Raw genomic sequence first — 288,358 nt, 5'->3', positions numbered from 1 at the left:
ACCTCAGGAACTTATCTATAGAAAAAGGAGACCTGGGCTAGATGATTTGTATAGTTATTTTCTGCTCTAAAATTCTATGATCAGCTTTTTATTAAACAAATAAAAATATTTGAAGGATCAGGACTAATTTAACCAGGAATAGATTAAAAGGGAGTTAGAAACCTATTCTGAATGTTTCACAACAGGGAGCAAAAGCATTTCTTCATTCAAGGGTGAACCAGAAGACAACAAATACAAGACTTAAAATTAACAAAAAAGAAGGGGAAAAGTGTCCCAGTATGTAAAAGAACATTATCTCTATACAAGTAGGGCCTGCCATACTGAGATAAATTATACATGAGATAAGATTAAATAATAAACAAAGATTAAAACAAGAAGAGAAAAATTATTATAGGAAGCAATTTCCCCAAAATAAAACTGTGGTAGCTAAATCTTAGAAGCATTAGAAGAGCCAACCTGAGACTGCAAAAAAATTGAATTAGTATGTAGAACAGACATTAAAAAAAAAAAAAAAAGTACCTTTCGTATGCTGAAGAAAAGGATAAAGCAGTGTAAATCATGAAAGAAAGAAAAATAGCTATGGAAAAAGAATAAGCATACAAACTATAAATAATAAGAGGAACTTCGAAGTTAAGTAATCAAGGTGCAGAAGAAAGTGTCTCTCATCCAAAAAATATTGTATCTAGACATGGAGGAGGTTCACCATGACTCAGGAAAAAAAACAGATACTTATCAAAACATATTCCAGTGAAATGCTTAATTCTTTAGTGTAAGGCTAGACTCATATCAGAGGAACAACAGCTAAATTGGTCTCAGAATGCTAGAAGGAAATGAACATTTGTAGTACCTTGAAAGAAAACAGTTATGACTCAAAGATTTTTATACCCAAGCAAGCTGTTGTTGTTATGTGAATGCCGTTTTAAGATTATCGATGCATCAGAGAATATACCATTTTGTACTTTTTGATATACACAAAAATAAAAATTTGCTCTAAGTTACCAGGAGATTAATCAAAACTAAAAACTGGATAATGAGAAAGAAATTGGAGATTTGACTGGCAATGAGCATTCATATTAGTTAAAGATCTAGAGATAAGCCCAAAACAGTGTTGTTCTGTTACAAAAACATCAACTTCATGGAATGTTAAAAAATGTTCTAGGACAAATCAACTCCATAGTCAAACAATTTTGAAAAAGTTTGCCTAATGCAACTTCGGAAGACAAGCCACAATATTTGTGATTATATTATTCTCTCTTTAAAATCTCTCTTAAAATAAAGATATCAGTATAATTGTGCTTACTTCAGCAAGCCTTATTGAAAGGCTTGTCTTACCATCAAAGTTTTTTATTTTATTTTTTTTTCAAAACACTTATTAATGTATTTTTAAAAAAGTGTTTTGGGGAGTCACCAATTGGGAAATGCTAGCATAAATAATTGTGATAAATAGACCTAAAAATAGAACATAAGAGACAAACATTATAAAGAAATACATGTTAAAAAGAAAAAGAAGGGATCAAAATGACAAAGATGAGAATGACAAAAGGGATGGATAATGTATTGGGAACTAACAAAGTAGACAAAGCAACACACAAAATTTTCATCTTCCATTTGAAGAAGTCAAGGTTTTTTTTTTAATTCAAATAAACATATGTTTAAAAATGGTTTGGGAAATCAAACACTTGAAAATTTAAATGCATTTGCCTAACTGCAGATCAAGGAGAAAGTTAATTATAAATTTAGTTATTATGTTACTAACACTTTCAATTTTTAAAAATAACAATTTAGAAGAATTATGAAGTTAAGATTATTTATATATCTAAGCTTTTGGAGTGGAGCTAAAGCTGCATCAAAAGTAAATTCACATCTTATACACAACTTTTATTAAAGAAAGGGAATCAAAATTAAAGGAATTAAACTTTATTTCAAGAATTTAGAGACAATGCTTCAAGAAGTTCTAAGGAAATGAAGAGAAAGGAAATAGTAAATGTCAAACCAAAAATAAATGAAACCTACAACAGAAAAACCAAGGAAATCACAGAAACAAAAGCCTTGAGCTGATTTCTTTTATTGGGGTCAGCTGAAGCTACACTTAAGCAGCTTAAGAAATCTCTCCTCTTACTCTGCCTCTGGAGCACCCTTGCTTTGATTTGGTAGCCCCATTGTCCACCTTATAGCTTCAACCATGTTTTCCGTCCATATGCTGAGGTCTTTCAGCTTCCCTATAAAAGAATTCCATTGACTCCTTGGTATGGACATATTTCAATTTCAGTTTCCCCCTTAACATATTTTTTTTTCATACAATGCTATATTCTACCCTCTTTAGCTAAGGTCCAGAATCTTAGGTTTATTTGAGGGTGGGAAGGAAGATGGAATTATTACAAATGACAAAGGGTATGTAAATTGTATATATACATTTATATTTATATACACCGAATGTACATATTTTAATAATGTAATCTTATTTATGATGTAAATATATAATCTTTAGTGTAAGGCTAGACTTATATCAGAGGAACAACAGCAAAATTGGTCTCAGAATGCTAGAAGAAATGAACAAATTTTATGATGTAAATATATTATCATAAATAATAATACATTATAATATAATTTTTATATTTACAAATATATGTGTATATATATATATATTCACATTCACACTCAAAAATATCTTAATTATATGAGACTATTGTATATTTTCCTAAAATCAGAATTTTCTGAAATGGTTATTCTCTGTAAAAAATAAACCATTATTATATGATTACAAAGAAGTATCAAGGTAAACCAGAAATTAAAAATGAAAACAAGTGTTAAAGAATTCTCTATTTAATTGGCTTAAATTATTTGTGGATTATTTTTATCTTCATGAAACAAATTTTTATTTTAATATATATTTTTCTTAGTGCATAGAGAAAATATAAAGAAAAAAATTTAGCATAGAAAAAATATAAAGAAAACATTAATTTTAAAAGCAGTCAATGATAAAAGGAAATTGAAGAAAACCTCATGTGAACATATATGCAAGAATACTTTAAAATATTAGCAAAGAATAGTTTCAAAATTTAATTTAATTTAAAAAGTATTAAATTCAACTTTAAATTGTCTCACAAATAAATATAATTAAAATTTATTATAAAGTACAATAAATTTATGTAAACTCATTACTAAATTTTAACAAATGTCAACTCATGACCAATTTGTTTCCTCTTTAATTCTACTCTCTTCTCCACTCTACCACCTTTGCTATATTACATTAAAACTAATCTCAGACATTGTTATATTTTATCTTTAAATATTTAATAAGAGACATAGAGCTTTTCACATTCTGGATTCTGCTGATTGCATCCCTGTAGTTTTATTTATATGTTTCTCTGTTCTGCATATTTCTTATAAACTGGTGGTAAGGTATGGAGTCTTAGCATTGGGGTCCCCAGCTTTAACAATTCACTAGAACCCACAGGACTTAATGTATAGCTATACTCATGGCAATTATTTATTACAGAGAAAGAATACAAAGAAAAATCAGCAAAGGGAAAAGTTACGTGAGAAAAGTCCAGAGGAAATAAGGTGCAAACTTGCAAGAGTCCTCTCCTGGTGGGATAGCATAGTACTCACTTAGCAGCAAATGACAGCACATGTAAAATGTTGTATACCATTAAGGATTGTCATGGAGGTACCCTCTGTCTGATAAATACAATTCAAGACTTCCAGAAAGAAAGCAGGGTTCATAATAAACCACATTGTTTGTTTAAACAGTTTAAGCACAATAATCATTCTTAGTAGGGAATGATGGTAACTCCCTTGAAATTCAGCTTTCATAAATAGCTTTTATTATTTTGAGATACGTTCTGTCAATTTACGACAAACCAACAGCCAATATCATACTGAATGGGCAAAAACTGGAAACATTCCCTTTGAAATCTGGCACTAGACAAGGATGCCCTCTCTCACCACTCCTATTCAATATAGTACTGGAAGTTCTAGCCAGAGCAATCAGGCAAGAAAAAGAAATAAAGGGCATTCAAATACGAAAGGAGGAAGTTAAATTGTCTCTATTTGCAGATGACATGATTGCATATCTAGAAGGCCCCATCGTCTCAGCCTGAAATCTCTTGAAACTGATAAGCAACTTCAGCAAAGTCTCAGGATATAAAATCAATGTGCAAAAATCACAAGCATTCCTATACACCAATAACAGACTTAAAGAGAGCCAAATCAAGAATAAACTGCCATTCACAATTGCTACAAAGAGAATAAAATATCTAGGAATACAACTAGCAAAGGATATAAAGGACCTCTTCAAGGAGAACTACAAACCACTGCTCAACGAAGTAAGAGAGGACACAAACAGATGGAAAAACATTCCATGCTCATGGTTAGGAAGAATCAATATTGTGAAAATGGCAATACGGCCTGAAGTAATTTACAGATTCAATGCTATCCCCATCAAGCTACCAATGACCTTTTTCACAGAACTGAAAAAAACCACCTTAAACTTCATGTGGAACCAAAAGAGAGTCTACATAGCCAAGTCAATTCTAAATAAAAAGAACAAAGTGGGAGGCATCACACTACTGGACTTCAAACTATACTACAAGGCTACAGTATCAAAACAGCATGGTACTGGTTCCAAAACAGAGATATAGACCAATGGAACAGAACAGAGGTCTCAGAGTGAATATAACACATCTACAACCATCCAGTCTTTGACAAACCTGACAAAAACAAGCAATGGGGAAAGGATTCCCTGTTTAATAAATGGTGGGAAAACTCGCTAGCCATGTGCAGAAAGCAGAAACTGGACCCCTTCCTGACACCTTACACTAAAATTAACTCCAGATGGATTAAAAACTTAAACATAAGACCTAACACCATAAAAACCCTGGAAGAAAATCTAGGCAAAACCATTCAGGACATAGGTGTAGGCAAGGACTTCTTGACCAAACACCAAAAGCATTGTCAACAAAAGCCAAAATAGACAAATGGGACCTAATCAAACTGCACAGCTTCTGCACAGCAAAAGAAACAGTCATTAGAGTGAAACAGCAACCAACAGAATGGGAAAAAATTTTTGCAGTCTACCCATCTGACAAAGGGCTGATATCCAGAATCTACAAAGAACCAAAACAGTTTTACAAGAAAAAACAAACAAACAAACCCATTCAAAAGTGGGCAAAGGATATGAACAGACACTTTACAGAAAAAGACATACATGAGGCCAACAAACATATGAAAAAATGCTCATCATCACTGGTCATTAGAGAAATGCAAATCAAAACTACATCGAGATACCATCTCACGCCAGTTAGAATGGCGATCATTAAAAAACCTGGAGACAACAGATGCTGAAGAGGATGAGGAGAAATAGGAGCACTTTTACAGTTGGTGGGAGTGTAAATTAGTTCAACCATTGTGGAAGACAATGTGGTAATTCCTCAAGGATTTAGAAATAGAAATTCCATTTGACCCAGCAATCTCATTACTGGGTAATATCCAAAGGATTATAAATCATTCTACTATAAGGACACGTGCACACGAATGTTCATCGCAGCACAGTTTACAATAGCAAAGACCTGGAACCAACCCAAATGCCCATCGATGATAGACTGGACAGGGAAAATGTGGCACATATACACCACGGAATATTATGCAGCCATCAAAAACGATGAGTTCGTGTCCTTTGTAGGGACATGGATGAAACTGGAAACCATCATTCTCAGCAAACTGACACAAGAACAGAAAATCAAACACCACATGTTCTCACTCATAGATGGGTGTTGAACAATGAGAACACATGGACACAGGGAGGGGAGCATCACACACTGGGGTCTGTTGGGGGGAAATAGGAGAGAGACAGCGGGGGGTGGGGAGTTGGGGAGAGATAGCATGGGGATAAATGCCAGATATAGGTGATGGGGAGGAAGGCAGCAAATCACACTGCCATGTGTGTACCTATGCAACAATTTTGCATGTTCTTCTCATGTACCACAAAACCTAAAATGCAATAAAAAAAAAAATTTAAAAAAAAGATATTCAGCTTTCAGACATCAGTCAAGGATCAACCTATTTTGCAAGCAGGGCTTTCTCTAAGGATAAGATGTCTCAGGCCTGCTAACTTTTTTCTACACAGTCTTAACTTTATTTATTTATTTTGAAAGAATACTTTGTAGGTAAAATCTTTCTCTGGGAGGCTCAGAATTCCTGCTTATATCATTTTTGTGATGCTACTATCCATTTTATAATTAATGCCTAATTCCATTTATCTCATTTTGGTTTGAAAAATTATAATATTCTATCATTTTTCCACTTAGGTGGAATACTTACATAAAAAGAAGGTAATTTATTAAAATAAGAAATACAAGAAAGTCTACTTTATATAGGAAAGGCAAAAACAAAAATGCTTCAACTCATTCCTTAGCAACTGCAAAGGTGATCAGTAAGATTTTTTTAAATTATTATGTGTTTATGTATTTAAACATATTTCATGTATCCAACTCATTACAGTAAATCTAATTACTGTTTACATTGAATTGTCTTTGGTCAATAAGAGCTTCTTCAAGTTGTCTTTGGAGTTGTCCGCTGTTGTCCACTCTAGTAGTTTTTAAAAGCATCCTTGCTTTCTGGCTTGACACAGTATTCCAAGTTTATCTTGCATATTTTCTGCCTTGGACCTGAATTTAGCCATGTATTCAAGGAGCCTTGGTTTGTTTTACTGGGAAATGTTACTTAGAGACCACAATTTGGCAATTGTGGGTGTTCGTTTTTATCAGGTTTGTCATTATTTTTAGGCTTTTCAGTAGACAAATTTATGAAGCATGTTTTTTGTTTGTTTCATTAGAAAATAATTATGACATAATATTTATATTTCTAACTCCAATGTATAATTTCAGATTCAACTTTCTTAATTTTTTATCTACATATCTTTTTTTTTTTTTTTTTTTTTTTTTTTTTTTGAGACAGAGTTTCGCTCTTGTTACCCAGGCTGGAGTGCAATGGCGCGATCTTGGCTCACCGCAACCTCCGCCTCCTGGGCTCAGGCAATTCTCCTGCCTCAGCCTCCTGAGTAGCTGGGATTACAGGCACGCGCCACCATTTCCAGCTAATTTTTTGTATTTTTCGTAGAGACAGGGTTTCACCATGTTGACCAGGATGGTCTCGATCTCTCGACCTCGTGATCCACCCGCCTCGGCCTCCCAAAGTGCTGGGATTACAGGCTTGAGCCACCGCGCCCGGCCGTCTACATCTCTTTTACAGAAAATTTTAATTCCTGACATTAATGTGCTTATTTGCTTCATCCTATTATACGCATGCAACAGTTAGACAATAATAGAACTAACAGCTGATTACCAGAAACAGTTTATTTTTTTCTGCATTATTTTGGTCCTCAGCATATAACCCACTAAGAAAGTTAATCCAGTTTACTTTATTTTAAAATCTCTTAGCATGATTCATTTCTAGGAGCTTATACAGCTTATACCATACCGTGAATTCAATATAGAATTAAATTGATTTGTCTCATTTTAATTTTGTTTTTAACTGTTTGCATTCTTTCTCTTAATTTTTAATATTTACATAAAACACATCCATGATTAGTCAAATCTATAAAGAAACAAAACATATAAATTATTTATCTTAAGTATTTATGTTCTTCTTTATTTCTTCTTTCGGCCCTATAGGTAATCATTCGTAGTTTTCTACAAGATTTTCCTTTTCACTTAAAAACTTGTACTAAGAATTATTCCGTAGTTGTGTATAAAAATATTCCTCATTTCTTTTTATAGCTACATATTTCCATGGGTACAATAGTTCAATCAATCCCCCATTGATGAGCACTTGGGTTCTTTCTCATTTTTTGCTATTATAAATGGTTCTCTAGTAAATAGTCCTCTGAATATGTCTTTTCATATTTTTCCTGAATATCCTTGGGATAGATTCCTAGTAATTAATGTTCTGGGTCAAAGGGTAAATGCTTATGTAGTTTTGTTACACACTGCCAAATTTTCTTCCATGGGGTTGTACCATTTTGTAGTATCATGAGCAATATATAAGAGGGCCTATTTCCCGTACAGCCTTGCCAACAGTTGTCAAACGTTTGGATTTTTGCCAACATGATAGGGAGAAGTAATAACTCAGTGTAATTTTAATTGGCATTTCTCTTATGGATAAATTTGAACATCTTTTTCTATTTTTAAGGACCAAGCAAATGCAAGTACAAAACATATAAAAAGTATGATCTCTTATTAAGAAGTAAATTTATTCCAACTAGAGTGTTGACTAATAAGAAATAGATTATAATACATAAGGATATCAAATTCAAATATGTTTACTCAAAATAGTCTAAAAAGCATTTGTCAACATGTCATTTAATACCTATTAGGATTTTTTTGCTTTAAAATCTGAATTTCTATATAACAAATTCTCCTTATATATTTACCTCTTTACCTCTCAATAAGATGAAAGGAAAAGAGCTACAAAATAATAATTATCTAACAGTACTGTCAAACTATGAAGTGGGCCATCAAAGAAGCAGTACATTTTGGGATTTTCTGGAAGATATGATGAAACTATGATTAAAATTGCAAAGAAGCACATCAGTTCCAAGGGCTGAAATTTAACGACAAAGAAAGGACAACTTCCTGAGAGGTTTTTACTTCTTGAAAGATATGTATGTTTATATCCCCAAAAGTCTCTGTATTTGAATCTCCATGTTCAAAGCAGCTGAGGCCAATATCTAGCAGAGAAAAAAAATTAGTTGAAAATTTTCCTTCTTTAAGAAAGAGCCCAGCAGGGCGTGGTGGCTCATGCCTGTAATCCCAGCACTTTGGGAGGCCCAGGTGGGTGGATCAGAAGGTCAAGAGATAGAGACCATGCTGGCCAACATGGTGAAATCCCATCTCTACTAAAAATACAAAAATTAGCTGGCCCTGGTGGTGTGTGCCTGCAGTCCCAGCTATTCAGGAGGCTGAGACAGGAGAATCGTTTGAACCTGAGAGGCAGAGGATGCAGTGAGCCGAGTTTGCACCACTGCACTCCACCCAGACTGGCAACATAGTGACACTTAGTCTCAAAAAAAAAAAAGAGTCCATTTTAGTTCTAGGAGGGCTTATGTGAGGAAGAAACATTTAAGCACCTGAAACTGAAATATGAGGAGGGAGACAAGCAAGATACCAAAAACAAAGTGTAGGGTGAAAGGTGCGGGGTGGACTGTTGCAGAAAATGAGTGTCATGTGCAAAGTCTGAGGGAGAAGTTAGATCAATGTTTGCTGCAGATTAAAGAATGTTGAGTAAGATAACAGAAACAAGTTAATATTTTATTCTAAGCAAAATATGGAAAGGCTTATAAGGGTTTTATATGTATTTAAAGCCATTCTTTCTGCTGTGAAGAAAATGGAGCAAAAGAAAAGCTGATAGAGCTTTAATCATAAAGAAATAGTTTTTAATATCTTTCTTTTCAAATTGTCAAATCAAGTGGGAACTTGACAATTAAATAAGATTTAATTGATCACCAAATTCTGACAGATTAAAATGTTGGTAATTCTAGAACCAATTAACATAAAATACTCACACTTTTAAGGTATATATGGGATATTTTTCACAAATTGTCTGCATACCAAGATGTATAGTAAAATCCCATTAAATTTAAAAAGGCAGGCAGGCCATATTCTCTTATTACAGTGGAAAGAACAAAAAATTAAATATAAAACTATTAAATGTAATCTCTTAAAAATAGAAAAAATAACTTTAAACAATTAGCTGAAAGTACAGACTCTAGAACTCAGTGAAAATTTGAACACATGAACTGTGAGATAAAGGCAAAGTCACTTCAGAGAAAAATTCATAGGAATATATATATTTAATTATTAAATAGAAAACATTAAAAACTTAAGGAAACAGCCAACTGTGAAACTAGAAATCAAGGAAATCAAAAAGTAGGTAGTAAAAAGAATTAATGAAGATACAAGCAGAAAATAATAAATTGCAAAAACATATTGAAAATACAACAACCAACCCTTACTTGATAAATAATATCACCAAACAATATAAAAGCTGTTTATATACATACTCAGAAACTAAAAAATTATATAATTATAATGAAAGAATTGATCATCTCAGGTTTGAGAGATCAGGTAGGCTATAATATTGATAAAGATCATTTAAACAATATAAGTTTTAAGATACATTAAACAATTATACAGAATATCATAAATTATAGAGATTACATGTTATGTTTCATAATTATCTGCAAAGTTATTTCATCATATTTTAGACCATAGACAACCCCTAACATTTTCAAAGTAAAATTTGTGAAAACAATATAATCACAATGAAGAAACATATACTGTTACCATGAAATTAATAACAAATATATATTTAATACCAAGATATTCATATCAGTGACTGAGCTGAAACACACACCAACTCAACCATGCTCCAAACACATAAAAATGCTAAACAAAGTCAGTAAATGTCTTAGAAGCAAAAGTAAGTGCCAAAAAAAACAAGGAAATACTCTATATGCCCTTTATATTAGTTTTCTTTAAAAAAAATTTCTTTCACATATCATTTATTGACTTTCCATTATTATAGGTAAAGATTTAAGTTTATATACCCTTTATATTAGCTTTCTATTACTGCCTTAACAAATTACCACAAACTTGATGGTTTCAAATAATACAAATATATTATCCTGAAGTTTTTGGCTCTGACCCCTTCCTTCCTCCATCTTTATGTTTTTAATTTCAATTTTATTTTAGATGTGGAGGTACAAATACATGTTTGTTGCAAGGGAATATTTTATGATGCCGAGGTTTGGTCTTCTATTGATCATGTCACCTAGATGTCAAGCATAGCACACAGCAGGAAGTTAGTCAGGCCTTGTCCTCTTCCCTCCTTCCTTTTGGAGTCTCTACCAGCTGTCCCCAACCATGTACCCAAGATTTAGCTCCTACTTATAAACGAGAACATGATATATTTGGTTTTCTTTTTTCTTTTTTTTTTTAACTTTTATTTTCGGTTCAGTTGGGTACATGTGCAAATGTGTTACATGGGTAAGTTGCATGTCACTGGGGTTTGATATATAAATGATTTCTTCACCCAGGTAATGAGCATAGTATCGATAGGTAGCTTTTGGCCCTTACCCTACACCTTTAGGTAGGCTCCAGTGTCTATTGTTCCCCTGTTTGTATCCACATGCACTCAATATTTAGCTCCCACTTGTAAGTGAGAGTATGTGGCATTTGGTTTTCTGTTTCTGTGATAATTCACTAAGGATAGTGACCTCCAGCTACATTCATTTTGCTGCAAAGGACATGATTTCATTCTTTTGTGGCTGTATAGTATTCCATGGTGTATATGTGCCACATTTCTTTATTCAGTCCACTGTTCAGCATCTACGTTGATTTTATGTCTTTACTGTTGTGAATAGTGTTGTCATGAACATACAAGTGCATGTGCCTTTTTGGTAGAATGATTTCTATTCCTTTGAGTATATGTTCAGTAATAGAATTGCGGGGTCAAATGGTAGTTCTGTTTTAAGTTCTTTGAGAAATCTCAAAACTACTTTCCACAGTGGCGGAGTTAATTTACATTCCGGCCAGCAGTGTGTAAGTATTCCCTTTGATCTGTAACCTTGTGAATGTCTGTTATTTTCTGACATTTTAACAATAGCCATTCTGACTAGCAGAGCATTTGTTCATATTTGCTGGCCACTTGTATGTCTTTCTTTGAGAAGTATCTTTCATGTCATTTACCCACTTTTTGATAGGGTTGTTTGTTTTTGCTTATAAATTTGAGTTCTGTAGAGATTTCTTATCGTTTCTGGATATTAGATGTTTCTTGCATGTGTAGTTTGCAAATATTTTCTTCCATACTGTAGGTTGTCTATTTACTCTGCTGAAAGTTTTCTTTGCTGTGTAGAAGCCCTTTAGTTTAATTAGGTCCCACGTATCTACTTTTGCTTTCATTGCAATTGCTTTTGGAGACTTTGTCATGAAATATTTGCCAGACCTATATCCACAAGGGTATGTACTAGATTGCCTTCTGAAGTTTTTATAGTTTTTGGTCTTATAATTAAATCTTTAATTCCTCTCCAGTTGATTTTGTACGTGGTGAAAGAAAGGGGATCCATTTCAATCTTCTGTACATGGCTAGTCAGTTTTCCCAGTTTGACTTTGTCAAAGATCAGACGGTTTTAGGCATGCGCCTTTATCTCTTGGTTCTCTAACCTGCTCCATTGGTCTATGTGTCTGTTTTTGTGCCATTACCTGCTGTTTTGGTTACTGTACCCTTGTAGTACAGTTTGAAGTCAGGTAGTGTGATGCCTCTGGCTTTGTTCTTTTAATTTAGGATGGCTTTGGTGATTCAGGCTTTTTGTTTGTTTCCAAATGAATTATAGAATCATATTCTTCTAATTCTGTGAAAAAATAACATTGGCAGTTTGATAGGAGTAGTATTAAACCTGTAAATTGCTTTGGGTAGTATGGCCATTTTAACAATGTTGATTCTTACTATCCATAAGCATGGAATGTTGTTTCATTGATTCGTGTAATCTCTGATTTCTTTTAGCAGTGTTTTGTAGTTCTCATTGTAGAGATCTTTCATATTCTTGGTTAGTTATATTCCTGGGTACTTTTTTCTTTCTGTGATTTTGTGAATAAGATTGTGTTTTAGATTTGGCTCTCAGCTTGGACATTGTTGGTATATAGAAATACTACTGCTTTTTGTATATTAATTCTGTGTCCTGAAACTTTACTGAAGTTGTTTATCAGTTCTAGGAGCCTTTGAACAGAGTCTGTGATGTTTTCTACATATAGACTCACGTCATCTGCAAAGAGAGATAGTTTGATTTGCACTCTTCCTGTTTGGATACCTTTTCTTTCTTTCTTTCTTTCTTTGACAGTGGGCATCCTTGTCTTGTTCTGATTTTCAGGCAGAATGATTCCAGCTTTTGTTCATTCCATACGTTGTTGGCTGTAGGTCTGTCAGAGATGGTGCTTATCATTTTGAGCTATGTCCCTTCAATGCCTAGTTTGTTAAGGGTTTTTTACATGAAGTGTGCTAAATTTTATCTAAAGCTTTTTCTGCATCTATTGAGATAATCATGTAGCTTTTTTTCCCCATGTATGTGATGAATCACATTTATTGATTTGTGTATGCTAAACGGAACTTGAATCATAAAAATAAAGCCTACTTGATCATAGTGAATTAGCTTTTTTTCTACTTTAAGAGTATTATTTAATAAGGTATGTTACAAAAAAAGGACTTAATGGGTGAAAAAAAAATCTATTAATATACTTGGTGCTGATTCCAAAGCGCAAAGTAAAATACCACTCAATATGAAGTTCAGGTGATTCTTAAAAAATTAAACATTTCCAAAAATTTGTTGATCAGTATAACCAGGTTACAAATGGACATAGTCAGAAACCATTAGAAAAAAATTATTACAGTGATTTCTATAAATTTACAATGTGGGACATAATGCTTTACTTTTGATTTGCCTCATAGCTACATTGTCGATCTCAGCCATGTCCACTTACAAGTCTTGATAACAGAAGACCTAAAAAGCCAGTCATTTGCTTAATAAAAACTGTATGAAATTTAAGTCATTGAGATCATACGATTAAGGCAAGCACACAAATCTTTATGAAATTTCAAACATGCTGCCAACTTAACATCCAGATCTAAATCATATTGATTGATATGTTGGAATATCAATTGGAGTGAATCTTGCGATCCCTCAAGCCAGTATCTTTTTTTTTTTTTTTTTTTTGATAAATTGACTTATTTTATTCTATTTCTTTTCTTTCTTTCTTTCTTTTTTCCTGAATGTGCAGGTTTGTTTCATAGGTATACATGTTCCATGGTGGTTTGCTGCATCTATTGGCCCATCCTCTAAGTTCCCTCCCCTCACCTCCCACCCCCTTGGTGTGTGCTGTTTTCCTCTCTGTGTCCATGTGTTCTCAATGTTCAACTCCCACTTATAAGTGAGAACATACAGTGTTTGGTTTTCTGTTCCTGTGTTAGTATACTGAAGATGACTTTCAGCATCGTCCATGTCCCTGCAAAGGACATGATCTTATTCCTTTTCATGGCTGCGTAGTATTTCATGATGTATTTGTACCACATTTTCTTTTTCCAGTCTATCATTGATGGGCATTTGGGTTGGTTCCACATCTTTGCTATTATAAATAGTGCTGCAATAAACATACATGTCCATGTGTTTTTATAGTAGAATAACTTATATTTCTTGGGGTATATACCCAGTAATGCGATTGCTGAGTCAAATGGTATTTCTGATTCTAAATTCTTGAGGAATCACCATACTGTCTTCTACAATGATTGGACTAATTTACATTCCCAATAACAGTGTAAAAGTGCTCCTGTTTCTCCATAATCTTGCCAGCAGCTATTGTTTCTTGACTTTTCAATAATTCTCATTCTGACTGTCTGTCATGAGATGGTATCTCCCTGTGGTTTTGATTTGCATGTGAATTAGCTTTCTAACTTAGTGCTAGATTCAATTTGATATTATTTTATTGAGGATATTGTATCTATGTTCATAGGGACATTGGCCTGAAGTTTTTTGTTTGTTTGTTTTTTGTTTTTTGTTTTCAGGTGTCTACCAGGTTTAGTATTGGAATGATGTTGGCCTCATAGAATGAGTTAAGGGGGAGTCTCTTTTCCTTGATTTTTTTGGAATAATTTAACCAGCACTGGTACCCTCTCTTCTTTACATATCTGCTAGAATTCAGTTGTGAATATGTCTGGTCCAGGGATTTTTCTGGTTGGTAGAATTTTTATTACTAATTCAATTTCAGAACTTGTTATAGTCTATTCAAGATTTCACTTTCTTCCTGGTTCAATCTTAGAAGATTGTGTTTACAGGAATTCATTCATTTCTTGCAGGTTTTCTAGTTTGTGTGCATGGAAGTGTTCATAATAGTCTCTGAGGGTTTTTTGTATTTCTGTGGGATTTGTGATAATATTCCCTTTGTTATTTCTGATTATGTTTTTTTGGATTTTCTCTTTGTGTTAATCTAGCCAGGAATCTATCAATCTTATTTATTCTTTCAAAGAACAAATTTTTTGTTTCATTGACTTCTTGCATGAATCTTTGCATCTCAGTTTTGTTCAGTTTGGCTTTGATTTTGGTTATTTCTTTTCTGCTATTTTTGGGATTGGTTTGCTTTTATTTTTCAAGTACCTCTAGATGTGCTGTTAGCTCATTAGTTTGAGATCTTTCTAATCTCTCGATGTAGGCTTTTAGCACTGTAAACTTTCATCTTAACCCTACTTTAGCTGTGTCCTACAGATTCTGGTATATTTATCTTTGTTTTCATGAGTTTCAAAGAATTTATTTTTTATTTTTTCCCTAATTTCATTCTTTACCCCAAATCATTCAGGAACAGGTTGTTAAATTTCCATTTAATTGTGTGATTTTTGAGAGAACTTCTTGGCATGAATTTTTATTTTTATTCCATTGTGGTCTGAGAGTATGATTAGTATCAGTTTGTTATTTTTTTAATTTGTTGAGAATTGCTTTAAAGCAGAGCATGTGGTCAACCTTAGAGTTTGTGCTGAGTGCAGATTATATATATATATATATATATATATATATATATATTTATATATATATATTCTATTGTTGGTGGAGTATTTTATAGATGTCTCTCAGGGCCATTTGGTTAAATATCAAATTTGGGTACTGAATATCTTTGTAAGTTTTCTGTTTCAATGATTTGTCCAACACTATCAATTGGTGTTGACGTTCTCACGATTATTGTCTGGTTATGTGTCTCTTCAAGGTCTACAGAAATTTGTTTTATGAATCTGGATGCTTCAGTGTTGGGGGCATATATATTTAGGATTGTTAATTCTTCTTGTTAAATTGAACCCTTTATCATTATATAATGCCTTTCTTTGTCCTTTTTGATCACTGTTGGTTTAAAGTCTGTTTTGTCTAAAATAAGAATAGCGACTGTTGTGTGTGTGTGTGTGTGTGTGTGTGTGTGTGTGTTTTGTTTTGTTTTTCTTTTCTGTTTGCTTGATAGATTTTTCTTATTCTCTTTATTTTGAGCCTATGGGTGTCATTGCATATGAGATGTGTCTCTTGAAGATGGTATACAATTGGGTCTTGCTTCTTTATCTAGCTTGCCACTCTGTCTTTTAAGTGAGGCACTTAGCCCACTTACATTCAAAGCTAATATTGATATATTAGGATTTGATCCTGTCATTGTGTTTGGTATTAATAGCTAGTTTTTATGTAGATTTGATTGTATAGTTGCTTTATAATGTCAGTGGACTATGCACTTAAGTGTATTTTTGTGGTGATAAAAATTGGTCTTTCATTTACACGATAAGCACCCTCTTAAGGACCTTTTATGAGGCAGGTCCCATAGTAATGAATTCCTTAGCATTTGCTTGTCTGAAAAAAATGTTTTATTTATATTTCATTTATGAATCTTAGTTTGGCCAGACATGGAAAAATTCTGTTAGCTTGATAGCATTCCCTTTTTATACGACCTACCTCTTTTCTCTATTTTTTTTTTTCCTTTCCCCCACCGTTTTTTTTCTCTTTGAGTTGGAGTTTCAGTCTTGTTGCCCAGGCTGGAGTGTGATGACATGATCTCAGCTCACCACTGTCTCTACCTCCTGGATTCAAGTGATTCTCCTACCTCAGCACGGGGGGTACCTGTAGCTGGGATTACAAGCATGTACCATTATGCCCAGCTAATTTAATTTTGTATTTTTAGTAGAGACGGGATTTCTCCATGTTGGTCAGGCTGGTCTCAAACTCCTGGCCTCAGGTAATCTGCCACCTCAGCCTCTCAAAATGCTGGGATTATAGGCATGAGCCACTGTGCCTGGCTAACCTACCCCTTCTTTACAGCTGCCTTTAAGATTTTTTTATTTCATGTTGACCTTGGAGATTCTGATGACTATGTGTCTTGGGGATGAGTCATCTTGTATAGTATCTGGCAGGGTTGAGGAAATTTTTGTGTACAATATCCTAAAATATGTTTCCCACATTGCTTGCTTTTTCTCCATCTCTTTCAGGAATGCCAATGAGTCATAAGTTTGGTTTCTTTACATAATCCCATATGTCTTGGAGATTTTATTCAATTTCCATAAGTTCAATTTGGTTCTTTTTCAAAATGGCTATGTCATCTTTCAGCTGTTAGGCTATTTTACTGTGGTCCTTAGATTGGGTTTCAACCTTCTCCTGTATGTCAATGAGCTTCCTTGCCATTCAGGTTATGAACTCTATGTCTATCCTTTTAGTCATTTTAGTCTGATTAAGAGCAATTGCTAGGAAACTAGTGCAGTCACTTGGAGTAAAGAAAACACTCTGGATTTTAGAGTTGTCAGAGTTCTTGCATTGGTTCTTCCTCATCTGTGTAGGCTTATGTTCATCTAATCTTTGAAGTTTCTGTCTTTTGGATGGGCCTTTTTGCTTTTATATTATTTTGATGCCTTGAAGTTTTGACTGTGGTATAAGTTGAGTTTAGTAAATAGGCTTCATTCTGGATGCTTTCAGGGGCCAGGTTCAGCTCAGCACTCCTGGGCTATGTGCTCTAAGCCTGGGTGAGTGGGGGGGCTGGAACTAGGCCTGTGGCTTTGCTTTCTGGCTTCTTCAGGTTAAGCACCTGTTGCACTGGAGGAGCTGGAGTATTCCTAGTTTGCTGTCAACAACACTCTAATGGGGGCTGATGGCAAAAGTGCTCTGGGCAGAGGGTGGCGGTGAGTCCATGCACACACACACATACCAGCAGGAGCTACAGTGGGTCTCTGCATGCAAGAGCATTAGTGCCACCCCACCAAAGTAACTGAAGCAGGCTGTGGGCAGGTGCACACCAGCAGGGGAAAGCTGCAGGCAGGTGCATGTCAGCGGGGGAAGGCTGCATGCAGGTATGCGCTGGCTGGGGGAGGCTGCAGGCTGGTCTGCATTGGCAGGGATCAATCTGAAAAAGTACTCTGAAGGTTAGATGGGGTCTGCTGATGAAAGAGCTACAGGAGTGGCCAGTGGCAAACTGAGGCTGCCCTGCAAGCAAGTGCAGCAAGGCAGGAACTTTAGGAGGGGCTGGCAGATGGGGAGACTAGAGGACACTCAGATAATACTTACCCTGTCCCACAGGCAAGACAGCCCTGCACTGTCCAGGTCTGGCAGTCAGCAAAGGCTACAGCCAACTAGAGGAGTATGGTGAACCTTGGGGAATGGACACCATGGCCATGCTCCACTGCAGCCATTCCCACACCCAACCATCAGGGCTCTACAAAGGCTAGATTTCTGTCTCTGCCAACTCTTTAGGTAGTTCTTGCTAGCTCCAGCTCAGATGTCTTTGGGTGTTGTGGGGTCTCCTACAGCTAGGATCTGAGAGGTCTTTGGACCATGCCACACTTACTTCATTCGCCCCTTCCCTAGGAAGTGCTCAGGGCCAGAAATGAATCCTGACACTGGGCCACTCTTGTCCAGGGTTTCCAACATCCTCGTTTTTTAACAGATCTGTGTCCTCCCTCTGTCCACTCTCAATGCCTTCTTTCCAAAGATCTATTCAGAGGGTGCTGATGTACTTGATCACCTGGTTTCTCTCAGTGGGAGAAGCTCTTCCTAGTTGTATCTATTCAGTCATCTTGGCTCTCTCACTCCATCTTTAAAGCCAGCAATAATGCATTTATTTAGCCCTTCTATCATATATACTTCCTATGACCACAGCCAGGAAAGGTTCTCAGCTTTTAGGACTCATCTGATTAGATCGGGCCCACCTGGGTAATCTGGGATAATTTCCCAACTCAAGGTCCATAGCCTTAATCACATTTGTAAAGTTCCTTTTTCTATGTAAGATAACATATTCATAGGTTTCAGAGATTAGGGCATAGACGTACCTGGGATGGCATTATGCTACCACAAACCCTGCCAAACTGTCATGTAAGTATAAAGAAAATGGGAGGAAAAGGCATTGAAAAACCTAATAATGGATTCCAGATTAAAAGCATTTGCCCTCCTTTCACATTTTGTGTTTTGGCATTTATTCCTCCTGCTGAAAAGTTTACTGTAGAGCCTGCAAGGGAGAGGATATACAGTGCTGCACAAAAACATGTGAGTCAATCAAATAAGTCTTGGCTGAAATAATTATTACAATAACCATATGATGAAAATTTGGAGAATTAAACAGTGATATTTAGTGTGACAATCATATTAAAGTCAGTTAGAAAATAGTTGATAAAATAATTCTTAGACCCTTTTTTCTTTGATCAAAACTTAATGCAAAATTATCCAATCAAAGATAAAGTAATCAATTCCATCAGCTTTGAGGGAATTGGATAAATTAGGAGATGAAAAGATAGGGGGACATTAAAAAAGAGCACTAGAGTTGCCATAAGCTTCCTGCTTGGTTGATATTCTAAGACAGGAGCTAGAAAACTTTTTCTATAAAGGGCTAGAGAGTAAATCTTAAAGACTTTGAGTTCCATACTGTCTTCAAAACAACTACTCAGCTCTACCATTGTGGCAATAAAGCAGCCATAGAAAAAATGCTAATGTATTGTCTAAATGTAATTTTTTAGAGCCTAATATTAAAAATAAATATGTGTTCCATATGAATAGTTTTTTAAAAGTGACAATCAAGAACACCTTCATAACACAACCTAACAAAAAAATAAAGCAAACAACAATAAAAAAACACTGTGCAGAACAACTAAATGTATCACTGAAAATGAGAAGAAAAAAACTCATAGCAAAGTGTTTTAAGTGTGTTAAGAAAAAAATACTCAGTGATCAAGTAGGTCATTTCTAGAATGTAAGAGTGGGACATACATCAATACAATTTATCTCTGGTAAGAGGAGAAAGACCATGTAATTGTATTAATAAATGCTAAAAGGCATTGTATTTTTAGCTAACTGTGGCACACACTTTTAAAAGTTTGATAAAATAAAACCTTCTTACTAAACTAGAAAAGGGAAGATCCTTGTTTAACGTAATAAAGATGCCTAATGCAACCCAATATACCTGACGATGACACACTGAATTAAATCCTTTTAATATCGGGGGAAACAGATGCTCAGTATATTGACATTGTCCTTGTAGTTCTAGTCCACCTAATTAGATAAGGACAATAATGAGATATACATTTTGAAAAGAAGAAAAATAAATTATATAATTTTTGTTACTATTACTGTTTACCCCCAGAAAGAAAAACAACTAAAATGTATTAAAATTATTAAAATTACTTAAATGTTTATAAAATAAGCACCTCTGATAATATTATTTGAGGCATATCATAAAAAAATAAGTCTCCTGATGAAGTGGATGGATGGAAGACAGATGGGCAGAGAGATAGGTAAATAGAAAAATATTGGGTGAAACTCACTTTCAATAATTACATTTTGAATTATATTAAAATTTAGTTTTCTGCAATTCACTAATGCAACCATAAAGTCTCAAGGTTAATGAAATTTTTGTTAAGATGTTCATACGCTGCAACAAGAGTTTCTTTGTTAAATATTTCCAATATTTAGAGAAAAGGATGGTAAAACTACCAATATGTATAAGCTCAAAACTTAGAATAAACATAAAGATTTGACACATTTTCTGCAGATATTTTGTAAAGAACATATTATACACACATTTGAAATTCATTAATATTCTTCTCCAATTTCATTCCTTCTCCAGTCCTCCCCAGAACCAGCCACTCTTTTGACATTTTTTTGGTCTCCTTACCAAACATGTTTTAATACTGCTCCTATATATCTGATACCGTATTATATTCTTAACTTAATAAAGTACATCTACAAGAAACTTACAGCCAACATTATACTTACTGATGAAACACCAAATGATTTTTCCCTAAGATCAGAACCAAAATAAGAATATTCTGCTCTCACTCATCCTTTTCAAAATAATAATCCAGGTTGTAGCTTCAGTAGGCAAGAAGTCAAGAGAAATAAATAAAAGGCATCTATATTGGAAAATTCAAAATAAAACTGCCACTATTTATGAACAATAGGATTGTCCATGTAGAAAATACTAAGAAATCCACTAAAATACTACTGGAACTAACAAGCACAAAGAATACAAAGTCAACATGGAAAAAAAAAAAAACACATATATATAGTACCCAGAAACAATTGCAAATTCAAATAAAACAGTATCATTTACATTATTTAGACATAAATCCAACAAAACATGGACTATATGCTGAAAATTACAAAACAATGGTAGGAAAACTTAAAGAATACTTTTAGATGCCTGCCTTTGTAACCTACTTAAAAAGATCATGCTCTTGTACACCTTGAAGCAGAAAGCAGAGCAAAAAATGGAAATTTTACCCTATGAGTGTTTGACTTTGAAAAGAAGCAAAAAGAAGACTTACAACTGGATTCAAGAAAGCAGAATAGTTAACTTTAATCAAGTCATCTCCCTTCCATTTTTTTAAAGGAGTCTCATTTATTGTCACTGTTCCAATTGCACACACAAAAAATTAGAAAATACCCCCCAACTCAATTCCTTCCACCCCCACAACATTCACCTCAACCTAAATAATTTTTTCCAAAACCACAAACATACACTGGGTTTGGTATTTCCATAACAGTGCAGCTAAGAAACAGTTTAGAAAAAAATTGGCAGGATTCAGATTATATCCATTCTGTTCTCTAGGCCCAAAATACCTAAATAAATAGAAAAATATACCATGTTCATAAGTTGGAAGACATAATGTTATTAAGATTCAATATTCTTTAAGTGTCTATATTCTTTAAATGTCTACTTTTTCAAACTGACAGATCTATCATAGATTTTGGAGCTCAATACAGGTTCAATACATTTCCAATCAAAATCCCAGCAGGATTTTTTTATAGAAATCAACATGCTGATTCTAAAATTTCTATGGAAAGCCAGAAAATTAGAAAATCCAAAACAATTTTGAAAAAAGAACATTTGAAGACTTATACTACCTGATATCAAGATTATAAAGCCATATACATACATATATATGCAACAAAAAACACTTCAGAAATAGACCCATTAATATATAGTTCAATTGATTTTTTTTTTTTTTTTTTTTTTTTTTTGAGATGGAGTCTCACTCTGTCTCCCAGGCTAGAGTGCAGTGACAGGATCTCAGCTCACTGCAACCTCTGCCTCCCAGATTCAAGCTATTATCCTGCCTCAGTATCCCGGTAGCTGGGATTTCAGATGCATGCCACAACACCTGACTACTTTTTGTATTATTAGTAGAGATGGTGTTTTACTGAAGTACTAATACTTTTTGTATTATTAGTAGAGATGGTGGCCAGGCTGGTCTTGAACTCCTGACCTTAAGTAATCCACCCACCTGGGCCTTTCAAAGGACTGGGATTACATGGGTGAACCACTGCACCCAGCCTTGATTGATTTTGACAAAAATGCAAAAGTAATTTTTAGATAAAGGATAATCTTTTTTAAAAATTGTGTTGGAACAACTGGATATACCCATGCAAAAAAATATAAACTTCCTTTCCTACCTCACACCAAATACAAAAATTAAATACAAATGGATGACAGAATTAAAAGTAAAACCTGAAACCGGAAGAAAAATCCAGGGAAAAGCAAACGAAATATCAAAAGCAGAAAATATTATAAGAAAAGTTAACAAACTGAACTTTATCAAAAGTAAAAATTTCTTCTCTCTGAGGTGTTTATAGTAAAACAACAAAGCACAAGCCAAAAAATACTATGCAAATTATTTATCTATCAATAAAGGACTTGTATCCAGAGTACATAAAGAACTCTCAAAACTCAGTAAGAGGACAAACAATCCAATATAAATGGGCAAAATTCTGAGCAAATACTTCACAAATGAAAATATACATATGGCAAACACGCACCTGAAAAAGTGTTCAAGATCATTAGTAATTAGGGAAAAGCCAAATTAAAATTATAATGAGATACTACTACATACCTATTTAAATAACTTTCAAAAAAAAGCTGATATTACCAGTTTCTGGTGAGGATGCAGAAAAACTAGAATCATCATACATTATTGGTGGGAATGCAAATTGTTATAACCTCTTTGGAAGGTGTTTGGAAGTTTTCAATAAAATTAAACATACACTAACCATAAGATCCAGCAATAAACTCCTGGATACTTATCTAAGTGAAATAAAGATTTATGTTCACACAAAAACCTATATATGAATATTTATAGTATATTATAAGTATATTATAAGTATAGTATATTGTTGTTTTATTATAAACACCTCAGAGAGAAGAAATTTTTACTTTTTATAAAGTTCAGTTTGTTAACTTTTCTTACAATATTTTCTACTTTTGATATTCAAAATGGCTTAAAAATTTTTGTATATCCCTTGGCTGGGGAAAGGACAAAAAAGATTGTGGAAACTCCATTCAAGAAAATACTACTCAGTGAAAGAAAAAAAGAAATTCCTGATACATAGATAAATCTATGCAACAGCATAGATAAACCTCAAATTGGTCATGCTGAAAGATGCTATACTCAAAAAGCTACTGTATTTGTATATTTTAAATATATGTAGTAACATATACTTAAAAACTTCATTTACATGGCATTCTGGAAAAGTTAAAACTCCTGAGACAGAAAACAGATCAGTTGTTACTAGGGCCTGAGGTTGGGGGGAAGGATTGACAACAAAGCAGGGCGTGGGAAATTTGGGGGTGTGCTGGAACTATTCTATATCTTGATTGTAATGGTGTTAGTTACATAAACTATATACACCTTTGCCAAATCTTGCAGAACCGTATAAAAAAGGAGTGAGTTTTACTGGATATTAAATTATAATTAATTAAAAGTTTAAAAAGACACTCATTTCATTTGTCCTATTCAAGTTTTATGTTTTCGCTTCTATTTTCTCTTTAACATTTTCAACATATTTATGTTAAAATCTCTTCACATAGTTTTATAAGTTCTACTTCTTGAGATATTTTATCTCCAGCAATGGGTCAAGTCCAGTGTTCTAGTTCTACCAGCAAGTGTAGTGAGTGTAAATTTGAGCTCTGTGATGGCTAATTTTATGTGTCAACGTGACTGAGCAAGGATGCCTAGATAGCTAATAAATCATTATTTCTGGGTGTGTCTGTGAGGGTATTTCTGGAAAAGATTAGCATCTGAATCAGCAGACTAAGCCTGAAAGATCCACTCTAATCAATATGGGGAAGAATCACCCAATCCATCCATTATCCAAATTGAAGCAAATGGTATTGGAAGGGTAAATTCTCTTTCTTCTTGAGCTGGAATATCCATCATATCCTTCCCTGAGGCATTAAAGCTCCTGGTTCTCTGAACTTGGCACTCTGAGACGTAGATCAACACCATCTCCACCTACTTCCACCTATTCCCAGACCTTCAACTCCCCTGGTTCTCAGGCCCTCAGATTTGAACTGAATTACCCTACCAATTTCCTGGTTCTCCGGTGTGCAAACGGCATGTTGTGGAAATTCATAGCCTCTTTAATTATAATTCCCAAAAATAAGCTGCCTCTTCTATATCCATATGTATTATATTTCTCTGGAAAATCCTGATTAATACAGACCCCATGTTTATTCAAAACACAGATCCTGGTTGCATATTCTAGCTCCTGATTTTTCCCACCCAAAGTACCTGAAAATACCAGGTTCTTTGTATTGCTCCCAGTCCAGCAAACAGAGGGGTTTTTCCCCCCTATTCCCACTTTCCTGAACATAGCAACCTTTTCTAGCTCAGTTTCAGTACCCCGATTTGCATGGATCCAATTCCTTATCCCCTTCCCACATAGCCTCAAGGGTTTAAGATACCAATGAACCATCCAGCTTCAGGGACCGCTCATTACTCTGATTTCAGTCTTTGTTTCTGGCACCAAAACTTTCCATATCTTGGATTCACATTCAAATACGCATTTAAATTATTTTTCTATTTTTCTAGAATTTCTCTTTGTTTGTGTCCGGAAAATGATTAAGTGATGTTTCATCAGTTAAGCCTGCCATCTTGACAAAGTCTCACAGCAATATTTCTTAATATAATTCTAATATCACTTTGTTTTGTTCATATACCAAAAGTGAGTTGGAACATTAAAGTAATTTCTTGGATATTTTGAAAAAGAAATATTTGCCTTAATTTTATTTTTAATTGCTGATCATATGACTTCCATCTACTAAATATTTCATGATTTAGTAAAAAATTTGTTGTTTTCATAGTGACTGATGATATATTATCTTTTAATATATTGGTAATCCATTCAGGCAGATTCATGATCAAACCAATAAAGTGCTACTGATGTAATCAATAAACAATTAGGACCTCTTTGTAACTAGAGTTTAAGAAAATCTGAAAAAATAAGCTGAGATATATAAAGTATTTATGTAATAAATGCATTTTTGTTTTAGATAATTCAAACTTGTAAATAGACTCATCCAATTTTAAATAGAAATGGTTTAAAACAATGTTTATCTCCTGTATGTTTTATTATTTTAAGAAAAAATATCTGAATAATGAGCAGTCAAAGGACAGATAAGCTAATAATATTGTATAATAGATCACTCGATTTAGAACATCTAACTGGAAAAGCTGGAAATGAGAAGTTTAAAGTTCAAGGAGGTCTGAAATCTAACAAGCCTAATCAAAGGAAAAGATGTGAAATGTTCACAAAAAGGAGTCTGCAAAGCCACACACAGAAAGATTCTGCTAGTGTTGGAAAAGAATGGCAACTTTTTCCTATTAAGAAAAAATAAAAATAGGTCACATTGTTGACCTTGGCCATCCTCTGGCATAGTCATGTCACAGTCTTAACACAGAGCATAACATAAATGGCCAAAGGCTCTCAACATGTGAGAACAATTTCTGAAAAGGGGGTAGGAAATCAATTCATACTAATTTTAACTCCCTCTTGTTTCTGCAAAGGCTCATCTTGATTTCTTCGTGAACTTTAACACTCTTAGTCTCCTTGACACAGTTCAGTCTTCATACAGTTCCCCTTAGACTACAAAAGAGATCACTGGACCGTAGACAGTGCAACAGATAAACATGACCTATCTTGTACTAAAAACGAGTATGTCATACTGAGCTGAAAGAAAAGAATTATTCAGGGTAAATATTGTCCAGATGATAGGACCAAATCACAGGCAGAAATACATTAAAGTTTGCCTTTCGAAATGGCACAGCAACTTTTTATACTTATCATCAAAAAGATCGTCAGAAAACAGCTCTAAGCCTAATATTAAAGTAAATCTCACTCCGGTATCACTGTCTAGTGTTACAGAAGAGCTCACACATATGGAAGCAATCATTCAATCAATTAAAAAGAAGCACTCATTAAATAAAAACTTTTGTCCATTTTTTTGCTGAGCACTATTGTGAAAATGAGAGAAGTATAAGAATATCCTACATTTCAGTAATACTTTATTGTTTAAAAAATACTTTGATAGCTGTTCACGTGAGAAAAGACTCAGTATGTGATTTGTTCCTCTTATTTTCTCATTATGATAGTGACACACACACATGCACACACGCATGATTAAACAAAAGTAGAGAACACAAACCATATGTTGAGTTTATGAAGAGTTGGGAATAGGAATTTTATGAATTCCCTTGTCCATAGGGTTGGATGGGGGAAAAAAAGACATTCTTGAATATTCCAAAATTCACTTTCTGAAAGAGAATGTCAAGAATTGCTTAAAAAAAAAAACTTTAGTCTACACTTTATTCTTTACCTCTAACATGAACAGATTCTATGTTTACCAGTGAACCCATGGGCACTCTTCACCTGGAAGAAGAAAACCCTCTGAGTGTACCAAATTTCACCAGTAACTCTCCCCACCATCAGTACCTCTACTTACACATCCATTTAGGAAATTAAGTTTTAAATATTCCATATGATTTTATATTGCAATGTGGTAGCAGTTACATGATTTGTATGCATTTGCCAAACTTATGGAACTACACTTCAAAAAAGGTAAACATTGCTCCATGTAAATTATATTTTACCAAAAAAAGCGAAAAAGTGCTGAGAGGTGGAGGCACTGTCATGAAGAATCTGGATATAGTTACACAGGAAAAAGTGTTACAAATAGCTGTCAGGACAGATGAATGCTGGTGGGCTAACAAAGTCTAAGGGAAGTAGAGTTTATTCACTCTGTAGCATTTACCAAACTAGGGTCCAAAGAATGTTCACAGACACATAACATTCATGTGTTAGTTCACAGACACTAACACATGAATGTTATGTGAACCATTCCCTAGTCTCCTAGTCTAGGTTAGACATCTTAAAAATATCTGATTTTTAAAGACAAGGCTTTACTATTTTATCTTTAAGCATCTGGAAGAGTGGTACAGTAAAATATATATCAAAAGCACAGATCTATGAATAAACAGGAGATTAATAATAAATAGTTGTATAATCCTAAATTTCTGTCAAAAAATGAAGGTATCAGTCTAGTTTAGGGTGGTAATAATTTGTAGTTAAGTAAAAGTTTGTGAAGATATTAGGTACCCAGTAACAGCATGTTTTCAATCAGAAGCTAATGGATTCAGTGTTGCCTCAGTAATCACTCGGTTTGAGAAGAAATCATTCTAGAATTCCACTATGTTCTATGCCAGCTCTAATTTTGGGAGCCTGATTTTTAATAGATACAGTTTTATGAAGAAATGAGCATTAAAGAATGGGTTAAATTTGAATAGTAAGAAAGAGGGGCATTCGAGAGTAGGGAGCATATACGAAGGTATGAATATCTCAGTTGTTTTACAGTGAAAGGGAAATAAATCAGTAAAGTTAAACAGAAGAAATAATGAAAAACTCACAAGCTGCTTGCTGATAGAATTCAGTGTTGTTTCTTTGTGATCACTACATATTGACAACCTAGAATGGAATGACAGTGTAGTAGATAAATTCAGGCTCTCTACAGCCCCAGTGCCTGCCTTCTGATTTCATTTCTGACACCAATTCTCTTGGGTAAAGTGTTTCAACTCTCAGTACTCAGTTTTCATGCCTAAAAAGTAGGCACAATAAATGTACTGATCCTATGAAGTGGTTCTACTGGTTAAATAATATAACGCATGTAAATTACTTAGAACAGTAACTGGTACATTTTAGTGCTCAGTAAACATGATTATTTAATTTAAGGCCACAAGACATTTCCCATGAATGTTAGATATGCCTTTCAATATTTGGCAAAATTAAACTCAGTCAGAGTTTAACTAAGCCAGAATTATAACAACTCACTTCCACTTTAAGACAGGTTCCAGTACTGCAACACAATCTTATTTAGCTTAGTATGGTACTTAACATCATAAAAGTAAAAGGAAGCCTCTAATTCCCCTGAGTACACGCCATGCATTCCTACTGATGGCATTTAAGAATCCCAAGTACAGTTACATTAGAATTAGATTGTACTAACCAATGGGTAGCTCCTGAAAGCAATATATCTCTAGAAAAGCCATGTCCCTACTGAGCTTTAAACAAAAATGTAGCAGAAACTGTTTAAAAATGCTAAAAACTTCTTTCTAAATCGCATTGCATACTCTGAGCCATTGGCTTTGTTTGTTGCCTTGAACTAGATTCATTCGAAGAAGTAACTGAAATATTAATCTGATCTGTGATTTGGAAAATGTTTCTCAATAAAAATATTCAAAAGCCTGACTGCTTCTCAGCTCTCAGATGAATTAAGATTTGACTCTGACATGAATTGAACCTCTCTCTGGGGATGCTTCTCTTTAGGGGGCTGAGATCACAGAGTTCATCCTTATGGCACTAGCAGCTCTTTGATTTTTGTCAGGAGGCCTGCCACTAGAGCGCAATGCATAGCAACATCAGGGTATGTCTCCCATGTTCCCTAATGAAAAGCTAGCCTGGAGACAGGGGCAGGTTGGAGGGTAAATTTCAAAGAGGGGAAAGGTCAGATCTTGGTCAAAGTATGAAGAGCTTATGAAAGAAAGAAAACTTCGAAAATAAAGCATTAACATAAATTACTGAAAACAGTCTTTCAAGTCTTATAGAAAAAGATGAAGCAATGCTACCAAGATAAAGGCTCCCCTTTTTAAAGGATGTATCCATCTTTGTCCTCTTCTTATTACTTCAGAAAATTACCAGAAATGTCGATGGATGCTTCTATTTGAGTTTCTTAAAGAAAACTTTATGGTCATTGAAATTTAAAAGATCCCACCTCTTTAAATCAGAAAGGTATAAGGTCATGGTTAGCTTTCTGGGAAGAAAATAAAATCTGTAACTTTGCCAGGAGAACAGCCTTTACTAATGGAAGGGGAAATGGTAAAATTGACATAGTATTATAATATAAATTATATCAGTTTAAAGAGATAGGGACATCTATTGGTGTCAATAATCTGATAAATTTAATCATCTATAAGTAAACTAGATAATTATTTTTCCAAAGTGAAGGTTTTGAGGGGACCTAAAACATCTACTGTCTACACAGTTCAAAGGAATAAAATAACTGGCCAATCTCCATATCCACTACTGATCCACTAGGATGAATGAGAGAATAGCAAAAATACTTAGAAAGATAAAGAAACAAAAACTCAGCTAAGTATAAAGAATATGGCAAATACTTCAGGTCTTTGCAGGCAAGAATTCAATACCAGTGGTTCCCAAATCACTGAGTTTTGGTCTCAGGGCCCCCTTGGACTCATAAAAATTATTAAAGATCCCAAAGACCATATGTTTACATGGATTACATCTTTTAATATTTGCTATTTTAGAAATTAAACCTGAAAAAATATTTGTTAGTTCATTTTGCAGAAAACAATAAACTCATTGTGTTAACATAAACAACATATATTTTTAACAAAAATTCCTATATTTTCCCAAACAAAAATAATTAATAAGAATGACATTATCTTACACTTTTGAAAATCTCTTTTAATATCTAGTTTAGTAAAGACAGCTGAATTTTATGTTTCTATATTTAATTTGTTGTGCTCTCTTAATTTTGATTAAAAATATAGAGAAAATCAGTTCTTATATAGAAATGTAACAGGAAAAGGATAAAGTATTTTAATAGTCTTCTCAGACAAATTTAGGTATTCTTTGGTACTACACTGATACATGACAAGTGGCAGTTTCTGTAAGGTTTGTTGCAATGTGGAATCTGAGATTATATCAATGAATTTTCCATACACTGTTACATTGAAATCAATGGGTCAATGTTGAATTTTGAATGGCTCTTTCACCCATCTATGATTTATATCATCACGCACTGGTTGTTTGGAAAATAATGGCTCACTGAGTTATGCAGATCTTCCATTACAAAATACATTTTAAAAATCACATTGATTAATATCACCACCAATCTCAGTAGAAAATAACTATTGAGAAGCTGTCAAGCTCACAGTGGCGGATACAAATTTTCCAGAAACTTAATTTTTTCTCAAAAGCTTAAATTTTATTATTGGCAACAAATACTGTGAGTTGTTTGCCTTGATGTGATAGTTTCATCTCATTCATTATCAAGAAAAAATATTGCCAAATACCCAATTCTACATAATCATAGTTTGTCAGTCATTCTTTCAAATAAAAATAATATGCCATGAAAAAAGTGTCTAGTTCAGCTCACTTCTCAAATAACTGCGTAAGTGCTTTTGCCCAAGGCTTACTGTTTGAGTACGCAGCAAAAGTGCTTTATGAGTACTTTGTGTCTTGTCACACAGTATATTAAAAAACTAGTACTCAAGCATCAAGATTTAATCAAAATAGTTAAGTGTTACTTTTTCATCAAGAACTTTCTGTGTGAAACTGGTGTTTCTTTTCTTTTTACTGTTAGTCCAGTTTGTTACTACTGCTTGGATTAATGCTAAGGTGCCAGCATTTTTACCCACCCTTGCTTTTTTGCACCATCAGTGCAAATGTCAACACAAAGAAATAAGCAAAGTGCAGTCAGCCTTCTGTATCCATAGGTTCTGCATCACAAGATTTCAACAAGTCATAGATTGAAAATATTTGTAAAACAAAAAATACAAGAATAAAAAATAACACAAATAAAAACAATACAGTACAACAACTATTTATATAACATTTACATTGCATTAGGTATTATAAGTAACCTAGAGATGATTTAGCACACACGGGGGATGTGCATAGGTTATATGCAAATATTATGTCATTTTATAAAAGGGACTTAAACATCCACAGACTTTCATATTCTTGGGTGATGAGGAGACCAAGTGGGAGATGAGGGATGTCCTAGAACCAATGCCTTGCAGATACCGAGGGATGACTGTAATGCCTTCGTGTTATTATAAAAATGTTTTCAGTTCATAACTCCCCTGCAATGCTTCTGTAGGCATCCAGAGGTCAACAGACCATATTTTGAAAACTGATAAAATAGAGAAAAGTTTGTTAAAGCCCAAGGAATAAGCAAGAACTTTGAGAGTGTGAGTAAGAAGCAGGACCAATCTCTGACCAGAGCCAACGGCTCCTGACTATCTAATGATTGCACTTGTAAATTAGAAGGGAAATTTCAGTACTATATGTATTGGTCATATCCTGAAGGAAGTCAAACATGTGCAGCCAACCTTTTTAAAACTGATGTCTTGAGGAGAATAAAGAGAATCAACTCATTGGATACACCTGTATTCACAAGGTTAAGGATAATTTCAGTCAAAATTAGAACAGGAAGCCTCTAGACTTTAGAAAGAATGTCTTCCAAAAAAGATAAACATTTTTATTATTATACTATTTTTATTATATGTTATCCAATTATTTTTGAAATATTCTAAGATGTTTAAGCCCCTTATATAAAATGTCATGATATTTGCATATAACCTACATACATCCCCCATATGTTTTAAATTGTCTCTAGATTATTTGTAATACCTAATGCAATATAATGCTATATAAATAGTTGTTCCACTGTGTTGTTTTCATTTGTGTTATTTTTTATTGTTGTACTGTTTTTATTATGTTTTTTCCAAATGTTTTGGAAAGATTCATTCAATAGGCAGAGTGAGTAACAAGCTAGGGATGTGATCAAATGGCTGATGTGTTGCTTATCTCAACGAGGAAAGAAAGATGAATCCAGATATAAAAGAAAAAATCCAGACAAGAAATTCTGATCCAAATAAGAAGCAAACTCAGTAAGGTATAATTCTGAGCAATCAATGAAAAGAAAAAAATGATAATCCATTTTGTCTGATGCCAGGAAACTTCTCCTTTGAATTGCTCAGGGACTTTGATTCTTGATTTGTACAGTTATAAAACACTGTTTACTCATTTCATATATATATATATATATATATATATAAATCTGGATATAGATATAATTAACCAATAGATAAGATTTCAATATGGCTACAGAAAAAACATGTAAATATTATCAATATTGGAGAGACCAAGCAGAAAAATGGGAAGAAATGGTAGAAGGCCTAAGAATATCCTCAGTGTTGGAGAGTAGAGATATGCAATTCAAAGTTAATGGAATAAGAAACACAGGGAAACTACTATGCATTGAAGTAACGGATTATTTAAAGTTACAAAGTTAAAGTTAAGATTTTTTAAATCATGCAATTATGACAAATTGGTAAAGGTAAGAGGGATGGGTATTGTGAATGAGATACATTTTCTTAGATATGCTGAGTCAATAGATAATGCTTAAATGAGTTAAGAAACTAGAATGTAGGCCAGGCATAGTTGCTCACATCTGTAATCCCCTCAGTTGGGGAAGCTGAAGTGGGCAGATCGCTTGAGCTCAGGAGTTTGAGACCAGCCTGGGCAACACAGAGAAACTCTGTCTCTATAAAAATTACAAAAATTAGCCGGGCAGTGGTGGGGTATGCCTGTGGTCCCAGCTACTTGGGAGGCTGAAGTGGGAGGATGGCTTGAGTTCAGGAGGCAGGCTTGAGTTTGAAAGGCAGAGCTTGCAGCGAACCAATATCGGGCCACTGCACCCCAGACTGGGTGAGGGAGACACTCAAAAGAAAAAAAAAAAGAAATTAGGATGTAAATTGTATCAGTCAAACAGCTTTAATATTTGATAACTATTATGATACAGACACATAATGATCAGAACAGAAGTCTATATTCAGAATGGATGCTGACTGGGACACACTGGCTACATATCACCTCTGTTTTTAAAAAAGAATTAGGAAGTAACACTGAAAGAAATAAAGATGGGAACAAGCCAAAAAGGTGGACAGGGCTGAGCAGAATTGTTGCTTTTTATTAAAAGCCTTTCTGTGTTGTTTTAGTTTTTACTATATGTATGTATTACTATGATAAGTAATAGTAAAATATGAGAATCATATTGCCACCCTATCCATAATTAGCACTGTTTAAAAACTGTGCTACAATTCTTTTTAAAGTATGTAAGTAATTGATGTTCAATAGAATCAATGAATAAAATGTGCAGGTAAATGTTCCCTTGATTTAGTAGCAGTTTTTAAAAATCTCTGTTGTAACTTCACATATATTCTCAAAAATATATAAAGGAATTACTTCAAGTCTTAACCTGGGAGATAATTTATAATTTTAATTTATTTCCCCTCATGACAGGGAAACAATGAAAAGTAGCCTAAAACATTTGAGTTATCTCTATGGTACATTTCTTTAAAAGTTATGAATGTTTTTGAACAATAGGAGATTCTCCTACCAAAACCAGCCTGCGAAACACAACAAGACACCATCTCTACACAAGTTTAATACACACACACACACACACACACGATAAACCTCATTATTTCTACCTAAGAAAGCAAATTAATGCACTAGCTTTTCCCCCATGCATTCAATTATTTATTCTTCATTCATCCTATAAATATTTATTGAGCTCTCTGCTCTTATGCTATTGTAGAGAAGGCAGAGACATAAAACATATGGCCATAATACTGTGTGATAAGTACTCTTGATTATTTACCAAGTTAGGCCACTCACAGAAACTAATAAGTTTAATTACAAAACATCCCTCAATAATTTTACCTCTAAAGTAACTGGGTTTTTTTAAAAAGCTGTCTGCATTAGCTTCATTATACTATAAAAGAAATGGCAAGTGAAAAACTCTAGAATTATTATATTTACATTAAGGAAAATTAGGCAAGATGCCTATCTTCTCAACTTCATATTCATTTAATGGACAACCATACTTCATCTTTTGCTTCAGTTATAGAAATTCTTGAAAGGCATTATAACTAGATCATTTTAATAAGAGAGAAGACCATCATATAGAAAATGACTATTTTCAGTTTAGGATTTCACTATTTATTTATTCATTTATTTATTTATTTTTGCCTCAGGCTTTGGGGACATTAAGGCCATGTTATAAATCCTGGTCACTGCTTTTTCTAAAGAGCAAAAATGAGAGTTTATTAACATCTCAGTGGTTGCCTCAATAATGACAAAACAGTTGCTCATTACTGCTCATTAGTTTTATATTAGATTCATTTGCAATAGCAATACATCTTCTACTCATACTCAATTGCAAAACAACAGATATGATTTGACACCTGCTGTACAGCAGAATTCATTAGATAGTAATAATACAAGTAGAAATTCAGAAGCTGGACTTTTATTTGCTTCCATGATGACTCTGTAAAAGAAAATGCCTTTGAAATAATCTAGGCTAGAATAAGATAAATATGCACAGCAGATGATCAGGTTTTCAAATACTGAATTCTCTAGTTTTCTACCTACCACAATGTTCTATATACATAATGTAATATTTTAATGAGTGACATAATTTCCAAAATAATGAAGCACTTCTTACTATTCAGATGAAATGACATATTAAATTAGAAAGGCATATTGAATAAAAATAGAAGCTCAAGACAATTTTTAAACTGCAAGATAAACTGAACATTTTTTCATACATTTCATACTTTTTTCATACATTTATGCCTTAATCAATGAAGAATAATCAAGTTTCAAAATGTATCTGATCATTGCTCCTTATATTCAATTATGTTTACTTACTTGAACAAATCCTTGTGGCTATTTCCACATGCCACTGGATATAATAAAAGAAGAACGTTTTAACTATTATTATTTTTTTGGATTCATGCACCCTAAATCACCAAAATGCAGCCACAAATTCAAAATGAAATGACTGTTTCTGCTTTTCTGAGAGTTTTAGAAGGAAAATCAAATGTACTTTGTTTCATGTAAGAGTTAACCATCTGTTATAGTTCTATGGAAAATAAAAACATTAACCAGTCCTTTAAAATGTATGAGTTAGCCGGACACGGTGGCTCACACCTGTAATCCCAGCACTTTGCGAGGCCAAGACAGGCTGATCACTTGAGGTCAGGAGTTCGTGACCAGCCTGGCTAACACAGTGAAACTCCGTCTCTATTAAAACACAAAAATTAGCTGGGTGTGGTGGCATGCACCCATAATCCCAGCTACTCGGGAGGCTGAGACAGGAGAATCACTTGAACCTGGGAGGCAGAGATTGCCGTAAGCTGAGATTGAGCCACTGCACAGCAGCCTGAGCAACAGAGAAAGACTCTGTCTCAAAATAATTACCATAAAGATAAAATATATGAGTCACTGGAGATCTTATTTTGTTCCATTCCGCAACCACTTTTTAGATATCTACAATATTCCAGGGAATATTAAGATCATGATATTCATACCTTTGTATGACTAGAATTTAACAAGCACTATCAATTCTGTCAGATTACAAATTCCAAAGAGTCTTAACAATGGTTGAATTCCTACCATATTGCACAAACCAAGAACATGACATCAACTCAATACATATTTATTAAATGAATTAATGAATGAGTGCTGTGAAAAATATAATAGGGAACAGTAATATCTGCTATTTGGTTGCATATTTAAAAGAAAAGTAAAATTAGTAGTTTATCATGTGTGAGGATAGGTAGTGGAGACTACACTTATTTTGAGAATGGAGAAAAATGGAAAGATCAGCATAAGGTGAAACTGCTGGATAATTTTTTTTTAATCAAATCTTTATATCTTCATCCAAGCTCTGAAAGCTAAGCTGAATTTGCATAAGTGGAAGCTCAGAAGCAATTATTTGAGGCTAGGAAAAAGAACTGGCCTAAGTTTAAAAGTAGAAATGAGCATAAGAAATTTTGGTGCTATCCTCAGTAGATGTTTTACAATATATTTAAAGTTTGTAAATAAGGTATTTTCACAGATGCTCTGCCTCTTTTCAAACATTAGAATAATGCTTTTACAACTGTTAAGGCATGCTTCATGTGTATTTGAAAATGAATCTGCTAAGGTCACAAAATATACTATTTGCACGCAGACTGGTAGAAAGAAAACCAACTCAGGGTCATGATGTCCAGTAAGTAAATTCATGCCACTTATACACAATAATTTGGAAGTTAAATTGTAGAAAATTAGTTAATGATTCTGTGTTAGTATGTACACTACAATTTAGGTAAGTAAACTCAAACAGGTATAGTTTCAAAAAGTAAAATTTCCATCCTTATAATTGACCATAACAAACATATACATAAACTAAGCTTTACAATAATCAAATCCTTGAGTAAATGTTATATTCTATAGGAGATAATTATTTTGTAATAGAAAGCAGATCACAGGAGAGCTTCTGCTCTTCTTGCTTGAAAAAGGAAATCAAAATTCAAATTTATAATGACAAAATATAGGTTGCATATAAACACAAGTTATGTAACTTGACTGCTCACTACTATTTATTCCTTGAGTCTTTATAACAACTGACTTGAAATCATATTTCAACCTTTCTTTTTTTTTTAAAGCACCTGGCTTTCACATCACCAGGAAAATTATTTTATGCCTTTTAAAATTCATGAATATATATCAATATTCTCTCTATTATATACATTCTCAGTTAATGTCTAATATAGTTTCCAGGGTTAGCATATAAAAATGTAGGATGCACAGTTAAATTTGAATTTCAGAAGACTACAAATTATTCTAGCATAATTATATTCCATGCAATATTTTGAGCATAGTTTTACTATAAAATTATGGATTATCTGAAATTTAACTGGACGTTCTCTATCTTTTCTGTTAATTTTAGTATAAAACAGTGCATCACATTCTTAAAAGCAATCATTTCTACAACTTTCTTTTCTTCTCATCAAATACATGGTGTCTTGTGGCCTATGATTTCAGTTATAATTCTAATGCAGGCTGAATCAAGGCAGTTGTATTTATACATTTTTATTGCATAAAATTATGTTTTCTAACAATTCAGAAAATTTTAATTTTCTAATAATTGTTTACTATAACTGTTTAGATTTTGTCACTGATGCCTTCTTACAGATTGAATTATTCATGTTATTTATATTTGCACCATTTGGAACAGCTAGTTAACATTCCTAATTCCAGACTACCATTTTTCATATATTAGGAAATGCATTCTCTCTTTACTTTAATTCAAAGATTAACAGCTTTTTACTCTTACTCAGAATCCTGTGTTTAATAGTAAGTATTAACTTTCCTCTTTTCTTATTGCTCATTCTCAATCTCTGGCTCTCTTTTTTCTCTTTGTCTCTCTTTTTCTTTCACATCACATACTTGCATACAGCACAAACACACAAATATACACATCCTGACCTACCGCAACATATGGGTTTATAATATGCTTTTGCAGTTTCAACCAAGGTAATTCTTGAAGCTACAGAGTTACTAAGCCACTGTACATTATCTGAAGATGTGGTATGATTCATATGACTTTTCTAAAATGTATTACTGAGTGGTTCAGTGATGAAATCTATATCTTTCAGGACTTGTAAATGAGCTCTAACCAAAATCTTTTTATTAAAATGGCAATTGACTGTTTTCTAATCTGTTATTGCAATGTTTCTAGATTGTGAAACAAATCTAGGCATTAGACTGAAATAATAAGTGATGTTTGAAATAAATAAGTTTAAACCTGAGCTTGAAGAAAAATCAAACAAATATATTCTTGGACAGCTACATGTCATTTGTTCTGGATTTTGTTTATAAAAGGGAATACTGTATTCCTTTAATATTCCTCAATAATGGTTAATTATTTAAAATTATGTCCTCTGCCAAAGAAAAGTAATACTCAAAATGAAGAATATAATTTCCCTTTCATATGAGTGGGAAATTTTCTCTACCTAACATTTTATCTGAGTTCTTTCAATAAAACAGGCAAATACGATAAACACATTGTTTTGTGAAATATCAAAAATTCTAAAGTTGATCAGGCGTTATTGAGACATACACTAGTTCTTCCGGTATAGTGGAAGACTGTTTGAAACTGTGTTAAATAATCACCTATCAAATTCTCAGCATTTAGTGAATGTAGAGACTTACAGTCCTTTTAGTTGGTCATTATTCTAATTTCAGGGACCAGTTAGTGACCCATTTACTCTAATTTCACACTTGAAAGGCAAAGACATGTATAAACATTTAGGTGTTAACATTCATGCAGTAAAGAAAAGGCTTGCAATTTTAATTATCATTGAGAAAATATTAATTAAGTTTTGTCCAATATATTATATTCTGCATAATATGACTATGTAATTAGCTTGGTCAGCCAGTAGGGATTTAGATGCAAAAACTATTTTGTCAGAAAACCATGTTTACACAGGGATTAACTTAATAACAGAAACAACATCTAAGAAGATAAAGATATTAACATTTAAAATATTATCAAAATAGATTGCTTTCTTCTAAAAATGTAGAATCTTCTTATGGTTACAAAAGTAATACAAGCTCAGTCAAAAATTTCAAAAATATAGAAAGTATGTAGGTTAAAATAAAAATTTCTTGCTCTAGCATTTTTTTAGAAATCTCTTGCTTTTTGATATAGTTGTTTCTGGTCTTCTAAATATTGCCATTTTTATAAAATTGGAATTATGTTATATGTTGCTTTTAATAATAAGATAATTAAAATTAAAAAGACAATGAGTAAAGTAAAAAATAAATGAGACCTAACTGAAGAAATGTTAAGATGCAAAACAAATCTGTTGAAATGACATAAAAATGCAAGAAGAAGAAAAATATAAAACATATATAAGAGAAATAAAAAGACATGGACACATTATTGAAAGGGTCAGTAGCAACATTCAATGAGATAGGAGGTAAACATTGTTTCACTTTCATAGGGTGTCCACTGTTAAAGCAAGGGCATTGATTGGGAAAAAATAGGATGATGTAAGTTGGAAGACCCAGATGAAGCTAGCGACATTAAACTCCTAAATGCTGAGGAGTCTTCTTTGCCAATAGAAAAGGCCTCCCCAGCCCCAGTGGAGGGAACCTCTCTGACCCCAATGGTAGTAGCCTCTCTACCCTCCTCTGAGGGGATTGCTGCTGCTTTGCCCAAAGAAACTGAAATAGCCTTCCCTGAGGCAGATGCTACAAAGCTGATTCTTCTCAGGACCCACCCCACCACCTCTCTTTGCTGCTAGACCTGTAGCTAGACTCATGTCCCAGCATTCCTCTAGAGGTGAGGTAAAAGGTGTAACCCATGAGATATGTGCTACACTCCAGAAGAACTACTTGATTTTTCTACGTTATGCAGACAGAAATCTGGGGAACATGTGTAGAAACAGGTATAAAGAGGGTGAGATAATATTGAAAGACACATAACGTTGGATCGGGCTGAATGTATTGGCAACGATCACTGAGCAGAGATTCTGAATGTAATGCTAAAGCTTTAGGAGTTAGGAGGAATTTTAAAGGTTTGTTTGAAACTGAAAAATGGACCAAAAGGTGGCCCTCAGAGAACAAATTAAAAATGCCAGACATGCCTTGGTTTTACTTAGGGGAAAGAATTCAATGTCTTAGGGACATTGGAATGTTAGAGTGGATTTACCATTTAAGATCCATTCACTCACATTGGGAAGGTCTAGAAGGCAGACCACTCACCAATACTGTGAGAAATAAATTTGTAAGTAAAGCACCAGCTTTCTTGTAAATCTTCATGATCACTCTTCTCTGTGGAGCAGACCTCACAGTAGGAACTGAAGTCACTACATTATAAAACCTAAATGCAATGGGAGTAATTGGATCCTGGGATGGCAAGAGCGAAGAGGCAGAATTCAATCTCCAAGGCAAGGTGGGCACGGTTACTGTGATGGACAGGAGAGTCAAAGCAACAATCAGAATAGTCTGCCTTGAACTGACGGATGGCATTGGTTATTTAATTATTGGTGTTCCTAAAAGTGAAACAGAAAGGAAGTAAATTCTTACTTGACCTTTATGAACAGAAAAGTTCTAGGTCAATTGAACAGAAGTCTAATTTGAGTAATAAAAATGAGTCATGACCTCCCAACCGATTCCCAGACACGCCAGTTTACAGATCCAGAATCCTACTGAAGACAAGGCTGGGTCCCCTCAAGGAAGGACCCCAGTACATTGTCAAAAATTAAAAATATTAACCTTTCTCTCAGCCTTCCCCAAAGATCTTTGGACTTGGACTGGAACTGACACCATCAATATTCTTCCTTCTCAGGCCTTTAGACTAAGACTGAAACTATAGTGTCAGTTCTCCTGCATCTTCAGTTTGCTAAATAGAGTTCTTGGTACTTCTCAGCCTCCATAATTAAATGAGCCAATTTCTTATAATAACACTCTCTATATATATATATTTATATACATATATATGTATACGTATGTATATACATATATATGTATGTGTGTATATATATATGTATGTGTGTATATATATATATATATATATATATATATATATATACACACATACATATGTGTGTTTATGTATGTATATGTAATTGAATCTTTGCTCAGGAAAATCCTGGCTCACAGAATGAATACAGTTGGCCCTTGAACAACAGAGGTTCAAGCTGCATATGTCCACTTAACATGTGGATTTTCTTCCACCTCTGCCACCCCTGAGACAATAAGACAACTCTTCCTTTTCCTCCTCCTCCCCACCCTACATAACATTTTTAAAATAACTATATGTTGTAACAAATTTCAGTGAATTGAAATCATACAGATTATGTGTTCTAATCACAGTGAAACTAAACTAGAAATCAATTACAGAAGAATAGCTAAAAACTCCCTTTGAATATTTCTTAAGAGGTCAATTACACTAGGGTCAAATAAGATCTATATAGTACATGGGACAAAGATGAACTTACAATAAACAATTAGAGAATATTGTGAAGTGATGAAAATACATAATATCAAATTTAAGGTCATATTAGAGAAAAAAACAGGAAGATGAAAAGGAAAGAAGAAACAAATAAATGAAGCAGCAGCAGAAGAAAATTACAAAGCAAAACAGACAAATCTACAATAATGGCCACTTTAACAAATGTAAAGGAAGGACGAAAATAAGGAAGGTAGGAAGGGAAGAAACTAATCATCTAAGCATCCAATTTATGTAGTTAGTAAATAAAAAGAAACAGGAATTACATCTCTTCCCAAAAAGTAGAAGGAATAAAATAATAAATATAAAAGCAGATATTAATAAAATATAAAACAAGGATATTATACAGAAAGTGAGGAAATTGTTAATACATAATTCAATAGACTGGTTATATCTGATAAAGGAGGAATAAGGATATCTTAGTCCATTGGTGCCATAACAAAACACCAGAGACTGGGCAATTTACAAAGAACAAAAATTTATTTTCTCACTGTTCTAGAGGCTGGGAAGTCCAAGATCAATGCACTGGAATATTTAGTTGCCTGGTGAATGCTGCCCTCTGCTTTCCAGATGGCACCTTGTTGCTGCATCCCACAGAGAGGGGGAATGTTGTATCCTTACAGGGAGAAGGTAGAAGGGCGATTTTTTCTGCTTACCCCTTCCTCTAATTCCATTCACGAGGAAGGAGCTCTCATGGCCTAATCACCTCTTAAAGGTCCCACCTTCTAATGCTAGCCCACTGGCATCTCCTGATTTCTGTAGGGGACACACTGAAACCATAGCAGGGGATATCATTAGGAGTGTGTGCACTATTTTTACAATCATTTCTCATCTCTTGTAATGAAAAAAAAATCCGTGATTAGGAAAATGTAATCTGTGAATACATTTAGCTGTACGTATGATATATTGTGCAGGTATATACATACATTGCTATATGTAGAGTAAAAAAAATAAACTGGTGTCTAAGAAAGCCACTGCCAATCTTTCAGGCTATATCGTGGAGCCTCTTCTACTTTTTTCTCTGTGAACCACTTGTACTGAATGTCATTCATGACCATGTGATATATAAACAAAGGGAAGCCACCAGCAAAATCTGTACAGTAAATATTAATAAAGGTTGATGCCTTTATTTTCCATTTTAATATAATATGATTAATTGATTTAGTATGTCTTCTAACCACTCAATAGATCATTTTGTTTTCACCCATGATGTTCACACCTTGCATTTTATTCATGTATTATTTAATTCCAATAACTTGATTTTCTACAGGGTCAGTTCTAATCGCTACTCTTCTTTCTGTCATTCGACGTATCAGACCAGTTCATTTTCATACAGCTCATATTTTATTAAAATTGTGAAGAGGACAGGACAGATACTTAACAAAAGTTTTGTTTCTCATTTAGCTAAGATTTTTCTATCATCTTTAAGCCTACTACTTATATGTGAGGATATTTGTACTTATTCCTCATATTTTTTTCTCCTAATTACCCATCCTTTAATGAGAAGCAATACATCCAAGCCTATAGGTTGTAAATTGACAGTGTGAGTGTGTAGTCCAGTATCCAATACTTAATGTCCACTAGGATGCTGCCAAAATTCTCCTCTCATACCTTAAGCTGAAGCACAATAGTTATGTACAGAACATCCCCAAATTTGTGGTGTCTAAAGACGCTTACTTGGTAAACCTAGGGCAGAATTTATTTTTGCTTATCTCTACTACCTGTCTCGTTTTCAATGAGAAAGCGACTTGGAATATTAATTTGGAGAGCTTAGAATCTCAAATCAGATTGTCTGGGTTCAATTCCCGTCTTCACAACCTATTAGAATTGTGACCTTGGGCAAATCACTTAATTTGTCATTGCCTTTGTTAGCAGATTTCTAAAACAGAGATGATGATAATCTCTACCTCACAGGGGTGTTATAATTTCATGACAAACAAGTATGTGTTCTTATTAATTTATGTTTAGATCTTTTTACTAAAAATGCTGGATGAAAATAAACATTTCTATAGAGTGCCAGCTCCGTTTTTTTTGTTTTGTTTTGTTTTGTTTTGTTTTGTTTTGTTTTTTTCTAATTCTGTTCTTATTTACTGTCGATTTAATATTAAGGGTTAGTAACCCCTACTCACCCTTGGCTAGTTTACATACTTTGAATTTCAACCATTCAATGGATAAGGACAACTTAGTCTGTTGGCTAATTTTGCTCACCCCATCAGGGAAAAACTGTGGCTCTTTTGGTTGGAATATAGGTCTCCATTTCTGAAATAGCATTGGAAAACTGGGGTATGCAGGGAGTCTTTCCTATCTCCTACCTATCAAAGGTTCAGACATGATTGCGATTGTTGCTTCTTCTGATCTTTCTACACAGTTAATCCTTTCAGAGTTTGACAAGTCTGTGTATCCCTCCCACGCCATAGCACTCCTGACCTTCTAACAAAGTAGGGTAATTGTTTATTGTCTGCTCCCAAGCCTATGACAGCTAGAATAGTATCTCTACAAGGACAGGGAATTTTTTCTGTTGTTTACATAAGGGCCTGGCCCAACATACAATTTCAAATAAATATTTTTTGATATATTAACAACCTTACTTTTTAGTACAGTTGTGACTCTACAGGTGGTCTTTGTTTTCAAAGGTATTTCAATGGGGAACTCCATCAGGTGAAACCAGCTGGCCCCAGTAGCTTGGAAGTGCCTTGTTTTTAGAACCAATCATTTGGACTTTCCCCAATGTACGTCAATTTAAAAATATATATATTTAACAGCCCAGGGCATCTTTTTTTGGTAATGTCAGAGAAGACAATTGAAGTCACTGAATTTGCATTAAGAGCAGCAACTTTCCTTCAAATGATAGCTGCCCTAGGGCAAGGGCAAAACGTCAGCAATATTGGTTAGACAGTGATGAAAAACTTGATTGGTCATAGATCCTGCTCTACTTATATCATCCAATGAAATTGGTTTTAGTTAGAAATATTAATGGCATTCCTTTTTTGGGTTCCCACCACTTCTTTTCAGTTCTAAAGTTCTGCCTCCATTTATGGTTACTTCAACTGCCAGTCAGAAAGCTTCTATCCAAAGCTGTCAGCAGAAGACACCTGAACTGGAATTTCAATTAAGTATTGTAAATAATGATATAGTGCCATTCCACTAATAAATCATATTAAATCAGGGAAGAAATACACAAGTTGTGTCTGGTGTGCCTCTTTATGAATTTTTTTTTTTGCCTTCCTAATAATAGTGCTTAAATTTTTAAGATGGTAAGAGATATATTCATGGCATTGATGTTTTATTTTGTTACATTTTATTTTGCAAAATTTATTTTGACATTCTATTTTGTAAACATACAGGGTTAATACACAGGGAAAATCAAAACCAGTTCAATAAAATAAAATGATAATGATTGAAATCTAGAGATTCTCATTGTAATGTCATAGTTAATGTAATTTTCTGAACTAAATACCACTTACTTCATGAAAAACAATATCTAGGTCTGCCATTTTTCAACAATTTTCTGATTTTTTGGTATCAACTGGGTGGTTTATAATTCAATCCTATTCTGACACTAGTGGCAGATTCCACAAATCTAATGGCTAAATCTCATGTTAGGGCTCAGGACCCACCACCCCAAAATATGGCTGTAAGTCACCAGACTCTGTTACTCCAAAATATTCTTCTTTGGCATATTTTGAGCTGGTTATTCTGAGAAAAGGCAAACAAAAGAGTAGCTCTAAAATTTACAGCTTTTCAAGAACAAAATATACAGTAATCAAGAAATCATGCTATATGGTCTAAAAAGGAGGGGCATGAATGATCCACCTTTGTTTAGCATATCATCAACAAATAACCAGAAAAATGTGGAGTAGCCATTCTTTTATTCCTTTATTTTTCTAATAAACTTACTTTTGCTTTACTCTATGGACTCATCCTGAATTTTTTCTTGCATGAGATCCAAGAACCCTCTCTTGAGGTCTGCATCCAGACCCCTTTTCTGGAACATGAGCACCACCCTTTCAGCACTTCAATGTTTTGGACTGGCCTGAAGATCCTCTAATGTTGTTGAAGAGGTTGTTTTAAGGCTTTATTAATCAGGCATGCTTAATTAAATAGTTGTCATTGGCAATTGAACTCAATCTTCAGCCCTCTTGCCCTCTTCAGAGTTTGGGGGGACAGAGCTAAAAGTTCAAGCCCTCAAATTGTACGTGTGGACAGTTCTTCCCTTGAAATCATCTAAGGGCCTACCTGGAGTACACTCATTAGCATAAACTCAGGTATGTTAAAGGGTCTCTTCATAAATCACAAACTGCACACCAGGCACTTAAGAAATTCCAAAGAATTTAGGCACTCAGTGCCAGGTAAACCAAGGACAAACCAATTTTTTATTATACCACAGTGGAAAAATCATATTTACTGACCAAAGACATTTTACATAATATACCTAAAAAATACTAAATATATTAGTTACCATTATGCAGCCAGATTTTTAAATGAAAAATATAAAACTTAAACCATCCCATGTATTTTAGAGTGTTGAAAGCTTGACATATCAATATCTGAAAATTCAAAAATATGCAAAGTTTTATAAATTGTAACTTGGAAGAAGGAGGCTTGTATGTTTTTATAAAAATACTTAATTCCAGTTTTTATGTTTTTATAAAAAAAATTTAATTCCAGTTTTAGGTGAATAAAATTAAGTTTTAACAAATCAAGCAGAAAAAAAAAACTATTGAAGTTTTTACTTTAAATGCCAATATACTTTCATGATGAGATATGAAAGTAGATATAGTATAAAAAGATCTTTAGATAGCATAACCAAAATTTGATTATTACCAGTACGTAACTTGTATGCATTTGCAGAAGGCTTTTACATAACTTCCATTCACATTTATTTGTATCTGTTATTTACACATCTACTAATGTCATCAAAAATGTATAATGAGGCAGCAATGCAGAATACCCAGCTTTGAATAATGTTTACACATTCTGATTGCTAATATGCTAGAAATAAGTTAAACTATCAGTGGCAATTTTGTAAAGAATTTAATTTTGTGGTTATCTGAAATGTTTGAATCTGTAATTCTTTTCCTATATTTTTATAAACAAGTATAATAAATTGCTAAAACGTTTTTAAAAAAACAGATACGTTACCTTGCCCAGTACAAACTGATTAAAATATTCATACTAATTTCATATTGTACTGCAAAATTGTGTTAATTTACTCAAATTTGCTTATGCTATAGGGTAATACTTTTAGGAGATCATAGAAATATCATCTATATAATAATATCACAATGTTTCTACTTTCTCATAGCAGGGATTTAACAACAGCTATTTTTAGCTAATTGGTTCATTTTTATCAGTTTTAAAATTTGTACATGTATTAAAAATTAGTGCACCAATTCAAGAATATACTACATTGTAATTTGCTGTAAGTAGTTTGCTGTGCTATATTCCTAAGGAGATAAATTACCAAATATGTATATTGTGCATTGGTCAACAGTAATGTAAATTATTAATACTATATGGTCAAAGATAACTCCAATTAATACAATGTCCTTCCTGCCAAATTTAAAAACCTAGCTAATTTCCTATTATAAGAGCAGATTCACTGATTACAATCTTTCAAGATGTGGGAAAAAGATATAAAATAAAAACAGTTTGATGAAACCAGTGATTCATTAGCTTCACTGAGAGGGAAATTTTCATAATTCTTGCCAATTCAAACCAGGTATATCCTTGACCCTTGCATTCTACTTCAACAACTCAGGTTGCCACTTGTGCTGAGTAATCCAAAGACCCATTTCACTCCTATTCTACTTGCACTCTATGCAGCATCACATTTCAGTTCACAAACATGCTTTGAGTACTTACGATGTGCAAGACACTGTGTTTGGTCCTGGGAATTCAGAGATGAATGCGCTATGATCCTTGTCTTTGAAAAATTTATCTTCTAGTATGGGAAACTGACATTAGATTTAATGATACCACATTTTAGGACTTTTGTAAGTTTTATTTAAAAAGAGACCCATTAAAGGTAGTTGAGGTAAAAGAGTATTATTGTATGGGTGTAGATCTGCAGTAGACACCTAAAGACAGGGAACCAGGAAGATATCAAGAAGGAATAGAATCCAAGTGGAAACACTGCTTCTTTTTTTTTTAGGTTCTGCAGACACTGATTTTCACTCAGTAAAATCCACTTCAGATTTCTGACCCCGAGAATTTTAAGATAATACATTTGTGCACTTTTAAGCTACAGTTGGTAATTTCTTATAATCGCAACAGAACACTAATACAGAAGTTATACAACCATTTTTTATCCTGGTAATGGCTATATTCAAATTTTAGGAATATTTAGCTTATCTTTCTCTGATGAATCAAGAACAAAAAGGAACCTCTTAAGACCTCTTGGGTGTTTACATCAGAGATGGAACAAGCATTTAGCTTTTGCCATCATTTTTCATCTTAGGTTTGTTCATTTGCTTCTTGTTTGTGTGTTTGTTAAATTATTCAGCTTTTTAAATTCTACTAATTATTAATTAACATTTTTCATATGAGGCAGTATAATGTTTGTTCTGGAGTCAAGCATGCTTGACTATGAATCGTGGTCTTACTATTGCCTGGCTGTGGGACCATGAACAAATTATGCAAACTTTCTGATTCTATTGACCTTACATGGAAAATTAGTTGAGAATTCAATACCTATCTCATTATTATTTTATATTAAATTAGATGATGCATGAAAAGCATCTGGCACTTAGGCAATCACTCAATAAGAATGAAATGTCATAATCTTCCTTTCAAGCACTCTTTTTGACCTTTGCACTAAGTATTTAAATTGTTATCATACATATTTATGTTTATAAAAGATGAAATTTAAGTAGTTTTTATTACTTTAACGTTTCAGTCATTTTATTAAAATCTACTTCAATTTGACAAAAAATTTTTTGTCTAAAATCTTGAGAAAAAATATGGGGGGTGTTATGTTTTTATAAAAATGTATTTTATTGCACTTTAGGTTCTGGGGTACATGTAAAGAACATGCAGGACTGTTGCATAGGTACATACATGGCAATGTGGTTTGCTGCCCCCATCCTTGTCACCTATATCTGGCATTTCTCCCCATGTTATCCCTCCCCAACTCCCTACCCCCCACTGTCCCTCCTCCAGTACCCCCCAACAGACTCCAGTGTGTGATGCTTCCCTCCCTGTGTCCATGTGTTCTCATTGTGCAATACCCGCCTATAAGTGAGAACATGTGGTGTTTGATTTTCTGTTCTTGTGTCAGTTTGCTGAGAATGATGGTTTCCAGACTCATCCATGTCCCTACAAAGGACACGAGCTCATCCTTTTTTATGGCTGCATAGGATTTCATGGTGTGTATGTGCCACATTTTTCTTGTCCAGTCTATCATCACTGGGCAATTGGGTTCATTCCAGGTCTTTGCTATTGTAAACAGTGCCACAATTAACATACATGTGAATGTGTCTTTATAATAGAATGATTGATAATCCTTTGGATATATACCCAGTAATGGGATTGCTGGGTCAAATGGAATTTCTATTTCTAGGTCCTAGAGGAATCACCACATTGTCTTCCACAATGGTTGAACTAATTTACACTCTCACCAACTGTGTAAAAGTGATCCTACTTCTCCACATCCTCTCCAGCATCTGTTGTCTCCAGATATTTTAATGATCACCATTCTAACTGGTGTGAGATGGTATCTCAGTGTAGTTTTGATTTGCATTTCTCTAATGACCAGTGATGGTGAGAATTTTTTCTTGGTTTGTTGGCCTCATATATGTCTTCTTTTGAAAAGTGTCTGTTCATATACTTCGCCCACTTTTGAATGGGTTTGTTTGTTTTTTCTTGTAAATCTTCTTTAGTTCTTTGTAGATTCTAGATATTAGCCCTTTGTCAGATAAGTAGATTTCAAAAATTTTTTCCCATTCTGTTGGTTGCTGTTTCAGCCTAATGATTATTTATTTTGCTGTGCAGAAGCTCTGGAGTTTAATTAGATCTCATTTGTCTATTTTGGATTTTCTTGCCAATGCTTTTGGTGTTTAGCCATGAAGTCCATGCCTATGCCTATGCCCTGAATGGTTTTGTCTAGGTTTTCTTCTAGGGTTTTTATGGCTTAAGTCTTTAATCCATCTTGAGATAATTTTAGTGTAATATGCAGGAAAGGGTCCAGTTTCTGCTTTCTGCATGTGACTAGCCAGTCTTTCCAACACCGTTTATTAAACAGGGAATCCTTTCCCCATTGCTTGTTTTTGTCAGGTTTGTCAAAGATCAGATGGTTGTAGATGTGTGACCTTGCCTCTGAGGCCTCTGTTCTGTTCCATTGGTTTATATCTCTGTTTTGGTACCAGTACCATGCTGTTTTGATTACTGTAGACTTGTAGCATAGTTTGGAGTCAGGTAGCGTGATGCCTCCAGCTTTGTTCTTTTAGCTTACAATTGACTTGGCTATGCAGGCTCTCTTTTGGTTGCATATGAAGTTTAAGTGGTTTTTTCCAGTTCTGTGAACTGGGTTATAGGTAGCTTGATGGGAATAGTGTTGAATCTGTAAATTACTTTGGGCAGTATGGCCATTTTCGCAATATTGATTCTTCCTAACCATGAGCATGGAATGTTTTCCCATCTCTTTATGTCCTCTCTTATTTCCTTGAGAAGTGGTTTGTAGTTCTCCTTGAAGAGATCCTTTACATACTTTGTTAGTTGTATTCCTAGGTATTTTTTTTTTTTTTTTGTAGCAATTGTGAATGGCAGTTTATTCTTGATTTGGCTCTCTTTAAGTCTGTTATTGGTGTATAGGAATGCCTGTCATTTCTGCACATTGATTTTGTATCCTGAGACTTTTCTGAGGTTGCTTATCAGTTTCAGGAGATTTGGGGCTGAGATGATGGGGTCTTCTAATATACAATCATGTTGTCTCCAAATAGAAACAATTTCACTTCCTCCTTTCCTATTTGAATACCCTTTATTTCTTTTTCTTGCCTGATTGCTCTGGATAGAACTTCCAATACTATATTGAATAGGAGTGGTGAGAAAGGGCATCCTTGTCTAGTGACAAATTTCAAAGGGAATGCTTCCAGTTTTGGCCCAGTCAGTATGATATTGGCTGTGGGTTTGTCATAAATAGCTTTTATTATTTTGAGATATGTTCCATTGATACCTAGTTTATTGAGGGTTTTTAGCATAAAAGGCTGTTGAATTTTGTCAAAAGCCTTCTCTGCATCAATTGAGATAATCATGTGGTTTTTGTCTTTGGTTCTGTTTATGTGGTGAATTACGTTTACAGACTTGCGTATGTTGAACCAAGCTTGCATCCCCAGGATGAAGCCTACTTGATTGTGATGGACAAGCTTTTTGATATGCTATTGCAATCAGTCTGCCAGTATTTTATTGAAGATTTTTGCATCTGTGTTCATCATGGACTTTGGCCTGAAGTTTTCTTTTCTTGTTGGGTCTGTGCCGGGTTTTGGTATCAGGATGATGTTCATCTTATAAAATGATTTGGGAAGGATTCCCTCTTTTTGTATTGTTTGGAATAGTTTCAGAAGGAGTGGTACCAGCTCCTCTTTGTATGTCTGGTAAAATTTGGCTGTGAACACATCTGGATCTGGGCTTTTTTTGTTTGGTATGCTATTAATTGCTTCCTCAGCTTCAGCCCTTGTTCTTGGTCTATTCAGGGTTTTTACTTCTTGGCTTAGGCTTGGGAGGATGCAAGTGTCCAGGAATTTATCCATTTCTTCCAGGTTTACTGGTTTATGTGTATAGAGTTGTTTGTAGTAATCTCTGATGGTAGTTTGTATTTCTGTGGGATCACTGATGATATCCCCTTTATCATTTTTTATTGCATCTATTTGATTCTTCTCTCTTTTCTTTTTTATTAATCTGGTTAGTGATCTATTTTGTTGATCTTTTAAAAAAAGCTGCTGCTGGATTTATTAATTTTTTGAAGGGTTTTTTTGTGTCTCAACCTCCTTCAGTTCTGCTCTGATCTTAGTTATTTCTTGTCTTCTGCTAACTTTTGAGTTCTTTTGATCATGATCCTCTAGCTATTTCCACTTTGATGATAGGGTGTCAATTTTAGATCTTTCCTTCCTTCTCATGTGGGCATTTATTGCTGTAAATTTTTCTCTAGACACTACTTTAAACGTGTCCCAGAGATTCTGGTACATTGTGTCTTTGTTCTCACTGGTTTTGAAGAACATCTTTATTTCTGCCTTCATTTTATTGTTTATTCAGTCAACATTCAAGAGTTAGTTGTTCAGTTTCCATGAAGTTGTGCAGTTCTGAGTTAGTTTCTTAATCCTGAGTTCTAATTTGATTGCACTGTGGTCTGAGAGACTGTTTGTTATGATTTCCATTCTTTTGCATTGGCTGAGGAGTGATTTACTTCCAATTATGTAGTCAATTTTAGAGTAGGTATGATGTGGTGCTGAGAATAATGTATATTCTGTGGATTTTGGGTTGAGAGTTCTGTAAATGTCTATTAGGTTTGCTTGGTCCAGATCTGAGTTCAAGTCCTGGATATTCTTGTTAATTTTCTGTCTCATTTATCTGTCAAATATGACAGTGGAGTGTTAAAGTCTCCCACTATTATTCTGTGGGAGTCTAAGTCTCTTTGTAGGTCATTAAGAACTTGCTTTATGTATCTGGGTGCTCCTGTATTGGGTGCATGTATATTTGGGATTGTTAGCTCCTCTTACTGCATTGATCCTATTACCAGTATGTAATGCCCTTCTTTGTCTCTTTTGATCTTTGTTGGTTTAAAGTCCATTTTATCAGAGACTAGGATTGCAACTCCTGGCTTTTATTATTTTCTCTCTCTCTCTCTCTCTCTCTCTCTCTCTCTCTCTCTCTCTCTCTCTCTCTCCATTTGCTTGGTAAATCTTCATCCATCCTTTTATTTTAAGCCTATTTGTGTCCTTGTATGTGAGATGGTTTTTCTGGATACAGCACATCAATGGTTTTGACTTTTTATCCAATTTGCTAGTCTGTGTCTTTTGATCGGGGCATTTAGCCCATTTACATTTAAGGTTAATATTGTTACATGTGAATTTGAACCTGCTGTTTTGATGCTAGCTGGTTGTTTTGCCCATTAGTTGACACAGTTTCTTCTTTGTGTCAATGCTTTTTACCATTTGGTATGTTTTTGGAGTGGCTGGTACTGGTTGTTCCTTTCTATGTTGAGCGCTTCTTTCAGGAGCTCTTGTAAAGTAGGCCTGGTGGTGATAAAATCCCTCAGCAATTGCCTGTCTGTAAAGGATTTTATTTCTCCTTCACTTATGAAGCTTCATTTGGCTGGATATGAAATTCTAGGTTGAAAGTTCTTTTCTTTAAGGTGTTGAATATTGCCCCCACACACACACACTCCCTCCTGGCTTGAGGGTTTCTGCTGAGAGATCTGCTGTGAGTCTAATGGGCTTCCCTTTCTGTGTAACCCGACCTTGCTCTCTGGCTGCTCTAAGCATTTTTTCCTTCATTTCAACCCTGGTGAATCTGACGATCATGTGCCTTGAAGTTGCTCTTCTTGAGGAATATCTTTGTGGTGTTCTCTGTATTTCCTGGACTTGAATATTGGCCTGCCTTGCTAGGTTGGGGATGTTCTCCTGGGTAATATCCTGAAGAGTGTTTTCCAGCTTGGATTCATTCTCTCTGCCACATTCAGGTACACCTATCAAACATAGATTAGGTCTTTTCACATAATCCCATATTTCTTGGAGGCTTGTTCATTTCTTTTTACTCTTTTTTCTCTAATCTTGCCTTCTCATTTTATTTCATTGAGTTGATCTTCAATCTCTGATATCCTTTATTCTGCTTGATCAATTCAGCTATTGAAACTTGTGTATGCTTTATGACATTCTCGTGTTCTGTTTTTCAGCTCCATCAATTCATTTATGTTCTTCTCTAAGCTGTTTATTCTCATTAGCATTTTATCAAATCTTTTTTTCAAGGTTCTTAGTTTCTTTTCATTTGGTTAGAACATGTTCTTGTGACTCAGAGAAGTTTATTATTACCCACCTTCTGAAGCCTATTTCTGTCAAATCACCAGACTCATTCTCTATCCAGCCTTGTTCCCTTGCTGGTGAGGAGTTGTGATCCCTTGGAGGAGGAGTAGCATTCTGGTCTTGGGTCTTTTTAACCTTTTTGCACTGGTTTCTTCCCATCTTTGTGGATTTATCTACCTATGGCTTTGAGGTTGTTGACTTTTGGATGGAGTCTCTGAGTGGACGTCCTTTTTGTTAATGATGAAGTTATTTCTTTCTGTTTTTTACTTTTCCTTCTTACAGTCAGGCCCCTTTGCTGTAGGACTGCTGGAGATCCACTCCAGACCCTGCTTGCCTGGGAATCACCTGTGGTGGCTGCAGAACAGTAAGGGTTGCTGCCAGTTTCTTCTTCTGTTATCTTTGTCCCAGAAGGATATCCACTAAATGTCAGCCTGAGCTCTCCTTTATGAGGTGTCTCTTTCATTATACGGGGGTCAGGGAGCTGCTTGAGGAGACAGTCTGTCCCTTATAGGAGCTCAAGTGCTAAGCTGTGAGCTCCGTTGTTCAGTTCAAAGCTGTTGGGCAGGTACGTTTAAGTCTGCTGTAGCAGAACTCATAACCACCTTTTTTTCCTAGGTGCTCCGTCTTGGAAAGTTGGGGCTTTATTTATAAGTTCCTGATGTGCTGCTGCCTTTTTTCAGAGATGCCCTGCACAGTGAGAGGTAGCCTAGTCACAGTCTACCAGCAGAGGTGCTGTTGAGCTGCCATGGGCTCTGCCCAGCTGCTGTATGAACTTGCTTGTGGTTTGGTTTATAGGGGTGTAGTTAGAACTGCCTCAGTAATGGCAGTCTGCCTCTGTAATGGTGGACTGTCTCTGTAATGCTGGATTGCCTCAGTAGTGGTGGACTGCCTCAGTAATGGTGGACTATCTCTGTAATACTGGATTGCCTCAGTAGTGGTGAACTGCCTCTGTAATGGTGGACTGCCCGGGTAATGGTGGATTGCTTTGGTAATGGTAGACTGCCTGGGTAGTGGTGAACTACCTTGGTAATGGCAGACACCCTTTCCCCCACAGAGCTGCACCATCCCAGGTCCAGCTGTGCTTGCTGTGAAACTCTCAGTCCAGAGTGTTTCAGATTGCCGGTCTTTGTGGGAATTGGATCTGCCGAGCCAGGTCACCTGCCTCCCTGTTTCAGCCCTCTTTTTTTCTGTTGAATGGGTGACTCTGTCTCCCAGGGGTTCCAGGTGCCAGTTGAAATGGCCACCCAGATTTATGTGAGTTTTTGTGTGGAGATCTGCTGCACCAACTGAAGCAGCCATGCTGGAGAATCATAGCACTCTTCTGCCCAGGAATCTTCTGTTCTGTGGGCAGTAAAAATTCATTTGGAAATGTGGTGATCACTCACCCTCTGTATTCTCACTGGGAACTGCACTCCAGAGCTGTTCCTATTCAGCTGTCTTGGATAACTGCTCCCAGGGTGGTATGTTTTGTGAGCCTTTGCATAATTAATTTAATTTAATTTAATTTTTTGAAACAGAGTCTTGCTCTGTCACCCAGGCTGGAGTGCAGTTGTGCAATCTTGGCTCACTGCAACCTACACCTCCCAGGTCCCAGATTCAAGTAATTTTCCTGCCTCAGCCTCCCAAGTAGCTGGGAATACAGGCACATGTCACCACATCCAACTAAGTGTTGTATTTTTTTTAATTAGCAGAGATTGGGTTTTACCGTGTTGGCCAGGCTGGTCTCAAACTCTTGACCTCAAGTGATCACCCTGCCTCAGCCTCCCAAAGTGCTGGGATTACAGCCATGAGCCACTGCCTGGCCATGTTTTAATTTTAGAATAATATTTTTCATCTAAATGCAATATTTTTTAAATTTCTAAATTGTTGCATTTTTATAAACAATATGCTTTCTAGACTCTCATGGAGAATATGAAGTAGAGACTTCTGAAAATTTGCTACTATTTCTTGGAATAAATATATTATTATTTCTCTTCAAAAGACATTTGCTTTACCTCCTCACAATAGTTTCCATACCTGAAACTACTAAATACTTTCATTTGCCTGGTGAATATTCCGTTTGTTCATCTTTACAAATCAGACATTTTGTTTAGGGGAGGTGACATGTGAACAACAAGAAATTATAGGAATTTTCTTTTCTAACTTTTAACTCTTGTAAAAAATGAAAAAAAAAGTTTACCATTTTTGTACCTATATTTGTTAGATCTGTGAGTCCCAGGTGGCTGCAGTGAGCACTACAAGAATTTCTGGGAACCAGTCACAGGATAGAAAGTCCTCCACTTTGATAAGGGGTATCTTTTGACACAGTTGAATAGCCCAAAGTTAGCTGAGCACCTGTCCCTACCTTTCCACCTGACATGACTGATCTCTCTGGTAATCTGTTGTGATGTTACCTACTTCAGCCAGTTGTCCTATTAGTGAACACAATTGCCTCAGCAAAAGTCATTTTATTTGCTCTCCACTAACTATGCCAGGGAACTCAATTCCCCAGCTCTGTTCAGATATTAAATTTTGGAGTGGAGGCTCAAATTCTGTTCTCTTATTCCACAGGTGAACTTCTTTCATCATAACTGCCTAATCAGAGACTAGTTATTATGGTCTCCAATTTGATCCCATCCACTCAGATTTTGTAGGGACAATTTTCTCAGTTGGGACCTCTTAATGGGCTTCTTTCTTGTTATCCAACACTGCTAATGATTTCTTTTTCATTTTCCCACTATTTACATTTCTGTGATCAATTCCTTGGGACTTAGGGAAAGAGTGTTAAATATATGTGCTCACATTACTATCCTGAAGGAGAAAGTTCTATTTTTCCTTTTTATGGGAGATCCTTACTTTCCCAAAGCACTGACATTAGTATATAATGAACCCAGATTTAAAGTATGTGATTAAATATGGAATAAATCTCTTCAAAAGGGAAGTCAGTTACCTTATTTCTTATTAAAGATAGTAAAGCCACTCTCTTAGATTTGTTGTTAAATCTCTGTTAAATAAATAAACCAGATCACATGAGTTGTTTTAAGCTGCTACTTGATAATTATGTGAAAATATTCATAGTACATACCATATCATAATAGAGACAATAAATATGTAGATGAAATTTCACTTGAATATTAGAAAATATATTTTATTTATTTTATTTATTTTGAGACAGAGTCTTGCTCTGTCACACAGGCAGTGGCACGATCTTGGCTCACTGCAACCTCCATCTCCCGAGGTTCCTCTTGTCTCAGCCCTGCCTAGTAGCTGGAATTACCGGCACATGCCAATATGTTTGGCAGATTTTTGTATTTTTAGTAGAGTTGGGGTTTTGCCATGTTGACCATGTTGATCTCGAACTTGTGACCTCAGATGATCCACCAACCTCAATCTCCCAAAGTGCTGGGATTACAGGTGTGATTCACAGTGCCTGACTGAAAATATATTTTAAAAGACAAAAGCAGCCGGGCGCGGTGGCTCAAGCCTGTAATCCCAGCACTTTGGGAGGCCGAGGCGGGTGGATCACGAGGTCAAGAGATCAAGACCATCCTGGTTAACATGGTGAAACCCCGTCTCTACTAAAAATACAAAAAATTAGCTGGGCATGGTGGTGCGTGCCTGTAATCCCAGCTACTCAGGAGGCTGAGGCAGGAGAATTGCCTGAACCCAGGAGGCGGAAGCTGCGGTGAGCCGAGATCGCGCCATTGCACTCCAGCCTGGGTAACAAGAGTGAAACTCCGTCTCAAAAAAAAAAAAAAAAAAAAAAAAAAGACAAAAGCATTAGAAATATTAAATTCAGTCCAATTCTGAAATGAGAGCAATTTTTAAATTTGATTTATTGCACCCTGTCAATTCTTAAAGACATTCATTTTGCAAATGATGTATGTCAGTGGTTCCCCATATTTTAAAACCCATGTTCCATTTGTAACTGAGAATTTTAGATTATTATGTTCCTGAAATTTACATTTCAAGAGGTATTTTTTAAATTTATTAATGTAAGGTTGTAATATCGAATTACACCTTCTTTAAGTTGTAATACTTCTACAGAAATTCTGACATCCCCTCCAGGCTACCTAAGTATACATCTGACTCTTCTAATTCCTCTGGATAAAATAGCAACCATTGTGGAGAAGTTACATCTAAACATTGGTTTTGTTTATTTACCTTTATAGTAGCAACACAGTATGGCTAAGAACAAAACTCTAATTTTTTTCTTTTAATTCCCTTCGCTATGAGGTAGGCAAACCAGACCACAATCAATTATGAGGGTATAATGACAGGTTCTTGCCATTCTGCAGGTTTGTTCCATCTGCCCAAAATGCTTATCCTGCCCCAGGACCTCAGCACTTCCCCATTTACATCCTCGCTTCATCCACATAACCTCTGCATACACATTAGTTGTGTGTCCCCTTCTCTGATAAATTTTCCTATACCACCAAACTTAGCTTATATTCCCTGCATATACTTATCAATATTAAAGCACATTTCATGTAATATTTTAGATGCATCTTTAAATGCTTCTCTTACTAGATAAATAAATTGAATTCATAGCAAGTAAGGACTAGGTCTTCCTCAAATTTGTAACTACAATGCCAAGCCTAACATCCACTTCTCAAAAAGCATTTGCAGAATTAATTGCTGAATAATGTGACCATGTTAAACATTAGAACAATAAGCAGAAAATTTTTACATTGCTATTACAAAGTTGGCAACACTAAGAATACAAGTAACTGTTAGTACTTTAAGTGTCAGGGTAGTACCTGTTTTAAGACTAATTAATAAGTATTTTTTAATGAAATTTAGCAGTGGTTGCATACATGTAAACATTATGCAATATTGACATTAGTTAGCATTTAGCCATGACTCATGTTCATACTAGCTTTTCATAGCAAATGAGATCTAGAGAAGTGAGACAACTGTCCAGGAAATCAGTGTGTGATGAGAATAGAAAGCTTTGACCTAAATGACAGTAAGTAGGTAACTTAATCCATCTTTGATTTTAAAAATGCTACAGAAAAAAAAATATTAGCATTCCAGTTATTTTAGAATGATTCAGCCTTCCTGGCTTCTTAGTTCGAGTGTAAACTCTCCCTTTAAACAAGTGCTTTTAATCTTAGCAGCACATAAAAATAACCTGTGTGATGTTATTCACCAAGCTGAATTTCTGTAGATGACCAGAGCATCTAACTACTTCTCAGGCAGTACTAGTTTTCTATTGCTCAGAGTGAAGAGTGAATAAATACTGCTTTAATAAATGGAAAATTTATTATATTACACAAAATTTATTATATTACGCAAAATTAGAACATCTAGTAGAACAACTAGATGAACTAGAAAACTATAAACTTACAACTTTTCAAACCATTCAAACTTTTTAGAGGGCAAATGCAAATACACATATGAAACAAAAAAGCACAGACTGTTAGGAATGGATTTAAAAGGAGCATTAAAAGTAAAAATAAGTCTAAAACAAGGTGACATAACTACAAATAAATTTATTAAAACGTGGAAGGTCTACATATAGAAAATATTAAAATATTACTTAGGGACATTGCTTGAAATAGTAAAGCACAGATTGCTAATTAAGTGGCAATTAACAGAGATCTGGTCAAATAAAGTATGATCCTTTCATATAATCAAGTATGGCCTATGCACTAAAAATAAAAAGTTAGTTTATTTCTATGATATAAAACAATTGCCAAGATACATTGCTTTGTTTTTAGAGACAGAGTCTTGCTCTGTTGCCCTGGTCTGAAGTGCAATGGTGTGATAACAGCTCACTGCAGCCTCCTGGCCTCAAGCAATCCTTCCACCTCACCCTCCTGACTCTGACTACAGGTGTGTACCACCATGCCTGGCTAATTTTTTAAAATTATTTTAGAGACATATTCTCAATGTTGTTAAGGCTGGTATTGAACTCCTGGCCTCAGGCAGTCTTCCTACCTCAGCCTCCCAAGTCGCTGGGATTACAAGGTACAAAGCACCATGCCCTGCTAAGATACACTGTTAACTGGCAAATCGAGGTTATTGTGCAAAGTATGCTACTATTTGTGTTAAAAACAGAAAAGTACATGTTCTATGTAAATTCATATTTATAATAAGCATTTGTATATGTTATATACTTAAATGTGAATGTCTCCAGAAAGGCTTATAAGAAATAATGGTTGCTTCTGGGAAGCAGAGTTAGGCATGAGACACTTTCCACTGTATAACTTTTTGTACAATTGAACATTTTTTAAGTGCCTATATTATCTTTAAAAAAAATAATAAGTAAAATCTCCAAGTTAATTCTGATATTTGTAACTAAAAGCCATTGGTCCAGTATAAAATATTTGGACCTTCATAAACCCACTGTACAGTATAGCATATGTTCTTAGCCTTTATTATGTCATAGACCCCTTTGAGGGTGTGGCAGAGTCTTTGGACCCATTTTCCATAAGTTTTCGATGTTTTTAAAATGGATAAAACTAAAAATATAGAATTATAAAACAAAGCATTAAAATTAGTTTTTAAATATTAGATCTGGAAGCAGGTCTAATATCAGCCAGACTTTCATAATAACAATGAACATAAATGATATTTTGGAAGATCTAAATAGCTCTATTGTGATATGAAAACATCTTCAAATACTTTTGGTGGGAAAAAAATCACACATAATTTTAATCCTAATATTTTGCTATGTAATTACAGGAAATGCTAAATTCCAGTATAAATGAGTGAAAAACAAAGATGTCATTTTTTTCCCCTCCTTTCCAAGCTCACAGATTGCTCCTAACATCTATCCAGGGACCCACTGTGTGTCTATGGATTCCAAATTAAGGACTGTTTCTTTATAAGAATGTACTGGGCTTAAATCCCTTCATATTCACAATTTTAAAAAATTTAATACACATCTTTATCATAGGGGTTTCAAATGAGTAGCTGAAATGTTACTTTAGAATTTTTCTTAATTCCAATTTATAATTATGGTTGGAATATTTATTGTCTCCAAAATACCACAGACAACAAATTAGCTAAAAATGCTATGACCATTTGTTTGAGTTTATACTAACATGAAATAAAATATATCAATCACTTAGTGAATCCCTTTCATATAGACATCTGTTAATATTAATCCTGTATTTTCTTTGTAAGAGAACTTTCTCTTTTCTCCACCCCACCCCCAAATCAGTGTATTACATTTTTAACATTTTCTTCATTTTTCTGTTATGCAAAGGACTCAGCCAGTAGCATCCCCCATACCTTTCCACATTATCACAGTTGGCTACTGAAAACCACATCTTCATTCCACTTTATACAGCATTAACTTTGTAAGCCTGGAAAACATGATTGAAAGAAATTGTTAAAGTTCCGATGTCCCTGACTTTTAAACATTGTTTCTTCCTTTTGTCTCAACCATCAAAACTATTAATACTTCATACCCTCTTTAAGTTGCAAAATGTCCACTTGAAACCCTTCATCAGTCAGAACGTTGGTAAATTATACCTTCATGCTATCCATATTGAGTACCCATTACTCCTGGACATAGCACATTAACTGACTCATTAGCTATTTCAAACCATATGGACTTGGGTTTGGGTGGGTCATTTTGATAATATCCTGAGGTGAGTTTCCTAATTATTGCAATTATGTGATCTCAATCATGAGGCCAGGCTCACAAAATAGTGTCAGTGCCTTTAGAATGGGTGTCACTGCACCCAGACAATGACTGAGATGAGCAACATGCTCTTTGGTTGTTATAAGTCCCTTGATACTAAAAAAGTAATTACTTGAAAAGTTCTGAGAAGCCGCCAGGAACAGCCTGAGAATTGAGTGAGCATGGAATGCTATAATGCTTGACAGTCGTGGATACATTGCTTAGAACTGAAAGTGGGAAAACGTGAATGCCACAGTGCTGATCTATATAGACATTACATTTCTAATGTAAATTTTGTATAGTGTTTTAAGCAACAAGGCAGAGTTTTTCAAAGTTAGGAGGGGTAGGAAAAGAGCAAATGTAGGAAAAGAGTATGTTGTCATTGAGAAATTCTGTGTTGGTGTCACAAAACAAATTAGAGAGGTAAGAAATTCACATACTGGGCTGCCCGCGGTAGCTCGCACTTGTAACCTCAGCACTTTGGGAGATCGAGGTGGGCAGCACTTGAGCAGAGGAGATCGAGACCAGCCCAGGCAACATGGCTAAACTCCATCTCTACAAAAAATACAAAAATAACTGGGCACGGTGGCACTTCCCTGTAGTACCAGCTACTTAGGAGGCTGAGACTCGGGGATTGCTTGAACCCTGGAGGCAGAAGTTGCAGTGTGCTAAGATCGTACCACTGCACTTCTGCCTGGGCAACAGAGCAAGACCCTGATTCAAAAAAAAAAAAAAAAAAGAAGAAGAAGAAGAAAAAGAAGAAATTTACGTACTGGAGGATGGGGGAGATATTGAGAGATATTTTAAAACAATTACAAAGATTGTTTTATTACGGTAAAATATACATAACATAAAAGTTAGCATTTTAACCATTTCAAAGGGGCATAGTTTTGTGGCATTATGCACATTCACATTGTTCTGCAACGTCACCACCATCCATCTCAAGACCTTTTTCATCTTCCCAAACTGAAACTTTGTACCCGTTACAAAATAACTCCACATAACCCTTCCTCCCGTACTCTGGCAATTACCTTTTTTCTTTCTGTCTGTATGAATTTACTATTTTTGGCACCTCATATAAGTTGGATCATACGGTATTTGTCCTTTTGTGACTGGCTTATGTCACTTAGCATAAAGTCTGCAAAGTTCATCCCGGTTGTAGTATGTATCAAAATTGTCTTCCTTTTTAAGACTGAATGAGATTTCATTGTGCATATGTATGTGTGTGTATGTGTGCATATAACAACATTTCTGTATACATACACACCACATTTTGTTTCTCCATTCAATTGTCAATGAGCCCTTCGGATGCTTCTTGGCTATTGTGAATAATGTTGCTATGAACATCTGTATATATGTATAAATACCTATGTGTTCAAATCCCTACCTTCAAATCTGAAAGGATATCTTTGAAGCAAAAAAAAAAAAAAAAAAAAAAAAAGTAAATATGCTTTTTGAAAGTCTACCCTCTGCCTAGAAATTACTGACAAATTAAAATAAAATGTCTGCAATTAAAATGATCATTAATTTGAACGTGAAATAAAGAAAATCCCCAAAGCTTAACATTTCCTTTCATGTTTCTGTCTTCGACTTTAGATAGCAGTCAAAGATGCGCATTAGAAGTCAAAGATTTCTGTTTACAGGCCTTTAAGATATGTTGGAAAGAAACAGTACAATCAGAGCTGCTAAGACGGGCCAGCTGGGAACAGCACCTGAACATCATTAAAAAATCAATATAGAAGCTTTGAAGAGAAATGGTCATGCTCACAGCCAAACTATCCAACTATAAAACAACCCAACTATCTAAATATGGAGATATACTGAAAAAAGGAAAGAAGTTTGTAATCAGACAAGTACAAATGATGAACAATAACTAGCTGGTTAAAAAATAGTTTTGATTCTCAGGAAAAGTACAAAGGTGGGGAGAGGGGAAGCAGTCCTGAAATAAACATATATTTAGACTGAAATTGTAGTTCCTGTGAATGGGCCTCAGGTTTCCCAAGCGCCATTTACACTTGTAAATAAGTTGAGGGTTCAGTGGCAAATATTTCCAATTTAGAGGTAGATATGATAGGCTTAGAAAACAAATAAATAAGGAAATAATAGAAGGTATTTTTGTGGGGTGGGGGTTGCTATTCATTATAATAATTAAAGTACTTAAGTGAGTAACACCTCAGTTAGTAGTGGAATCCTAAATTCAGTTGATTTGTAATATTCAGCACCACTTCGTTGAGAAGAAATTCCCACTGGCTTTAACAGTATTGTTTATTTTCGGTGGAAAAGAAAACTGTGGCCTTTCTGATATTTTATTTTGGAAATGTTTGTCCTAAAATTGGGTCTATCCAACTTTATTTCTAGACAGCCTATCCACAGATCTATTTAGAGCAAATCTATTGTCTCCTGTGTAAAGGCCGAAACCTCTTAAGACACTTTTTTTTTTTTTTTTTTTTGAGACGGAGTTTCGCTCTTGTTACCCAGGCTGGAGTGCAATGGCGCGATCTCGGCTCACCGCAACCTCCGCCTCCTGGGTTCAGGCAATTCTCCTGCCTCAGCCTCCTGAGTAGCTGGGATTACAGGCACACGCCACCATGCTCAGCTAATTTTTTGTATTTTTAGTAGAGACGGGGTTTCACCATGTTGACCAGGATGGTCTTGATCTCTCGACCTCGTGATCCACCCGCCTCGGCCTCCCAAAGTGCTGGGATTACAAGCTTGAGCCACCGCGCCCAGCCAAGACATTTTATTTCAAGGTTTTGATGCTATCATAAAGAATCGACTCCTAAAATACTAAGTTCTTAAGATGTCACATCATATTTAAGTAATAATTCATGCTGAGGATGCTGCATTTAATTGGTTAGTGAGGGAGCAATTTTATGAGAAGAATCAATCATTTTTGGAGCTAAAGATTATCAAAAGAAATTCAAATATAAAGAAAAAAAAACCTTTACTAGAAACCAAATGTAAATATGGATGACAGATACTGCTTTCCTGAAATTTGTAATTTGTAGAATAAAGGGAGAATGACTAAGCGATAAGGCTTCTCTTCTGGGCAAAGAACACTTCATGTGGTCACTCTTCAGTTGAGCCATCCTTGTCCTTAATCTCATGTTGCACTGAACACTGTATGCAGTTTAGTAGAGTGACCAATAGCTCAGATTCTGTAGCTAACCTTTCTAGGTTCTAAGATATATAACCTTAAGCCGATAACTAAACTGCTCAGATCCTCAGGTTGATTCACTGTAAAATAGGCACAAGAAAAGGCATTTCTCATATTTTTTCTTAAGTTTTTTGTTTGTTTGTTTGTTTGTTTGAGATGGAGTCTCACTCTGTTGCCCAGGCTGGAGTGCAGTGGTGCGATCTCATTTCACTGCCACCTCTGCCTCCCAGGTTCAAGGGATTCCCCTGCCTCAGCCTCCTGAGTAACTGGGACTACAGGCACGTGCCACCATGCCTGGCTAATTTTTTGTATTTTTAGTAGAGATGGGGTTTCACTGTGTTAGCCAGGATGGTCTCAATCTTCTGACCTTATGATCCACCGCCTCAGCCTCCCAAAATGCTGGGATTACAGGCCTAAGCAACCATGCCCCACCTTTTTTATTTTAACTATTAAATTAGTTAATACCTATAAAGCAATTAGAACTGGACCTGGCATATATTGATAGCTCATTATGTGGTAAGTCATTACTACTGCTATCACCGGAGAAAGTGGTTTTCTTCTTCTGTTTTACTTCTTAACAAGAACACAAAGGCCAATTTTGGGGAAATCCCCAAGGAAAGAACCAGACAAAGGAAGAGAATCATAGGCTAGGTTTTATTTTAATTAAAATGTGTCCTATATTTTAATCATTTTAAGTTACTTGTTTTTTTATCTATCTTATGCTTGTTCCTCAAGGTTATTTTACGAATTTTGCTCATTCATAAGCCACAAATTATCTTATTATCTAACTCAGACCTGATAGACAGCCAAGAACTGTAACCTGAACTTATTTTTCAGGGATAGAATGAATCCCCAAGATGGCTTAAAGATGCCCTTCTGTTTTGGAATGCTTTATCTTGGTATATACCAAGGTTGGTTCAGTTTACCAGAGAAAAGTTGCCAGCTGGGTGGCCTTTATAAAAAAGGTAAGCTTCTGCTAGGGACACTCAAAACCTTTTGCCTGACCTTTGCAGATTACTGGCTCCTTTTTAGCCTTTCCCAGTAGTGCTTCCTTTATCTAACTTTTGCTCCCATACTTACAGTTTCTTTTTATCTAATTTATAAGGTGTACAAAGCATTCATCAGTATGTAATGGTCCCTGTGATTTCAGTACAGATGACTACTCCTTAAGCATTAAATGATGTTCTATAAAACTATGTGCAAATGAAATGAAATGTGACTCTACTGGGGGATTTTAATACTTCGCCTATTGCAAGTCTTCCCTCTTTCAATGTACTGTCTCACTTGTTTCACTGCATAATGGAGAAGTACAAAGTGAAAATTGCCTAGTACATTGTCCCTTCTAAGAGAATAACAGAACATCTTTGAATTGCTAAGCTTATTGGAATGTCTATTACCTAACAACAAGTGTTGCCAGTGAGACTAATTGTGTGTGTGTGTGCACACGTGTATACACGCATAAGGAAGAAAAAGAGACAGAGAAAGCAAGAAATGCAGTGTCTAGTTTATGTAAATAATTTCTATAGCATAAGAACACCCTATATGTTAAGCTAAGGAAAGTTAATATGACTCTACATATCCATAATTACTCTTTATATGTATTTGCAATTATGAAAAATAAGCAGGTTCCCAAATAACGTGAAATTCTTAGTTGAAGCTTGTCAGTATTGGCATGTGTAGCATTTTAAAGGTGTGGGCATGATTTTGTTTTATTTTTAGAATATATTGACCTTAATGGAATAAAATACCACTTAATAACTTTATTTTTATAGGCTGGTGTCAAAAGGTAAATCTTTCTTTGTTGACTGCTGAAGGAATATAAATCTATAAACTTTAGCAGTTTTTTAAATTTGTTTTTGTGTTTTTTGAGACAGGGTCTCATTCTGTCACCCAAGATGGAGAGCATGGAATGCAGTAACATGGTCACAGCTCACTGTAGTCTCAACCTCCATGGTTCAAGAGATCCTTTCACCTCAAGCTCCTAAGTAGCTGGGACCTCAGATGCACACCACACCCAGCTAATTTTTTAATTTTTTTGTAGAGATAGGATCTCACTTTGTTGCCCAGGCTGGTCTTAAACTCCTAGGCTCAAATGATCAGCCTCCCAAATGCTGGGATTATTGATCCACCATGCCCAGCCAACTTTAATAATTTTTATCTAAGCTATGGCTAACTAAAGAATAATTTTAAACTTTGATTTAAATAAAGTAATAATAAGTTTAGCAGTAGTGTTTTGTTCAAACTAAAGGTACCCTTCTCTGTTTAACCATCTCCCTTCCTAATGATCTAGTGCCTCTATCCCAGAGTACTCCAAAGTTAAAGGCACCAATCCAGGTTGCTCAGTGACTCAGCAAAAAGAGAAAAATCTCACTGGAGTTCACTGAGAATCCAGGAGCCAAATGCCTTGCCATCCAAGCCTATGGTCATATGCAAGTTTCCACAGGTATGCAAATTACATCCAGGGAAAAGGATCAGGGATGGATAGTGGCGAGAAGACTTCTATAGAGTAGAAAAACAGCCATGATTGATAGTATAACCTTTAAATTGAATGAATATATACCCAAAGAAGCCTTTTAAACAGCATTTTAAATAGGATTTTCCCCACTTAACATATATCTGATTTTGTTGGTTCTCATGTTAGCAGTAGCAATGTAGGGTAATAGTGGAAAGGGTTAGAAAGGGCTTGGTGGATTCGTCAGCCATCTGGGAAAAGAGGGACTGCAGAGTTAAAAAAAAAAAAAAGTCAGTTATAAATTTAGTCAACTATATAAATTAAAATTACTTTTTTATACTTCTGAGTCAATGTATGTAAATACTGACCCCTATAAAGATAGAAATAATGACTTAACTTTATTACGTGTTTCAAACTAGAAAAATAATACTAGCTCTATCTGTAAGATTTATTCAAGTCTAAGTGTCCAGCATGGGAGGTGACCAAAGAGAATAATAGGAATGGTGACAGTAATAAAGGGGAGGCAAAGTCTCTCCCAAACAGAAATTTAAATTTTCATAAATATAGCCAAAATTTGTAAAGAGAGATCTTAAGAAGTGGAATTGAATGTGGCTAAACAACATAGTTTTAGAAAAATGTGACCAACCCTACAGTATTTATCTGTCTGGTGAAGGAGAAAGACCAGAGCCTAGGCTTTCAAGTGAAGAAGTGTCTAGTAAGAAAGACAGTGACAATCTATTATAAACTAGGCTCAAACAATCCCTTAATCTAGGTCTTTAATCTAGATGGAAAATGTCTGAATACTGCACCTGGACTCGACAGCTATTTTTAGAATAGAGAGCCAAGGGAAACTGTTTTTATCTTGATTTAGTGATTTGTACTCCAAAGATCCCAGAAAGAGGTGACACTTAAGAGTGACAAGAAGTAACATAATTTCCTGGTCTTATCCATAGATTCTATTTACTACAGCTCTACGTCAAGGGTTAGGAATATAAAGAAGAGAAGCAGTTTCTTAAGAAGAGTAAGCCAATTGAATAGTTCCTACATTCTTAAAACTTTTGACAGTTATATTGAAACACTTAGCAATTTGATCTCTCTAGAAAAATACCCTTAGACATTCTGGAAGATGAGAGGTCTAACTGTAGTTCAGTTATTCAATAATTCCTAAAAAGCCAGCTGAGAAGTCTATTTGATAAATTCCTTGAAAAGCCTAAAGAGTTCTATGAAAACTGATTAGCTATTTTCTATTTGTATTACAAATGAAAAAGAGAGGAAAAAATAACAGACAATCTCCAGGCATGAAGAGATCAACATAATTTGCATCTCCAATTTTCTTCCACCTTCATTACCTTTTACCTGTTTGGCCTACTTCCACCATTCTTTTCTGTCTTAAACCAGTCTCCTCATGTGTACCACTGGAGTTAAATTATTAAAGGGCTCTGATTTTCCTCTTAACATTGCTTAGATGGTACCATCTTGCTTTGCATCAATTCAGATGGAAACAAGGTGTGACTTTCAAAAAAGAAACTTTCACTAACATTTAAAGAAAAAGTTAAAGGTATTTCTACATTGACCAAAGTTTTGACCAGAAGAAAGTGGTATGACTGGTACAGCTTTTGAAATCTTTCCATTTTCTTTTCTTAGACACAGTCATTTCTTATGACCAGACTAAACTTTTCAGATTGCTACATTGAAGCAGACATAGACTGCTTCTTGAGGTTTTTAGGATTTGGGGTTTTTTTGTTTGTTTGTTTTGTATCAGAATGGCTTTGCCAGCTTCAGGGTCTAATGAGCTCCTGGTCTGCATTTATCTCTAACTCATCCTACTTTATTTGAGTATCTAGATGAAGAAGGCACATTTCCATCTGAGAGAGATGTCTAACACAGCATTTATCTTTGTCATTTGCCCTTTCTGAATATTGCTGAACTCTACAGTCATTGATGTGCCATATTTTTCTGGAGTTTGAATTTCTGTCTGGTCCAGTCTAAAGAATCTTCAGAAGCTAGTTATTTAGATTAATTTCTACCAGCAGTCCTTTACTTTTCATATAAGTTAAAAACCCAGTTTAGCTTCAGAGCCAGTTTTTCGGTAGGTGGTCTCAGGCATGATGCCTGTTCTTATCCTGCAATGGCTATAAGACCTCTCCCCTTAGAAAGCTGTTGCTGTCTTTCTGGTTGTCTGAGATCTCCTTTAGCTCTCATCAACTTGATACTGATATCAAGGTTTTGCTCAATGAATATGCACAGGGTTTGCTGCTGTTTCCTCAGATCTAATAATATTAACTTAAAATACTTAGCAATATGACATCTAAATAATCATTTTAAATAATCTAAATGTCTTTAGATGTTTCATTTATTTTTCTTTGTTTAAATATCATGTTTAAATGTCCTGAATGGTATTGCCTAGATTTACTTTCAATGGTTATCATAGTTTGGGGTTTTACATTTAAGTCTCTACTACCTTGCTGTATAGACCTTAATTCCTGGCCTTTCATTTAAATAATTTAAAATGTCTTTCATGCACTCTACCTCTTGTTTCCTCTCACGATCTTGCCATCATCCTAAGCTTTGACTTGGGCAAAAAATGTCATATTTTCTTGTTTGGTCAGGTTGTATTTGAAATGCCTGTTAGACCCCAGTAGAAATATCAAGCAGGAAAGTAAATACAGTAGCTTGAAACTCACTGGGTTGGTCAAAACTTGTGTGACAGATTATACTTTTCAATGATGGCAGCAAAAGTCTCTCCCATCCTCCACACTCTCTTCTATTGTGATCTCCATAATATTCCTATCCAGAGGTGGGTCTACCTCTCTTCTTAAATCTGGGTGGGCTTGTTACTTGCTTTTAATCAATAGCATGGGGTTGAAAGTGATGCATGTGACTTTTGAGGCTGCATAAGAAGAGGCAAGGCAACTTTTGTCATGTTCTTTGGAACACTCACACTTGATGCCCTGAGATACCATGTAAGAAGTGCCAGCACTCTGAGGCTGACATGCTGTGAGGAAACCAACCTACACTCATCAGTCTGGCTTACAGTCCAAACATGTGACTGATCAAACCTTTAGATAATTCCAGTTCCTAGGCTGAGTCACCCGCAGCATGCACACCTTCCCAAAGGGTTAAGCCATTTTCCCTGTGCCCTTTTCAAGATCCTGAGCCACAGAATATGTGAGTATGATACATAGCTGTTACTTTATCCTGCTAAGTTTGCAGGGGCATGTCAGGAAAAAAAAGGTAAGTGACTGTCTTTCATCACATCTTTGATTTCAGTGAAAGATGGCCAATGTCTGCACTCCTGGTACAGACTGAGCAGAAGCAGATTAAGCAAAGCAGACTTAGAAGGAATAGCGAGTGGGTCAGAAGGAGCACCAGGAGAGGGAGAGTGTGGTGTCAATGAAAATCAGTGGAAGAGAGTTGAGCTTGGGAGGGAAACATTTATTAGTGATAAGAAGACTAAGTATGATTGTTAATCTCCCCCTTCCTTCAAGGATAGGCTTCAGGAAGGGAAGAGAAAAACAAATCACTGAAGCTGAGAGTTAAAATAAAGAAAACATTCAAGTACATTTTTAAATGAGATTTGCAATGATTATGTCGACATCAGATCATTAACACCACCAGTGTCTACCAGCTATAATTTCCCTAATTCATTTGCAATCCAAATGAGAGCCACATCTTTCCCATTCTGTCAAAATCTAGGTAAAATTGACTCAAAACGCCTTCCTAAAATTTTCTGGATTTTCAGAGGCTTTTGTTCTCTTAGCTGCCTCTGGATGGCTGCTTTTTCATTGCTATCTCTGATTTGAATCATATCTGCTCAGATGTGAAACATGGACTCTTCAATTTACACACTCATACAAATTTTAAAAAGTGGAAGGAAGGTAGAAGAGGAATTGAAATTATAGCAATCCAAACAACTTTGAGTGGAACAGTAGACACTATCATTCTTAACAAGTTCTTTGTCCATCCCACAACCAGTGTCTTACAATGACCTTTACTCTACACAGCTTCATATCATCTCTCTGGTTGATCTCTTTCCTTTCTGTCTTCCTTCCTCTTCACTCACTCTTAGAAAACTCAGTCAAATCCAAATTATTTTTTACTTCTACAGAGAAAATTTTTTTTCAAGGGCTTCAGGAAACAAAAATCTCTCCCATAAGAGTTGTGGTTATGAACAGACAGAAAAGAAGCGGTGTGCTCACTTTTGACTCATACTTAATGTTTTTTCCTAGGCTTTTAGTTGGTCTAAGTGTCCTCGTAAGTTGTCTTAGCTCAGGCTACTATAACAAAATACCATAGACTGGGTGGCTTTATAAACAAAAGAGATTTATTTCTCAAATGTATTCAGTTCCGGAGGCTGAGAACTCCAAGTTAAAGGCACTGCAGATTCATTGCCTAGTAAGGACCCACTGACGGGTTCATAAAATATGTGTCCTGATATGGCAGAAAAGGGAAGGGAGCCCTCTGTGTTTCCTTTTGTTGGGGCACTAATCATGTTCATGAGAGCTCCGCCCTTATGAGCTGTTCTTCTTCCAAAGTCCCCCCTGCAAATAGTGTAGTTCTCTGGTTGGCCTTGGACTGACACAGTTCTCCATTCTTTCTCAATTGTACTTCTCAAGAGTAACTGTAGAATGTGCTGGCAATGCCAGATCTTGACATGAAGGGGAGCTAGCTGGGACAGCTCAGGCTTTGTTCCAGTTTCCCCTTCCCTAGGATAGGATACAATGTCCTTCAGTGCTTTAGCTCAGCATCTCTTGTGACATCACAGGATGAAACACAGGACTGGCTGCTTTTCACATTCCCTCTGCTAATGTGCAAGTGGGACATGCATAGTTGAGATTCCATCCACCCCAGCCAGCTTTCCTGAGCCCTGGGAAACCGGCTCACCATGAATCCTAGCTTCTGTTGTCTCTTGCTGCCTATCTGTAAGTAGCAAATCTGCTTCATGTAATTTGTTGTGTGTGAGTGTTCTGTCTCACCAGACTCAGATAAGTTGGTAACCAGCGCACAGTGAACCTGCTTTACAAATACCATCACATATCATCACACTGGGTGTTAGGATTTAACATATGAATTTTGGGGGGACACAGACACTCAGTCTATAGCATATGTGTTCTGACATTTATGTATTTGAAAATATCTCTATGTTTGCTTTCATGCATAAGGATAACTTGACTGTGTTTTGAATTTTTAAGCACCATCATTTTGTTTACAACTCTGTAGTTGACACTCCTTTCTTTCTCTCATTTAGTGTCATAAAGAAGAATATTTGAAGCTCTATAAATATGTTGTTTTACATGGCAAAAAGACTTTGCAGATATGAGTGCATTCAGGATCTTGAGATAGAAATGGTATCCTGGATTATCTGAGTGGGCATGATGTAATCACGAGGTGCTTTCTAAGAAGGAATAAGGAGGGTCTGAGACAGAAAAACAGGAATAAGCTATAACGTTGGCTTTGAAGATAAAAGATAGGGACACAAGTCAAGGAATGCACGTGGCGTCTAGAAGCTCGAAAGTCAAAGAAATGAATTCTCCCCTAGAGCCTGAAGAAGGAACACAGCCCTGCCAGCGTCTTGATTTTAGGATTTCTGACCTCCAGACTGTAAGAGAATTAATTTATATTGTATAAGACACTAAGCTTGTGGTAATTTGTTAATCAACTATAGTAAATTAATACATGCTATCTTCAGTTTCATAAGTAAAAATATCCTCTTTAGTTATTTACATTTATATGAATCAAAATGTTTCTAGAAGGATTTTCTGTTTATCAAAGCTAATTTATTTTTAATAGAAAGAAAGTTTGATTCTTCAAAGAAGGAATATAGTCTAAACTATAGGATCTTTCCTGAAATATGATAGTTTTCCCAAGTTTGGTCGTCCGCAGAGAGCTATCCGTGCTTTCCTTGTGTTGTTTTGTGGCTAAAAAGAAATTGACACGGTTTCCGTTAACCTGATATAATTTCCTACTAGCATATATATTGTCTAGATCAACTCTTTCCTTTGTTATAGAAATAAATAACTCAAGCTCCCATGCGGTGTGAGTATGGATAATCTAATCGCTTCCCAAATAATTTCTGAGAATCCTAGGTAGGTGCTTACAAATTTTAATAATGACTTGCCACCTCTCACTACGAATCATTCTCTACTTAATAGCTAGTCTTAAAATATAGATGATATCATATTATTTTCTTATTTAAGGAAGAGTGGGCTGCTCATTTTACTTAGGAAAAGGTCAAAAATATTTAAACTCATACATTTCAGTATGGTCTGGTCTTTGCCTACCTTTCAGAATCATTTTCTTCTATCACCTCTCACTGTTGTTGTTCTGGGGCCTTACCAAATTTCTTCCCACCTCAGGACCTTTGCGTATGTCCTTTTCTCTATGAAATGTTCTACCTTTCCCACTTTGCTACCAATTCCTCATCTGTCAGGTCTCAAGTGTTTCTCGCTCACAGTGTCACTCCCATGATCCCGCCTGACTGCTAAAATCAGCTCCTCCTATTATGGCTCCTAATAGAATCTTATGGTTTTTCTCAGTGATTATTTAATAGCTGTTCTTTCTACAAGGCTCTAAGTTTTAAGAAGGCAGAGATGGCTTCTTTTATTACATTCTACCTCTTCAATCAAGCTCAAAGGATATTTGAGTGAGTGAATGAATCTGAATTGCTATTTCTGGCCATTCCATCCTACCCTCTGTTCTAGTCCATCAACTTGTCTTAGCCTTAGAGCATGATCACCATCTCTCATCGTTGTTCTTCACTCCTCAAGGCAGTGCTAAAGGAAGGCTGACACCAGGTTGCAGAGTTGTGTTTTTTGTAACTTCGTTTATTCCTTCAAAATATTTATTGAACATCTGTACACTAGGTACGATTCTAAATGCTTGGTGGTTTGCTCTTGGTGTGGGGACAAAGTTCGATGGTGCCAGGTTATTGCCCCATGAAGCCTTGCATGCATATGATATAGTCCAAATGTTTCAGTCAACATAAATGAGGCTGTGCTCCTGAAGACGTGATGCCTGAGATTTATCTTTAGCTCTAATACCTCCAAATCTCAAGGTGTGGTGGTATTAATCAGTTAATATGTTCTCTGCTATATTATGGGTACATTGCTTTTCTAGAAGAGGATGCTTGACATGGGTACTCCATGCCTTCCTTCAGTATGATCCTATCTGTACTACTTTTAACAGAAATGTCCCCACAGTGTCCTGCATATGGTCAGTATTCATCTTTCCTTTCTGTTGCTACTGTAGAATTTTTTTTCTCCTTCCCCCTTAAAAATATAATATTGGATATTTCAATGGGAATATGGGAGCAGGGAGATAAACACCTGCTCTTATCATTACATTACCAAGAAGTTTTCAAAGATTTTTTTCATCAGTCTATGGTCTCCTTACTCTCTGTTTTGCCTATTATCTATTTATTAGTTTATTTTTGTTATGAGTAGGAATTGGATTCCAGGAAAGTATTATGTACATTAAAAACTCAAGAGTATCTATGTAGCATGAATTATTCTGTAACAGATTGTCCAGACAGCTTCAGAGGAAGATTTCATGACTGGAGTAACATTTGCATTTCATAGTTGATTGAGTAGCCTCGTGAAATGAATCAGCACTGTCATAAATACTTCACACTATTGACTCACTCCAATATATTGACATTTGACTGTTCATTACCCTTATCCAATCAATTCAACATTGCTAACTTTACTTCTAGGGAAGAAGGTTTTTGTAGCCTTTTTCTCTATTACCTGGAAGAAAAGAAGAGAGAAAGCTCCATGATGTATGAAAGGGCAGTAGAAATCTGTTTTATAAGTGAATTGAAGTGGCATCAGATGAGACCCAACCACATATGTGTGAAAATAGGAAATAGGAAAATGTGGATAATATTTGGGTATAAAACTAGATTACTATGTAAAAAACACTGTCCTCAAAATAGAGTTGTTCTTTTGAACTATATAAATGGGGAATAATCTTAGAAGAAAGAATTTCCATGACAAGTTATGGTTGTTATTCATTAGAAAGACTTCATAAGAGTGGCTTATAAGTATCCTCTTAAACATCCTACAAAAATAGTAATTTTTTAAAATGTGTCTGAGATGACTAAATAAAGCATGGTCTTTTCATAACTGAGATCAACATAACATATCATTAATTTTATCCAATTGCTTACTGATGTGGTCCCAATTGTATGACCTTTTTTTCTCACCTAATGTATCTGGTAGATAGGAAGTAGAATAGAAGCAGTATTATATATCCTTTTCCACCAGGAAAAGGAAGTATTTTTGATAAAGTAATATTACTTTTGGCTTTCTATATTGCAAAAAAGGAATATCTATTTCTTTAAACTATGAAGTATCTACTTTCTATGTAATACTAAATTATCTTCCCTTAGGACCTTTTTTAAAAAAAAATGAATGTGATGAAGGACAGTGGCCATATCATTAGTTTCATTTTATACAAATAACAAACATGAATTTTTCTGTTGTAATAAGTAAAAACTGTCAAAGGTCTAAAATAAAGCATTAATCGACTCCAACCCTTTGTATTCTATATGCTGATGTAACCCAATGTAATCTGTATGGTATATGCCTTCCGCACCCTTTTCTATGTTCAAATTAATATATATTTGTATATACAGAAACAATATGTAAAACCAATAAAAGTAAATGTAGTTTAGAATTACAATTAAAAAAATATATGGTATTGACCAAAAAACAGATCTTTCTCATATATAGCACTCTATATTCTGTGTGGTTATCACACATGAGCAGTTAGTGTTAGCCTCCTACTCAAGGCTCCAGTGATTTTCTATTGTCTATAGTAGTGATGCCCAACATAACTCTATAATGATGGAAATATTTTATAATCTATACCATCCAATAGCGTAGCCACTAGCTGCATGTGGCTAATGTGCACTTGAAACATAACCCATGAAACTATGGTACTGAATTTTTCATTTTGCTTAATTAATTAATTTTATTTATTCATTTAAGACAGAGTCTCACTCTGTTGCCCAGTCTGGAGTGCAGTGGTGCAGTCACTACTCACTGTGGTCTTGACCTCCTGGATTCAAGCCATCCTCCCACCTCAGACTCCTGAGTAGCTGGAACTTTAGGCATGCACCACCATGCCCAGCTAATTTTTGTATTTTTTGTAGAGATGGGGTCTCGCCATGTTTCCCAGGCTCATCTCCAACTCCTCAGCTCAGGCAATCCTCCTGCCTTAGCCTTCCAAAGTGCTAAGATTACAGGCATGAGTCACCACTTCCAGTGTCTTGATTCGTTTACATGTAAATGGTCACAGGTGTTTCATGACTACTGTATTATGAAGCAAAGGTCTATAACGTGAAGGCTAAACTCTTTATCACTCAAGATCTTGTATAATTTTAGCTCAGACAAACTAAGCTCAAGAGCCACAGGTCCTAAAAATGAAAACTGAAAGACCTTAGATTATGTTTATTTTCTCTGAGAAAGAGGGCAGGTAGAGTGAGGGGCGCAGAAGTAGGTTTTGACTCTTGTTCCATAAACATCTGCATGTGTACAATGAAAAGCTTGAAGAAAAAAGCTGTTTGCCAAAGACACAGAAACAAAATCACCCATTTTTCGAATGAGTGTTTTAAAAGATGTAGGCCAATACCTTCCTACTTAAGAGTATTCCCGGGATTGAGAAAATTGAGGAAGTAGAATCATATCTAAGGAGATATTTACTATGCTAGGTTCTTTGCCATCTTCTCATTTAAACCTTACAAAACTCCTATAATATGTCTGCCTTCTTTTTGCCATTAAAGAAACTTTTCAGAAAATGATCAATAAACTGAATAGAAAAATGGGTAAAGCTATGAACTAAAAACTAATTTTCCAAAGTACAAATGCCTAATAAGCAAATGAGAAGTTTCTGAACCTTACTAGTAATCAGAAAAATAAAAATTAAAGCAACACAATAATTTGTCATCTCATTGGGAAAATATAAAATTCTGAAAAACAGGCAGTGTAGCAAGTATTCATTCAACAAGCATATATTTTATTGCTTGATACATGCCAATATAAGAATTAGAATATGACACACCCAAAATATGCCACTTTGGTATAAGGATAATTTTAAGGTGAAAGCAATTGAGGAGCAGCATTGATATGGTTTGCCTCTGTGTCCCCACCCAAATCTCACCTCAAATTGTAATCGTCATGTGTTGAGGGAGAGGCCTGGTGGGAGGTGACTGGATCCTGGGGGTGGTTTTTCCCCATGCTGATCTTGTGATAGTGAGTGACTTCTCCCTAAATCCAGTGGTTTTATAAGTGGCAGTTTCCTCTGCTCTCTCTCTTTCCCGCTGCCTTACGGAAAAGGTACTTGTTTCTCCTTTGCCTTCCACCATAATTATATGTTTCTTGAGGCCTCCCCAGCCATACTAAACTGTGAATCAATTAAACATCTTTCCTTTATAAACTACCCAGTCTCAGATATTTCTTAATAGCAGTGTGAAAATGGACTAATATGAGCACACACAAGAAGAATTTTCTGGCCTCCTCCTTTCTGCCTGACAGTGGTGTATAAATTTCCCTTTGTAAAGGCAACATAGATTTCCATTTGTAATAGTGTTTTCCTCTACAGCACCATAAGGAGGAGAATTATTCTTATCTGCCTAACAAAACTGACTAAACAAGCCTTATCTACCCTAGATTTCCTAGTCACTATTCCACAGTTTACTGCCTCTAGGAGCCTTCATTTCTTTTGTCTAGTCACTGCTCCATATATATTACACTTTGTTAAAATGGTATACATGTCCCCAAGTCTAATTGCTTCCATGGGTTTTCATTTGCTTTCTGTGAGACCCAATGCACATAAACAATTTAGCACTAATAAAAATACATACATCTTTTTTCCTGTTACTCTGCTTTTTGTCAATTTAATATGCAAGCCTCAACCACATAACCTTCAGCCAGTACTAAAGGTGCTGATGAAATAAGAGTGATTAACATCTCTGCTTTCTTGATAATTTGGAATAAAATTTAAAATGCCTAATTATTCATCTAAAGAAAAATGGTTGAATGAAGATACAACTACACTATGGAATATTAGAAAACATGTACAACTAAAATATGATAAAATATTTATATATTGATTAGGTTGTGGAAGCCACAATACTATTAGTTGTTAAAAATCAAGATGTGAAACAAGAAGTAATTAACTGATTTACATAAAAATAAAACAATTTTAAAAGCTATTATACAACCTGCATCATCCTGGCCAGTTTATACCCTCATTTTGAAAAGATCTTCAGCATAGGATCATATTCCAAGAAACAACTCTCCTGCAGCCAAAGATAACTGAAAGCAATGTGCATCCTTATTGCACTTCCTCAGAACATTGCCAAAAGGGGAAGTACATTTAACTCTTAAAAATGCTCTTTTTCTTTCTCTTTCAGTCTCAGTTATCTCAGAGCAGCTGTTCTCCACAAAAACTCTCATATTCCTCTCTCTTATTCCCTAAAAATTTCTCCTACATTCAACAGGATTGAATTCTTGTCTTTTCTGTTTCTCTTCTAGCCTTCTTTATTATTTTTCTCCCTAGCGTTTCTTTTTATTTCAGTATGAATTCCCTGGCTTCCTGAGATCACACCTTGTCTTTCCCCAAATCTTTACCCCAATAAGCATATGAAAGGCTCAGGATTTAGTGAGTAATTGTTTAAGGATAGAGGGATCATGACACGTGAATGGAGAGGGGGAGAATGTTTGTTATACTATTAATTTAAAAAAGCAGAATAAAAATATTATATACATGCAATTTGAGTACAACTATGGAAAGCATATAACCTAAAACCTTTTACAGGATAAAAACTAAAATATTGAAAGGAAATGCACTAAAATGTTAACAGAGATTATTTTTAAATTGTTTTTCTATGCGTGATTTATTCCTCTATAACTTCTTGATATTTTCCTTTATATTTACTATAAGCATGTATTTTATGATTTAACTTTAGTTTTTTTTTTTTTTTTTGAAACAGAGTCTTGCTCTGTTGCTCAGACTGGAGTACAGTGTTGTGATAGTAGCTCACTGCAGCCTCAATCTCCCAGGCTCCCAATCCTTCCACCTCAGCCTCCTGAGTAGCTGGGAATACAGGCAGACACTACCACACCTGGCTAATTTTTTTACTTTTTATTAATAATTTTTGGTAGAGACAGTGTCTCACTATGTTGCCCAGGTAAGGATATATTTTATAATAAATTGATTTAAATATTAGTATATCTTAAGAAATTTGATAATTGTGTATATCTCAGCTGGAATCTGTATTTTTTGCTCATTTCTAGATCCAGAGACATCTGAGTCTATTTGCCTGAAATAACAAGGAATCTTCAGTGAGATAACTCAATATAACAGGTAAGAGAAGTCAGGAAGACTAGGTTTATTCAATAACTTTTCTGATATCTAAAGGACAATAAATCTGAATATAACATAGTATCTTTCACTTGTTGCATACATTAGCTCCCAACTGCACGGTTAGGTCCTGAAATTGGCAGTGAGACTTAGAAGAAAACCTAAATGCATTAATAATATAATGTAAATACACTGTTTACATTAAAACATTGGTTATGTTAAACGTTGGTTAGCCCCTATAGTGGAAGTAGTAAAGCAGTAAAAGAAATTGTGACCCAAACGGATAAGAGAAACCTTGCTTCTGTGTGGACCACAAGTTGATTTAAGTGTCTTAAGGGCTCCAGAAAACCCAGGTCCATTTTGATGCCTTGCAAGCTACAGAGTGTCGGGGATAGAGCAGTGTGGAAGAAGGCAGCTAGCAACATTAGCCAGATATTTCCACCTAGTTTGTTAGGTAAACTATGGCTGAACAGTAGATATCAACCAAAAGGTTCATAGCAGGACAGAGAAAATGATGGAGCAGATCTGAGATAGTCTTTGGTAATGGCCAAAAATATTTGGGGAATAGAAGGTTCTTTCAAGTACCTTAATTGCAGTTGAATGAAAGGAGAGCCTTAAAACATGGCTTACATGACACACAGGAAATTGGTTTCTTACCTCTCCTCCAAATACATCAGCAACTCTATTCTTATTGAATATTCAGCTTCTGCTTAAAATTATTCAGCCAGCTCCTCTTCCTCCTCATCCAGCTCATGTTTTTGGTTACTGCAGGCATGTTAATTGGGGGAAAAAGAATGTAGAATGTAAATATAGTCTTATGATTAACCTTTTATGGTGCTTGTATTTGAGGAATGGACAGGGTAAGAATCGCATCATTTTTGGCTAGTCAATATTTGGTTTACTACATTCAATTATTTGAGAGATAATTTGATACATATTTGTATTTAGATTGGCATCAGGGCTCTACAAATTAATATCCTTAAAAAATTTTTATTGAACTTTTGACTATAAATGAAAAATTAATTCTAAGCCCCTTAACTAACTGAATGGACTCCTCTTTTCAGCCAAGAGCATTCCAAAGTTAACTGGAAACACCAATTCAGATCATGATGGAAATGGGTGGTTAGGTATCCCTCATTATACCTTCCTCCCTTTAAATTCCCACACAACTGACCAGCATTAATATTAAAGCACAGACCTTAAGACTGGCAAGACAGACTCTTTCTGGCAATAAGATACCAACCAACATGACAGATAGCAGGCCCTGAAAAAATTGAAGTATTTTACCCCCAAATATATTTCTTTGACATGTTTTGAAATGATCCTGCGAACTTTCTCTTGTGGAGAAAATCTACATTCTGTAGAGAATCCCCTTCCCTTTCCAAGTCTTTTTCCTGATCCAGGAGAGAATTAACTAAGAATCTGGCATCTTTTTAAGTCTGATAAGAAACATTTATAGTCCATTCTCTCTGAAGCCTGCTACCTGGAGGCTCCATCAGTAAACTAATACCCTTGGTCTCCATAACCCCTTATCTTAACCCAGATATTCCTTTCTGTTGATTCCAGATCTTTAGAGAAACTCAGAAACTCTTTGAATCCGCCTGTGAACTGGAACCCTCCACCTCTCTTTCAAGCTGTCGGGCCTTTCCAGACTGAACCAATGTATATTTTACAAGTATTGACTGATGTCTTCTGTCTCCCTAAAACATATAAAACCAAACTGTAGCCCAACCATCTTGAACACATGTTCTTCAGACCTCCTGAGGCTGTATCCTGGGCATATCCTTAACCTTGGCAAAACAAACTTCCAAATTGTTTGAGACTTAGATACTTTTGGTTTACATGACATACTGACATGACGTTTTAAATTATTTTTAATATTTGAATCCTTCATTTATATAAACAAGAATTATGTCATTTGGATGATTAAGTTTTTTACTTTGTAATGATCTTATATGTAAAGAATGCAGAGGACATAGAAATTTGGTCTGATTGTATATCTGATGTACTTGGAATTCCATTTACCTGAATTCTACTATTTTCAAAATTTCTATGTCAGGAACTGCTTAGCTGTTTAGAGATTGTGAGTTTGAGTGCAAATGGCCCCTGACTTTATAAAACAAAAAACTAGCTCTTCTATGGCAGGCAAAATGCTTCCACTGATGTGATCTCCGTATCTCACTTTAAATAACAAAAATTGGCTTTTTCTGAATGTTTTGTCTATGTATCATTTTTAACACTTTAATTGATTTGAAATGATCTTGGCCTTGTAAAGCATGCTCACTAAATGGTTGGGTATTTCCTTTTCTTTTTAACCAATGTAAGCATTTTACAGCACCTGGTTTTTTGAAAAGCAGAACCCATGCCATACCTACAAGTTGGCATACAGCCAAGAAAGTCCTTGTGTGTGTGTGTGTGTGTGTGTGTGTGTGTGTGTGTGTGTTGACTCATTCACAGCCTGTAAGATCTATCAAAATAGCTTTGTTTGAAAACCTTGTTTTCCTCATATTTTTTTTCTGATGACTCACACTTCAGTGCTTTCATGTCTAGATTCTCTTTTCTTTCTTGTTTCTCATCATGTTCATTCAGAAGATGTTCTTTCACTAGTTCCAAAATTTGTATTTCTATATTCTGTCAGTTTTCATCTTGAAACATACACACAGCAATATGCTCTGAATCATAAAATTCTGCATTAAATCCCAACACTTAAAGAAAACACATATTCTCAATACAGGTTTACCTGCTCTTCTGTTACCATTTTTATTTAGTACAAATTTATTAACATTTAAAAATCACTGGCACTTATGAAACTTGAATCTTTATTTTACTCTTAGGAAGATTTTGGCTGCAAGAAACATAAAAACCAATGCTAGGTGGTTTAAATGATAAGAACACTTAACACCTCATGAATGAATATGAAAATACGGTGGTTCAGGATTAACTGAATTAGTAGTTCAATAATGGCTTCAAAGACTCGGGATCTTCCCATGTTTCTCTTTTGCCATTCTTTTAAATCTATTTTATTGAGGCATAATTTATATAAAATTCAATTTTAAGTGTATAGACAAATTTTGACATCTATATAATAATATATCTACTACCACAATAAAGAGATTTAACATTTGCAATGTTTCAGCTCTTTGCAGTCAAGCCCAGCTCTTCAATTTTGAATAAATGATTACATTGTGTATACTCCATTGTGTCTTCTTTCTTTCACATAGAATCATGCTTTTGAGATTCATCCAGCTTGTTGACTGTATTGGTACTCTGCTCCTTTTTACTGCTGAGTGATAATCCATTATATAGTAGATAATTTGTCTGTTCATTTACCAGATGATGGAAATTTATTTTCAGTTTTTGGCTATTACATATGAAACTGCTCTAAAGATTCCCCTACAAGTCTTTGTGTGGACACAGGTTTCAATTTATCTTGGGTAAATATGTGAATGCTGGGTTGTATGTTAATTACATGTTTGATATTATAAGAACCTGCGAAACTGTTTTCCAAAGTGGCTGTACCATCAACAGCAATATAAGAGAGTTCCAAGTTGTTCCAAATCCTTATTAACACTTAGTAACTTAATAGCATTTTCTGAAAAGCAAAAGGTTTTCATTTTGATGTAGTTAAATTGTCAGTTTCTTTGTAGGTTTCCAGCTTTTAAATTTTTTGTTCCTTATAAGTACACACATTCAAAGATATTAGATTTTCTGCTAGGTTTTCTCTAGAAAGTTTTAGATTTAGATCTTGTATTTACATTTAGCTGTATGATCAGTTTCAGGTTAATTTTTACATGAGGTATGAAGTAGGGTTGAGGTTTTTTTCTTTCTTCTTCCTTTTTTTTTTTTTTTTTTTTTTGAGACAGAGTCTCTCTCTCTCTCTCTTGCCCAGGTTGGAGTGCAGTGGCGCAATCTAGGCTCACTGCAATCTCAGCTCAATGCAATCTCCACCTCCTGGGTTCAAATGATTTCTCCTGTCTCAGCCTCCCTAGTTGCTGGGACTACAGGTGTTTGCTACCACTCATGGCTAATTTCTTTTTTGTATTTTTAGTAGAGACAGGGTTTCACTGTGTTAGCCAGGATGGTCTTGATCTCCTGACCTTGGGATCTGCCCGCCTCGGCCTCCCAAAGTGCTGAGATTACAGGTGTGAGCCACTGCGCCCAGCCTCTTTCTTTTTTGTATATATGGATGTCTAGCTGTTCTAACATCATTTGTTGAGTAACCTACCATTCTTGGGGCTTTAAGTTTGTACTTTCTTTGACCTTCATGGTCACACAATGACTGCAGCCATTTTAAGCATCACATCACATACTATATCTTTCAAGAATGTGTCCAGGAAACTTTTTTTCACCTCTTATTACCTAGATTCAGCACATGTTTATTTTGTACTGTCTAAACCAATCACTGAAATTGGAACAGAGCCACCATGATTCATTTATTCATTCAACAAGAAAAGGGTATCTGCATCTTTTCTAGGGGTTGGGGATACAGTAGTAATGAAAACAGGCAAAAATCCTGCCTGACCTCATGAAACATACAATTTACTGAAAAAAAAAAAACTGTCTTTTGTCAAAATAAATAATAAATTGTATAACATATTGCTGTATAGCAGTAAGTACCAGGGGAAAATACAGGGAAAGAGGCTATGAAATATTGTGGGTGGGTTGAAATTTCAGATAGGATTGGTTCAGGAAAGGTCTCACCGAATTGACTTTTAAATAAAGACCTAAAGAAAGTGATGGAGTAGGCCATACAAATACGAGGTTGAAGAGTGGTCCAGGTGGCAGAAAATGTGCAAAGTTCTTGAGAACAGCAGACCACTGTAGTTGAAGAGAGTAATAGGAGATTGGGGAGTGGGGGTGCATAATAGGTAGATCACTGTTGTTTTCTACCAGTGGCAAATTTGGCAAAATTTGGTAATGTTGGGGGACATTTTGGTTGTCATAACTTGTGTGGGAGGGAGTGCTGGGGAGACTAGGGATACTGCTAAATATCCTACAACACACAGGATATTTAGCAGTATCCTCTTAATCCTCCTCCTCCTATGCCCCCAATAAAGAATTATCCAGGCTGTTAATAGTGCCCAGGTGGAGAAACGCTGTTTAAGGTCATAGTGAAGATTGGCTAGTAGTGAGTAAACTGGAATAACACTGAACTGTTTTAAGGAATTATTTAAGTTTTAAGGACCATGTGGCTATTTGTTTTGAAAATACTAAAGGGGCAAACGGGTATAAAACATTTAGGAGGGCATTACAATTACCTAGAGAAAAAATATGGTTTGAGCCAGAATGCCGGTAATGGTGCTATGTGATAGATGCTGAGTGTATTCTGAAGGTTGAGCAAACAGGATTTACTAACACATGGGGTACATATATACTTATAGGGAGGGAAAGGAACCACCTATAAGTAATCTGCTGTGGCTGGTACTGAAGTTGTCTTCCCAAAAGGGACCTGGGGAAGTAAGTGGTGGAAAGCTGAACAAATTTGTAAAGGAGGAAAGAGTACCCAATATGGATATTAGGATCAGTAACTAATTGCATCTGTTACATATATATGTTACAGAAATAAGAATGAACACTGTTGGGCCACTAAATGCCTGCAGGGCACAATTACTCTATAGACTAAGTTTCTTTAAAAATACTTTTTTTTGTTTGTTTTTAGAAACATCTTCTCATGCCATCTTTCATTTTGATGATAGTTTGAAAGATGTAGGAGGTCCCAATTCCTTAGTCTATGAAAGTCATTAAAGGGCTCCAATTTTCCTTTCAGTATTTTCATTCCAATCAATTATTGGTGGTTCCTATGTAGAATGCTGACGTATTGTTTAATAACCTTTTTCTAAGCATTGTTTGGTCTAGTCTAAAATATAAGCTTACTATGAGTCTTTCCGCCCTCCCTCCCCACCCCAAGATGGAGTTTCACTCTTTTTGCCCAGGCTGGAGTTCAATGGCACAATCTCAGCTCACCGCAACCTCCGCCTCCTGGGTTCAAGTGCTTCTCCTGCCTCAGCCTCCTGAATAGCTGGGATTACAGGCGTCCACCACCACCCCTGGCTATTTTTGTGTATTTTTAGTAGAGACAAGTTTTCGCCACATTGGCCAGGCTGATCTCGAACTCCTGACCTCAGATGATTCATCCACCTCGGCCTTCCAAAGTGGTGGGGATTACAGGCGTGAGCCACCGCGCCTGGCCATTATGAATCTTTATATATTAGAAAAGTGCTTAATAAAGTCCTCACCTTATTGTCACAATCCTATAAACAACCTTATAATCTAATAACTAGGATTATTTCCATTTCAAACACACATAACCTGAAGTTTGTAATTACGTTGTTAAAGTTATCCAACGATTAACGGCAGAAATAGGTCCTGAACCAATATGCCTTTGAGAATTTAAAGGCGGGGAGTTACAGGCCCCCGTAACCGGAATCTTCGCTACGACCACTAGTTGCTCGGCGGGAGCTCGGTAAGGACTGGCCATTCGGAAGCTCGCGGTACTCAGGTCACGATATGGGAGACCTAACACTCCACCTACACAAATCCATGTCCTGCTTATTTCGTCCCAAACTGGCCTGGCGGCGGCTCTTCGTCCACACGCCGGCGGGCCGGAGTGGAGGTCATCACACAGCTCCCATGCCCGTGTAGCCGCGCCCTCTCCTTCCCCGGGGCGTCTCCGGGGCGTGGGCAGGCCGCTGGAAGGAACCGGCGCGGGCCGCCGCAGCACGAGGCCGACACAGCTGGGGAGAAGTTAGAAAGGCCCTACCGCGGGCCTTCCGGAGCGCCGGGCACGCCTCCCCGCGGGGTTGCAGGCCCGGGGGCCCCGCCCGGCGCTGAGCGGCAGGCGGGAGGCGGCGCGCGCTACCCGGCGGCGGGGGACCCTGAGGCCCGGTCAGGTTCCCGGTCAGGGGTCCCGGGTGGGAGGCCGCAGCCCCGCACTTCCGCGCCCAGCTCTCCGCTCGTAGTGCCCCAGCCGCGGCCCCGCCCGGGGAAGGGCTGCGGCCAGAGTGAGACGCCAGGGCTCCGGGCCGCGTCCCAGGCTCCGGCCCTCGGCCCCGGCTCAGGTAGGGGCGCTGCTTCCGCGTTTCTTTCCTGGCTTTCTCCCCGCTCGGAGTGGGAACCAGTAGTCTCTCCTTCAACTCCCGTTTGCCAAAAGCGGGGTCCGAGGTGTGAGTGGAAAGAGGGTGGCGTTCGTCTTTTTGCCGGTGCGGAGAGAACTTGGGGCGGGAAGTTGGTTCGCTGCGCGGTCGTGGGGGCCCGGGGACGGCCGGGGGTCCCGGGCGCGCCGAGGACGGGCGGAGCGGGCCGCTGAGCGGCGCTGCTCTCGCTGATGGACGCAGGGTCAGGGGCCGCGGCGGGGTCGGAGGTCAGCCCTGGCTACCAGTGTGGCCCGGAAGCTCGTGTTGAGGACTTCATCTTAGCCCCGGGAGGCACCCAGAAGCTGAAGGGACCCCGTGGCAGGGACTGGCGCTGGGAGGAGGCTGTCGCTTCCCGGAGCAGGTGAACTCGGGACCCGCCCCAGGATGTGAATTTCATAGGGTCTCCTTTCTTGCCTCAAGTCCTGATGCCACTGTCTTGCCCCGAAGTGTGTTTATCCTCTTGATAATTATTTAGAATTGATGCCTTAATCAGTAGTTTACACTTCGAAGACTTTAAGTTTTAAATCAGCCAGTCTGTACTAAGCACCAGCATCTATAATGTACTGGTGAAGGGAAACCTCCGCAAAAACTTTTCCTATTTTATAATACAATCAATGATCTAGGCACGATTCACCATCCAAATTCCTAGCTTCCCTTGTGTGCGTATCAGGAAGAGGACAGGTGAATATTGTTAAAGATACAAGCAGCGACTCTACCCGGGACGACGCTGCTAAGTAAAAATGCAGGGCATTGGATTAAGTGGAGGAGGAAAAACCTGTTAAAGGACAGACACTTTCTCTTAGGGAAGATAAGATTACATACAATTTTACACTTACGTATATATGTTTATAGTTAACTTTCATATCAAAAGCCCTTAATAGTTTTTAAGAATTCTTCAGAACTACTTAGAGGATCATGGTTACCTTTTCAGACTTATATGCTGGCGCATATATATATATACATATATATATATGTATTTCCCCTAAGAAATTTTCTCTTTTAACTCAAAATCTCCCATTGAGAAATTTGATAACCTAGGTACAATTAGTTGATTAAAGTTGCATGGCTATACTATGGAGATTATGCTTTTGTTGGTGGTGGCACAGCAGTAATCTGCAAGGCAGTAATCTCTGGGTACCTTCCTAGGGCTAAGATGAAGTCCTCAGCGTGAGTTTTATGGCAAATCTCTCATCACATTTCACTGTGATCAACTGAGAAGGAGAGAGTAAGAAGACAAAATGCTGAGAATATTTTGGCAGCCCGGGAACTACTCAATGGCCTAGTACTCTGCTAAAGTATATATCCATAAAAATCCCTGGCTCATTTAACAAACGTTTACTGAGTACCTCCTCGGTGTCATATGCTTTGCTTGGTGGTGGTGTTCATTGCCATTGTCTGTCTTCCCAATCCGATTCTGTGTTCTTTTCCAGTGACTGAAGACCCTCTCATTTTTAACACTTCACATTCTCAATGAAAGCAATAATTCCATGTATATGAAATGTATTTTCTTTTTTCATTGGAAATTGTTAATTTCTTGTTTCTTAAGGTTTATCCTGCACTGTTAATATGTGCTTTAGACCCCCGAAATGAAATTTGGAAATGTATTAAATGACACTTGATTGATTTGTTTCTTTTCTTTTTTTTTTTTAAATATCGGTACCTCTTAGATCTCAGTATTGTAATGTATGTGAATTTCTCATTTAAATATAATGTGTGGACTTTTCCAAATTGAATTAACTTTAGAATCCTAGTTTCTGGGAACCCGGGAAAGTTCCCCATTGAAGACATTTTGGGAAATGTATTTTAACTCTAAAGAGTTTTGTTTGTTTTTATTTTTACCCATTTATCTCACCCCTTCTGCCAACAGAAGCGATGCCACCAAGAAGAAATGAGAAATACAAACTTCCTATTCCACTTCCAGAAGGCAAGGTTCTGGACGATATGGAAGGCAATCAGTGGGTACTGGGCCAGAAGATTGGCTCTGGAGGATTTGGATTGATATATTTAGGTAAAGTAGAACCTTAAATTACTAATTATTCTTATATCAGTGATTGTAATTACTTAGTGATATTTTAAAAATGGAAATGTGGAATTCATACATGTACTTTATTAAAATTTATGATTTTACTTTAATAATATAGTACAGTGCCTAGGTTCAAGGCATGACTGTCCCACTCCTTGTCTGTGTTTTTCTAAATAACTCTTAAAAGTCTTTTAAGAGCATAATTATATAATCTGCCAGACAAAATGCTAATGTTCTTTTTTGATGAGAGCTTGTGAGAAACCACAGCTGTACACATAAAAACACTTTCTGTTTGTGAATCTTAATCATTAATATTTAGGCAACACAAGGGTCTAGTCATTTCTTCACTGGGCTCTGCTGGAGAATTCATAGATAAAACTTAAGGCATCTATTCTGTGGAATGAATCAACTTTTTTCTTGTGCATCTAGAGTGGTCCTAGGGATGTGCCATTCTTGGGATAATTGAGAAAATAAACACTCAATTATTTTCTGTGTTCTGTGGTATAGGTAAGGAACCATGGGTCGGGTAGGCTTTTACATTGTATTTAAGCATTTAAAAATTACACTGAACTTTAATGGATCATTGAAGGCTATCTTAAATCTGTTTGGAATGAGGAAGGGATATCCATTAAAAGACTGGTGAATAAAATAAGGAAAATATTAGTGATTTTTAAAAATATACCCTCAAGGATAAATTCTCCTAAATGTACTGACTGAGATCACATCTATTTCTATAGGAGTTTAAGGAGTTGATAAAATACTTCCTTGGAGGGAATCCTGGTTCTCCTCAAATATTTCCAGACAAACATACTGAATGGATCCTGAAAGATAAAGATCCTCTTCTGATAAAATTAAGATTGTAGTTTTGAATGAATGAATGAATTTGGTCAATAAGTAGCTGGTTATTAGTTACTTCACTGTCTAATCTACTTGGAAAGACAAGATCAGCACAAAAAATTGCATGGACCAAGTAAAGGACAGTTACCTCATTTAGAGGGTTTGAACTTGTTTGAAAAAAATGCTATGGTTATTAAGTGCTAGATTGAGTGACATAGGCAACACTGTTCAATAGAAATGTAATACTCATATGTACTTTAAAGTTTTCTAGGAGTCACATTAAAACTCATTAAAAGAAACGGGAAATTATTTTAATAATATAATTTAATCCAGTATATCAAAAATATTTCAATATGTTTGCAACATAAACGAATGAAATATTTTACTTATTTTAATGAAAGTCTTCAAAATCCAAGGTATATCTAGTTTCAAGAGCCCAGTTACCATATGTGGCTCGTGTGCTCATTAACCACGTGACTGCTGTATAGAATAGCGCGAGTAAAGACTATGTGAGAATAAGTGTTGTGAGAATAAATGTTGTTTGAAACTTGAACTTAGTGAATTCTCTTTTACAGCTAAGAGTTAAGATCTCTAGTATACTGTCTTGACTCAAGGTCAGAGATATGGTGTTGAATAAATTATTTCCGACCTGGTTGAGCTATAGCCTTGGATTCCAGGGCTTACCACTTTTTGTTTTCTAATGTTTGTGTTATTTGAGTAATTTCAAAGAACTAGAGAAAAGCATTGATCGCGATGATCTTATCCCTTTTCTCTTTTTGAAATGTAAATACATGTTTTTAAATTTAAGTGAACATTTAAGATTCAATAGTCTTATGTCTTTATATATGTATGTTTTTGTGTACACATAGTCACTACTGTTATGATAAGGGAATATATTTGCATAGGCATGTGACTTGTTCCTATTCAAATGCAGAATAAACTGCTTCTTTCAGTCCAAGTACAGTGTCACATATTTTTACTTTCTTTTTTCTTGAGATGGAGTCTTGCTCTATTGCCCAGGCCAGAGTGCAGTGGCTCGATCTCGGCTCACTGCAACCGCCATCTCCGAGGTTCAAGCAATTCTCATGCCTCAGCTTCCAGGGTAGTCCCTCAGCTGGGACTACAGGCGCCTGCCACCATGCCTGGCTAATTTTTGTATTTTTGGTAGAAATGAGGTTTTGCCATATTGCCCAGGCTTGTCTCAAACTCCTGACCTCAGGTGATGTGCTCGCCTCAGCCTCCCAAAGTGCTGGGATTACAGACATGAGCTACCGCGCCCAGCCTACATTTTTTTTTTTAATTACCAAAATAATACTCTTTGTCTTACAATATATTTTGGGGTTAAGTATGTAATGGAACATTCTCCATTATCTGAACTTTAGAACCTAGACCCTAGGAAGATTAGCAAGTACACAGCACTGGGGAAAGACTTTAAAGAAATATTTAGCTATTTTCAGAAAAAAGACTCTGATACTTCAGAATATATAATAAAGATGTATGTTCCAAATGTTGTAACTGTTCCAATAAAAGTGATGCTAATGAATCAGAATCCATTTAACTTCACCAAACTTAGTTTTTACTATTTTCAAAGCTATATAAACAAATCAGTATGAAATTACATCATGTTTTTACATTTTACCATGGTTCTCATCACTTCCCCTAGATAAATGAAGAGAAGAAGCAGTACAATTCAAATTTTCCTGAATACCTTTGTGTTCAGCAACATTGATTTCAGGTATTCTTTCCAGATACCCTGTTCAAGCAGACACTTGATCAGCATTTGCTGCCTAAGGCTGAGAAAAAGCTAGCTGCTTTGTCTAGCTCATTGTGCATGTAAACTGTCCTCTAGCTTTGAGATCAATAGCCAGGGCCTTTCGGTAATCAGCAGCTTACAGTTAAGGGGAAGGGGCAGAGAAGTTTGCTATTTACTCTTGACTTGGAGAAATACTGTGCCTGTAGCATTAATAAAATATAATAGTGAAAAGAAAAGTCTGAATACAAGAACAAAGTCAAGGTTCTTTCTTTGTATATGAAAAGAGAAGGGGAGGAAAGAGGAAGAAGAGAAACTGGTTTAGGGGATGGGAAAAATTGCAGTCATTTTAGTATTAAATAAGTGAAAAAGTTTTTTAAACTTCAGGAGGGAGAGACAAGTGAGGGTTAAGAGTTTAACTTTAATGCTAGGTATAACATAGAACCATGTAAATTAAGGGAGAGTTGCATAAATAATAGCAGGGGTTTTGGCATTAGGCATATCTGACCTGAATCCTGACCTGATTAAGCCACTTATTCACCTAGTTACTTAATCCTTTGGATTGTTTCTATTCTGCATTATTGTGATAATAGTAATTATAAGGAAAAATAAATGAGATTTTTTTAAGGACCTTGGTAAGCATTTAATATATGTAATTTATTTACCTAGACTTTCCCATTCTTAATATTGGTGCCATAGTGGGACTAGGCACAGTGACTCATGCCTATAATCCTAGCATTTTGGGAGGCCCAGGCAGGTGAATTTCCCTAGCTCAAGAGTTTGAGACCAGCCTGGGCAACATGGTGAAACCCCATCTCTACTAAAATACAAAAAAATTAGCTGGTTGTGGTAGCGTGTGCCTGTAGTCCTAGCTACTTGGGAGACTGAGGTATGAGAACTGCTAGAACCTGGGATGCAGAGGTTTAGTGAGCCAAGATCGTGCCACTGCACTCCAGCCTGCGTGACAGAGTGAGACTCTGTCTCAAAAAAAAAAAAAATGCTGTCATAGTGGATTAAGATGGTGACAAAATCCACTCCATTGGAAGGGTGGATTTTCTATTTATTTTACTATGGATTTTGGTGGATTTAACTACTAATGTGGTAAAACTGAGAACATGGAGAAAATGTCAGGAGAAGACTTTATGACATTTTACTTACTGATAAAAGCTCCCCCTAAAATTTGCTGTAGTAGCAGAAAGTTTTCATATAAGCTGTATCTTATCTGCCTCAGATATGAAAGCTATTGGTTTTAGAAATTATTCAGAATTGAGAAGAACAGAATTACGGGATAAACTTTAGGCACATTCCTTTGAAGGCTGATTGTATAAGTAAAAATAGATATGATTTATCTATAGAAGTTTTAGTTTTTGAAGGTGGGCACGATGATGACCATTTAGCATCTTTGGAGTGTCAAGCACAGAATAGATGTTTCACAGTTTCTTGCCTGAGAAATTGAGACTGAGATTGGAGTACTTAACCCACACAAGCTGGTTTGCTTTGTTCTCTTTCATAATTACAGACATCACTCTTAACTTTAGTCTACCCTTAGAGATTAGTATTTTTAGTCACCAGGAAAGTTGAGACAAGGTAACTATCTTGACATCTAAAAGAATGTGCATATGCTTTATTGACAGGACATCAGTAGCAATATCTTTTATGAAGAATAACACATTATTATAACTAAAATTAACTGTGGTAAAGCCTGAAAATCAGATCATTTATCCATGGACGGATGTTTAAATTTTATCCAAGTCACTTCCAGACATTTTTGGATCATGCTGTCAGATGAGCCTAATTTCGTACTTTAGAAACATAGAAGTAATCTATTGTCAGGGGATAGGTTTTTAGAAATTATCAAAGTTTAACTCATTTATTTTACTGATAACGAAACATTTATATTTAAAACAAGTATAAACCACATACACAGTTGTTGTTTTTTTACTTCTTCATAAAATAAACCATATTTTACTTTCTCTATAAATAGTGAGCTGTAATAGATTGATTTTAAGGTATGCAGAGTAAAGTTCAGAAGAGCCCAATGATAATGCTAGCAACAAGGTAATATATTGGAACACATATTGCTTCATTACATATTACATTCTTACATGTTATTTTGGTAGTGCTTTATAGAGAGAGCTTTGAGATAGTCTTATTTGACACAATGCAACATTATGTTGCCACTGCAATTGTTATTAGGCAGTTTGGGAAATGATGCTGAGGGAGTAAAGAGAAGAATGTAATAAATGTGAAAATGAGGATAGTTTATACTAGAAACTATAGTATTTATGATAAATTAGTTCTCAGAAGGTGTAGATAATAGGTAATATAAACTCAAAACTAGGAGGGGATCACTTGGAATTTTATAAATTTAGTATACTTGTTGGACTTGCAGACAATAAATAAAAGTCCCGACAAGATGTACTTTAATTTTGTATGTATATTTAAATTTTGAGTTTTTAAAGAGCAATACACAATTACCTATCAGTTAAGAAATCTAGGTGTTTAAGAAAGTTTGGGTTCCTTCCATAAAAAGGGAGACTTTTAAGACTTGGCCTTTGCTTGGTTTTTTCATTTTTTTGAATCAATTTTTAAGCATATTTTATATTATAGTTCTTCTTCATTTTCAGCATTTTACTGTCAAATTCTTTTGCCTTAAGGAAAAATTTATAAACTACTCTGTTCTTGAGTGCATTTATATGTCTCTTCCACTACACCTGTTACTATCTTGTAACTGTTTACAGTGGTCAAGGTTTTTTTAATTTGAAACCTATTGCTTTGGGGAAATTTCTTCTTCCTGAAATGAGCTCACCTCTATTGCCACACAATAAAAGAATTCTCAGCTTTTGAGAGCTTCTGGCTTCCTTATGAAATATGGATAGACTTCTGCTTCTGAAGTGTTTGGGTTTTTTTTTTTTTCTTTAGATAAGGAAGAAGAGGAATAAATACTATGAGGTGTGTTTCCTCTTTTAAGACAGGAATATCTATATAAGATAAATGAGAAGAAAATTAAGAAACTTTACAGCTCTAAATGAGAGAGCTCATTAGAAATTAGCAACTTGGATGATGAAAATTTGTTCGTCACCTACACTTAAAGGCACTTATGGATTTTATACTGCTTAGATACTTGATTTGTTAATTAGTATTTCTTTAGAATGTTTGTCCCCGATAGCTGCATTACATGGACTGAGTTATTCCTGAACACCCTAGTGTATTCTCCTGAAAAAAATATTTTAGGAGAAAAGATAGGAAACTCGGCAATCATTTCAAGATTAATTGTTGAGGACTTCCCTTCTTTCTTTTAAAAGCATGGCCTTTTGTTAGCCAGGTGGATTTATCTTTTCTTTAACATCTTCAATCAAGTAATACTTGAGGGAAATATTCTGTGGAAAGCCATCCGTTGAAGGCCAGAAACATCTACAGATGCAATGTGATCCCAAGCAATGAAGCATGTGGCCCTTCATTGGCATTATATGATAACAGGAGGATCTTCTGGCAGAAGAACTGACTTTTGCTGCGTTCTGCATGCTGCCCCTCCAAACCCATCTTTGATTGGCACCTATGCCCTATTGAAACTGGCATCACACCTTCTGAATGGGCACAATGCCAGGCTAGCAGATGGGTATGGGCAAAAGCATGCCAGAAACCCAGTATGTGAATCAAGTTTAAGTATCAGGGGCCCAAATTCCCATCCAGGGATATAAAAACTACAGTCTGTTGAGAGCTTTTTGTGCTTAAGGTTAAAGGACATGCCATTTCTACTCCAGCATAGAAGTTGATTAATTTTGAAAGTCAAACAGGAGCTCCTGTGGTTGTGTCAGGCAAAATCCTATCTTTGGTGAATGTGAATTACTACTTCATGTAGGGAAGAAAAAGTATTGTAATGAAGTTTCCAATGAGAGTTACTCTCCTGCAAGTGCCTTCAGCACTTAAGCAGCATGCATTCAGTGGAGATGAATATTTCTATTCTCCAGCAGAGCCAGGTGCAATCAAAGCCAGATCTTCAACCTGCTGCAGTAAAGAACCCTAAATTTAGAAAGGGCAGGCAAAGTTTAGAAGAACTCCTTGGTGGAAGGCAGCTCTTTTCACTATGCGCTGATGAAGCTTCACAAAATTGTATGAAGGACACGAAGGGAAAACTCCAAATAAGAGACCTTCAGAAAATTTCATCCTGAAACAAAGATTTTTAACAAACCAAAGGAAAAAGTTTAGCTCTTCCTCCTCAATGCAGAAAATCTTCTGACTTTTCTATCAATAAAAACTTAGTTAACCAAAATGTTAGAACCAACTTAATGCATAAGTAACAAAACTTTCTATTTTTACATTTATTTCATTGCATGTCTATCATGTATATAAACTTTGCTTCTTGAATAATGGATTTTGCATAAAATTGAGTTCTAAACATCATATTTCCTTCTGATTGTCTCACACCCACTATAGAACTCCCCTCCCCCACCCCCTGAAAGAGGGCACTCTTCCTTCTGATCACTTTAATCGTATTTTCTAAATGCTCTAAAATTTACAGGAATGCCTGTAAGACCAGCTGTGGCCAAGAGAAGCTTTTCCTAATCGCCTTATAGCCGTTGCTTTTGCTTTTTCACTGTGTAAACTTTATCTATGGAACAGATTCCATGAGACCGTTGTGAATACTTCAACGTATTCAAAACATATAACTGCCACAAATTAAACTACTAAAACTAAAGCTGGTGCATTGTAACTGCCAAGTAAAACTGGCACGTCCCTCTGTCAGACTGCAGGAGAGTGTGCCATACAGTCCTCAGAAAACACAATTCATCCAGAAGCACTCTTGTCACTTGCTCTGATATTAAACCAGAGAAAGTGACATTAATTAAAGAAGTGACATGAGCCAACAAAGGCAATGAATTCTCAGCTTTGGCTTATGTGCAGACCTTAATCCAACCTGTTCTGCTTAGGTATTGTGGCTATTTCTGAAGAGTAAGTAACTAGTGTGGCTACTTTCACCCCTCCTCCTCTCATCTCCCATTCTGGAACACATTTTTAAGGAACTAACATTTTATATCCAGGGTTGGACCGGTTAATTGGTACACTGATAGTCATTGCAGGGCTTCCCAGAATAGTAGTGTGGTGGCATGTGATGCTTTTATTGTACTTGGTAACAGTGTGAGATGTACAACTAGAGGTAGAGGAGAGTTGGTTTAACAAAAAGGCAAGCAACAGCTAAACAGAGTACCTAGACTTGGTAGACTGGAAGTGAGGAGGGTCTGCTGCTCGGGCTGGTTGTGGAAACAATGGCGGTTGGTAGGCTTTAGGAAAACTCCGACATGCTAAAGAGGCACGCTGGGGAGTGCTCATAACTTCTCTCTCTCTTTCTTTATTCCCATGGTATGCTTTCATACAGTGCTCACCTCATTATTTCAGACGGTCACTATTTCATATACCGTCTTTCTAACCTGTTTTCCCCCATCTTCTGTGTACACAGGCACTACATTATAAACTCCTTACAGGCAGTCATTCACAGTGCTTAATATGGCCTTGCATGTGATAGTTCTTTAAAAATGATTTGTTAAATTAACTCTAGAACTGTTCTATTATGGAAAATCATTTTCCCAATATATAGGTAGTCTGAGACAAAATTCCAGGCTCTATCCTATATGTGATCTGTGTGTAAGGCACTGTACTTTGAGGAAATCTTTTGTATCTTTTGGGGAGTTTGAGGGGAGAAAAGTATGTGTTTATATTCTTTGCAAGTATATTTTTAAAATACAAGAAGCTGGGTACTTAATCCATAGATTGTAGAATTTATTGTGAAGAGTCTACTCTGTTAATGCATAGCATGGTGAGAGGGCTAAAAAATGGACATTGTGTTAAGACAAATCAATTTCCTCTTTTTAATGAACCAGTTCTTTTGAGTAGTGTTTAATTGAAGTAGACCTAATCGGAAGTAAAAACTTTTGCAGGGAAAAGCATGGTGTTTACTGTTAATGGATTTACTTACAGGCATGTAACATGCATAAGAAATCAACTTTTCAAAGAATGTAAACACAACATTAACGGACAATAAATTATTGGGATTTATTTTAATCCAAGTCTGTGAAAGGTTTGATTAAGGGTTTTATACATAGTCAGAAGCTTTTGTTATGGTTTCTGGGCAGGGGTATTTTGAGATCGGGAATTTTCTATCCACATAATTAGTCATGAGGTTTAATGTACATTTTTTTATATCAGGCAGACAATGTCTTCAAAGAGACAGCAGTGCTGCAAAGGAGCAAGAAAAGAAGGCCAAAGTTGACACACAGAGAGGCAAAACAGTGTAGGAAAAATCAACACGTTTTGCAAAATCAATCATTGAAAATGTGTCAGCATTCAGGAGACTGTCTTTAATTTGCAATCCAAGTGAAATAGAGTATTTAAATATGAGAGGCAGTATTATTGAGCCCAGCATGCCTGCTACCACTTGTTTGACTAGCTCAGAATAGAACACTGAGAGGCAAGGGCTCAAAGTTAAATGAACATTTATACATTTTAAAATCAAATGAAAGATTCAGAGTATATTCATGAATTAATTTTTTTTCAAAACCCTAAATTTAATCAGCTGGAATTACTTTAAAAGTGTCATTCTATTTAACTTTTGGGAATGATGAATTTGCCTTTTAATGGGGATGCTGTATTTTATCATGAAGATGAAACAAACTGTCTTTTGTTAATTATTCCCCAGAGACAGTGGCCATTTTTCTCTCTCCAACGCTTAGTGTGGAGTAAAGGCAGCTTCCCGCAAATTTATTTTAAGCCAGAGCAATCAGAAGCTTCAACATGTATGAGAGGTGCATAGAGAACATAGCTTCCATTTCAGGTATTCTGAGTGCCACCTAATGAACTTCTTAGAGGTAATGTTACCAAAGCCTCAGTGATGAGGCCATGAACATAGAACATAGAAAAGTAAAAAGGAATGAAAGAAGAGTCTGATAGAGTAGCAGATGCGTTAAACGTGTCTATAGTATCTGATAAATGCTGGGACTAGTTTTTGAATTTTTTTTTTAGGAAATTATCATCTTTATTATCAACCACTAAAAGTGTATGCCAAGCTCTGTGTTTAGTTCATCGCATGAATTATTTCATTGAATCCTCTCAGCAGCTTACTAAGGAAGACATTGGGGCCTAAAGAGGATATGTAAATTGCCTCCTGGCAACAATTTTAAAAATGTCTCTTCTGCATTTTTACTCGGGTCTCTGCCCTACTGATGTCCCTTGTCAAAGAACACTTTGAATTTATTGCTAGCCAGATAAAATAGTAGCAAATGGCATGCTTATGACAAGCTCATTTCTAAAGTAACAGCAAAATATGTAATTGATAGTATTGGCAGCTAATTTAAGAAATCTGTTAGTGATGATGCTAATAGTGGTGTCATTTTCATTCAGATTGACAACTGAAGGCATAAAGCATCAGTGATATGTTTTTGATATTATTAAGATTTCAAAATCTGTGAAAGAACATCTGATATTTATAGTAAACCTAATGTTAGGCACTGGAAAAATTACATTAAAAATGTACCATACCTCAAACAATATTTTTATGTAAAAAAGTGCGAATAGTCATCCAATAGTTCATGCAATCTGATGAGAAAGATTTGTGGGATTTTCATGCCTTTGCAAAACTGAATACATTTGTCTAGTTTTATGTATTTTATACATTTGTTTTGAGTCAAAGAAGCAACAGGAAGATCTAAAGATATCTGTTTAAATCCCTATGATATGTTTTAATAAGCACCATATAAAAATAGATACTTTTATAAATATTGAATGATTCTTGACCATATTTTTTTCTGTGGGATAATAATTTAAAGATACACTGCTTAGAACACCGGTCTTTTGAAGAGTAAAACACAAAATACTTAAGATAAACAGAATTGTGTTAAAGAACATATCCCTTTACAGAATTTGTTTCAGATATCAATATATTTTATTAATAATAAAAGTCTAGATTTTGAAAAATTATTTTTAAATTACTAAATAAAATTATTCAGTTATTTCAAGATATTATACAATAGTCATGATTCATTACCTACAGGTGATTTCATGAAGAAGTTAGGACATTTCATGTAGCAGTAAACCTTTGGGTGTTTATAATAGAGATGAGATATTTATTAGCTATTGCCATGCAAGGTTTTATACTAGAATACTTTTTTATTTGGTGTGTGTATATATTTAGCAAGGAAAAGAATGAACAAAATACCAGTTATTACATTAAATACATGTTCTTGAGCACTTAAAGGGATATAGGGTTATTAATTTCAAATTCTGATGAATGTAAAGAAAAGCTATTCATTATGCTTGATCTTATTTCTATTAAAAAATCATGTGTTACAGTTCTATCTTACATCTCCAGTATCAAATGTGAGTATTATAATTGAGAATGGAGTATTAGTTATGTAAACCTTTTATCTTATATGAGGGTAGTAGAAGAAAAAGTAGTAAAACTGACCAAAAAAAAAAAAAAATTTCTCACACTAGACACTTCAAGAAAAGTGAGAAGAAAACAAAACAAGCCTGTATAGCTAATAGATAAATGTTGCTGTGTGATGAAAAGGGGAAGAAAAAAATTGTGTAGTCTTCCAGAGTCATCAGAATGCCTACTCTAAGCAGAAAGCTTTTGAGCAAGATAAATCTTCTGAAATTAACTAGTTTAATATAAATCGACTGCAATAAAGAATTGCTGTAAAAAATAAGAAGGGTTTATTGGGGGGAGCACTTTTAAGTTCTTTCTGACTGTGAAAACCTGTGAACTCCTGAAAGATGGAGTTAAATTTATAAATGATCTGTTGTCATTGAGACATGGGTAGAAGCCTTAAGGAAAGAATTTATGCAGCTGGTAAAGAAGCAAATCTCAGCCACAGAAAAATGAACCATCAAGAAGAAAAAATAATGGTTCTGTTATCTCTTTATGTAATGTATCTTTGGATATTAAGAATATCAGGAAAATGTAAAGACATGCAAAATAATGACTATAATGAAAAATATAAGAAAGATTTTCTTTATTTGCAGCCTAATTTCAGCATAAATATTAGAAAGTGTTTCAAAAGAAGCAGGACTAAGGATTCTTACATAATAGATTTTTAAACCTAAATTACAGAATTTATAATATTATTTGGGGAAGGGAGGTCAAGAATTGCTTCAGCCGTCAGTTCGTACACTTGTAAAACAGGTTTCATGATGCTAAGAAAAATAATGGCTCTTATTCTATTGTATGGTATGGTCAAATTGAATGTCTCTTAGGAGATAGAAGGAAATATTTGAGGTCTTAGTTAACCTGAAATCATTTTTTAATAGATTATCACTAAGATAAAATAGGCTTGAAAGTAGTGTATGATTGAAAGTGACTTACAAGAGATAAATGAGTTAAAATATTAAGAAAAGATTTGATGATAGAAAGCAAAAGTAATTTAGTAAAACTTGGGAGACTTTTTTTAAGAACTGTAAGTTATGAATATAGACTTTTGTAACAAAGTTCAAATTTCAAGATTAGATTGAACTGTGGTTCAAAGCTATAGGTTAACAGTTAAGTTGCATATCAGCCCTTTAGGGAAGTTCAAAATGTACTTAGTTAATAATAAAAACAGGTTAGAATTTATCAGTGTGAGTAATTTTCAATAAAGAGATAAATGGGTTGAAAGATGTAATTCGTTGTAAAATGAAATAACTATGTAATATATACCACAACCAGTAAGTACTGGCAAAAGAGAGCAAAGAAAATAAATAATTATATAAATTAGTGTATTATAATAAAATTGTCAGTTACGACAATAGAAAAAAAGTCTGTAAGTCTCAATTAAAGATCATTGACAGAACGCCATAATCAGTTGCCAAAAGAGAAACACTTAAAATGATGAACTATAAAGACACTAAAAGCTTAAGATTTTGTTATACACATGTAAGTAAACAGTAAAACAGTGGCAGGCTCTGTTGTTATTTTATATTCCACAGTAAAAGTCATTAAGAGAGCTAAACAAGGATATTATATAAGATAAAAGGTTAATAGAACAAAGTGAAAATGTAATGATAGAATTTCATATAATGAGAATGCTGTTGTTTATTTTTTTTCCTTGAAGAGAAAGTTGCAGACATCCAATAAGAAATTATGAATATGACTGGAGATATTATAAATACATTCAGAAAATGAAAATCAGTTACCACTAAGTCTTCACGCTGGTCTGTGTGGAACCCAGGTTTGGGTGAAACAGATAAAGGTTCTAGTCTCCCCTCCCATGTTTCACCCTGAACATTTCTGCTTTATCTCTTCCATATTCAGGCTTACCTTGTCTTATTGCACGTCACTCTATTATGCTTTGCAGATAACTGAGCTTTTTACACACTGAAAGCTGTGGCAACCCTGCATCGAGCAAATCTGTCAGTGCTATTTCTCCAGCAGCATGTGCTGCTTCCTGCATGTCTCTGCGTCACATTTTGGTCATTTTGACAATATTTCAAACTTTTTGTTATTATATCTGTTATGGTGATCTGTGATCAGTGATCTTTCATGTGATGATCATAATTGTTTTGAGGAACCATGAACTGCACCTACAAGACAGTAAATTTTGGTAAATGTAGCACATGGCCTGACTTCTCCACTGACCAGCCATGTTCCCATCATTCTCCCTTTCCTCAGACCTCTCTATTCTCTGAGATACAACAATTTTGAAATTAGGCCAATTAATAACCATAATAACTTGACTTTAAGAAGTCAAGTGAAAGAGTCATGCATCTCTCACTTTAAATCAAAAGCTAAAAATGATCAAGCTTAGTCAGGAAGGCATGTCGAAGGCTCCAATAGGTTAAAAAAGTAGGCCTCTTACACCAGTTAGCTGAATTGTGAATGCAAAGGAAGGTTATTGAAAGAAATTAAAAGTACTACTCCAGTGAACATATAAATCATAGGAAATTGAAGCATTGCTGATAAGGAGAAAGTTTGGTCTGGATGGAAGATCAAACCAGCCACAACATTCCCTTTAGTCAAAGCCTAATCCAGAGCAAGCTCCTAACTCTTCAATTCTGGGAAAGCTGAGAGAAGCGAGGAAGCTGCAGAAGAATCGTTTGAAGCTAGCAAAGGTTGGTTCATGAGGTTTTAAGGAAAGAAGTCATCTCCAAAACATAAAAATGCAAGGTAAAGTGGCAAGTGCTGATGTGGAAGCTGCAGCAAATTATCTAAAAGTTCTAGCTAAGATCAATGATGAAGGTGGTTACACTAACAAATTTTCAGTGTAAATGAAACAGCCTTCTGTTGGAAGAAGATACTGGCTAGAACATTCATTGCTAGACATAAGTCAGTGCCTGGCTTCAAAGCTTCTAAGGACAGGCTGACTCTCTTCTTATGGGCTAATGGAGATGGTGACTTAAGTTGAAGTCAGTGCATATTTACCATTCAGAAAATCCTAAGGCCCTTAAGAATTATGTTGTATTTACTGTCTATTCTGTCTATACTCTGTAAATGGAACAACAAAGCCTGGATGACAGCACATGTGTTTATAGCATGGTTTGCTGGTTTTTTGTTTTGTTTTTGTTTTTTAGTTTATTTATTTTTAATTGTATATATTTAAGGCATATATCATAGTTTGGGTTTTTTGTAGTTGTTGTTTTTAACATATGAGTGAGAACAATTGTCCCTCATTCATTTTGGGAGAAGGTGGGAGACGAAGAGAAGTGAGTTAAAGGATACAAACATACTAAGCTGAAAGAAATAAATTCAGTGTTTGAAAGCAGAGTAGGATGAGTATATTTAACAAAAATGTATTGTACTTGGATAATGGGCACCCTGAATACCCTGACTTGGTCACTATGTGTTTTATGCATGTAGCAAGTTTTCTTATGTACCCCATAAATTTGCATGAATAATAAAGAGTTTACTGAGTATTTTAAGCCTGTTGTTGAAACCTGCTCAGAAAAAAGAAATTACTTTCAAAATATTACTGCGTGTTGACAATGCACTCTAGTTACACAAGAGCTCTGATGGAGATGTACAAGGAGATTATAAAGTTGTTTTCATGTCTGCTAACACAGTGTCCATTCTGTAGCCCATGGATCAAAGGAGTAACTTTAACTTTCAAGTATTACTGTACTATTTAAGAAATACATTTCATAAGGCTTCAGCTGCCATAGATAATGATTCCTCAGATGGATCTGGGCAAAGTGAATTGAAATTTTTCTGGAAAGGATTCACCAGTCCAGAGAGGCCATTGACAACATTCATGATTCATGGAAGGAGATAACAATAGTAAGGTTAACAAGAGTTTGGAAGAAGTTGCATCCAACCCTTGTGGGTTACTTTGCGGGGTTCAAGCCTTCAGTGAAGAAGACACTGTAGATATGACAGAAATTGCACAAGCACTGGAATTAGAGGTGAAAGCTGAAGATGTGACTGAACTGCTCAATCTCATGATAATATTGATGACAAGTTGCTTCTTATGGATGAACAAGGATAGTAGTTTCTGGAGATGGCATCCAGTCTGGTAAAGATGCCATTAAACATTGTTGAAATGACAATGAAATTTTAAGAGTATTAATCAATTTAGCTAATAAAGCAGTGGCATGGCTCGAGAGGATTGACTTCAATTTTGAAAGGTCTGTTGTAGATAAAATGCTAAAAAACAATGTGAGCTACAGAGAAATCTTTTGTGAAGGCGAGAGTCAATTGATGTGGCAAAATTCATTGCTGTCTTAAGAAACTGCCAGTCACCCCAGTCTTCATCACCCACTACCCTGATCAGTCAGCAGCTATCCACATCAAGACCCTCCACAAGCAAAAAGATTACAACTTGCTAAAAGCTCAGATGATTGTTAAAATTTTTTAGCAATAAAATATTTTTAAATTAAGGCACATATATTACTTTTTAAAAGATACTACCGTTGTACCCTTGATAGGCTATAGTGTAAACATAACTTTTATATGTACAAGAAAACCAAAAAATTCACACTACTTTATTGCAATATTCATTTTATTGCGTTGATGTGAAACTGAACTTACAATATCTCCAAAATATCAGGATTCCAAGAAACATTCTATTACTAAAAGAGCTTTTAGTAATGATTTAGATAACCGTGCTGTAATAGTAAGTAGTGAAATATGTAATTAATAGGAAATAGTTTTAATTTGGAGAGTTTTAAACAGTCTTACAGAGAATACACTCTTTTTTCAAGTATACAAGAATTTATTTTTAAAATATATGTGATTTAGAAAATATAAACATTTTTAACATGTCATAGTTTTGGAATCTAATGCTGAAAACAAATACCAGTATCACTTTGCTTGTTTTCTACGTATTTAGCTTGTTCTCATTTGAAGTCCACCTTCCCCTTAAAGCCTACTGCTTTTCTTTTTGCATTTTCTACCACAGTTTTACATTGTGTATTATAACTAAGCATATTCTATCTTATATTATGATTATGTTCTTGTATCTTTTTTTCTCATTTATTAAAAAAATAAAAAAAATCTTTGTACATTTTTGTGAATTTTAACACCCATCAACATAATTAGGATACAGGACAGATTCATCACCCCTAAAATCTTCATACTATCCCTTTGTGACTATAGCCTCCTTTTACCCCTGATCTCTGGCATCCATTGATCTATTCTGCCTCTCTATAGATAAGCCTTTTGGGGAACATATGGGATTACTATAAATGGAATCGTGATATGTGTCTTTTGCAATTTTTTTTTTTCACTTAGCATAATACCTTTGAGATAGACACACGTTGTGTGTGTCAGCAGTTATTTTTATTGTAAAGTAGTATTCTGTTGTATGGTTGTATCACAGTTTGTATGTTCTAGCATTGAAGGACATTTGGGTAACGTGATGCCTTCAACTTTTTCTTCAAAATTATTTTAGCTATTTTAATTCCTTTGCTTTTCCATATCTATAATTAATTTATATTTCCAGCACAACAACAAAAATTCCTGGGATTTTAATTGATATTGAGCTAAATCTGTGGATTAATTTGCGGGAAATTGACATTTTTACTATATAGAGTCATCCACACCATAAATACAGCATGTGTCCCCATTTCTTTAGGTCTTCCCTGATTTCTTTTATCACCTTTCTGTAGTTTTTAGCATGCTAGTCCTATACTAGTATTCTTGGGCATATATTAACATATAAGTTTTTCAGAGCTATTGAAAATGTTCTTGGTTTTTAAAATATCAGTTTCCATTTGTACATTTGTAATATATGGAAATATGATTGATTTTTGTGTGTTGACATTATGAACTTGGTAAACCCAGTTATTCTAGGATTGGGTTTTCTTTTGTGGCACACTCTGGGTTTTTCTAGGTAGACAGTCACATCATCTGCAGATAGGGTCGACTTTCTTTCCAAATGTGCGTGTTTCATTTATATTCTTCTGCACTGGCTAGGACTTACAGTGATTTATTGAATAGGAATAGCAAGAGTGTTCATTTTTGACTTATTCTCATTTTTAGGGAGAATATATTCAGCTTCTCATCATTTAGTGTGATGTTAACTCTAGGTTTTTCATACATCTTCTTTATCAAGTATACTGAGTTTTGGTCATAAAAGGGTGTTGAATTTTATCGATTGACTTTTCTACATCAATTGATATGGTCAGATGGTTCTTTAGATTATTAATATGGTAGATGACACTGGTTTTTGAATATTGAAACATTCTTGCATTCTGTAAGTTAACTTGATCATGGTATGTTATTATTTTTATATATTTCTGGATTTGATTTGCTTATATTTTGAGACTCTTTTCATCTTTGTTAAAGAGGACTATCAATGTATACTTTTATTTATTTATTTTTCCCTCTGCCATCTTTGTCTAATTTTATATCAGGGTAACGCTAGCCTCATAAAATGTGTTCTGAAGTATTTTGTTTTCTGGAAGTGAATGTGTAGAATTTTCATTTTAAAAATGTTTTGTATAGTTATACAGTGAAGCTAACTGGGCTTAAAAATATTTTTCAGAAAGGCATTTTTTTTTAAAAAAAATCATGATTTCACTTTCTTTAGTAGTTATTTAGGACTAACCTGGTTGTTTTAGGTAACTTAGTAGTTCTTGGTTTTTAAGGAATTGCTCCATTTTGTCTTCAGTTGTGATGGTTAATATTGTCAACTTGATTGGATTGAAGGAAGCAAAGTATTATTCCTGGATGTGTCTGTGAGGGTGTTGCCAAAGGAGATTAACATTTGAGTCTGTGGTTTAGGAGAGGCAGACCCACCTACAATCTGAGTGGGCAACATCTAATTATCTACCAGTGAGGCTAGAATAAAGCACACAGAAGAAGGTAGAAAGAGCAGACTTACTGAGTGTTCCAGCCTTCATCTTTCTCTCCTGCTGGATGCTTCCTGCCCTTAAACATTAACTGACAACAGACTCCAGGTTCTTCAGCTTTTGGACTCTTGGACTTACAGCAGTGTTTTGCCAGGGGCTCTTGGGCTTTCAGCCACAGACTGAAGGCTGCACTGTCGGCTTCCCTACTTGTGAGATTTTGGGACTCAGACTGGCTTTGTTGCTCCTCAGCTTGCAGATGGCCTGTTGTGGGACTTCACTTTGTGATCATGTGAGTCCTTAATAAACTCCTTAATAAACTCCCTTCTTATATACATCTATATACCTCTATCCTGTTAGTTCTGTCCCTCTAGAGAAACCTAATACAGTTGTCAAATTTATGAGTATAGAGTTGTTCGTATTTATTATATTTTAATGTGATTAGGTTTTATAGTAATACCCTTTTTCATTTTTGATGTTGATCTTTTACATGATTTTTTCTTTTTTGTCTTGATACAGGTTTATGGATTTTATTGACCATTTCAGAGATATAGCTCTTGATTTCATGTACTCTATTCCATATCATTGATTTCTGGTTATTTTCTTTATAAATATTTTTTTCATTAAGTCCTGCTTAGACTGTATCTCACAGATTTTTATATATTGTGCTTGTCTTGTGTATTGTATCTCCATTCATAGAAAATCCCATCAGTTCATGTTACTTACACTTTTTGCTTCATCTGTTAAATATATTTTGAAGAACTGAAAAAGAGACAATCTATTGAATTTCCTCAGCCATGTTTTCTCTTTCTTTCTTCCTAATATTTCAGATTTCCTTGTATAACTTTTCTTTTTCCTCAATATCTTTTTTTTTTTTTTTTTTTTTTTTTTTTCAGATGGAGTATTGCTGTGTCATCTAGCCTGGAATGCAGTGGCGTGATCTTGGCTCACTGCAGCTTGCACTGCCCGGGTACAAGCAGTTCTCCTGCCTCAGCCTCCCAAGTAGCTGGCACTGCAGGTTATGCTACTACACCCATCTAATTTTTGTATTTTTAGTAGAGACAGGGTTTTACCATGTTGCCCTGGCTGGTCTTGAACTCCTGACCTCAAGTGATCTGTCCACCTAGGCCTACCAAAGTGCTGGGATTACAGGCTCTTTTTTTTCCAACATCTTTCTTCACCAGTTCTTAACACACAGCAAGTCTGCTGGCCATCAATTTCTTAGTTTTTCTTCAGTTGAGAATGTCTTCATTTAGTCTTCTTTTCCAAAGGGTGTTTTTGCTGGATATTGGATTGACAGTTTGTTCCTTGTCTTCATCATTGATGATGATAAATCTGCAGTCCTTCGAGTCATTGTTCCCCTGTACATAGTGTATTGTTCACTCTGGCTGCTTTCAAGATTTTTCTTTAAGATTTTAGATTTGACTATAATGTGTCTGGGCTTTGATTTCTTTGGGTTTATCTTCTTGGGGGTTCTTTGACATTATTGAGACATTATTGAATATAGGCTTATGGGTGTATAAAACTTGCAACATTTCAGTTATTAGTTCACCAAATGTTTTTTTCAGTATCGCAAGCTTGCTTCTCTTGTTCTGGGACTCCACATGTTCAGTGTTTTGTGACTACCTGGAAGTTTCTAAGGTGGTGGTCGATTTTTTCATATTTTATCTCTGTTGTTCAGGTTGGATCAATTTCCTTTGATCTGTCATTGAGTTCAGTGACTTTTTCTTATGTCATCTACATAATTGTATTGCACCCCCTCAGAAACTAAAAAAAAAAATTTTGTTTACATATCTTAGTTCCAAAAACATTATTTGATTCTTTTTGTATTTTCTGTCTTTGTTGCATTTTTCTGTTTTTCTCTGTTTCAAATGTGTTTTTCTATACTTGTTGGAGCATTTTTGTAATAGTATCTTTACAGTCTGTCAGATAGTTTTAACATCCCTGTCATTTTGTCATTATTATCTATTGATTGTCTTTTCTTTTTTTTCTCTCTCTCTATTGATTGTCTTTCCATATGTGAGGTTTTTTCTGCTTCTGTGTATGCCTAGTAACTCTTGATTATATCATGGATATATTGAATATTATGCTTTAAGAATTTGTGTCTCTTATTTCTAACAGAGAATACTGGTATTTTGTTTTAGCAGATAGTCTTCCTGGTTGCATTCAGGCTTCAAGTTCTAACCGGTCTTCTGTGTTTGGGGTACAGTGTTGGTTTAGTTTTCAATAGCAAAAGTATTGTTCAGGTCATGTGTGTTCCATTCAGTTACCAGTCTGGGACTTGGGTATTGGTCTATCCTATAGTTTACCTATTGAAGTCTGTATATGCTGTTTAATGTCAGCTCCACATATGCACAGCTTGTGAGTTAGTCCAGGAGTTCATAAACGGCTTCTTGTGGTGGTTTTCCCAAGCTCTTCTCCCTCCATTATCTCCTTAGTACTTATTCTCTGGGGTCTCCTTTTTAGGTTCTCTGACCAGAAGAAGTTCTCTGGGCTTTTATTTACCCTGCCTTGCTGTGCATCTGTATCTAGGGAAAATGGCAAGAGGGTGTACAGTACAAAAAGTTACTGGATACCATAATCTTTTGGGACCACACTCATTTGATTGGAGAGGAAAGTTTCTTTCCTTGAGAGTTTCAGATTTCTGTGGGTTCCTGCTGTGGCTGCCACTGTCATCACCGCAGAATTGTTTGGGTGCTGGAATGGGAAAGAACCAAGAGGTGAAAAATAGGAAAAAAGAATAATGGCATTATCTGAGTGTTAGGATATTCATTTCCCCCTCTTCTAGCCTTAACTAGAGAGCTTCTCCTGGGGCTTTTTGTGCTTGCACTAATTTCAACTTTCAAAGTTTAGGTTGAAACCTGGAAAGGTTTCCTTGAGTTCTGACTGAAGGATACCAGAGGGGAAAAAAACGGAATATCTGGTTCAAGTATGATGCTACTATGAATTGTGACCTTTTCTCATAGTCCACCTGCTATTTTATTATTTTTAATTAGGAGACTCTCTTAGGGTAGTTTTAGGTTTATGGAAAACTTAGCAGATAGTACAGAACCCTCATATACTACCTCTTTCTCCCACAGTTTTCATAGTTTTCTTTATTACAATTTGGATTAGTGTGGTAAATAAGTTAAAATTTATTAACTAATGTTGATATTTGTTATTGACTAAAGTCCATAATTTAAACTAGGGCTCATTAGTTGTGTTATATAGTTTTTTTTCTGTTTGTTTTCTCTTGAGATGGAGTCTGGCTGTGTTACCCAGGCTGGTCTTGAGCTCCTGGGCTCAAGTGATCCTCCACATCAGCCTCTCAAGTAGTCAGGGTTACAGATGTGCACCATTGTGCCCAGGTTGTATGTTGTATACTTTTATATGCAACATATGCATAATATCATGTATCTACCATTACAGTTTTATACAGATTAATCTCACTGCCTTGAAATTGCTTTGTGCTACACCTATTTATTCCTCTTCCTCACTGCCCCTAAACCTCAGGCAACCACTTCTCTTTCTCTTTTTAATGTTTCTATAGTTTTGCTGTTTTCTTAATGGCATATACTTAGAATATGGTATGTAACCTTTTCAGACTAGCTTCTTTCACAAAATAATATGTATTTAATGTTCCTCCATATCTTTTTTTGTGGTTTGGTAGCACATTTCTTTTTATTGCTAAATCATAGTATCATAATTTGTTTATTCATTGACCTGTTGAAGTATGTCTGGGTGGCTTCCAGTTTTTGTCAGTCATGAATAAAGTGGATTTAAATGTTTATGTGCAGATTTTTGTGTGAACATAGCTTTCAACTCATTTGGGTAGCTACCTAGTAGTGCAATTCCTGGATTGTATAGTAAGACTGTGTTTAGCTTTGTAAGAAACTGGTAAACTGTCTTTCAAAGTGGCTGTACTATTTTATATTTTTTACCAGCAATGAATGAGAATTCCTATTGTGCTGTATCCTTGCCAGCATTTAGTATTGTTTGTGTTTTTGAATTTTAGCCATTCTAATAGATGTGTAGTTGTATCTCATTGTTTTAATTTGCAATTTCCTGATTATATATGTTGAGCATCTTTTCATATGTTTATTTTACATCTTTATATCTTTTTTAGAAGTTTCTGGTAAATCTTTTGCTCATTTTTAAGTGAGTTCATTTTTGTATTGTTGAGTTTTAAGAATGTTTTATATAGTTTTGATATGTCTTATCAAATATGTTTTGCAAATATCTCCTCCTAGACTGTGATTTATCATTTTATTTTCTTAACAATGTCTTTGACAGAGCAGAATTTTTAAAATTTTAATGAAGTCCAATTTAACAGTTCTTTTCTTGCATTGATTATGCTTTTGGTATTTTATCTATAAAAATTCATTATCCCCTGGTCCCCCAGATTTTCATCTTTATTATATTCCAGAAGCTTATTGTTTTGCATTGTACATTTAGGTTTATGATTTATTTTGTTATTTTTTTATGAAAGGTCAATGTCTAGATTGACTTTTTTGCATGTGAGTGTCCAGTCCTAGTACCATTTGCTGAAAAGACTACCCTTACTCTATTGAATTGCCTTGCCCCTTTGTAAAGATTGGCTGACTATATATATTTGACTATATCAGGTGTATTTCTAGGCTATCTATTCCATTGATCTATTTGTCTATTATTTTTTGCAGTACCACATTTTCTTAATTACTGTTGCTTTATAGAAAGCTTTGAACTTGAATAGTGCAAGTCCTCTGACTTCGTTCTTCTTCAGTATTGTGTTTGCTATTCTGGGTCTTTTGTCTTCCTCTACAAACTTTAGAATCAATTTGCTGATATCCACAACATAACTTGTTGTCTTTTTATTAGTGTTGCTTTGAATTTATATATCAAGTTGAGTAGAACCGACATCTTAAGAATGTGAGTCTTCCTGTTTATCAACATGTTGTATCTTTCCATATCATAATGATTTTCTTTCATCAGATGTTTGTAGTTTTCCTCATCTTGTATGTATTTTGTTATATTTATAGCTAAGTATTCATATTTCTCTTTTTCGTACTGATATAAATGGTATTATGTTTAATTCCAGATTCCAATTGTTCATCACTGGTATATAAGAAAGAGATTGACTTTTGTATTACATCCTTCAGCTTTGCTATAGTGATTTATTAGGTCCACGAGTGTTTTCATTGATCCTTTTGGATTCTCAAAATATAAGATCATGTCATATGTGAGCAAAGATGGGTTTATTTCTTCCCTTGCAATCTGTTTACCTTTTACTTTCTTTTATTAGCTAGGACTTTCAGTATGATGTTGAATAGGAGAAGTGAGCGAAGACGTCCTTGCTTTGTTTGTAGTCTTAAAATGAAAGCACCTAATTTCTCAGCAGTAAGCTTAATTTTAGCTTTATTTGTAGTTTTTTTTTTATCAAGTTGAGAAAGTTTCCATCTATTTCTAGTATTACTGTGAATTTTTATTATGAATTAGATTTTGTCAAATGGTTTTTCTGTTTTTTACTGTGATCATAGGATGTTTCTTTTGTAGCTTATTGATGTGTTGGATTATGTTAATTGATTTTTGAATACTGAACCAGCCGTGTATACCTGGAATAAATCCCATTAAATTGTGGTGTATAAATTTTTTTGTGCATTGATGGATTTGATTTACTCATGTTTTGTTAAGGACTTTTGTATCTTTATGAGAGATACTGATTTGTAGTTTTTTTTTTTTTTCTTTTAATGTTTTTATCTGGTTTTGTTATTAGGGTGATGCTGGTTTTATAGAATGAGTTAAGAAATGTTCCCATTGCTTCTGTTTTCTAGGAGAGATTGTTAAGAATTGTTATTATTTCTAATTTAAATGTTTGCAGAATTCACCACTTAGTCCATCCGGGCCCAGTGCTTTCTGTTTTGGAAAGTTGTTGATTATTGATTTAATTTCTTTAATAGACATGTGGCTGTTTAAATTCTTTATTTCTCATGTGGATTTTGATAAATTCTGTCATCCAAGGAGATCGATTCATTTCATCTCAGTCACCTAATTTGTGGATATTGAGTTGTTCATAATATTCTTTTATCTTTTTAATGTCCATGTGATAATTAGTGATGACTCCTATTTCTTTCATTTCTGATATTAGTAAAATGTGTCTTCGTTTTGTTTTGGTTAGCCTGGCTTACAATTTTATTAATGTTATTATCTTTTCAGAGAATGAGCTTTTGTTTTTTTTCAACTTTTTTTATTGCTTTTCTGTTTCCAATGTCATTAATTTATACTCTCATTTTTATTATTTCTTTTCTTCTACCTCATTTAAATTTATATTACTCTTCTTTCTTTGGTGTTCTAATATGTAAGTTTAGGTAGTTTAATATAGGTCTTTCTCCTAATCAGATATATGTATTCAATGCTATACATTTCCCTTTACACACTACTTCTGCACATTTTTAGAAATTATATTGTCATTTTCATTGAGTTTGAAATACTTTTTAAAATGTACTTTGAGTTTTTGGATCTATATGTTATTTAGACATACATTGTTTAAGTTCCAAATATTTTGACCTTTAGTCATTCATTTCTAATTTAATTCCATTTTGGTCTGAGGACATACTTTGTGTGATTTCTATTCTTTTAAATTTGCTGAGATGTATTTTTTGGCCCAGAATGTTTTCTGTCTTAGTGAATATACTATGCGAGCTTGATAAGAATGTATATTCTGCTGTTGTTGGATGAAGTATTCTGTAAATGTCAGTTAAATTCATTGATTGGTGGTGCTGTCAGTTCAACTATATTCTTATTGACTTTTTGCCTGCTGGATCTGTCAATTACTGATGGAAGTATGTTTAAGTCTCCAGCTATAACAAGTGGATTTGTCTATTTCTTCTTCCAGTTTTTTTAGTTTTTGCCTCATGTATTTTAACATTCTGTTGGGAGTACATATACGCTAAGAGCTATTATGTCTTCCTGAAGAATTGACCTCTTTATTATTATTTAATATCTCTCTTTATTCCTGATGGTTTTTCTGGTTCTAAATCTGCTGTATTAGAGTTCTGTAGAGGGACAGAAAAGGACATACACATACATATATGTATGTGTGCATATATGTGTATATATAAAATAATTATATATATATGCACACATACATATATGTGTGTGTGTTTATATAAAGGGGAGTTTATTAAGGAGTATTAAACTCACATGATCCCAACATTCCACAACAGCCCATCTGCAAACTGAAGAGCAAGGAAGCCAATCTGAGTCCCAAAGCTGAAGAATTTGAAGTTAGATGTTGAGGGCAGGAAGCATCCAGTATGAGAGAAGGAGGTAGGCTGAGATGCTAAGCCAGTCAAATCTTTTCATGTTCTTCTGCCTGCTTTTATCCTTGCCATTCTGGCAGATGATTAGATTGGGCCCACCCAGATTAAGGGTGGATCTGCCTTTCCCAGCCCACTGACTCAAAAATGCTAGTCTTCTTTGGCACCCTTACAGACAGATCCAGGATAAATACTTTGCATCCTTCAGTCCAATCAAGGTGACATTCAGTATTAACCATCACATCTGCTTTGTTTGGAATTAATATAGCTACTCCGTCTTTCTTTTGATGTGGGATAGCATGATATATCTTTCTTTGCCCTTTACTTTAAAGTTATCTGTGTCTTTAGATTTAAAGTGGGTTTCCTATAGGAATCATATAGTTGTCTTATATTTTATCTACTCTGTCACTATCTGTCTTTTAATTGGTGTATTTAGACCATCAACATATAAAGTGATTGTTGGTATATTTGGATTAATATCTACTACTATTTTTAACTGTTTTCTATTTGTTATGCTTGTTCTTTCTTTTTTTTTTAACCTTTTTTTGCCTTATCTGATTGTAATTGAACATTTTATATGACTGCATTTCTTTCCTTTCTTGGCATATCAATTCTTCTTTAGAAAAATTCTTAGCGGTTGTTCCAGAGTTTACAGAGCAACACTTACAACTAATGAAACTTTACTTTCAAATAACACTGTACTACTTCACAATTAGTGCAGGTATCTTGTAATTGTTCTTTCCTGTCTCTTGCCGTAATTCATTTCAATTATTCATAAGCTATAATAACTCAGTACATGGTTGTTGTTATTTGAACAAACTCTTTGCCAATTAAAAGTTTTAGAAAGTTTTTATTTATTTATTTATTCCCTCTCTGGCACAGTTTCTTTCTTTATGTAGATCTGAGTAATAACAAATATATTGTTTTTCTTCACCCTAAAGAGCTTTTTAAAAACATGTCTTGCAAGGTGGGTCTGCTGTTGATGTATTGGTAAGGTGTGGGAGAATATGAGGCCTTTTATAATCTTATGACTAAATCTGTTTTTTACTTTTATTATTTGTTTTTTTTCCAATCCAACTTTTATTTTAAGTTCAAATGGTACATGTGCAGGTTTGTTACATGGGTAAATTGTGTCTTATGGGGGTTTGGTGTACAGATAAATTTGTCGCTTAGGTAATCAACATAGTTTTCCAGTCCTCACCCTCCTCTTACTCTCTACCCTTAAGTAGGCTCCATTGTCTTTTGCTCCCTTCTTTATGTCCATGTGTACTCAGTGTTTTCCTTCTGCTTATAGGTGAGAGCATGCAGTATCTAGTTTTCTTTTCCTGTGTTAATTTGCTTAGGATAATGGCCTCCAGCTCCATCCACATTGCGGAAAAGGACGTGATCTCATTCTTTTTGTGGCTGTGTAGTATTCCATAGTATATATGTACCACACTTTATTTATCTAGTTCACCATTGATGGACCTCTAGGTTGATCTTTGCTATTGTGAATAGTGCTGCAATGTGCATTCATGTGCATGTTTCGTTTTGGTAGAGCAATTTATATTTTGGGTATATACCCAATAATGAGATTGCTGGGTTAACTGGTATTTCTATTTTAAGTTCTTTGAGAGCTCTTTCGACTGTTTTCCACAGTGGCTGAACTGATTTGCATTCCCACCAGCAGTGTATAAATGTTCCCTTATCTCTACAACTTTTCCAACATGTGTTGTTTTTGGAATTTTTAATAATAGTCATCCTGACTGGTGCAAGATGGTATCTTGTGATTTTGATTTTGATTTCCCTAATGATTAGTGTAAATCTCTTTTTTTTAATGTGCCTGTGCCCCAGGATGTAACCTTCACCAGTATTTTTCAACTTCCTATACCCTATTTAGGTGAGCTAGGAAGGCTAGAGGAGGCTGGAGTGGTTATTTTTCTTCTCCCATATTGATTAGGTTCTGGCAAAGTAGTTTCCTCTTCCCCTGCTGGAAACGGGAGATTTTTCTGACACTCGCTATAAGAATATGGAGGGCTCATGGCAAAACTCTGCCCCTGTAAGCTGTGATTCTCTGTATTCACTTGCCTTTCAAATTGTTAGGCACATATTTGCTTTGTAAACTCGGTTCTCTGATGGATTAAAGAAAAGCTGTTGATTTTCAGATAGTTGTTTTTTCTTTTTCTTCCCCCCCTTGAGAAGAGGGGAGTAAGGACCTCCAAGCTCTTAATATGTTGAGTGGAAACCTTTCTTTACTTTTTAAGAGCCTTGTAATAGCTACTGTCTTTTTTTTTTTTTTTTTTTTGGTCTATATTTTGTAGCTCTTTTCAGTGGTAGAGCTAGAGTTGAGTATTCCTACTCCATCTTATCTGTACAGATGCTCCTTGACTTACAATGGGGTTATGTCCTGATAAGCCCATCATAAATTGAAATAGTTAAGTCAATAAGGTAGTGAATATATCTAATCTACTAAACATCATAGTTTACCCTACCCTACCTTAAATGTGCGCAGAACACTTGTATTAGCCTACAATTGGACAAAATTATCTAACAGAAAGCCTATTTTATAATAAAGTGTTGAATATCTCATGTAAGTGTATTATATCTCATATCACTAGCTTGAGAAAAGTTCAAAATTCAAAATTCAAAGTGCGATTTCTACTGAATGCACAATGCTTTTGCACCATTGTAAGTTGAAGACTACATTTTTTTTGAAATACTGATTTGTTTCCTTCAATGATTATATTTCTATTCAGGTTTTTTATTTTCTGAATTCTTTTGGTAAATTCTTTTTTCTAGGAAATTGTCATTCATTCTAAGTTTTTAAGTTTACTGATAATGTTTATCATATTAGTTTACCTTTTTCAAAATCTCTTGAGTATCTATGTTTTTGCTATCTTTATTACATGTTGTTTGTTTGTTTTGTTTTTTTGCAGTGGAGTCTCATTCTGTTGCCTAGACTGGAGTGCAGTGGTGTGATCTCTGCTCACTGCAACATCTGCCTCCCAGGTTCAAGCGAGTCTTGTGTCTCAACCTCCTGGGTAGCTGGGACTATAGACACGTGCCACCATACCTGCCTAATGTTTTGTATTTTAGTAGAGATAGGGTTCCTCTGTGTTGGCCAGGATGGTCTCAATCTCTTGACCTCATGATCAGCCCACCTTGACCTCCCAAAGTATGGGGATTACAGGCGTGAGCCATTGCACCAGCCTCCCAAGGTACTGGGATTACAGACGTGAGCCACTGCACTGAGCTGATTTTGCCCATTTTTAAACTGGACTTTTGTTGATTTTGATTTATATGAGTTATTTATATATTTTGTGTATTTACTCTTAGGTGATTTGCAAAGAGCTTGGCACTTTTGAAGAGTACCAGCTAGTATTTTGTAGACTGTTCTTCATTTTGGGTTAGCTTTAAACTCAGATTATGTATTATTTAGTGAGAATATCATAAAAATGATATTACGCTTCTCCCAGTACTATATCAGTAGATGCATGATTTATTGTACTTCATTATTAGTGATATCAACTTTGATCCCTTTTAATAATTAAAGTGATAGCTGCCATGGTAGCCTGGGATAAATTTATTTTCCATTTACAATTAATAAGTATCTTGTGAGAAGAATTGAATGTATTTGCATTGTGTTGCTTTTAATCATCCATTTGCCTATTTTATTATCTATTAATGAGTTTTGCTTGCCCCAGTTATTACTGTCATGTTTGCCAATTTTTTTTTTTTTTCTCATTTCTTCTACATTTCTTAATTTATATTTCTTAATTTATTTCAGCTACAGGAAAGAGCTATCTCATCTCTCCCATTTATTTATTTAGTTACATCGATATAGATGATGGATTTTTTTCCTGTGGATTCATTAGTATTAGGTTGGCGTGAAAGTAAACATGATTAATTTCAGTGGCAAAACCCATGATTACTTTTGCACCATCCTAATATTATAAATTTTATTGCTTAAGTTGCTTAGGTTTTATTTTCTCTGTCTCAGCTCTGGAGACGAGCCCTTATTCATTTTATTGAAAATGATATTTAGAAACCATAATATGGGTGTTAGGTGTGCTCATTTTCTATTGAGAGAGTATTGTTGTAGGCCTTTTCAGTTTTTTTTATTAATTTCTGATTATGTCTTTATTTTTCTAAGTTATTAAGGGGAGCACTTAGCTCACTAATTTTTTAGTTTTCTTAAAATCAAAATGCTTAATGGTACAAATTTTTCTCTAGGTAAAACTTTTTTATTCATTAATGCCCAAGGCACTATTCTAGGTGCTTAGAACACATCTGAATAAAGCAAAAGTATTTTTTTGTTTTTGGAGTTTACATTCTAGCAGAGGAAGAAAAGTAGTAAATATGCATTTTAACTGCATTCTAACTAGTTTTGATATGACATTTTTACTATTCAGTCCTATGTATTTTCTAATTTCCCTTGTGATTTCTTTTTTGCCCAGAGAACATTCCTGTTTTCTGTAGGAGCTGATTTATATCTAATACCTAATGCTGCCCATTAAACTATGACAGAATACCCTTAAAATTTGTCTTACTTAAGAAATTCAGAATACTCAATTGTTGCAGTCATATCTTAATAAACATTTTTTTTCACTGATATCAAATTCATGCCTTGCTGCTCTGTTTTGGGTTGTTTAGTTAACTTTTCTATATACACAAGCATTTTACTTCTCAGTGCCAAATCATTAAGTTAAACTCCACATGTAATACTATGAGCTATGTACATAACTCAGTTAAGTAAAGACAAATGGACAGTTTTGAGTGTTGTGTGCATAAGCAATAACAACTATGTCATAACTGCTCTGTGCTCAGCAGCAACTGTAAAATGTCATCACTTTTAAGATGCATTCAGATTTCAGAGATGTTAAAATATGAAAAACAATGTGTGGCTAAAAATAGATTTATTCAGGGATTTTTGTTTTATCATATTTTATATTTTATTCTATAATTTTTTTTTTTTCTTTAACCCTTCAGTTTTCTTCTTTCTTAGAAGAAAGTGGATCTAGCTAATCCACTCTTTCTGCGGTTTCCTTGGGACTATTGCATGAGTAAAAATAAGATAACTTTACATGAATAAAGATGAAAAGATAATTTTAAGTGCTATAAGCAAGTTTAGTTTCTTTGTTATTGCAAAGAGGTCTGGGTTTACAATTTATGGCTAATATTAGGTAGAATTGAAATAATACTCTCTTCAACTGGCTAATAGCATTACTGATTTAAAAACTTTAGAGAATGGCTAAAAGTTTTGCATTAATTGGCTCAACTGTAATGTGTAGTTTATTTTAATAAATATATGACATATTTTTATATGTAAGATGGAATTAATAAAAAGGAAACAGCTGATATAAGAAAGAAAAGGACGACATTAATAAGAGGACACAGCATTTTAATAAATATTTTGAATATATATAAATGTATTTGATCCTGTTCTCGTCTGTTTATTACTGATTTTCAATTGTAGTCAGTAGTAGTTCCACCTTTTTTCATTTCCCTTTCCTTCAGACATCATCTAGACAGTTAACACAGTGCTTAGTATATTCTAGCTTCTTGATAAATATTTAAACGAGTAAATGAATGAATGGATAGAGAGTGAACAAATGAATGAATGACAAAGTTTTAGTCTTTTGTAGCACAAATAAATATACATATAAATTTCTCTTATTGAGATTTGAAAACAGCAATCTTTTAATAATTTAGATAATATAAAGGAAAAGATTAATTTAAAATTTGAACATTGGAGTTTTTCAAAAGTAGAATTATACTATCTGAACTGCAAATGGAAAATAAGAATAAAAAGTAAGGTAACTTGAAATTGAAATGAATTTATGAGATATGTATTCTTTAATTGAAATAAATTTATGAGATATGTATTCTTTAATTAAAAGTAATTGGTGGTTCAGAAGATATTTTTAAAGATTTTCTCATTTTAAACTTGTTTATTCTAGAATTTTATCAATTATAAATTGTTTTGAACTTTCTACTTAAATTGAAACAATTTTTATTTCTGAATCATTATGGATTCTAATTTAGTGCAATTGAATCAACAGATTTTACTACGTATTATCTATTGGGTTGAATACCATCTAGAAATATCTAGAAAATATTTCTCCCTACATTTTGGATCTATATGATTCATATTGTTTGTTGGTTCTGTATTTAAATATTTGAATATGGTTTATGATAAAGTGTATGGGCTGTGATGTCAGGCAGATTTGAGTTTCTATCTCTAATATGTTACCTCTTAGTGAGCAATTTATTCAACTTCTTAAACTTTAGTAGCATCTTGTATAAAATGGAGATGATGGATACCTACTACCATAAAAGGTTGTTGGGATGATATAATAAGCTTAATATGTAAAGTGCTTAGCATAGTGTCTGGGATATGGTAGGTATTCAGAAATTGGGAATAACTATTTTTCTCCATTGTGTGTTTTTTTTTTTTTTTTCTGCAGCTTTCCCCACAAATAAACCAGACAAAGATGCAAGACATGTAGTAAAAGTGGTAAGTATTGCTCTTAGCTTTGTATTTCACATATATTTGACTTTTCCCTTTTCTGTTTTGTTTAAGAATGTTTTTCACCTTAATTTTTGAGACTGTTGCCTTATCAGTAAACCTAATGTTATGATCTATTTTCACACTGTTAAAACACTAAGACTAGAGAACCTTTGTTTTTCTGTATTGCCAACTATTACCCTGGTGTGTTATCTATTCTTTCTCTTTCCCTCCCAAACACCCTCTCTCTCTCTCTCCCTCTCTAATCTAGATGGTAAAGTCCTTAAAGGCAGGCATAGGGTTTTATTTCTTTTTGTGTCCCCTGTACCTAGTATAGTGAATGAAATACAGTAGACCACTCAGTAAAGGTATCATATGTGAGTGGACCACAAGGATAGTTTTCTATGTATCACTCAGATGTATATGCCGGTATACAGTGAGTGTTTGTGTATGTTTACATATACAGTTCTCAGTGCTTTTAGTAAGTGTTTTCTGTAAGAAAACTACTTTTAAAAGTGTAAGACTGTATACGGATAGTTGTACAATATGTTGTTTAAAAATTAGATTCTTCAAGTTTATTTAGTGTTTTCTGAGATTTTTAGTGGAAATCTAGTGCCTATGTTGTATAAAAAGTGATTCAAGTAATATTATGTATTACAGATATATGTTCCTATTTTCACAGTTGAAATAACAATTCCATCTTTAGTATTATTTTTTCCTAGTAAAATTATTCTTTTTTATAGGAATATCAAGAAAATGGCCCGTTATTTTCAGAACTTAAATTTTATCAGAGAGTTGCAAAAAAAGACTCTAGTAAGTAAAATTAGCAAAGCAAGCTACTTCCATATATGTTCTTGCTAAAGTAAGTGTTGATATTTTGGTCTTTTTCTGGCCTTCTGGAAAATTCTTTTCAATAGAAATTTTATTGTAAAGTGATACAGTTAACTGTTATAACATATAAAAGCAAGACAGATGGTATACAAATCTTGACATGACATACATAATGGGTTATATATTTTAAGTCAAAGTTGTTTCTACTACTTTACATAAAATGTTAGGTTGTTAATCTAAGCTACCAAGAGTTCTTTAAGTGTAAAAGATAGTAGATTGAAATTATGTATTTTACAGTACACCATTTGGATAGGAAGGCTACAAGGAAAAAACATTAAAATGGGAAGCAGATATATGTATAAGAAAGGAATGATTATGGAGTGGATTTGGGTAAGGTGTGTGGAAATGTGGAAATGATTAATTAAACTTTAAGATGTTAAGGAAGATGTTAGAAACTTGAATGTTGGAAAATTAATTGGAGCTGGATACCAACTGTAAGAATTACCAGATAGAAGATTTGAATCGGAAATGAATATAAGCAGAGAGGAAAAATAACAGCATTTTATAAATGTGATATAGATGGGCTAGGAAAAACATTAAAGAAGTAAACAGGAGTAATCACTGTATAGTCAAGGTCTTTTACATCATGCTTAGGAATAAGAATGATGAGTCTAGCCTCAGTAATTAACTTTGTTTTTCTTAAAAAAGTCTTCTAAACATTAAGATTGTATTTACCAACTACTCAAACTATGTCAAAGTGACAAATAGAATCCATTAAACTTGATTGTTTATCAGTAGAGCTGTGTTAAACATAAAACAGATAGGCTAGAATCATGAAAAAAATGATTAACTGATCATTTAAGCGGATTTAATTTTTTGTAGACTAAATTTAATCAGAACCAGTTTTTGTATAAAATAATTTCAAAGTAAGATGATTTTTGTGTCCAATTTCTGTTTCGTGTTTTTTGTTGTTGTTGTTTCGTTTTGTTTTGTCCATTATGGTTTTAGATTTTGAAGTAATAGGGAAGAAAAAGCCATCTCTCTGCTGATCCTTTGGTGGTTGACATACGTTATATTTAGGAATTTAGCTAGCATATAAGGTAATGAATTCTTTTTATAGATTGAAACATTAGTATATATTGTATCAATATACAAAGACTATGACTCATTTTTATTATTGATTTAATTTAAAATTTTCTAATTTTTTTGTTGATTATAGTGGTAACAAATAGTTTGAGGCCATTAGATAGAAATATTTGATGGAAAAAAATGTATTTTCTAGGAAGATCTAGTTACATTTTTGGTTAGCTAAAGAAATTTGTCTATAGAAAGATGAGAAATATCTTTTGAAATAACATAAATCTTTTTAAAAATAAATTTGTCTTTGTAGTCAAAAAGTGGATAGAACGCAAACAACTTGATTATTTAGGAATTCCTCTGTTTTATGGATCTGGTCTGACGGAATTCAAAGGAAGAAGGTAAAATGGAATGATTATAAACAAATATTTCTCTGTAACTATTCCTTATGTGGTCTATGAGTTATCTGTTGCCATGTAACAAATTACCCAAAACATATTGGCATATAATCACAAACCTGTATTGTCTTAGTTTCTGTGGGCAAGGAGCTTGCAAGTGGCTTATCTGGATGGTTCTAGATCAAGATCTCTAATAAGGGTATAGTCAGCTGTCTGCTGGGTTACAGTCATCTCAAGGCTCATCTGGGGAAGTATTTGTTTTCAGTTACTCATGTGGCTTCTGGTAGGCCTAAGATGTGCTTCTTATTTTACTTATGTGATTGTTGGCAGACCTTACTTCCTGGTCATGTGGGTCTGTGCATAAGCTACCTGAGTGTTATGAAAAATTGTTGGCTTTCTCTAGAGCAAGTAATTGGGGGTGGGAGGGAGAGCATGTACACAAGTGCATTCAAGAAGGAAGTCAGAGTTTTTTATAATCTAATCTTAAAAGGGATATTATTATTATATCTGCTTTATTCTCTTTGCTAGAAGCTAGTCACTAGATCCATTGGTCCTCGAGAGAGAATCAAGTTCTATCTCTTGAGGAGAAGCACAACTAATAAGTTATAACGATATCTTTAAAACCACTAAATATAGCTAGTCCTATATGTAATTTATTAATAGTAATTTAAAAAAAGAAAAAAAAAAGTCTGTCGTATTTTTTGTGCCAGAGATTTGTATATACTTTATCTTGTTTTGTCCTTTGAATAGCCTGTTAAGATAGATGATAGTGTTTTTATTTCATAGATGAGAAAACAAGCTCAGATGTCAGTACTTTGTTCAAATGGTCTTTAAATGCTTTAAATAAAAAAATGCGCTAACAATAATCTTGAAGTGAAGTAAAGGGCTACCAGTAGGGGACTGAATGGTTGATTGAATCATGGTACATCCATATCACATCATATGTAGCCCATCATAGAAGTCAATTAGAGCTATACTAGTTGCCTTAGAAGGATTTTGATGAGATACTACTGAAAAAAAGATGGAGAAAGTGCATGTAATACGATCACATTTTTGTAAAACAAATTCTTAAATGTGTGTGTTTGTGTATGCACACACAGACAGATATAGAATAGGTGCTGATGTGAATATATAAATGAAGGGAAGGAAAGAAGGTATGGAAGTCCCAAACAGAACAGAAAAGGAAGAAGTGCACTTAAAAAAAGACATGTTTATAAATGTATAGAGAAGGTAAATATGATCTTATCAACAAACAAATACAAAATTCACGTGGCCGAGTATGGTGGCTCACACCTGTAATCCCAGCACTTTAGGAGACTAAGGCAGGTGGATCCACGAGGTAAGAGATCAAGACCATCCTGGCCAACATTTTTGTACTTTTCTACTAAAAGTACAAAGATTAGCTGGGTGTAGTGGTGTGCACCTGTAATCCCAGATACTCAGGAGGCTGAGGCAGGAGAATTGCTTGAATCCGGGAGGCGGGGGTTGCAGTGAGCCGAGATTGTGCCACTGCACTCCAGCCTGGCAGCAGAGAGAGACTCCATCTAAAACAAAAACAAAAAAATTTATGTGTGGACAAAAATTTGTTCAAGACCACATTGCAAGAAGTCATGGAGTCAAAATAAATTGAATTAAGTACTGTCTAATTTAGAAAGTTTTTTTATATGTAAGTATAGTGTAAATAGTTCAGTACAGCATTCTCTTCTAGAAAACCAGCTGCAAAGTAAATAATACTGAGCAGTTTCTGCAAAAGAATAGCAGAATTAGGAATGCGCATTCATTCTCTAATGGTTTAGATTGTATCATACCTGGTTGTTAGGACGGGCATAATTTTTCTTGTTTCAAATTAAACAGACAATTTCAAGCATTACTTTCTCAGGATGATCTTTTTTTAATGCTTCTTTCTTATAGTTACAGATTTATGGTAATGGAAAGACTAGGAATAGATTTACAGAAGATCTCAGACCAGAATGGTACCTTTAAAAAGTCAACTGTCCTGCAACTAGGTATCCGAATGGTAAGAAGGAATTACTTATTTCACATGCTCTGTTTCCAAATTATTTACTTCTTACAGTACAGAAATCTTTTCCTTTTGTTATTAGAGAATGAGGGATTATTGCCCTAGTGACATCAGTTAGGAGTAGAGGCTGTATTGGTGAAATTGATAACCATGGGCTCTGTAAGTGACAGAATGTGCTGTGCTGTGTCTGGCACTGCAAACTCAATCAGGTTTCGGTTCTCCAGTCTGATCTTTTTCCTCTCAGCTTTCTTTTGCATACCACGACAAGTTTTTATTGCCATTAAGACTAACCTTTCTTTTGTCAGTTATAACAATGTAAGTTATGGCAAAATTTATTGTCAGCCATTTTAAACATGCGATGGTATGGGGTGCTATAAAGTTTTTATTATGAGTTTGGGATGGTGGCAATAATTAGTTGTGGCAATGAATAAAATATACTTTACCAAATCAGAAGCAAGGAACTCTTCATAGCACCCAGGCATACATTTGTTTATGCTACATATTTGTATTGTGATGTTTGTATTTGTTTTAAGTCTCATTTTTTTACTTTCAGTAGCATGAAGCTGCTTATGCCAGATTGGGATGCAGCAAATGGAAGGCATTAATTTTCTCATTTATCCATCCTCCAAGCCAGCAAATGTGTATTGAGTACTAAGTGTATGTAACATACAAGGTTGAAAGGCTTTAGAGATGAAGCTAAGGAGTTTTCTATTACCATATAGAGGAAGAATACCTTTCCCTTTACTCATGGACATGGCATTTTGTTCTAAGATTCTCAAGACTTGATTTAAAATTATTGTTTAGGGGAGGAATTGCTGAGTGGGCTTCAAGATTGTTTCGCTGTAGATCTCTTGATTTTATGCTGTATTTTTCCTCTTTGTGCAGTGCACTTTGGCTACTGGGCCATCAGGAATTAGGCATAAGCATTTTTGAATCCTAATTTTCTTCCATTGGAACTTCAACTAAAACACTTGATTTTTGAGGATCATTTTATTCAACTTTTTTTCCAGAATGAGCAACCAGAAGATGTGATATTTTAGAACAATTGACCATTAATTGTGAAATACATCACTTTGTCATTGTTAATATGAAAAAACCCATGTTATTCTATATTCAAAATGCTGAAATTGATCATGAGTTCTAAATAGATGGCAGTGAAACCTTATTTTATCTGTTTATTTTTACAGTTGGATGTCCTGGAATATATACATGAAAATGAGTATGTTCATGGTGATATAAAAGCAGCAAATCTACTTTTGGGTTACAAAAATCCAGATCAGGTAAATACATACTTTTGCTTTTAGTAGAGATCTTTAAAGTATGAAACTGAAACATTCAGAAAACAAACTCCTAACCCAGAAGAGTTTACAAATGAGGGCATAACATGATGAATGTTGTAATTTATCTTACCTACTTATCTAATTTAATCTTTGTACCAAATTAATGAGTAATTAGGATGAGAAACTTAAAAGTCAGAGGGGTTAAATAATATGTTAATGGGCACATAGTTAAGAAGTGGCTGAGCAGGAATTTGAATTTCTGAGCAAATATAGGTAAACAAAGAACCCCAAAATCCAGTGGGAGTAGAGTTGGATTTATGCAGAGGTTAAAAAAAGCTGTCCTATTAGTTTATCATTTCCTACTCTATAACCAATTAAATTTTAAGCAGAGAAGCTTTTCCATTAAAACTTGGTGTAATGATGAAAATATTCTGTTTGACTCTCCAATATGGTAGCCATTAGCAATATGTTGCTAAATACTTGAAACATGGTCAGTACATTACCAACTGCTGATGAGTATATGGAGTAACGGGAACTCTGATTTCTTGCTCATGGGAATGCAAAATGACACAGCCACTTTGGAAGACAGTTTGGCAGTTTTTTAGAAAGCTAGACACTCTTAACATATCAAGCAGCAATTGTGCTCCTTAGTATTTACCCAAGTGAGTTGGAAACTTGCATCCACCCAAAAACCTGAATATGAATGCTGTATAGTAGGTTTATTTATACTCAGCAAAACACTGAAGTAACCAAGATGTCCTTGAGTAGGTGAATAGATAAACTGATACATCTGAGTAATGGAATATTATTAATTGCTAAATAGAAGTGAACTTTTGAGCCAAGAGAAAACATGGAAGAAACTTAAATGTATTTAACTATGTGAAAAAAGCCAATCTGAAAAGGCTAGATACTGTATAATTTCAACTATATGACATTCTAGAAAAGGTAAAAAACCATGGAGACAGTAAAAAGATCAATTTTTTCCTATCTCCATAGGTTAGAAGGGAGAAGAAGGATTAATGAGTGAGGCACGGTAGATTTTTAGGGCAGTGAAACTATTCTGCATGATACTATAATGGTGGATACATGTCATCATTTGGTTGTTAAGATCCACAGAATGGACAAGACCAAGAGTGAACGTAATGTAAACGGTGGCTTTTGGATGATAATGATGTGTCAGTGTAGGTTCATCCACTGTAAAAAATGTGTGCCAGAACAGTGAAGGATGTCGGTAGTGGAGAGGATGGGAACTTACTGTATTTTCCACTGAGTTTTATCTACATTGCTCTAAATTTACCTAAATCAAGCCTAAAGCTTCTCTAAAAAATATAGTCTGTTTAAAAAAGCAAGTTATATTTTTAAATATTAAAATATTAATATTGAGAAACTGAATTTTTAATTTAACTTAAATTTAAGTAACAGTATAACCAGTTGACTACTGTATTATCACATGTTTAAGGAGTTAAATGATTGAGTCTATAAAAAGTTAGAAAAGTAATGAATATTTGATCTCTGCATGGGTTAAATAAATTTCTAAATAAAAATACAAGAGAAAAAAATCTCAACTGAAAATACTGACAGCTTTAAAATTTTAAGATGTCTGTATATTTAAAATTTTTTTTAAATGAAAGGTGAATGAGAAACTGGGAAATAGATTTATGACAAATATTTGAGAATATCTAGCCACTAAAAAAATAAGAAAAACACTAAATATGTTTTTAAAACAATGATGGAAAGGAATGAAAAAACAGAACAGAGAAGGAATATGACTGTCCTAGAAACAGGAAAAAAGGCTACCTTTGCTAAAAATGAAAAGGAGACCAAAACATCGAGGCACCCTTTTTAAAGGATGTGTCAAATTGAAGAGGCCTAAAATAATAGTCTGATAATATTGAGGCGGATAAAGGTATCAGCACTTTTAGAATCCCCTTGGGAATGTAAATTAAATAGGTATAGGAAAATAAAGTTAGTGGAAGGGAAATTTGGCAATATCTGCATACTTTTTAAAGATTAGGTCCTTAGAGATATAATTTACAAACAGTAAATGTTACCTTTTTAAATGTACAGTTTGATATGTTTTGACAGATGTATGTATCATATAACCACTACTGCTGCCAAGATGTAGAACATTTCTTTCCAAAAGTTCTCCCATTCCCCTTTAGAGTCAGTCCCCTTTTCCTGTATTGCTACCAGCTCCTAGCAATGATTTCCGTCCCTATATTTATGCATTTTCAAGAATGGTATATAAATGGAATTGAAAGGTATGTACTGTTTTGTGTCTGTCTTCCTTCACTTAACGTAATGTTTTTGAGATTTATCTTTGTAGGTCGTTAGTAGTTCATTCCTTTTTATTGCTGAGTAATAGTTTATTGAAATTACAATTTATGTTCACCTGTTGATGGCTATCTGGGTTGTTTTCAGTTTTTGACAGTTATAAATAAAGTTGCTATAAGCTAAGCATTCACATACAGGCTTTGTGGAGACATATGTTTCACTTTCTTTTAAGTAAATAGGAGTGGAATTTCTGTGTCATATGAAAGTGTATGTTTAACTTGGAAACTGCCAAGTTGCTTTCTGGAGTGATTGTACATTCCCATCAGCAATGTGTGATATTTCATTTGCTCTACCTGGTTTCATTTTTTAAACCTAAAGCTCTCTTATTCATTAAAGTTTATTATAAGTGGTTTTCCAGTTGTTCTAACACTATTTATTTTAAAATATAGCTTTGCTTCAGTAATATTTGTTGCTGCTTTTATCATATATTCCATTTCCTCATGTACTTTGTTTTATTTCTGTACTTTGTTGAATCCCACTGATTTGTCTATTTATATAACAATATGAGGCATAAATACTGATGTGTTAATTTCTGAAGCTTTATAAAATGTATTTTAACATCGGGTTGGACTAGTAGTTCCCCGTAGTTGTTCTTTTTCAGTGTTATCCTAGCAATTTATACAGTATTTTTCTATATTATTTTTCTAGTTTCACGTAAGAATACTTGTTGGCATTTTCACTGAAATTGTGTTAAGTTTTAAAATTAATTTGGGGAAGACCTGATGTGTTTATGATGTATAGATGTTCATATAACAAGGAATGTTTTTGTTTTTTGTTAATTTTGCATTAGGTCCTTCCTTAGGATTATTTTAAAGCTTTCTTCTTACTAGTTTTACATATTTATTATTATATTTATTTCTAAATATTGTACTTTTGTTGATATTGTCAATGTGGATTTATTATTATGATTTTTTGTTTATATATATTAAAATTTTTATTTCCATGCATTAATTTTACCTCCTGTTAATTTACAGAATTATTTTGTGGTTTGGAGTAGTTTTTGTTATGGTTCTTTAGAGTTTTCTTAGAAAACTGTCATATACAAGTAGATACAGTAGTTTTTCTTCTCTGACAGTTTCTGTATTTTTCTTGTCTAATTGCATTGTCTAGTACATCCAGTACAGTATTAAATAGTAGTAAGAAAGGTGGTAATCATCTTTTACTCTTCCTGATCTTATTGGAAATGCCTGAAGTATTACCCCATTAAATGTGATGATGGCTTTAGGACTAAGGTTTGTGTATATGTGTGTGAATATATGTGTGAATTTGGGTGTATGTGTATCTGTTTGTAAAGTCAAGAAAGTATCTGTCAAATTCCATGTTCTTGAATGTTTTTTATTTTTATTGAGTCGGTATTGAATTTTTTCAGCCTTGTTTAGCTTAAATAGAAATAATCATATATTTGTCTCAAATCTTTTAATATGGTATAATATATTGCTGTGCTTCTAATATTGAACCAACCTTACTTTTAAGGAATAAATATCAATTTGTTATGGCATAATATTAGTACAGTGTTGAAGTTCACTAATATTTTGTGAAGCGATTTCATATTGATATTCATGTGATACTGATCTGTAGTTTTTTAAATTTTGTTCTGTCTTTATCATATTTTGGTACCAACATTATATTTCATTCATAACAATAATTTAGAGGTTTTATTTTCTGTATTTTAGAACTATTTCTGTTACATTGGAACCATCTGGTTTTTGAATGTGAAACCATTTGATTCTTTTGCTTTTCTATGAGGTAGTTATTTGTAATTCTCTACTTTTTTCTATAGAAATTGGTCATTTAAGTTCTATATTTCTATTTGAGTGTCTGTTACAGTTGTCATACATGTTATCTATTTTTTCAAATTTATTTGTGTGGTAGTCTTCATTGTAGTTTCTTATGACTTAAATTTTTTCCACCTCAATGATTGTTTCTTTCTAGGTAGTCTAAATTTTATTTTGCTTTTTTTGTTTTTCTATCCTGGTGAGGGTGGCCAGTAGTAGTCCCTTTTGTTAAATTTTAACAAAGTTCAATTTTGATTTATTGAGATTTTTTTCTTTTTTCTAATTATTAATTTCTGATTTTTCCTTTATTATGTCTTTATATGTACTCTTTTAATTTTACCTTTCTCATCGTTTTTAGTTCTCCAATTGGGTGTCCTTTCATAAGAGTTTAAGGCTATGAATTCTCCTCTGCTTATTGTTTTCTATGACATCTAATTGATTTTGGTATAAAATGTTTTTGTTCTCTTTATTCTTTTGAAAAGTTTGTATTTTTCTTTCACCAGAAAAATAGTTCAGTAGGAAATTCTTAAATTTTTATGTGGAAGGGGCTTTAAATATTGTTTTTATTAATGCCTAGAATTATCACAATATTATTATGATATCGTTTATAGTAATTTCCTCTTTGGAATGCACTGATGCTTTGTGACTTAAAAGTGGATCAGTTTTTGTCAGTCTTCCATGATTGCTTGAGAAAAATATAGTCTTATTTTCAGAATGCAAATGCAACAGAAGTTCAAAAGATCTACCTTATTCACTATATTGTTAGTCATCTGTATCTTTACTTACTTTTTATCAGCCTAAGCTGTTTTGTACTAAGAATGTTGTTTAAACATCTACTCTTACTAGTGTGTTTGTCTCCTTCTTCTCCTTCAATTGTTTTTTAAAATTACTGCTGTGCTATTAGGTAGACATTTGGTACTATATTTGCTGTGTTTTCATCTTGTTTTAGGTGCTTTTTAAAAAATCTTTTAAGTTTTTTAGGGGTAGAGGGACTATTTATGAAAGTTTGTAATTTTCTGTTATAGCACTTACTACAACAACAGTGGTAGTATAACATTTAGTAGAGGAAATGTAGTTTGTCCCCATACTGGTTTGGTTAAAAATGTAAATTAATTAAAATTTAAAATTAAATTATACAGTCATATACTATATTATGATGTTTTAGTCAACAGTGAACCACATACACAACAGTGGTCCTATAAGATTATAATGGAGCTGGAAAGTTTCTATTGCCTAGTAATATCATAGCCATAGTAATGTCATAGGGCAACATGTTACCGATGTGTTTGTGGTAATGCTGCTATAAACAAACCTGCGTCGCTCTTTGTGTAAAAGTATAGCACATAACAGTTATGTACACTATATAATACTTCATAACTGTTACTAGTTTATATATTTATTACACTATACTCATTATTTTAGAGTATATTCCTTCTACTTATATAAAAAAAGTTAATTGTAAAACAGCCTCATGCAGGCCCTTCAGAAGGTATTTCAGGAGACTGTTATCATAGGAGAGGACAGCTCCAGGCATGTTATTGCCCCTGAAGACCTTCCAGTGGGACAAGAGGTAGAAGACAGTGGTATTCATTATCCTGAATCTGTATAGGTCTAGGCTAATGTGTGTGTGAGTATGTCTTAGTTTTTAACAAGCAAGTTTAAAAAGCAAGAAAAAAATAAATATAGAAAAAGTATATAGAATGAGGATATAAAGAAAGAATTTTTGTACAGCTTTATGAAGTGTGTTTAAAGCTAAGTGTTACTACAGAAGAATCAAAAAGTTTAAAAAAAAATAGTTGATAAAGTATAGTATGGTAAGCTAAGGTTAAGTTACTGCAGAAAGAAAAAAAAATTTAAACACATTTAATATAACCTAAGTGTACAGTGTTTGGTAAGTCTACAGTAGTATATCGTAATGTCCTAGGCCTTCACATTTATTCAACATTCACTCACTGAGTCAACCAGAGTCCTGCAAGTTCCATTCATGGTAAGTGCCCTATACAGCTATAGCATTTTTAAATCTTTTATACAGTATTTTAATGTTCCTTTTCTATGTTTAGATATATTTAGATACACAAATACTATTGTGTTACAGCTGCCTACAGTATTTACTATAGCAATATGCTATACAGGTTTGTAGCCTAAGAGCAGTAAGTCGTACTGTATAGTCTGGATGTGTAGAAAGCTATACTATCTGGGTTTGTGTAAGTACACTCTGTGATGTTCATACAATGATGAAAATAATACATTTCTTAGAACATATCCCTGTCATTAAGCAATGCATGGCTGTATTAAAAAACATATACTTAAGGAAGCAATACATCTTTAAAAAAGACAATAAAAATCCATTTTAGCTAACTTTTGGATCATTTATTGTGTTAGGCATTATGTTGTATTCTTTAAAAATATGTTTATAACTATAAATTTGTGCTTCATTGATAGGTAGGTAGATACTATCCTCTTGGACCACCTAACCTAAATGTTTAAGCTCTCTTCAAAACCTTACTGATTTTGGAATATGATATGTTATTGAACAATTGGTAGCTAGAAAGGTAGCTTTGTGAGTGCTGATCTAGTATTTGGAAAACAAATGTACCTTTCTGATTTCCTTACTTATAATGGAATTACCAAAAATGATAGTGGTGTTTTGAGTAATGCCCACTTGCTTGTATCTCCCAGTGTCACTTGAAGGAAGTTGATGCAGTTTGAAATAAAAACTGTTATTTCAGTGGTGCAGATGCTCTCCTCACATCTGGAAAGGCACCTCTTTGTTGATCAGAGACATATTCTTTTCATGCAACAGCTTTTATGAAGCCTTTCTTAATGATTCTGCTCTATACTGAGCTTTTCCTTTTTCTAATCTCTTATAGCTCCTAATGTATATTTTAAGCCTCTGAGCACTCAGTTCTCACTTGCCTTCATGTTCCTTTTATGTTCCTCACAGCATGTATATATATATGCATTTCTTTCCTGTAGCCCTTCAAGAAATACTTTATTGACTGTTTAAGGCATGAAGCCAGTCTTGATGCAATATCTGTCATCTCAGTGCCAGGTATACCTTGATTGTAGTGCTCCTTGCCCCATTATGCTGCGTGTGTTTCTGTTCTAAAGCTGCCTACTACGTCAAAGAGGATGGCCCTCAGAGGTAGAAAATAATTCTTCATGTCAACATGTGGAAATTAGAATACCTGTGGTCTTTAAAAATGCTTGTCACAGTGTCTTCTTGATTCCTGGGAATTGTGGTGGACTGAGTCAAGAGACTAGGTTCTAGTTTCAGCACTGCCATTGAGCAGAATTGCAAATGACATAACCTGTATAGGCTTTGGCTTTCTAGTGTATAAAATACAGGATTTCAACTATGTGATCTCAAAGGTTCCTTCTAGTCCTAAAATTCTCTGATTTTGTGAAAATGTGTTTTCCAAATACTTAAAGCTCATTGCAGAAGGTAATGTTTCTTACAGTGTTTCCAAAGTGTCTTGCCTATTGCTGCACAATTAAGGAAGCTTAAAAGTAGAAAAAAAAAAAAATAGTGATCTGGAAGAAGGAATTGTAATACCTGACCTGTATCTGGTGACAAAATACTTACTTTCAAAGTTCCTAGGATATTTATAGGGCAGGGTCATAAGCCTCATTAAAGCTGCTTGTTTACTGTTTGCTAGAGGGAATTCTAACCCAATTCATTTATCAATCAAGGTTGCTTGTAAAATGGAGTGTGAATGTGTTTGTAAGAATTCTTCATGGAGTGTGTGCATAATATGGTCAGTATTTAGAAGTAGTGTTTCCTGTGTTGAACATCTATAAAATTTAGTTTTATTCACTTCTATATATAAACAATATAAAAATTACTTATTGTAATACCTCTATATTTTATTATCTCCAGAGTAGTGTTGTATATCTCATCTTAATGATGCTATAATATTATTAGGAGGTACAGCTGGTGAGACTCCATTGAAGTATTTTGCTATTATATAGATAGGGTTATAGTATAGATTAATATACATATTATTCTTTCCTTCCTAGTGAGGTTCTGCTGTATATTTTCATGAAATAGTTTCTGTGATTTTAATTATTTGGACTTTTATGTAGATAGGGTTATAGTATAGATTAATATACATATTATTCTTTCCTTCCTACTGAGGTTCTGCTGTATATTTTCAGGAAATAGTTTCTGTGATTTTAATTATTTGGACTTTTAAAATCTTATGAGTTTTAAATTAATAGGATTATTTTTAAAATATATACTTTCACTGAATTTTTCTTTGTCCCAGTAGAACTGTTATATGAATATGTTATTTTTGAACTTTGGTAATTTGCTACATACCTAGATCAGTTCTATAAACTGTTTTAAGAACTGTTTACCTGTTTTAAAGTAAATTATAGATATCATTATATTTTATCTAAATATTTCAATGTGTACACATATCTAAAAACTAAAGACAATTTATTATCAGAATTGTAATTACTACTTTATTTATTTATTTATTTTTTGAAATGGAGCTTTGCTCTGCCACCCAGGCTGGAATGCAATGGTGTGATCTCAGCTCACTGCACTCTCCACCTCCTGGGTTCAAGTGATTCTCCTGCCTCAGCTTCCCGAGTAGCTGGAACTACAGGCGTACACCACCAACATGCCTGGCTAATTGTTTTGTATTTTTAGTAGAGACAGAGTTTCACCATATCGGCCAGGGTGGTTTCAAACTTGTGACCTTAAGTGATTGGCCCACTTTAGCCTCCCAAAATGCTGGGATTACAAGCGTTAGCCACTGTGCCTGGCCTGTAATTATTACTCTTAACAAACGTCACAATCATTCCTTAATGTAAGGTGCAGTTTTGTCTTCCATTTTCTTATGTATCCTCAAATAGGAGAATATAGAAATACAGATAATTATTCCAATTGTACTCAAACTCTTTTTTCCTTTTTTTGTGACTTTTTTTAGTGGACTTCTTTGTGCTACACTTTCTCTTTCTGTAAATCCAGCAGTCCAGATCATGTGATTTCTTTGGTCCTTTTTATTTCTCATGGCCTCTGACTCACTGAATAGAACTCGTTGTTAGCCAAAATCTGATTTAGGAAACTACTGGTATAGAACCAAGTGAACTTGGTGTCTTTAATATATATGTACATCTGGAGAGCATGTTTCTTGTCTGATAAATAGGAAAGCAGTGATTGTGTTTATTTCAACTTATATTTCCAGAAACTGGTATGGAGCGTGGAATATAATCAGCACTCAGTAAATAAGTGATGAGGGCACAATGGGAAATTAAAAAGATTAATGCATAAATGAATTTATTAATTAGTTTATCACTGTTCAGGAGTAATGGGTCAAGCCAAACAAGTAAAGCTAGATACAATGTATATAACCAGGTACAGTAACTAAGTCATTTGTAGATTTCTTAAATTTCCATTGCAAAAGATCAGGCGATTGTGTCAAAAGATCTTTACTATTTAATAGAGCCATTATGACTATTTCCTTGCAGGAAACTCTTATTAGCACATTCACATAGAGAAACTGACACTGGGAACTGCTGTGGGTTGAATTGTACCCTCTCAAAAGCTTTTAAAGCATTATGAGGAAAAAGCCCTCATATATTAATATTAACCCTGAATGTAAATGGATTAAATGCTCCAATTAAAATATAAAGACTGCCAGGATGGATTTTTGTGAAAAAACGAACCAACTATGTACTGGTTACAAGAAACTCACCTTGCTAGTAAAGACGCTTATAGACGGATGGTCAAGGGCTTGAAAAAGAGATTCCATGCAAGCAGAAACCAAAAGCAAGCAGGATTAGCCATGCTTATATCAGATAAAACAGCCTTTAAATCAAAAACAGTTTAAAAAAAAAAAGACAAAGGAGGTTATATTATATAATGATAAAACAATCAATTCAACAAGAGGATATAGCAGTCCTAAATATACATGCCCCCAACTCAGGAGCAGCCAGATTCATAAAACAAATACTACAAGACCTAAAGAAAGAGATAGCAATACAATAATAATGGGGGACTTCAACACCCTACTCACAGCACTAAACAGATCATTGAGACAGAAAATCAGCAAGGAAACTCTAGATTTAAATTGAACTTCAGATCAAATGGATGAGACAGTTATTTGTAGAACATTGTATCCATCTGCAGAATATACATTTTACTCATCAGCACAGGAAATGTTCTCTAAGATAGAGTATATGTTAGGCTTCAAAACTAGCCTCAGTAAATTTTAAAAAATCAAAATCATATCAAGTGTCATCTAAGACCACAGTAGAATAAAACTAGAAATTAATATCAAGAGTAATTCTTGAATCTATACAAATACATGGAAATTAAACAACACATTCCTCACTGATCTTTGGATCAATGATGAAATTCAGATAAAAATTTTAAAATTTTTCCAAATGAATGAAAATGGAGACACAACATACCAAAGCCTTTGGGATACAGAAAAAAGTACTGCTAAGAGGGAAGTTTATATTTTTTAATGTGTACTTCAGAAAAAGAAATCACAAATTAACAACCAAACATCCAATCTCAAGAAACTAGAAAAACAACAAACCATACCTAAAGCTAGCTGAAGAAAATAAATAGCAAAGATCAGAGCTGGACTAAGTGAAATTGAGACTAAAAAAAAAAAAAAGAAAGTGGACAAAAGATCAACAAAATGACAAGTTTGTTCTTTAAACAGAGAAACTAAATTGGTAAACTACTACCAAGAAAAGAGAAGATCCAAATACACATAATCAGAAATTAAAAAGGAGACATTACAGTTACTACCACAGAAATGCAAGAGATCATCAGAGACTTCTCTGAACAACTATATGCCTACAAACTAGAAAACCTAGAGGAAATGGATACAGTCCTAGAAACATACAGTCTCCCAAGATGGAATCAGGAAGAAATAAAAATCCTGAACAGACCAGTAACAAAGTAGTGAGATAGAACTGGTAATAAAAAATCTTCCAACAAACAAGCCCATAACCAGATGAATTCATAGCCAAATTCTACCAAAAGTGCAAAGAAAAACTAATACCAATCCTACTGAAACTGTTTCAAAAAATTGAGGAAGAGGGAATCCTCCCTAGTTTATTCTGTAAAGTCCATATGAGCCTTATGCCAAAGCTAAACAAGAACAACAACAACAAAAAACTTAAGTTCAATATCTCCGATGACCATAAATGCAAAATCCTCAACAAAATACAAGCAAACCAAATCCCACAGCACATTAAAAACAATACACCATGATCAAGTAGGTTTCATTCCAGAGATGCAAGAATGGTTCAACATAGGCAAATCAATAAATGTGATTCATCACATGAGCAGAATTAAAAACAAAACCATGTGATTATTTATATGTACAGAAAAAAGCATTTGATAAAATTCAGTATCGCTTCATGATAGAAACCCTCAGTAAACTAGGCATAGAAGGAACATAACTTAAAATAACAAAGGCCACATAAGCCGAAATCACACTAAATGGGGGAAAGTTGAAAGCAATCTCTCTACAAACTGGACTAAGACAAGAATGCCTACTTTTACCACTCCTGTTTATCATAGTAGTGGATATCTTACCTAGAGAAGTCAGGCAAGAGAAAGAAATGAAATACATCCACATTTCAAAAGAAGTCAAATTATTTCTATTTGCCAACAATATAATCTTATATTTAGAAAACCCTAAAAACTCTTCCAAAAAACTCTTAAATTTGATAAATGAATTTAGTGAAGTTTGAGGATGTAAAATCAATGTACAAAAATCAGTAGCATTTCTATACACCAGTAACAATGAAGCTAAAAACCAAATCAAGAAGGCAGTTTTATTTATAATAACTATAAAAATGAAAATACCTAAGAATAACCAAGAAAGTGAAAGATATCTACAAGGTAACTACAAAACAGTGATGAAAGAAATCCTAGATGACACAAACAAATGGGAAAACATTCCATGCTTATATATCAGAGTTGTTAAATGAGAACAGTGCCCAAAACAATCTACAGATTCAATGCAGTATCTATCGAAATACAAGCATTTTTTCACAGAATTAGGCAAAAATCAGTGTGAAATTCACATAGAGCTAAAAAGGGGGCCTGAATAGCCAAAGCAGTCTTAAGAACAAAGCTGGAGGCATCACATTTTTTTTTTTTTTTTTTTTTTTTGAGACGGAGTTTCGCTCTTGTTGCCCAGGCTGGAGTGCAATGGCGCGATCTCGGCTCACCGCAACCTCCGCCTCCTGGGTTCAGGCAATTCTCCTGCCTCAGCCTTCTGAGTAGCTGGGATTACAGGCACATGCCACCATGCCCAGCTAATTTTTTCTGTATTTTTAGTAGAGATGGGGTTTCACCATGTTGCCCAGGATGGTCTCGATCTCTTGACCTCGTGATCCACCTGCCTCGGCCTCCCAAAGTGCTGGGAATACAGGCTTGAGCCACCGTGCCCGGCAAGGCATCGCATTTATGCTACAGATTATACTACAAGGCTATAGTAACCAAAAACAGCATGGTTCTGGTATAAAAATAGACACTAGATCAGTAGAACAGAACAGAGAACCCAGAACTAAAGCCACATATCTACAGCCAAGTTATCATTGATAGAGTCAACAAAAGTGTACACTGGGGAAATTATACTCTTCAATAAATTGTAGTGGAAAAATTGGATTGTCATTTGCAGAATAATGAAAGTGGACGCGTCTCTCACCATATACAAAAATCAACTCAAGTTGGATTAAAGACCTAAATGTACGACCTGAAGCTATAAAAAATACTAGAAGTAAAACAAGGGAAAGCTCTTCTGGACATTGTTCTAGGCAAAGAATTAACGACTAAGATCTGAAAAGCTTAAGCAACAAAAATAAACAAGTGGGACTTAAACGGAAAAGCCTCTGCACAGCAAGAGAAACAACCAAGTGAACCGACCAGCTGCAGAATGGAAGAAAATATTTGCAAACGATGCATATGACAAAGGGCTAATATCCAGAATCTATAAGGAACTTGACAAGAAAAAAAAAAACCCTAATAAAAAGTGGACAAAAGACATGAACAGATATCATTTAAAATAAGACATACAAATAGCCAGTAAGTATATGAAAAAATGCTCAACATCACTAATCATCAGAGAAATGCAAATTAAAACCACAATGAGATATCATCTTATACCAGTCAGAGTAGCTATTATGAAAAAGACAAAAAATAACATGAACATATTAGCGGGGATGCAGAGATAAGGGATTGCTTATACACTGTTGGTGGGAATATAAATCAGCACAACCTCTGTGGAAAATAGTATGGAGCTGTCTCAAATAACTAAAAATAGACTACCATTCAAAACAGCAGCCCCACTACTGGGTATCTACCAAAACGAGCAGATATCATTGTATCAAAAAGATACCTGTACTTGTATGTTTATTGCAGCACTATTCACAATAGTGAATTATGGAATATGGAATTAACCTAAGTGTCCATCAATGGATGATTGAGTAAAAATGTCATGTACATGTACTATGGAATACTATTCAGCCATAAAAAAAGAATGAAATCTTGTCATTTCAGCAACGTGGATGGAACTGGATACCATTATGTTAGGTGAAGCAACTTAGAAACATAGTCAAATACAAAATATTACTACATATGGACATAAAGTGTGGAATACCAGTCAGTCATTAGAGATTTGAGAGGATGGAGAGGAGGGATGAGAAATTACTTCTTGGGTACATGTATGACTTGTGTCCTTATAAAAAGGGGAAATTTGAACATGGAGACAGAGGTGCATGGAGGGAAGACAATGGGAAGAGATGGGGAAAATACTATCTATAAGCCAAGAAATGCCTGAGATACCAGAACCTAGGAGAGAGGCATGGAAAAGATTATTCCTCACAGCCTTCCAAAGGAGCCAACTCTGATGACACCTTGATTCCAAACTTCTAGACTTCAGAACTATGTGGCAATACAGTTTCATTGTTTAAGCCACCAGGTTGTGATGCCTTGTTACAGCATCCTTACAAAATTGATGGAGGAACATAGAAGTCTTTAGCTGGAGGTTGATATAATAAAGTTTCCAAGTAATTTTATTATAAATGTCAGGATAGTGTTCTGTTCCATGTAAGTTGCTCACACACTAGCATGAATACCAGTACACACACACACACACACACACACACACACACACGGCTGTGGGCACTCTAGGACAGGAAAAGAGAAAAGGAGGGGAAAAGGTGAGAACAGAGGGCAGAAATAGGTATCTACTTTATTTTGCCTATGGCCACTCTAGGTGGGACCAGACCAGATAGTGTTTCTAAAATGACTTGTTTTACACGTAAGCCTCCCAAGCAGTTCTTTAACATGTGGGTTAGGATCTCCTCTTTATTAGATAATCTACTTATTTATTCTAAAGTTGTATTCTTATACAGGATCAGAAAGAAGATATCAAAAGAAGGATGTTTGCCTTCTCTTAATCCCAGGCAAAAGATTTGATAGAAGGTTGGAACTATTTTCTAGAGTCGTATTTTATCTAACTTTCAATATTCAGAATTCAGTCTAGGATATGAACTCTAGAATCAGACTCCCTGCATCTAAGTCCTGGCTTTACCTCTTGTTACCTCTGTGTATTTAGCCAAGTTATTTCACCTCTTTGATCTGTTTCATCAGCTAAAAATAAGGATAATAGTTATCTTACTCAAAGTGGCATTATAAGAATTAAATGATTTAAGTGGCATAAGAATCAAAGTGGCATTATAAGAATCAAATGATTTAAACATGTACAAATCTTTGACCAGCATATGGCATGTGGTAAGCACTCAGTAACAGCTAGAAAATAATAAAATATTTTTATGATTGGTATGCTGATAACAAAAGATACCTTTTCATATTTTGCTCTGTAAGAAGTCTTTAGATTTATGAAACAAGACATATTCTGATTAGATAAAGAAAATGGTAATTTATTGGACTTAGTATATGGTTCTTCTCAGGTATATGGTTTGATGATAGAATCCCTCTAGTTATAGGAAATAGAACTGTAAGGGTCTAATTTCTATCATAAGGAGAAACGTATTTACACTTAACTAATGTATACACTCTAAGTAGATGGTGGTCTGTTTAAATCACCTATCCCCAATAATAAAGTGTAGTGCCCAAGAAAGTTCATGCATTTGATAAATTAATGTTTGACTGTCTACACTCAGTACATGTTTATTAACTGTCTACTGAGTTCCACTGGTTATACTTCTATTTCTAAAAGCTAGATGCATACATGACCAAATAGCAGTTTATGACCAAAATATCTGAGCATCCCGCTTCACAAAATATTACATATGGGCTTTTTTTCAGTTAGTGTGGGAAAGTGGCATTTCTGAATTTTGAATTTCTCCTTGAACTGTGTAAATTAAACTGATTAAAAGGTACCCATTTTTAGTGGCTGTTAAAAACCATGGGACCCCAAGGGGCTATGCAGGTAGCACTATTGCTGGAGATCTCAAATACTGTCTGAATTTAATCGAATGTGTAGTTATTTTAATGCACATAGGCTACTTCCAATGCTGGATAGTTGTGTTTTATGTAGACACAGCCTAGGTACGTTGAACCTTTTTATAATATAACAATGACAGTCGAATTATATCAGCTAACATTTTGCGAGTGTCTACTGTTTACAGATATACTAGGCTCTGATAATACTTACTGATATAGTGAAAAGTCTTGATTAGATTCAGATTACAATCAGACAAAGAGAAAGACCATTAAGTAGCTGCAATCCAGATTCCCCTCTTCCATTGCTTTTTTTATTTTGTTAATGTACAAACACGGGTTATATGTCTTGTTAGGCTGGAAATAGAGTATCATAGGCTTTTTTCTTATAATCCTTGAGAACTTATATCAAAAGGACAAGTTAGAAATAGACTGTAATTAGAAAGATTTTCTGTAATAGGTAAAGGTATTTTTAGTAATGAGGCAACTGCCAGCCTATGAATTACTGAGTCAATTTTCCCCAAAAGTCTGGAAAGCCTATTAAGTCACAGTCCTATTTAATCCAACAGGCTTTGATGTGTTGCTAAAAGACCCAGGTTAGAATAGAAAAGGAGATCATGAGGTCAAAATGCTATTGTCATTTGGACTATCACTACATAGACCTCGAGGTTTTGTTTTGATACTTGAATCTATGGCAGTATTCAAGGCAGTCATAGTCTTGGTCCTGATGGGGCAATAGATGGAATGAAGTAGTCATAAAGGCACAGCTTTTCTGGTGGTTGTTCAGTATAATGACTTCATGAGCATGTCATTAAGTCTTTCACTCAGTAAATACGAAATGATAAAATTTTCAGTTTGGAAATATGAGTAGATAGTTACAAGTTCTAGGAGGAAAAAAAGATCAAATATACAAAGCAGATTATTTTTAAGAATAAGCACATGTTGCTTCCATCAGAAAACAGAAACTGCTTTTTACAGCTCAATAAAATTACAGTTTTGAAAACTATTATCTTCATGCTTATTCTAATAAACTTCATATTTGAAAAGTAAGCTAGCACCTCTTTAAGATTGTGTTACTTTGTCTAGACTGAATTGTGATAAAGCACTATTATCATTTGTTGGGTTTTATTATTAGCAAACAAGGTAGGGAAATTGAGGAGAAACAAAAAAGTACTGTAAGAATCATTTTCTTACCAAACAAAAAAGTACTTTCTTGTATGATAATACAAAAAATAGTACTTTTAGTACTTGGGCGCTACTTTCTCATGCAATAATACAAAACACAAATTTGCATCAAAAAAGTAGCATCCGTGAGGCTACATCCATGTTTTAACAGATATGAGTGATTCTTGTGAACATAAACATGTGGCTGCTTCACTTTGGTCATATAGTGGTATTCATAAGTGTGCATGTAATTTTGAAGATTTTTATATTATGGTATCTTTTGGAAAAATAGGAAAATATTATTCCCTTTTCCAATAAGATAAGTGTTGGCTTTTTGTTATAAAGAAAAGCCTTTAAAGTTGCTGAATACACATATATACTCTTCCCAATGGGTTTTTCTTTTTTACTGGTCGAAGACCTTTTATTTGTTTGTAAACCAGTTAACTATAATGCTGTTCATACTGTAAAGTAACTGGTGGTTTTCAGTTTCCTGTGAACTGAACAATCCCTTCAGTTTCAAGGTCTTCACTCTTTGCACATGGTATTTTCTGGAACAGTTTATAGAGTTTAATAAGTGTTGTCTAGCTTATCATTTTTAAAAGTCATGAATAGTGACTTTCTTCCAAGTATAATTTTCATCAGTCTCTCATTAGAGCTTAATGGACACATTTCTCATTACAGCAAGGTGTGCTAATTAAAAAGATTTAATTGTACAGAATTGTCCAAATTATAATAAGGTAGTGTACAACAGAAAAAATTAGTTTACCTTCTTAATGTTGTTCTTCATAAGTGACCTCATTTTGAGAGCTGCATATGCATCTATTCGCTCATGAATCTTCATGGTGGACATAAAATAGTGAACAAATGTGATATAATGCGTGGCTACATCCCAATGGACAATGACATTTGTTCACATTGGTGTCCTGCTTCTTTCTCTGCCAGCTCCAGATGTCTTTTTCCCGTTCTTCAGCTTATATTCCCCTACCTCTTATATCAACATGGTATCAAGCATTGAGAAATGTTTCCATTTGAGCCGGTCTGGCTGCTTGCTACTCAGTGTTCTTGGTTGCGTGAGAAGCAGGAAAGCAGCAGATTTTACCCTTGTTAGGAAGGAGGTCCTTTAGTTTTTTACATCAGCCATTACTCCGTCACTCAGTACCCCATAAATGGACAAACCAGGAACTAGTTGGATCAGGGTGTTAGTCACCAGACAGCCAGTTTGCTTTTGGTACAAAGGTGACTAAATCATTTTCTTACCAAATCTCCCTTTCCTCTTAACTCTCTCTTTTTCTATTGATTAATAGATAATTAATTAAGACCCAACTTAAATGTTACTTCTTTCTCTGAGTCTCCCTATTAGAGAAAACCTTTCCTTACTGTAAAATTTTATAAATTTTATGCTTCTGTCAGAGTACATGTTACCTCTAGGCCTGTAGAGGTGCTTATGCCATCTCCCTTTCTTCTATATGGGGCATATGGAAAACTATATCTGAGAACTTCTGGTCAGACTGATTTAGGTTCAAGTCTCAGCTTTGCCAGTTACTAGAATTTATTTGTTTTACATAGATCACCTAGCCTTATTCATTCTTTTTTCTCATTCTCAAAAGATCTTAAAATAACTTCTTAGGGTCATGAGGATTAAATGATTTGACTTATGTAAAGCATTTAATACTCTGACAGCATATATTCTATAAGTGTGCATTCATTTTTCTGTTTCTTTTTTGAAGTGTGCATTTCCTGTTTATTATGCTTGGCACTCAGGTATCTGTTAAGTTTGGCACTCAGGTATCTTAAAAAATTTAGTTCAGTTTGTCTAATTATTAAATCAATAAAAATTTATTCAAACCAACTGTGCAGAAGGCCTTAGAGTAGGTGCTGTTATGGATACAAAAATGCATATACAACATTATCCTGGTCCCTCAACTCGTAGGAGCCTACAGCCTTTAAAAGTGGAGCCAAAGCCTAAATTTAAAAAAGCTAGATAACTTTGTACATTGTTAAAATAGCAAATTCATGTGGACAAGGTGAAAATCCAGTAAATTGCTTTGTGCTTAAAAGGCTCTGTACTAGTCCATTCTCATGCTGTTGTGAAAAAAAAAAAAAATACCTAAGACTGGATAACTTAGAAAGAGAAGAGGTTTAATTGACTCACAGTTCTGCATGGCTCTGGAGGCCCCATGTAACTTCCTATCATGGCAGAAGGGGAAGCAAATACATTCTTCACATGGTGGCAGGAGAGAGAGGTGCCAAGCAAAAGGAAGAAAAACCCCTTATAAAACCATAAGATTTCATGATAACTCACTATCACAAGAACAGCATGAGGGAACTGCCCCATGATCTAATCACTTCCCAGGAGGCCCATCTCTTAACACATGGGGATTACAATTCTGTTTACAATGCAAGATGAGATTTTGGGTGGGTTTGAGCCAAACTATACAGGATCTATATACAGGTATTGATCGACTTATGACCTATGCAACTTACGACCATTCAACTTTACGACCACAATCGCTAGCCACGACTGCTCAGCGTCTGGCAGCGCAAATGTTGCCCAGCTGGGCATACGACAGTGCGGACCAGCTTCCGGCAGCACTGCCATCTTTGCATGCACCATTTCAACTGTTATCCCAGACTCGGTACTGCAATTTGTGTTTTGGGTCTTGGATATTTTTCATCAAACCCCTCCCAAGATGTCTACCTAGAGGAAATTGTCTTTGTCTACGCCTCAGCCTGCCAAGAAGGAAAGAAAGGCCATCGATCTCGACACGAAAATGAAGGTAATTAAGCAGTACGAAGGAGGAAAGAAAGTGAATGTGATCGCACGTGATACGAAGTTATCACACTCGACTGTGTTGAGACGATTTTGAAAGATAAAGAATTTGTGAAGCTGTGAAAGGTTCTGCACCCATGCGATCAACAGTTAAAGCAATGAAGCGGGCCCATCCACAAAATGGAGAAATTGCTATATATTTGGATGGAAGATCAAATTTAAAAACGGACACCATTAAGTCTTTTTACTGTGCAGATGAAGGCGAGAAGTCTATTTCAGACTCTGAAGGAGCGTGCTGGAGAAGATTACAGTCAAGAATTTGTAGCAAGCACCGGCTGGTTCCAGAGATTCAAGAAAAGATTCCAAATGCATAGTGTTCCAGTTCCAGTGACTGGAGAAGCAGCGAGTGTGGATGAGGAAGGAGCACGTAAGTTTGTTGATAGTCTGGATTAATTAATTACAGATGAGGGATATCTAGCAGAACAGATTTCCAATGTTGATGAACTTACAAATGAAGAGCTAATCGAACTGGAAGAAGAAAGAGTGGTGGAAGAAGAAAGAAGAGAAGCAGAGAAAGAAGAGGAGGAGCCAGAAAGAAAGTTCACCACTAAGGGATTATCAGACAGTTTATCTTTACTGAATAAACTTCTCATGCATTTCGAAGCAATGGACCCAATCATCGAACGATTTGCAAGGATTGAACAGGTGGCACATGATGTGTTTTGTCCGTACTGTGAAATTTATAAAGAAAAAAAGAAACATACAATTCAGACAAAGCTCACCATGTTTATGAAAAAACCAACTCCAGTAACCCCAACTGCTGCCTCAGATGACGACATCAACGATCCGCAGCCAAGCACCAGCGGCCAATAAAATGTTTCGTACATGTTTATATATTTTGATATGTTTTGCAATTGGGAAAATGTTTCCTATGGTATTTTTTATACCTGTATTTTGTACTTTTGTATGCACCTGTATTTTGTAATTTTGTATGTTTTGCAAATATTAAACCAGTTGTATTGGTAATGCAGTGTTTTACTTAAACCTGACGAATATAAAAATAAGAAACAAAATGGTGTAGAGATGATACAAATGGCATAAAATGAACAAAGAAAATTATGATATATAACAATAATGAAAGAAAATTATGATAAAATATGACTTAAAGATTTTTATAACATCATTTCACAGTACTGTACATATAGCCTATTCAACTTACGACCAAATCGTGTTACGACCAGTCTGTCAGAACCAATCGTGGTCGTAAGCCAAGCACTAGCTGTAAAGGCCCTTCTCTTGCAACTCACCACAGAGAGAGATTACACAGGATTCTTTACACACACACACACACACACACACACACACACACTCACTGTTTTTGTTTTGAGATGGGGTCTTATTCTGTTGGCCACAAAATCACAAGGTTCTTTTTAGTCATTAGTTTTATCCATCCATCTGGAAAAATAAAGCAGTGGAAAAACCTACAAGCATCAGGAAGCAAAGAAAACTGAAAGTATGGGCTTAACTAAGTGCAGAACTTGAGAATACGGCATACCCATATACAAATCTAGCCAGGTGAACAGGAAGGTGATTTTCTAGATGGGCTGCTTAGTATATGAAACTTGAGTTTTTCATGATCATACTTAAAGACTAATTTGTTTTTCATCTTCATTCCATTCTTAAGGCTGTGATTTATTGACCCCTGTGTCATAAATTGGGGAGAACATATATATACATGTATTCAGCACCTTTAAATCATTTTCTTTAAAACAAAAAGCAATCATTTATCTCATTTCAATAAAGCATAACATACTCCTGTTTTTTCAACAAGATACCATAATGCAAAAATCTTCATAATAAATTAAATGCATATTCACAAAAATCACTATATGACGAAAAGGGAATGAAGCATGGAATGAAGCAGCAGCATGTTTATTTTCATAAGAATCATTCATATCTGTTAAAACATGTATGTAGCATCACAGATGCTACTATGTTTTGATGCAGATTTGTGGCTTGTATTATTATATGGTACTTTTTTGTTTCTCTCCAATTTCCCTACTTGTTTGCCAAGAATGGAGTTCTCAGGGAGGCTGATACTGAGATAGAATTAGGAGGGCAAGGGCTTTTTGGAGGCAGGAATCTAATAGCAATGAAAGATAAAAGGGGAGGAAGCAGGATTGAACAAGGAAGGATTTCAGAGTGGGATGTTGATCTGACCACTTGTGAAAGGAAAGGGAACAAGAGGCAGAATTGAGGAGAGAGAGCTTCAGACATGATGCAGATCTGACAAAATCTCAGTGCCCCCTCCCAACATTGGGGAGCTCCAGAGCAAAGATAGCCCATTAGGAAAGACCCCACCTATGTAGAAATGGTCACAAACTCTCTATGATCAATTGCTCAAGAAGAATGTGGCCTTGGTGCACATGCTATGGTAGGTCCCAGTGGCTCTGCCCCTAGTGAGTGTCAGCCTATTGCACTCCTCATAAGTGAAGGGCCATGTCTTTCTTGATGGCATCACACCTCATTGGCTTTAACACTACCATTTAAATCACAAAATATCAAAATTGAAAGCCCATAAAAGCATTATTCATATTAGGTGTGTATTGGAGAGGTTGAGAAGTTCATTAAAATAACAAAACCCTTGTACAGGCTGGACTTAGTATGGGGTGGCTTGCATTGTTTGGGAATATATTATTTTTCATCTGTTAAATGTCAGTAACATCCATTTTCCCTATTTACCTCACAAAGTTTTTTTAAAAAAATAAGAAAGGTGAGAAGAACGAGTACCATGTGAGAGTCAATACAGTGTAATAGAAAAATCTCAGTATCAAGGCGAAAGAAAGCAGGTAGGGCTGTCCCTTGTACTCATGGAGAAGGGAAATCATTGCTACATTCAGAAAAAGTGCATAAAAGGAAAGTCATTTGAAATACATGAGAGAGGCTGGGCACACCAGCTCACGCCTATAAAGCAGCACTTTGGGAGGCTTAAGCAAGAGGATTGCTTGAGCCCAGAAGTTCAAGACCAGCCTGGGCAACAAAGTGAGACCCCATTTCTATATTAAAGAAATAAAAAATAAATGCATTTGGGAATAACTTATTTATATATTCCTATGGCTAGTCTTACTATAATACAGATAATCCTGGTATGAATCTTGAGTTTTCTAGACAGGCTTGTTTAAAACTAGGGGTACTATATATATTTACAATTAAAATGAAAAATATTAGCCAGTAGTTTTTGATTTCACAGAAAAATGTAATATATTTTTAAAAAGTTGAACTGAAACAAGTTTTATTTTAGATTAGAGGTTGGCAACTTTTTCTGTAAAGAGCCAGATAGCAAATATTTTAGGCTTTTATGAGTTCTGTGGGTCACATATGGTTCTCTGTTGCATTTGCTTCTCTTTCTCTTTCCCTTTACAATTCTATAAAAATGTAAAAATTATTCTTAGCTTTAGGGTATATAAAAATAGGACCAAGACTGTGACCCCTACTGTAGATTTAGTTCTACATAAACTCATTTTTTACTTCAACATAATTTCAGAGTTAACAGAACCCCTAATTCTATATTGTATTTTTTAAAAAGATAACAGAATTTGGAAGTCGTATAGGCAAGAATTCAAGTCCTGCTTTCATCCTTTACTAGCTCTGTGACTTGGGCAAGTTAGTTAACTGCTGGAATGCTCAGCTTTCTTATTCATATGTAAAATAAAACCAGTGCTACCAGGGTGGATGTGGTTGTCTGGATTCAATGAAATAATTTGAGAAAAGTACTTTGTCCGATGATTATTAGATAATGGAACCTCAAAGCATATTGCTTCATTTCTTCCATTCCTTTCCTTATTTGATAATATTTTCTAGATTCCCCTCCCCAATACCTTCTTTGTTCTAGCAAAATTTTAGACTGTGTATCTAGCAATTTGTCTTAGTAGAACTCTCAGTGTGACCTAATTGCAGTCTGTGAGGCTGGATAGGAAACTTCTCTTCCACTCTCTCTGAAGGGTCACTGGGATGACATGACAGCATAGTAACAGGAAAAAAAAAAAAAAGCCTACAAATCTATTGTGTGCATGGACACAGGAGTCCTGAAAATATGAGACTCAAAGAAGGTCCAGATGGTTGAGGCTTAAATACCCTTTTCATATGGAAGAAGGAAGTGGGGAAGTATATGCAGTTTTAGAAGCAAATGGCTTTTGAGGGAAATGAATGAGCCCAAACAACAGACTGTTGGCCTAGGACAAAGTTGTACTGAGCTCTGGGGGACATTACTGCAAATTGTGGGAAGCTGAGGGGTAGAACTCTGCTATAAACACAAGTTTCCTCTTAGGTAATCTCTCAGAACTACCCTCAGAAGAATAGAAGAAAAACATGTCTGGCTATGGTTATGACTTTTAATCTTTTCTTTGGTGACTAATCTTCTCTGGTTATTTGATGAGATTCCTAGGGAAGGAGTTTTAAGACAGTTGCATTTCTTCTGGAAGAACTTCCCTTAATCAGATGATGGAACTTCAGAGAGAGCCCCTCCTACTGCGTCCCGAAAGAAAGAGGATGGTAGAGACTGGGAGCAGGAGAAGTGGAGACCTTGGTTCTGAGCCTTGTTTCTGAGGCCTTTCAGTTTCCTTTCATTCAAAGTTCTTAGCATGCCAAGGTGCCTTAAATTTGGAATATTATTTTATGAGCCCCAACAAGTCAGATTAATTTGTCAACATTTTGATAATTTCGGACAGTTTATTTACTTGACTTGACTTCTTACATATAGTTTCTGCTCACCAAAAGCAGTCACTCTGAGATCTCTTTGGTAGTACCCCATAATCTATATTTTAAAAATACATTAACATATACTGGTGGGAAAACTTTTATGAGAGTCTTAGAGAATATTTCCTAGAATTTCCTGAAGGATATTTATATTCTTTTATATTTATGTAAATATTTTGAACCCTATGCTAAGCTGGTGGGTAAAAGTCCAAACTAGGAAAAAAAGATGTATATGAAGGTTGAGAGTGGGGATGGATGGTTGTTCATTTTGCTAAAGGAGTCTTAACTCCACTGTTTTGTTCAATTGCTTTTAGTGAACATTTGAATTATTCCTGTAACTTCCTATTAGGACTACCATGACATTTCTTGTTGGTTGGAAAACAGTAAGTCGTAGTGTTGGAGAGATTACTTTCTTAGAAATCATGCTCCTCAAGGTTGTACTCATGCATGTTCTAAATTGTTCTTAGGTCTGAAATACTTATGGACTGAAATAGCAGATAGCTAATGTATACCTTCTTTGTTGTATTGTTAGCTTTTTGTCTTTTTTTTTTTTTTTTTCCTTTATGAGACAGAATCTTGCTCTGTTGCCCAGGCTGGAGTGCAGTAGCACAATCTTGGTTCACTCAGTCTCTGCCTTCCGGGTTCAAGTGATTCTCCTGCCTCAGCATCCCGAGTAGCTCAGATTACAGATGTGTGCCACCACACCTGGCTAATTTTTGTATTTTTAGTAGAGACAGGGTTTCACCACAATAGCCAGGCTTGTCTCAAACTCCTGATCTCAAGTGATCTGCCCACTTTGGCCTCCCAAAGTGGTGGGATTACAGGCATGAGCTACCATGCCTGGCCAGGTTTTTATCTTTATATTAAATGTAAATCCTATACTGCCCTTCAAAGTTTGAGCAACCTAGCACAACCCAGAGGCCTGTAGCTTAGTGATGACAAAGATACCCTTAATATTCCCCTTAGCTTGATACCACTTGATAGGCTTCTTCCTGACTGCAGGCCCCTGACCTCTCTTTCTTAGAGCATTAACTTAAGAATACTTGAAATTGTAAATTCTTTTCTTTCCCTTTGAGATGTAAGTTTTCTGTCATCCACCTGCCAGTTGTATAACCCAAGATGGTGATTCTTTTGCAGGATATTAGTCATTGTGGGAGGTAGGAGCCTTAGCACCAATTAGCAAGCGTAGATAGCATGATCACATTGACCAGCCTCACTATAACATCCTCTGGTACTTTTCTACTATGTCACCCCAATGCTTTTTAAAACTTCCACCTTTTGTTTCACTGAAGTTTAGTTCAAACTCTCTTCCCTATTACACTTGTGCCTCTCCTATTGCAGTAGATTTGAATGAAGTCTTTCTTAGGTTTTTAACTTGTTTGGTACTATTTCCCTTTGACAGTGATTGAGAATAAAAGCTCTAGAGTCACAATTGCCATAGATACCTGACTTCATTTTACTACACAAGCCCCATAACCTCACTAAACTTCTGTTTCCGTATAAATAAAATGGACACAATCGGACTTAAGGGATCAGCAGATGTAAGGCGCTTAGCATACTGCTTGGCACATAGTAGTCACCTCATAAAATTCAAGTCTTATTTCTTTGTGCTGGTGAGTACATAAAAAGCTTCTTAATAGCTCTTTTTTTAAAAATAGTAAACTAGTGTATTAAAATACAATATCATTTGTGTAATTATCAATATGTCCCATTTTGGGATATCTGCTTTGTAATGTGAAGCCTGTGTAGTTCTTGGAATAAAGACAAAAATGCATCAGAAGCGGTGAAAGCAAGCAACCTGTTCCATATTTGATCCTGATGTGTCTAGTTGAGTTAGGGCAGAGAGATCAGTTACTTCTGAGGCCATGTTAAGAAACAGCATCTGTGGGAGAGAGAGACAAAGTGAAATATTTGTTTTCAGACAGCCTTGCAAGTTACTCCAACACATCTCTGTGCTGTTTATATTTTAAAGTTTAAAATATCTCTTACTGAGTCTATCCTAAAACCAAAAACTTAAACTAAAATTCAAATGCAGACTTTCCTTTTAATAGATCTATTTTAAAGTGCAGATTATATTGTAAATACTCTATTGTCTTGAAGCTGCATTATGAAACACAGCCTAAATCCTTTAGTTTTAAAGAAACGTATGTGAAATGATATATTTTCAAAGTCGAAACTGCTTTCTTTTTCTGGGGAGGGGGAATGGTAATCATAGTTGGAAACTGCTATTTTCTGACTACACGTCACAGTAAATGTCTAGTCAAAACACTTCTCCATTCAATGTATGTTCTGTCTGTAAAACTACTTCTCCCCCTTTCTTCTCCCTCCAAAAGTAATCTGAGGTAAATTCACTTGAATTGCCATCTGACTTTTAACAATCTGTATTCTGTTTGGAGGCCCTGTGTGCGATCCTAACTGACTTAGAAAGGTAACAGTGATGATATGGATTCGTGTGAAAGGTCAAAAGTTCTGCATCCATGTTCTATTCATAAATACAGATGATAACATGATGGTGTTTTTTGTGTTTTGGTTGAGTCATTAGCTCTTACAGTCTCTTCACTATCATTATGTTTCCTGTTAATGGAGACTCATAACATTAGGTTTACAGTTGACCTATGACATGCCAGCGTTAAGGGTGCTGAACCCCACTCTCCTGCTCAGTCAGAAATTTGCATAGTTTTAATTTTTGACTTTCCAAAAACTTTACTAATAGTCTACTGTTTTCCAGAAAGTCTTCCTGATAGCATAAACAGTCGAAAAATACTTATTTTGTAGTTATGTTTATTATACATACTGTATTCTTACAATAAAGTAAGCTAAAGAAAAGAAACAATATCAAAAGAAAGAGAAAATATGTTTACTGTATATTAAGTGGAAGTAGATCATCATGAAGGTCTTCGTCATCTTCACGTTGAGTACGCTGAGGAGGGAGGGGTTGGTCTTGCCATCTCAGGTATGGCAGACGCAGCAGAAAATCCACGTATAAGTGGACCTGTGCAGTTCAAACCCATATTCAAGAATCAACTTTATACTTTTAGAATGGTTGCTCTTATCTTCTCTTCTTGCTTGAAATAGTTTTATGTTTCAGGGAGGGGTTACAGGAAAAAGCAAAGCCTCCTCAACTGTGTGAATACAGATAAAAAGACATATTGTGGTTTATGATGTCTAGATACCCACCTGGAGGGAAGGGAATTTAGGAGCAAAATAAAAAGATTAAAAATCTAAGTCAGCTCAGAAATAAGATATGCCAATGGTGAAGAAAGGATTTAAGTTGAAAATTTGTTATGGCCCCCAGTTGTACGTATTTTATCCTAAGGCACCATTTGGTTTAATAAAATGTAGATCTGAGGCTGTTCTTAACCTATCAGTTTCTTAAGACTTAATTATAAAGGTTATATTTTCAGAGGACAAAGACATTATTCATTTGTCTGTGCTTGTCTTCCAGGTTTATCTTGCAGATTATGGACTTTGCTACAGATATTGTCCCAATGGGAGCCACAAACAGTATCAGGAAAATCCTAGAAAAGGCCATAATGGGACAATAGAGTTTACCAGCTTGGATGCCCACAGGGGAGTAGGTGGGTTTCTTTTTTCTTTTTCTTATTTTTATTTCAGAAGAATGATTAGAGTCAAGGGTAATGAGGCTGCATGAAATGACCTTTGCATAGTCAGTTTGAAGCATAAGAGCACTGGTGAGACTTTTATCAAAAGTAGTGAATTCCTGTTATGCCAATGAATATTTCTTCTAACAGTGGAAAAAAATATAGACTATGACAAGTGATGAAGGAGCAAAAATGTGTCAAATAAGCAAAACTTGATGCTCATTTTGGCCAGAAAACCACTAGTTTGTATAGGTTAGACTTGGAGGTCAGCACTGAATATCTATACTGAAGTGTATATTACAGATTTGGTAAAGTTGTGCATTGGCCAGGCACAGTGGCTCATGCCTATAATCCCAGCACTTTGGGAAGCTGAGGCAGGAAGATCGCTTGAGCCAGGAGTTGAAGACCAGGTTTGGCCAGCATGGTGAAACCCCATCTCTACAAAAAAAATGTAAAAGGAGTAACACTTGCCTGTGGTCGCAGCTGCTCGTGAGTCTGAAGTGGGAGGATTGCTTCAGCCTACAAGGTTGAGGCTGCAGTGAGCCGTAATCATGCCTCTGCTCTCCAACTTGGGCAACAAGTGCAAGGCCTTGTCTCAAGAAAAAAAAAAGTGCACATGTGAACAATTATTCCTGTTTTTCCATTGTACCATTACCAAAGTTTTAGAAGATACTATTTCTCAACAATAAGTATATCTTTTCTGAAACTATAAAGTGTTAATTTGTGGAAATCTCTCCCAGTCGCCTTTCATATATCTTACTTATTTAAACTCATTTTGATGGTATTGGAAACACATTTGCAGGTAAATTACATACATAGTCCTTTTATTGGATATTGATTGTACTGCCTTGCATTCCAAGGCAGACTTAATTCAACAATTCCCTAATTAGTTAAAGTCATAACCTATGTCTTGTATTCATTTACCATTAATTAAACCTTAGCTGTTTATTACACTGCAGTCCAAATCCAATAGCCGACCCAGAAAGCCATGGAAAAGGAAGTAGGAGGTCAATATTGAAAATATATGGTGCTGAGTCCCACTGATGGTTGCTTTCTTCACAATCAATATGGTCAATGCAACTGTACTTTCTTAGTTGCTCTGTCAGCAAGACAAAAAGTCAATTCCAATGTTATGCTAGTGAAAAAATGGTAATTATTGAAAAACTTTGGCTTTCAAAATTATGTTCTTTGTAAACTTTGTTTATAAAAGTATTTTCAAATATGCTAAACCAAACAAATAATTTTTAAACAACTGAAAGGACCACATTTTCACTAAAAGTCAGTTAGTTATTTTCACCTCTTAATGGTTGTTGAACTGTTACCCTAAACTGATACTTTCTAACAAGTTTTAGTTGGTGAAAACAACTGTGTATTATTGCCTTTTCTATTAAAAGGACCATTGACCATGTAATGTAGAGGGTCCTGATCATTTGCAGACCGTTAGAACCCATACTGGCTTAAGGTAGGACAATGAAAAAGTAAAGGAAGTATACCTTCTTCCTTTCAGAAAGATTCATAGGTGGCATTTTCTGAAATGGAAATTAGCTTTTATATTCCTGATCAGAGTAAAATAAATGACTATATTTTTTAAGTATAGTTTGGTTAGAAAAGGAGTGTTTAGTCAGAAATTTTGTAATGTTGTATGATTTTTCAGTACTCACATTGTTAATAAATTAGTGAGCATTTAAAGATAATCTGGGGCATATATTACATTAAGAAATGTGAGAATTAAATAAGAAATTTAAGAATTAAATGCTCTTAGTGGTTTTTTTTTTTTTTTTTTTTTTCCAATCTAAAATTCCTTCACTATCAGTGGATTTTGTTTTTCATCTTTGCCAGATTTATTCTATTATACCTAATGGAATTTTTAAAAACAGTAAGTACTTTTTTGATAATGGTTTAACTGGAAATTCATCATACAGGTTCTTAAGCATTGGTCCAGTTATATTAATAATGATACCAACTTATGTTTGAGTCATTTTTTCAACTGGTAGCTCTAATACTGCTGTGATCTAGTTTGGAATATTAGAATTGCTAAGAAACCACTGTGATTGTGGAAGGAGAAGTAGAATTGTTACGTGTTGGTATGGTCAATGTTTTGACTGTGGTAAATCTGAAAGACCTTTTCAATTAATTTCATTGTTTGTGGTGTCATTTTCATTGTGCTGTCCTCTTGAAAGATTTGAACACATTTTTATTTTTTAGTCTACTTATATTTTTATTCCAAAATCTTAATACACGTTGAATGTGTTGGTGAGATTTCACCACCTTCAGTCTTTGGGAAGAAGACCAAACTGAGAATGATCACAGAAAGATGGTATTACATCCCTGGGAGGTATATTCAGAGAAGAAACTACATTAACTATTTTTGGGATTTGCTGAAAAGTTATATGATAGAATGGATATTCATTTTTATCAAGGGTTCTACCAGATTCCTATAAAATAGTAGATTTTCTTAATACATTTTAAACAGGATTTACACTAAAATTCTAGGCATATTGGTATATATATATGTAGATATATACACATTACATATATATGCACATATGTACACATATATACACACACATATATAGACATATACACCCATATATATATTTGCTGACATTTTAATGTGAAGTTTTAGTCTGGGATATAAATTGCAAGATTTGATATCCTCAAATGTTTGAATATGTTTACTCCTCTGTTTTACATTTAATTTTCCAAAGTAAAACATTTCAGTTGAGGATTTTATTAGAAAATAATCATTTAGCCATATCTAGAAACCAGAATAAACAGTGCCATGAAGCTTATGGGAAAATGCAGGTCAGATTCATAAATATTCATGTGTTTACTTTCAGTACAGTCACTATGTAGTTTAATCTCAGAAAAATCTGTTTTTCAGTCCAACTATGAGATCAAATAAATACTGAGGAAAAATAGTGCAAAATAAAGTACAAAGAGCAAAACAAAATTATTACTAGTATATAGAATTTCCAGGTGCCAAAGCATTTGCCAAGTGTCAGGTCTATCCATATCTGGTCAAGCCAAGAGAACTGAAGAGAAATACTCAAGCTTCAATGTAAAACTGGCTTATGAGTTAGCCACTCAATGGAGACAACTATTAAACTGATCAGACTATCTGTTCTGTGCTACTTTTTGTAGCAAGTTATTAAAAAACTGAAGCTAAATCTCATTTTTCTATGGATTGAGTTTTTATAATGAAGGAACTTGTATAAGCTGCCAATCAGCCATTTCATCTAAGCATTTTCTAATTAAAATTTACATAAAAGGAGGGTAGTTTAAAGGGGAAAAATAGCTATTATTACCAACCAAAAGATATGCATGGAGATGTATAGAGATGGATGGACGGATGAATGAATGGATAACTATTCCTGGAACTCCTATATATCTGCATATCTGTATTTTTTTTTTTTTAATTGTGGTTATTCTTCCAAACTCAATTCTCTTGAATGACCTAAAGGTATTTTCTAAGTGGCTAAAGTGCTTCATTTAATATAAAGTTAGAATAATATACATTGGTCTTATTTCTTCTATTATTAATTTTTTTATTATTCATAAAAACTAACATGTACAAACATTGACATAGTTGGGCTTATTGCCTGATAATTAAAGAGAATTATATTTGTGTCAAATATACTATTTTAAAATTTGTTACTTTCTTCATAATGTTAAAAAGCAATATTTGAATCAATGTGTGGTATAGATTTTTGTAGATTTTTCTACTCACTGAGGCATGCAGTCAATACCTAATTTCTCTGGAGATATACTGCATTTAACATATTGAGCTTTTTTAAATACTTCAGACCTGTGCATTGAGTCTATAATACCTATCTTAATTTGACATCTTTGATGACCATGTAATACGATATCTAAATTGTATTTTAAATGTCCATTTGTTTACCTAATACATTCAGTGTCAAAAAATAAATATATTGCATACTTTTTTTTTTTATTTTTGCCAATTGCTATGGTATGTGAAATCCAAGTCTTGTGTTATTTTTTGCATGGTTTCGTTTCACTCTAATCTAACACTCCAACTTACAAAATTTATGTGAAATAAACTGAGAATGTATTTTCATGCTAACAAACTCGAGGAAATGACGTGGTTCACACAATACTTATATTCTTAAGCAATAATTCCAAAAAGGGAATCAATTTTCCAATTATAAAATATTAAGGACCATCAAAATATTGATATGCCCTTTTAGATCTGTTAGTAAACAGAATAATATACTGTTGATTTCTTCTTTGATGTAAATTTGACTGCTATAAATTATTTTTGGTTAATATATAAATAAACAGTAGTAAAGTCTATTCATTCTCTATGGCATATACCCAGTTTTTACATTTAAACATGACTTTTAAAGTTTTGATACATGTCTTGGCCTTTTGGTCAATTTAAGAATATACATTGGCCAAGTCTAAGATACATTTGCTCTATTGAGTGACTTTTCCTAAGTTTCACACACAAAAAACTGGGGCTTAAAATTTAAAAGGTACTGAAAAACTAAGAGAGGCCTAGGTTTAATATTTTATCTGAAATATGACACATTGCATCCTAATATTTCCTAATATCCTTTTCAAAATTACAGTAAGTCATGTTCACTATAAAATATTCTGGATCTTTACACATCTCAATTGACAAAATACTGAGTTACACAGGTTATCACTTGGAAAACTAAGAATAAACTTTAAGTTTGTTCTGCAGATAGTCACCATTCACTTTGTCAGGTGAGCATCTTATTCAGATGTTTTCTGCTTTCTTATTGTCTTAGCACATATATTAATATTTTGGGCATTTGAACTCTGCTTGATGGAGAAATTTTCAAATTCACTTTATTATTTCCTACTAAACCTTGCTTTTTTCATACTCCATAATGTTACTTTATGTAAGAAATAAAACTAAACAGAAAACTTAAGGCAAATAAGGAGATTAATCTTGGAATTAACACTTAGACTTTTCTTTTTCTCCAATTCCTCTTTCAGTCCATTTGGTGAATTGGGCCAGTTAATTTTATTCCAGTTTGTCTTTAAGGACGAGTTCACTAAGCTAACTTATCTGTTGTTGTTATACCAGTTTTAAAGGTCCATTTACCACTTTATAAATAAATATTTTAACTAGAGATCCTTCTGCATTGGATTGAAATAAATTGTTTCATGAAAGGATAGTAACATGAAACATTTCATCAGTGATGCAGCTTAGATCTCAGGATCTTCCACTTATTTATTCCTTGCCAAAACAACTATATTTGTATCAGAGTGTCATATTGCTGTAAGTTTACATGCCTGCTTCAAACACCTCCCTCACTGTGGAAGTTGTGTATGTAATGTTATTTGAATAATATTAAAACTAATGATGGAAGCAAAATAATAATAATAATATTATTTTTTATATGGAGTCTTGCTTTGTAGCCCAGGCTGGAGCACAATGGTGCAGTCTCGGCTCACTGCAACCTTCACCTCCTGGGTTCAAGCAATTCTCCTGCCTCAGCATCCCAAGTAGCTGGGATTACAGGTGTGTGCCACCATGCCTGGCTAGTTTTTGTATTTTTAGTAGAGATGGGTTTTCACCATGTTGGCCAGGCTGGTCTTGAACTCTTGACCTCAGGTTACCTGTCCACCTCAGCCTCCCAAAGTGCTGGGATTACAGGCATGAGCTACTGTGCCCAGCAGCAAAGTAATTATTAGATTGAGCACAAGCTTTGGTTTCTGAAAGACTTGGATATCATGCTGAGCTCTGTTAATTTTTGCTCTGTGATATTGAGCAAATTATTTAACCTATCTGAGATTCCATATTGTTGTCATTAGAGCTAATAATACTTATTTTAAATTGTTTGAAAGATTAGATGAAATAATAAAAAGCAGGTAGAGTGCCAGGCACAGTAGCAGCTCTACATAAAACACATCAACTGTTTTTAATTATGCATTCTATTCTCAGCCATTGCTAAAATTTTATTTCTAGTTAAATAGAATTTAAATCCCCTTGTGCTTGTATCTTTCTAATTGTTTTTGCTTTGGCAATACTTGATAATTTAGAAATGTTGAACAATTGAGAATACCACAGGCTTTCAACAAGAGTGATGTATATTGCTCCATATGAGTAAGTTCAATGTAAGTTAGATGCTATTAATAAATAATATTTAGAAACTAACTTAAGGAAGTTAGAAATAACTAAATCTCATTACAGTTTCAAGCAATAATAAGTAAACATTTCATTTTATGACATCTATATGAAAATGTATTGTCAATCATATTACCAAATGCCACTGAAGAACCCTATGTATTACAATAAATTGTGCAAATATGTGACTCAAAACAATGCATAACGTATTTTCTATTCAAATGAATGAAAATATATGAAAAAGAAATACATTGCACAGTATCATCTGATTTTAGAGCTGAAAATGTAAAATGTTAGTGGCAGGGCTAGAATTAAATCTCATTCCTAGTCCAGAGCTCTCTCTATTTACTGCTTCACTTAACATGTTTTAAAACGAGTTTGAAAATTGTATAATTAAAGAAGCAACTTTCAAATTAAAAAAAGATTTTTTTATAGTTAGACATTAATAGTCTCTGACTATAATCAATTCTTTGTGTAAATTATACATGCACACATAGATTCTAATATTGTCTAGAATATTTGTTTTTAATTAATTTAACAGGTATTAAAATTACTCCTCTGTGTACAGTAGATGGAAAGAAGACAATCATTGGGAAAGTCTAAGATTTTAACTTCACCAAACAAGTCAGACTTCTCAATTTGTATTTCTGAGAGGGAATTTCAGATAGAGGTATATACTCAGAAACATTTTTAGTCCCTCACTCTTCAATGTGGGGAAAGGAAAGGGTGACTGTTGGATGTTCTTTTTATCACTATATGCATTTATGTAGGACTTAACAGGAACAGTGGTAAAACATTTACCTAACCATAGTTGTTAATACATATGTACAAAAAAGAAAAGATTGAAAAATGTGATAATGTATTTTAATTGGTAAGACCAAACTATAATAGTGAAGTAAAGTTAACTCTCAAAGGGCTATTTCAAATGAAGATCAGTTTATGAAAGATTGGCTTCAGAAATCTAAATGACTTGTCATTACTTACAGCTTCATATCAATTAATCCCTCAGTTGGGGGGTAGGGGGAAATGGCTAGGAAGGTTCAATCTATTTTAGTTCTGATTGTTGTTCCTCAAAGGGCCTCTTGTGTGTAGCTTATATCATCCAAACAGGTGCCAGAATATCATTTTTTGAAAATTAGAGGATATGAATTTTTTTAAGTAACGGTAATCAGGAATTGCCATAATGGAAAAGGGACTCGTGAACACATCTGTACAAATGGAACCATTCCATTATTAATGGGAGATTTATTACTGAAGAAATCACTACAGAACAGTGTGGTAGAGATTGTGTTTTTATTTTAATATGAAAGCCAAGTCTTGCATTAGGACATTGTTGAAGCTTGTGCGGAAAGTAAATGGCACCCATGGGACTGTAGCATTCTGCTAGATTGAAGGGCCTTTAATAATCCAATACGCTAATAGCAGTTAAGATCGAGTGTAAGAGCTAATCATGTCTTCTGCTTTTATAATAACTTAAACATGGTAACCAAAAGTACTTACGATGTGCTGGCCTCATTGTTCTTAGTGGGTGACTTTTCAAATTAAAAACTAAGTTCACTGAGTAACTTTTCAGAGTTTATTTCATAAAAGGTAATAAAATAGGATACCTGTTTACAGCAGTTTTCACAGCCACCTACGACTCTTAGGAGATTATATATCCCTACACAGATGAACCTCCGAGTAAGGATAGAAATGTAAATACGAGCCTATTGTTTTATAACAATTTTGAATGACTACAAAATAGGTTTATGTTATGGGTGTTTGCTAATGTTTGAATCATTATTTCAGTGGTTTGTTAATAAGTTCAGTTTTGATGTTTCCTAGGTTTCATTATCCGTCTTCTCATATAAGGCACTTACAAATATGTGTTAAATTATGAAATTAGTCTACAGCATTTAATAGCTTGATGTAAATGATATTTTCAAGGGCCTGAAAATGTGCTTTTAATGTATTTTTTATGGAAAACGATCTTATATTAAATTTTGAAAGCCTCTGTTTGGCTTCAGAGTCTACTCCCCACCACCTCTCCCCCCACCTCCACCTCCAATGCCGTTGCCTCACTTTTATATCAATATGGGACAAGAATTTTCGCTTGCTGCTGCTTCTATCCATAAATAATATTTATAAAATTGTAGAACCCTATATCCAAAGCAGTAGACATTTTTATTGTATTTTCATGTGATTGAAAAATCTTGAGACAGACCTGTTTTTTAATACTGCACACTAGATGGCAGTTTCGTCATATTCTTCCAATTTCAAATGCTGCTAGTGTGAGTGGAACAGGAAAGGCCATCAGTGTTTAGTCTGCACTCAGAGAGTCTCTGCATGACCAACGCAGACCCTATGGACTTCCTGGAACATATGTTAGCAATTTAGCTGCAGACATTTATTTCTTTGTTTTACTGCTTGGCTCTTTGAGAAAGTGTTGGTGCCGGGTTATGGGTTGTCTGGATCATGTCAGAGGCCATGGGGATCAAGTTCATGTGACAGGCCAGACTAAGGAAAGATGAAGTTGGAGGAGGTGAGGAAACTGACCCTTACTTTCAACAGCATCCAGTCGCTGCCTGTCTGTGGACTGGGGCCAAATGCTTGGGCGTTTAAGTTTTATTCCAGCTGAACAAACAAAACACTTTGCCCATTTGGCTTTTTCATATTTCATCAGTAGTAGATCACCCAAAGATTTCTCCATTTCTCAATGACTTGCTTATCCCTCATCTTTCTCTCTAATGCTTACTCCTCTAGCCCTGTCCAGACGAAGTGACGTTGAGATCCTCGGCTACTGCATGCTGCGGTGGTTGTGTGGGAAACTTCCCTGGGATCAGAACCTGAAGGACCCTGTGGCTGTGCAGACTGCTAAAACAAAGTACAAATTTTCAAGTATTTCATCATCTACTGCAGCAGGTCTGAAGGGATACATTAAAGGGAGCTAACGACACAGAGAAGATTGGCATTCACCCAACATGACAACCAAGGCAAATTTCTTTAGTTTGAAAAATATGTTTTAAAAAACCAAACAACTAACACATAAAATCCATTAAGATAACATTATAAAAAGGCATGTACTTGAATTACAGTGCAAAATATAAAGTGAAATATCTGTTTCTTTATGTGGTATTTTCCAAAGCTTAGATTCTAGGTGGTAGTCTTTTCAAGGAAGAGTATTTTAAATTAACACTGTACAAGTATGTTGAAGTAGTCTGAGCTTGGTATGATTGATATTAACTGTGTAAAACAGCAGTGTGAAATGGGACAAATAGGGCTTATATTTTTCAAGTGAAAGCAACGTACCTCTTATTTCTATCTTGGAGGGAATATGTTTTGTTTCTCAAAGAACAAACAGTTTTTACATGAGCTATTTATATGAGATAATCTTATAGCCACATAAACATTTTTAATATTCTACATTCAGTTTTTATTACCTGGATTCAGTTAGCATAATAATTAGGTCAGACTAAGAACAGGGTGTTTTACTATTGTACAGTTCTCTACTGATCAGGCCTAAGAAAAAGTCAATTGCAGAGAGCACAGAATAACCAGTTTTTCATTATATACCAAGATACGCTCACTGGTAGTTATCCATAGATAGCAAAAGCATCAGCTAAGCTAAGTTTTAAGTAGGACAATCACAACAGAAGAGTACAAAGCTAGGGGAAAATTAGCTGATTCATAGAAATCTCTTTGAATTCAGTGTGGCATCCGTTCTTAATAATGAGAAAGATTAGCCAGCAGATTCAGAAAAATACATATTACATTTGTAAATACTGACATATAGTATATGAAATGTTTCTCCACTTGGAATCTTGATAATCCTAGTCCCTTACCCAAAACTAAAACATTTATGTAAGTCCATATTAGTACTAAATCAGTTATTTACTGCAGTAATTGATGTGTCCATATTAATTCTCATGTAATATTTTCAAAATATGGGTCAGGTCAAAACACCATGATGAGCATATATAAACAGTTTGGTATTTAATTTTACCTAATTAGAATAATGTAATAAAGTAATATTATTTTTTAAAAACTAGCATTTTAATTCTAATGATTATATGTTTGTTTTTATTTTTATTTATTTATTTTTTTAATTTATTTTTTTTTTTGAGACGGAGTTTCGCTCTTGTTACCCAGGCAGGAGTGCAATGGCACGATCTCGGCTCACCACAACCTCCACCTCCTGGGTTCAAGCAATTCTCCTGCCTCAGCCTCCTGAGTAGCTGGGATTACAGGCACACACCACCATGCCCAGCTAACTTTTTGTATTTTTAGTAGAGACGGGGTTTCACCGTGTTGACCAGGATGGTCTCGATCTCTTGACCTCGTGATCCACCCGCCTTGGCCTCCCAAAGTGCTGGGATTACAGGCTTGAGCCACCGCGCCCGGCCTGTTTTTATTTAAATAAGACTAATATGACTTGCTTTAGTTATATATATACACACACACACACATATATACATATATATATGTATGTATGTATATATTGTAGGTCTCCATAATGATATACTTATGTATATTTGTGTATAATAGGGTATCATGTAAAATAATAAAATATGCTAATAAATCAGGCAAACTTTTATTTACATTTTGGAGACTCATATATATTAATATCTTCATTTTGACTTGATTAATAATGTAAATCTATAGACTTATAAAGCCAATATCATATTATGAAGTTTATAATTCAGATAAACCATAGACATTTTCAAACTTGTTATAGTACATAATCATAATTTATATATAGTGCATTTATGTAATTTATACAATTTATATAATCTGTATAAATTTATATAATTTATGTAGTACATAGTCATAATTCATTCAACTTGCTGAGAAGGTATGACACTGAAATTCCCCGTAAGGGTGGGATTGTATATCCAACCAAGACATTGCATCTCCCTATGCCTTTTATTTTCCCAACATAGTGTGATTCTGGATCAATGTATATATTGTTATTCTGCCTATGCCAGAGGTTGTGACTCGCTCACACATAAAAATAATTTTAGTTGAATGTTTTTACAGGTTGAGTTATTTCTTACTTGAAATGCTTGGGACCAGAAGTGTTTCAGATTTCAGATTTTTTTAAATTTTGGAATATTTGCATTACACTTAACAATTGAGCATCCTGCAAACCTGTTTAATCATGGGATAGCATAAAATATTGCCCAGTGGAGAACAATGCACATATATAATAATTAACTTCTCTCCAGTGGTAAATGCCTGAGGAAAAAGATAATCCTGAAACTTCAGATACAGTGTTTGCATGAATTTTTTATTGTTGTTTTTGAGAAAAATCACGATAAATATTACTACTTCTGTGTTTCTGCATATATAAACTTTGAGTTAAAGCATTTATATTATAATTCCTATAATTCCACCTTGTTCAGCATTGGGGCTTAGAAAACAATACCACAAAGTGTGGTGCTTTGGCATACTGAGAACCTTTGAACTGAAAGAGACTGTATGGCCTCTTTCTGACCCTCTCCTGCCCACTTGTCTCATCCCTTCTCGTCTCCAGAAGAGAGTCACAGAAACCAGAATTCCTCTTCCCCAAAGCAGGTTACAGAAACTAGAACCCCCTGTCCCCTAAACAAGGCATTAAATGTAGAAAGGTCACCCTCTTCCTTCTTCCTTGAATTCCCTCATTCAAAGGGGTCCTGCCCCATCCCCAGGAGGAATAAATGCTACACACATCAAGAATATGGACAGACTTACTGGGTTCCCCCACCCCACTTCAGTACCATTAGATCATACCCTTTGTCCCATCACATTCCTACACAGCTGTCTATTCTTCATCAAACCTAAGCATAAAAATAAACTTCCTTGGCTCTTTGGGTCTTCATTTCTGAAGTCTTCTGTGTCATATAAAACTTTGATTAAATAAATTTGTTATACTTTCTCCTGATAACCTGCCTTTTGTTACAGGAATGTTGGCTGTGACCCTTATGGTGGGTAAGAAAAGGGATCACACCTTTCTGGCCCTACGTTAGTCTAGGTTACCGGTATAAAATTAGTTTATGGGTATTGAGGGTTCCCCCCTACTTCTGCTTACTTTCCTATCTATTATTAGCTGGGTAACAAAAAAAAAAAAAAGCATTTAAAATCACAATTTTGGTGACCTGCCAATACAGAGTTACAGTTTTGTTTTCTAATCAGAATAGTCACAGGGTTGAAAACATATTCATTGTGCATTACTTTGTTTTGTTTTAGTCTGTTGGATGAGCTCCCTGAGTCAGTGCTTAAATGGGCTCCTTCTGGAAGCAGTTGCTGTAAGTCAAATAGTAACTTTTACTTTCTTAAGATTTACAGGTCACCACATTTGTTGCTCTCATTTGGTAGCTTTTGCTTAACACACCGGCTCCTATTCCCATCAGGGTAGAAAGGAGGAAACTTCAGTTGCAAATAGGTTGCTAAAAACGCAGTTTAGATCATCTTTAACATTAGAACACAAGACCCTCAGAAGATACTTAGGTGGAGTTTTAGGCTCTGCTTAGTGCATCTCCCTCTCTCTGTCTGTCTGTCTGTCTGTCTCTCTCTCTCTCTCTCTCTCTCTCTCTCTCCCCTCTGTGTGTGTGTGTCTGTCTGTCTCTCTCTCTCTCTCCTCTCTCTCTCTCTCTCTCTCAAGATATCTATTTTGAGAATCATGCACAGGTTTAATAGTCAACCGTATCTGGTATTTCTAGAGTTAAAACTTTTCTGGTTTTGTTCCTCTATATATTGTTGAAAGAAGATAAAGTTAACCTAAGGAAAAACTGCTTTTAATCAGTCATTTAAAAAACCAAATCATTAAACACTTGAATGCTGTTTGGACCTGAATTATGCTGACTGAACTGCCAGCAAGGAAAACTTTTTATTAGCAAAGGCATTTGATTTTGGGATTTGGAGGTATATTTCATAAATGGTTTTCTCTTTCAAGTTAGTATAGAACTTTTTGGAATTTTTAATTGACAGTGTTATCAATACATATTATATAAAATAGCAAGTCAACTAGGAATTACCCACATTCCTTTCATTTTTATGTGCATATACAACACATTATTCAACACAAATTTAACAACTGAGTTGGACTGTCTTAAAAGAAAAAGCCAGTGCCCACTATCAGGCTTGCATTTTCTCAGAGACAGATAATCAGAGTGAATCTTGTTTTCTGTTTACATTGGGCAATCTCAAAGTTAGCTTTTGAGCTGACCACTGAAAGTAGATATGTACGCTGTCCAGAGCTAAGGTCAAATAGCATCTGTTTCCATCTGGTTGAAAAGTAGAGTTAAGTCATCTTAAACTTATATTCACAGCCTTTCTTTCACTAGAAACCAACATTTTCATTTGTGTAGGAGAGGAAAGAATAAGCCAGTTCTACATCCCCCCTACATTTTGCAAGTCCTATAAGCCTGTCCCCACATGAGTCTTCTGCTTTCCCCTTTCTTTAGTACTTTTCTTCTGATTGAGGGAGCCATGCAGGAGAGGTCCTCATTGGGGAAGATGGGTTGGAAGATGAAATATTTGTTTTCATAACTGTGAATAACTTGGTCAAAATGGCAATATCTCTTTTTGGCTAATATTCTTACTGGCTTTTTTTTTTTTCACTCTGTTACCCAGGCTGGAGTGCAGTGACGAGAACTTGGCTCACTGCAACCTCTGCCTCCTGAGTTCAAATGATTCTTCTGCCTCAGCCTCCTGAGTAGCTGGGACTATAGGCACATGCCATTGCCACCACACATGGCTAATTTTTGTATTTTTAGTGGAGACAGGGTTTCACCATATTGGCCAGGCTGTTCTTAAACCTCAAACTCCTGACCTCATGATCCACCCGCCTCAGCCTCCCAGAGTGCTGAGCCACCATATCTAGCCCTTATTGTCATTTTTACCAAGTCATACAGTTTATGTTTTAGTCAACTGGACAGAAAGAAAGAAAGATGGGAAGATGTCATTTAAAAAAAATTATTTATCTCTTTTACCTTTCTTGTCACTCCTGCAGAGAAAATGCCTGCTCAGTTTAGGATTAGAAGAAAAGGCCCAGATGCCCTGAATTGTTCAAGCCAAATGCTTGTGGACCAGTGTATATTCTATCATACTCTATTGTTAGAGTTAAGATTTGAGTCAGATGAGTAATCTAGATGGGAGGCATGCCCAGTTTTTTTTCTCACTACAAACCATTTTATTGAGTCCATACTATTATTTATAAAATGCAGATTTCTATTTCTAAAGCACAAAATGTTGAAACTTTAATATTACATGAAGATCTCTTAAATTAGGAGGTTGTGCTTAGGAAGAACACAACCATGAAACTGAAAGGAACTTATGTACAAAAGTTTATTACTGAAACATTTTAAGAAATAAAGCAGCCAAGAAGTTTCCAGCATGTCCAACTAAGCAAAATAATAGCTTCAAAAGTTTCTATCTCTTGATAGTAATGATGCTTCATATTTCACTGGCTTAAAAAGCAGATGATTCAAAAATATAATTTCATACTAAAGGCATTTTGCTTTATAGTTCTGGCAATATGCTAGTAAATTTTACAGTGTACTTAATATAATAAATCCAAATCTTAAAAAACTAACATTTAAACCAGTATTATATCACAAGAGTCTAAGCTTCAGGTTCGTAATAATAAATTAATAATGGAAATGGCTCTTTTTTATTTTCCCCCTCTCTTACCTCACTGGTACCTCATTCATCCAAACCCCAGTCCCATGAAGGCTTTGCAGCACAGCTGCTATCAGCTGGTGGGGTGCCAGGAGTTTTCCATTGTCTTGTAACAGTGATTTGTTCTCAACACATTCAACTCTCTTCTTCATTTTGGATATTCTGATTAATGGAAATATGTACCAAACTTGGCTTACCAATCTTCAAAGGATGAAAAACAACAATATTTACATTAAAGCATAGTGAATATAATTTAATCTTTTTTTTTTTTTAATCATCCATTTAGGAATTGGATACCTGCCAGTCCCTGTTAAGGGGCTGCATGAAGCATCAGTTATAAACATGGTGATAAAATAGCAGCACTTGCTAGTTAACAGAGATCTGGTTAACCAAATGCTAGATAACAGAATTTGATAAAAATAAAAAATTAGAGATGAGAAAAATAGGTTGCATAATTGCTACCGTGTCCTGGAAGAAAAGCCCAGAGCCAATAATTCACATTTTAATCACGTTAGCTTCATGTTCCCAGAAAATAGCTCTGGACTATATGGTGTAAAGTGGTCACTCTAACTTTCATAGGGAGAAAGGGATGTTAACTATTCCTTTTGGAATTTTTCCCTATAGGGAGTGAAACTCAGTGCCTCTGCAGTTTTCCTTTTGAATCGAGGTAGGCCTGGAGGGAAAGTGAAGGATCAGGAAGTCACTCCCGCCAACCCATGAAGCTTCCCAGGTTTTCCCACCATGGATATAAGCAACTAAGAGAGAAAGTAAGAAGTAGTTGAGTTTGAGTCAGTAACATGTTTTTGAAAGGGAAAGCCATATCTAAACATCTCTGTGAACAAATGAAATTTTTAAATAGTATTTGAAATTATCACCACTTCTATTCCAATCTTAGGTTGAACCTCAATATGAAATAGAAATGCAAACTACAAATATTTTAATGCAGTGACGTTTGGAACTGTTGGTTACTAATTCTGTTTGTATTTAAAAGTTGGAGGTTCTTAACCTTTTTGGGGAAAGGGTAGTTACTGTTTAGTTTTAAGGGAACATTTCTTTATACTAGAGAAAAAATAAAAATTGTCATCTCCTCATCGCACTGCTCTAAAATCAAGAAGACTATGCTGAGTACCAGGCTAGCTAGGTGTGGAGGACATGAGGGAGGTTTTATGCATTCTAAAGTCAATCTTCACTAACAACATGGAATTTAAGGTCTTTTCTAACTATACTGTTATAATCCCAAAATCAAAGCCTTAATTAAAATCTGCAGTTTTTTTCTTAGAAGTAAAGAGGTTTATAATAAGTAACACTTTAACTAGATTCTTAGAAGTTCTTAAAGTATGACGTATGGTCGATTGTATTATTTATGTAGTCCTTAATAGTTGTACCTCATAAATCAAAATCACTATATTATTAAAATGTACTTCCTCTCATAAGATCAGTGAATTGTAAGCATATCAACAAAGATATGTTAAAAACATTCCCATCTTGTCTCATCTTTTCACTTCTGCAGGTCACTATATTTCAGTCATTTTTGAATATCATTTAAAGTTCTTTTCATTGAATTGTTCATTTTTAGTTTCTTCAGGACATATAAGTGTATAAAAGACAGAGATAACAGAAAGATTTTGAGATTATTGGAGTCTTGCCTGTTCTTGCCTATTGTGAATGACATGTAAAAACTTTGATAATTCACAGGTGAAATAGCCCAATTTTTGGTATGTGCTCATAGTTTAGCATATGATGAAAAGCCAGACTATCAAGTGCTCAAGAAAATTTTGAACCCTGATGGAATACCTTTAGGACCACTGGAATTTTCCACGAAAGGACAGAGTATAAATGTGCATACTCCAAATAGTCAAAAAGTAAGTAACATAATCCCTGCTATCCTATAATTACCTCCTATGATACTTTTCGATTGGATGAAGTTGTTTTAGGTCTCAAAATAAGTCTGACAACTAAGTTTCTTCTTCCTTAAATTTAACTCCCATTTCCCCTAATTTCAGTACCAAGAAAGTTTGTTCCAAGTTCTTTTGACCTGTTGTCTCATAGAGAAAAATAGGATCTATGGCCTACTGTGTACTATGAAAGAAATAAAGCAGTCACTACTGTCATAGAAATGTGACTAGGGTGAAGCTAGTCTGATGTTACTGATGAAAGCCATCATTTGCTTCTTTTCTTCAGGTTTTTAGATATTGTCCTCTGTTTTTGCGTACCAATGTGGCCATAACTTGGTGGTGATAATAGTCTTAGATTTAACCAGATTATTTGTATATGCTGATATTTCAATCCATGGAAACAACTGTTTACAGAAAATTACAGAGTTTATGCCAGAGATCCAGGTTTTAAAAAAGATCATTTTTTTAAAGTTACACCTCTTCTTTTAGTCTGCCATCTTCCAAAAGACCAACACCAACTTAAAAAAAAAAAAGAATTAAGATTTCGAGCATTTTTAATTGGGTGGTGGAAATCTTAGGCTGCCATTAGCAAGATAAGAGGACAGGCAACTCAGCCTCCATGTCTTCCTTGACCAGCATCCGTATGCAAAAATAAAGTGTAGAGGGCACTTTTTCCTGATGCATGTACAATAAGGTAGGGTCAGGATGCCATTCATTTTTAATATTTCTTATGAACTTTGGATCATCACATGTGTTCATGAGCCAAGAATGCGGGATGCAAACTAATGTGACTGATAGGCTGCTAGATGAATGGTGAGTCAAGTATCAGTGCACAGATGGTTCTGATTTGCTGAATTTTGTAGCTGCTGCAACTGAAGACATAAAATATCCTTCTAGTCATAAATTAGCTCTTTGGAAGCAAAACCTTGGCACCAGAGCTTTACAACCTTCAATTAGTAGGAAAAGAAGTATTTGAATGACTGTGGTATTGACATCTGTAGGCCTGCATAGTAATCATTCCTAATAGAAGAGAATATCTGTTTGAGGAGGTTTTGCATGGCTAATTAACTACCAGTGAGAATATGTAATTTTTTCATGATCTCCTGATTGTCACCTTTCTCTCATGATACAATTAGATTTTATTGTAGCAAGTGCCTCACAAACCAATTGTCAGCACTATTTACGTATTGCAGAAGGCAGAACAAAAGTTCATGTTTAATAAAAAGCCACTGAATTTTGATCTTGGTAATTACTGAGACTTATTTTAACAGTTTCATTGACTTTTGTGTTTTTATCACTTTTGCAACAAAACAAAGAGCCATTTCCTTGACATAGTATTTTTGTTGCAATAATGGTCACCACTTAATCTATGCTAATTTAAGTAGATTTTTTCCCTTTTTGTAGTTTTCCAGTTTCATAAACTTAATTGAAATATAAAAGAAGCTATACTAAAAACTGATAGCCATATCCTCTGATATAAAATTCTAATTTATTATCCACCAGAATATTCAGTTTCATCAAATTCAAAGGGTGTTTGTTGTGAAACCATTTTTATATGTAGAGAATAGAATATAAAACATTTTTTCCAATGAGCCTCCATCAAGAATATTTTACTCCTTCCTTTTGATTAAAAAATTTTGATTATGAGTTTTAAAAAAAACACTTAAAAATAACACTTTTAAGACCTTTGCTAATTTGTTCACAAATGTGATCAGCCTTGACGTATAGATAGTAAGATGATAGGTGATATATTTTGCAGCAGATCAATATTTATATATGACTTATTTCTCTAGTATTCTTAAGTGCATACATATATTTTTAATGATAGCATAAGATATGGGCTCACCATATGAGGCTAAACTTTAAGTATCTTTTTATTTTTAAAGTTTACAAATTTTGCAATGCTACAAAAACCAAACCTGAAAATGTTCAAATGCAAAGTATGACAGTATAAACTATCCTGTACTCAGTTCTCCTGAGTGATGCACATATAGAATAATTTCCACATTAAATTGCTTCCTTAACAAAAATCATTCCAAAATGCATATCAATCACATGGCTCAAATTTCTTTTTAGTCAGACAGAATTCCCTTATCAGTAACTAAAATCATTTCTTCAGAACCCATTTATAAAGTAACAAAAAGTTACTTTATAAATGAAGTTATATAGTTATATGAAGTTATAAATATAGTTATATGAAGTTCAATAGTTATAGAGATATTTAACAGACTAGTGAATGAACTCTGGACTAGTACATTTTTTGGACAAATATATTTTAAAGAAAGACATGGAACAGAAAAGGTATACATATATAAATAAAATGTTACCATCATTTAGTATTCAAGGGAAAAAAGTTATGAATGTTTACATCTTATAAATGTTATTTTTCTAATAACAAGTAAAACTTATACAGAAGGAAATACAATATTTTTAGGAAAAACGTGTTTTGATTAGGTATTAGAAGGTAACACATTGCCATAAGAATCTCTCCAAACTTACATCACCTTTTTTTGCAAAAGAAAAAGCTTTTTTCTTTTTTTCCCAATACCGGATTTTACTAGACATTATGAACTGTTCTCTGTAAACCTGAACAGAAAAGTCGTCAAATATTGTTATTGGAGTTAAATTGGAAATGAATTTTTGTCAAGAGAGTAGTGATGTTGATATTTTTTCATGAAAAATCTTTTGGGTTATTTTCCTGTCTCAAAATGAAGGATGTGAAACTGAAGTCACTTGCTAATAGTTCTTACTAGAAGTCACTGGCGCCTGAGTTAGCACCACCTATCAAATTAGAAGACTCTCTCATCAAGTCCACCACAGCCTCTTTATGCCACCCACTGGGATTTCATGTCCAAAATTCACTGAAAGAAACCATATTTCAGTAAATATGCTTACTGAAGTGAGCTAAAGCTCTAGAATTCCCAGATAAGAATGTTAAAGCCAAGTTGGAAAGAAGCATTACTAAGGCCCCATTTGGACCCATGAATAAGCTACTTTTCATCACCCAGAAGATCCTTTTACCAGCTTATCAATGACTTCCACCTTATTATGGTGCCTGAATCATATATACAATATGCAATCATATAATATGTTACTATATTGTAATAGTGTAGACACTTGGGCATAATGAGCCCTCCCACCCTTCCTAAATGCTTGACTCAGGCAGAGTAACTGCAGTCTGACGTCAGAGCTAAAATGTTCAAGCTGTCTTCCATTTCAGACAATAAAAGTTTACTCCTTCATTCACCTTAAACCTGAGGCTCCTATAGCATAGCCAGGTTTGAATATATTATTATTGGTAGTAGTATGATTTGTACAGAATTCAACAGTTTACAAAATTTTTTCCTAAGCTTTAAGTCTCAAAATAATTCTATGAACTTCTCTTTATGTTTATTTTCTGTATATGAGGAAAGTGAAGTACAAATTCTTAATTAGAAGCACATTTTTGGTTTATTAATTTTTAGAAGTCCAAAGGTATTCTTGATTTTATAGAACAGTGTGAAGTTCCAATGGAAAATTGAATAAAAACTACCTCATTTGCACAGCTACTTTCCTGAAAATGTCACACACTTGTATAGTGTCCTTCTATTATAAGGGAGGTCCGGAATGTTTTCTATATTTACTTTTTATCTTTGAGAAAAAGTTTCACTGTGTTCACTATCATCCCACTTCACTCTTACAATATTTTGAGTTTCCTTAGAAATAGAATTATCCATAAATTGGTTATCATTTTGTTTAGTAGTTAGAAGTGCCCACAGCAGGGCAGCCTAACCATTTCAGCCAAATAACAGCAGATCCAGGAGGCATCATCTCTTCCAGGAACCTTCACAGAGGATTGAATATCTTATATCAAATTTTGCTTATTCGTCAGAGGCTCCCAGGGCAAAAACTCTTATACCTAAAATGCCTTGCATATAGGAGGCACTAAAACCTTCAATAATATCTTAGCTAAAAATAGAACTACCAGCAACCTCACTTCCTGTTATGTATCCAAGGGAAATAAAACCAGGATGTCAAAGAGGAATCTGCACTCCCATGGTCATTGCAACACTATACCCAATAATCAAGATATGGCACAACCTAAGTGTGTGTCAGCAGGTGAATGGATAAAGTGTGGTTTGTAACTACAATGTTACATATATGTGTGTATATACATGTATACACACACACAATGGAATATTATTCAGCCATAAATAGAAGGAAATCCTGACATTTGCAACATTGTGGATGAATCTGCAGGACATTATGCTAAGTGAAATAATCTAGACACAGGACAAATACTATATGATCTCATTTTTATGTCGAATCTAAAAAAAATTAAACTGAAAGCAGAGTGTAGAACAGTATTTGTTCGCATGAGAGTTGGGGAAAATGGGGAGATGCTAGTCAGAGGGTACAAACTTCTTCAGTAATAAGATGAATGAGTTCTGGAGATTAATATACAGCATGGTGACTAATAATACTGTATTGTCTTCTTGAAATCTGCTAAGAGAGTAGATCTTAAGTATTTTCAACACACAAAAATGGCAATTATGTGAAGTGATGGATTTGTTCATAACTTGATTGTGGTATTCATTTCACAATGTATACATGTATCAAAACATCATGCATCCTTTATATATAATTTTTATTCTCAATTATATCTCAATAAAGCTGGGAGGGAAAATCTCATCTAATCATTTATAACATGGAACACATTTTCACAATGATTGGTAAGCCAATATTTTATTAGGATAAAACAGTATGCAAGAACCTTGGGAGACCCTTTGTTTCACACTAATGGTGTGAGGTGCATTCCAAGATGACATCAGTGGAAAGTGGCTCAGAAGATGGGGACATAAATTTCCCCAGTAGTTTGGGAGGGTGGAGTGGTGGAAATAAAGAATCCCTGCATGATTAAGAAACATTTCCAACTTGCAAGTTACTGAAAGGCAGTGGTTTTGTCATCCTTTTATAAGCTGGGATCCTGAAGGAGGGGAGAATAAAGAGTGCTGTTGTGACAATTGACACCTCGCCACAAAACACCAGCATATTTGAAGGGGAGAAGTGAACACACTTGGCAGTGAAAGCTAAAAATTGAGAGACTACGAATTAAGGCTCTGCTTGCCCAGCCAATGTAATTCATTCTCTATTTTGGCACTGGTTACTCCATTATTTCCCCTTTGTGCTGATCCTATCTTCTGCCCCCTATTTAACCCATGAGAAAAGGTGATGGCACTTTCAGCTGCTATAAACATGAAGCTGCTGAACAAATCCTTCATATAAGGACCTTTGCTGTAGCTTTCAATCTTCCAACAGTATTGTGGGTTCTGCCCTTCTATTTCCGAGTCTACTTCAAGGTTATTGAGAGTTGGACATCCCCCAGATATCACCATGGTGTGAAAAAGAAACCTTAGAGACAGCAAGCTTGTAGAACTTAACCTCTGATACTGGTACATTTGATGACATGAACTGTTATTCATCTTGCTCAAAGGTTAAACTACCTGCACAAAAAAGTAAGCAACATCACAAGCTGCTTTTACATATTCATATTAATTAGGCTCACTTCAATGATAGAAAACTAAGATTTTAATTAATAAGAATTTAAACTACAGAGATACACTGGATCCACTCCCAGCAAAGGTTAATAATGAATTCATGTGCAGTTTTATAATGTGACAGTTTTCTCTCAAAATGTTGTTTTCAGTAAGCAAGTTATCTATGGAGATAATTTCTAAAGAGTACATAACAGTGGCACTAATTTTAATTGGCCTTGTCCCATTCATGAGAAAGGGTCTGGATCTTGCCAATGACCATAGTTTTTCTATAATGTCCATTTGTTGCTTTCCTCTTTATTTCTTTTTTTAAAGCTTGGCAAGTTTAGAGTTTTTAAAAATCTGGGCATAAATGCCTTATTTTTTTAAAGAAATACCAAAGGTTTCATTATATATTATTGCTTATTTATACCAACAGGTTGATTCACAAAAGGCTGCAACAAAGCAAGTCAATCAGGTACAAAATAGGTTAATAGGAAAAAAAGTCCACAGTGAGAGAAGCACTGAGTCCTGTGCAACATGGAAAAAAGTGCAAAAAGAGGAGACGCTCATGGGATTGATGAACAATGAAGCAGCTCAGGTGAGAGGGTTGTTTGTGTGGGGGTGTTTTTTGACTTAATGTTACATTTTTTTTTTTTTACTTAATGTTACATTAGAATATGCCCTTTGGGAATAAAAACATCTTATTTTCTCCTAAGGGCCAAGATTGTGTGGTTTTGTTAAATGAGAAGGGACAGAAACTATCCTAGCCAGCTGATAAAATCAAAGCAGCTGACATCAGTTATCACAGAAACAGAATAGCAGTAAGCACATTTGCATACAGAGCTGATTTCTTTATCCTAAGAATATAATGAAGTGCACTTAAATAATTTTGCCATCTATGATCCATTAGGGACTCTTAACGTATTCTATACTTTTTCATTCGCTCCTCGAGTCTAACCCATACAATCAAATATAAGTGTAATGTTTCCTTGCAAATGTGGTTGTATTTTTAAATGATGCGTTTTTTACATCAGTCATTTGGGTGGATAGTGACTCACCTTTAGCAGATGACTCAGTCAAATAACAGTAAAAATCCTCCCTAGTCTAAACTTTTTGACAACAAGAAGCCTACAATGCATTTATATTTGCAGTGAAAAAATATTTAATTTTGTCAAAATGACCAACATTTTATATGATCTATATACCATTTCCCCTAAATGATTTGAGGTAGTTTATGGTATGAAATAGGATAATTTAATATCCCTCCTTATATATCCCACCCCAAGAAAAATTGATATATCAGGCAGCTGTGATGTTAATCACTACACTGAGCACTGAATTTGGCTCTGAACTTCTTGGCAGCTGAGACAAAAATTAGAAGCATAGTACTTATGCTTCTTCAGCCAGCCAGCAAGTCTACAAGTCTATCCAGAGACAGAAATGCTTTTTTTTTAGTACTAATAGGAATCTTTTACATTTATTCTGTTATAAAATAGTGGCATTATTTGTTGTCTTACTTTAAATTTATGTTAAAAAACTACTTCTCTTAGACATATTTTAGTTACTGTTTGTAAAATTAAAGGCAAATTGTGCTTGATGACAAAACTTCGAGATTCTAAAAATCTCTAGTTGCGAGATTCTTTCTCAGCCCTTACTTAAGTACACCAAAAATCACCTGGTGTACAGGGGTAACCAGGCACTATGAAAACACTGATGCAAAGAAATGGATTCATTTTTGGCTGTGTTGGCAATGAGATATTGAGATATGTATGTGTAGATTTTGTCACTTCAGAAAGTCTTGGTTATTTTCCCTGGTCAGTCCTCTTCCCCCAGGGAATGTTCTGCCATTTTGATTCTCATCACTAGATTAGATTTGTCTCTTCTAGAATTTCATAAACATGCAGTCATATAGCATGCATTCTTTTGGGCCTGGATTGTTTCAAGTGTGTTTTTGAAGATTTGTCCATATTCATGCATGTATTAGTAATTTGTTTTTTCCATTGCTGAATAGTACTCCATTGTATAACTGTATCATAATTCACATGTCCATTGTATGATTATATCATAATTCACAAGTCCATTCTCCTATTAATGGACATCTGCGCTTCTAGTTTCTGGCCACCACGGATATAGTTGCTATGAACATTCTGGCACAAATCCTTCTATGGTCATGTTTCATTTCTCCTGAGATGTAGAATTGCTGGGTCATAGGATAGCTATATATTCAATTTTATAAAGAGCTTACAAATAGTTCTTGAAAGTGCCATGCTCTACTCCCACCAGTAATGTACAAGAGTTCTAGCCATTCCACCCCCTCCCCAATATTTGGTATTGTCACTCTTTTTAATTTAAGCCATTCTAACATGTGTATTAGTATGTTATTGTGGTTCCAATTATTCATCTGATGTCTAAGTTTGAGCACTTTCACGTTTTTACTGACCATATATGTGTTTTTATAAAGTATCTTTTTCAAGTGTTCTAATTTTTATTTGGATATTTGTCTTTTTATTGTTAAGCTGTAGGAGTCCTTGTCAGATTATCTGTATTATGGATATCCTCTCCTAGTGTGTGGCCTGCCTATTCATTTAATTAATAGTGTCTTAAGATGAGCAGAAGCTTTTTATATTATTTGTTATCTTTATATGAAGTTCAATTTATCAATCTTAAATAGTTTTTTTTTTCTCTGTAAAGATAACTAAGAAGCCTTTGCCTACCTCAAGGTCACAAAGTTATTTTGCTCTATATTTTTATAGAAGGCTCATGATTTTAGCTTTCATTGTTGGGTCTATGAGCCATCTCAAATTAATTCGTGTGTATTGTGTGAGTTGCGGGTTGAAGCTCCTTTTTCATATAGCTTGCACCATCATTTGTTGAAAAGATTTTCCTAATGTATTTGGCGGATTTTTCAAAAGTCAGCTGATTGTATAAGTGTGGGCCTATTTCCGGGCTCTGTTTTCTTTTATTCTACTTGTCTCTCCTTACACCAACACTACACTGCATCAGTTACTACTGCTTTACAGCAAGTTCTGAAATTATAATAGTTCTTTAATCCCTTTATCTTCTTTCAAAAATCTATTGACCATTTTAGGTCCTGGTCTGCTCCATAAAATTTAAGAAGTAGCTTGTTACTTTCCACCAGAAAATGCACAATGGAATTTTGATTTGGGGTACATTAGGCTAAAGACAGGTTTATGGAGAACTGGCATCCCAACAATGTTGAGTCTTCCAGTGCATAAACCTGGTACTTCTCTCCATTTACGTGGAATTTCCTTAATTTCTCTCAACAGTTCTGTAGTTTTTGTGTAGATGTCTTATATATCTTCCATTAAAATTATCTCTAAATATTTTTATCCTATTATAAATAGTAATTTTCTAAATTTAATATTCCAGTTATTTGTTGCTGGTATATACAGAGAGAATTTATTTTCTACATCAATTATATTTGATACACAATATAATCTTGTGTCTTGGGACCTTGCTAAATTCACTTATTAGTTCTAGTAGGTTTTATTAAATAGATTCCTAGGACTTTTGAATAGTTAATGATGTCTATGAATAGAGACAGTTTTACCTCTTCCTTTCCAACATATGCCTTTTATTTTTTGTTGTTGTTGTCTTATTATACCTGCTATCATCTCTAGTGTTATGTTAAATAGAAGTTGTGAGAGTGGCATCCTTAGCTTGTTCCTGATCTTAGGGGGAATGCATTCATTATTTCACCATTAAGTTAGCTGTTGGCTTTTTCTAAATGCCCTTTATCAGGCTGAGGAAATTTCACCATATTTGTTAAAAAGTAAGTGTAAATAATGAATGAGTGTTAAATGCTTTTTTGCGATCTCTTGAGATGATCATATGATTTTTCCCCTTTACTAGTATGATGAAGTACATTGATTTTTGAATGTTAAATCAACCTTTTATTTCTGGGATAAACCCCCACTTAGTTATCATGTCTTTTCCTGCTGAATTCTGTTTGCTGAATTCCAACTCAGTGGCTGCTGAATTTCAGTTCCATGGAGGGTTTTTATACCTACATTGATGAGACATACTGGTCTGTAATTTTCTTTTTTCAAAGTGAAAGCAAGTTTATTAAGAAAGTAAAGGAATAAAAGGATGGCTACTTCATACACAGAGCAGATGTAACATTCTTTTCCATAATATCCTTGCATGGTTTTCTTTTCAGGGTCATTATGAATTATATAAGTTGGAAGTATTCCCCTCTGTCTTCAGAAAATGTTTTTGTTAAGATTTGCCTTTCTTAAATGTTGGATAGAATTTAGCAAGAAAACCCTTGGGGCCAATAATTTGTTGTAAGAAAATTTTTAACTGCGTATTTACTTTCTGTAATATATATAGTGATCATTAGATTTTCTTTTTTTCTTGTGTCAGCTTTGTATTTGTATTTTTCAAAGAATTTTCCATCTCATCTAAGTGGTGAAATTTATCAGCACTAAGTTAGGATATTCTTTATTATCCCTTTAACATCACCAATATCTTTATTGATATCCTCTCCTTCATTCCTGATAATGGTAACTTTTGGTTTCTTTCTTTTTTTATTTTAATAGTGTAGCTAAGGGCTTCTCATTTTCATTGATCTTCTCAAAGACCAGCTTTCGTTTTATTGATTTTTTTTTTTTTTTTTCAAAGAAAGACCAGCTTTGGTTTTGTTTTATTTTTTTTAAAAAAAAACTAACATTGATATATTTTCTATTTCACTAATTCTTTATCATTGCCTTGATTCTACTTATTTTGGGTTTATTCTTTCAAGCTCATAAGGTGAAAGTTTAAATCACTAATTTTTTTCTTTTTTTCTAACATACAGAGTTAAACCTATAAATATCTAAGCTGTGCTTTAGCTGTCTGTATTCCACAAATTTTATTATGTTTTCATTATTCAGTTCAATATATTTTCTAATATCCCTTGATTTATTTCACCTGTAGATTATCTATTAGTATGTTATTTAATTTCTAAGTATTTTTAATGTTTGATCAGTATCTTTTTGTTATTGATTTCTAATTTAATTTTGTTGTCATCAGAACACATCCCTTATTATTACAATCTTTTAAAATTCATTGAAACTTATTTTGTCACCCAGGAAAGGCCCAGTTCAGTTAATGTTCCTTGTGTACTTAAGTTTGGGTTTAAGTTGTTTGATAGTGTTCAAATCTTCTATATCTTTACTGTTTTATTTTGTCCTCTTGTTTTATCATTTAATGACAAAGGAATGTTAGAGTCTCCATCTGTAATTGTGAATTTATCCATTTCTCTCTTGTATACATTTTTGCTTTATAGATTTTGATGCTGTTATTAGGTATATGCAGATTTAGTAGTTATATGTTCTTGGTGAACTGTCCTGCTCATCATTATGAAATATCTTTCTATATATTTGTTATATACTCTATCCTGAATTCTACTTCATCTGTCTTTTAACAATTCCAGACTTACTATGATTAATATTTATACATCGTATCCATTTCCATCCTTTTATGTTTAATCCACCTGTGTCTTTTTATCTCTGGCTTTTGTAACTAGCATATAGTTGATTTGAGTCTTGCTATTTTATGAAATCTGAAAGACACAATCTTTTATTTTCTCCATTTCTGTTTCATGTAACTGTATTTTCTCAGTTTCCATTTAAAGTAACTTTTGACGTAGCTGGGTTTAATCTACCATTATGCAATTTGCTTTCTTTTTGCCCCATTTGTTCTTTGTCCCTTTTCACCTCCCTCTTGCTTTATTTTAGACTAATTGAGAATTTTTCTCTTCTTGGCTTTTTAAACTATGTTTGTCTTTTTGTCTTTTGTTGTTGTTGTTGTTGTTGTTGTTGTTGTTGTTATTGTCACTCTAGAGCAAGGGGTCAGACAGCTCCATGGCCTATGGGCCAAATACAGCCGACCAACTATTTTTGTAAATAGTTTTATTGGAACATAGCCATACTCATTCAGTTACATATTGTCTATGATTGCTTTTGTTCCCTAGTGGCATAGCTGAGTAACTGGAGCAAAGACTGTATGGTCCGAAAAGCCTAAAATATTTACTAGCAGGCATTTTATAGAACAAGTTTGCAAATCCCTGCTCAGAACAATCCTGCCTAATAGAAATATAGTGCAAGCCACATAGGCAATTTTTAAAATTCTAGCCACATTTCAAAAAGTAAAAAGAAACAGGTAGAATCTATTTTAGTAATATCCTCTAATTAAAACATATGCACATTTGTATAATTAGAATAGTATTACTGATATATATTTTACATCTTTTTCTATGAAGTCTTCAAAATTTGGTGTCTATTTTATACTCACAGCACATCTGAGTTACAACTAGCCATATTCTAGAGCATGGCTCTAGAAATTACCATGTGTACATTTAATGGATCATATTACATTCTATCTTGACTTAATGTGTGAGAACCTTATAAAAATATACTTCCATTTATTCCTCATCCTTTGTGCTATTGTTGTTATACATTTTGCTTTCACATGTGTAATACATTTCAAAATGCATTGTTATTGTCGCTTTAAGGAGCCATTTTTCTAAAAATTAGGAAAGGAAAAAGAAAAAAAGTTTTAAATATCCCAATATTTACAGTTACTGGAATTCTTTATACCTTCAATAGATCTTAATTTGGTATCATTTCCCATCAGCCTCAACAAAAGTCCTTTAACATTTATTGTAGTGTATATTTCCTGGAACCTAATTCTATCACCTCTTATCTGTCTGAAAATATTTTTATTTCACCTTCAGTTTTTTTTTTGGTAGTAATAGACATATTTTATTTCTGCATTTCTTTTTTAACAGTTTATTTTGAAGTAAGTGTAGTCAGAAATTGCAAAATACATATAGCCTCCATATACCCTTACCTACCCTTTCACCCAACTCCTGCAAATGAAAACGTTTTACATAACCATAATATAATTTTACAAAGCAGGAAATTGACATTTATATACCACCATAAAATACAGACCTTATTAGGATACCACCAGTGTTTCCCAAGAGATTTTAATACATGGAGTAACCACAGTTATCCTACAGACCTGTTCCATGACCACATAGGAATCACTCATGCTATAATGACACCCTCTTCCCAATCCTAATCCTCAGAAAGCAGTAGGTTTATTCTGCATCACTATAATTTATCATTTTGAGTGTATCATATAAATCAGATCTTATGTAACTTGAGATTGGCTTTGTTTCATTCATCATCGTGCCCTTGAGATCTATCCAAGTTTTATGTACATCAGCAGTTCATTCCTTTTTATTGCTCAGTAGTAATCTGAAGTATGGATATACCATTGAAGAACATTTGGTTTCTTTCCAGTTTTTGTACATTCACCATTTAGCAGGTTAACTGTAGATATTTTTGTAGATGTTCTTCATAAAGTTGAGGAAGTTCCTTCTCCATTTCTAATGTACTGAGAGTTTTCATCATGAATAGGTGCTGAATATTGTCAAATGCTTTTTCTGTATCAATATGAACATGTGATTTTTCTTCTTTAGACTGTTACCATGGTGGATAACACTGGTTTGTGGTTTAATATTGAACAAGTCTCAGATTACTTGAATCAACCCCCCTTTGTTATTGTATATTATTCTTTTTATATGTTGCTGGATTTAATTTGTTAGTATTTTAATGAGTTTTACATCTGTGTTCATGATAGCTTGATGTCTATTGTTTTCTTTTCATTCTACTGTTTTTGTTGGTTTTGGTATCAGGGTAATGGTGACCTTATGAGTTGGGTAGCCTTCCTCCTCCTCTTAATTTCTGGAAGAAAATGTACAGAATTGATTTTGTTTCTTTTTAACATGTTTTGCAGAATTCTCTAGTGAAACCATCTGGACCTGGAGATTTCCTTTTTAGCTATGAATTCAATTTCTTTAGTAAGACTATTCAGATATTTATTTCAAGAGTAGGCAAACTTTTCTGTAAAGAGCCAGATGGTAAAAATTTAGGTTTTGCAGGTCATATGGACTCTTGTCACAACTATTTATCTCTTGCATTTTTATTATTTCATCTTGAGTTAGTTTTGGTAATTTGTGATTTTTCCAGGAATTGGTCCATTTCATCTGAGCTATCAAATTTTTGTTGGTAAAATTATTCATAGTATTCCTTTATTTAAATCCCCTAAATGCCTGTGGGGTCTGTAGTGATATTTGTTTCTTCCCAGATACTGGTAGTTTGTGTTTTCTTTCTCTGTCAGTCTTGCTAGTTTATCATTCTTATTTGTCATGTCACAGAACCAGCTTTAGATTGATTTCTGTATTTTTTAATTGCCAATTTTATTGATTTCTACTCTAATTTCCATTTCTGCTTGCTTTGGATTTCTTTTTAAATTTTTTTTAAATTCTTTTTTTAATTGACAAATATAATTGTGTATATATATATCATATCTATGGGGTACAATGTGATGCTTTGATATATGTCTACATTGTAGGATGTATAACTCACACTAAAAAACAAATCCATCATGTCACATACTTGTCATTTCTTTTTATAATTTCTTGGGGTGGAAACATATTATTAAATACAGACTTTTTGTCTTATATAAGTATTTAGTACTAGCATGACATTAGCTAGGTCCCACGTATTTTGATGTGTTGTATTTTCATTTCTATTCAATTCAGTGTATTTTTTAATTTTCCTGGGGTCTGGGGTCTCTTTGACCCATTTAAAGGGGTCTTTATATTTTAAAGCATTTGGAGATTTTTATATTATTTTTCCTTTAGCTTGATCTTGGTATATTTTTTTCCCTTTTTTCCAGTTTAGGTAGAAGCTTAGGCTATTGATTTGAACCCACTGTTTTTTCTAATATAAGTATTTCATGCAATCAACGTACTACTAAACCCTGTTTGTACTGCATCCTGTAAATATTTATATATTTTTATTTTGTTCAGTTAAAATTATTTTCCATTGTCCCTGGAGCCATCTTTTAATACCTTTGTTATTTAGAAATGTGTTAATTTTCAAGTATTTGAAGATTTTTTTTTCAGTTACTGATTTCTAGTTTAATCATATTATAGTCTGACAATGTAAATTTGTTAGGGTTTGTTTTATGAGATAGGATATGGTCTGTCTGGTTTTATGTTCAAGTTGCAGTTGAAAAAGAACATGTATTTTTCTGTTTGGGGGTGAAATACTCTATAAATATCAGCTAGATCCTATTGGCTTGTGACGTTACTAATTTCTTTTATATCTCTGGTGATTTTTCACTCTAGTAGTTATATCAATTAGAACAGAGCTTTCTAGTTAGGGAGATGTGGGTTGCCAGCAACTCTTTGCTGTTTGTTTAATGCACAGCAGGCATGGTCAAAAAGGTAAGCGCCTCCAGTTTCTGAGGCCAGTGTGGAGGGTTGCTGTTGCTCTGCTGATGTTTGCTCAATGCAAAGTGGGGAAGGTTGGTAGGACTCTACTACAGTCTCTACAGTGTCTGGTGGGGAAGAAGAGAGGCACCACATCTGCCTGTTAGTGCAGGGAGGAACAGGTTATATGATTCTGCCTTACAGTTTGGTAGTCTCCTGGTGGGAAGGGAAGAAGGACCACCTCAGTAATACAGGCTGGGAAAGGTTGTCAGAGCTCTCTCTCACAATTTCCCTAACACCTTGTGGGATAGGGTATCACCTGGTTAACGTGGGGATGTTCAACAGGGCTCTACCCGTCTCCACAGTGCTTGATGGGAAGGGATAGGTGTGCTCCCTGGTTAGTGCACGGTGGTGATATTCAGAAGGACTGTACCCTCCCCTCCCCCATTTCCACAGCACCTGGAGAGAAGTAAGAAAGGTACAGCTTCTTTCATGGTGTTCACCTAGGGTACAGCAGGTATAAAGGGATTCTGTCCTGTAGTCCTCTCCTCCCCAGAGCTATTGGCTAGATAGAGCATGTTTTTCATGGTTGCCTTTTTTTTTTTTTTCCCAGTCTATACATATTGCTGTTTCCAGATTGCAGGCTGTTTTATAGCCCAGGCTGGAATAATAGGAGGTACTGAAGCACAAGCTGGGTGGAGATCCAAGTGAGGGTCATTTCTACAATTTTCATAGTGTTTTGATAGGTGCTTTTTGTGCATGCTTTAATTAATAGAATAAGGTGGGATACTTACTCTTTCTTGTCTAGAATTGGATGCCCCTCACTTTAATTTCGAAGGCTTCATTGAATATGGAATCTTTTTCAGAACTTTAAAAATGATGCTTCCTAGGTATGATGGGGTTTTGTTTGTTTTGTAAGAAGTTAGCAGTTATCATTGACCCTATGTATAATCTATTTCTTTCTGAGGCTCTCAAGATTTGCTTGTTATCTTTGGTTTTCTAAGTATGGCCCTCTTTATTATGCTTTGGCTTCACTGATTTACTTTTTATCAATGGATTATTTGTCATCAAATTGGAAAGGTTTTATATGATTTCATCAATTTGTTTCATGACTTAATCCCTCTTCTTTCTGAGATCCAAATACATGCATGTTAGACTGCTTAACGTTTTTCATAGGCAGCTGAATAACTATTTTATCATCCTTTTAGCTTGCTATATCTCAGGTTTTTTTTTTTTTTTTTTTAAGTCTGACCTCTAGTTGATTGTCAAATCAGCTATTAAACCTAGCCAATGAATTTTTCATTTTATACCTTGTATTTTTCAGTTCCAGAAGTATATTTCTTGTATGTTGAGATTCTGCCTCCCCCCATCTGTTCATTAATTATGTTCAACTTTAATTCCTTGAACATATTTATGTAGATGTTTTATAGTCCTTGTTTGATACTTGTACCATCTGGATCAACTCTCAATCTCTTGTTAGTTTTTTCTCCTGTTACAGGTCACATTTCCGGCATCTGATGTGTTATAGTTTTATTATATGCAGAACATTGTGGATGCTGTGGTCTTTAGACTCCAGATTTTATTATTTCTTTAAAGAGTTTTGAGTTTAGTTCTGACAGACAGTTAACTTATTAGTGATTCAACTTGATTGTTTTATAACTTCTTTTCAGGTTTTTTGGTCTAGTCTGCAGTAAATCTTAAATTGTGGCCTTTCCTAGGTCTTTGTTATTTTCCTTTCCTCAACTATCATAGCCTTGTTTTAGATACCTATTTCGTATATTTTGTCTAATTTTATTTTGTGTTTATTTATGGGTTTTTACAGCAGAAGGGGAAGTTTGATATCCATTTTTCATGGCCAAAGTAGAAGTGGTACTATTATCATAGCTTCCCAGTTGATTCTGATGTGCATTCAAAGTCAGTAACTATTCTAATGCAGGATTTCTTGACAGCAACACTATTGACATTTGGGAGCTAGTTTATTATTTGTTGTGGGGGAGCTGTCCTGTGATGTAGAATGTTTCACATCATTCCCAGTATTTATGTCTACTAGGTGTCAATAGTACCTCCTCCTAGTTGTAACAACCCAGAATGTCTCCAGAAATTGCTAAATGTCCTCTGTGGGGCATAATCAACCCAGGCTGAAAACCAATGAACTATCAGAGTAGACTGTGCAAACTAGCTGTATTGGCATCATCTGGAGCTTCTCAGAAACACGGAATCTCAGGTCTTACTCTTAGACCTTTTCAATGAGGTCTGCATTTTAATAAGATACGATGATCTGTTTGCTTTCAAATACACAAACAACAATGCCATACACCAGGGGACAGCAAACTTTCTTAAAAGTCCAGAAAGAAAATACTTTCAGGTTACCTTCCATGTAGTTTTTGTCAGAACTATTCAACCATGCCATTGTAGTGCAAAAGCCCATATTGACAATACGTAAACAAATGGATGTGGCTGTGTTCCAATAAAACTTTATTCACAAAACAGGCAACTGGCCAAGCCAAATTTTGCCAACTCCTGTTACAGACTATCCAAAGCAGACCTCTCAGTGTACTGAAGACAACAAGTGGTTAAATTCCTAGATGAGTTCCTTCTGGTATGTCATTTGCTGATGTTCAAGAGAGATTAGGTGTATAGGTTACATGGTAGATGATGCTGTAAATTATAGTAGCTTGACTACTTACCTAAGCAGGTATACCTCCCAACCTTCCACATGTAAGCTATATGTAAATGCTGCTTACATTACCTTACCCTTTAGAAATATGATTTGATAGCATAATTATTTTTATTTGTATTATTCTTTATAGGCCTACTGGAATAATTATTCGCTTATTTTCCCTTTAGTTAATAAAGCTGACAAATTTATGAAAAACTGCATTAATGTGACTGTTAGCTCAGAAAAAGTAGTTTAAAGTGAGTTATCTAACTCAGGTAATTTCTTTCTTTTTTTATAAGAAAGCTGAAGTCTTCAAAACATTCTTTGTTTTATGTAGGATTCCTTTCTGACACTTAGAAAACTGTATCTAGCAAGGGGAGAACTGTTTGGAGGGTGGCAATTTAAAGGCTGAGAGGGTAGTAGCTATTCTCAGAATGATGGCATTGTGTCAGATGTTTCTATTATAGATGAAACTAACAGTGAGCAAGCTTATTTTGTTTTGTTTTATAAATTTCTCCTCTTCTAAGTTACTTGATAAATGGTGCTAAGAGAGGGCATTCCATAGGTCACCAAAGTCAAGCAGAAAAACTCGACTTTCAGCCAGTTAAGTGGTGATCTTAACTGAATCCTGGGATTTTGGCCAACAGGAATGATGAAGACATAGAAATAGCTCCCAAAACATGCATATAAGTAATCAGTTAATTTGTTTTATATTAATATATATTCAGTCTATAGTGGTTAGTCTTTATAGCTTTCCTAGAAATGTAACACTGTATCTACCCCGAGGCAGTTTTGTTTGGCTGTGTACAGCCTCATCCTTTACCCACTATATAGCAGATATCACTTCTCAGTTGCCATGGCATCAAAAGGTTAAGAATCACATTAATGACCAAAATATTTCTAATTATGGCTATCTTTCCCCCATAAGATTAAGCTCAGTTTTTTTGGTTTTGCCAAGAAAATTCAAACTATTTAAGAAATTGCCTACTTACATGGTTTAAAAGAACCACTCAAATTTGGATGTTTATAAACTCTTTAAAAGTTTAAATCTTAAAATCTAAGATCTTTAAAAATTACTTCTTGGAAAAAAAACCATACAAAAACTTGATTGTATATTTTATTTAGCATTCTTATACATTACACAAAATAAATAGTGGGATGACTCACATCTAACTAACCATATATGTATTTTTTCCACAGGAAAGCACAAGGAGAAGACAAAAATATCAAGAGTCTCAAGAAGTTTTGAATGAAGTAAACAGTTTCCCACAAAAATTGAGCTACAGACAATTCCCAAACTCATTTTATGAACCTCATCAAGATTTTACCAGGCCAGATATATTCAAGAAGTCAAGATCTTCATCTTGGCATTATAAATACAATTCCACAGTCAGTCCGGGTATCACAGACTCAGAAAGTTCAACAGGACTTTGGTCTACAATTTCCCAGTTTACTCTTAGTGAAGAGATAAAGGCAGATGTTTATTATTACAGGATCATCATACCAGTCCTTTTGATGTTAATATGTCTTGCTTTATATTTTCTCTGAAGATATCAAAAGTCCTTTTGATAATTTTTTAACTTTCCAGCTCTTCACAAAATGTTATCTCCTATTTCAGTGTTTCTTCCCAGACATTTTTAAGGTAATTGGCTTTAAAAAGAGAACATATTTTAACAAAGCTTGTGGACATTCTAAAAAATAAAATTGCTTTATACTAGAAATAGTGTCATAGTACAGTCTGGAAAACACTTTTCTGAACTTTGAGATCACCTAGCAAATCTAGAAAAGGAGTTTAATGTTTTTGATCAGAATTTGAAAAATCAAAATGCAGAACAAAATGTGTTTCAAAAGTTTTAAATAAGCTGATATACTATATAGGTCTATCTTCTAGAATATATTACTGAAAGCTAAGCACATTTTATGAGATATGATTACCAATTTGCTTACCTTACTACAATATGGACATTCACCAAATATGATGTTAAAACTTTGTCTACTAGTTGGTAGTCCTCTCAGCCACTGCAAATTTTAAAAGAGAAGCATCAGCATAATTACAGATACTCCAAATGTCATTCCCTTTCTTTTTAAGGGTATTATGTTTTTATTTCAGAAGCCTTATACATTAATTTTGTTTTGCAAAAGTAAAGGGTATATTTCCTGAGCCAATAGCAGACTATTAACATGCTGAATAACAAGGGAAATGAACATGGAATTGAAGGTCTAAACCAGACCTGGTTTATAACCAGACCAGATTATGGGCCCTTTTAAGAATCTGATGAAAATTATGCATTTTTTTGTTTGTTTTTTTGTTTTTGAGACAAAGTTTCACTCTTGTTGCCCAGGCTGGAGTGCAATGGCATGATTTCGGCTCACCACAACCTCCATCTCCCGGGTTCAAGCAATTCTCCTGCCTCAGACTCCCGAGTAGCTGGGTTTACAAGCATGTGCCACCACACCCAGCTAATTTTTTATTTTTAGTAGAGACAGGGTTTCTCCATATTGGTCAGACTGGTCTCCAACTCCTGACCTCATGATCTGCCCGCCTTGGCATCCCAAAGTGCTGGGATTACAGGCCTGAGCCACTGTGCCTGGCTATGCATTTTCTTTATCCTCAGAATAGACATACATAAAAAATAATGCATACAAGTTCATGGTGTTCAGACTTTCCCTGAATCTGTTAATCACAAATTAACAACTCTTGCTATTAAAGATACTATAGGCTCTTGAAAATTTCTTAGTTCTGGTCTTAATCACTAACAGTGGGTTAATTTTCAACCCATTGATTATAAGCATGAGGCAGTCAATTTTAAAAAATTAAATGAATACTCATAATTACAAAGAAAGCACATTTTTCCTTAGAGTATTTCTGTAATTCAGCCTGGTATTTTATGATTTTATATAAGGTAAATAGATGTCTCTGCCTAAGTTCTCCAATTGCAAAGTATAGATGGCACCAACTGCTACCTGTAATCACAAAAGTAAAAGATGTGATATTAAGGAAGACTCAAATTGAAGGCACCATACAATTGCCAGGTGTTCTGTATACAGTTGCACAGACAGTTAATCATTTATCAACTAGGGCAAATGACTAAAGACAGGAATGAAAGCAGACTTCACATAAAGTAACTAAACTGGCATTGCCTGAGTGCTGTGAGATATTCTGATCACAAGAGGCATTCTTCTCAACAGAAAAAGTAGTAGTATTGCATATATTCTATTCTTAAATGCAGCCTGAAAAGTAATAGGTACTAATGGTGTAATTCCATTTTCACTTCATTGCTGCCACTTTGAAGCAATGCTACCTTGGGTAAATCTATGAAGTTTACATTGTGGTAAGAAGATATTTATAGAAAAGATTCCAATGTACAATCAGTTTAATTTGTGTGTGTCAATAAGCTAGTCCATGAATATATTCTGGATAGATTTTCTCCCTTGTTGGATACTTCAGGACATTTCTTCATCATTAGTAACTGTGATGAAGAAATGAAGCACACATAAGCATCTGGAATAAACTTATAAAGGAGTTAATGGCCAAAGAGAGGATCACGACAGACTAAACAGATTTTAGATGCTGTGTCTTTCAAACAGGCATACTCCCTATGTTGTGTTAGCTGAAAAAAGTCTTGACAATGTTTTTGTTTTTTACCTCATATAAGCACATTTGATGGAAAGGTTGTCCACACTGGGAATTATCACACACTTGATCAGGAATGGCACCATCAAGTTGATAAGCATAACAAATTCCACAATCCATAGTAAAATCCTTCAAAAGAAAAATATTTATAAAAAGCATATGTGTCTCACTAACTTACTGTACATATTTGGGAGGGTACATGTGACATTTGGATACATGTATACAATGTGTAATGATCAAATCAAGATAATTAAGATACTAATCACCTCAACATTTACCTTTTGTGCTGGGAACTTTACAATTCTTCTAACTACTTTAGAATATGAAATTACCTATGTGTTTAAAACACAAGGTAAGATCAGTAAGAATGTTTTATAGATATAAAAATAGATTTTATAAAGGTGACTATATTGCTGTATTATAGGAAATATAATTACATCACTATTTAACACCTAGCAAAGCTATTGTAGAGTGTTTCCTTTTTCACTTAATAAATATACACAGCTAGGCTAAACAAGAGATTCCATTTTTGGCTGACAAGATGTTTGGGTGTTAGTAATTCTCCCATATCATACATCAATATAATGTCCCTAATAAATTATATAAAGATAGGAATTGACATTTAGCTAGTGATTACTAAACAGCAAAATTCTATAACCAAAGGAAAAAGAAAAACACCACCATTTAGTAGTCTACAACCTTAGCAGCCTTGTCAAAAATCAATTCTGAGTTTATTTTTGCAATATAGTGTTATCCAATTTTGAGAAACTATACTGCTTCACAACTTACATGAAGCTAATCAGTACTTCAGCTATCAGTAAGCAGACTGTGTAGAAAAGCCAAATATCTCATTAGCTACTTTGGACCTTTCCCCTTATTTTTAATAAATGTCTGTCATTAATAACTTCACTACTGAAGACCATGAAAGAAGTATATAGTTGACCCTTGAACAACATGGGTTTGAACTACACAGGTCTCCTTATTCACATTTTTTTTTTCAACCAAATGCAGAACAGAAATACAGTACTGGGGAGATGCAGAACCTGTGTTTCTACGAAATCTGTGTATACAGAGGGCTGACTTTTTTCTATATATGGGTCCCGCAGGGAAACTGTGGAACTTGAATGTGTGTAGATTTTGGTATCCATGGGCAGCCCTGAAATCAATCCCCTTATTCCAAGAGACAATCATATGTAACAGCCAATCAAAGGTAACAAGTTCTTTGATGCACTTCAGAAGTCTGTGTTACAATATTTTTCCACTTCCCTCCCTTTTCAGCCTCATTTTTCACTGAGAAGCATTTAAATGTCATTATGCAATGCTGTTTGGATAAAAGCACAGATAAAACTTACAGATTTTTCCAGGATAGCACGAGCTGGAAAATCAATTTCTAAAACATCTTTCAAATTTTGTAACACACTATTTTCTGGATCCCTGAAAGCATGGGAAAAAAAATTATGCTATGAACTTTGTAAAATCACCAAAAAGTAAAAATTATATTGCCAAGGTACCTACCACAAGTGTATGTTCCTGCTCAGCTTAATTCCCAGGGGTTTTACCACTTCAGATTAAAAAAAAAAAAAGTTTAATAATTGCATGCTCTACTCATGGTTTGTAAAGCCATATGATACAGAATGTTTCCTTAACTACTTGATTAGAAAATCAAAATTATATGTATTATGTTAAAAAACAATTACACAGTTCAGAATGCTGAGACATTTTCATTTAAAATAACTACCATTAATATACTAATATTTTCTAATAATTTAACAACGGTAGGCAAGGATTTTATGATTCTATTAAAAAATATTTAAATCTCAGATCTCATACCATGGTCAGCTCCAAGAAAGAAGCACTCAGGAAGCATAGTAGGATGTTTCGGGTCTACCTCTATATTTATGGAAACATTATTCCCTAGAAAGAAACAAGATTAAAGCTTTTAGAAGTAGAACAGCCCATCAAGCCAATAAAAATGAAGAGATGTTGGTCTGGCTACCTATTTAACCGTTTACCCATAGAAAGATTAACCAAATGTTTTGTAGTTTTTTGTAATGGTAAATATATTGTTATAATTTAACCAAAAGATGTACTTTTGATATTATGATTATCATTAAAGGGATCTTAAATCAGCCAATCAACAAATTAATATATTTAATTAGATTGCAATTCTGGTCAACTGTATTAAAGTTCAAATAAAAATGCTCTGTGGAGTGATAAAGGTCTTTCATATCAAAACTATCACAAGTCATAAGTTTAAGAAATAATTATCTAAATTACTTTTCATGGCTTTCTTGAAAAAGTTTATATTTCACAGAACTATGGTCAAATGTAAAAAGACTAGCAATATAGTAAATGGTAAAAACATAAGACAAGTTTTATAAAAATTTATAAAAACATTTTCTGAATTATTTTGCTGCATGTGAAACTTTCCCTTATAATTTAACAAAAGATTTCATTCACAATGGCAATTGTTCATTTAATAACAAAAATAGTAAGTAACCTAATTTCCCAAGACCTAAAAAAACTGGCACTAGATTCTTTTATATATTTTAACTGTACTGGGCTATAGCATAAGTTTCAGAAATTTTAATTCTGTTTCTTGAAGGTACACAGTGTTATTAAGATCAATTTGGATTTTTTATCGTAAAAATGGCTTCATAAATTCTGTACACTATAGAATAAACCTTTCATCAAGCCTGGCAACAACATAAATGCAATGATTACCCATCTGGCAAAAAGAGATCATCAGTGGCTAGTAAAAAATGACTAGCCATTCAATGAGAAAAATAAAAATACAAAAAGTTAAAATACTTTTGGTAACACATTCTTTACTATGAACACAAATTTTTTATCAGCCCTCAATACTGTCATCTAGTAATGGCTCCAGACTGTTATGTCACTTAATAAGGGCATATTAGCTAATCTTTCCATTAACTTGTTCAAAACTTGGTCTTAAGAAACCAAGTCATGCCTGGAGGAAAAAAAAAAAAAAAGCTAAAAGGTAAATAGAGAATGAATTAAAAACTAGGCTATTTATGCTCAATGAGAAATAAAAAGTATATTTAATCATGACATGATAATTATTTTAATGGAGCCATGAAAATAATGAATTACTACATTTCTTTGAAGAAAATATTTTGTTCAGAAATATACCATAATTTGGCTAATTATTCCATTTTAAACACGGTTAGACTTTTTCAAACCAGTAAAGTGTTACTGTTTGTAGAACTGCTGTATAACTATACTTTTTTCTTCTCGTAATAGCATGTATGTCACATTCTCCCTCCAATAATCTGTATTATACCTAGGAATACAGTGTAAAAATTGCTCACTAACTTGGATGTGATTCACATCAGAATTTCAAAATATCCTTGAACAATATATCTATTTAGAAAAAAAGACAGAAATTGGTATCTTAAAACTAGCTATGGTATTTAATGTAAGCTTAAATATAGTTTATCTAAAATCTTGAGAAAGGTTGAACTCTGAAAGTGACTTTATGTTTTGCTTGCTTATAATGAAAATACATAACCATTTTATTGTCAAGAGAATGTGATAACACTGCACACCTATTTATGTTTGTACCATAACTTACTCATAATTTTCACATATTTGTAGTGAAGAAAATACTTAAACTGTAAATTCTTACTCTGTGCTTTCTGTTTACTCTTCAGTGGCATGTCTACTAAAAGTTTTTTATGTTCCTCTATATTTCTATCAGAAAATATTCCTAGATCTCAGCACACTAATTTTTTAAGTTTCACAAATGAAGACTTTATTATTCAAATACACTTTTTTCTGGTTTAAAGTAATGTAAATTTTGAATAACCTGCTCCACCATTCCTGTGCTAATTAACAGCTAATTAAACACACTTCTGAATGTTTTGGATCATCACCTCTTATAATGAAACACCTCCGGACTTGCCATTTTCACCTAAAATATTTACACTTAAATGGGTAGCAAAACAACAACAAAACACAGTTCATCCAAAAAAATTTTAATAGCTGATTTCATACAAAGAAGTCTGAGTCCAACTGCCATTGTTAAATTACTTTTCATAAGTAATACAAAGTAAAATCAAACTCCCAGAAACAAACCCCTAACCCTCTTTGTCCCTACCTAATGCAATTCTGCGTGCTGTTGCACTCCGTGGAGGTTTTTCTGGCTCAAGTACCCAGGTCTTCTCATCGATTTCATCCATAACATCCCAGAATGCCTTTAGTGATTCTAATGCTGCCAAAAACTGACTGTAAATGCTTATTAATGAGCTCTGTGAAAAAATGAAAGTTGAATAAGTTATGTGGCACTCTACCAATAGCAGATAATCTTTTACTTAAAATACACTCAATTTAGAAATTTTAAGCTGTTTCATTTAGCTAGAAAGTAGACTCCAGTAAACAGGAGTCAACTCTCCCTGCTTCGTATCTCTTACTACAGCATCGACAGGATTCTTTTTTATTGAGAGTAGACTATACACCTGAGAAAGAATGGATTTTAGAAATCATAATTATTTTTCTTTTAATGCTTTGTTATACTACAGGCATGGAATAGTAATGAGTACTACAAGATGATATGTACACAAAACTTTAATAAATATTTATGTAATACAGCTAACATATAGGACCTACACAAACTGTCTATAGATTTTTAGTATGAAAATCTTAATTTCATGTTTATTGCAGCAATCAAATTAAAGCAGTGCTATTTGTAATTTGATTACTATCAAAAAATAACTTTGAGGACCTAATTAGGCAAAGCACGAAAAAGTTTTACACATTTTTAAAGAATTAAAACAGAAGTTACAAATGATGTTTTTCCACATTTAACTTTTAGCCAACCTCTGAATTCAGTATTTCATATATTAATTCTTTATAGAAATTAGCTTAAATATAGTTGCTCTACAGTAATGCCATCACTGACTTTAAAAATCAATTTTTACTTTTAAGCAAAGGAGTTTCTCATAAAACAATGTGGTATGTTTAAAAGATACAACTGCTTACTAAATTCTTTTGATATAAAATCAATCAAAACAAATAGTTTAAAATAAGAATTAAGGGTTTTATAGTTTCAAGTAAGCAAAATATAAAGTCACGTACTACAAATGTTGTCAATCTCAAATAACTGGCCACACCAATAATCCAGGAATATGATACACCCTAAGATGAAAAGAAACTAGCCACTTGCTTAAAAATGATTATATATCTATATACTTAAGGAAAACCCATCCCATTCTGTCACTTCACTCAAGGTTTACAATTAGATGAATTCACGGCTCAGTTCCACTGAGTTGGATTCAACTGTTCTAACCTTCTACACACATTTAAAAAAAAAAAAGTGTAAGAGTAGGAATTAGAGCCTAATGTCTGAGAAAAAACCTTTGAGGATACTGACATTACAATGTCTGTTCTCTTCTGGTATATTTTACTTATCTATAAGTTTAGATGACAGAATCCAGAAATCAGAAAATTAAACTCCCAAGAAGCTAGTTTTAAAATCAGTACAACAGTGTATCTCTGTCTCTCATTTCTCTCTCTCTCCATCTGTTTCTACATGTGTATTTAAATTCCATAATTACCTATTACCTTATATACCCAAGAAAAGGATAACCCCTCTCCCAAAAAAGTTACGTTTTCACAGTGGCATCTTTTATTAGAAGTTATTTTCAATGGCACTGTCCATTTCTCTATGCACAACTGCAAATAAAATCTTAACTGCATTTTGAACAGAAAATAAATTTTTCAATAAGAATATGGTCAAAAATGAAACATCCCTGGAACTAGAATTGACTTTCTAATTACAGAAAAAGTGAATTTTAAACCTAAAAGCCATTACATTATTTTACTAGCTAGTCATTTGCGGTAGATACATTAAACAGTATTTTTACATTCCAGATAGGGAAAAGAAAGGCCAAAAAAGTGACAAGTTGGACACAGAAACACTTCTCTTCGGAATTTCAATGAGCTTAGAGGGTAGACATCAAAACTACTGTATCAGTGAGCTATGTGATTAACTAATAGTTTCTCCAACTGCTTATTTGGTCCATTAAATCACTCAAAAACTCTTTATTTTGAATTTATTCCCCAAACTGAAAAAATACATTATTTCTAAATAATAACAATGGAATTAAATATTCTACATATGGCACCACAAATGCCAAGAAATAATATAGCCAAAATTAAAATCAAAGCTCAATAGTATTTTGCAGGGAGATTTGAAAAAGTATTTTTAAAAATAAAAATAGCCAACATTCTTGGTGGTTGGCAAGATGGTTGAATAGGAATAGCTCTAGTCTCTAGCTCTCAGCGAAATCAAGGCAGAAGGCAGGTTATTTCTACATTTCCAAATGAGGTACCTGGCTCATCTCACTGGGACTGGTTAAACAGTGGATGCACCCCACAAAGGACAAGCCAAAGCAGGTTAGGGCATTGCCTCACTTGGGAAGCGCAAGGGGTCGGGGAACTTCTCCTCTAGCCAAGATACATTTCCCTCATGGGAAGCTGTGAGGGACTGCCATGAGGAAAGGTGCATTCCAGCCCAGATACTACCTGGAAGTTGAATCTGGCCAGAGCCAACTGCAACTCTGCAAAACCACTGTAGCCAGCCTGCCTCTCTAGATTCTTCCCCTCTGAGCAGGGCATCTCTGAAAGAAAGGCAGTAGCCCCAGTCAGAGGCTTATAAACAAAACTCCCATCTCCCTGGAACAGAGCACCTGAGGGAACAAGCAGCTGTGGACACAGCTTCAGCAGATTTAAACGTTGTGCCTGCCAGCTTTGAAGAGAACAGTGGATCTTCCAGCACAGCACTCAAGCTCTGCTAAGTGACACACTGCCTCTTCAAGTGGGTCCCTGACCCTCATGCCTCCTGACTGGGAGACACCTCCCAGCAGGGGTCAACAGACACTCATTCAGGAGAGCTCCAGCTGGCAAATGGTGGGTGCCCCTCTGGGAGGAAGCTTTCAGAGGAAGAAACAGGCAGCAATCTTTGCTGTTCTGCAGCCTCCACCAATGATACCCAGGCAAACAGGGATGGGAGTGGACCTCCAGTAAACTCCAGCAGACCTGCAGCAGAGGGCCCTGTTAGAAGAAAACTAATAAACAGAAAGAAATAGCATCAACATCAACAAAAGGATGTCCACACAGAAACCCCATCTGAAGGTCACCAACATCAAAGACCAAAGGTAGATAAATCCACAAAGATAAGGAAAAAACAGTGCAAAAAGGATGAAAATTTCAAAAACCAGAATGCCTCTTCTACAAAGAATCACAACTCCTTGCCAGCAAGGGAACAAAACTGGATGGAGGAGAATGAGTTTGACAAATTGACAAAAGTAGGCTTCAGAAGGTGGGTAGTAACAAACTCCTCCAAGCTAAAGGAGCATGTTCTAACCCAATGCAAGGAAGCTAAGAACCTTGAAAAAAAGGTTAGAGGAATTGCTAACTAGAATAACCAGTTTAGAGAAGAACAGAAATGACCTGATGGAGCTAAAAAACACAGCATGAGAACTTCGTGAAGCACACACAAGTATCAATAGCCAAACTGTCAGGCAAAAGAAAGGGTATCAGAAATTGAAGATCAACTTAATGAAACAAAGTGTGAAGACAAGATGAGAGAAAAAAGAATGAAAAGGAACAAACAAAGCCTCCAAGAAATTTGGGACTGTGTAAAAAGACCAAACCTACATTTTATTGGTGTAACTGAAAATGACAGGGAGAATGGAACCAAGTTGGAAAATACTCTTCAGGATATTATCCAGGAGAACTTCCTCAACCTAGTGAGACAGGCCAACACTCATATTCAGAAAATACAGAGAACACCACAAACATACTCCTTGAGAAGGAGCAACCCCAAGACACATAACTGTCAGATTCACCAAGGATGAAATAAAGGAAAAAAATGCTAAGGGCAGTCAGAGAGAAAGGTTGGATTACCCACAAAGGGAAGCACATCAAACTAACAGCGGATCTCTCTGCAGAAAGCCTAAAAGCCAGAAAAGAGTCGGGGCCAATATTCAACATTCTTAAAGAATTTTCAGCCCAGAATTTCATATCCAGCCAAACTAAGCTTCATAAGCAAAGGAGAAAGAAAATCCTTTACAGACAAGCAAATGCTGAGAGATTTTGTCACCACCAGGCCTGCCTTACAAGAGCTCCTGAAGGAAACACTAAATATGGAAAGGAACAACCAGTACCAGCCACTGCAAAAACATATTAAATTGTAAAGACGCTATGAAGAAACTGTATCAACTAACGGGCAAAACAACCACCTAGCATGACAGGATCAAATTCACAAATAACAATATTAACCTTAAATGTAAAAGGGCTAAATGCCTCAATTAAAAAACATAGCTCAGGCTGGGTGCAGTGGCTCACGCCTGTAATCCCAGCACTTTGGGAGGCTGAGGTGGGCGGATCACCTGAGGTCGGGAGTTTGACACCAGCCTGACCAACATGGAGAAACCCTGTCTCTCCTAAAAAGACAAAATCAGCTGGGCATGGTGTCACATGCCTGTAATCCAAGCTACTCTGGAGGCTGAGGCAGGATAATCGCTTAAACGCTGGAGGCAGAGGTTGCAGTGAGCTAAGGTCACACCACTGTACTCCAGCCTGGGAAACAAGAGTGAAACTCCATCTCAAAAAAAAAAAAAAAGACACAGATCAGCAAATTGCATAGAGTCAAGACCCATTGTTGTGCTATATTCAGGAAACCAATCTCACCTGCAAAGACACACATAGGCTTAAAATAAAGGGATGGAGGAATATTTACCAAGCAAATGAAATGCAAAAAAAAAAATAAAATAAGCAGGGGTAGCAATCCTAGTCTCTGATAAAACAGACTTTAAACCAACAAAGATGAAAACAGACAAAGAAAGGCATTAGGTAACGGTAAAGGGATCAATGCAACAAGAAGAGCTAACTATCCTAAATATATATGCACCCAATACAGGAGTACCCAGATTCATAAAGCAAGTTCTTAGAGACCTACAAAGGGACTCAGACTTCCACACAATAATAGTGGGAGACTTTAACACCCCACTGGTCAATATTAGATCAACGAGACAGAAAATTAACAAGTATATTCAGGACTTGAACTCAGCTCTGGACCAAATGAACCTAATAGACATCTACGGAACTCTCCATCCCAACTCAACAGAATATACATTCTTCTCAGCAACATGTCACACTTGTTCTAAAATTGACCACATAATTGGAAGTAAAACACTCCTCAGCAAATAAAAAGGACAGAAATCATAAAAACAGTCTCTCGGACGACAGTGCAATCAAATTAGAACTCAGAATTAAGAAACTCACTCAAAATAGCACAACTACATGGAAACTGAATAACCTGCTCCTAAATGACTACCGGGTATATAACAAAATTAAGGCAGAAATGAATAAGTTCTTTGAAACCAATGAGAACAAAAACACAATGTACCAGAATCTCTGGGACACAGCTAAAGCAGTGTTTACAGGGAAATTTATAGCACTAAAGGCCCACAGGAAAAAGCAGGAAAGATCTAAAATCGACACCCAAACATCACAATTAAAAGAACTAGAGAAGCAAAAGCAAACAAATTCAAAAGCTGGCTGAAGTCAATAAATAACTAAGATCGGAGCAAAACTAAAAGGACAGTCATGAAAAACCCTTCAAATAAAAAAAAATCAATGAATCCAGGATCTGGTTTTTGGAAAAGATTAACAAAATAGACCACTAGTCAGACTAATAAAGAAAAGAGAGAAGAATCAAACAGACACAACAGAAAATGATAAAGGGGACATCACCACCGATCCCACTGAAATACAAACTACCATCAGAGAATACTATAAACACCTCTATGCAAATAAACTAGAAAATCTAGAAGAAATGAATAAATTCCTGGACACATACACCATCCCAAGACTAAACCAGGAAGAAGTCAAATCCCTGCAGAGACCAACAACAAGTTCTGAAACTGAGGCAGTAATAGTCTACCAACCAGAAAAAGCCCAGGACCAGACAGATTCACACCTGAATTCTACCAGAGGTACAAAAAGGAGCTGGTCCCATTCCTTCTGAAACTATTCCAAACAATAGAAAAAAAAGGGATTCCTCCCTAACTCATTTTATGAGACCAGCATCATTCTGATACCAAAACCTGGCAGACACACAACAAAAAAACAAATTTCAGGCCAATATCCCTGATGAACATTGATGTAAAAATCCTCGATAAAACACTAGCAAACTGAATCCAGCAGCACATCAAAAAGCTCATCCACCACAATCAAGTCGGCTTCATCCCTGAGATAAAAGGCTGGTTTAATATATGCAAATCAATCAATGTAATCCATCACATAAACAGAACCAATGACAAAAACCACGATTATCTCAATAGATGCAGAAAAGGACTTCAATAAAATTCAATACCACTTCATGCTAAAAACTCTCAATAAACTAGGTACTGATGGAATGTATCTCAAAATAATATGAGCTGCTTATGACAAACCCACAGTCAATATCATACTGAATGGGCAAAAGCTGGAAGCGTGCTCTTTGAAAACTGGCACAAGACAAGGATTGCCCTCTCTCCCCACTCCTATCCAACATAGTAATGGAAGCTCTGCGCAGGACAATCAGGCAAGAGAAAGAAATAAATGGTATTTAAATAGGAAAGGGGAAGTCAAATTGTCTCGTTTGCAGATGACATTTTTGTATATTTAGAGAACCCCATCGTCTTAGCCCAAAATCACCTTAAGCTGATAAGCAACTTCAGCAAAGTCTCAGGATACAAAATCAGTATGCAAAAATCACAAGCATTCCTATATACCAATAACAGACAGACAGTCAAATCATGAGTGAACTGCCATTCACAACTGCTACAAAGAATAAAATACCTAGGAATACAACTTACAAGGGATGTGAAGGATGTCTTCAAGGAGAACTACAAACCATTGCTCAAGGAAATAAAAGAGGACACAAAAAAGTGAAAAAACATTACATGCTCATGGATAGGAGGAATCAATGTCGTGAAAATGGCCACTGCCCAACAGATTCAATACTAACTCCATCAAGCTAACACTGACTTTCTTCAAGGAATTGGAAAAAAACTACTTTAAATTTCGTATGGAACCAAAAAAGAGGCCATAAAGCCAAGATAATCCTAAGCAAAAAGAACAAAGCTAGAGGCATCACACCACCTTATTTCAAACTATACTACATGAGGCTACAGTAACCAAAATCGTATGGTATTGGTACCAAAACAGATATATAAACCAATGGAACAGAAAAGAGGCCTCAGAAATAACGCCACAAATCTACAACCATCTGATCTTTGACAAACCTGACAAAAACAAGCAATAGGGAAAGGATTCCCTATTTAATAAATGGTGTTGGGAAAACTGGCAATCCATATGCAGAAAATTGAAATTGGACCCCTTCCTTACACCTTATACAAAAATTAATTCAAGATGGATTAAAGACTTAAACATATGACCTAAAATGATAAAAAACCTAAGCAATACCATTCAGGACATAGGCATGGGCAAAGACTTCATGACTAAAACACCAAAGGCAATGGCAACAAAAGCCAAAAAATGATATCTAATTAAACTAAAGAACTTCAGGACAGCAAAAGAAACTATCATCAGAGTGAACAGGCAACCTACAGAATGGGACAAAATTTTTGCAAGCTATCCATCTGACAAAGGGCTAATATCCAGAATCTACAAGGAACTTAAACAAATTTATACACACACACAAAAACAAACAAACCCAACCAAAAGAGGGCAAAGGATATGAACAGACAGTTCTTAAAGTAAGACATTTATGTGGCCAACAAACATATATAAAAAACTCATCATCACTGGTCATTAGAAAAATGCAAATCAAAACAATCAGATACCATCTCACGCCAGTTAGAAAGGTGACTATTAAAAAGTCAGGAAACAACAGATGCTGAAGAGGATGTAGAGAAATAGAAACACTTTTACACTTTTGGTGGGAGTGTAAATTAGTTCAACCACTGTGGAAGACAGTGTGGTGATTCCTCAAGGATCTAGAACCAGAAATACCATTTGACCCAGCAATCCCATTACTGGGTATATACACAAAGGATTGTAAATCATTCTACTATAAAGACACATGCACATGTATGTTTATTGTGGTATTGTTCACAATAGCAAAGACTTGGAACCAACCCAAATGCCCATGAATGATATAGACTGGATAAAGAATATGTGGCATGCATACACCATGGTATGCTATGCAGTCATGAAAAAGGATGAGTTCATGTCCTTTACAGGGACATGGATAAGCTGTAAACCATCATTCTCAGCAAACTAACACAGGAAGAGCAAACCAAACACCATATGTTCTCACCCATAAGTGGGAGTTGAACAATGAGAACACATGGATACAGGGAGGGAAACATCACACACTGGGGCCTGTCAGGGCATAGGGGGATAGAAAAGGGATAGCATTAGGAAAAACACCTAATATAGATGACAGGCTGATGGGTACAGCAAACCACCATGGCACATGTATACCTATGTAACAAACCTGCACATTCTGCACATGTATCCCAGAACTTAAAAGTATAATAAAAAATAAAAATAGCCAACTTCTCATAAGCAGTCTCTCATCTCAACAGAGTTACTGTGCCATTGTTTAAAGGTTTGTGGGGTTTGTGTTTTTTTTGTTTTTGCCCATTTGTAATGTGTAAAGTAAAACCAAAATGAAATAGAAACTTTTCAGAAAAAAACTGAGAGTACTAATATTAATAACATTAAGATAATAAATGTTAATAAGGATGCAAAGCAACTGAACTCTCATATACTGTCAGTGGGCATGTAAACAGCACAACTGTTTTGAAAAGATTTAGCAATTCAAAAACTAAATATATTCCTACCTTATAACCTGGCAATTCCACTCCAAAAAAAGTGAAAAGATATGTCCATAAAAATACTGTTACCAGAATGTGTGTAGCAGCTACATTCATAAGTGCCAAAAACTGGTAACAGTCCAGATGCTCATCAACAGGTGAAAGGATTAACAAACTTCAGTATATTCATTCAATGGATATGCTTTCTTACTGTTTACAGTGGATACCTTTTTATACTTCTCAGGAATAAAAAGGAATAAACTACTGATATATGTCACAAAATGGATTACTTTCCCAAATTTGATGAGTAAAAAAACATAAAAAGATTACATACTGTATGCCTCTGTTTAGCATATCTGGAATAGGCATAACTAAGTTTTGGTGGAAAACTATCAAAATAACAGGGATTTAGTAGGACAGGACAAAACCCTGTGATGATAATGATGTTCTGCATCTTGACTACGGATTGCAATCCATTTACTGTAACTTATGGAACACCTAGGATTTATGCCAGTTATTAAACATGTTTTTTTAATGAAGCAAATTAGTCTATAACCTAATCCAGAAAAAATAATTTGTGTTAACTTTGTCAGTTATGATAAATAACTCACACATCATTTTATCATTTATTTATTTAATATGTTTGAGATTCATTTCCGTTCCAATGTTTTATTACAAATTTTCTGACATACAAGAAACACTGAAAAAGTTTATGGTGAATACTCATATCCACCATCTAGATTTGATAGTTAATCTTTCCTGAATTTGCTTTATCATATGTTTTTCCATTTATTGTTCCTTTTTTCCACCCATAAATCCAGCCATTTTTAGTGCTATCCAAAGTAACTTGCAAGTATCTGAATACTTTCTTCAAAATCAGCATGCATACATTTAACTAGAGTTCAGTTCTTTGTAAAATTTGTAAGGAAGGGATCCAGTTTCAATTTTCTGCTAATGGATGGCCTTTTAAAATTAATCTTCAAATCTATATATTTAAATATATTTAAAACCCTTTCTAAAACATAAAAATATGTCTTCTCAGAAAAAAAGCCCACAATATGACAAATTATAATCTTTGAAATGTCTATAAGCATTCTGAACCAGAGAATCTTAAATAGGTTTAAATCAATATAAGTTCTAAGTAAAATTTAGCATTTACTTCAACTATGGATACAGATAAGAAACCACAGAAATATTATCAGTACCTGTAACTTTCTCCACAATAAAAATAACACTGGTATCACCTAAGAAACTTAATACAGATTCTATTCCAGCCATTCCTTTTTCATTGATCTCAGTTCAATACAGCCTTTATACTGGGACTTTTAAAAGTTTCGCAAGTGATTCTAATGTGTAGATAAGGTTAAGAACCACTAGTGGAAGAATAAAGAATAGCCATGCTTGTTTCAGTCCAAATGTTACCAGAGTCATGCTTCCATACAATTCACAAAAAGGCATCCTTAATAACATTTTCATCATAACTTTGACTTTTGTTGTTAATGTTTAAAACAATATTTTATTCCTGTGATAAACTTTGGAATTTTTGAGGGGTACAGCACGAATTTATAAGAAATAAAACCCATTTTATACAATTAACCTATGGAAGAAATAGTTTTATCTTTAAATAGTAAATTTGTAACCATATTCAACAACTATATGAGTCAAGCATTGAAGAATGCAAGTCCTTACTTACATCACATCAAATTATACAAAATTAAGCAAACGCATATAAATGAATAACGTCCTAATACAATTCAGTCCAGCAAATGTGAGTAACATGTCTACTGAGTGTTACATTCAATACTAGATACTGGTGATACTAAGAAAATACAAGATGCAACAGAGTATGTTGACTAAGATCACAAACTATAGTCAAGTAAGTCCCATTCCTAGCTCACCTCTTAAAGTTAATTGTGATTTGGGAAGCAGGGGAAAATGACTGAAAGGAAGCTTATCCAAAGTGCAGCTACCACCAAGTGAGACAGAACCAGAGCAATATCCATGTCTCTGAGAATGGTACTGGTTTTGTTTTAAAGGAACTGGTTGAACAGCAGATTAACCCTAAAAAAAAAAGCAGCCCAAAGGTGTCCAGCCAAGGCAAGGCGGGGCACTGCCCCAAGTGGAAATTGTATCAGGCACAGAGGATCAGGGGCGGGGAGTGGACGGGGTGGTGCATCACATCCTCGGTTCTCTGAATCAGATACAGCCATTTATTCCAAGACTTCAGCAGCACACTGACCAGGAAAACACCACCTTGTTGACAACCATCCAGAGTCGCAGATCTGGGCGGTAGCCCAGGCCAGCAGCCCTGGCCAGACTGGTGCCTTGTTAGTACAGACCAGGGCAGATGACTAATACCAAGAAAGCCTGTGAAAAGGAACTGCCCATTCCACAGAAGAGTTGAAAGCAGGGAGAGGAATATGACCAGACAGGCCCCTCCCCAACAAGATCCAGCAACCAGAGTCCCTCTCCCAGGAGAGTTTTGCAGTTAACACATCCTCCACCCAGGCACAATGGGCTCGGCAGAGGGAAACAGCCCGCCACTGGGATGGCGGGGCTAACCCCACCAGTACGGAAACCAGGCAAAGAATAAACAGCAGCCTGGCTGAGACCCAGGCAGCCCAGCAGCATCTCCACAGACAGACTGTCTCAAGTAGCACATCAACACCTGCGTTTAAAAAAAAAAATAAAAAGCCTCACACAGGAGACATAACCCCAACTTTAACAAAAGGGCATCCCCTCAGAGAAGATGGGAAGAAACCAGCGCAAAAAGGAGAAAAAAATCAAAGTCCAGAACGCCTCTCCTCCCCAGAGAGATCACAATGACTCACCAGCATGGCAACAAAACAAGTCAGAAAACCATTTTGACGAGGTCACAGAAGCAGGCTTCAGAAGATGCATAATAACAAACTTCTCTGAGCTAAAAGAACAAGTTTTAACCCAATACAAAAAAACTAAGAACCTTGAAAAAAGATTAGATGAAATGCTAAGTAGAATAAACAGCCTAAAGACCATAAACAACTTGATGAAGCTGAAAAACAGAGCACAAGAACTTCATGAAGCATACACAAGTTTCAGTAGCTGAACTGATCAAGCAGAAGAAAGGATATCGATCAAAAATCAACTCAACAAAATAAAAAGAGAAAGCAGGCTGAGCGCAGTGGCTCATGCCTGTAATTCCAGCACTTTGGGAGGCCGAGGCGGGCGGATCATAAGGTAAAGAGATTGAGACCATCCTGGCCAACATGGTGAAACCTCGTCTCTACTAAAAAAAAAATACAAAAATTAGCTGGGCATGGTGGTGCGTACCTGTAGTCCCAGCTACTCAGGAGGCTGAGGCAGGAGAATTGCTTGAACCTGCAGGGCAGAGGTTACAGAGAACTGAGATCGTGCCACTGCAGTCCAGTCTGGTGCCTGGCAACAGAGCGAGACTCTGTCTCAAAAAAAAAAAAAAAAAAAAGAGACAGAAAGCAAGAAAAGAGAAAAAAGAGTGAAAAAAACTAAACAAAGCCTCCAAGACATATGGAATTATGTGAAAAAAACTAATCTAAGCTTGACTGGTATACCTGAAGAGGATGGGGAGAAATGAATCCAAGCTAGAAAACACTCTTCAAAATACTATCCAGGAGAACTTCCCCAACCTAGCAAAGCAGGCCAACATTCAAATACAGGAAACACAAAGAACACCACAGATATTATCCTCAAGAAGAGCAACCTCAAGGCACATAATCATTAGATTCACCTAGGTTGAAACGCAGGAAAAAATGCTAAGGGCAGCCAGAGAGAAAGTTCAGGTCCCCAACAAAGGAAAGCCCATCAGACTCACAGCAGATCTCTCCACAGAAACTCTACAAGCCAGAAGAGAGTGGGGTGAATATTCAACATCCTTAAAGAAAAGAACTTTCAACCCAGAATCTCATATCCAGCCATACTAAGGTTCATAAGTGCAGGAAAAACTAAATCCTTTACGGACAAGCAATTACTGAGAGATTTTGTTACCATCACAACTGCCCTACAAGAGCTCCTGAAGGAAGCACTAAACACAGAAAAAAACATTCAGTAACAGCCACCGCAAAAATGAACCAAATGAAAGACCAATGACACAATGAGGAAACTGTGTTGACCAACAGGCAAAACAACCAACCAGTAACAAAATGGCAGAATCAAATCACACATAACATTATTAATATTAAATGTAAATGGCCTAAATGCCCCAATGAAAGACACAGACTGGCAAACTGGTAAAAAGTCAAAAACCATCAGTGCGCTGTATTCAGGAAACCCATCTCACACTCAAAGACACACATAGACTCAAAATGAAGGGATGGAAGAAGATCTACCAAGAAAATGGAGAACAACAACAAAAAAAAAGAGCAGGGATTGCAATTTTAGTCTCTGATAAGATCGACTTTAAATCAACAAAGATCAGAAGAGACAAAGAAGGACAATACACAATGGTGAAAGGATCATCAATACAACAAGAAGAGCTAACTATCCTATATATGCACCCAATACACGACCGCCCAGATACATAAAGCAAGTTCTTAAGGACCTACAAAGATACTTAAACTCCCACACATTAATAGTAGGAGACTTCAACACTCCACTGTCAACATTAGACATCAACGAGACAGAAAATCAACAAGGATATTTAGGACTTGAATGCAGACCTGGAACAAGCGAACTTAATAGACATCTACAGAACTCTCCACCTCACAGCCACAGAATATGCATTCTTCTCAGCACCGTATCACACTTACTCTAAAATTAACCACATAAATGAAAGTGAATCACTCCTCAGCAAATGCAAAAAAACAGAAATCATAACAAACAATCTCTCAGACCACAGTGCAATCAAATTAGAACAGGATTAAGAAAGTAATTCAAAGCAAAGGGAACAAAACCGCACAGCTTCATGGAAACTGAACAACTGGCTCCTGAACGTTGACTGGATAAACAATGAAATGAAGATAGAAATAAACATGTTCTTCGAAACCAAGAATGAAGACACAACGTACCATAATATCCGGGACACATTTAAAGCAGCGTCTAGAAGGAAATTTATAGCAAAAAGTGCCAACATGAGAAATGAGGAAAGATCTCAAATCGACACCCTATCATCAAAATTGAAAGAGCTAGAGGAGCAAGATCAAAAAAAACCTCAAAAGCTAGCAGGAGACAAGAAGTAACTAAGATCAGAGCAGAACTGAAGGAGATAGAGACACACACACACAAAAAAAAAAACCTTTAAAAAAATCAATCAATCCAGGAGCGGGTTTTTTGAAAAGATCAACAAAATAGACTACTAGCCAGATTAATAAAAAAAGAAAAGAGAGAAAAATCAAATAGATAAAATAAAAAAACGATAAAGGACATATCACCAATGATCCCACAGAAATACAAACTACCACCAGAGATTACTACAAACAACTCTATGAACATAAACCAGCAAACCTGGAAGAAATGGATTAATTCCTGGACACTTGCCTCCTCCCAAGCCTAAACGAGGAAGAAGTTGAAACCCTGAATAGAACAATAAAACAAGGGCTGAAGTTGACGCAGCAATTGATAGCCTACCCACCAAAAAAAGTCCAGGTCCAGACGAGTTCACGGCCGAATTCTACCAGACATACAAAGAGGAGCTTGTACCACTTCTTCTGAAACTATCTGAAACAATACAAAAAGAGGGAATCCTCCCTAACTCATTTTATAAGACCAACATCATCCTGATACCAAAACCCAGCAGAGACTCAACAAGAAAAGAAAACTTCAGGCCAAGATCCATGATGAACATAGATGCAAAAATCTTCAATAAAATACTGGCAAACTTAATGCAACAGCACATCAAAAAGCTTATCCACCACAATCAAATAGCCTTCTTTCTGGGAATGCAAGGCTGGTTCAACATACAAAAGTCTATAAATATAATTCATCACATAAACAGAACCAAAGACAAAACCACATGATTATCTCAATAGATGCAGAGAAGGCCTAGAGAAAATTCAACAGCACTTTATGATAAAAACTCTTAATAAACTAGGTATTGACGGAACCTATCACAAAATAATAAAAGCTATTTATGACAAACCCACTGTCAATATCATACTGAATGTGCAAAAACTGGCAGCATTCCCTTTGAAATCTGGCACTAGACAAGGGTAACATCTCTCACCACTCCTATTCAATATAGTATTGGATGTTCTAGCCAGAGCAATCAGGCAAGAAAAAGAAATAAAGGGTATTCAATTAGGAAAGGAGAAAGTCAAATTGTCTCTATTTTCAGACGACGTGATTGTATATTTTGAAGACCCCATCGCCTCAGCCCAAACTCTCCTTAAGCTGATAAGCAACTTCAGCAAAGTCTCAGGATATAAAAATCAATGTGCAGAAATCACAAGCATTCCTACACACCAATAACAGACAAACAGAGAGCGAAATCAAGAACAAACTCCCATTCACAATTGCCACAAGAATAATAAAATGGCCGAGCACAGTGGCTCACGCCTGTAATCCTAGCACTTTAGGAGGCCGAGGCAGGTGGATCACAAGGTCAAGAGATTAAAACCAACCTGGCCAACATGGTGAAACCCCATCTCTACTAAAAAATACAAAAATCAACTAGGCGTGGTGGCGCGTGCCTGTAGTCCCAGCTACTCGGGAGGCTGAGGCAGGAGAATTGCTTGAACCTAGGAGGTGGAGATTGCAGTGAGCTGAGATTGCGCCACTGCACTCCAGCCTGGCACTTGGTGACAGAATGAAACTCTGTCACAAAAAAAAATAATAATAATAATAAAATACCTAGGAATATAAATAACAAAGGAGGTAAAGGGCCTCTTCAAGGAGACTTACAAACCACTGCTCAACGAAATAAGAGAGGACACAAACAGACGAAGAACCACTCCATGCTCAAGGTTAGGAAGAATCAATACTGTGAAAATGTCCATACTGCCCAAAGTAATTTATAGATTTAACACTATCCCCATCAAACTACCAATGACCTTCTTCACAGAACTGGAAAAAATCACCTTAAACTTCATATGGAACCAAAAAAGAACCCACATAGCCAAGACAATCCTAAGCAAAAAGAACAAAGCTGGCAGCATCACGCTGCCAGACTTCAAGCTATACAAGGCGACAGTAATCAAAACAGCATGGTACTGGTATCAAAACAGAGACATAGACCAATGGAACAGAACAGAGGCTTCCGGAGCAATACCACACATCTACAACCATTTGATCTTTGACAAACTTGACAAAAACAAGCACTGGGGAAAGGATCCCCTGTTTAATAAATCGTGCTGGGAAAACTGGCCAGCCATGTGCAGAAAGCAGAAACCGGACCCTTTCCTGACACCTTACAATAAAATTAACTCTAGTTGCATTAAAGACTTAAACATAAGATCTAACACCAAAAAAACCCTAGAAGAAAACCTAAGCAAAACCATTCAGGACATACGCATAGGCAAGGACTTGATGACTAAAACACCAAAAGCAATGGCAACAAAAGCCAAAATAGACAAACAGGATCTAATTAAACTTCAGAGCTTCTGTACGGCAAAAGAAACAATCATTAGAGTGAACCAGCAGCCAAAAGAATGGGAAAAAATTTTTGCAATCTACCCATCTGACAAAGGGCTAATATCCAGAATCTATAAAGAACTAAAACAGATTTACAAGAAAAAAAAAAAACCCATCCACAAGTGGGTGAAGGATGTGAACAGACACTTTCCAAAGGAAGACATATATAAAGCTAACAAACATAAAAAAATGCTCATCATCACTGGTTATTAGAGAAATGCAAATCAAAACCACATTGACATACCATCTCACACAAGTTAGAATGGCAATCATTAAAAAATCCGGAGACAAAAGATGCTGGAGAAGATGTGGAGAAGTAGGATCACTTTTACACTGTTGGTGGGAGTGTAAATTAGTTCAACAATTGTGGAAGACAGTGTAGCAATTTTTCAAGGATCTAGAAACAGAAATTCCATTTGACCCAGCCATCCCATTACTGGGTATATACCCAAAGGACTATAAATTGTTCTGTTATAAAGACACATGAACACGCATGTTCATCACGGCACTGTTCACAATAGCAAAGACCTGGAACCATCCCAAATGCCCATCGATGACAGACTGGACAAAGAAAATGTGGCATATACACATTTATAGAATACTATGCAGCCATAAAAAACGATGAGTTTGTATCCTTTGTAGGGACATGGATAAACCTGGAAACTACCATTCTCCGCAAATTGACACAAGAACAGAAAATAAAACACCGCATGTTCTCACTCATAGGCAGATGTTGAACAATGAGAACACTTGGACACAAAGAGGGGAGCATAGCACACTGTGGTCTGTTGGGGGTGACTATGGGAAGGATAGTGGGAGGGAGATTGGGGGAGGGATAACGTGGGGAAAAATGTCAGGTATAGGTGATAGGGGGGTGGTGGCAACAAACCACCTCACCATGAATGTACCTATGCAACAATCTTGCATGATCCGCACATGTACCCCAGAATCTAAAGCACAATTCTTTAAAAAAAGTTAGTTGCATCTTTTCAGCAAGCTACTTAACTCCCTTAGCACTTGCAATATGGAAACAATGTTAATCCTCACAATGCTAACTTGTTAGAATAAATGTTTAAAAGTTTGGAGCCATTATTATAAGACATATAATACTTGTCCTAGAGAAGTTCACAGCCTAATGAAATAACAAAGAGCAAGCTATCTGTACCATATTAGACAAAGTATTGATATTTTAATAAAGTTACTGTAAAATTAATATTTAAATATTAAATATTAGAAATGAAAATATGAAAATGAAGAAAGACATAATTCCCTAAAAAGTTTATACATGATCAAATAAAACTATCCAAACTCTTAAGTTTAAACATATTTGACTAATTGCCAAGTTTCTGAGTAAAAGAATACACAAAGCTTCAGAGTTAGAGGATGGTGAAAAAAATATAAAGTAAATGAGTGAAGGTCTGAATTCTCCAAAGCAGCTCTTCCTTCATTAACTGAGATATCTTAATCCCATGGTATGGCTCCTCTCTTACAGCACTCCCCTTATTAGTTACTGCTTTTATTCCAAAACCTCAGTGAAGAGGTCAGCATTTTGTAGGTCCTACAGAATCTTTAACCATGCTCTTAATCCATTCCAGAAAAATCAAAAGTGGTTTTGTTCTCACTTTGCTTCAATGATTTTATTCTAATCTTTCACTGGTCCCTAGTTAGTGTGGTTATATTTTTAAAATCTTCTTTTATGACAATTTTTTATTCTCTTCTTTGTACCTTGCCATATTTTCTATAACTTTATAATCATAGAAAAGTACATGTAGAAATAGAAATAAATGATCCGTTACCCATCCTTTCATTTCCTGATGATCACAGTAGAGCAAAAAATACATTAAGGTTGATTCAGTGAAATTAACATTTTAGCCATGTACAAGTCTATGTTGGTTTCTCTGATATAAAGATAAAAGTAACTAGTTTGCAACGAAATCACAGCTCTCATATTGATGGTAACAAGGTATTTGATCTTAAGCAAGACAAACTCAGCCTCTCTAAGCTTTAACATTACACCTATAATTGTGGACAGTACGGTAGACTTCTAAGGTAACTTCTAAGGTGACTTCCAGGTATAAAAGTCAAGAATTCTAAATAAACTGTTTGCAAATCCATAAAGTAGGTATTGCTTTCCCCATAAAAGTACTGAGATTCCCTTTCAAGATGCCAAATATTATAATGCAATCTCATTTATTACCAATTCTTATTTTTAAAGAGATTTTAATATGAATATATCCATTAAATATAATGTATATTTATGATTTAATATACAATAACAATTCTCTAATCAAAAGAATTATGTCAGAATCATAAATATTTTATATAAGAATCAAAATATTTAGATTACATTATACCTTATATCTTCATGTATTTAAAATACATTATATATATGTATATATATACCATTATTTTCTAAAATACAGAAAAATTGCAGTAGTCAAAAAACTTGGGAGTTTTGGAATAGGTTTTGAACCACAAATTCTTAGCAGGAATAGCAAAACAATTGTACAGCTTAAATACAGTGAAGATCCAACAATTACACCCAAAACATTACAACGGTTATATCTGCTAATCAAAGGAAAATGCCATCCGTTTTGCACATACATACAATAAGAAAATGAAGAATAAAAATATAAGAGAAAAAATTAAAGACAGCAGGAATTAGCAACAGAAAACAACCCTTAAACACACATATATAAAGCTGAGTACCCTGAAAGCAATAAACTGTCTTACAGAGAAGAAAAGCATCCCCAAAATCAAGATAATACAGAAGTCTCTCAGCTAAGTCTTAGCATGGAATAAGAAGAAAAAGAACATGATTCTCAGCAACATCTTGTCCTTAAAAAGTCCTGCAAAAGGGGAGGTAACATCGTGAGAAACTTAGGAAACATAAAACAAGGTGAGAATGTACTTGACTAAAATTACATTCTACTTCACCTTCACCAAAAGGTTTACAGCAAAGGTCCATGTTGAAGGCACACCAACCCACCATAGACTTTAAAAAATCTCTTTGTCTACCTTAACATGGGGTAGGACTGTAGGAGAAAAAAAGGCACAGACCAAACAAGAGAAACTAGAAATCTACCTCTATAATATTACATGCAGATGGAGCACAGAAGCTAAGTTTAACAGGGAAATGTTCCCTGATATGGAGTCTATTAAAGGTCAGAAGAATTTTTAAAAAATAATCTTAAGGCAAAAATTGACATCTCCACATGATTTGAAAAGAGCAGGCATAAAGATATTAAGATATCAATCCAATATTAAGCTCACCTAAGGCACTTAATGAAATTCTCTCCACCTAAATCCTAATTACCTGGACTGTTCCGTATATGGGTTTGTCCACGAAAAGATCTGTATTTGGGATCTCTGTGTTAACGCAACTGAAAGTTTCTGAACACACACACTGAAAAGATTTCTGAACAAACCATCCAACCATCGTATCTGACATTTAAACCTTGAGATCATGAACCATTACAAAGTTACTCTGTTCAAAGGTCACCAAATGATGACCTTAGAAGAAAACTAAATGGCTTATTCTACTTCCTGGATAGTCATAACGCTAAAGCACCATCAGTTGCTTTTGGCAATGCTTACCAATTTTTATGCTAGAAGGTATGAATGAGTCAAAGACCCTGATAATCAAGCAGGGCAAGGAAAAGTTTCATTATTTTTGTTCATGTTTAATAAATGAAATAAACCAGTCGAAAACTGGGTATCATTATTCTAAAGCCTTAAAATGTATCTCATTTTAAAATTAGTTCTTAAGAAGCACAAGTCAATGAATAAGGAAATAAAGACTTTATTAGTTCCATGACTAAAGAATGTGATTTTAGTCAAAGAAATCAGTAGTTTGGCTTGTAGAGTGTTATTTTCCACTGCTGAATTACTTGTATGCTTAGGTCTAAACACAAAAAAACATATCCATACCTATCACCGAAATATTGAGAAACACTTTTCTTACATTCTACAAACTAGGTATATGAGCAGCTACGAAGTCAGTGCCTATTACCCACTGTTAGTTATACAGAAGTCACAGAAAACTTTTCAAATAGCCACAAGTCAAAGGAAACCAACAGCAACTGTGAAGATTACAATGTTCTAGGGGCAAGGAAATCATTTGAGAGAAGCCCAGTGCAGCCTTTGATTTATAAACTGATTTTAAAGAAGGCCTGCCAAGTTACACTGCTTAGGAGGTCATATATAATTGCATAGGTTTTGTTCAATGTTGAAAAATAAGTCAAATAATCAAAAAGCAAACAATTTTCTTAAGAAGGTAAATTTCTGGGTCATAAGTACAATTGGTATATTTGGACCCTTGTCCTACAACACATCTTCATCTGTAGCATATAAAAATGACAACTGGCCCTAGCTTCACATTCCCCCAGAAAGCCAAGCCTGAAACAAGGACATGTATGGGGATAATTTATTGGAAGTGAACTCAGGGAACAAGGACTGAAAAGAGTGAAACACAGTAGGAAACACATACAGATATCCAACTGTCTCACCACCATGTGTTGAAAAGACTGTCCTTCCTCCACTAAACCTATCTTCGTACCTCTGTTGAAAACAGCTGTCTGTATATCTATAGGTCTATTTCTGAATTCTCTATTCCAGTGATCTACTTGTCTACTTTTATGAAAACACCATATATCCTAAAAACAAGTAGATTTATAAGTCTTGAAATCAGGTTGTGTTAGTCTTCCAATTCTGTTCTTTTCAGAGCTATTTTAACTATTGCAGGACCTTTACAGCCTTTCCAGAAGCACTTTGGAATAATTTTAATTTCTTTTCTTTCTTTTCTTTTTTTCTTTTGCGATAGGTTCTGTCACCCAGGCTGGAGTGTAGTGGCATGATCACAGCTCACTGAAACCTCAAGCTCCTGGGCTCAACTGATCCTCCAACCTTCAGCCTTCCGAGTGGTTGAATGACTACAGGTGCGTAGCCCCCACACCCAGCTAATTTTTATATTTTTCGGAGAGAAGGGGTTTCACCATGTTGCCCAGCTGGTCTCGAACTATTGGGCTCAATCAATCCCCTTGTCTCAGCCTCTTAAACTGTTGGGACTACAGGTGTGAGCCACTGCATCCAGCCATAATTTTGTCAATTTTTTAAATTAGGATAAAAAGAACAAAGCTGTTCAGATTTTGATTGCAATTGCACTGAATTTCTAGATCAATTTGGAGAAAATTTTAATAGCCAAATTTTGAAAACCACTCATATGTCCATCAAAAAGGGAATGGCCAATAAGTGGCACATCCATAAATACTCAGCAAAAAAAGAATGAACTATATTACATGCTGCAACATGGATGAATCCCCAAGTAATTATGCTGAGGAAAAAAGACTGGCATAGAAAAGTACACAGAGTTATATAAGATTCTATATAGAAACTGCAAACAAATCAACAGCAGCATAAAGTAGATCAGCAGTTGCCTGAAGCCCAGGGGGAAGGTTAGGAAGGACTAGAGGGACAACAATGGCAAAGGAGGTAATTGGGATATGATGGATGTGTTTATTATCTTGATTTTGGTGATAATTTAATGTGTAGATATTTGTCAAAACTTACCAAATTGTACACTTTAAATACATTCACTTCATTGTATGTCAATTATATCTCAATAAAGCTATTTTTAAAAGTCATTCTGATTTCTGAACAGTAATGGCTACACAGCACTAGCTTCTCCTTAGTTTTCTCAACAATTAGGAGCTTTAAAAACACAAAATAGTAACACACCTCACACATGAAGGACAAAGACTGCAGAAGAGTTCATATACCCAAATCTTAAAGAATAAACGTGTTACTTTTATATGCATATATAGATATATAAATGTGTATATATTGGAGAAGGGGGAAAGATACATGTGGGAACTAAGATGTTAGCTATTTCCCTGTAACTGTTATTAAATTATGTTAAACTAGAAAAGCACTTAAGCAGAAAAGTATGAACACTGCCAATCTCATAATGTAATGCTTATTATCTTTAAAAGCATTTTGTTACTTTGATAATACCTGAAGTGAAGTAATAATGTCAGTCACTTAACCAGATCTTAGAATATAATATCTTCATCTTAAGTACTATGATTTCCAGTATTTTAATAATTTCCACACAGTGCCGGAATGTGATCTTTTGTACTCTGATGACACTTAAATTAATAGCATAATTTTCTGGTACTTGCAACAGTTGCTTTCAATTCTGATTTTTTTATATTCTTCCCTATAATACTTGCAGATAAATCCTCTAATAATTCTTTTTTTTTCTTTATCTTTGGGGGATTCCAAAAGTATAAATAGAATAAGAATGTTAAGAAATAAAGCTTTTTAAGAAATTTAATTTTAGTATTAACTGCAGTTATCTCCAATCGGGTAACTTTAAAGAGGTGATATATCTTCTAAATATTCAGTTTATTTAATCTCACTTACATGCTTCATTTGATGTTATCAACTCTTTCTAAAAGTGTATCTGTAATTGAATTTGTGTGATCAAATACTATTATCTGTCAAGCAATCCATAAAGAACGTATCACCTCTTCATATTTACATTATTTTGACTAGAACTGATCACTGATCATTTTTAAAATGTGCTAGTGTTGACCGGGCACAGTGGATCACACCTGTAATCCCAGCACTTTGGGAGATCGAGGTGGGCAGATCACAAGGTCAGGTGATCAAGACCACCCTAGCCAACATGGTGAAATCCTGTCTCTACAAAAAATACAAAAATTAGCTGGGCATGGTAGCGTGTGCCTGTAATCCCAGCTACTCCAGAGGCTGAGGCAGGAGAATCACTTGAATCAGGGAGTCAGAGGTTACAGTGAGCCGAGACTGCACCACTGCACTCCAGCCTGGCACAGAGTGAGACTCCATCTCAAAAAAAAAAAAAGAAGAAGAAGTGCTAGTGTTATTAATTAATTTGAAAAGAGTATCAGCCCACAGGACCAAATGAAACCTAGTCATCTCGTGTGTAGGCATTACAGAATAACTAGAGCAATTCTGTATTTGCAAAGTGAAAGAAAAAAAGCTCCTATACATGCTGAAAATAAGTAGGTACTTTCCATCCCTAGCATCCTACACTGTGGACTATTCAAAATAAAAATTAAAAAGGCCAAGCCAATTAGTGGACCAGAAAAAAAAAAAAATAAAGACTAGCTTTTTGTCCCAGTTAGGTTATACTCAAAAGGTATGCCATCCCAAAAGGTGCCACCATCCATGAAGAAAAAAGTTAGCTATATCTAATTTTTCATCAAAGTATAATCAATGAAATAAAAAAGGATCACAAAAATCTTTACGCCACATAAGTTCAAAATTAATAGAATAGGGTTTGCCACTAGCTGCCAATGTCATTCTCATAGCCAGAGCCAGGGAACTAACTGGTAACAGTGACATCACTTAATAAATAAATAAACACTGTCCCAGTGCATTTATTATCTACAAACTCCAATATTTTCCAACTCTGTATGTATCTAATAAATTGGTTTGGCTTCTAATATTCAACTTCTATTTTGGCACAAAAAGATGAGGGGGAATATTTTCTAGCTCTAAGTATTAATGTTTCTTAGTGATATGCTAGGAGGCCATATTTGAATTAACAGTTTTTGTCACTGAAGTATCCATCATTTCTGTCTTCACCTACTGGATCTTTATTCTCAAAATAAGCATCTATTTTTCAGAAATGAAGGTTTAAAACATATACACACATACATGCATGCGCAAGCATATAAATACCCACATATTCCAAATTAGCCCCTGGATTTAAAAAAGTACAAACAGACATATGGACGTAGTGTATCAATTTACCAGAAACAGTCCCTGCAAGGAACAAAACATGAGGGAAAGAATGTTAATAAATTATACTCGAATTAAAATAAATTTGCTTCACTAATATTACCTAAAATAAATTTTATCCAAAAGTATTTCAAAATATAGATCACAACATTAAAGGAGCCATTTGGAGACTAATAGTCATATTTTTTCTCTTAGGACACCCGCTATATAAGAAGAGTTACTCCAAACCATAACATCAAGCATTAAGTTCATCCAAGTACTAACACTATATTAACCAGTAAAACTATAAAACCAGGCCGGGCACGGTGGCTCACGCCTGAAATCCCAGCACTGTGGGAGGCCGAGGCGGGCAGATCATCTGAGGTCAGGTGTTCAAGATCAGCCTGACCAACAGGGAGAAACCCTGACTCTACTGAAAATACAAAGATTAGCTGGGTGTGGTAGCGCATGCCTATAATCCCAGCTACTTGGGAGGCTGAAGCAGGAGAATCGCATGAACCTAGGAGGCAGAGGTTGCAGTGAGCAGAGATCGTGTCATTGCACTCCAGCCTGGGCAACAAAAGGGAAACTCCATCTCAAAGAAAAAAAAAAAAAGAAAAAACTGTAAAACCAAAGTGTTTTTGTCAACATCTCTTATCTCTATTATTTATAGCACAATGTATATGTAGTCAACTTCCACTTCTACATAGCCTGGTGAGATTAATGATGATTTTTCATTAATCATCCCTATTTCATTTTTGAACACAGAAAACTCCTTGTTTATTGCATACAAATAAAATGCTGTCTTTAAAGTCTTTATAAAGTACATGTAACTCAATACATAGATAATAATCGTTGTCACACGTATGTGTATAAATACACGAATATACCATATACTTACATATAGAGAGAGATCATTTCTTTGCCCATATTAGCTCTCACTATATTAAGAGTTCACCAATTTACAAACTGCATTAACTCACTACATCACTTTGTACATTTGTATAGCATTTTGCAATTCAAAAAGATTTTCATATGTAACACCTCAATTTGCTCTCATATGCAATCTATGGCACAAATATTATTTCTCATTTTATAAATAAGTGATTGACACAAGGTTAGAGCCAGAATTTGACGCGGACTTTTAGACTCAGTACTCTGTTTATACTATGTTACAATGGCTGAGCAGCAAAAACTATGAAGCCTATTGTGAAGGTCTATAATAAAGTCAGCAAGTAAATCAATTAATGTACCTAATTAAGGCATTTGATTTTTAAAAAAAACTGTTCCGTATAACTAGTCTTTATGGGTCTTTAAATTCATGGAAGACCTTTGCCATTCCACAAGTATCTCATGTACTCACAAGGCACAGATCTCCAATCTTCTACAAAGCTTAAATCAATTTTTATAATCTTAGAAATCAACAGAAATTATAGCAACATAGTATCTTCTTTAATCTGGCAAGTAAGTGACTAAGATTCAAAATCATATATCCATCCCACTGCTCACAAAACACATTTACTTAGAAATATCATTGGTATTTTAGTATATAGGGGTTGAATGAGTTATAACAACTTAGAAAACTAAGGAAATGGAAAAGTTAAAAGAAAAAAAAGTTACCTCTAGAAATAATAAAAACCAGGGTGACAAAGGAAAAATAATCATAGTTAACCACGTTACTTCTATCTACATAGGATACAAATATCTTCATAATAATGTAAACACTGAATATTATCAAAATTATAGTTATTTGGGGAAAGCAGGAAGGTAGGAGGAGTGAGGATAGGTAGAGAAAACAACAAACTGCTCATTATCTACAGTGGAAGCTAGTAGATAATTTCTAAAACAAAATGTAATATAAATACAAGAGCATGTAATGACAAATTAACTACTGAAACAATCAGCTAAAAAAAGTGTTTGACCTGGAGAAACAGGTGAGATGAAGGCTTTTTTCTAAAAAGAAAACAAAAACAACAACAAAAACACCTTACAAACCTAACTCCTGAAGCTATGTTCACATATTTGATCACAGTAAAACATTTTAAAAAAATTAATAGCTTGCCCACATACCAATGATCACCTGGAAAATAAAAAGATTGCATTAAAAATAACAAAAATCTTAAAATACTTAAGAATAAATTAAATTAAAATATGTAACATGTAGATTAAGAAACCATAGCTGCTTTAAATGTAGAGATAATGTATTTCTAGATTTTGAACATATTAATTCTTAATTTGCTGGATAAACGTAAACCCAAGTAATTCTAAGATTTAGAATAAAAAATGCACAGAATTATAATGATATTTTTAAAATGCAACTTTGTTAAGTGACAAGCATAGTTTCAAAACAATTACACAGTGACACCTCAATATTACTGCCTAAATAAAAGCATTAATGGTAATTTTAATTCTAATTTGACTTGCTTATATTTTAATTTGGCTTTCTTATATTTTCCCTCTTTCTCTTCTTTTTTAGAATCAATACAGGCTGCTTTTTAAATAAATAGTTATCAAGAAAGAAAAATAAAAGAAAGGTAGTTGATAGGTCTCTAAGTCTATAGGTCACATGACTCCACTGATACTTTCTATCATATCACACAATCTTCGATAATAAATTTTCTTTGTTTTGATCTCTTTGATGTCTTTCTAGCCATACCATTGTGGCAACAGTAAGACTGCCAAGAAGGAAAAATCATACGAAATTAACCAATCTGAGTGAATAAAATTCCAGTATTTATAAGTCCTCAAACAAAAACAGAAGAGAAAAAATGGAAAGAAAAAAAAATCCAGTTGGTCAAAAGAACTTCTACAGGATCATTAGTGTAAAAACCTGGGAGGATTTGCCCCAACACTGTATTTGTTTTAAACCAGATTTATTTTTGTTTACATAGCCATGAAAGAAAAAAGGTTCACCATTTCCATACACAGTACATATAAACTGAGGCAAAGGGCAGTCACATGACTTATCTGAAATAATAAAATTAAATAGATGGCTGAACTATAAAAAGACCTTAGAATACCCAACTGCTAATATGCTGCCCTAACTAATGGATCATGCTCCCTGCTACGCAATAGGACTGCTTTATTTAATTACAAATTCTTTATTCAACATCGGATTATCAGCCAGAGGCTTTATCATTAGTTTTACTCTTCTTGCATTCATGGCATTATTCCAAGAAAATAAGATTTCCATGATAAAAAATATAAAGACTACTATTTACTATACCACATTAAACCTGAAAATTCCAACTGCCCATGGCAAGAATACTTCACCAAGCCTGCACTTAGTGGCATACATACAGGCAAAACTGCAATTTTAACATCCATTTTTGCTTGATCAGTGACCTGGACAAAAGGAATTTTGTTTTTTTATAATCATAGTATCAGTGCACTTAAAATCTGACATTAGGACATTCTATAGTCTCAGTCAACAATATTTACACATCTGACATGTATGTAAAAGTCTAAAACAACTATTAAAGATATATTTTGAAGCATTTGTGATGTTAGAAAGTAGAATAAAATCATGAGATATTCTTATAATCTATGCTAAAATCTATAAAAGATTAACTGAGCAAACAAATAAAGTACATATCTAAAACAAGGTGCTTAGACACTTGTCTTTGAGAAGCACTTTGTGTTTCTTTGGCACATATCATGGCAGCAATAGTAGCAGCAGCCTTGCCCTTGGTGCTGATTTCTTACTACTCTAAATGTCTCCTCTGAGCCAGAATACACTGGCTGTTGCTGATCATGCTGTGAGACACCTGCACTGGCTACTAGGCTTGTCATGACGCACAAAACCCTACCATCTTCAGCTTGACATTGTGCAAGTTATAATTATTCATCCAAATGAATATGTCAGAGCAGCAGCAGCAGACCTCTCATCAGAGCAAAAGAAAAATACATCAAAACATTATCAACCCAGCAGGAAGACAGGGACCATAAGGAAAATTACCCATTTTTAATATGAATGCCACAAAGCCATGTCTATTATATTACAAAAAAGAAGAAAGAAAGAAAGAAGGAAAAAAAGAAAGAAAGAAAGAGAAAGAAGAAAGAATGAATAAATAAATGAATCTTCCAAGTTTAAAGTCCAAAAACAATGAAGCCAAAGAGGAAATACACAAAAGCAAACAGGAGTTTTTAAAAAATCAATTATCTGAAATCTATTTAGTCATTTAAATATAACTCTGCTACTAAACTACAACAGTAACATTTATATTGTTTAAGAGACAGCTGTTTAAAAAATGTTTTAGAAAAACTCCCACAAGCAGAAATGTTTCCAGTCAGCCAATTAAAAAGGATCACATGTAACAAAGAAGTCTCACATTTCTTATTTTCAAAACATAAACTAATATTATCAACACTTATCATGTCTAAAAGACACAGAGTTCACACTGCTGGTACCACTTCAAAGTCCTTATGATGTACAGCCAGACTCTTATAGGTAAATGATATCTATTGAAAACTTTCTAAATATTAATGGCATGTGTAAAAGAAACACTGTGAAATCACCCAACACCTGCACAAAAGAAGAAGACACATTCCAATTGTATAAGCATATAGAAAATAGGCACTATCTCACACGAAAATACTTAAATATTAAAAATAACTTTTTGATCTATACCAGAGTATCTTTTCAAAAAAATATGTAAACGATTTTATTTGAGACACAACAGAAACTACAAGAGATGGATGTGACCAGACAGAAAGTTAAACTCTACGTGACCAAATATATCATACACAAAGTTAAAAGACATGCTACAGTTATTCATATCCCACGTAACAGATAATTAGTATCAAAATACAGAAAAAATGTTTATAATAAAAGGAAAAAATACTTTATATAGGCTAAGGCTATAGACACAATAATAACTATAAATTATTGTTGTAGTATTATCTATAAGGAGGTCAGACTACGATGAAACTAAAGCTTAGAAACAATATACATTGCGGAATGGGAATATAAACTTATACAACCATTCAGGAAAGGCAATTTGGCAATATTTAGTAACTTCAAAGAGGCACATACTCCACAATACAAAATTTTCACTTCTAGGAAAAATTTACACTAAAAGTCTCATACATATGCACAAGGAAACATTTAAAGTCTGGTCACTGCAGTACTGCTTGTCAAAATCTGTGAATAACCTTATCAATAGTGATACAGATAAATCAAGTTGCTGATTGACGTAATGGAATAATATAAAGCATTTAAAATAAATATACCAGACAAACACACATTATGGATAAATCACTGAAATTATATTTAAAAAGAGACTGCAAATATGGCATAAACAAATACAGCAAAAAGTATGTATGGATGGCTATATACCAATTTGGGGTAAACAGTTATAATTTAAAGGGAGAGAAGCAAAGAAAGGAAAGACAGGAACGAGATACAGCAAGGTGCAACAGAAAAGGAAGTCAGGCCTTAGCTATTCTTAAGACATTTTATTTCCAAAAGAAAGAGAAATATAGATGTATCTGAAGTAAATGTGACAAAATATTAACATTTATCAAATCTGGGTTGTGATAATAAGGTGTTTTATCTGTACTTTGTTAAGAATTTCAGTATATTCTATAAATTAAGAATTTATACCTCTCATTACTACCAATTCTACATTGTCTTAGAGTTATTACAAAACAAGTATGACCCAATTAACCCTGAAACTTAAATTTGAATTAATATTATTAATATGATACTTATTCCCTGCTTATATGAATAAGGGACTGAGCATGTGGATATAAAATTTAAAAGAAATTGCCTTCAAAGATTTTCCAGTTTAGTAGAATGTCACAAACTAATTTTGTTAAAAATAAAAATAAAGTAAGTGCTAAACAATCTTTTCATGGCAATGCAAACTTTTCCACAGATAAAAGTCTGGGGAAACTTCTAGAATTATCTACATACAAAACACAAAGAAACTCATGAACAGTGTACTTTTCAACCTTGGATATATAATATTAAAGTATAACTTGGAAATAACAACTGGAAAGAGTAAAACAACCCAGATATATTTTCTCATGATCTCACTTAAAACATTAATAAAATTCCAGAGCCAAATAGAAGATGTATATATTTTTTAAAAGAGATATAATGAAAATGTTAATTTAAAAAAGAAGCTATAAAATTTATGCATAATTCCAATTCCTTTTGTTGTTGTTGTTGCTTATAATTCCAATTCTTTAACAGAAAAAAAAATCAACATAGTATCCTACTTATTGCATACATCAAAATACCAAAAGCAAACCACAGGCTCTCTCCTCTCCTTTATTTTGCTATGTCTTATCAATTTCCACTGTGGGGAGATTGGGACTTTAAAAAACAAACAAACAAAAAAGAATACGAGAAAAATAATTTTTGGATAAATATATAATTAAAATAGCATTTTGGCCTTGATAAGACTATTTAAATCCTATTAGGCTTTTTATTTTTTACTAATTTCTTATATATTTACTTTACTCATGTATTTATATTTTAAAATAAAGGCATAACTTTTTACTTAAATCTAACCAAACTTTTATAGCCAAAATGAGTAGCCTCCATTTACAGAATATTTGTAAAATGTCACTAGAAATGTTCTTTCTCTTTGTATAAGAATAAAAATGCTCTCTCCATTTTGCTATCAACTGCCACAATTTACTTGGTGAAAGATGAACCATACCCTAACCAATCACATTGTGTCACATCCTTAAAAAAAATCACAAACATGAAATGGTGATGACAGTATATTGATAATCATACCACCTTATATCTATAATGTTATGGTTTATAATGTACTTCTAAAAAACACCTTGCTAATATCAACAGTGTATTGAAAAATGCAACTGATAGAGGCAGAAGAATCTTCTGTATTCTTTACTCAAAATATTGAATGTTCTAAATCACAAAATAAAAGAATATATAGTCAAAGTTCAAAGATAAACTAAGGACAAACACGTTAAAACAATAAAAATGTAGTAGAAATGGCAAAGTTTATGTTTTCAGTCATAATTCATTCTCCTCTGAAAAAGATCCTCTGATATTATGTAATCAATGTTAAAAGTTTTAGCAATACAAAAAATTTCACTCAATTTTTCAGTTACCATTCACTGCTTTCTACAGAGTTCTTTAGAATTTAAATTTAAAAGAAAATGTCTGTCAAAAGTGTTTCTGCATGTTTACTGAAAATGAAGCATAAATATCTACAGGCTGGATGGAGAGTGAAAGCCTGTTTGTGTGTGCATGCGCACGCGTGTGTATTTATGTGTGGGTGTGGGTGTGAGTGGGTGTTTGTGTGCGTGGAGAGACAGAGAAAATAGACATTAACTATAATAATAAAAAAAAAGGAAGCATTACAGAAGGTCTGTTTATAAATAAATGCTTAGAGAAAACTGGAAAAAAAAAAAAAGATTACTTCATAACCTATAATGTCTACCTGAGTAAAAAGAGTTACATTGGCCCTATCCAAGGATGCCACATCTGCAGATTCAAACAAATGCAGGTATAAAATATTCAAAAATAAATAAATACTAAAACTATTTAAAAACACATTATAACTACTTACATTGCACACACATTGCATTAGAAAGTATACAGCAGAATGTGCATAGGCTATAGACAAAATCCCATTGTATATTAAGAGACTTGAGTATCCATGAATTTTGGTATTAATAGACGGCCCAAGAAACAATCCCCCATGAATTCTGAGGAACAACTGTACTGTTTAATTATTTAAAACAAATTTAAGAATTTACCTGAGGAGAATTTACCTGAGGTGTCCAGGAAGCAGAAAATGAAACAGGAAAATCCACAAAACAATCTGGTGATTCTGTAGGATACTATTAAAAAAGCATAAAATTAGACCATTTTTGCTTCTGTGTGTTAATATCATGAGTTATTTTAGAGAAACCAAATATATTAGGGTAAAACATAGTACTGTAACTGCAGATGTATTATATATAAATATTTGTGCTCTACTTTAATAGTGATGTGAAGAGCTGATTTACAGTCAACCTATGGAAGTCTAAGTTTGGTGATCTGGAAGTGCCAAAGCAATCAGTGTTGAGTAAAAGGTAATGAATTAAGTCAGTATTGTGTCAGCTGCTGAAGTTATGATCTGAGGAATGAACCGAACTGGATTTCTGTTTATCTTTAAAATAAGAAGTCAAATGAGTTGATATTTAATTTTCTTATAGTCTAAAATTTAATTTCAAATAGCATAAGTCCCTATTAAATAGGCAGTATCCATTAAAGGAATTAAGAAAATAAATACATATAGAAATTAAGAAAATAAATACAAAAATAAATATATATAGCTGTCAATTTAAAAAATTATTTTCCATATTAAAGGTACTACTTTTAGCAAAAACGTAAACAAAAAGAAACAATGAAATGTCTTCTGGCTTATTAAAAAAAAAAAAAAAACATGGTTTTTAGCAAGAAAAACCTTTGCAAGATTGGTAAATACAAAATTATTTCCTCAACTAGTAATACAGAAAATGGCAGTCATGAGGACAAATCAAGTTTCTAAGTTAACAAAGGCAAAAGGTAATTTTTTTAAAAATCAATTTCCTTATTAGAGAATTGTACTTCATGATTTCTCTAAAATCCAATTCTGAGTCTTCAAAGTCACATGTAATTAAAAATTGCCATTTCTTTCCATTTTTAAAAAGCTAAATGTACTGAAAGAAAAATCGTTTTAGGAAAAGTTTCACTTGACAAAATAAATAGGTTTTAGGCTTTCACTTTTTTCAGCCTCTTGTTCTTCATTACTTCACTGAGCAAGCAAAAGAAAACAAAAAAAAAAACACTGCAGTATTTAAAAAACATTTGAAATCACTTTCAAAAAAATTAACATTTAGTTACAAGGATCAGATGGCTAAAAAGACTTACTACCAATATACACTCTGATTAATGTTATCTGGCTATGTAGAACTAATTAACACAAAGACAAATATGTAAGAAACTATATAAAAATATTCCAGTGTGCTACTGAGGGAAAAAAAGGTCATGCTGAGATTAAAAGAGGAAGTTCTATTTCAGACAATTAAAAATATCAGATAATGTACTTCAGAGTATCATTGCTATAATCATGGAAAAACAATTTGTACACCATATTTTAAAATCGTGATTATTGGTCGACTGAATAAAAAAAAAAAAAAACAATCGTGATTATCTCAAAGTAAATGTAGACAGAGACCTCAGCTTTCTTCAGTTCCAGCTCCACTAATTAACTTGTATGATCTTGAACAAGTCATTTAATTTCTCTGGATGTTTCAAATGTAAAAATGACAGAACCCAACTAAAAGTGTTACAAAATCTCTTTTCCCTCTAAAATGTCAGGATTCTTTAAAAATAATAAAGTACACTTGAAACCTCTATGGGTCAAAATGAAAAATTTAATTCATTTTGAGTTGCTGCTATTTATCTTGGTAATGCTGACAATGAACAATATCAACTCTCTAATTTACATGAATCATCAGAGTAAGAAATTAATGAAATGTTTACTGTATTTGGAGTAGATACATGAAGTAAAATATCTGTGGTCCGCATTAAGTACATACATAGCTCATTACACTAAAAGAAAGTAAGACCCTACATTCAAGGAGGACTCAGTAAACAGCATCAATGACTTACTAATATGGAAAGAGGACCACAAATAGTTAAATAAAAAAGCAAGTTATAACAAATATATGATCCTACATATATAAATGAGTCCAGTATGTAGTTTCTCAGAAAAGAACATCTTTCAAATATATTTTTACATTTGTAATACTATATATACATATAATAAATTAGACTGATCTTTATGCAAGCATCTTTACTTCATATCTGAGTTAAATGAATACCCGTTATATGTGTTAATTACATTCATGTGCAAAATCAATTTTGTTTATATGACAAACTTCACATAACGGTATGAACTTAAAAAGAGTATTCATATGTCCGGAAGATTTATCATGAATATTAAAATATAAACTAGCATCCTAGATATTCATTTTCAGAATAGTTCCTAATCATAATAGTATTAACTACAATGTAGATGACTAAATACCGTAAGTAACTTGATCAAAATTAAGATAGTTTTCAAAATAGTAAGTTGTATAAGTGTATATAAAACAACCAGCAACTAATTCTTATCAAAACTTTTACTTTCAAAAGTAATTTACAACAACAAAAGCTCCACATATAGGAATACTAACTGAAAAATAAGTATTTTATTTAATTATTTTCAGGTAAAACATGGTTCTCTAAATCTCATTTGCAGAAAATCAAATCAATAACTATAAAAAATATAATGATTACATAATAAGTATATATTTTTATCACTCACAACGTTTTTTAGACTCTATAGTATTAATATATTACTCTAAGACAAATTTTAACCAAGTCTGTTCTGTGACTGACTGCCCAAACAGTAAGGCTGACCCACAAGTGAATACAAACAAATTGTAACAGAGACAGAGTGCCCACCCTCTGATACACATTTGTGATTTGCTTTTCAAGTAGTTTTGATCTGGACCAAAGCTGAGGAAGCCCTAGGCTACTTCTTTTGTAAAGCAAAGATAATTCAATCCCACAGTTCAGGATGCACTATAAATATTAGATAAAATGCACCTATAAAAAACACAAAATTCACGTGGTTTACTTATACTTATTTTTTACTTACATATTTACCTTTAATAAAGGATGTCTAGTCAAAATGGGTATTTGCTTTCTTTCTGAGTTTCTTTGAGATGGTAAGGGGAAGTGGTAGAATTGGGAGAATATGTATTCCAGAATAAATAAAACAAATGCATTTATTTACTGTATATTTAAAAAATCAAATAACAGAAACAAAGGTTTGTGCATTTGTCAAAAAAGCCTCCTTTAAGGTATGCTATTAATTTTTAAAATTTTTAGTATTCCACTTAAAACTTAGTTTGGATTAAGATTTTGCATCATATATTATTAACATATAGTTTCAGCTATTAGTGTGTTTGACTGACAATCCCAGGCCCAGTTTCTTTTTTTTCTCTAATGAAAAGACTGACAATCCAGCCCAGTTTCCTTCTTTTCCCCTAAAAAAAAAAAAGATTTCTTTTTCTTCCCCCTAAAAAAGAAGAAATTACCACATCTCAAAGACAACTGTGGTATATATAAAAGCTAAACTAAATTGACAAACAAAGATTCTAATAAATCATACCAACACAAAATTTAGTTACATGCTTTTTTTTCCCCCAAAACAAACTTTTCATTTTGGCCTAAATTCCTTCCCAGTTCAAGTACAGCTTCCTCTTCTTTTTGCGAGAGTATCCATAAAAGTGCTTCATAACTATAGATGTTGCAAAAGTGACCCTGGAAAATATTCTCCAGAGAAATACCAAAAGCATCATCTTATCTACCTTGAAAAGGTATAAGAAAAAAGCAGACAAAAATGGACCGCATTAAATTGTCACATCCTCACTCTGAATATTACCAATAAATGAAGTGTCATCAACTTGGATTAATAATCTCATAGGTGAAGTTAAAGGCAGCACAGATTTACAGCATCATCTTCTCAGGAAGTACAAGAGCTTGTAAAAATGAGGACAGGATGAAATCTTTAGCTTTGGTCTTCACAGAAAGAGGGCAAATTTTATTGAGGTACAAAATATAAACAAATAGAGCTTTGAAGGAAATAACAGAACCCTTGCCACTGGCAACATGTAACCTTTTAGAAGGATAAAGACAAATTTCTCTTTAAAAAATAAAAAATAAAAAGTGCACCTTTACAAACTAAAAAGGAAAATAAAAATCTTTTCAATGTAATCAAAATAATTATCTAACTTATTTTGCAAATAATGAGATTTCTATCCCACTAATTTTTTCCAACACTTATCGCATATGGAACTTAAAATTAGACCTATACATTCTGTGTGAGAGAAAGAACGAGTCATTTCTCAACCTGTTAAAAAACCACTATAAGATAACAACTTTTCTGTGTCATCCAGTACAGCTTTATATATTAATTTTCTCTTGTGGAAAGCTTAAATGCCAGACACATTTTTAAAAAGGACAAACACAATTGATCTTTTCATCACTACAATCTTCTGAAATAGAGTTGATTGATGACTCTAGGAACAAGAAAAAAAAGTTGGACGTCCTCGTTTTCTCCAAATTCTAATGTTTCCCCAGTGATTACTAAGTAAATGATTAATATGCTGAACTTGTTTATTCTACTTATTTGTCCAAATTCACAATCTAGAACTAAAAAATAAAGATGAAACAACCATGTTTAGCGCCAATAAAATGTGTGAATATATAGATCAATATCCTATAAGGGATCTACAAATAGAGGCATAACTTCCGCAAATTCTTAAAATACTTAAGTCAAAAAACCCCAGCCAAAGCAAACAAACTATAAAAAAAAAATGCATATATGTTGTCTGTGGTAGGGAGTGAGGATCAGTATAAGAATAAGAACTACCAAAGAAATTTACAGTAACAGTTAAATGCAAAAGATTTTCTCAGTACAACTTGGGATAGTCGAAGTATCCACTGACTTCTACACAGGACATTACAAAATTAACAATATGGTACTCTGAGGCTATGGAATGGTATTTTAATAGTTGTCATAAAGTCTGTATTTTGATCAAATTTGGACTAAAATATGACATAAAATTGTCTAGGCTTTTGGAAACCTCGTGAATGAATTCTTTGAGGCTTTCCAAAAATCAATCTTTTAAAGCATGATATACGTATTTTTAGATGCAACTAGCACTTCTTTACATTGAGAGCATTCACAGAGCTCATTTACAAAGTATTTCCTAATCACAATAACAGTTTAATGAGGCACATACCTTTGCCTTTAACTTGAGAGTGATTAAATGCTCTCTACCAGAAGCATCTTCTGCTTTTAACTTGATGGTATTGAAGGAAGTATCCACATATACAAGTCTGGTGAACAGAGGAAAAAAATGATCACACCAGGGAGTGCTGGAGAGGGGAATTAGAGATGGTAGAATTCACAATGAAAATATTTGCTATATTCCTATTAATCCATTACAAAAATTAATCAGAGGAATTTCTGCATGCCAACCCTTTCTGCTGCTATAGATTTACTGCCGTTAATACACCAGCCTAGCACTTAATGCAGTCATATATCTCTGGATTATTTACAATGTGTGTCAAGGCTCATGCTGTGGTCAGTGAGCACTATGTTTCAGTTTTCCATCACTGGAACCTTTGGCACACACAGCATGTTCCTGTCAGCCTCTACTTATGTACACATTAAACTTCCTGTCAAACTCTTTGATCCATTTCTTAGTTTCATACAGTATGAGACTTTTATGCTTCCTTTGTTTTTCTCCTCAATGAGCTTCTCCTGTATTATCAATAATGTTACCATACAAAAATCTAGCTGATATTTGTTCATATATTCAAATTGATCCTCTAAGGAAAATGCCATATAAGCTCAGGTACAGCCTGGTCTCCTAACAATAAAATTTCTTTTTGTACGATGCATAGCTTCTGACACTTAACCTACTCATGGATGCAAGATGACTAATACTCTGTAACATATAGCACAAGCAGAACTGTTTTGGCTTTAAGTTACTTTAAATGCATGAATTTTCTACAATGAAAACCAATACCCTTTGAAATAAAACGTTCTGTAAAAACATGGTCCCTTGAGTAGCATAAGCTACTGACAAAAACGTTCAAATTTAGCAGTATATTTACTAGTAAACTGGGCATGTGGATATTTTTGACATTTTTACAATACTATTCTCTTGTAAAGATAAAAAGTAATCTAAGAGTATTGCATAACTTATCGCCCAGACTAATGCTAAGACCTATTGGAATTCAGAATATAAGCCTCCTAACTTAGGAAATATATTTTTAACATACACTATATGCCATTTAGATACTGTATAATGATAAAATGGGCTAATTTCAAGAAATGCGCAATGTAGCTGTGAAACAATGTAATGAAAATGTATCTAAATTTGAAGATATCTATCTTCAAAAATAGAATGGAAATTGTATTAAAAAGTTTAGGGGCTTAGAAAACAAATGACTGTAAAACTAATCTAGAAAGTGTTTTATACACATAAAAATAACAATGACTATATTTTCCTTCAGCTATATCTGTAAACCCTTCACCGCCAAAAAAAAAAACCCAGAATGAGCCTTTACCACATTTTATCACATGATTCTAAAGTTCAGATATATTGATATCTGATTCTTAAAACTTTCACACTTCAGATTCAAGATATTAAGCACATGAATTTATATTCTCTAATCCCTAAAAAATTAATTATCCAAAAATAAGAAAATGTTTAAAAGGTACAAACCTACAGTTACAAAAAAACAACAACAACAACAACAAAAAAGAAGAAATAGTATTAATTAAAACAAATTTTCAACAATATTTAGGAAAATATAGAGTAGTTAAAAAAGCACTGGCTGATAAAACAGAAGAGAAGAAAGAGAAAAAGGAATACAGGCAGAAACAGCTGGCAAAAAATGCAGTGTATAGGATAGAGAGTATGACCGATATATTGACAGAAACTATGTAAATTTTTTTAAGTGCAATAAATGAAAAGGGGAAGCATATATCTGAAACTAAATTATAAACAATAAAACCGTGTTAAAAATTGTAATTACTCTGCCACTAACTTTTCAGTTAAAAATATTTATGTAGTTGTAAAAAATTGAACCGTTACTAGTTATAATTTTTAGAGCCCGGGAATACACAAAGCTAGAAGACTTAATTATAGTTATAGAAACTAATGTAAATATATTTGACTATTGCAATTTAAAAGGAAGACATGACAAAAATTGGGAAGTAGAAATGGGAAAGATACCAGGATTGAAGATTAGAAACAATAAAATCCCTAATTGTTAATTTGAAAGTCAAGAGATACCATCTTTAACTGAATGGACATGAAAGAGGTTTAAGAAACAGTAAAGCTAATGGAAAAAAATTAAAAAAGAAGAAAAAGAGAAACAATATACTAGCTAAATTATTTTTCATTATAGTAATCAGTTCATCAGTCCTAAAAAATAAACAAACATTGAATGTAGGCAGATTGTTTTGAAACATGGAAGTTGTAAACATAAATATTCAAAGTATTTGTCTCTAAGAATAACACTAGGGATTGAAAGTGATATGGGAAACTGCTTTTCATTATAAGCCTTAAATAGTTCATAACCTTTATGAATATATCAGAGGGAGAAAGAGGGCATGCATGTTTAAGAGAAGTGAAAGAAAAAACTAAACCACCACCTACTACTTTCTGTACTTCACACTGTTGCTCACCATCACAATGTTTAAAATTATTTTTTAACATCTATAAAATAACAGAGATAAAAGCTCTTTAGTCCTTTGTTTGTAATCATATAACATAAAATTATCATCATCCAACAATGTAAGTCAGAGAGGTAATACATTACAGAAAAAGTGCCATGCTTAAAAATATGGCCTGGAAGCTAAAATGGCCATTAGGTTAATTTTGTTAAACTTTAAGACGTAATTTAAATAAGGCAGTAAAAAACATTTATAATTCCAGGTTAAAATCAGCATGGCCATTTAAAATCAAGGTTCATTTTTCCCATGCAGCTTCCTGGTCACTTTGTTTGGGGTGGAAAGAAACCTTACTGTGATCATTAATAATCTGAGTACATGTGATCTACATTGTCAATTGCCCTCTAATATTTAACTTACTTTCTTCCTTTTGGTAATAGGATTCCTGACCCCGTCCAACACTCAACTAAACCAAGTTTTAGCAAGATCCAGTTCGCCCCGCTAGTGACTTGTCCTAGCTGCCCCTGAAGAGAGGTGCTGGCATATAACTACATTTTGGGCAGTGGTCTGCAAGGACACGTAATGTGTGCATTTGGGGGATCATTTGTAACAGAACTATGCTTTCCTCTCTTCCCTCCTCTTATTCTCCTCCCCTGCAAACTAGAACTTGGACAGGCCAAAATGAGCTAGCAAACATCATGAGGACTGGAACAACACTCTATAAGGCACTAACCAACAAAACACTCTGTGACGGAGGTATGAGATATCTGGACTGTTTAAAATGGTAGCCACCAGCCACATGTCTATGAAGGAAGTAAAATGTGGCAAGTAGATTTTTTATTTTATTTAAGTTAATTTAAATGTAAATATCAATAGCCGCATGTGACTACTGAAAAATGCAGTCACAGTGGATGGTTGAGAAACAAAAGAAACCTGGATTCTTGAATGACCTTGTGGAACACAGGCATCAACTCACTCTTGGCCATGTGACTATCTTTGAATTGTTAAATGACAGATGAATAAAATTCTACATTGTTTGAACTACTGAGGGTTTACATTTCTCTTTGTTAACAGCAGCCTAGCCTATGACATAACTAATAGAGACTATTTATATCAATTTATGATAGAAAAAAATATCTTGGTGTTTGGTGTATGGAAGAGATCTTAAAGAAAAAAAAGTGATAAGCTCTTACAAGTGATATCAAATCAGTTTGTCCAAGAAAGTCTATTTCACGACAGGCACAGTGACTCATGCCTATAATTCCAGCACTTTGGGAAGCCAAGGGGAGGATCACTTGAATCCAAGAGTTCAAGACCAGCTTGGGCGACACAAAGAGATCTCACCTTTACAAAATCTTTATTAAACTAGCTCGTTTCGGCGGCATGGAACCTGTAGTTCCAGCTATTCAGGAGGCTGAGGTGGAAGGATTGCTTAAGCCCAGGAGTTGCAATAAGCTATGACAGTACCACTGCACGACAGCCTGGGTGACAGAGAGAGACTATGTCACTACATTTTTCCTTTAAGTCTATTTTAAGTTGGACATCTCACTTTAATAACAGGTAATAAATAACTTTTATTCATTTTAAAAAATACAAATCATTTAAATAATACATTTAGGAAACTATCACCATCGGAAAGCTCACATTTTTAAGTAAAATGCTGGCAAAATCCCCACAAAATAACAAGATTTGTATTTAGAAGGAATTTAGATATTACCACTAAGCTGAGCGTATTCTAAAAACTGACAAAATAAAAAACTGGAAGCATAAAATCTAAAGAAATAAAATAGTTTATTTTGGCACTTCACTTTGTATTTATCATTTGTTCTATTTCTTCATGTTTTTTAAACATTTGAAACACATGTTAATACTAACACTTCAGGGATGTTTTTGTTGTTGTTGTCCCTGTTAATAGCTAAATGTTATCAAGTACGGCAGAGCAGAAGAAATGTGTTTTATATTTCTTAAAATACTGCACTTATATTGACCAAGAGTTTAAATTATTTAGCTTTTCTTTTCTTTAGCCACCAAATGCATTTTAGTAGTACTGACATCAACAGGCAGACTGCTTTTAAAGACAGACTGAAGGCATTCATGTTTTAATAAAGCATCCAAGTTTCCATTTTTATTGCCACTCTCAAGTTTAAGCATTAACTACTTCATATCTAGATTACTAGAAACAATCTTTCTAATGTGTATCTTTACTTCCCGTCTCTCTGTACACCAATCCACATTCTGCCTTCTGTGTCTAGATTAATCTTCCTAAATACTTTTTTAATCATATCAACCCTTTGCCCAAAAGTATTCAATGAGTCCCTACCACCTGTATATAGAGAATCATTAGCCTAGCAGTCAAGACCCCTCAGTTTAGCTCTAACATGTTAATCCCCTTATGTGAGCAAACGATCTATTCCAAAGTCAAAAAATAAATCGCACATTTCTATTCCTACAACCTTGCCTTCACCATTCCCTCCCTTTAAAGGCTCTGTATATTCCTTCGAAGCTTATCCCAACACTCATCTCCTCTAAAAACCCATCTAAATTACTAGCAGCCAAAAATACTTCAAATTTCTCCAAACTCACATTACTTCTTTTCATGTAAGTTTTAGCTTGCCAAACACATAATAAACTTTTTTTAAAGGAATATGAAAGTTTTACATTTCTATGTTATAGGAGACTGCATCATGTTCCATATATACGTGAAAATGTGAAAGGTGGTGTCAGACTGCTCCATATTTACTGATTCATACGTAAGTTTTAAACAATAGCTGAATGTAAACTGTTTTAAGTAAATACTGTAAACATATTACCAACCTAGAAAAACATTTTTTACTACTAATTTGCAGTTATTCAAAGACAGATTTATGTATGAAGAAAAATCATCCTATTTATAAAGATTTTCAGTTTAACTGAAAACCATACTGATTAATGTCTATGCTCTTATGTTTTACATAACAAAAATTATCATTATTGGTTGTAATTAAGTCATAACACTAAGTACTGTAAAACTCAGACACAGTCTGACACTGTTAGTTGAACTAGTATTTCAACAACCGGATACACCTACTTTATACTAGGAACTATGTGAATCACATAACATGCCTCTTTGAAATCTTTATTATTAGGTATTATCAGCTTCCTTTAAAACATGAAAAAATGTGCCTTAAAGAGATTAAGTTTGCCCAAGATCACACAGCAGATAAGCCAGAATTAAAGCTCTGTTATAATTATTGGAATGAATTTAGTATGAATAAGAATCTCCATTTCCCCAGTATGTTATAAATTTCTTAAATGCATTAACAATTATACAAAATATCAACATTAATCAGCTTCTAAGATAATGAGCTTAATCAAAAACCTAATAATATATGTTGACAATCTCCCAGTTAGCATATTAGATTTAGTTAAAACTCAGCTCTTTCCCAAGACAAACCTGAAAAATCTAACTAGTTGAATGGTACTCACTCTAAATGATAAATATGTTGTCTAAAAAGGACAAAAGTATCAGCACATTTCTACTAGAACCATTGAACTTCTGAATTATCTAGGAACATAAGATTATTAAAATCAATGTATCTTATAAAGTGTATTAGTCTGTTTTCATGCTGCTGCTAAGACATACTCAAGATGGGGCAATTTACAAAAGAAAGAGCTTTAATTAAATATCACGATTCTACATGGCTGGGAAAGCTCACAATTACAGCAGAAGGCAAAGAGCAGCAAGTCCCATCTTACTTGGATGGCAGCAAAGAGAGAATGAGGAAAATGAAAAAGCAGAAGCCCCTAATAAAACCATCAGATTTCACAACACTTAATCATTACCATGAGAACAGTCTGGGGGAAAACCTCCCATGATTAAATTATCTTCCACCAGGTCCTTCTCACAACACATTAGAATTGTGGGAATACAATTAGATGAGACTTGGGTGGGAACACACAGCCAAACCATATCATTCTGCCCTGACTCTTCCCAAATCTCACATCCTCATATTTCAAAATCAGTCATGCCTTCCCAACAGTTCCCCAAACTCTTAACTCATTTCATTAATTTAAAAGTCCACAGTCCAAAGTCTCATCTAAGACAAAGCAAGTCTCTTCCACCAATGAACCTGTAAAATCAAAAGCAAGTTAGTTACTTCCTAGGTACAATGGGGTACAGGCACTGGGTAAATACAGCCATTCCAAACAGGAGGAAGTGGCCAAAAAAGGGGCTACAGGCCCCATGCCAAGTCCAAAATCCGGCAGGGCAGTCAAATCTTAAAGCTCCAAAATGATCTCCTTTGACTCTGTCTCACATCAAGGTCATATAGATGCAAGAAGTAGGTTCCTATGGTCTTGGGCAGCTCCATCCCTGGGATTTCACAGGGTATAGCACCCCCTGCACCTGGCTGCTTTCATTGGCTGGCGTTGAGTGCCTGTGGCTTTTTCAGGTACAGTGTGCAAGCTGTCAGCGGATCTACCACTCTGGGATCAGGAGGATGGTGGCCCTCTTCTCATAGCTCCACTAGGTGGTGTCTCAGTAGAGACTCTGTGTGGGGGCTCCAACCCCAAATTTCCCTTCCACATTGCCCTAACAGAGGTTCTCGATGAGGGCCCTAGCCCTGTAGCAAACTTCTGCCTGGGCATCCAGGCATTGCCATACATCTTATGAAATCTAGGGAGAGGTTCCTAAACCTCAATTCTGGACTTCTATGCACCCACAGACTCAACATCATGTGGAAGCTGCCAAGGCTTGAGACTTGTACCATCTGTAGCCATGGCCCCAGCTCTACATTGGCACCTTTCAGGCATTGCTGGAGCAGCTGGGATGCAGGGCACCAAGTCCCTAGGCTGCACACAGCTCTGGGGATCCTGGGCCAGGCCAACGAAATCACTTTTTCCTCCTAGGCCTCTGGGCCTATGATGGGGAGTGGGATGCCATGAAGACCTCTGGCGTGCCCTGAAGACATTTTCTCCATCGTCTTGGGGATGAACATTTGGCTCCTTGTTACTTATGCAAATTTCTGCAGGAAAGAAAGGAAAGCTTTCATCTTATTTTAAATATTTTTCTTTTCCAACTTAAAATGTTTATAATGTCTAATCCTACAGAATTGATTAGAGATACCAAATACACAATTAAAAAACACAGCAAGGTCAGCACTATCTAACAAAGAATTTTTCTTTATCAGATTTTATGATTACACTGACAAATCTACAAGATTATTATTTACAGTATAAGGAAAATACAGACTTACTGACAGTCTAAAAAGCATTAAGATTCTGAAAATACATTTAAATCAATCTGTCATGCAAATCATTGTGTGTGTGTCATTTCAAAAGGTATTTTAAATTAAGAATTTAGCCAGCTCCTCAGCCGGGGCCTCAAACAGTAGCAATTCTAGTATGCAGACAGTACAGTTCAGGTCTCAGCTTTAGATCAGCAGGTCCTGAAACCCAGTTTTATCAGAGTATCAGTGTACTAGACCTAATTTAAGAGTTAAATCATAAAAATAAAGTTGATAGGTTTTGTCGCTCTTCCAGACAGTAATGGATTAACACTAATAAAATTATTATCTGCTTTGGCTTCTCACAATCCATGCACATTGCTTCTCTTCTGCTAACACATTCTTTATTTTTAAATAGCATAAAACAGCAACGAAATTGAAAGTCATTTACCCATCCTAGGCTGGGCATGCTAGCTCACACCTGTTAATCCCAGCATTTTGGGAGGCTGAGGCACAAGAATCATTTGAGCCCAGGAGTGTGAGACTAGTCTGGGCAATACAGCTAAACCTTGTCTTAAAAAGGAAAAAAAGAGAGAGAGAGAAAAAAGTCATTCATCCACCCTACTCGTTATAATTAAACGATAATCTTTCACAAATCTACACAACAGATTTTGAAACTCTCTAAGAGTATGTTAATTTTGCAAATAGTCAATTTTATTTGTGATAAGATACTTTTTATTAGTTTCACTTTCAATGTGTGACTATCTCCAAATAGCTGGGGGAAATTTATTAAAGGCTCCATATCAGAGCTGCTCTATGGGACAACTACAGGGAGCATCATTCACACAAAATGTCTGAGTAGTGTTACGTGCCCAGCATTGTCTATATACACCTGTTTTATAGAAGCAGTTGGAAATAAAAATATTTATCTTAAAATTTGTCCTGAGAAATTAAATAAAAATACATGAAGCATCTAGCACAGTCAGTGGCACATAGCAGAAAGTTCACAAAAAGCAGTTCCTATATGTAACAATCTTAGTGAAAAGAAGACACAATAATATTGAGATAAATGACATATGGTAGAGATATTCATATCCTTATTTTTGGCTTTCATCTATTATCGAGGTTAGAAATCTGCTCCCTTTTCTCCTACATTAGAACAATGGGTATAATACAAAGCAAAAAAACAATACTTTCTATTTAGCTCACAAAACACTTATTCCATAAAATATTTCATATACTTGCACTATTTCTCTTATAACTTTGTTGCTAATGACTCTCAAAAATCCTATAATTATACTCTACCCTTCCTATCACAGTTATAATTAAGTACTACTATGATCATCTACCTAAATTCTGAGTCTTCCACTAGATATAAGTTCCATGAGGAATCTTTGTTGTTGTTGTTGTTGTTGACAGGGTCTTGCTATAACCTAGACTGGAATGCAGTGGAGTGATCTCACAGCCTTGACCCATCCAGACTTAAGTGATACTCCCACCTCAACCTCCCAAGTAGCTAGGGCTACAGGCACACACCACCATGCCTGGCTGATTTATTTATTTGTTTATTTTTGTATTTCGTAGACATGAGGTTTCATCATGTTGTCCAGGTTGGTCTCAAACTCTTGTGCTCAAGTGATCTGCCCCACCTCAGCCTCCCAAACCACTGGGATTACAGCTACGAGCCACCATGCCTGGCCCATGAGGAATCTTAAGTCGCCTTATGTATCCATACTGCCTTACATTATAGGAAGTTCATAAATATTATTAGCTGGGTAAAAAAATGAGTGATTCAAAAATCTTACGTCGTATATTTAATGCTTCAACTGATTCTTGTTATTGGACTTCTCTCAACCATGTCAGATCCACTCAAGTAGACCACATCAAACTCACTATCTCAGTACAACAGAAATAAAACTAGAACATTTCCTCTGTCCTTGCAGAATTCTTTTTACATTCCCAACTATGCTCTAAAAACTAAATCTTAACCTTAAGCAGATGAAAATAAGTCAAAATATTTTTTCTTTATTCCACCAATCTATACCTAAAGAATGACTAGGCCCATGACATCAAAGCATCAAAACTAATCATAACCTCTGTGGGCACTGCTGCTAGTGCATCTCAACTTTTTGCTTGTCTTTCCTATCTCTCCACACCATTTTTATGCTTAATTTTATTAAAAAGGCTCCAACCATCCCAAATACTACTCAAGACTAGTGGCTTAAAAATAAAGTCTGATCTCATAAACAAGTATCAACTAGTCCTCAATATCATAACATAGTACACTTAAAATTATATGTAACATCTATTTCTGGCCTAAATGGAATAGCTTGCCAAAGACCAACACTTCTACAGTGAACAACTAAAGCAGGCGGATAAAAGGACAAGGGGGAAAAAAATTGAAAGCATCAAAGAACTGCTAAGCTGACCAGGCCTTGAAGGACCAAAGTCCTAAAGAAGGGGGAACAGAACTGAAGTAAGCCAACATTCTGAAGCCACTTTCCTCAATATATTTATCAATCCTGGCACGGGGCAAGAGAAGGAGGATCTGGGCAAAGGACCCTGACAGAGAGCTGCTATTAAGTGGCAAAAAAAGCAGCATGTCTGGCAATCTCTTGAGGATAGAGGAGAAAAATAACAGACTTGAAAGGCCAGAATCTGGGGAAAGGTAGGCCCACAACCTGGCCTAACATTCTGCCAATATTCCCTCTAAACTTCTAATAAATCCTTAAACTGTAGGGAATAAGAAGATCAACAGTCAAGCAGAAATGCAACAAAAAAACAAAGAATATTTAGAAAGCTCATAATACAAGAAGAAATTAATTGGAATTCAGAGCCTACCAGTGAGACAAAGTCTCAGTGAATACTCCAGGATCTCTGTGGGAACCCTTGAAAGGCTGCTCCTAAAAGAAGACAAAGAAAGTAGATAGAGCTTTGTCAAAAATGGACCCCAGACTCGAACTGAGGTAAACAGGACTTGCGGGGACACAAAGGTTAGAGTTTAGGATCTACCAAGGGGGAAATCCCAATGAATATACCTGGCTCTTGCTTGGAAGCTCTGAAGGGTTATAGCTTTAGAGAAGGAGGGGAGCAATCAGAGGTGGACTGACCCCTATGAAAACTAAAACCCACCGGGAACCCACTTGGACCTTTTGGCAATCTGTTCCCATTCTATTTTCCCAGGAAGAGAAAAATTAAACCCTATATAGAAGGAAATAATACCATTTGGGGCCTCTAAACTATTTTATGCATAATATCCAATAGTTAACATAGCACTACATAGCACTGAAGTCTGAATGGCCAAGAGCAAATGCTGAAGAACAGCCAGCAGGGGCAATGAGAAAAGGTACACTAACTAGAATGCCTCCAAATTAAGCCAGTTTCCTCATTTATCTCCTTTCACCAGTTCCTTTGGAAAGAAAGAATAGCCTTATTGAGCAGAGACAAGATTTTAGATTTTAGATTTTTTGTTTTATATTTCAATTTTATATTGAAACAGTTATAAAAACAGAGAAAACCCCTCTAGCTTTAAAAAAGTATTAGGGATGCCAAGATACAGGATCATGTGACAATAAACCACACATAAAAAAGTAAAAACAGAACTCAGACTGCCCACCTTCCAACTCACACACAAAAGCACTTTCATACCCTGACCTCTGACCTCACCTAAACCTGGGATGTATCTAGAAAGATATGGTGTAGTTCTCCCCACTGCCCCGGTTGGAGTCCAAGCATGGGGGTAAAGGGGGTGGGGAGAAGAGGCTTTCTTCTCTACCCTCCTTCATGATTCCTGACCCCCCCACCCGCCCCTGATCCGTCTTCCCACATCTTTTGATGTTATTTTATTACAGCTTTTTAAATATTTTAAATAATTATTTAATCCTTGGCAGCAGAGACTGAGGAGGGGAATAATAAAGAATAGCAGACTCTGTATGACTGAAAAAAAGAGAAATAAAAACAAAAAGGAATCCAGAATATAAGACTTAGAAAAATACACACACACACACACACACACACACACACACACACACCCCTGGCTAAAACAAAAGGAATTTATTCTCTCATAGTTCTGGAGGCCAGGGGTTCCACGTCAGTTCACTGGGCAAAAATCAAGGTGTCAACAGAGATGTGCTCCCTCTGGAGGCTCTAAGAGAGAATCCATTCCTTGCCTCTTCCAGTTTCTGGTGGCTGCTAGCAAGAAAAATATTTTAAAACTATGAAAGAAAATAGAGAAAAAAATAAAGAATTTCAACAAAGCATTAAAATCTGTTTTAAAAGATGCAAATGGTAAACAGAAATTTTTAAATTATGTAACTAATTAGCTTGCGTAGTTTTAACAAAATAAACATTAAGATACTAATATTACTAGACATGAAAAGAAACATTCCCTAATAATAAAAGAGAAAACAACAAGGAAGATATAGCCAATTATAAATCTGTAAGCAACCAATAGCATGACTGCAAGTAGACATAAAGCAAAATTTCTGAGAATAAAAACAATTCCAAAAATTCAAAATCGTACTGGGAGAATTTAACAGAGCTCTCTCCAGAGCTCTTAGGACAAGCAAACAAAAAATAAATAAATAATTGAACATATAAGATATCTAACACATATAATTTTAAAATGTGAGGAATGAATAAAGTAAAGCATCGTACCTAGCAAGAGATTACATACGCTTTTTAAGTGGAAACAGAACACATACTTAGACAAGGTGCCGAGTCATAAAGCAAGTCCCAGTAAACTTCAAAGTATTAAGATAATTAAAAGCATGATTTCTGACAAAAGGAGAGTTAAAACTGGAACTCAATAACCCAAAAATCTCCAGTTGTTTGAAAATTAAGTGATACACAAAATAAGCTAAGAGAAATCACAAGAAAATTAATAGTTTTAACTGCTAATAAGACTATAACATCAACTATGGGATCTACCTAAAATTGCTTATAAATTTACAGCATTAAATTAATATATGATAAAGTAAGATAAATTGAAAAAAATTCAAGGATCTATATATCTATCTCAGGAAATTACAAAAGAAGTAAATCTAAAGAATTAAATTCTTAATAAGCAGATATTAATGACAAAAAATAGAGAAAATTAACAACGCTAAAAGTTGAGTCTTTGAGAAAACTTAAAAAATTGATATGACTCTTGCAAAACTGATGAAGAAAAATTAAAAAGACACAAAAACATCATCTGGAAAGAAAAAGGTGGCATCACTATATATCCTAAAATCATTTTTTAAAATAAATGCAGGATGAAATGTAAAATGTGACAAAACAATCTGTATTACAAATATGGGAAAAAAAGTACATTGAAGAGGGTAGAGAAAATGGTTCTAACCTAAGTAACTGTGAAAAGGAGTGAACCTGTAACACTAAAGGCAAAACAAAAAATCTGTAAAAATAAGCATTGTATAGTTGATAAAACTATTACCCAGGGAGGTACAGGTTAATAATTAAGATACTGCTCTGCATGTATACTGCAACGGGACAATTAAGTAAATGGATAACGGATAATGGGAACTGGGTTCGTCCCTGTTGGAGTATGAGATTTCAGATATGCCAAGCAAGTGGGATAGAAAACCACATGTGGTAATGGAATTTCAGATATATCAAGCGGATAGAAAACCACATGTGGTCTGCAACTGGAGTGCAGACATCAGTATAAACTCATGTTTACCTTAATACAGATACCAATGTTTATATAAAAAAAAAAATTTACAGGTATGTACACACGAGTTAGTAAAGACATATTTTTTTCCTGTTTTCAACTAAGAAGGACCAGAAACAACAACACACCAATAGCAAAAAATACCCATAGGGCCCACATCCTGGTTTCTAATAGCACTCACAAATAAAAGCAACTAGGACTCCTTGGAAAAATGGCTGATTCTAGGACAAGGGCAGGAAATATATAAAATTTCTTCCAGTCCCAGAAAGTAAGGAAATATTCAAATATATATATATATATTTTATATATATATATATATATATATATATATAAATTGTGGAGAGAGAGATATATATATATCCACAATTATATATCTCCACAATTATGAGACATGTCAAAAGGACACAGGAGCCAACTGAATGAGCTCTCAATGGCCAAAGCTAGAACAAACTGAGCAAGAAAATAAAATAGTATTAGATTATAACCCAAAGTATAAAACAAATACCCCATGAGTTCACAGTATTTCAAATAAATGACTGAAAAAAATAAATAAATGAGGAAGAACAAAATGTGCGCAGAAAAAATTCCAAATCTGTGTAAATACTCTGCCCTAAAGAAGGTGAGCATAACTACCCACTCCTTAAGTATAGGCTATACAGAGAGGCTTCCAAAGAGTACAGTATGGGAAGAGGGCAAAAACAGTAGCTTTACAATGCAGAAACCTGACAAATACTACCTCAATCAGGTAATCAAGATCAACAGTGATGAGTCACATAGATAATATATGCCCTTGACTTGAACAGGAGAACAAAAGTCAGGATCAGATTAGCATACAGAAATATAAATCCTAAATTAACCAGGTATGGTGGTATGTGCCTGTAATCCCAGCTACTCAGGAGGTTGAGACAGGAGAATTCCCTGAACCCGGGAGGCAGAGGTTGCAGTCAGCCAAGATGACACCACTGGACTCCAGCATGGGCAACAAAGCAAGACTGTCTCAAAATAAATAAATAAAGAGAAATATAAATCCTATATTCACTATATCTAGCATGGCTCTAAACAGTGTGCCAAAAATTTGACTCTAACTTGCCTAGAGGCCAAGTCAAAGAGAACATGGTCAATTACATAGTTTACATTATTAATTAAGTGATAGGTTGGATAGTCAGGCAAAGCATGACTTTTCTGGCATCTGAAATAGGATAAAACTTCTTTCATGGCATCTCATAAAGATAGTACTGTATCATAAAATGTAAGACATCCAAACATATCCCTACTGTATTTCTTAGGGCTATTTCATACAACATCCTTTAATCCAAGTCAATGCCATCCTCAAGAGCAATTACACAAGACAACGAAAGAAAACAGTTCAGTTCTACGATCGATGAGTAAAATTGAGAAAACATAAAATAAAGATTACAGAGACATTAAGCAGTCCATTTACAGTGAAACATTATTACATGCAATCATAATTTTAGTAAGATTTTAACAGTTGAAATCTGAGGCTGGAATTTTTATCAAGACCAGTATTTAAATAACTTGACTCTTAAGTACAGATCACACACACTTTAACTACTAACCAGGAAGGCAGTAAGGTAAAGAAGTATTTATAAAAAATTAAGTCTACCTAAAGTGATGACTGGAGGAATGGCTAACCTATCTCTGCTCATAGGTGCACCAAAAGAAGTATGGCCCACTCAGTCAAATTTTAGTAATTAAAAACAAAACCAAAAAATTAATCTATGGATAAGAAGAGAAACTGTTCTAAGTAAACGTCTCTTAAGGAATATAAAGGGAAGTAGAAGGCAAAGGCAAAGAAAATAATTCTGCTTCTTTCTCTAATAATCACAGTGCATTTTTATCACCTCTAGAAACAAATTTATATAGGAATAAGTTGGAGCTCTAAAATATGTTTAAGACTAGTTTTTCTTTAGTTATCAAGTAATGGTATAAAATATATTAAAGGACATATATTCTGCACTTAAGATATGCTCCTTGTTCTCTTTTAAATGGCGATTTGACTTTCCAGTTCTTTTTAGGTTGATTATGAAAAGGCCAACTCATAAAAATTGCTAAGAAACAACAGATGAGTAAGATGTTTAAAACATATTCATAAAAACTTAGTGGTAAAAAATTGCACATTCCTTTCCCATTGTAACTATGTCAGCCTTTGATTTATCTTAGCAATAGCGCAATCTAAACGGAAATAATAAATGAATACTAAAATACTATTGATACTAGTTAAGAAATGATAAGAACTAAATTGGCATATCTTTACTGCTGCTTTAGCTCAAAGTAGAAAGGTTATAATATACCTAATGATAAATGCAATGTTTCAAGTATCCATACTCAGAAGGAAGCTAAACTCAGAAACTGAATAGCAAGAAAATCATCACATTTTTTCCAGGTAGTATAATGGATTAAATTTTAACAACTTGCATACACGTCTACTGAAGTTTCTTTATGCATTAGTTTCTTCAAAGAAATCACTTTTTTTCAAAAAAAGCTAGATGATTCTTCCAAACCCTAGTTGCTAAAATTTACTACTCAAATTACAAAAGCACTTATAATGTCATATATATATATATATATATATATATATGTAAGTTTAGACACGCCAAATTGTATATTAACCAAAAAGAACTACAATTATTCCAGAAATACTGCAATTTTTCCAGTCTCTAAGCATTACTCTTCATATATGGAAAATCAAAACAAAATGTTGTATGTTCAATGAAAATACCTATTACGGTAACACCTTACTGGGTACATAAAAATGTCATTTTTTCCAAATTACATTTAGCATTTTACTTTGTAAGGCAATTTTTTTATGATGATATCTCTCTTTTTAATTCATAGCAAAAATAAGGATCTAGTTACAATGAAACACTTTGACTAAAATCAGGTATAAATAAATTGCTAAAACCAGAAATGTATTAAGTTAAAACGTATAAAACAAAGGCATTTAAAACATATTTTAAAACAGACATACTTATCCCAACCAAGAGTTCCTATCTCTTCAATAAGGCTTGAGTAGAACTGGGGAGGAGGAGGTAGTGGATATAGTTCTTGCTTATTCTTTAAAGCAACTTCCTGTTTAAAAGAAGAAAACCAGAATTGGCTGTGGAATGCAAGACAACGAACTGTTAATATCTGATTGCAACACATAATTTCATTATCTTCTTAGTGCCTAATAAAATTGCCCATTTTTAATAGAAAATCTGGCTGACTCATTCCCCTGCTCGTGAAAAAGAGACAAGAAAAAGTTAAAGGACTGCACTGAAGGTCATGCAAAATGTCAATTTTTATGCCATGAAAAGAATTTAAGATTTTAATATTCTCCTGGACTAATATGCCTGTCAGAGATTTAAAAAAAGAAAAACTTTTTATGAAATTCATCCTCAAGGCTTCACTCTCTCTCTACTCCCATGAATATGTGACATATATATATATATACACACACACACATACACACACAATTTTTTTAAGTTCCTCAAAAGAAAGGCCTGAACTCTAAGTACATTACCTCAACTAACATATTTGTATGTCAGTTTATGAACCACATTATGAATCATTATGAACCGCATCCTAACAAACAAAACCCCCTTATTATCAGAATAAATATCTACATGCTAATTTCTTTCACTGACTTACACGCTGTACTACTCTTCAACCAAGTAAGTTCAAGAATTATGCTATCCATCTGGCTAGATCACAGTCCTATTTCTCGCTAGGCCTATCTATGATGGCTTTTAAATGTTTATGTTCTCCCATAAAATTTTATAGTTTTGGTTTCTCCCAACCAAAACTAAAATTTTTTACAAGATATATAAACATCAATAGAATTGTTAAAGCTAAAATTATCAATTTTTTTTTTTTTTTTTTTTGAGATGGAGTTTTGCTCTTGTTACCCAGGCTGGAGTGCAATGGCGCAATCTCGGCTCACCGCAACCTCCGCCTCCTGGGTTCAGGCTATTCTCCTGCCTCAACCTCCTGAGTAGCTGGGATTACAGGCACGCACCACCATGCCCAGCTAATGTTTTGTATTTTTAGGAGAGACAGGGTTTCACCATGTTGACCAGGATGGTCTCGATCTCTTGACGTCATGATCCACCCACCTCGACCTCCCAAAGTGCTGGGATTACAGGCTTGAGCCACCGCGCCCGGCCCCCCAATTATTTTGAAGTTACTAACATAGACAAATAATTGGTAAGTAAAAATACATATATCTACAAATTACTTAGATGTTCATACAGTCTCAAGTATCAAAAAAAATTACAAAAAGTAAGTAAATAAGTAAATCAGCCATAATAAATAACAACAGTAGATAGGGACAAGTTGAAAATTATAAACACTTCTAAAAAATATACTACTAATAAAAGGTTGGAATTTTTACTCTTTTAAGTATATGTTTAATCTTATTTTTTTAACTATATGTTAATTTTTTTAATGAGGATAGGATATTAAGATCATATTAGAATGAATATATATTAAAAACAGCACTTCGATATTAGAACTATTAACTGGAACTACTTCAATTTAGTTCTGAATCTGCTTTATAATGAAAAAAAAAACTGTGAAAGCAGATCCATAAAGCTGAGAATATCAATATGGATTTAATTAGTAAGTAAGCTCCTAGAAGACAAGGCATATACTGCCTTTTTTATAGTATAAATGCCTAATGTTACCTAAAAACAGACTGATGGTCCACCAAAATAAATTCATATTTAGGTTGTACACCAACCTAATACTATTAAGATGGTGCTGTACTATCATTAAATAAAATGCATTAAGTTAATATAATATACTTTAAAACTTGTTTTTATTCTGAAATATTAATTACTGCTATCCACAAAATTAAAGGTAAAAATAAACCTGGATAATAGTAAAAATACTTTTCAATCCTAGGTTTATGACATGATTACACTCTATCTTCTATTTTAAGTCAGACAAGTTACTCCTGCTCTTGAACCGTAACAAGTAAAAAAGGCAAAAGCAGAGAAGCAACACATTCTTCATAGAAAATGAGGCAAAGGTACATAGCAGAAAGACTTTACAAACATTTTAAATCCTGACTTTAACATTTCCTATTTTGAGGCCTTAGGCTTTAGGCTCAGCTCCAAAAAAGAAATAAAATAACCTACCTCATAGGATTATTTTAAAATATAGGTAATTGTTCATTTATTAAATATATACTGAACCCCCACTATATGGATAGTTATTACTAGGAAACTTCATGGAAGAGTTACATTTCCTAAATAAGTTCAATAACTACTAATTTCATTTGAGTATCACTCTCAACATATTCATTGGTGATTATGGTATAGGAATCCTGTTATTAACAACATAGCCTAAAGGTACACTAGTAATTCTTATATTTTTAGGTATGCTATCTTAAATGAGCAATAAAATCACCAGCTTTGTCCGTAATTTCTGAACAAAGCTAAAATACAGGATTTTAATTCAGAAATGGAATGAATGTACTAAATAGATACCATAAATAACAGATCTTAAAATTTTATTTTAGTTTTTAAACTTACTTAATAAAGGTTTTAAAATACTTAATAAAGGTATTTTTGATAAGAAGAATTTAATAGGACATGGTATCTATACTTTTACTCTGGTTCCCTTAGTCTTTCCTTGTATTTGTGTAGTTTATTAAAGTTATAATAAAAAGATAAAAGAAATGTTTCAAACTCTTCTCCAATGTCAAGGAGATGTAAACCAAATATGCTTCACCTGTTTACTTTACCTTTTTAATGTTATTGCATTAGGCCTTTGATGTAATTTGTAATCAATTTTGATAACCCTTATTAATTAGGATTTATAAACTCATAAATCAAAATTCAAACTTTAGAAATTAACTTTAAACTACTACTCTAATCTCACACATTTAATCAAAGTCCTATCTTAGAAGGTTCTTATTAACATTAAAAAAGGACTCAAGAAAAAAATCTAGCAACTAAGTTATCAATATGTAGTAGCTGCTAAGAATAAAATGGTCTCAACAAGAATCACAAAGAAATAGCAAAACTTGGGCCAGGCGCGGTGGCTCAAGCCTGTAATCCCAGCACTTTGGGAGGCCAAGGCGGGTGGATCACGAGGTCGAGAGATCGAGACCATCCTGGTCAACGTGGTGAAACCCCGTCTCTACTAAAAATACAAAAAATTAGCTGGGCATGGTGGCGCGTGCCTGTAATCCCAGCTACTCAGGAGGCTGAGGCAGGAGAATTGCCTGAACCCAGGAGGCGGAGGTTGCGGTGAGCCGAGATTGCGCCATTGCACTCCAGCCTGGGTAACAAGAGTGACACTCTGTCTCAAAAAAAAAAAAAAAAAAAAAAAAGAAATAGCAAAACTTTCCATTGTTAGCAATGTTAGTATTGCAATTTTTATATAAACATAAACATATAGACAGGAAAAGCGTCAATGAAATAGAACAAGTAGAACATAGCAAAAAATATACAATGATGTCAGCATCATTAGAAAATAGCATTTTCAGAGTAAAAGACATACAAGTGAAGAAGTTAAAACCCTATAATCCCAAATTTGAATTGTAAATATCAATAGGAACTCATAATTATATTCTTTCCAAAAAGTATTTCTTCCTAGCTTTGTCCACTGAAAAGACTTAGAAGTAACAGCAATGAATACTCAAGTTTCCAGCCTGAGGCATCCAAAGACTATTTCCCACAAAGAAATCATGATTCTTGGGAGAAATGGCTGATTACAGTTATGGGATAAGATAAATAAATGAGCCTAGGGTAACTGGTATCAGAAGGCAAAGAAACTTGGATTATATTAAAAGAACTCAGGAGCCAACATGAAGAGGCTTGTACTGACCAAAAAATGGGACAATTTAAGCATCAAAAAGAAAATGACTACAATGAATGAAATTTAATTAAATATATAAAAATGTATGAGTTCATAAAGATACTGAAAAAAAAAAAAAAAAACTTTAGATCCCTGTTACAGTTGCTAGGCACCAACTCTTTATTCTAAAAATTGGTTTCTGTTTTAAAAGGAAAAGAAACAAGCACTTATCCAGTCTCTCCAGTATGAGCTGTATCTCTAATTAACCAAACAACTGATGAGAAGTTCTTCTCTACAGAAGATTTTCAACTAATAAGTGCAGATGATGGAATTTTTAGAATTATTATTTGTAAATCCTAATGAAATAGTAGATATAGGCAATAATGATTATTACTGGATGCTAAAATCATTGGGTGATAGGCTGATGGAAAACTACACCGAATGGATCTAAACTTACTGATCAATCTTAAATTTACTAAAAGAGGAATCAACAGACATCATGCACATCCTCATGTAATATAAATAGAGAGCACCAAGTAATCTCATCAAACAAATGAATCCAAATCTGCTGAAGCCTCTAGATCTAATTGCCAGATTACAAAGAGTAGAAGAAGCGTGTTAAAAGATAAAACCATGAATATCCTACAAGTCAAATCCAGAATGTAGGAGATTTTATAGAACACATAATTTGTTTTATTCAACAAATGCATGGCATGAATAAAAAGGGTGAGGTTAAGAGGAGATGTTGTTATACGTAAGTATCTTATAAGTCTTACATAAGGCTTAAGAGACATACCAACTAAATATAATGTGTGGACCTTGTTTGCATACTAGTACAAACAAAGTAGCTATAAGAAATGATTAACTTTATTGAGACTACAATAGTATATTTAAAAACAGATAAAAAGCACTTAGTTGTTAGTGATACACACTAACATAATTACAGAGGGATACATACAATGTCCAGAATTTCCTTTAAAATACTATGGTGTGAGGGAGGCGAACATCACATACCGAGGCCTGTTAGTGGGTGAGGGAGCTAGGGGAGGGATAGCAGGGGGTGGGGGGATTGGGGAGGGATAACATTAGGAGAAATCTCTAATATACATGACGGGGGGATGGATGCAACAAACCACCATGGCACGTGTATACCTATGCAAATGTACCCCAGAACTTAAAGTATAGAAAAAAAATACTACAGTATCTTTCTTCTAAAAAAAACTGGAAGAGAAGCCAGGTACAGTGGCTCACACCTGTAATCCCAGCACTTTTGGAGGCCGAGGCAGATAGATGACAAGGTCAGGAGTTCAAGACCAGCCTGGCCAAGATGGTGAAACCCTGTCTCTACTAAAAATATAAAAATTACCCGGGGGTGGTGGTTGGGACCTCTAATACCAGCTACTCGGGAGGTTGAGGCAGAGAACTGACTAAACCTGGGAGGAAGAGGTTGCAGTGAGCCAATATGGCGGTCCAGCCTGGGCAACAGAGCCAGACTCTGTCTCAAAAAAAAAAAAAAAAAAGTAGAAGAGGAACTATGATTGGCAAAATGTTAAAATTTGGTCAGTCTCAGCAGTATTTGCTATAATCTTCTCTCTTCTTTGGTTTATGTTGAAACCTTGGGTAATAAACTTGGGTTTTAAGAAAATAATAAAATGTCTAAAGGATGAACAAAATAATCAAGTATCTTACGCAACACTGATTGATTAAACAGTATGTATGTAAAAGTATACATAAAATGAAGCCTAATAAGTTTTTCCGATATCTGGAGCTATATACAAAATTATTTATACACCATATTATACCTTTAAGTAGGACTACCTAATCTCTCCTTAGATGTTAAACTCTCTGACAGGCCAGGAGTGCATTTTATCTCACCACCTGCCCAACACTAGTGTCAAGAGTACCTAGTTTGTGATACAATCAAAGTGGTTCCTTCATACAGTTGTTTCTCATGCAGTTCAAGCAATATATCATCTACATTTATGTACACAGTAAAAGAAAACATTAAAGGACTCAGAGTTAAAAAGATAAATTCTGATGTTAGTTTTTAAAGAAGTTACAGAAAAGAAATTGAGACTTACAGTATGGTAACAGCAACAGAAAAAAAATTCTTACCAAAAGCATCTTCAACTCCATCATAAAGCTCATTAGATCAAGAGAGTGCTGCATTCTCTAGATCAAAACATTTCCAATTAATTTCATTTGCACAATAAATATTCCATTCACTAAAACTGTAATAAAATTTAGGTCCAAGTGAATGTGAAAAAAAGATTAGCAGAAGTGTAAGAAACAAAGTCATCAACCTTACTACTACTGCCAATTTCACTCTGAAAGAGTAATTAATGCCCTCAAAACTATTTTGCTGAGATATATTAAACTGTGTTAGAATGTCACTTAAAACCTCACACTGCTCTGTTCCTTGAGCACTGTTTACTACTACATCCCTTGTCCCCATCACAGGGATGCAATGGAGGACTGGCTGGCTTCTTCAGTGCCCCGCTGCTCAAACCTCTATGGGAGCACATAGACAGGCAGGCTGTGGTTCTGACCTCCCAGCAGTGTCTAGGGTGAATATTTACAGCTATTGAAACTCCGGTGGGTGTTTGTTACATACAGGGTGCTCTTTTAGTTTAGCCTTCCATAGGCAGCTTATATTAGTCAGCTCAATTAGACCCCTGCCTTACTGCAAGGACAGAGAACCTTCCGTATCCCAGGGTTCTTGCCTTAGTGTACCGGAAGAATCAGGTCACATATGGGCTTGGAAAATGAGTGCAAGGTTTTACTGAATACAAGTAGCTCTCAGCAGATGTGAGAGCCAAAAGGGAGATGGTTTTCCCCTGGAGGCAGACTGCTCAGTGGCCTGGGCTCTCCAATGACCCAGGCCAAACTCCACTTCATTCTGCCGGTCAATGGCCTGCCAGCATGGAGCCTGTCGGTGTGCAGCCTGTCGGTGTGTTCCTGACGTGCTGTTCATATCCAGCTGCTCATATGTTCCTCTACTGATATGTTTCTCTTGACATCCAGCCACTTGTATGTGTATGCCTGCTAGGGTCTCAGGATTTTACAGGCACAGGATAGGGGTATGGCAGACCAGGGTGGTCTTGGGAAATGCAACCTTTGAGTGTGAAGGCAGGAGTGCCTTTCCTCACCTAGGTCCGTGGGTGGAGCCCTCACCAGGGACTCATTCTTCTCTATCCAGCACTTCCCTACGCCCTTTTATCACTACCATGTCTAGCAAATCTAGCAGCCTCATCATTATTTTTTTTTTTTTAAAGAAGAAGAAGAGGAGGAGGAGAAGGAGGAGGAACAGAAAAAAAAGGAAGAAGAGGTATAGGAGTGATGTGAGTGGGAAGAGGAGTATAAAATATAAAAATCAGGCAACTATATAATTTTTAAAATCTAGTTACAGCAATAAATTAACAATTATTAATTAACAATAGTTTTTTTCTCTTGACCTTAAAAACTACCTATAATTGTGATTTTTGATCTCTCACAACTAATTCATATGAGTAAAAATGGAGACAATCATTCATTAAAGTAAAAACTGTTATAATAAAATGGCAAAAAGAAAATAATTTCTAATGTAGAATAAATAAGAGTTGTGATTCCATTTCCTAGAAATCCTTCATTCTTAAACTAACTACAGAAAAAAAAGCCAAGAAAATTCTCAAGTTTCACACTGTTTTCAACAACGCATGAACACATATGATTCACATCTTAACATAGCTTTGAGTGGGTGTATGTAGAGCAAATCCTTGACTATCTTTTCTTCTATATTGTATTTTCCCCTTAGTTTATTACAGGAGATCAATAAATGACAAGGTCTGGGAGGGTCTGAAAACTATAGCCCAGAGGCCAAATCCAGCTCAACACTGTTTTTGTAAGCAAAGTTTTCTTGGCATGTAGCCATACCTATTCACTTATCGCTTGTCTATGGTTGCTATAAGGGCAGAGTTGAGTAGCTGGAACAGAGATCATATGGCCTATTAAGCCTGAAAAATTTATTATCTGGTTCTTTACAGAAAAAGTTTGTTGACTCCCTGGCCCATATTTACTAAAATTAAAAATGATACAAAGAAAGAATAGTAATATTCACTGGGACTTTAAAATAAAAAGAAGACTTAAACTAACACTGGTTTCTACCTGACGAATTGAGGGGCAAGGGAAAATAAATAACTGGAGTTTTCTTCTAAGAATCCTCTTGGTGAGTTGGTGGAGAAAAACAGAGTAATAGATCTTACTATTAGACCACATTAACCATTTTTTCCATGCTATTTAAATATGTCAATAAATTCATTTCTTAAATTTTGGTGTACAATTTAAATAGTCAAGGGGATGGAGGGAGAGGTGGAAAGGAAACAGAGAAATAATTTGAACATATCCTTAAAAAAACTTATGTAATATTACCAGGGTGACAACCTCCATTCTACAAATCAAATAATTTATCTCCTCTACTTCTTTGCAACTCAGTAATGCTTTATGGGAGAGTGATCATGATTGTCAGTTATCATAGATAATAACTGGCCTTTAAGACAGAGAAATACAGGAAATCAGAAAAACAAATACAATGCATAAAGCACCAACAGAAATACAATTCTAACACCTATTTTTCTAAAAGAGGAATTGTATTATGTCATTATTTTGCTTCAGTAACTGATTTTTTTCCTAATCTTTAAAGGAATTTTCAGGCAAAGGAATCTAAACATTAAGAATAAAGAAATTAATCCTGCCTATTATCCCAACTAAGCAGCCTTTATCTCCTCTCATTATGCAAGTACACATGATCCTAAATTATTTCTACCACACCTTTTCTGTTGCTAATCTAGGGCTAAAATCCCGTATTTGCCACAGATATCCCACAGCTCTAAATGGGTCTGATTTTTTTCTCCCTATCACCGCCATTCAGCCTCAGAAGAAGAATCACTCAAGAAGTGATGGATATGGATAAGGGCGAATGCATTTGAAGAACCTAATGTCTCAGGAATAGAAATCAGTTTCAACACAAAGTCTACCTGGACATCTCTTGCAGATACTCAGATTTAGAAACACACAGAGATGAAAGCCACAAAACTCAACAACTATTAAACCAGTTTGTTACAACATTCTGCAAAGCAGGTCTTTAAAGAACAATAAATTTTGTAATTTCTTATCGTCACTTAAAACAAACCTTTTAAAAAGGATTTACCTGTTGTACTATTTGATGGTATCCATTAAGTATTGTTCTCAGCTGCCAACTGCATAATAATCTAAAATTTTAATGAGACAAAATGGTTTCTTCACTGTTCAGAAATAAAAGGAAAAACTTATTTGTATGCTAACACAAACATGCATGTACATACAGAAGAATGACAAGCATAATTCTGACAAGTTAATAAAATTTTTACCACTGATACTGTTGAAAGTTTTGTCTTCAAACTGTCGGTACTAATTTCATTTCAAAATATAAATAACTGCAATCAGTAAATTACATGCAAACAGTATATCTGGTTTTTTTTTTTGAGACGGAGTTTCGCTCTTGTTACCCAGGCTGGAGTGCAATGGCGTGATCTCGGCTCACCGCAACCTCCGCCTCCTGGGTTCAGGCAATCCCCCTGCCTCAGCCTCCTGAGTAGCTGGGATTACAGGCACACGCCACCATGCCGAGCTAATTTTTTGTATTTTTAGTAGAGAAGGGGTTTCACCATGTTGACCAGGATGGTCTCGATCTCTTGACCTCGTGATCCACCTGCCTCAGCCTCCCAAAGTGCTGGGATTACAGGCTTGAGCCACCATGCCCGGCTATATATAGTTTTTTAACTTTAACATACCCAAAGTAAAGTTTTCTACTGAAGTATATTATTTTCCAAAGTAGGGTAAATAAAATAGTTTGATAATAATATATCATCAAATATAATGTATCAAACATGTATTTGAAAAATCATGTGTAGCAATATAATCTTCTAATTCCTGATTAAGGTAACTAAAAGGATACTTTTTTTTTATTCTTTAGAGACAGGGTCTCGCTCTGTCACTCAGGCTGGCTGGACTGCAGTAGAAGAATAGCTCACTCCAACCTGGACTCCTGGGCTCAAGAAATCCTCCCACCTTTGCCTCTCAAGTAGCTGGGACTATAGATACCCACCACAAAGTCTGGCTAGTAGGATACATACTTTTAATTAATTGTATAAGAAGTGATAAGTTAATGTTCATCCACTTACTGGCTCACCTCAGCTGTGCTCCCAATACTGCTAAGTAACTTTTCTAAGGAATTCCTTACCTACAAGTAGGAAGCCTGTCTTGAGTTTTGCCCAACATGGCCTTTTCAAACCATCACAACTCTCTCCATTCTTGGTCTTAAAACCCCCAAACACATCCCTGTCTCCACTGTCAGTGGCAGGGTAGTTCATTCAAATGTCCATTGGTAACAAGGCTTGAAATGTGCTCTCTATCCCTTGCTACCAACTTGGTCACTTCAATTAATTATCCCTTTATTGTGGTATCCTTAATTTACGTTCTGCTAGTTTTTTCTCCGTAATGAACTTGCTCAAATATATATTATCTCTGAAAAACATCATAAGTCCTCCTTGAATGCATATCATTCTTTAACCATCTTTTTCTTCAAAATAGTTTATACTGTTTCCATTTCCTTTCTACCAACTCATCCAGCCCAAAAACCAACATAATATGGCTTCTGCCACCACATAAAACTTACTCGCATCTAACCTATCTCTTTGCAATCCTCAGCATTGCTAACCATGCTCTGCTTAAGCCTCTCTCTATTTGACTTAACTTTGCTGTCCAAATTTTCCTCTTTTCTGGTCAATCCTTAGTCTCCTGTCCAAATTTTCCTCTTTTCTGGTCAATCCTTAGTCTCCTTTTAAGTTCCTCTTTAGCGACTTTAAATGTTGGTATGCCTCAAAGTCTTGTCACTGGCCTTCTCTTTCACTCTCCTCCTGTCCAGATACAGGCACCAAAAAGCCTACTCATAATCAAGGTACCAAATCCTTCATCTATTGTAACTTTCACATACATCTGCACTCCAGGTCTCATACACTAGTTCCACACCAATATGTTACTACTAAATAGCTCCCCTTGATATTTCACACCCAATATGCCTTAAAACAATCTCTCTTCTACTTCTCCATCTGTGACCTCTTCTCTAGCTTAGTGATCTGAGCCAGGAACTTGAAAAGCATCTTCTATTCCTTTTTCCCCTCTTACCTACACTTTAATCAGTCACAAAATCCTCTCAATTCTACTCATAAATATCTCTGGATTCCTTTTCCTCCATTATTCTACAGAAATATTTAAAAGCAGAATTGAGATTTTTGGGGTGGTACCTAAATTTTCAGTCTCATATGCTGACTAGTTGTATCTATCAACATTCAATATTGGTACCTAATTTATGCCAAGACTGAACTGATGTGGGTCTTCCCACAGAATGAATACAAACACATTAATAATACCAGTCGAAAGTTGGAAAAAAGATTTTCTAATCCTTTGGTACTGTCCCTTTATATATCTGTTCAGTACTTGTTAGTGAAGTGTACACAACTGCTGTTACTGCTTTAAATTTAAAAAAAAAGTGAGAGCACTAATGTTTAAAAGCACTTTAGTAACAGATAAATATTTACAAACGCCACACTGGTTTAGAAAAATCAGAGATGTTTCTTTTGGGGCGAATGAATAATACGCATTTTAGGCAAAACTGTAGTCACTAGAATCATACAATCAATTATACCAAATGCACTGCCTGTCCCACCAAAATGCAAAAATGCACATTTATAACTAAACACCACATCACCTTGCATTCTTCAGTTGTAAATCTTCAGGCAACACTATTCTAAGATGGAAGTCTCTTCCCTGTGGAAAATATTGAAAAGGAACACTCAAATTTTTATCTTTCACTTAATGCTAAGAGAAGTTAAACAGAGAATTACATAGAAAAGACAATGTTTTCCTTTAGTTCCTAAAAGGTATCAAATTTATCCACATCTTTATACTTGTTAAAATATAAGCAACAGAATATTGCATTTGAGGGAAAATAACTCAAAACTGGCTTACAGAAACTTTGTAGTTACTGGGAAATCAAAACACCCAGATAAGATTTTGTTTTTAAAGAGAAAGTCACTCATAAACACAAGACATATTACAAAATTGTTAACACAGGCCCACAGAAGAAATTTCAGTGTTATTTCTTAGGAAATAAATTTATGAAAAAAAATTTCTTCAAATTGCTTTAAAATGGAAGAAAAAATCAAAATATAAATTAAGGATCTATAACATAATACAGGCTTCACATTTTCAACTTTCTAAGCTTTAATAAAATGAAAATACATTTAGTTACACAATCTAAATATACAGACATAAGTAAAATAATTTCATTAATCAGAGTATATTTAATTCTCCCATTAGTGGGCCTCTAACTTTTTAAAGATATCAGTAACATATTAACTATACATTTGAACAAACAGAATTTCATTCAAGAGTCTTTCTAAGAGAAGAAAGACCTCTGAGGCATTTATTCCATTTTACTTTCTTGGAAAAGTGAATGGGTAAGTAGCTTAAACTTTGTAACTTAAACAGGACGATACACATGAAATTTGAGCAAAAATAGCAGAAAAAGACAAACAGAAATGTAATCTTTTACTCCAACAGAACAAAATGAAAAAGAGTAATAAAATTCTCAAAAAACAATTACCATGTGGAATTTTAGCACAGTCTACCTCAAAGCAGTTTCAAAAACAGAGGAACACAATTAAATGTACCCCATAACCTTTACTTTCATGGTAATATTACAGTTCTGACTTTCATTACATTTAAATGTCCTTTAAAAAAATGAAACAAAATGTACTACTGACCTTTTCAAAAGGTCAAGTAACAATAATTCACTATTTCATTAAAGCACTAAAAGGTATTATGTAGTAACTTTAACCTAACGTTATAGACATCCCACACATAGGTGTAAGAACAATTTGGAATTCACAATTTACATGAAAAATAGAACTATTCTACTATAGAAATACATGCTCTTATCTGAAAGAATAAAATTCCAAAGTCCCTTATTTGCAAACCCCTGCCATTTTAAAAGGTCAAATACTATGTCACATGCCACAATACTTCCTGATTCAAGAAAATGTCCAAAATTAGCTTTTTAGTTAAAGCATCTAAAAATATTAATTGTTCTCAAAAAGCCAGATTTTCCACCAGGGTTTCAGGGAACAGAAATATTAACAGTTTCCTAAACCTGAATTTCCCCACATACCATCTCGAAAATCTACATTAATTAACACGTTAAGAATAAATAAAACCACAAAAATCCCATGTTTTCAGTCAGAAGACAAGATATACAATAAACCTCAAATTACCTGTAAGAAGAAAAATACAAAGTACAGTACTTTCCAATAGAACCTACTCTACAACTCCCACAGCAACTCTTTTAAGAGTGCTAGGAAGGTCAGAAAAAAATGCATGGGAGAGAGACTGGGAGGACTGAATAAGTGTAAAAAAAAAAAATAACAAGCTCTGGTAAATCAGAACACTGACCTACAAAGAGAAGACTTAATGTGAACACAAAGGTCAAGGAGCCAGTCCCAGGAAAGAATGCTTTAGAGGTAGAAGACAGGAGAAAAGGTAGGCAGAGATACCTTTTGGAAACTAGGTATTAGGAGGAAAAAGAAGAGTGGGAAACCAGGCTTTTATATCAGCAAACAAAAAACGAACTCCTTCCCACCTAGCACTTGCCAACATTTCATCCATTAAATAAATTGCACTTTGCTTCCCCAACAGAAGAGGGTATTCTTGAACTAGGAATTTTATAAAGTATTGCAAACAGGCAAAATGTCCATGAACGCAAAGATATTGTTTTCATCAATGCAACTATGAGACAAAAAAAGAAAATGAGACTCCAAACATTTTAGGTGATAAACAGACCCCAAGCAAACAAAACTCAGAAACTATAAACGAATTATAACAATGAATGAAATATGATTATGTGAGCATTTGTATCCAGATTCATACATTTTAAAACTAGAATCAGAAATTATATTTTTAAAAATGTAAAGGAAGAAATGAATGAGCTGAATAAACTCAGGGTGGAATGAAAATGAAGAAAAAGACAAAATTATATGAAAGTGGAAGAATAAGTTTAAAAAGAGTCCAAGGAAGATCAAAATTACTTACAAATGTCATGAAGGGCAAAGAAAAAGCAAGAAAATTACCAAATGAGAAAATGAGACAAAAATTAAAGACCATCAGAGAAAAGGAGGTGAAATGGAAAACAGACCCAAAAAACATACAATAGGAGATCTTGGAAAGAGAAACAAAATAGTAGAAAAAATATTTAAAAATACAATCCAAGTACACTTCCTGGAGTTCCACATACCAAAAGGGATAACTGGCCACATGATAAAGTGACTTACAATGATCAATTCTGAGATGTATCTTAACAGATTTTCAATTTTTTTTAAAAAATCTACATCTCTAGCTAAAAGATCAAATAAATTATATATGAAGCAGAATATATTGGAAACAGACTTCTTAAAGCAAATTTAAAAACTAAGCAAGAATGAAATAGAAAATTTTAATAAACTGAAGAAAACCACTTCTAGGCATTATGGAGTAAAAGGGGCAGGATTTATCTTCCCTCCTTACTTAAAAATTGGGTAAAACATATGAAACAATGATTTTCAGACACTAAACAATAGGCAGTGCAGGACAGTGATCCTTGAAAGGGAAATAAATGTGAAAATGCCTAAACTGTCTGGTTCTATGATGGCAGTATTTTCAGCCTGCAAGATAGGGATAGACAAATACAAGCATAACATTCTCCCTGATTTGAGAAGAAACAGGTGAGTAAGGGAAGGCCATCTCTTGTACAATTCACAAGGTATAGTATGAAGCAGGAGAGAGATGCATGGAGAGTAGAGAAACACATACAGAGAAACTCCGAGAATTTCAGAGGATTCCTGGCAAAGAGTCTTCAGTCGAGTACCACTTGCTCCATGGATATGAGGAAAACACCGGAAAGTACAGAACAGAACCTACAAAACAATCTTGATGCTCATACAAGGCTAGGTATAGCCATGTTCCAACCAGCCAGAGTAGAAAACCTTGCAATGTAAGAGCCACTAAGTAGAGTGCTCAGAAGGTGTTGCTTCACTTGTAGGGCCTAATTACCTTTAGACTACAAGTCTGCTCTGGGTCTACCTAGTAAAACTTAAAAGCAAACCTTGGAAAGATCAAACTGTTTAGAAGTAATTTAACTGTAGCTCACAACAAATCTCAAGAATAATTAGAGAATAAAAATACCTAGCATACAACAGTTAGAATTCATTATGTCCAGCATCCAATCAAAATATACCAAGCACATATATCTCCTGCAAAGAACCAAGATAATACCCACAATGAAGAGAAAAATCAAGAGAAACAGACATAAAAACGGCACAGATGATAGACCTGATTTAAAAATTAAAATAATTATAATTATATTTCATATTTTCAAGAAGGGAGAGGAAAGCATGAGCTTACTAGAGACAGGAAAAATGTAAAAAAAGACTCCCTCAAAAAATACAGTATCTGAGATTTTTAAAAAATATATGCTAGATAGTATCAACAGCAGATTCCACCTTACAAAAGAAGATATTAGTATACCTGAAGACGTATCCCAAATAAAGAGAAAGAGATGGAGAGAAAAAAGGTGAACAGATCATGAGTGAGTTGTAAAATCCTTAAGTGACCTAAATGCACATATTTGGAGTCTCCAACCCAGAGGACAGAAAAAGAGGAACAAAGAAAGAAAAAATAAGGCAGATATTTTTTCTAAATTAAATGAAAATATATACTCATAGATCCAAGAAACTCCACAAACCTTATGAAGGAAAAACATGAAAAAAGCTACACCAAGGTACAACACACATCAAAGTGACTGAAACCAATGACAGAAAGAAAAATCTTAAAAGCAGGCAGAGAAAAAAAAAAATTTCTATTTACAAAAAAACAAAAGAGCAGAGATTTCTCATAGAAAACAGTGCAAGACAGTAGAGTAACATCTTTACAGATTCAAAAGAGACAAAATTATATAGCTGATAAACCAATAGTGCATAAAACATGGAATCCTAATATTACTTTAAGGCAGACCATGATAGATTTAATATGCATATTATAAACCCTTTAAGCAACTAGTTAAAACACACACACACACACACACACACACAACCAATAAACTGACAAAGGAGATAAAACAGAATTATAAAAAAGAATTCAAATAATGTAAAATGAAGAAAATAGAAAAAAAATAGAATATGTAAGGCACACAGAAAACACGCAGCAACAGAGTAGATTTAAACCCAACCATATGAATAACCACATTAAATGTAAATGGTCTAAGCACCCCCAAGTAAAAGGCAATGAGTACCATATTGCATACCAAAGCAAAGCACAGAAGAAACACACTTTAAATATTAAAACACAGATAAGCTTAAAATAAAGAAAAAAGTAAAGATAAACTATAGTAACACCAATTAAAAGAAAGATGGAATCTGTACATCAATATTGGAAAATACAGATTTCAGAGTAAACATTATTACTAAAGAATAAAACAGTCATTTCATAATCCTAAAGGAGTCAATTCATTAAGAGTGCTTAACAATTCTAAAAGTTTATGCACCTAATAACAGAACTTCAAAACACATGAAGCAAAAGCTGATAGAAATTAAAGTAGAAATTGAAAGATCAACAACTATCATTGGAGATTTCAACACTTCCCTCACTAACTGATAGAACAGGCAGACAAATCAGTGAGCAAGCACAGTGCTACCCAATGAGCGTCTGAGTAGCACTATGAACCAATTTGACCTAATTGGCATTTATATAATACTCTACCCAACAGCAACAGAATATTCATTCTTTTTAAAGTACACACAGTATATTCAGCAAGATAGACTATATTATGGGCCATAAAATTAATGCTCAATAAATATTTCAAAAATTCAAATCATACAAGTTATAGTCTGTGACTAAAATGAAACTAAGTTATAAATCAATAACAGAAAGGTATCTAGAAAATCCTCAATACTGAGAAAGATAATCATATTTCTAAGTGAGCCACAGACCAAAGGAGAAATTAAAAGGCATTTGGAACTGAATAAAAACAAAATTAGGCCGGGTGAGGTGACCTCACACCTGTAATCCCAGCACTTTGCACTTTGGGAGACTGAGGCAGGCGGATGACGAGGTCAGGAGCTCGAGACCATCCTGGCCAACGTGGTGAAACCTCGTCTCTACTAAAAAATACAAAAAAATTAGTTGGGTGTTGTAACACACACCTGTAGTCCCAGCTACTGAGGAGGCTGAGGCAGAGACTGCAGTGAGCCTAGATCATGCCACTGCACTACAGCCTGGGCAACAGTGTGAGACTCCATCTCAAAAAAAAAAAAAAAAAAAAAACCCAAAACTGTAACACACCAAAATGTGTGTCATATAGCTAAACTAGTATTTAAAGGAAAATTTAAAGCTGTAAATATCTGTACTAGAAAGGAAAAAAGATCTCATCAATAATCTTCCATCTGAAGAAATCAGTTAAGATCAGAAATCTTAAGATCAGTTAAGATCAGAAATCAGATAGAAACATAAAAATAATAGAGAAAAAATATCAATGAAATTAAGGCAATTTCTTTGAAGAAATCAGTAAAATTTATATCCTCTATTCAAAGGTATCAGGGAAAAAAAGGAGACACAAATTACCTATATCAGATATGAGGATGAAAGGTGTATTTAACTTACATCCATAAATTATTTGACACTTCTACCTCTAGGAGCTGGTCCCTGATTTCCCTCCTTTTGAATACAGACTAAGAAACTTGCATGTAACAAACAGAATAAAGCAGAAGTAAATACGTGTGACTTCAGAGGCTAAGGGATGTGCATCTTTATTGATCTCTCTTGTATCACACACTCAGGAGAAGCTAGCTGCCATGTTGTGATAACAATCAAGCAACACTATAAAGATCCACGTGGTCAGGAACTAAGGTCTCCTGTTAAGGGAATTAGCAAACTGAGGCCTCATAGCCAATAGCTATGTGAATGAGCAATCTTGGAGGCAAATCCTCCAACTCTAGCTTGACCAACTCGCAGCCCAGGACAGCTTTGAATGCAGCCAACACAAATTCATAAACTTTCTTAAAATATTGTGGGATTTTGTGTGTGTGTGTGTGTGTGTTTTGTTTTTTGTTTTGTTTTGTTTTGTTTTTTACCTCATCAGCTATTGTTAGTGTTCATGTATCTTATGTGTGGCCCAAGACAATTCTTATTCCAATGTGACCCAGGGAAGCCAAAAGATTGGACATCCTGTTTTAGATCATCAAAGTCTTAGCTAATATCTTGACTGCACGATCATGAGAGATTTTGATCAAGAAGTACCATCCAAGTTGCTCGAAAAATGCAAATCCACAGAAACAGTGAGACAATAATTGCTTTTAAGCCAGTAAGGTTTGAAGTAAATAGCAGCAAAAGATAACCAACATAGAGAGCATCATTACAGATCCTAAAGACATTAAAAGGATAGTAAGGAACTATTATAAATAACTTTAAGCCAACAAAATCAGAAACTTAAATGAAATTAACAAATTCCTTGAAAGACACAAAACTAGCAAAGCTCACTCAAAAGGAAAGAGAAAATCTGGTAATAGAGACAACACCTAAAACTGATTATATATTAGATCACAGGAAAAAGTACCAGTAAGTTCCATGGAGACTTTTTTTTTTTTTTTTTTTACAAACAATACTGTCTACTTACAAGAAGAACTAGAAATCAGCAATAAAAATCAAAACCAAAAAGGAATTTCCAAGAGAAAATGTTTAAAACCTTCTATTAGGTACACAGAACTATAAATTGACATTATATAGTCAAGAATATCACTTCTAAGAATAGTGATAATAAGACTACATACATACAGGCTTGGTGGCTCATGCCTGTAATTCCCAGCACTGTGGGAGAGAGAGGTGGGTGGATCACCTGCGGTCAGGAGTTCAAGACCAGCCTGACCAACATGGAGAAACCCCGTCTCTACTAAAAATACAAAAAAATTAGCTGGGCATGGTGGTGCATGCCTGTAATCCCAGCTACTTGGGAGGCTGAGGCAGGAGAATAGCTTGAACCTGGGAGGCGGAGGTTGCAGTGAGCCGAGATCACGACATTGCACTCCAGCCTGGGCAACAAGAGCAAAACTCTGTCTCAAAAAATAAAATAAAATAAAATAAAATAAAATAAATAAATAAAAAGACTACATGTCAGAATCTATAGGATACTTTTAAAACAGTGATGAGATGAAATGCAAAGCCTTAAAAACTTACATACATAAAACCTGCTTACTAGCCAAACCTGGGACAATTTGAGATCAAAATAAATAATGATTAGAATCAAGTAATTTTTTTAAAAAATCCATGCATCCATTCTAATATAATTAAATAAATGACAAAGCAAGCAATGCTACTCCTTATTATAAACTGCCACTTCATAAATATAGTAGAAATGACAAGAGTTAGAAAATCATCACTTGGCAATCATGACAGTAACAGTCGACTCAAGCATAAGTCAATGCTAAAAACCAGAGAATGTGAAAATTTGATGCCTCAGAGTACCTACCCAAAAGTACTTATTAATTACAAAAGGAGACTCTGGCAGGTGACACCTTAACGAGGTGATAAAAGTTAACATCATTAATAATGGAACCAATTAGGTAAACCCCATATGCCTTGAGAAAGACACAACAATCTTTCTATAGTATCCCTGCCAAAAATGCATTACCTGAATTTAATAGTGAGAAAATATCATTCAAACCCAAACTGAAATACATTCTACCTAACAGCCAACCTGTACTCTTCAAAAATATCAAGCTTATAAAAAAACACAAAACAGACTGAGAACTGTTCCAGGTTAGAAAGGACAACTAAATATAATGTGAGATCTTAACATCAGATGGTAGGGGATTGGGGGTATAAAACATACAACTGTATCTCAAACAAAATCTGAAATTCGGATTCTATCTTAGATAATAGTATCATATCATTATTAAATATCCTGATTTTGATAACTGTAATGTAGTTGAGTGTGTTCTTGTTCTCATGAAATATATGCTCAACTATTTAGGGATAAAGGGGAACTATGCCTAATTTAACCTCAAACGGTTCTGGAAAATAATGTGTATATATGCCTACCCACATACACATACTTAACAATGAGCAATCAAATGGAGAAAATATAAACTGGTGAATCTAGGTAAAGAGTATACTGGAATTAATTGTACAGTATATCCTTGCTAGTTTTCTGTAAATTTGAAACATATACAAAATATTTTTAGACACGTTAAGTTTTTAGGTTAAGATTTAAATAAACTGCTAAGGCAGGTACAAATTAAAATTGTAACTATAGCAATGGTCATAAAAAAAATTTTCATCTAATCTCAATTCTAATGGCTGTATTTGTTTTCTAAGAGGCCTTAGCAGATAGAGACATACATGAGAATAGTATTTTCCTTAAAGTGCCTAAAATTAGGTACAACATGCTTCCTCTAAAATAAAATGTAACTTAATAATACTTTTTCACGTTTCTAAATGTTGTCTAAAAGAAATTCATGTCTTCAGCTAAGTAATTCAAGAAAAATACTTCTAATTGGAGAGGGAAAGGTGTATTAACTTTTTTCCTTATGGAATAACGAATTTTAACCTCTACTTTCTGTGATGGTCATATGGTAATTTTCACATATACTCAAAGACTATGCGTGATGGTAGGGAAGGGGGAACAGGTTGAGTGTAAAGGTCAGAAAGGAAGTCTCTACTCAAAATTCTAACCTAAGGTACTCCGGTGCCATGGAGAGAAAAAAAATCCAGCACTGGAATCACACAGCCTAAATTTAAGGGATTCTGATGAGATCAGCAGCAAATAACGTCTCTGGTTTCCCATGCCTTGATTTCTTCAACCATAAAATGGGAATGATGATTCTTTTAAAAATTTTTGCCTGAAAGGGCTGAGGATTAAGTGAGCTATTTATCTGGAAAGCGCTGTGTAAACTTCAAAACCCTACACGTGTTCGTAAATGTAATAAAACTCCGTAAGAGAGGCCACTGCAGTCAGCAAAGGTAATTAATTCCACTGCTGTCATGCGTCTTCTAAAAAATATTGTAACTATGGGTGTTCAGGTACGTACGAGTTGGCTGAGAGCCAAAACAAGGTTTTCTTCCAAAAGGTTCTTTCTACAGAAAATATGAATATAATTAGCCCAGATTCCCCAGTGAACTCATCAATATCCGTGGAGGTGAAAGGTGTTAAAATCAAGTCAGGGCAAAATTTACAAAAAATAAAACTAACGAACAGTCCATTGCGGGACAGACACCGAACCAAGGAAGGCAAACTCGGGGAGGGGCGAGGGAGAGAGGAGGCGCGGCCCCTGCCCCGCCCCACGCCGCGCGCCTCCTCGCTCCGCAGCCCGGGGCGGCAGGTCTCAGACCTCGCCTCCGGAGAGCCGTTAAGCGCCGCCCCTCTCAGTCCCAAGTCTGGGCCCCTAACCTCCAAGCCTGTCACAGACTTCTGCGCGCAGCTACGCTGCGAGAGGGAGGCTCTCTTCACCACTGGGCGGGTACCTGAGCTGAGATGAATCCCTCATACACGGTTTTCGATCTGTTCTGGGGCAGAAGCAGCGGGAACTGGCGCAACAGGCTCGCTTCCGTCACCGCCATGGCGCGAGGTCCGGAGAGACGCTGAGAAGCGCTAGACCCGCCGGGCCGTGCACATGCGCAGTCCGCTTACGCTCAGCCGCCTCGGCGGAAACCCGCGCGTTGGCGGGAAGAGCCTGGAGGAGTCCGCGGGCGGAAATAAAGGTAAAGCGCGGGCCAGTCCGAGTGGCGCTCTGCGGGAGGCGACATCGGGGCTCCCCAGCGGGTCGTGGGGGGGCAGATTGCTCTCAAGTCCACGGGACTTACTGACCAAGATCGTTCTAGCCTCTACTGTGCCAGGAGCCCTTTGGATGATTCTGTTTGAGATTGAAAGAGTGTTACAATTTTGGTGCTTCGTTTCTTCCAGAATAAAATGACTTTCACAGCCTGGACGTTGTAGCATTTCTTGAACCTCTCGCACCCCCCTCTTTTCTGTTGTTCCCTCTCCATTAACATACAGACTAATGTATTATTTTGTGTATCAATTATTGTGATGTAATGTATTATAACATATTCACATATATCATATGTATTTCAGTTCTATGGTTTACCACGTTTATTCAGATGTATTTGAGACACACACATATATACTTATATATGTATTGATCAGTCTCAAGTCAACACTGGACTTAGTTCTGTGTATAGCACTCACAAATATGTAAAGCAAAACATGAGGGAAGATTGCTGAAGGACTTGAACTTAATTTTTTTCCGACAACCTTTGCTATACTTTTTTCTAACTCAGAAATGTTATCCATGCCGTCTTATTGAGAGCTGATTAAGTAAGAAACTTATTAATATTTACCATATGATTATTTGATTTTCCAATTAGTGTTCAATGCATCACGTTTGAGCCCTACGATTTGCAAAACATCATTGTAATGTGCCAAAGGTTGCACAAAGATTATTATATCCCCTACCCATCTTTATTGCCCTCAAGACAGAACTGGACATCTTGAAGATTCTTGAGGTTTAACAAGAATTTCACAGCATTCTGGATGCTTACAGAAAACATGAATGCTGCAGCAGTGGTTAAATATAGATTACATTAAAGCAGTGGTTCTCAAAATGTGATCCCAGAACCTGTAGCAGCATCACCTGGGAACTTTGTAGAAATATAAGTTTTCACCACTGATGGGGTTCAGGGCATGCTACCCCAAAATATGGTCCCTTGCTATTTGAGAAAACAGCAAAACCTAAGATCACTTTCTGACCTTCTCCCATTCTTCTTCCCTAAGGCAGGTCATTGGATCCTCCATCCAGAGGTGCTCTTCCTATACCCACAGGAAAGAAATATCCTTATCTCTAAAGAAATAGGGACATCCCCACAACTGTCCACCATTCCTTCTAAAAAGGCACAGGCTTTCCTGTTTCTTTGGGCTTCATTTCTGAAGGCTCCCGTGCCACAAATTTGCATGCTTTTCTCTTGTTAATCTGTCTTTTCTTATAGGGGACTCAACCAGGAATCTAGTGACAGGAAAGAAAGATGTTTCTCATTCCCTACAGGTCCTTATTTCAAACCTGGGAAATCCCAAACACTGGGAATAGGGCCCAGCAGTCTGTGTTTTAACAAGCTCTCCAGGTGATTCTGATGCATGCTCAGGTTTGAGGACGTCTGCAGTGGCAGGACATAACACCTGCCTTATTTTGCAACTCAGTGATTAAGGATAGCCATGCTACATGTTTTCTGATAAGAATAAAGTAAAGGTTGTGCAAAAGTGGGATCAACACAAACATTAAGAGGATGTACAGTCCCTTACTTCAAGCACTTTATAATTGATCCGTGAATTAAAACCTGTATTATATCCAATACCCTAAACTTCCCCACCACCACACTTTCCCCATGAAACTTTTACCCTTTCTTGAAAGTCCATCTCAAGTGCTATGTCTTTTTGGAAACATTTTTTATCTTCTGAAAATTATTGCTCTCCCTAATCGTTTAGCATATTGCCTGTTGCATTGTACTTGCTAATTATTTATTACATATTTTAATTGTGGTTGTTACAACAGAATAGGTAACTGGATAGGTAATACACAGAAATTAATTTCTCAGTTATGGAGACTGGGAAGTCCAAAATCAAGATACAAGACAAGATTTGGTGTCTGGTGAGGAGTCACTTCCTAGAACAGTCTTTTGGCTGTGACCTGACATCATACTCACCTTTGTTATTGATACACTGGACAGCATAGCCACTTGCCAAAAGCAGTTGGCTCCTTGATTTGGAATTCCCATGACTAGGTTATTATACTTAGAGATTTCCAAAGTATTTATTGCTAATTTACCATCTTAGTTTTTGAAGAAAAGACATCCAAGTCACTGTTATTGATAGTTGAACTTGTAAATGAGCATTCCCTATCAATAAAATCTATAATCAAAGAAATCCAAGGACCATGGAACAAGGTAAGATACCATATAAAGACTTTATAATTCAGTGACTTAGCCATTATCCTTAGGTGTTCAAGACTGAAAGTTGGATACTCACTACCATCATCAATTCATATGTGGCTTGCTGGAACCATTGTTTTTATATAGCCCAGTTGAAGTCAGCCACCCCAACATAAAAAAAAAAAAAATTAAAAGCCTCAATATATTTAAAGACCAGAAAGCCAAGGAACTACTTCTACCACCAACAGCATGATTTCAATTTTGGAATCACCCTGACAAACTGCACAAAGATCCTCATTGAAGTTCAAGTTCCACAAGGTATCCTAGGCAGGATTTCATTTATATACTTTGCCACAAAAATTACCACTATTTAAATGCTATTGCCTAAGGGAGAACTGTATATTCTAACACACACACCAAAAAAACTCAAAACATTTTGATAAATAAAAAGCACAAGTTCCAGCTTGGTAGGCTTACTATTATAACATTTCTTTTCAAATATATAAATAAAGTTGGGCTATATTACTAGCAATGGTTACTTTGGGGGAGGGAGATGGGAACAAAGAATGGGGATAATGGCTCATTAAGGCTTTTATCTTTTATATTTTAATTTTTAAAAAGAGAATTATTAGTCTTAAAATTAAAAATTAAAATGTAAAATGCTTATACCATTCCAATTAGCATCTGTTATCCCTATTATATAGCCCAAATGTTCAGCTATGTCCCAAGAGTTTCTTCTCCCAGTTTCCATTAGTAATGGAAGAAGATGGGATGCCTGCTATTAACATTAATAAGATTAATAAAGGAGAGATTGTTTGAGTCTGCTGAGAAGAGAGATGAAGGCAGAACCTTGGGAAATGTGAAAATCAGGCAAAATAAAAATTAGGGGGAAATGAAGGAAGAACAGACATTTAAAAGAGTTTTTATAAAAACTGGAAAAGCAAGCCAGTAATATCCTATTCTCTATAGCACTGTCACAGAAAATAGGATAGAAAAGAGAGCAGATATTTAAGATTAAGTCATGATCAGGAATGTGAAATGCTACCTAAAGGTCAAAAAAAAAGTGAGAATTATAGGGAGGCCTTTGCATTTGATCATGCAAAAGCATTTATTAATTTGAAAGATCAATTTGCTCTTGCCTGTTTTTCTATCCAAACACTAAATAGCAGTGTATACATTGTGATGTAGTGAATAATTTTTCAGCCTTGAGAAGAGCATATTCATAAGAAATAAACTACAAAGACTTAATTATGTGACCAAAGTTTAGCAGGTGATATATGGAGAAGATAAGCTGGCTCCTACAACCCTCCCCCAACTCTTTTGGAGCACACTTCCTTGGTAGGTAAGTTTTACCAACAGTGAATCTACATCCACTGCAGGTACAGAATAATAATTTCTGCTTCACTCTGAGCCATAGAGTTGAGGAGTAATGATACTCACAACCCAACTACAGGTGAACAAAAAAGCATTTAAGGGTTAAGTCTGCTAAAGAGTGATGGGTTACATGATTGGGCTGGGATCAGAAGAATATTTATGGCATCATCATCTAAAGAAAGGATAAGAAGGTAAACAGGCGGTTCATACGTATAAAAGAATCTAGATTATTAAACAGCCTTCTTCTTAGCAAAGCACAAAGACTCTCTTCCCAGGAAGCAGCATCCCCGCACCCAGTGAAAGCCACCGATTAGAGAGATAACAGCTCTTTTGTACTTTTTGATAAGCAACTGAGAGAAATGTCCTCAGATTACTAGCACCTAACAAAGATTACAACTCGGGAAATAGATGTTGCAGTTGACACTGGCAGAGTAGAAGACACCTATTTATGGGGGCTGCAAACTTGAAAAGGCCACAGTTGTAGGGGTTAGGAGAAGAAAGAATAATAAGCACATAGGATTAGGGAAGAGTAGATGTTAAGAGAAGGATGAAGGATGCAGAAACAAAAATCAAAGGGAAAAATGACTGTATGTTTATTTTGAAATTGTGCTTGAGGCTAGTGAATCACACTTGCCAGAAGATACCAAAAGGAAAGCAATTCCATCCCTGAGAAATGGATATTCAACGTTCAAAGACAAAAGAAGATGCACAAATGCCTCATTTTACTCTGGAAAACTTGAGCTAATTGATCAAAGTGAATGAGAGGAAACATTTAATCTTACTAATTCTCAATAAAAGTCTCTAATACTGTCTCTAAACCATTAAAATCATTTAAAAATATTTTAATACATAGGTGCCTAGGTAATGCTGAAAGGTTCTCAAAAGTATGATCTCTGGACCAGCAGCATCAGCATTACTTTGAACACATCAACCCAGACCTGTTTTAACAGGTATGTGTGTAACAAAATTCATGAGCCAGGAGTGGTTGCTCACGCCTATAATCCCAGCACTTTGGGAGGCCGAAGCAGGCAGATCACTTGAGATCATGAGTTCGAGATCAGCCTGGCCAACATGGTAAACCCTGTCTCTACTAAAAATACAAAAATTGGAGGCATATGGTGGTGTGCACCTACAATTCCAGCTACTTGGAAGGCTGAGGCAACAGAATCGCTTGAACCCAGGAGACAAAGGTTGCAGGGAGCCAAGATCACGCCACTGCACTCCAGCCCTGAGACTCTGTCTCAAAAAATAAAAAAAAAATAAAAAACAAACAAAAAACAAAACTATGTTTTAATTAGGCAAATCTAATACAAGCTAAAACCATTACCCTAGACTTAGTAAACCAAAATTCTCATATCTGATTCTATTGTGCAGCCATAAGAGAAAGTTACTGCATTAATCAAATGAATAGTTGTTCAGACAGAAGTTTTATAGTGCCAAACTCAGAGTTAGTTTGGCACATAGTTAAGGCTTAGAGGGTATCAGCTAAATGAATGTAGTTTGTTAGTGTCAAACCATTAGTTAAAAGAACTTCTTAATGTAAAAATTAAGATAAACAGATAAACTTTTTTTTAACAAACCTGAAAAATCAATCTCAATCTGAGTCACACATTAGGGAGCTGAAATTTTCTTGACCTTCCATCACAGTCCCAAATGGCTGCCAGAACTCTAATCATCACTAGAGGAAATGGGGCTGGGAAATGCAGACTTTTTTTTAGCTGAATATATTACCTAGAGTTCTATTAGTAAGAATAAAGTCGAGAATGTTTACGAGATGGGCTACTCTCCATTTCTGTAACACTATGAAATCCTTCTCACATGCACACAAAAATTAGAGCTCTTTTGGCATGGCATTACTAATAAAATGTATACTCTATTTGACAAATTTTCAGACTAAAGATCCAATATAATCACTGTAATTCCAAAGATACTTTAAGATGTTTTGCCATTATTTTCTATTATTTTTTTCCCACAGTTTTGTTTATGTTTTCTACAAGAAAATTGATGCTTATTTTCTATTATTTCAAACAATTTTTTCTTTCATGAGACTACTAAAATTAATTTATATTTTGTTGCCTAACTGAAGTGAACATCATCCATGAAAATACTAAGGATGGGGCTGGGCACGGTGGCTCAAGCCTGTAATCCCAGCACTTTGGGAGGCCGAGGTGGGTGGATCACGAGGTCAAGAGATCGAGACCATCCTGGTCAACATGGTGAAACCCCGTCTCTACTAAAAATACAAAAAATTAGCTGGGCATGGTGGCGAGTGCCTGTAATCCCAGCTACTCAGGAGGCTGAGGCAGGAGAATTGCCTGAACCCAGGAGGCAGAGATTGCGGTGAGCCGAGATCGCACCATTGCACTCCAGCCTGGGTAACAAGAGTGAACCTCCCTCTCAAAAAAAAAAAAAAAGAAAAGAAAAAGAAAATATTAAGGATGGATGGGTAACATTATAAGAAGCAATAAGGAACCAGTTTTACATTTTAGAGACTTAATGTGTGATCTATACAGTAATAAAATATGCTACAAATAAAATGAGAAGGTAATGAAATTATAGTATATTTTTTATCCTAAAACTTCCTTCATCTATAAAAAATTAATAAGATTTGGGTATGGCCTATGCCACATCTTTTAAACAATCCTTTGTTGATTGGGATAGGATTTGCTGAAATAACAATTTGGTTTCTATTTAATGTTGCTTGTTTCTATCTATGAACAAAATAGAGCAAATAAAGTAAGATATATTACCTGTAACATTAGAATACCTGACTTTATAAAATGTTGTTAGTTAAATTAATAAAAGTTAATTAACTTTTGTTCCAAAATTTAAGTGATTTTGTAAGTATACACTCATTCCAAAACAACAAAAACATTTCAAGTTTCTTAGCAACATTTTCTTATATTCTTCAAAATCTTAAGTATGCAAAAGTCATTATTAGCAGATATAATTATGTATTGCTGATGATTATGTATAATTGGCAAAATGTTTTTTAAAGCAATCAGTTAAATCAGGAAAAATAAAAATGACTTTCTTTTGAGCAAGTACCGCATATTGAAGTACATACCAAGGAAATAATCCAGAAATGTTCCTTGAGATAGGAGACAACCATATACAATATGTTGGAAATCGCTAAGTTATAGCAACATGGTAGAATGTCTTAAAGCCATTAAAATGAAATGTAGGCTTACAATATTGGTACATAAAGAGTATATATAAGATACTAATGTGTGAAAAGATCAAAACAATGCCAAGATGAAGAGAAGGATATATAATTAGCTAATATTTTAAAAGTAAAAGACCTTTCATTTTTCTATGTAAAGCAAGTTACTTAAAGTTACTGTGAATTTTTCAAAATAAAACATTAGCAAAGATTTTTAGAAATCTAAATGCTGTCAGAAATAAAATCATCTATTAAAAGAAGCACAGTAACATAAAAATAGAATAAAGAAACGTGGGTTCAAATAGTTGATTTTATTGTTTTCACTTATAGAGTTTATTGCATACCAGTAACTATAGATCAACTTCATTCTCTCTAAAGGCAATATAAAGTTTACTTTGAGAAAACTAGTATTAACTTTTCTCATTTTAAAAAATTAAGGTATAAATTGCATAAAGTAAATTTTACCCTTTTTAGTATGCATAAATTTTGACCAATGTATACATTCAACAGTAATTTTCATTAATACTGTAAAATTGCCCTCTTGAGGAGTTGTACCAGTTCACTCTCCCACAGCAATTTATGAGTACTTGCTTTTCTATCGCCTTATCAATTCAAATGTCATCAAATGCTTTAATCTTCACCAATATGTGAATGAAAGTGGCATTTTGTTATCATTTAAATTTTTATTTTTTTATTATAATGAACCCAAGCATCTTTTATATAAGATCCATTAATATTTCCTTTTCTTGAATTATCCATACTTTTTGGAGGTGGTGTGCTCATTTTCCTATTGTGGGTTGGCCTTCTTTTCATGAATGCTAGACTTTGGTTTTTGGGGGATTTGTTTATTTCTTTGTTTGTTTGAGACAGGATTTCACTTTGGTGCCTAGGCTGGAGTGCAGTGGCAAGATCATGACTCACTGCAGCTTCAACCTCCCTGGACTTAAATCATCCTCCCATCTCAGCCTCTCAAGTAGCTGGTACTATAGGCAGCCACCAACACACCCAACTAATTTTTGTATTTTCTTGTGGAGATGGGGTTTTGCCATGCTGACCAGGCTAGTCTTAAACTCCTGGACTCAAATGATACAGCTGCCTCAGCCTCCCCAAATGCTAGGATTACAGGCACATGCCACTACACCTGTCAGAATACTTGCTGTTGGATAAGTTACTTAGTAATTTCTAAGGTTATTATTTACAACTCTAAAAGTGCATTTGTGAAAAATGAATGCGTTCAAAAATAATTATAGTTAAATATGGATTATCTGAATGATAAATCTAAAAAAGAACTTACTTTGAAATTGTCATTCATATTGTTTGTTACTCTGTTTAATAAAAATGTTTGTGAAATCCAAAGTGAAATGCCAACTTTGAATATTTTACTCTTTTGTCAACAACAGAGAAGAAAGTTTAAACTTACACATTTTCCATTGGAAAATAAGTACTTTTGGGAAATGATGTTGTAAAGTTATGAACCAATTACTGCACCAGGAGATGAAGTTCATGTTCAGTATAGAGGGAGCAGCAACAAGTAATTGAGGCAAAATATCTTCATGTAAAGTTTTATTATTTTGTTTGATGAAATGAGAATTTCCAAAATCTATTAGATGCTTACATTCAAATTATGAACATAAAAACCTTACAAATTCAGATGTAGATAATCTCCTTTATGTAGGTTTATATCATTCAAAAATGGTTATGTATATATTATCATTTCAAAATGACAAAAACATTTTAAGTAACTATTGAAAATTAACAGGACTTTAAAAATATCTTTAAACTCTTCCTAAGTATATAAAGTTATTGTTTTAAAAAGAAAAACAATTATTTGAAAACCAAACTGATAAAGATAAAAGATAAAATCATAAAGGTTTTAGGACTCTTTGAATATTGATATTTATCCTAGTAAACAAATGTAAATAAAATCAGTAACATATTAATATAATTTTCTACATTTAAAATTTGTTCAATTTTCTAAAACTAAGTATTTTTACCTTACCATAGTGTTCATCATTTTATAGATAGCACAACCTAAATTATGCACTCTTCCTCTACTGTCCTGAGACTAAAAAACAGATGTAGATTCAGAAGCATATGAAATTTTAATGGCCCCATTGGATAAGCAAATGAGTTAACTCAACGAAGATAAATCCCCATAGGCAATTCCTTCCCAAGAATAGTCTTGGCTTTTGCTTTACTTAATTTTCAGTGAATCTAATTTTATTGAAATATGACTTTATATACTAGAGAGGATGTATTGAGCTAAAACCCTTAGTCTTTAGGCCATTTAAAATGGAGTTTAGGCCATAACAATGGACAAAGATAAATCTTGCAAGAAAGGGTGGTGTAGAGCCAGGGACCACAGAGAACAATGGACTTCTTTCCAGTGAGCAGAATTAAAATTGGATTACGAAATATTTTTTCCTGCCAGAGCAGAGGCTTTTTGCAGTTCTTACCCTGTAGGATTTTGTAACTGCTATGAACCAGTAACTGCTCTGTATTTTCTACTATTCCTTTTTCCAAAGAGGTAAGCTTATTGTATTTATCCTATTCCTGCTGTACCACTGAATTTTGCATCTCTGATAGTATATGTGTGTCTGTTTGTATCAGGTGTGTATTTGAGCTGGGGGAGGGTAGTTGCAGTGACCAGAGGAATCTAAATCCAGATTCTCAAAGAAGTACATGCACCACCAGCAGTCCTGGAATTTGAGATGAATACATTGGGTTGTCCACTTTGGGCAGGGGAAGAGTAAGCTTTATGTGAGGGAAGAAGAAGGATATTTGGCTATCAGAGGGATAAACTAGAGTAGAGACTGTTAAGTACTCATTAAACTGATTTCCTTTTTCTCTAGGGTCCATAGCTAAGCTACATTTTCCCACCTTTCTTGCAGATTGATGTGCAAGTGACCAAGTGGCAGCCAGTGGAATGTGGGTGATCCATTAAAAACTTTCTAAACGTGATTCAACATTCTCTCTTCCTATTCACTAGCTTGAATAAAGGATTCCAAGGCCCTTGGAATGATAAAGGCACAAAGTAAAAGCTGTGTCTCAAATGTTTTCCAATCAACTTGATAGGAACTAGGAATAAACTTTTTTGTATTAAGGCACTGAAATTATGGGGTTCATTTGTTACACTTGCATACAGCATGCAGCATTACACTAAGTAAAACAGTGGGTATCATATTTAGATTCCATTTGAACATTTTGAAAGTAAAGCTTTATTGTAAGAAGCTTTATTGTAGACAGTTTTATTGTGAAAAGTCAAATATTTACAATATGCCTAAAGTATATCCTCTGAAACAAGTTAAACTTATAATAAAAAGTTTTAGATGTCAACAGAAATATATGCAATTAAAAATTTAATTTAGAGAATACGCGTGTGGCAAAACATTTAAAGATCACTGCTCTAATGCACCATGATTATTCTTCAATTTATTTCTATGATAAAACCTGAATAATATGATACAGATTAAGGATGCACAAACACATCCAATGAATCTGAAACAACTACCTTAAGATAAACAATTATAAATAATACTATCTATTTATCAAAGTTTTTTTTCCATTAAACTTCCATTTGAAAATACTTCATTAGCTTATTGTTACTGTGGACTAATGAAACGGAATACCTTTAAGAATGCTAGATACTACAGACTGGTAACAAATTCATGCTGAATTTCTGTAATATTTTATCACACCTAAGTTTGCTTTTGCCTTTTTTACTTCTTATTTCTAAGGTCAATAATTCTGAACATTTAAAAATCTCAGAAGGGGCCAGGTGTGGTGGCTCATGCCTATAATTTCATCATTTTGGGAGGTTGAGGCTGATGGCCCACTTCAGTTCAAGATTGTGAGATCAGCCCAGCGACGTGGCAAAATCTTGTTTTTATAAAAAATACAAAAAATCATCTGGGTATGATTGTGCATGCTTGTGGTCCTAGATACTCAAGAGAGTAAGGTGAGAGGATTACTTGAGCCTGGGAGGTGGAGGTTGCAGTGAGCCAAGATTGCGCCCCTGCACTCCAGCCTGGGTAACAGAACGAGACCCAGTCTCAAAGAAATAAAAATAAAATGAAATAAAAAATAAAAATCCCAGAAGATAGAAAAAAGTCATTAACAATAAGAAAAAGCTTATCAAGAATTAAAAGCTTTTAAGCTTTTGGGGAAAAAAATGCATTTTAAACTGACTTTTTAAAAAATCTTTCCAACAGCAGTATAAGTGGATGATTCCAATGGACAAATATGTTAGCATACTTTAATTGTTTAAGAAAAAGAAAAAAGGCTTTTGTGTTAAAAGTAAATTAATTTATCTTATGATATAATAAAACAATTTTCCATGTGCCTCAGATTTATTATCAAATTATTTTAAAACTCAAATTATTTGGCTATTCTAATAATCTTAAAGGAGATTGTTTTCCAGATGTATACAAAACTTTAACATCAAAGTAACTTAATATCAGTAAAATAGAAATATATATCTGATGTAATCAATAATTTCTCTGTGCCAAATCTTCCTAATGAACTTATTTCATGAAAGGAAATTCTTTTTTTTAGCAACTAATATGATCTAATGATTATATTTAGACATTTTGGCTATTTATCTTTTCAATAATCCTAAGTCTTACTTTTTTTTGAGGTAGGGTCTTTCTCTGTTGCTCAGGCTGGAGTGCAGTACCATAATCAGGCTCACTGCAGCCTCAACCTCCCAGGCTCAGGCAATCCTCCCACCTCAGCCTCCTGAGTAGCTGGGTTCACAGACATGGGCCATCATGTCTAACTAATCGTTTTTATTATTTGTAGAGACAGGGTCTCCCTATGATGTCCAGGCTGATCTTCAACCCCTGGGTTCAAGCAATCCTCCCAACTCAGCCTTCCAGAGTGCTTGAATTATAGGCATGAGCCACCACACCTGGTCAGTCTTTCCTATTTAAAACACTGCCAAAAATGGACATAGCTAAAATGAGCTTAGTCATTGAGTTACATAGGAAAAATGTGGGTTTCTTTCTCGGTTAGATAATTGAGACAAAAACAGCACCAATTGGCCTGATTTATCCAAATGGAAAATTTTTTGGTGGAATTTACTTCATGACTGCTAAAATTCCACTTTATCATTTTTAAGGATGAGTTGCTGTGCTGCCCAAATTCTCCTCAGTACTGATTAACACTGCCCCATCTGCTGAGAAGATTGTCCAGCCACAGTGCTCAGCTGTCAGCTTTTTCTGTGAATTGCGCTTTGCTGAAAAGTAAGTGCATGACTGGCCCAAAGTCATGCACTGTTCCCAGGTTGGCACTTATGCAATGGCTGCCAGTGCAGCAGCAAGAAGGCCTCTCCCCCTCCTTCCAGTACAGAATAACTCTCAAGGGCTACCTCAGCTTCAAATTTTCTTTTACAGTCAGATGATGCCTTTTGTGTCTAAATCCCAGTCTAACTTCTCTCCTCCACTCAATCCTGCTTCCTTCCCTTTTCCCACAGGTGTTGATCCCGCCAGTGCTCCCAAGAAACTTCCTTCTAAGAAACTTTTCTTTCTTTCTTTCTTTCTTTCTTTCTTTCTTTCTTTCTTTCTTTCTTTTTCTTTCTTTCTTTCTTTTTTTCTTTCCTTCCTTCCTTCCTTTCTTTCTTTCTTCTTTATTTTTCTTTCGAGACAGGGTCTCACTTTGTCACCCAGGCTGAAATACGCGGGCACAATCATGGCTCACTGCACCCTCAACCTCCTGGGCTTAAGCAATCCTCACTTCAGCCTCCCGAGTAACTGAGACTACAGGCACGCACCATAAAACATGACTAATTTTCTATTTGTTGTAGAGACAGGGTCTCACATGTTGCCCAGGCTTAACCTAAACTTCTAGGCTCAAGCAAATCCTCCCACCTCAGTATCCCAAAGTGCTGGGATTACAGGTGTGAACCACCACACCTGGCCTAAACATTCTCTCTCACAGTCTGCTTCACAGAGAATCCAGCCAGTGATGATCATAAAATAATATTCAAATAAATATATGTGCAGGGTAGTTGATACTATCGTTTAAGACTAATAATTTAATAAGGGCAATTACTATCATTTGTGTATTTTTCAAAACTCCTTCATATACATTATGTATTTTGGGCTTGCCAGTTATTCTGTGAGGTAGCTGGAGCAAGGATTACTATACACATTTTACAGCTTTGTAAACTGAGGCTCAGAGACAAGTGGCTTCTTGATTCCACACAGACATAATTTCTATTTTCTCCTAGTTTTGTTATTTGCCTTTAACACCATTTCTCTAAAAGACTTTTATTCCTAATCGTTATAAAACTCTAGCTCAAAGTTCTTATCATATTCCCCAACCCAAGAATGCAAAGTTCCTTTTTTTTTTTTTTTTCTGAGACGGAGTTTCGCTCTTGTTACCCAGGCTGGAGTGCAATGGCGCAATCTCGGCTCACCGCAACCTCCGCCTCCTGGGTTCAGGCAATTCTCCTGCCTCAGCCTCCTGAGTAGCTGGGATTACAGGCACGCGCCACCATGCCCAGCTAAAAGTTCCTACTCATCCTTGCAGTATGAAATTAAATGTCATAACTGTATTTGAAATTTTTTTTTCAAGATCTTACTCCCAATTCACTGTTCACACATATTACATTGCTTACTTCCATTTTTTTTAACATATGTTTATTGAACAACTGCTATAAATGCAACATGATATTTCTTGAGAACTTACTATGTGCTGGGCACTGTAGTAAGTGCTTTTCATGTATTATCTCATTGAATCTCTTGTTGTGAATTCTATGATGTTCTATCATCTCTATCACATAAATTAGAAAATTGAGGCTTAGGGGACTTAAATGATTTTCCCAAGGTCTCACAACTAGTATGTCACAACACTAGGACTCAGACTTAGGTTGATCTAATTCTGAAATGTATTCTCTCTGTCTCTGTACTAGACCTCTATGATAAAAGAAGATAGATAAATGAGATGTAGCTCCTACTCTCTGCTCTCTAAATACACTACTATGCTCCTACTCTCACTACATTCTATAGTGTCTTCCTAATACAGGAAGACACTATAACACTTGATTATATTTTTATGACAGTTTTATTGATATATAATTCATACATCATATAATTATCCCTTTAAATTATATAATTAAGGCTTTTTTTTTTTTTTTTTTTTTTTTGAGACGGAGTTTCGCTCTTGTTACCCAGGCTGGAGTGCAATGGCGTGATCTCGGCTCACCGCAACCTCCACCTCCTGGGCTCAGGCAATTCTCCTGCCTCAGCCTCCTGAGTAGCTGGGATTACAGGCAAGCGCCACCATGCCCAGCTACTGTTTTGTGTTTTTAGTAGAGACGGGGTTTCACCATGTTGACCAGGATGGTCTCGATCTCTCGACCTCGTGATCCACCCGCCTCGGCCTCCCAAAGTGCTGGGATTACAGGCTTAAGCCACCGCACCCGGCCCTAATTAAGGCATTTTAACTAATTCACAGAGTTGTACAATCATCACTACCATTAATTTTAGGACATTTTTATCCCCCCAAAGAAACCCCATACTTATTAACTGTCACTCCCCATTCCCCCTCCCTGCATCCCCAGGCAACCAATAATCTACTCTGTGTCTCTGTAAGATTTGTCTATTCTCTACCTTTCATACAAACTGAATTATACAATAAGTGGTCTTTTGCAACTGGCTTCTTTCACTTAGCATAATGTTTCCAAGGTTCATCCATGTCTTCATCCTTCAGTTATGATTGAATATTGTTTCATTGTATGGACATGTTGTATTGTATTTACTAACCATTTATCAGTAATGGACATTTGGTTGGTCTCCACTTTTTGGCTATTAAGAATAATGCTGCTAAGAACATTCATGTACAAGATTTGTGTGAATATATTTTTATTTCTCTAGAGTATATATCTAGAATGTAACTGCTGGTTCATAAAGTAATTCTAGAGATATTTAACCTTTTAAATAACTGTCATCCTGTTTTCCAAAATGCTACACTGTTTTACATTCTCACCAGCAGTATATGACAATCCCAATTTGTTCACATGTTCCTCAAGACTTGTTTTCATATTTCTATTTGATTATAGTCATCTTCATTGATGTGAAATGATGCCTCAGTGTGGCTTATTTGCATTTTCCCAGTGGCTAATGATATTGAGTATCTTTTCATATGCTTATTAGTCATTTATATACCTTATTTTTAGCTTATGGCTCCCATTATGAGACCTACACGCTATAAGCAAGCTGAAGCACACCATCAGAGACCCTAATGTTCTGGGCCATGCTGCACCTCGGGTGGAACCTTTACCCTATTAGTAGGGGCTGGGTGGAGGAAGGGAGTCTGACTTCTCAGTTGCACTCACCAGAATCTAGGTTCTGCAGCTTGAAGCTAGAGGGCATAAGAAATGCCAGTGGCCTAACTCTCCCACTGAGATTTTGTATTCCATGACTATGAACAGAGGGAAGAGGAGGCACCATTTTGGTGACAGCTATCCAAAGTAGAGCTTCTGTCATGCTGAGCTAGAAAGCAGGAGAGAAACAATGTGTTATGGCTCAAGTGACACAGGTGCCATCATTGTTGAGATTTGGTAGCTTTCTTGAATAACTGTTTCATTCTTTAAGAAAAAACTGTATTCCCTTAAGACAATTTCTAGAGATATAAAATGTTTTGCTTTTTAAAATACTTTTCACCATTGTGGCAGTATCACTGGGGAATGCTTTCCAACTGGTTCTCCAACCTCTTTTCCAGAAGTGGAACTCTCACTTGATTATATTTTTAATGTAAGGAGTTCAGAGAGGGGATCTTAGGAGTCAAACTGAATGAATGGACTTGAGTCCAGACTCTGAAAATTACTAGTGTATTACTGTGGGAAAATTACTTAACTCCTCTGTCCCCTTTTTTTCTTATTTCTAAAATATGAAATAACAAAACATATGCCTTTAGGACTGTTGTGAGAATTAATGAGCTATATGTAACATGGCTTAGTACCTAACTCTCAACAGATGTAAGCAATTATTAAAACTAATAATGTTAGTATTATTATAGTTATTATTATTATCAGGATATCCCACCAGAAATTAAACTTGTAAGGTTTCTTCTTTCTTTCCCAGTGAGAGAGAAGCCCACAGAGGACAAGTCACTCTGAGACATTGTAATTAATTCCACTTTTCAAAGGGAAGTGTTTGGCTCATCTGGAGTCCCGTAGGTTAGCTAAGTCAAAAATGGCTTGTTACGTCTACTTTCCTGAAAAGGATATACATTAATTAGACATTTTTTTCAGAGCCAAAAATTATAGCTATACTATCTGGTATGGTTTGGCTGTGTCTCTACCCAAATCATCTTGAATTGTAGTTCCCATAATCCCCATGTGTTTCTTGTGGGAGGGACCCATGGGAGGTCATTGAATTGTGGAGGTGGTTACCTTCATGCTGTTCTAGTGATAGTAAGTGAGTTCTCACAAGAACTGATGATTTTATAAGGGGCTTCCCCCTACACTTGGCACAAATTCTCTCTCCTGCTGTCCTGTGAAGAGGTGCCTTCCACAATGATTGTAAATTTCCAGAGGTCTCTCAAGCCATGTGGAACTGCAAGTCAATTAATCCTCTTTCCTTTATAAATTTCCCAGTCTTGGGTATGTCTTTATTAGCAATGTGAGAGTGAACTAATACAGCACCCCTGATGATATGTATCTCTAAGACTGGTAGATACAGGATCACAAGAAGCAGACAGAAAAACCAGCTTTAATGCCATGATTCTGGGGTGGCTGGAGGGAGAAAGGGAGTGTTTTTTGCTCCATGGAATGGAAGAGCCACACCTTAAAAACTCCGAATCTGCGAACCCAATCAAAGGCACACTGACAGAACTCAGGGTTGACAAAATGATATTTCTCTCTCTAAAATCTGTAGTACCTTGTGTACAGTGTTTCAACAACAGTTGACCTGAATGCCCTAAAACAATGGTTTTCAACTGGGGCAATGTTGACCCCCACAGGACATTTGGCAATGCTTGTAGACAGTTTGGGTGTCACAACTTGTGTGTGTGTGTGGGGGGGGGGTGTTACTGGTGTCCAGAACCCAAGGATGTTGCTAAACATCCTACAATGCACAAGGTGACGTACCTCAACAAAGAATTATCCCCCCAAAATGTCAAATGTGTCTAGGTTGAGAAATCCTTCACTGTAGAGTTGTGCATTAAGACTTTCCAGATGCCAGGCATTTTCTGGTCATTTTCTGGAGGTTAAATTTTGACACAGACAATTTGAGATAACAATTAGACATTTAAGGTAATACCTAAGCTAGATCTTAAAAATCACATACAATAAATAAAAATATTTTCCTCTTGCTCCTTCCTTCTAATTTTCCAAGGTTTCAGAGGCTTACACAATCTAAAAAGGGTAACCAGAAAGATATTCACCTTATGATAATCATGAGAGCTACTAACCAAATATACTGGTCCTCCTAAGCACAAAGGAGTATGTACTTTTCTGCTCCCCTAAAGAAAGAAGCGGCTATGGTGCTTGCTCTTGCCAATGAAATGTGAGCAGAAATGACATATTTCACCTGAAGAAGCTTTAAAGCCCACTACTCAATTTGTCCTACCCTGCCCTCTGCCACAGTGGTGATGTTTCAACCTGTGCTGGAATGCAGGAAGAGCAAGAGAGAAACTTTTTTTGTATGAAGCCACTGAGATGTAGAATTGTTTGTTAGCACTGGGAAACAGAGCCAGTCCTGGCTGACATACACACCAAGCAGGGATAACCTAGACTCTGATGATTGCAGCAAGTAAGGCTAGTAAAGTACTGCACCAAAAAAAAAAAAAAAAAAAAAAGAGAGAGATTTGACCTGAATCCAATCACACTCTTGGATATAACATCAGGAGGAAATAATCAGGCAAATCTGGAATGTCAAATATACTTTGGACAACTGATCCAATTCCTTCAGCGAGGCAATGGCATGAGGAGATAAAAAGCAGGATGGGAAAGGACTGTTCTAGTTTAAAAGAGATGTAAGAAACATAAGACTCAAAAGCAATATGAAACTTTGTCCATTTTCTGCTGCTATAATAGAAAACTACAGACTGAGCTATTTATAAAGAAAATTAATTTATTGGCTGGGCACAGTGACTCACACCTGTAATCCCAGCACTTTGAAAGGGTGAAGCAGGTGGATCACCTGAGGTCAGAAGTTCGAGACCTGCCTGGTCAACATGGAGAAACCCCATTTCTAATAAAAATACAAAAATTAGCCAAGCATGGTGGCAGGTGCCTATCATCATGGCTCCTTGGAAGGCTGACATGGGAGAATCGCTTGAACCCAGGAGGCAGAGGTTGTAGTGAGATGAGACCATGTCCTTGCACTCCAGCCTGGGCAACAAGGGCAAAACTCTGCAAAAGAAAAGAAAGAAAGAAACAAAGAAACAAAGACAGAAAAAGCAAGTGAGAGAAAGGAAAAGTGTGAGAAAAAAGAGTGTGAGAGAAGAAAGAAAGAAAGAAAGAAAGAAAGAAAGAAAGAAAGAAAGAAAGAAAGAATTGTCTTTCCACAGTTAAGAATGCTGGGAAGTCCAACAGCATGGCACTCGCATTTTGTGAGGGTCATCTCACGGAAGGTCAGAAGGTAGAAGAGAGCAGGAAAGAGAAGAAAAATGAGGGGTGAACTAATTATTTTATCAGGAGCCAACTCCTGTGATAACTAACCCACTCTTGTTATAACAGTATGAATCCATTCATGAAAGGAGAGCCTTCTGGATCTATTTACCGTTTTAAGAATCTCACCTTCCAATACCATTAGGTTGGCAATTAAATTTCAAATAAGTTTTGGAAGGGACATTTAAATAATAACAGAAACCTTGTTTGAATCCTGATTTGAACACACCAGTTATGCAAGAATATTCATTGGCCCCAGGAAAGAGAGATTTCTGAATTGGTGAAGTATTGATAATGATATAAACATCTAAGATTAGGAACAATGGAGGAAAAATGAATATATTTTATATGTAACAAGTTAAAATGGTTCTTGGGAAACCTTTATGTATAGATAACC

The 288,358-nt window shown here is 34.8% G+C and overlaps 2 protein-coding genes and 1 long non-coding RNA gene across 19 annotated transcripts; 2 read left to right on the top strand and 1 right to left on the bottom strand.

The window, feature by feature from the left end:
- Positions 1 to 71,531: 71,531 nt before the first annotated feature.
- LOC141584630 (uncharacterized) lies at positions 71,532 to 80,603 on the top strand. The gene is made up of 4 exons (XR_012517788.1): positions 71,532 to 71,869; positions 78,264 to 78,461; positions 78,568 to 78,637; positions 80,201 to 80,603. It is a non-coding gene; the product is annotated as an uncharacterized LOC141584630 (long non-coding RNA).
- A 5,003-nt stretch (positions 80,604 to 85,606) lies between these two features.
- VRK2 (VRK serine/threonine kinase 2) lies at positions 85,607 to 188,686 on the top strand. 9 transcript variants are annotated; one of them, XM_010333577.3, is made up of 13 exons: positions 85,607 to 85,692; positions 87,635 to 87,775; positions 119,350 to 119,399; positions 120,134 to 120,203; positions 121,612 to 121,699; positions 123,608 to 123,713; positions 124,904 to 124,996; positions 152,686 to 152,818; positions 161,709 to 161,829; positions 165,171 to 165,229; positions 169,299 to 169,465; positions 175,451 to 175,612; positions 188,166 to 188,686. In XM_010333577.3, the coding sequence occupies exons 2-13, from the start codon at positions 87,640 to 87,642 to the stop codon at positions 188,511 to 188,513; spliced, it is 1,533 nt and encodes a 510-aa protein (XP_010331879.3). In that variant the 5' UTR covers positions 85,607 to 85,692; positions 87,635 to 87,639; the 3' UTR covers positions 188,514 to 188,686. The 9 variants fall into 9 exon arrangements, with proteins under 9 accessions (XP_010331879.3, XP_074255859.1, XP_074255845.1 ...); XM_074399758.1 differs by lacking the exon at positions 85,607 to 85,692 and adding an exon at positions 85,774 to 85,795; XM_074399744.1 differs by lacking the exon at positions 85,607 to 85,692 and adding an exon at positions 85,813 to 85,833.
- FANCL (FA complementation group L) lies at positions 188,573 to 269,493 on the bottom strand. Of its 9 annotated transcripts, none has more exons than XM_074399800.1 (14): positions 269,351 to 269,493; positions 259,518 to 259,576; positions 256,920 to 256,980; positions 253,850 to 253,906; positions 247,917 to 248,017; positions 231,606 to 231,741; positions 226,539 to 226,622; positions 194,720 to 194,870; positions 192,430 to 192,513; positions 192,115 to 192,160; positions 191,952 to 192,033; positions 190,612 to 190,728; positions 188,913 to 188,984; positions 188,573 to 188,615 (listed from the first exon to the last, which is right to left on the bottom strand). In XM_074399800.1, exons 1-14 carry the CDS (start codon positions 269,444 to 269,446, stop codon positions 188,580 to 188,582), a joined length of 1,182 nt encoding a protein of 393 aa, XP_074255901.1. In that variant the 5' UTR covers positions 269,447 to 269,493; the 3' UTR covers positions 188,573 to 188,579. The 9 variants fall into 9 exon arrangements, with proteins under 9 accessions (XP_074255901.1, XP_010331882.1, XP_010331883.1 ...); XM_010333580.3 differs by having other exon boundaries at positions 231,606 to 231,702; XM_010333581.3 differs by having other exon boundaries at positions 226,554 to 226,622; positions 231,606 to 231,702.
- Between the last annotated feature and the right edge of the window lie 18,865 nt (positions 269,494 to 288,358).

This window comes from Saimiri boliviensis, chromosome 1 (assembly GCF_048565385.1).
Source record: "Saimiri boliviensis isolate mSaiBol1 chromosome 1, mSaiBol1.pri, whole genome shotgun sequence".
NCBI classification, from domain to species: Eukaryota; Metazoa; Chordata; class Mammalia; order Primates; family Cebidae; genus Saimiri; species Saimiri boliviensis.
This window is presented reverse-complemented; position numbering and strand designations above follow the sequence as displayed.

Coding starts and splice junctions, on each gene's coding strand:
- VRK2 (XM_010333577.3), top strand. CDS start 87,640: ATGCCACCAAGAAGAAATGAGAAATACAAACTTCCTATTCCACTTCCA. Junction 119,400..120,133: donor CAAGACATGTAGTAAAAGTG/GTAAGTATTGCT, acceptor TCTTTTTTATAG/GAATATCAAGAAAATGGCCC. Junction 124,997..152,685: donor GTTACAAAAATCCAGATCAG/GTAAATACATAC, acceptor CTTGTCTTCCAG/GTTTATCTTGCAGATTATGG.
- FANCL (XM_074399791.1), bottom strand. CDS start 269,446: ATGGCGGTGACGGAAGCGAGCCTGTTGCGCCAGTTCCCGCTGCTTCTG. Junction 192,161..192,429: donor CTTTCTTGGAGCTGACCATG/GTATGAGATCTG, acceptor TTTAATCTGAAG/TGGTAAAACCCCTGGGAATT. Junction 188,985..190,611: donor ATCAAATGTGCTTATATGAG/GTAAAAAACAAA, acceptor TAAAATTTGCAG/TGGCTGAGAGGACTACCAAC.